Genomic DNA, 235035 nt, shown 5'->3' on the forward strand with positions numbered 1-235035 from the left:
AACTCTTGTCAGCCTGGTAACCAGTTTGTGGCCCAGCCTAATTCTAGATACCCCACTGTGATAATCATCAGATTGCTCCGTGGGGGAAGCAACCTCATCTGTTTTATTCACCACATGCCCCTAAGGTCTAGAATGGTGCCTGGCCTAGTAGGTGTTCAATACATTTTTATCAAATGACTTGAGTAGTTGAACAAAAAGGAGGGTGTGCAGAAAAGAGTCCCGCTGGGTGGCGTGCCTGTGTTGGTCACTTCTGCTGAACAGCCAGGTGCAGGTGGTGGAGTCTGCAGGCGTCATAGGGGACCAACAGGGGCCCAGGTATGATTTGGCATCACTCTCACTGCCCAGGCCCATGGAGGTCAGGAGTGGCCCGGGGCAGTGGCCTTTGCTAATGCAGCAGCCATGTCTTATCCTACCTAGAAGGCCCCCATGCTCTGACTGGTGGCCCCTCTGATCTCTGACCAGATTCCCTAGGAGGATGCTGGGTGGAAATTCTGTTCGAAGTCCATTAATGTGACCTTAGTAGGGCTGGAGCTATCTGAGGAGAAATTCAGAGAGACCCTAAAGAGTCAGGTTTAGGTGGGGTTGGCTGGCGGTCAACAGCCCTCTGCTAGTGAGTGGGTAGCCGAGCAGGGTAGCTGAGCAGCATGCAGCCTGGACACGGGATCCCAGAGGGAGGCCAGCAGGGACTCAGGCTTGAAATAGAGAGAGAATCTGCAGGGGCTGAGTTATGTCAGGGAGACTGGAGGCAGCTGAGTCAAGCCTGGTGGGCTTCCAAAGGTTGGCCCCTGTCATTTAGGGACATGTGACTTCAAGAGAGAGGAGGCTGGGATATGAACCCACAGTGTAGATAAGGAAATGGAACTTTTCTGGACTTATTAGCCTGGCCAGGGGAAATGTTGTGGGCAAAACACACAGGACAGAGAGAAATGGGCAAGGGAAGGGGGCTGGACCCAGGGCCTCCCGTAGAGGCAGAGGTGATGGCGAGGTCAGACAGGAAGCCTGAGCAGTGAGGACCCTTTCTCATGGAGGTGGGGGGCCAGGGCAGGGGCCAGGGCAGGACCCGGCAGCCGCTGCGGAATGAACGCCAGCAGCAGGGAGAGCAGAAGGGAAGCAGGAATGTGGAAACTAGGATGGGAAGGACCGGGGATTCGGCGGGGCTGGCTCAGCCCACGCTACTGATGGAGTAGAGCTGTCTGGTCCTACACCCAAGTCAGACCAAAGGCTAACCTGGGGAGACAACCTACTCTTTGTCCTCATTAATTCACTATTAATAGAAGGCCCTGGGAAAGGCAGACTGGCCAGGACAGCTGTCCTGTGCTATCTCTAGGGAGTCTGTTACCTGTCTCTATTTTCATTTTTGTTTCTTTCTTTTTCTTCTCCTATCACGATTAGCAGTAAGGTGCTTCAAATAAAAAAGGCCCATATTTAGGTTGACCTATGTGAAAATGACATTTCTGTAGATCAAAAATGGTCAAATACCAGCCATTTCCCAGGGCCCTTTATTAATAGTGAATTTAATGTATAAAATCCACCCAGTGTATTTGGGTCCAGGACAGAAAGTTGTGAGGAGTGAGGAGCCCGGGAGACAAACTTCTCCCATACCCAGTTCCGGTGTGCAACAGAGCCGTGCCCCAGAGCCCAGAGAGGCAATGGGGACCAAGGAGGGGGAGCAGCTACATTCCTGAAGCAGAGGGAAAGGGGGTCTGGTGGGAGGAGTAAAGGGGTGGGCCCTCTCTGGCAGGAGGCTGGTGTCTGGGTGTCAGGGATGCCACAGCACCAAGGACTAAATGTCCAGCAGTTGTCTCAGCTGCTGATCTCTGCTCCACCACACTTGCTGCATTCTGGGTCTTTCTGCAGGTCAACTGTGCTACTCCCCAGTCCCCGTGGCCAAACATGTCCACCCCCAGCTTCTAAATGTTCATGATAAAGGCTCAGCCGTGTTCATAGGTTGGCTTCTTTGTAAACTGGTAGGTGGCCCCCAAAGAAGAGGGAAATAACCCTTGCAGGCTGTCTGCAGATACTCCAGACCCAGGCTGGCCCTGAAACTGGACTGTGAACACAGTGCTGTAAGCTTGGCCAGCAGGGCCATGTCTGTAACGTATGAAATGTAAGTCTGTGTCAGTTTTAACTGGGTGAGTGAGTCATTTTTTTACCCACCCTGATGTCCCTGTGCAGCACAATGCAAAACCTCCCCTGGGTGAGAAGCTGGCCCCTCCGACCACTGTAGTAAATGGATCAGCAGTCCCTGTGCCACCGCTGCTCCACCTGCTGAGGCCAGGTGAAGTGCCAGGTGAGAAGGCGCCAGGCTTCCAAGGGACAGCACCTCGGCCCCCATGCCCTGTGCGGGTAGGCCCTTGCCCCTGCCTGGTGTGGCAGAAGCTGTAACCTCACATCCTCTTGGCTCCAAATCTTCCCTTTCTTCCTCGCTGTGTCAGGTTGGTGGGTGGCAGTGGGAGAGAACAGGGACACTGACGCTTACCTGGGGAAATGCCCGTTCACCTGGAGATGAAAGGACATCTTCTTGTTCCACCTTTGGGGTCCTCCCTCAGTCTAATTCATGGCTTTGGACGCCTCCCTTAACAGCTTCTGCCAGGGCCACCTGTCCTGCATGCCACCAGCAGAGCCCTGGGGACTCGGATGCCGGGCCCCCAACTGTTCCCTCCAAGAACTGAGCATGTTATTAATGGCTTGCATTTCAGTATCTTCAGCTGTCAAATGGGGACAATGATGGTAGTGACATCATAGGGTCCTTGTGAGAAAGACACAGAAACACTTTGCTGGTAAGGATTCAATCAATGTTATATAATTAGATAAGTATTTGTTGGAAAAACACTGGAGTTTTTCATGCAGCTCAGGATAGGAAGCGGCTGGGTGTCAGGGATGCCACAGCACCAAGGACTAAGTGTCCAGCAGTTCTCTCAGCTGCTGATCTCTGCTCCACCACAATTGCTGCATTCCGGGTCTTTCTGCAGGTCAACAGTGCTACTCCCCAGTCCCTGTGGCCAAACATGTCCACCCCCAGCTTCTAAATGCTCATGATAAAGGCTCAGCCATGTTCATAGGTTGGCTTCTTTGTAAACTGGGAGGTGGTCCCCAAAGAAGAGGGAAATAACTGTGAGCTGCACATATCCCCAAAAGCTGGCTGTTACAGGACAAAAGAGAGCATTAACAGGAATTCTTCATACCCTGATGTCAAATGACAGTGGAATTTCTGCCCTTTCTAGACAAGTTGCAAAAGCAGAAAACCATTGCATGCTTGGATATCTCTATCAATAGAGTTAAATCAAGGTACCTCTTTACTATGAAACAAAGTTTTCTTTTATTGGAACCTGAATTTTGGAGAGGTTGCACTCCAAATAACAACCAGGTAAGAATGTGATTTAGAAAAAGATGGCCCTGATCCCTGGGGCCTTGGCTATTTAGAAGCCATTTTGGAAATTTTTTAGTTGTTGTTGCTTTTATTGTATCTACTGCTATCTTCTTGTCACATTTTAAAAATTATGTTGAATGTAAGAGATAACAATGAAAAGGCCATTGTGATAGCTTTTCTGAAGTAACACACTTGGTGAAGGTCAGACCATTTGAAAAGTGCTTTTCATGATTAAAATATCTGACAAATGAAACAATTATTAGAAAGAGCTTTGTGGCCTTCCTTTGTGTGCAAAAAAATGAATGTTCTCATTTTCACTGCTGATTAAGGAAGTCTTCTATGCATCTCTTATTTTATTTTTAAGAGCCAGCAGAAGAGCAAATGGAAGGGGGAAAAATAATGGTTTCAGTGATTCATTTAAACAAGGGAGCAGGTTGTCATTTGTTTCTACTTAGGACTCAACAATTAGAAAAGAAATATGCACAGAGAATCTACTCTTGGGCCTGAATGCCTTTCTTTGGCAAAAAAAAAGTAAGCGGTCATAGACCCTGTTTACAATTCTCTTGTTGCATCTATGTCACTCTTGGAAAGGACAGTCTCATGTTTAAGAATATTTAAGAGTAACAGCAATGCAAGGCTAGGATGAACTTTAAGAAGCTATTTAGAGCAACAACCCACATTTCCACCAACAAACAAATGGATAAGCAGAATATGGTCTAGCCATGAAATATTATTCAGCCGTAAAAAGGAATGAGGTTGTAGTACAAGCTACCGCTTGGATAAAACTTGAAATATTATGCTAAGCAAAATAGCCAGTCCCATAAGTCCACATGTTCTATGATTCCTGTCCTATGAAAGTCTAGAATGGGGAGATCTACTAAAACTAAAAGTAGATTTGTACTTGCTTAGGGCTGCCCTGGGAGAACAGGGTGTGGATGGCTAAAGAGTATGGGGTTTCATTTTGAGATGATGAAATGTTCTAAAATTGACTGTGGTGCTGGCTGCCCATATCTGTGAATATACCAAAAACCACTGAGTTGTACACTTTAAATGGGTGAATCATAATGCATTTGAATTCTCAATAAAGCTGCTTAAGGGAACTTTGCTCCTTGCTAGCTTTCTTTACTTGCTGAATGGCATGCTGCCTGATTTGTGGATCACTTAATAAAGCCAATTAGATCTTCCAAGTTTATAAAAAAATATTTAAAAATTTTAAAGTTGCTTTAAAAAATGAATGGATGGATGGAAACTGTTTTATTTTATTTTATTTTTTTAAAGCTACCTAAGTCATCTACATTTAGGTCATCCCAAACATGGAACACTGAGAGGTGCCAGTTAATTGACTTGATCTCTTGATAAAACCTTTTCCTCTTGCACTGCCAAACCAACTTTCTAATGGTGAGCGAATTTGTATTTGTTGCATTGCATCTTATGCAAAAAAGTAGTTCTTTCAAAATATTAAGGTGTCCCAAAATATGAGATCCAAAATAATTTCTATTTCATCAGTCTAAGCAAGTAGATGTTTAGTTGTCCTTTATCTCTTTGTGTCGACTATTTGTCAGTTTACAAATAAATGTTTCCCACAAAACATGTCCTGGGTAGAGCATTAGAAAATGGCCACAGTTTACCAAAACATGGAAAATGTGACTAAATTCAAAAAGCTCATCTGAGCTTGGAGAATTTCTGTTATGCAACTGCCAAATGAGAATGTCAAAAATTGTCAGAGACTTGGGAAAGATCAAGTTTCTTTCTAAGATTATACTGCGCCAATGAAACGTCCTCCTGGAAGCACTGTGGACTGAATCAGGGTTCCCTGGCTTGAATTCAAATAGCAAGGTGGCAGGTCAGGGATGGCTCTAACGTGGGGTAGTTTATGAATCCACAGCCACCCCACAAGAACTGGTTATAGGCAAGAGTCTACAGCTTTCCCGGGATTTGGCCACAGAGCTCCAGAAAACAGCAGAGGATTACCATCTGGAGCTGAAAGACTCAGCCCAGTGTCCTGTGCTAATAACTACCTTGGACTTTTTAAAAAAAACCCAAAAGAAATGTATTTCCAAATTTGAAGGGGAAATTGAATAAACTTAATGCTTCCTTTTGGCTCAAGGCTGGAATGCAAGCCATGTTCATCCAGACTTCACCTGGGAGTTTGCAAGAATGCTGGAAAGTTCGCCTTGGCCTCATTTCCGGAGGGCTGAACCCCACAGGAGATGGTGTCTTCAGAAGTGGTGTTTGTGAAGACATCACACTCCAGTAACTTCGTGACTGATACTCAGTTGTCCTGCCTATGATAGTGTTTGCTCAGGTCACCTCAGAAGAAGAATGAATGTGTGTTTATATTTAGGAAATTACTGCATTTAGGTATATTTACTCTTAAATCACTTTAAGTGGCTTTCTCGGTTTTAGCAAAATTAAATGACTTATACTAAAGCTAACCATACACATACCCTAGGACCCAGCAACCACTTGTAGTTAGCTACTCAACAAAAATACTCACATATATGCACAAAAGGTTCATAGCAGCATTAGCAGCATTATTTGTAATAGCCAAAACCTTGGAAGCAATCCAAAAGTCCGTGGAAACTAAAATGGATAAATAATTAGTGACATATCCTTATAATGGAATACCATAGGATAATAGGTGACTCTCATGTGCATAATGTTCATTAAAAGAAATCAGACACAAATGGACACATACTGGATGATTCCATTTATACAAAGTTCAAAAATGGGCAACACAAATCTATGGTATTAGAAGTCAAAATAGTGGTTTTCCTTGGGAAAGAGAGTGAGTGTGGTAGCTGGGAAGGGGCATAGAGGGGCTTCTGGGTTGGTGGTAATCTATTCTTAACCTGGCTGGCATTTTAAAGGGCATGTATCTTTTAAAATTCATCAAGCGCTTATAATTTACTCACTTTTCTGTATCTGTTGTATGTGGATAAGAAATGTATTTTAAAATAAAAAAAGTATTTTTAAATAATTAAAGCACATATGGTAGCTGTAACTATTGCTAGTGACCACTATATTGCTGTAGAAAACAATGGAAAGCCTCTGAATTCAGCTTCTTTGCAGATGTAGTGTTTATGTCCTTGGAGAGGCTCCCAGTGATGGTGACCATTATTGTTTGGTATTACAAATAACTGAAGCCCCAAGTCTTGCACCTAACTTAAATCTGGGCATTGGCCCTACCGCAGTGTCAACAACATAATCTCGGACTTCAAAGTAATTTGAAATACTCACAGAAAGATCTAGCCTAATGATAACCTGGGTCTTGGCAATTGGTCTTCACTTTATGTCTGACTTTGGAACGGAAGACATCATTACCCTAAAAGCACACCTGGGACTTCCCTGCCTTTCTGTGATGGATGGCTCAGAGGTCGCTGCAAGTGTGCAGAAGTGTGCAGAAGATGGTAAGCACAGGAAAGGCACAAACTGAGAGTGTCCAGGAAGAAACCAAAGGGTTTCTTTAGAACTTTTTCCTTTGGGTTACTTCTTTAAAATATAAATTTTGTCATGCCAGAAAAAGGTTGTATTATTCCTTTAGTGGTTCAGTGGCTAATGAGAAAGATGCACACGATGTTTTGATAGCAGAGTCTGAGCTTTTTAAAAAAAACAGCTTTATTGGAATGGAGTTTATATACTATATATTCACCCATTGGCACTGTATGATCCAACAATTTTATTAAATCTTTGGAATTGTGCAACAATCATATATTCCACTTTTAAAACATTTCCATCACCCCAAAAATTTCTCTGTGTGCATTTACAGTTGTTCCCTGTAGAGGGGGTGTGCCCATTCCCAGTGCTAAGCAACCACAGTTTTACATTCTGTCACTATAAATTTGCCTTTTCTCTCTCTCTTTTTTCTTCCATACCTAGATTTATGGTCTGGGACTAACCACTTGAAAGAAACACACTTTTCAATCTGCCGAGGAGCTTGGGAGAAAAGGTAGAAGTGAACCATGTGGTTCTATGGGAAGTCACATACTTAAAATAAAGCTTTTGATTTACTTTATCCACAATCAGAAAACACAATCTCCTTCATGGAGGCATTTAGATGAAATAGCACGGGAAGACTGGAAAACCATGGGAAATGGTTGGAGTGCTCTAAACATCACCTGCATATATTGGCCAGCACAAATTTGGAAGTAATTGGGCAGTATCCAGGATCTTCTATGATCCAGGAATTCCAGCCTCAAAAATATATGTGCAAGGATGTCCTCAAATAGGTTTGTTCCCCCCTGGCCTTCCTCTTGAGGTCTCAATGGTACCTCTCACCCTACCCACTGTGGAGCCTCCATCTCATTTCCTTGTGCCCAGTCGTGCTTCTCTATGGAAAGACTGGTCAGAATACACACCTAATCATATCAATTTCTGTTCAAAACTCTACAGTGCTCTTCTCCACTGCCCTCTGGATAGGCTGATGCTCTGAGCTTGCCATACAAGACCCCATGACCTGGCTTTTTAACAACCACCCCACCTGTAAGCATGCTGCAAGCCATTTATTGACATTTTGTATACATGGAAAAATGTAATGTCAATGGCATCTGGCTTCTTTCCCTTAACATAATGTTTTCAAGGTCCATTGATGTTTTAGCACATATTAATATTTCATTTTATCCCTTTTTATTGCTGAATAGTATCCCATTGCATGGATATACCACATTTTATTTATCCATTCTCTAGTTGATGTACAACTAGAGATGGTTTCCAGGTTGGGATTAGTATGAAAAAGTCTATGATGGGCCTCTGTGTACGTATTTTTGTGTGAACAAGTGTTTTCATTTTTCCCTAGGTTGGTTCCTGGGAATGGAATTGTCGGATTGTATTGTAGATTTATGTTTACCTTTTTAATGAAACTACCAAACTGTTTTCCAAACTGTTAACCATTTTCCATTCCCACCAGTGATGTATGAGGGCTCCAATTTCTTCATATCCCTGTCAATACTTGCTAATATCTTGTTTTAAATCATATTCATTTTAGCAGGTGTGTGGCAGTGTCTCACTGTGGTTTTAATTTGTATTTATGTAATGACAAAGATGTTGAGCATCTTTTTGAAATATTTAAAGCTATAAAATAAAATCTGCTTGTAAGGATCACTATGTAATGATGTAATGGAATATTAAAATAATACTGTATTTTAGATTTGCTAACATCCTCCAAAGCAGTGGGAATTATTTTTATAAGCATCCTTCATTTTCATGATCATCATAAAAAGTTACCTATTTATGCATTAGTCTTTCACCAGCAATTCCACAAAATGACTCATGCAGACGTGATTTACGCCATGCAGGAAAATAGAAAATTCTCCTTCTGGCGTTTCTATAAAGGGCAGTTTTTCTCTTGTTTAGGTATATTGTCTCCCTATCACAGAAAAAGAGGTGATAAAAATAAGCTGTCCAAACAAATGAACAAAAAACCTCTGGGAGTTCAGCTGATTGTCAAGGGTCCAAAATAAAATAATGGAATAATCTTCATGGAGTGTATACAGTTAGCATGGCAGGGTTGTGCTAAGAAAACAGATGAGAGTAGCAGGAAGTGACCCATGGGGGGTGTGATTCCCTGTAGATGAAGCTGATAGGTCACAGGGGCAGGGAGGCGGGGAAGGGGCCAGAGGCCATTGCTGGGAAGGTGGGGAGGGCATGTTTGTGGTATGTGGGTCCTCTTCTCAGATTTGACTCTTTCTTTAATGGGATTTTTCTCTGCATGTTCAGGGATGAGATAAGTTCAAGAGCTTGGCTGAAACCTCAGTAAGTTCCTGGAAACCTCTTGGAACTTGCAGGAAAGTGTTCTCAGATTTTCTTCTCAGGATCTGAAGGGATTGAATGTCTTTCTGTTTCCCTTTCACATTTCCAGTTTATATCCCATCCGCTAGTGAAAGAAGCTCCTAAATCCCATTATGAAATACCAACTCAGAAAGGACCAGGAGCTCACAGACTACGCCCACTCGCTGGGCACATCAGCACCTTGGAGCCCTTGAAATTTTTAAAGATTTCAAAGAGGAGAATGGCCTTGCTGGTAACCTCATTCTTTTCCCCTAGAACTTCCTGGCCCCCTTCCTACCCACTACCCCGACCCCAGTTCTCAAATTATTTTCTGGATAGAGTTGACCAGACATATGCAAGACAGGCTTATAAAAATTGTGTGCTTCCTCCCACTCCTGGGCATACACACAGTGCACATGGGCCCGCACATCCAGCAACAGACAAGCATTGGAAAGTTCAAAGCAGTGTTATTCCTAATAGCCCTAACCTGGAAACTAACTAAATGTTCACCAATAGGGGAAGGGTTGAAAGAATGGTGATGTAACTCAGCAGGGAGATGAACCCGCTCAACTGCACCCACAGTTTGAAAGAATCTCCCAAACTAAAGTTAAGGGGAGAAGCCAGGCACACAAGAGCCTGTGCCCAGTTATTCCCTTGATATCAACTTCAAAACTGAACAAATGGAATCTACAGTGTCGGAAGGGGTGGTGACTGGAAGGTTGCAGAAGGGGGCTCTCCTGGGAGACTGGTGGTGTTCTGTTTCTGATCTGGGCGCTGATTTCATGAGCATATTAACTTTGCAAAAATACATCAAGATTACGATGTATGTAGTTTTCTGTAGGTGTGTTATTCTTCAGTAAAATGTCTACATTGAAAAATTAGCCTAGAGGCAGGAAAGGATGGTTTTAGTAATGTTAATATTTATGATAAAGTTGCGGTGAGATTTCCTCTCTAAAAATTTGTGCTCTTCAGTACACTCTTCAAATAGACCACTGGAATATAAAGAGAAAATGATAGTCTTTTCTATAATTTCAGAGAGTATGCCTTACTTTCAAATCTACCTACAATAAAATCTTCAATGCCTTTTATGAAGCCCACCAGAATTTACTACAAAGTCCTGAACAGCAAATTCTGTGAGTGTCTGGGCTTGGTGGTGGTACTTGTTTTATTTCTTTGCAGCCTTCCTTGATCACAAATACTCTGTTGCCTCTGCATAAAGGTAATGTTACTGAAAATGCGTTAGAAGCCTGGCAGTGGATGTTCCACTGGGATTCGAGTCGGGTGGTGCAAGTTCCCGCCAGCTCACGTGTGGGGGCACCGTCTCTCTTCTGGCCAGCAGGAAGAATTTGAAAAACAAGATTTGCTTATTTCCTTTCAGAATGTGAATTTTCCTCTAAGCCAACTTGACAGGATTATGTGGACATCAGGACCAAGTTGGTTTGGCATTAGTGCTGTGCAGTAGCCAAGCCATTAAAGTGTCTTCATAGTGGGTGCACACAGCCCAGGGGAAGGCACAAAGGAATCCATGCGGGGATTTTGGGATTTCTGGGTGTTTTTTAACCTAAAAATGTAGAAGTTTAGTTTAACATCTATTAATTTAATGCACAGGTTGACATTGGCCGCCTTGATTGACACCTGTCATGGGTCATACAAGGTACACAAGGTGTCCTGAGGTAAGAGGATAACACCAGGTGAGGGAGTCCCTGTACTTATTAGGTCCAGTATATTCCTGTGTATACATGTGTGGTGAAGTGGATTTATAAGATTGAGTTACCCAGCTGTAACTAAATTAACATTCATCAGAAGGACAAAGGGCTCTTAAAAAGTTCTGCCCAGCTATTACAATTCAACTTCTTACAATTAGTAAAAAGACAATCCAATTAGAAAATCCAATTAGGACAGAATAGACATTTCACTGAAGAAATATACAAAAAACCAATAAGCACATGAAAAATGCCCATCATTATTAGTCATTAGGGAAATGCAAATCACACCACAGTGAGCTACCACTTTAGACCCATTAGGATGGCTATAATCAGAAGGACAGACAGTACCAAGAGTTATCAAGGATGTGGGAAAATTGAAGCCTTCATACCGTGCTAGTGGGAATGTAAAATGACGCAGCTGCTTTGGAAACTAACCTGGCAGATCTTCAAACATTTAATCATGAAGTTACCATTTGACCCACCAATCCCACTCCCAGAAAAATAAAACATGCCCACACAAAAGCTTGTACACAAATGTTCATTGCAGTATTATTCACAAGAGCTAAAAAGTGAAAACAACCCAAGGGTCCACCAACCGGATAAAAGGATAAATTAAATGTGTTATATCCATTCAATGAAATCATCCAGCCATGAAAAGGACTGAAGTACTTGAACAACATGGAAGAACCTTGGAAATATTATGCTAAGTGAAAGGAGCCAAACAGAAAAGGCCATAAGATGTATGCTTCCATTTATATGAAATCTCCAGAAAAGGAAAATCCAGATAGGAAGTAAATTAATGGTTGACAAAGGCTGGGGGTGGGGAAATGTGAGTGACTATTCATGGGTGTGGGGTTTCTTTTTGGAGAGATTAGAATATCTGGAATTAGATAGTGGTGATGGTTACGCAACTCTGTGCATATAAGAAAAACTGCAGAACTATACAATTTTAAAGGGCGAATTTTATAATACATTCATTTCTACCCAAGAAACTGGATTGAAAATACTAAGGTAATGAAAGCACAAGAGCCTCTGCTTGTAGGACACGCTCATCTTCAGCCACATAACAAGGTAAAAAAGATTTGAAAAAATGTTAGCAAAAATAATTAAATTCTCCAGAAAAATAATTGAGTAATTAACACATTATCATTGAACCAAAATCAAAACATATATTAATTATACTCCAGATATTAATGATCATATGTTTAAAACCATGTGATCCTCTACCTGGTATTTTACAAAATTTCACCAAACTTAATGATAAGTATTTAGCAGATTGTTTTGTGATTTCTTGTTTAATACAGAAGTTCAAATGGAAACATACCACTCAGAAAACACTTTATCTTTCTACCGCAATAAAACTGATTAAAATAGCAAACAAGAAACAATATGGTAATAAATTGAAATGCTGCATTCTTTTGTTAGCAAATCAGACAGAAGATTTAATGAAAATGTAGCTGGAGGTTTTGAGGAAACAAATATTACATCAAATTTATGCAGTGTGGGAAGTTCGCTCTACAGCTGAGTGAAAGTACAAATGTTTCTAATGTTTCAGCTTGTGGTATTTGCAAGGTTCTGTTTCAAAACCTTCATTCATTAGAAGCTACTTTTTCACAGCCACTAAAAGATGTCTCAGAGGAGTCAGCCTGAACCATAAATTTTGCTTATTCAAAACAATTTATCTTACGGAAACCTGGCTAATTGTAACCACTATTGGAGTGACTACTTTGATTAGAATTTTTAAAAGATTCTAGAGAAAAGGTATATAGATGGCTCTACATGTGAAATCCATTTTTTGCATCGATTTTAGGGAAGCTATTACAGAAAATAAATTGGAGGAGAAATGCAGGTTGTAGAATATATCATCAAGATGATTTTTTTTCCCTTTTTGTAAGTGAATGCAAACAGGGTATGAGCAATAAGGAATGGTGGGGACTGTGGAGAAGTGAAGCAAGTAAAGCTGTTCAATGGGAGTGGCCATGACTCGGTGCTAACTAATTGGTTCCATGTGGGAACACAGGCAAGCATTGCTGAAGATTCAAATTTTTAAGGAGAATCTCCCTGATTTTTTAAAGCCCATGTAACAGAAATAAGATGTTTTTTGAAGAGCAATCGCTCTCCTCTGTGTTTTGTTGTAAGATGGACATAAGCCAGTGGTAGACTTCCTCAGAAAGGTTAGACAATGTAACTAATTTTATAAAAATGAGACCTTTAAAATAGGGAACTTTGGTAAGCCTTTGTCATCATAGGGGGAGTGACCATACAGTCTTTTGAACTAAACAAAAGTCAGCCAGCTGTCTTTTGGTGAAGCACTGAAGAGTGACAGACTTAAAAGTCTCTTTTATTTTTTTGACGTTTTCTGGACTAAGTGGTTCTTAGAAATATACCAGTTAACATATATTTTTAAATTTACAATAGATACACACACACAACTTTGTTTCTTCAATGCAAAGATAATTTTCTTAAAAATAAGTGAAAAACAATGTAGGAGGGTCATGGGAAGGCAGTATAGCCCAGAGAAGTAGTGACTCTATAGCATCTTGCTACGCTGATGGACAGTGACTGCAATGGGGTATGTGCGGGGGACTTGATAATATGGGTGAATGTTGTAACCACAATGTTGCTTATGTGAAACCTTCATAAGATTGTGTATCAATGATATGTTAATAAAAAATAAATAAATGAAAAAGTAAGTGTGGAGTTAAAAGAAACTCATTATGAAGAAGAGCATTGTAAAATTAGATGCTTGGAATTGTTTTTATCCTTAAGTGATTTTTCTTGCTGAAATTTTATTACCTTTAAAAAAATCCACCAAGTCTATATACCTTAAAACAAAACCAAAGATATATAAACTACTTTAATATCCTCCAAGAAGTTTTAATGCATTTTTTAGTCCTTTGGCTAAAATGTAAATACATTATATAGCTAAATAAAAGTATAAAATGCAACATCTTCCAGTTCAAAAAACAACAAATTGACATCAGGGAAGATGGAAACTTATCAAATTTCAACAAAACTTCTGCAAAGTTGGTGGATGGGACTGAAAACAAATACTGTGATTTAGTAAGTGTATGGTGTGTTTCTTTCATTTAAATCTATGCTTCTCTGTGAGATAGCTTAAATATTATTATATATATTGAATTATATATTTTTTTGTTTTATATATATTTTGTGTTTGGTAATTATATTATTCTTTAAAACCTCTGTATCTTATAATGTGCACAACATGTTAGCCCGAATGTACATGTAGATTGATCATATGAAATTACCATTTTTAGATAAAAATGGCCGTGCACCAGCAATTCCAAGTGGTTCAGCATAAGGTATAGTTGCTAAGTGAATATACGTCTTACCAAGTGGCTCACAGAAAGCAGCTCCTAGTGAATGTGATTATTGAAACAGAATCTTGCAAATACCTCAAGCCGATGCAGGTTAGGATCATCTGTACGTTGGCCCCCTTAATGCAGGCTCACATTATTTTAGTGACAGAGAATACATAATCAAAAGTATGGGGCTTATGCAGGTGTGGGCCTTTCTGTCCCCAGCCTGTGCTACCACATAACCAGGGGGAGCCCAGGATCTCCCCCGTGTCACAAATGCCCCACCTGCAGTCCCGGTGACTCCAGCACTGGCCACGGCTAAAGTGCCTCATTTTCCGTATTTGTACCACGCTGGCCAAAAACTAAGCAATTTTTTTCTTTTTAGGAGAGCAAGGTACAGGCTTTTATTTAGAAACAAAGTGGGAGAATAGAGCTCCTGGCTCACGCCAGGAGGGAACAAGAGAGCCCATGATGGTGCGCTGTCTAGGGGTTTTATAGGTAATTGAGAATTTTTCGAGAACATCAAAAAAAAGGCTTAGGGGTGTGAACTTGAACCACCTGCCCTGCCCTCAAGGTGGGCTGGGTTATTGTCTGTTTGCCAGGGCTGTTTACAGTGAAGTCACGGGTTATGCTGAGATACCCTTGTGCAACACTCAAATGTTCCAGGCCAAGTTGCTCCTGGCCTTTTGACCTTCAACTGATCTCACTGAAGATGTCTGTATTCTTAGTCTGGTATCTTTCCCTAGAGAATTAGTGTGACCTCGACTTTGCATAATGCTTAACACAGTTTCATTGGGGACTTCTTTGCCCATTGTTACATTGCTCTGACTGTAAATATTTCACCCTGCTTTTCCTGGAGGCCCTCACCCTACTCTGACTACACCCAAGGTCCCTGTCTCATTCCCCCCACTACAGATGGAAACCCTAGCTGCTGCTAGGGAAAGGGGGCGATGACTGCTCTGGCTGCTTTATGCTGAGAGGGGACGCAGTGATGGGTGCAGCTAGGTCTTCATCAGTGCTGGGTTGAAAGGCCTCAAAAAATGGGCGCATCTATCTTGGGTTCCATTTCTATTGTTTTATGGCTTCTTATTATATTGTATACTTCTCTCAGGGACCAAGCCTCTCCATTAGAGTTTCTATTGAGGCCAGGCTTGTGTGCAGAAGATAAAGACACTTCTTTTTCAGGGTCTGGGGATCAAAATTGCTCCCAGTTCTTTAGAATTCAAGCCAGAGGTGTGTATGGCTTTAGACTTGAAGGGGATGCTCCCATCTCCAAAGTTATCCTGGACAGGCCCCCGAAGATGATGCTGGGGTTCTTGTTCACAAAGCCGAAGAATGAACTTCACAAACACTCAAGATAGGAGAGCAAGGTACAGGCTTTTATTTAGAAATAAAGTGAGAGAATAGAGCTCCTGGTTCATGGCAGGAGGGGACAAGAGAGCCCCAAACTAAGCAATTTTTGTGTAGTAAGACTACTACACAGCACCTTTAAAATTCTGGTGCCATGAGCACTTGGACAAGGTTTGGTTTCTTAATGGTAAACTGCCAACTGGGACAGATCTTTCTTCTCAGTAGAGCTGATTTATTAAGAAAACGGAACCAAACCAAATGGGATGATGCAAGCGTCACCCCAAGCATCATGTGAAGGAGGAGTAGGGTTAGGCTTGGAGTGTTTTTCTGTTAAAATCCAGCAGAAACAGGAGGGCCTATTAAAATAGGAGGCTGTATTAAAAAAAAAAAAGTTAAAGAAAAATATTTAAGAGAAAAAGACCAAACAATAAACAAAACCCGTAATTTTTAAAAGGGTGGGGCAATAAGAAACAATTGATGTAGGCTACCTTTAGACAGAGAAAGGGCAGAACAGGAGAGGCTGGCTTTTATTTTGCAAATACTACACTGTTTATGCTATACTGTTTATTTCTGTACTGTTTAGATTGTTGGAATATTTGCATGTATTACTCAACTTTTTTATATTAATGGCTTATTTCGGCATTGAAATTATTACCCATTTTGTTTACTTTTTCATGCTTTTTCTTCTTAAAAAAACTTCATATCATTTAAAGAGTTAAATATTAAAAAATCGTGACAAGCATTAAAAGACTCTAAGGCAAGCACTAATTAAATCTAAAAAGGTCTTAAACAAAAAAAGGTGATTTACAAACATTTTTTTTCAAAATATTTATTTCAGGTAGAAACTTACATAAAGTTCTTCATACAGGAAGACATCACATGTAAGATAATTAAGTAAAAAATCCTGAGGAATATATACTCGTGTGGCATCAAACTATGAAAAACTGAAAATTATTTTACATTAGATACTTTGATTAAAAATGTTATTCTATTCACGTAACAAGCCCAAACTAGTCCCCAACTAAGAGTTAAAGCTCTTCTCTCTATATCCATACACAGAGCCCTTAGACAAGAATCATGTAAGTTTTCTATCCAGAACTGTCCCCTAAAAATCCATACTCTTTTTAATTTCTGCGATTCTTATGGAAATTATTCAGTGTTTTGTTTGTTTTTCATGAATAGACATTTCTAGGCTGCCACTAGGCGACTTAGACAATTTCACTGTCGCAGAAGCAGACACAGCTCAATGATGCATCTCAGGTTGGGTAAGAGGCATGGGCTGGTTACTAATCTGTATTGGAATTATTTGTCATTTGATCAGCAGAGTGACCGTGCTGAATGCTGAATGTGCTTTGAAAGCTGGCCCTACAGGATAATGACCCCTGTTGATGCAAACCTTCACTTGGTCCTAGAATTCTTTCTCAACAGCATGAGTGCCCTGAAGAAGAGTCACAGAAGAAGTAAAAGCTGAGTTCCTGTCTTGAGCGAGTGCTCACCAGAGGCAGTGAAAGCTGTCCCAATCCCCTGTGCACCCTGGGGAAATGCAGAGTGTCCTGGCATGGCTGTCCCCACGAGCAAGGGTGAGGCGGCTGGGTGCGGAGAGAGGCCCCGTTTACTTGGATGAGGAGCGCTCAGCACTCCCAGGACAGTGGCCGTGGGCGAGGGGACCCTTCCCACCGAGGCCTCCAGATCCCCGTCCCGGGGGGATCAGCTGCTCTCTGCCCTCTGCTCCTGGGCCGCTTTCGGCCTGCTCTGCATCCTGGCACTGAAGGTCAGAGGCCTGGGATTCTTCCTCCTCCTCTTCCTCTGAATCGGATGCATCGTTGTAGAAGTGAATCGTGGCTTGCACTGGGAAACTGGCCAGCACCTTCTCCCCGGAACTCTGCAGATATTCTTGACGCTTTGAAATGGGTAAATAAAGTCTAATATTTAAGAAGCAAGTACACCATTAGTCAACTTGAAACAGCCTTGAACTCCATCTAGAGGCTTCTTCTCCCTAGAAGCTTCTAACTCCCAGTCTTCCCCTCTGATTACCTTTGCTGCACACAGTGGGGTTTTTTAAGTCATCAGAACACAAAATTGCAGGCAGATGGAGAGACTGGTTTGGGACCCCACGCTAGTTCAGAAATGAGCTGTAGTCTGAGTGAACAAATCAGTTCAGACTGACACTCCATGAGGGTGAAAGGAAATCAAAAACTGAGTTCTAAGATTAAGAGGCTCACACCAACCAAATGGAGGGCCTGATGCATCCTGCAGACTGTATGTCCTGTTCAGGGGAGACCCACTCGCCCACCACTCCCAGGTATGGGGCATGGTGTGACCCTCTGGGCTCCAGAGGAAACTTGACTCAGAAACCTTGATCTAGAGAAGCAGCTATTTTTCTGGATGTGGCTATGGACAAGCTGTAGAAGTGGGTCTGTAGCTTCGTCAGAATAGAAAATAGCATCCCTGGCTTCTTGTCCAGTCAAAAGGAAAGAAGAGAAGGAAGGAAGAAGAGAAAGAAGAAGTCTGGAACCTCTAAATCCAGGTTTCGGGGAGGTTAGGATTCCAATTTTACACGGAAATTATTTAAAACACCCTCCATTCTCCCCTTAATCTCTTATCCTTGTGCTTGGCATTCACCAATTTATTTGCATATTTTTGCCTGTGATTGTCTGAGGAACTGGGAAGGATTATCAATTGACCACTGCTTATTTGCAAGGCTGATTTCAGTTTCCCCCAACTCTGAGTAGAGGAGAAAAGCAGGAGAGAAAATGCCCAGCAGTAAGAAATGCATGACAATGTTGAGCTTCCTAAGACTTCCAACCAACCAGCGCTGCTGGCCCTCCAGGGGACATGTGGCCATGTCTGGAGACACTTTGGGCGGCCACAACTGCAGAGAAGCTACTGGTGTGTAGAGGGCAGAGGCCAGGGGTGGTGCTAAACACTCTGCACAACCCCCCTACACCCCCACAGTGACCAATCCAGCCCACAGGGTCAGTAATGCTGAGGTGAGAAATCCCAACAGGCAGAAAAAAAGTGCGTGTGTGTGTGTGTATACATATAAAACAGAAATATAAGCACAGTTTAGTGTTTGGCATATCAGATATGCTGATGTATTGGCAGGAGGATTTGCATTTGTAGTACATCTGGAATTTGCTTTAAAATATTCTAAAAAAACTAAATCCTTGGGAAAGGAGGATAAACGTGATCAGGTCTGTAGAACATGGATAATTATTGAGGCTGATGATGGGCACATGCGGTTCCTCATACTAATCTCCACTTTTGTGTATGTTTGAGACTTTCTGTAATAAAAAGACAAAACAAAGCCGTGTACTCAGTTTGCGCTGCGTGCCTCACCAGTCCCTGCATTTTCAGTGAGTCGGATCTTGGGGACCAGCAGCAGAGTGTCCGTGGGAGGCAGGCCAAGAGGTGCAGGTGACAGCTCACAGGGCAGGAAGGAGGGCGGTGGCTCTCAATCCCTGAAGCGTGTTAGGGTCACCTGGGGAGTCCATAGAAATAGACACCTGGTCTTGTTCCCACAAGTGAGTCGGAGTTCCCAGGGGAGCCACCCAGCCTCGGCATTTTTAAAGCTTCACCAGTGAATCTATGAGGATTAAAGATCACTAGCGTAAGGCATGCTGGGAAAGCTTCCCTTTTCCAAAAAAAATCCCTCTCTCTTTGAATAGTCTGAGGTGCTCTAAATTTCATCTCCAGCAATTAATATCTTTGGGTCTTATTATAGCCAAGGTAACTACTCTGATGAGGGATGGCAGCACAGACTAGGTTCATTTTGCTAAAGGAAATGAGAGATGGAGAGAGAGACTGAGAGAAGCTGGAGAGAGACAGAGAAACAGACAAAAAGCCTGAACATGAGCCACTTGCTTAAAATGGATGAAATGTAAGAGGAAAACATCAGTGGGGTCTGGATCCCCACCAGGACCACGAAAGCACCAAGGAACTGGAGGAAGCTATCATGTGGAGCCTTCCATCCAATCCCTCATTTAGTCAATACACATATTTTTGAAGGTCTACTTTGCTCTAGACAATACACTAACTTATATCCTGGGAAAGAAATAGAAATGGACCTACATATCTAAGTAAATAAGCAGCTATACATATACAATTCATATTCAATTAAATTAACACAAGAAATAACATGTAATAAAAGATATAAACAAGGCATAAAGGACAGAGGCCAATTCCACTTGCATGGGGCAATAATAATAATTGAATAATGTTGGAGAATATTAAATTTTGCACTTTGCTAGAAATGTACATAGTTGAAGACTGTAAAGTGCAGTAATGCTTATATTTAAAGGAAATAATGTATTTCTTACTGTGCAGTCATATGTTACCTTACAGGGTGCTGAAACCCGAAGGCCCCCTTTGATCCAGAAGCCTGCTGGTCACCCGCAGGTTCAAGCTGTAAAGATACACATACAAACCCAGACACAGTCAAGGGGCCTCTATAGTAGTGTCCTGAAACTTTAAGAAATTAAATCTAAGTAGTCTGCACTTGTTAGTATAAATACCAATTTTGGAGATGGCGTAAACACCTTAGCAGTATTTGATAAGCCCCCTCTTACTGTTGTCGGCACTGTCCTGGGCACTGTGAGAGACTCAGAGATGGAAAGACGAGTCTGACACAGACTCAGTTCAGGAGTGTTAAATCTAAGGGGACAGACACACACACAGGTGAGTAACCACACTACAGAGCATCCTGCCGCAAGATGCCAACAACTGTGAGCAGGGAGGAGCAGGAAAGGGTTAAAAGAGGGCCTGGTGGAGACCTTAGTGGCATTTGGGTGTTCAGTTCTGAGACCATTCCTGGTGGAGCAACCATCAGATTCCAATAGTTGGGAAAACAGGAATCCCAGGTTGGGAAGAGGAGCCCGGTGTGGAATGAATGAGCAGCTGTGCTGGTGAAAGGGCTCCAACGGGAAGCTGAGTCCTATTTATAGAACACCTTGAATACCCACTCTGGTTTCATCCCAGAGATGGGTGCTAAAGGCCATTACTGAGTTTAAGCCAGGAGTCTGAGGATCAGATCTGTGTTTTAAGGATCATGTGGCCACTGGTAGTTCATAGGTTGGATTGGGGAGGGAAGGGCTTGGTGGGACTCGGCAAGAGGTGATAAAGATTTTAGCTCATCTAACAAAGATTGGAAGGGAAAGGAAAGTGGGTTCCACGGACACTTCAGTAGCATCAAAAGGCCCTCCACCACTTGAATAGCAAAAAGTGCAGGAGAGGGAAGCTAGTCTGAGCCACTAAGGATGACAATGATGGAGACAAGACGTAGCAGCGAGGTGGGCAGGCTCGTCTGTGCTGTGACATCGCGAGCACAAGGGGGGCAAAGGGATGGTCACACTCTGCCTGTCTGGCGTTGATCCCATTTTGCCTAAACTTCTGAGGGGCTGGACCTCCATGGCCTGAAGTGTAGCCAGATTATCTGAGGGGCTGAAGAGCCAGAAATTGTCACCTGAGCTGAGAGCTCTGAAAGCATTGGTTACTGTGGGAAGTGGGGAGTGGGATGTCATGGGATGGGCAATCCCAGGAAAACCTGAAAGTGAGCTGAAATGGGCTGGGCAGTGGGTCTGAACCCCTGAGTCCTTGGGTCACATGGGGTTTTTTGGGAACCAGATTGGGAATGAGACAAAACCTGCTAGGGCATGACAAGGGAGGGCTCTGGGGCTCGTCACCAATGACCACCATGCCATTCCATCCTGTAGGGTCCCTTGGTGTGTGTGCTGGGGGTAGGGGGCGGGGGGACAAGGGTTGTGAGCAGACATCTAACATCTTTACATTTTACCAACCTGATTTTTACAATATGCTGTGGTCAGCTAAGGGAAACAAAATGAGACTCTTTGGAAAAAAATCTTTTCCATAATGAAGTTCACTGTTTGGAGGTTGCAGGAAGGCTCATCTGTGTTAAGCTGTGTTTGTAGTTACAAAATATCCCTAATTGCTCAGGCTTACCCCACCACTATAAGCAATCCTGGGCTGTCAGAGGCAATTCTACACCCTGTGATAGTAGAGATTCTAATGTGCCAATGCAAACTTTGGTGGACACCCAAAGGCAGTGTTAGACTGTGCAGAGAAACAGCTTCTGTTAAGTAATGACATTTTATCCAGACTATGCAACATACCACCTTCATATGCTGGAAAAACTTTACCCCATAAACATATACAGCTTTAAAAACTTTACACCACAAATACCTGTTCTTATTAAAGATTATTTTCTGATGACAGAAATGCCTAAATATTCACACTTTGAAAATTCAAGGGGACCAGAAATGTGTACTGGCTAAGCACTTTGCTTAAGGTGTGTGTCCTTAAGAGTGAGAGAACAGAACAGAGGATTTCACCAGAGGGTCACCTTCTCCCTAGGCCTGCCTCTGGCCCCGGTAAAGTTCAGGTGTGGGGAGCAGGGAAGATGGAAGGGTGGGACCCAGAGAGCACAGTCCCTGATACCTCCTTCCAGGAAATCCCCTCCTTTGTAGGGCCCCAAGGGGCAAAGAGGGAAATGTAACAGAGGTCAACAAAGCTTTAGACTGTAGCTCATTTTTCCCGGGCAGGGAGGGAGACTTTCCCAAGGGGAGGCAGGTGCACCAAACGGATGCGAATGACTCCGCTGTTCAGGGCACGGGTCCTTGAAGGCCTCCCTCAAAATTCTCCAAGAACACACAACAGGGCTCCGCGGCCAAAAGAACGGGGTTCTCCGGCCTAGTCGGGAGAGGGCGCAGTTGAGCGAAAGTGTTCCCTACCGGCGTGGGGCTGCGCTCACCGCTGACGCTCCTGGGAACCGTGTGCGCTGGGCCTGAGGTGGCCCTCCCATGACCTCTCGGCCCTGCTAACTGGGCTCCGCAAAGAGCTGCCCCACGGGGAGCGGAGCAGCAAGCGCTGCAGCTTCCATGGAACACCCACCTTCAACCCCCGTAAATAATCCATAGACACATGGCTTTTCCCAGTGTACTATGCCGATGATCAACTAGAAAGTTGTTACAGCTTCACATTTTTCTGCAAGTAATCATTTATCTCACAAAGGGCCTTCTCATCACAATAGCAAAAAACCCACCTGCCTAATATAAGAAGGTGTGCTAGTATTTTTATTCTTGCAACAACTGATAAGATCTATATAATTTCATTTAAAAGAAAATGGGGTACTTGTAAATTTCGATATATTCTCTCTCCCAAGCACCTTTAAATCTTACATTTAAGAACTTAAGTTTGAATGCAAACGAAGGAATTACTTTCCATTATTTAGATATTGTATGTATTTAAGAGTAAGTGGGCTACAAAATCATAACCCTTGTTCATTGATAGAGATTTTATTTGCTTCATTCTTTAAATAATAGTAACTGAATTAAAACTCCCATTATTAAGACAAATTTAATAGTCTCAGAATCAAAATATGGTGAAAAGCCTGCTTTCCCATGCTTGAGTTTCTTATCATATTACAAATAATTACACACTAAGCCATATGCCACATGTGTTATGTAAGTTAAATGCATGGTCCTTCCCAGACTGATGAGCTCTTCAGCATTTTAACAGTCATTAATTTTCACTTTAAAATATAACAGAAGAAAGGTAAATTCTATGAAGTCATTACTTCAGTAAGTATAAAGTAATTTAGTTAACTATCAAGGAAACAAAAGAATAATGGTGGTGATTAATCTTCACCCACAAAGCCCTCAGCTGGAGTGTATTTGCTCAAACAACATGAGTGACCCCAGGAGTGATGGCAGAGGAGCCGAAAGTGTTTCAGAAAAGGCCAGACAGGGGGTGTGGGCTCTTAACCACACCTTCTGGGTATCCCAGACTGGTCTCTGCCTTTATTTGCACTGTGGCACCAGCCCCCTGTTAATGGCACACTCAGCTTTTCTGTAAGGGAGGAGGGGCATCAGGCAGCATTCTTCCCTCCTCTCTCCACCTGCTGGTTTGCAGGAAAAAAAAAAAAACACAAAAAAACATGGAAGAAATCTCATAATGCCCTTGAAACAACTGTGCCATAGTGGCTTTGCTATTCAAGAAAGGAGAAGCTCTTAGAGCCCAGTCTATATGTGACCCAGGGCTCATCAACACTAGGCCCCTCCCAGACCCTGAGGCACTTCTGCACTCCATGACCAAGGGAGAGACAGGCTCAAAAGGCTTTCCTAGGCCCTTTATTTTAGAGATGGTGTCACTTTCTGGCTGAACTGGCTGGTACAACACCCACCTTAACCTTACCAGGTATCCTTACCGGGCTCCCACTTGTGGTCAGCTCAGCATCGCGGGGTGTCAGGGTCCAAGGTCTCCATGGTGCAAGGCTGGAACGGCAGGGGCCAAGAGTGAGCCGGGTTTCCTGCTGTCTTAAAATGATATCATAAAAGTTATTCTTATCAATTCTAATGTCTGCTTGAAGGTCGCTCCCAGAATGTTCTCCCAAGGTCTGTCTGTGGATAAACCAGTGCCATTTGTGTTTATTTTCTCCGACCACATTCCCAGTTCTCTGCCTTCACTGGGCCTTGAGAAGTCCCAAATGTGATACAATAATCCGGGAACACATTCCCGGAGGCATTTCTCTCCCCAGCAGGCTGGATTCTTCAATTCAGATTCCCCACTGTGGCTGGCTGCTTTGTGGCTCAGTAATCTTCAACCACACCACCTGAGCTCTGGAAGGATTTTGACTCTGCAGAGAAGATTCCACTGTGTTCTACGATGTAAAAATGGGGAATTGGTTTCTCCTTTCTGGCTGCCTCGCCACGCGGCCCCTTTCACATCTCCATGACTTTGATTTTAACTTTACTACCTTAAAAAGGGCTGGTGCCCAAGGACCGGGAACTCTGAACAAAAGCGCAAAGCAAAGACTGTCACCAAGAGTGTGACAGGCAACGTGAGGGGATCGCCTGCAAGGCTCACTGAGGGGCCCGAAAGCTCCACGTTCCCAGCCCGGTGATTTTCAAATCTATAAACCGGAGCGTTGGTGCATTTCCTTGCGGGCACCTCCGGGCCTCCTCACTTCAGACTGTGCGCTGGAAGCGAGGCAGAGGACTCTGCGTCCCTGTCTCTGGCTAAGGAGCTGGCTCGACGTCACCGTCGGCTCCGGGCCTGAGCCCGGGTTCCAGGACACCGCGCCCCGGAGCATCCCGCTTCGATTCCCGCACTGACGCGTGCAGCGGGGCCCCGGGGACACCTCACCTCTCCGGCTCGCGCGGCTGCGGCGATGGCCTCCGGGGACCGTCCGCGGGGCAGTGACAGACGTGCCCCCGCTCGTCCCGGGCTCCGGCCGCCGCCTCGGGTCGCATGGTGACCGCGGAGCTCGCAGCCCTCCAGCCGCGCTGGCGACTCGGCGGCGCCCTGACCACTCGGGGGAGGGCGCTCACCTACCCGTGCGCGGAGCGCCAGGTTTAAACACCGGGGCGCGGCGGGCGGGGACTCGGGAAACCGGGGAGGGGGCGGGGAGGGCGCAGGGGAAGTTTCGGGAGGTGGGCAGGGGAAGCCGGGGAGGGGAGGGCAGCTCCAGGAGGAGCGCCTCGGGGGCGAGGGCGGGGGCACGTCCCCGGGACGCGGGTGAGGAGGGGACAAAGGATAGCCAGGGAGGGTCGCCAGGGCCGGGGGCGCGGAAGCCCCGGAGGGGACGGCGGGAAGTGACACGGGAGGCCCGGGCACGAGGACACGTGGGCGTTTCCGTGGGGCGATCGCCGCTGCAGGAGAGGAGGGGTCCCTGGCTTCCTCCCGCCCCTCTGGGTCCCTTGCGGCCTTCGGGGTTCTGTTCCTTCGCGACCACCTAGGTCCCCGGCTTTCCGCAGAATCTCACGTCCATCACTCTAAGGCGGCCACGGGGCTGGGGGTCGGCTGCAGCAGCCTGGGGGCCGCGAGGACCCGCGCTGCCTTGGGTGCTGGTCCGCAGGCGCCGGACGCCCCGACGGTGGCGTTCGCAGGGGCGGAAGACCCGCGGAGCGGAGAGCGAGATGAGAGCGCCCTGCCCACCTTAGGAGGCTTTGGGAGACCACCTGGCTTTTTATGCGGGCGGGTGGGATTCCTCTCTGTTAGCCCCGGGACCAGTTTAGAAAGCACCTGATGAGCCCGGTCAGTGCCCGTGCGAACCCTGGGGACACTTCCCCCGGCTTCAGGCCTCGCGTGGAGCGCAGGGCCAGGTGGGTCTGGCAAGGCGACAGAGTACTTAAAGCGGAGCTGAACTTAGCGTATCCCTCACCCCTCCAAATAGGATGAGCTCGTCAGTGCCCTTCTGACGCTGCATTGGATAATTGAGTTTTCTCTATGTGATTTAAATTAATGCATAAAAAAATCAAAGAACTCCAGAGATTTAAATGTTTCCACTTTTTTTCCTTTAAGAACAACAGATTTTGACAATAATTAAACCTAATGAAAGCGAGAAGAGGGGAAATTAAGAAATAACCTTACTATATAAAATTTCATACAAATTATTTTTTAAAAAGACATGGAGTATAATGGAGGCGTAGGAGAAGGCAAACAACATCAACAGACAACATTGCAACAACATATTTAATCTACCAACCCAGAAAGATTTTATGAAGGAACAGTGGGCAACGGGTATGGGTGCCTTAAAACAGGTGTCTTCCTGGTAGCTTCTGGCAATGTAATCAAGGTACCTTTCTGAAAAAGTATGACAACATGTATCATGTAGCTTAAAAATGGTCACCTCTTGGTCCAGTAAGCTTACTCCTGTGTCTATATTAAAGATATATTTAATTACAGAGAAGAGTTCAGTGTAGTGTTATTTATAGTGCTGAAAAATATGTCCAAAAATATGGCAATTATTAAATAATGGTGGAATATCATGCAACTAACAAAAATGTTCACTGAATTTTAAAAGCCTGGGGAAAATATGTGTAACATTAAAAGAATGAAATTGTATGCATAGGATCTACATTGTATACACAGGCTACAAAATGACAAAGCAGAAGTGATCCCTGAGTGCTGGGATTACTAAAGATTTAAAACAAAAAAAATCATTTCCGAATTTTTAACAGTGAACATATATTACTTTTTATAGGGTAAAATATGCATAACATAAAATTTACCATTTTAAACATTTTCAGATGTGGTTCAGTGGCATTAAGGTCTCATATTAGTGCCGCCATCACCACCATCCATCTCCAGAACTTTTTCATCATCCCAAACTGAAACTGTGTCCCCAAGTAATACTAACTCCCCAGCCCCTTCTCCTCAGTCCCTGGCAAGCACCATTCTACTTTCTGTCTCCAAAGATTTGACTATTGTAGGGACCTTAGATGATTGGGATCATTTACCCTTTTCTGGAGCATATATTAATTTTGTAAGTTACCCTAGCCCTGCAAATAGGCATTATTGTCATTTTACAGATTAAGAAACTGAGGTAGAGGGGTTAAGTAACTGGTGCAAAGTCAGCATCTAGCTACAGGGCTGGGACTCATGTTCCTGCTGGGTACATGAGCTTTGGAAACTGCATGCCACTAACTAAATTATAAATTTAAAGGTCAAAAATAATAAGTCAATTTAAAAAAATAATAAATTTAAAGGGCCAAATGTAGCCAAGCCAGCATCTGCGCACAGTAAGCACTCAGTTTTGTCTTTTGTTTTGCTTTTCCTTCTGCCAAGCACATATAAAACCCCATGGCCAAAGCTGGGACAATTTGAGCAATAAAATAAGTAGTTGGGATTATAACCCATCATATACAATAAGTATCAACGGATTCATACTGATATCAATAAATATTGAATGAATGAATAAATGGGGAGAAGAGGCAAGTCTCCTTAGTAGAAGAGTTCCAAATAATTTATGTAGATAAGCAGATATTCTACCCTCAAGGAGGCGGAGTGTAATTCTGCAAACCATAATTAAAATGAGTAACTATGCATGTTTTTGGTGAAAATAGATTGAATGAGAAATAAATTCATTGGTAATATAGAATGAAAGTTTTTTTCTTAAGTTATTCTTTCTGCAGGTAGAGGAAGTAAAATAAAGATAATTAAAATTTTAATTTAAAATGAATTAAACAAATCAATTGCTATTGACGTAATTGAGAATTCAAAGGGCTCTTGTGCTATCAAGTACATTGTAAATATTTCTTAACTTTAACTTTTTTGGGTATAGGGAAGATCTTTATGATAGAGGAAGCAATTTGGCAAGGGGTATAGAAATTTTGAGAAACTTAAATAGGCCTATGGATTATAAACTGGGAAAAATTGCATAATGTCATGTGTGAATTCCTGCCCAGGATATGATGTGGAAAAGAGATAAAATTGAGATTCTTCTCCTTGTTCTGCTCTCTCTTTAATTAAAAATTCTTTTTCATAGATTGACTTTCAGTTGTTGCTTAGAAACAAAGAGTAAAGATGTTAACCCTCAGGGTTTCCGGCTTGCCCAGGAGGAGGATACCAAAGTCAAAACATCTAAGAGGGCAGAATATTTTTACATAAACAGTGTTGAAGACAAGCAGGGAAATGACTATTTCCTTTCCTTCTGTTTAGGCAGACCCCATTTCCTGTTACCCACTCCACAAAGTGCTCCGTAACTCTGCAAGCTGATTTAGAAGCTACAAGATGTTATTGCTATTAATGTTATTATTTTCTAAAAGATTTTTTTGGAAACAAGTCTATTTGTTCCATGAGAATAAGATATATTTGGGCATTTTGTTTTTAAAAATTAATTTTTATTTTAAAAATCTGGTCAGATATAAAGTTTACCATTTTAACCATTTTTAAGAATATAGTTCAGTGGCATTCACTACCTTCACATTGTTGTGCAGCCATCACCACCATCCATCTCCAGAACTTTCCATCATCCTAAACTGAAACTCTGTCCCCATTAACACTAACTCCTATTTCCCCCTTCCTCTGTGCCTAGTAACCTCCATTATACTTTCTGTTCTATGAGTTCCATTATTCTAGGCACATCATAAAAGTGGAATCATGTAGTTTTTGTCCTTTCATGTCTCTTATTTAAGTTAGCAAAGTGTCCTCAAGTTTCATCTGTGTTGAAGCATGTGTCAGAACCTCCTTTTCAAGGCCAAATAATATTCCAATGTATGGATTGACCACTTTAGTTTATCCAGTCATCTGTGGATGGATGTTGGGATTGCTTCAGCTTTTTGGCTATTGTAACTAATATTGCTACGAATAGCACTCATATGAGTCCCTCATTTCAATTTTTTTGTGTATATGCTCAGAAATGGAATGGTTAAATAAACTATCTTTGGTTTTGAATTCTTATTTTAAGGCTGGAGTTTGCTTTTGAAAAAAAAATTTAAATATGAAATTTGTATTCAAGGTGTAAAAAGGGAAAATTACAAATGTGTCGTAACCAAGCTTTTCTCTGTGACTGTGGAAGTCCATAGCTTAACCATATGATGACTGACTTGTAGAGAGTAGAACCATATCTAGATACTCCCTACATCACAGCCAGGACTATAGCAGTGGCTACAAGACCCTACCTGATTCTCCTCCACCCCCTTTACCTGTCAGATCTCATCTACTGCTCTCCCCTCCATTATTCACACCAGAGCCTCATGCCTCTGGACTGTTCGTGGACCAGGAATGTCCCAGACACACTGGCCTCTTGGGATCTCCATTTGAAACGCCATTCTCCATGTAGCTGCACAGCTCCCCGCACCTTCTTCAAATCTTCACTCAAGTGTCCCCTGAGGATGACACCTTCCCTGGACACCTGCTTAAAGCTTCCCTCTCTCTCCTCTGTCTCTCTCCCTCTCACATATTACCTCGGCATTATCTACCCTCCTTCCTTTCCTACCTCCCTACTTAATTTTTCTCCATAGTACCTCTCACATTTAACATATTTATTTATTGTCTGCCCCTCTCACTAGCATGTCAGCTCCATGGAAGAAAAGCTTTTGTGTGTTTATTCACTGCTGTATTCTGGTGCTTAGAACAGCACCTGACACCTAGTAGATGCCCAGAAGGTGTTGGGGAGTGTGTAGCTTGACCACAGTTAGCTGCAGAAGAAAATGAAGTACTTTGGAGTTGTCCAGTGTAATTATGGACTTTGACCTAACAGTCAAAATGAGAGAATATGGAAAGCAGAATGTTTTATTCACAGGTGACACATGATAAACAGCAGTATCTGACTTCAAGCTGTCCTGAAAATAAGCAGGACAGTATTCCTGTAGAGGGTTGAATAGTGGCCCCCCAAAAGGTATGTCCTAACCAGAACCATTGAGTGTGACCTTACTTAGAAAAGGGGTCTTTGCACATGTAACTAAGGTAAGGATCTCTAGAGATCATTCTGGATTTAGAGTGAACCTAAGTCCAATGACAGGTATCCTCACAAGAGATATTATAAGAGAAAGGCAGAAGGAGATGTGAAACACAGAAACACCCAGAGAAGGAGAGACTGGAATTACACATGCACGAGACAAGCAATGGGGTGGATTGCTGGCAGCCTTTGGAGGCTGGGAGGGAGGTATGCAGTGGATTTGTCCTGAGGCCCTCTGGGAGGAAACCATCCTGGGGTCACCTTGATTTTAGACTTCTGAAATCCGGGACTGTGAGGGAGTACAGTAACTTTCTCTTATTTTAAGCCACCCAGTTTGTGGTAATTTGTTAGAGCAGCCATAGAAAACTAATACATCCCCCATAGTCATATCTAGACTGGTCCCTGAGTTTATCACTGTAATGAGACTCAGTCTTCTAGTTGTGTCAACAGGAGGACAAAGAAGTCCTTATTAGTTATGGATTGCCTGGTCATCTGCAGTGCTGTCTGGAAAAAAAAAAGTCCAAGTAGTATCAGAGAAGCCAGAACCCCAGATCCCAGGGTTAGAAGTGACCTGCGGTGTCATTCCTTGGTCCTCCTCACTTCTCAGATGAGACAACAGAAGCTCAGGAAATGATTTGCCTACTGCGTAAATACAGCTAATGTCATAACAGTAGCTGTGATAAACACTTATTGAACATTTACTATGCACCAGGCCCTATGTTATGGATGATAATTCACTCAGTCCTCACAAACTTATAAGGGAGAGAGTGATATTATCCATATTTTCCAGATGACTTGTGGAATTCAAGTCATGGAGAAGTTAAATCATCACTTCAAGATCACCAAGGAAATCAGGGCCAGGACGTGAACCCAGGCAGGCTCCCTCCAGCCTCCCTCTGAGGCTCAGCAAGCAGAGCCCCCTCTGTCACCTGTTGGAACTGGCCTCACTTTACAGTCACACTGGCTTCCTAGGAGGCTGTCCATAATGAAAGATACATTGTGCTGTAAGGGGAAAGCATTGCAGCAGTGGGTCCTGTTGTTCATTCTCAGGGGAAATCCTTCGGGCTCTGGGGCACACTGAAATTCTGCTTCTGTTCGGAGAAGTTGAAATTCAGACCCTCCCTGTATCCTCTGCCTCTCTGGGCTTTTGTGTTGTTGAAAGTGAAGACACTTTTCCACGTATATACAGCTCAATGAAGCTAGGAGAGGTACGGAGAACATGAGGAGGAAAAAGCATAGTCCTAGGCATCTATGGCTCCTGGAAATATACAAGGATTTTCTTCTAACCTTTGAAATAAAGACAAGTAAACTTGGCTCAGCTCACTGCCGGTTCTCTCTGAGGAAGAGTAAGGAGACTTCCCACATACTGGATGTAGCCTTTTTAAACTAAGTGTTTGCAGCCTTCTGCGTGGTCTTCGATGGTCAGCTGTCAGGTGGGCCAGGGCTCACCTAGAACAGGCACCAGACCATTACTTCCCCAGGCTGGTGAAACCCCCAAGGACTGGCATGGTGGGCCTATAGATGCACATGGACATGGGGCTCTGTCCCAAAGGACAAGACCCTGAAACCACCACACAGCTCGCTGATATGAGCAGATTATACCTGAAAGCTTACTTATCTGTTGGAATGCATGCAGCCTGAATGAATACTCTGTTTGGCTCCAATCCTTCCTGATGTCCCCATTGCCTGTTCTGGCCCTGCCCCTGCCCTGGACTTCAGCCCCGCTCCTCTGATCTGACTGACTTTGCACCTCTCCTTTGCTCTTTCCTACAGACATTGTCACACATTCACCACTGGGCTCATTCTCCATCTGGGGGCACCAGGACTTTGCCACACCACCTGTCTCTAGCCCCTGGGATCCCACAGCAAGACCAGCTACATGCCAGCTGGGCCTGGCCTGGCTCTCCAGGAATGGGACTGTCTGAGAGCCTTCACAGTTTCCCTGAACCCACTATGATGACCTTTTCTTGTCCTGGCTACATGGGGTGGCAGGCATGGTCCAATCAGGACCCCATGAAAAGGTGTTTGTTGTGGGCTGAATTGTGTCCCCTCCAAATCCATATGTGGAAGTCCTAACTCCTGGGACCTCAGAACATAACTACATTTTGAGATTGGGTTTTTAAAGAAGTATTTAAGGCCAAAAGAGGTCATACGTATGAGCTCTAATCCAGCATGACCGGTGTGTCTGGATAAGTAGAGGAGATTGGACACAGACACACAGAAGGACGACCCTGTGAAGACATAGGGAGAAGACGGCCATCTACAAGCCAAGGAGAGAGGCTTCAGAAGGACCTCACCTGCCCATATTTTGATCTCAGACCTCAAGTCTCCAGAACCATTTCCATAAGGAAATTAATTCCTGTTGTTTAAGTCATTCAGTCTGCGGTACTTTGTTATGGCAAACCTAGCAAATGAATGCAGGGCATTTGGCATCTCTCCTTGCCCTGGGCTCTTTGGGGCCATTTGTCCTGAGCCATTGTCCATCTGCCTTTCCCAACAATTCCTGGGAAATGACCCTGCTCATTTCCTGCCCATGGCCTTATTTCATCCTTGGCTGGGTGTTCCTAGAACAGATGCCTGGTACATAGTTGACACTCAATAAATGCATTTTAAATGAACAAAGCTTATCACTTAAAACATTTGTCTACTCAAGTACAGTGGAATTGTATTCTTCACTTGTATGCCCAGAACCAGAACAAGCTCTGTGTACTAGAGTGATATGTTTGGCTGTGCTTTAGAGACTCCAAATAACAGTGATTCACACAAGGCAGAAATTGATTCTTCACATAGCAATCTGGAAGGAGGTAGTCCGGAGCTGGTAGGCAGCCCCGCTCAGTTAGCTTGTGCAGGATCCGGGCTCCTTCTACCTTGTTTCTCCACCTTCCCCAGGTGCTGGCTTCATCTTCATGATCCAAAGTGGTTTCTCACTATGTCCATGTTCCAAGGAGCAGGGTGGAGACAGGGAAGGGAAAGGCATCCCCTTCTCTTTCAGGATAACACCCAAATGTTGCACGCATCATTTTTACTCACATCCTATTGTGAATTTGGTCACACGCCCACACTTAACTGCGAGAGAGGCTGGGAAGGATAGTCATTATTCTGGACTACCATATATCCAGCTGAAAATTCTGTTTTGTGGAAGAAGAAGAGAATAATGATTACTCCACATCGCTAATTATCAGAGAAATGCAAATTAAAACCACAATGAGGTATCACTTCACACCAGTAAGGATGGCCACCATCCAAAAGACAAACAACAACAAATGTTGTGGAGAAAGGGGAACCCTCCTACACTGCTGGTGGGAATGTAAATTAGTTCAACCATTGTGGAAAGCAGTATGGAGGTTCCTCAAAATGCTCAAAATAGACTTACCATTTGACCCAGGAATTCCACTCCTAGGAATTTACCCTAAGAACGCAGCACTCAAGTTTGAAAAAGACAGATGCACTCCTATGTTTATCGCAGCACTATTAACAATAGCCAAGAACTGGAAGCAACCTAAGTGTCCATCAGTAGATGAATGGATAAAGATGTGGTACATATACACAATAGAATATTACTCAGCCATAAGAAGAAAACAAATCCTACCATTTGCAACAACATGGATGGAGCTAGAGGGTATTATGCTCAGTGAAATAAGTCAAGCGGAGAAAGAGAAATACCAAATGATTTCACTCATCTGTGGAGTATAAGAACAAAGGAAAAACTGAAGGAACAAAACAGCAGCAGAATCACAGAACCCAACAGTGGACTAACAGGTACCAAAGGGAAAGGGACTGGGGAGGATGGGTGGGTAGGGAGGGATAAGGGGGGGGAGAAGAAAGAGGGTATTCCCCTATGATTAGCATGCATAATGGGGAGGTGGGAGAAAGGGGAGGGCTGTGCAAGCAGAGAAGACAAGTAGTGATTCTACAACATTTTGCTATGCTGATGGACAGTGCTGTAAAGGGGTTGGTGGGGGGGTCCTGGTATAGGGGAGAGCCTAGTAAACATAATATTCTTCATGTAATTGTAGATTAATGAAAACAAAAAAAAAAGAAAGAAAAGGGGGATTACTCTCTGATAGGATAACACTAACTGTAAATCAACAATTAATGCATGCTTTAAATATACTTAATTTTGATCATTTAAAGGGTGTCAGATGATCAGCTATTCTGATACATTTTTCTGATAATATTCCTTTCTCTTAAAAAAAAAAAAGCAGTTCCTGTGTGGTGATCTCCAATAAGTTCTTCACAATGGTATAAAGGGCATATCAAAGTGTGGGCAAAGGGTTTGTTTGTGTTTATACAGAGGATCAAAGCCTAATTTGGCTACCCAGAAAACGAATTAAGATACGATATGAAGAAGAACTTCCAACATCGACATTCTCTGAAAGAGTCATTTCAGAAGAGGATCATCAAAAAACTGCAACAAATATCCTAGCACTGTTGCAGTTGTAGCTGCATTCATCCTGGACTTGCCATTGGAATGAAGAAGGAGATATCTAAGCTGGCCTGTGCATACAGTAAAACAACAAATTTGACTAGATCTATACTGTCGGACCTCAACCAAGAATTAGGAGAAGTGCAAGTTGAAGCGCTCCACAATATTGCGATTATAGACTATCTACTGTTAAAAGAACATATGGGATGTGAACAGTTCCCAGGAATGTGTTGTTTTAATTTGTCTGATTTTTCTCAAACTATTCAAATTCAGTTAGACAATATCCATCATATCATTGATAAGTTTTCACAAATGCTTAGGGTACCTAACTGGTTTTTTTGGTTTCACTGGAGATGGCTGGTAATTGTAGGTCTGCTTTGGTTATGTAGCTGTATTCCTATTATGTTAATATGTGTATGCAATTTAATTAGTAGTTTAAAACCTATACATGCTTATGTTACTCTACAAGAAGATATGTCAAAGAAATAATCAATCTTCCCATGTTTTCTTCCGTCTGCTACCTCTATAGCTTTACTTCTTCCTAATTACAACCCTAAAGTAGAATTCATGCCTCATATCGAAATTACCGAGTATCATAATTCTTCCAAGTGGTAAAGATACCTCAAGACAAATGCTGGGCATAGAAGCCACAGGGCATAAATCTGCAAAGAAGTAAAAAGCTAACCTTTTCAAATAATATTGCTTCTCTCTCACTTACCAACTTTACATTTTCCTGTATGGCCCCCAGAAGATGACTGGTTAGCCAGAGATGGGTAAGATTCCTTAAGGGAGGAACAACCTAAGACAGGCACAGTTGCAGGGGGGCCATCAGTTGAGAAATTGGGGATCAACAGAGGTGAGGCTTAGAACCTCACCCCCCCTGTTTTGAGAGAAATCTTCTGCATCCATGGATGTTTTGTTGCCCTTGTCTAGCTTGGATTAATACTTAGTCTATAGGCACACACCTGATCATCTGCATTTGCCCTCTTACAGCACTAAACTATGTTTTCTACCTTTATCTTGCATCTACCTACCACTTCAGCATTTTATTTAAAAAAAATAATAATAATAAGGGAGATATGTGGGATTCACATATAAATCAAGTATAAAAATTAAACAAATATTCATATTTGACCTGATTGCTTATAGTTCATAATGCGTGATCAAAACCGAAAGTTTCTGTGATGACTGCCCTTGCACTGTTCACCATGTAAGAACTTATTCACTATGTAAGAATTTGTTCACCATGTAAGAACTTGTTCGTTATGCTTCAGAAGATTGGAGACTATTGAGAATTAGGCTTGGGGTTGATTAATGATTGTGCATTGAGTCCCCTATACAGAATTTTATTGTTGTTAACAACCATTTGATCCATAAATATGAGAGATGCCCTCTCAAAAAAAAAATAGAATAATGATTACTAAGACACAGCTAGAAATCTTTGCCATCCCATGTCTCATAATAGATGCTCAATAAATATTTGCTGAATGAGTGGAATATTATCAATGAAGAATACATGAATGTAATAATAACATTCTAGAGGCCAATGAGGAACTTTATTGTGAAAAATACACATTGTAAGTTTTTATTAATGCAAGTTGGAATAGTTACCATATATAAAGCCAGTGATTTTCAGTAAACGCACAGAAAATGTTGCTAGACTTTGTAACCTGAAGAAACAACTCAAAAATGTATGCCTAACATAAGGATATAGAGGAGAAAACCCTCAAACTAGCTAGCACATATTTCAGGAAGCTGAAACATACATTTTGGTGTCAATGGAAATTCCAAATACAGATCAAAATAAAGTTCTAAAATGTAAGCAGCCTTAAGCAGTATTTCATATGCCAAAAACAATTAGAGTAAATATAATCATATGGCAAAAATAATATCTACAACTATTACCCATTTATTTCAAAGAGCGCTTGAGATGTAAGAAGTCTAGGGAGAATTTTTCTTTTTAGATCTTTCTCAAAAACCTCTGTCTCCAGTCCCATTGCTATTACTGGTCAGTTCTCATCATCTCACACCAGAATAGAGCCACACCTTCCCCATTAGGGTCTCTCTTCCGTCTGATCTAGACTGTGCACTGCCTTGAATGAGTTTCCCTGATGCTATGTTGGAGGTTCGGAACCTGAGGATTCGCTGATCAATTGCTAACCTCTTTGTGGTGCACTCTCCCACCTCCACAGTCACCCGTTATTCAATGTACCCAATTCCCTCCTCTCTCTCAAACACCTGTGGTCTCAATACTCTCCTTACTCATTTTTCAATTTCAGTTTATTAGTAAATCATGTGTTCACATGGTTCAAAAGTAACACAGCATAAAAAAATGACAGGGGACTGTCACTTTCTTGGTCCTTTGGAGAGTTACCCGGCAGGACAGTTGGAGGAATTAAAAAGTCCACTTCCCTACCCTGCTCCTGTTCACTCCATCCCCGTCCCCAATGAACCTTGTGCATGCCTCAGTGTTTTCTATGCAAATATAAACAAATACACTTCTGTTGTCAGCCCCCCTGCCTTTTACACAAAAGGTAGATTACTGTATTTCTATTTCTATATCAATGCACAGAGAACTTTCTTTTTTTAAAAATACTATGCAGTGTTTCAGTATATTGAGTACCAACATTTATTTACCTGTCCCTACCTGATGGACACTTAGGTGGTTTCCAACCTTCTGTTATTACAGTGACTAAGTGAATAGCCTTATACGTACATACACCATTTTGTACATACATGACTATATGTGCAGGGTAAGTTCTTGGAAGTGGTGCCTGAGTTTTTCACCATGACACTACCCCCTCTGTCCTTTTGAACCACCTATGGGCCTATGCCTCCATGCCAGGGGACTGTCACTTTCTTGGTCCCTTGGAGAGATTTACCGCACAGGACAGTTGGAGGAATTAGTATACTGTATGCATGACTCATGGGACATGATGAACACGGCTTTATATTCTGTGTTCTCTTTAAATGGACATTATCTTTACCTGCTCCAGATGAAAACTCTTAGGCTGTATTAATTTCCCAGGACTTCCACAATAGAGTTTCACAGACTGGATGGCTAAAAGCCATAGAATTTTATTGCCTCACAGTGTTGGAGGCTACACGCCCCAAGTCAAATCCTCTGCAAAGCTGCGCTCCCTCTGAAACCTCATAGGCGAATCCTTCCTTGCCTCTTCCAAGCTTTGGTGGTTTGCTGAATCACTAGTTCTCAGCCTTGGTTATCACGTGCTACTCCTGCTGTCTTGGTATTCACATGGCTGTCCTCTTAAAAAGACATATTTTGTAGGGCCCAGCCTCCTCCAGCATGACCTAAACCTAAGTAATTACATCTGCAATGACCTCATTTCCAAATAAGGTCCTACATATATTAAGGTACTGCGGGTTACGTGTGTGCAACATATCTTCTTTGAGGTGACAGTTCAAGCCATAACAGTGGCCCAAAACTTTTCTGTTCATTTTAGGTAGGAGATAATATTAGGGTCACTTCAAGTCACACACTCATTCTCAACTCATTCCTAGATACTAGTCAGTCCTTCAAGCTCCATTCCAAGGCCAGCTGAGATCAGGCAGGTTTTGGCAGCCGCCTGCCTGCCTGCAGGAAGTGGGAATGGTTGGAGGTTTCCACTCTCCCTGACCTCCTTGGTGCCCTGCCAGTTCACTCAAGCCCCCACCCCCATGGGCTCCATCTGCAGTGGGAGAGGTAGGAGGCTGGGACAGGTCTGACCGGTAGGGATGCTCTATGCTCTCAGAAGCTGCTATTCAGGTCCTTTTCTCCTCATGAGTATTTTTTCTTTTTTTTTAAGTTTCTTTGGAGATTTTCACTGAGGACCCTTGTTGATCCTGAGCCAGCTCTCCCTCCTTCCCCCATAGCCCACGTGGGATTCAGGGACCCCTAAAAAGAGTGCAGGCCGCAGCATGTTCTAGCACTGCCACCAAAGCAGTTGGCCAGCCCATCTCTTCTCTCGATTTCCTAGGCCATGTGAGACATGTGTTCATGGATCCTCAAAATGCGAGACACAGACTAACAAGCTCTCTGGGCTTCTCCTGGGGGATGGAGGGCCAGCGGATGAAATCTCACAGCAAAACCAACACTCTCTCCAAAGAAATCTCAACCCAGTTTTCTTGCACTCTGACCCCTTGTAACTCCTCGTTCAGGCTGAGGAACTGAGGGACCAGGACAGCATCACTGGCAGGTGGTGGGGGTGTTCCTCACAATCCCCAATCACACAACATGTCTATCATTATGGGCATCTCATATAAGATTTCATTCTAGTATTCTCTTTTACCCTGCCAGCATACTGACCATAAATGTAACAACAACGTGGTATTTTTAGAAATTATTTCCTGTCTTTTAGAGAACGTGGGTCCTGAAAATCAAAATTCCTTTTAATAAAAGTTTTTTTTAATGAACTTTTAGAATAATTTTGGATTTACAGAAAACTTGCAAGATAGTGCAGAGTCCCTATAAACCAGTTTCCTGTTAATATCTTACATTAATATAGCATTCTTGTTGCAAACCCATACTGCTACATTATTATTAACTATAATCTGTGCTTTGTTCAGAGTTCCTGTTTTTCCCTAACGACTTCTATTCTGTGCCATGCTTCCCTCTGGATCCTCTACGTTTAAGCATCAATTTAGGCTCTTCTTGGCCGTGACAATTTTTGATTCTCCTCGTTTTGGATGACCTTGACAGTTTTAGATTTAACCCCGGTATTTTGGCGATTGTTCCTCTATTGGAATTTGATACTTTCCTCACAATTAAATTAGGTTATAGGTTTAGGCGAATATGTGTAATAAAAAAATATATTTGGTCTTTGTCACCAATTCCTAGCACAAAGCTCCTAAACTCTTGGAATTTTCTGAGTGATATGAACTTTCGTATTTCTACTGAGCCCCTCTCAATCATATCTAAGTTTATGCTAATGAGGTGGTAGCTGGTGGGTTCCTAGATGGTTGCAGGATGGGGGCCAGTATCCACAGGAACCAACTAGATGATTAGAGGGTTGGAAATGTCAGTTCCCTTTCCTTCCGCTTACCTAAGGAAACCTCCATAAAAACCCTAGAAAAGAGGGTTTCAGGGTGAGGGGTGTCAGGGGGCACCCCTGGAGGAGTGATGGAAGCTCTGCACCCCTTCTTCTATGCACCTCTTTCACTTGGCTGTTCCTGAGTTGCATCCTTCATAGTAAACTGGCAATGCTAAGTAAGCGCCTTTCTGAGTTCTGTGAGAGTTCTAGGGAATTATCAAACCTGAGGGGTGCGGTATGGGAACCCATGTTTGCAGTCTTCAGGCAAAAATATGGGTGGCCCAGGCATCCCATTTGTGGCTGTCTGTCTGAAGTGGGGGCAGAGCATTGGAGCATTTTGTTGGTGTTGGAAAAGACACCACGTATTTGCTATCAGGAGGAAAAAAACCCTTAGGAAGGAAGAACAGAGATGGCAAGCACATGGCCCCTATTTTTGCTGAGCCTCCTGAGATATGGATCTGTAGGGCTGGAGCACCGGGGCTGAGGGGTGAGAGAGACTGGAGGGCTAGCTTGGAGGAGGATAACAACAAAAAAGGGTCCACACGGGGCAACGTGTGAGGAGCGGCGGCTGGTAGAGGAGACACATCCAATGGCTTTCTGTTTCCCCAAGACGGTGGTCCAGGGTTCAACGGCGGAGGAGTGGCGGCAGCGGCCGGGTGTTTGCAGGTCCTCCCCCGGTGCAGTGAGCCCACGCGGGGACGCAACGCGCCGCGGGGACACGCGGCAGTTCTCAGAAGTGGGGCGGGGCGGGGCGGGGTAGGACGGGACAGGCCGGCCGCCGCTCTGGGAGCCTGGACGGCCAGCAGGGTGTTCCCGGAGACGGGCTCCTGCGGGCGCGAAGGGCCGCAAAAGGAACCTGCGGGACCCGCAGCGCCGCGGCACTCGCGCTTCCCCTCGGCGGGCCCCCGGCTGGTCAATGCGCACGCGCGGCCCGACGCCCTCTGAGCGACTCCGTTCCAGCTCCCACTGTGTGGCTCGTATGCCCACCGCGTCCGGAAAATACTGACGAATTTTCTATCACGTGGGTGTGGGTAGAGGCGTTCTAATGACCCAAAATGCAGATGCAAGAAAAAAAGATTGCTGCGCTTCACATTGAAAAACAAAAACAGTCTAGTAGCCAAACAAAATCTACCGTAAATAAACTAAAAGACTGGGAGAAAATATTACAACACACATCACTGATAAAGAATTAATATCCCAAATATGTAAATAACTCTTAAAGATCGAGGGAACCAAAGATCAAAAATTCAATTTTAAAAAAGGCAAGAGACATGAATGGGCAAGTTACAAAAAAATGATATAAACCTGGCCCTTGTATGAGAAGATGTTCAGGTCCTGTCATGTTAAGAGAAATGCACATTTTGCTGAGATACCCCTTGTAACCTATCCAATTTGCAAAAAGTCGAAAGCAATAGGACAGGCTGTGGGGAAACAGGCACTCAGGCATTGCGGATCAGAATACCAGATGGTACAACTCCTAGAAGGGAGTTTGACAATCTCTAACAAAGCTTAGTATGCTTTTACCCTTTAGTCCAACAGTTAGACAGCCAGGAACTCACCTTCAAGAAACACCTACACCCATGATAGTATATGCACATACAAGTTTATTTCAGCCTTGTTTTCAATGACAAAATTTCAGCGCCAATTACATAGGCAATTGGTTGAATACAGTCTGGTATATCCACACTACAGGGAACTATGCTGTTCTGGAGGAGTGAGGATGCTCTCTACGCACTAATGTGCAGTGATTCCTAGTAATATTGATAAGCAAAAAAACTAAATATAAAACACTACATATAGTATGCTTTTTGGTGTGAATCAAGGGGAAATAATAAAATATTTAAGTGTCTGCTTATTTTTTCAAAGAAAAACTTCAGGAAGAATAAACTAGAAGCTAATAAACAGGTTACTTACAGTGGGTAGGTGGGAATGGGGTGAAAGTCTAAGTGGAAATGAAAATTATTCAAGTAGACCTCTTTGCTAGTTTTGATTTTTACAAATGTGAATGTTTTAATATTCAAAAAATAAATCTAGGTCAAGAAAGATGGGTGAAAAGACACCTAAAATTGAATACAAAATAGAGGTAAACAAATGAACTAAACTGTATAGCAAAAAACCACAGGAAAGAAAGTAAACTGAAATTACTTTTGAACACAGCTCTTTGTACACCTTCTGTGTATAAATAAGCAAACACAACTATGAAAGAACTTCACTTAGTTGGTAGTGGTTTGCAAAGCAACTCTGAAAAATATATTCTGTGTGTTGCAGGATTAAGCAATTTAGTATATATGATGATACTGTTGGGAGCTAGCATTCTCCCTGGGAGAAGGGTGATACCAATATGGCGGTGGCGAGGAAGAACTCTGTGCCCTGGAGGAGGACCTCTGTGCCCTCGAGGTGGAGCTCTGTGGGGTGGAGGTGGAACTCTGTGGGCTGGAAATGGAACTTTGTGGCCTGAAAGTACAGCTCTGTGGTTTAGAATCTGTTACCTAGGTCTGTCTGCTGAAAGACCCTCAGTAGCAGGGTACTCCAGTAGCCATGATCATTCCTTGTATTCATATATTGCTTTTTAAATACCATTATTCAGAACTCCTTGGAGAAGTGACAGGGAGGGACAGGGAAAGTGAAAGACAGCTTGGTGTGCCAGCTGAAAGCTAAGAGTGCTCAAAGAATGATGGAGACAGGTCCAGACACAGGGCCAGCGTGACAGGGCTTCCAGTGGCCACAATTGAAGCAAGTTGACCATCAAAAGGAATAATGACAGTAATGAATTATCATATTGAAAAATAAGGATCTGTGAGCCCGGAGTGATACTAAAAAACACTTACTTAGTCATACTAAATAAACTTACAAAATAAATAAATACAGGTATACCTCATTTTATTGCAACTAACAGATATTGCATTTTTTACAAATTGAAGGCCTGTGGCAACCCTGCATGGTGCAATTCTATTGGTGCCATTTTCCAACAGCATTTGCTCACTTTGTGTCTGTGTCACATTTTAGTAATTCTTGCCTTGTTTCAAACTTTTCCATTTACTATTGTATTTGCTATGGTGCTCTGTTTTCAGTGATTTTAACTCACTGAAAGCTCAGATTAGCATTTTTTAACAATAAAATATTTTTCAATGAAGAACCTTTTTAAGGACATAATGCTATTATTGTACACTTAATAGACTACAGTATAGTGTGAACATAACCTTCATATGCACTGGGAAATCAAAGCATTAATTTGACTCACTTTATTGCAATATTCGCTTTATTGCAAGTGGTCTCAAACTGAACCCACAATCTCTCGAAGGTATGCCTGTGAAGATAAAAAGGACAGTTTTTCTTTACAGTAGAATGCCAATTCACAAATGCTGAAGGGGTAGCTGAGTTAGAAAGGTCACCATATTGCAACAATTGTAGCAATAACTGATTTAGGCAGGAATCATTAATGGATGCTGGAAGCACTGGGTGAAAGCTTGTTGGAAAATAAGAAATGACATGGTCTCTAAGTATCACTCTGCAGATTATTTATTAATTATAAAGGTAAAAAAGGACCCTTTATAGTGGAAAAAAATCTGGTGGATACCACCTTAACCATGTGATTAATGTCAGCATCACCAACTGATGTCATGTACCCAAAAATGCATAACCTAAATTGGATAAATGAGGGAACCCCAGAAAAACTCAAATTGAGGGACATGGTACAAACTAATGAGCCTGACTCTTAAAAAAATGTCAAGGTTACAAAAGACAGAGATTAAAGAACTGTTCCAGATTAAATGGAAATAGAGACATAACAACTGTGTGAAATGTATGACTTTGAACCAGGAAAAATAATATTGCTATAAAGGATGTTATTGGGACAGTCAGCAAAACGCAAATGAATATGGACTAGAGAGGACATGTTTGCACTGGATCAATGTTAAACGTCTGAGTTTGATCATTGCAATGTGGTTATGTAAGAGAACATTCTTGTTCTTAGGAAATATACCCTTAGATACTTAGGGGTGAAAAGTCATGATTCCTGCAACTTAATCTCACATGGTTCAGAGAAGAAAAAAGCCTGTTCTACCTAGTACTCTCGAGTGGATCTACTCCGCTTTGTGGGATATATTCCCTATTGTTGAACATTAAAAAATTTCCAATTTAAAAAAATCACTCTTATAAACAAAGTTGCTAATAATGTCTTTACAAATATAACTTCCTCTTTTGTTTCCATTTTTAGAGTAAATGCCCTGAATTATGAAGACCAACTCAAAGAGTGTAAATGTTTTTATGGTCTTTAAGAAGAGAGTAGTAATTCAAGATGCTAAGAGTGGCTGATTTAAATAGAAGGTTGTATGTAACATGGAAGGTGAGAGCAGAGCTGCAAATAGAAAGAGATTCTGAGAGCAGCTGCTCAAGCTATTGTGCAAAGGACTCTCTCATATTACTAGCAAAACTCCCCACACCAAGTTTATAGCAGAATTTTGGAGTTAGTAACACCCCTTCCATTGTCCCAAAAGCCATGGATCTAATGCAAGCCTAAATTTAGACACTGGGCAATAAGGGATTTGTGATTAGCTGGTTCATTTCCTCTAGAGGATTCCACAATTTGATGTTTTGTGTTTGAGAACCACATAATTCTCCAAGGAAGTTGTGGAAATCAGTATAAACCTAAAATTGAAAAGAAAAAGGTTTTGGTCTAAAGTTACTAAGTTGAAAGCAAGTAAAGGCCACTGGTAATGGAAATAGAAATTGTTATATAACTACTTTGGAACACAGTTTAACATTATTTTTTAATGCCGAATATGATATTGGACCTGTAATTCTTTCCTAGATCCATATCCAGAGAAATGTTTGCACATGGGTCCCAGGGAGAAGGAAGGGGATGTTCAGAGCAGCATTGTCTGTCAGTACAAAGTGGAAATAACCCAATGTCCAATAACCCAATAGGATAATGGCTAAGTGAATAATGGTATAGTCACACAATAGAATATTATATGGCAGCAAAAATGAATAAAATGCAGTTATGCATAATTTTTTCATGGAAAAAAATGCAAGGTTCAGAAGTCTACTTATTGAGTAATATTTTTATAAATCTAAAAGATTAAGTACTGTGTAGGGATACATTCATTTGTATTTAAGATATATTTTTTAAAGTAGGGAATGATATATGTAAAATTAAGGATGGGGAACTGGAGGATGGATAAGAAGTACAGAGGTATTTATAATATTGCAATTCTATTTTTCTTTTTTTTAATGTGCATTGTAGATCTCAAAGAGGGCTATCCAGCAGGGAGGGTTTACCAGACTTAGTTTATTACTTTATTTTATTTCAAAGCTTCTCCAGGGAAGATGCTGCCTCTCACTGATGATGGCAGATCAAGGAGTGTAGGTTAATACTTATGATGCTGGGTCTCAGCTGGCTGGACCCAAGGTGTGCGGTCAACAGGATACAACTGAAAAGGCATAAAAATGTTGCACATTTAAAAAAATTGAAGTATAGTTGTATACAATCGTATGTAGGTTTCAAATGTACAACACAGTGGTTCAACAGTTACCCTAGTATTAAATTGTCATCCTCTCTAGTGCGGTTACTATCTATTAATGTAGAAAGATGTTACAGAATCATTGACTATATTCTCCATGCTGTATTACCACCCCCATGATCTACTCATATTGTGATTGTGAATCATTGTGTTGCACATGGTTTTAAGTATCAGCAGAACAAGTGTAAGAATGAGGATTAGTGATTTTTTGCAAATGGAAAATATTCATGGTTTTATATGAATGCAAGTTCAATATGCTAACAAGCTCCCTTGGCAATATTCTAGTTCTTATGTTGAGGGATAGGTACACAATGTTCATTTTATTACTAGATTTCATACCTTACATATAGGTTACAGAAATTCTATTGGATGTATTGAATAATATGTTAAGTTTTAAAACAGTGATATCTACTGTTTTTGTAGGTTGTGTTTCAAAATAGCAATGTAGAAAAGCTCAGAAAACCCTTAAAATTTTAGAATTGGAAGAGGCCTTCAAGATAGTGGTCTAATCTGAAATGTAATCATTAAAAAATTTTAAGTACTAGGGAATAGTTATAGTTTTGGAAGTTGGTGAGGACTCTCTAAACATAAAATCAATGAAAAATGTCATGAAAGAAAAAATTGAGAGATTTTATTTACTTAAAATTTAAAAATGGTAAACAAAAGTCATCGTAAATGAAATTAAAAGACAAATGATAAACTGGGATAAAAATATGCCATGAATATGACAGCCTAGGGATTACTATCCTTAACATGTGAAAAACACATGTAAATCAATAAGAAAAGTTCTAAACCAAAATTGAAAAATGGTAATAGGTATGAACAGATAATTCATACATAAAGAAATGTAAATGACCAGTAAAACCTTGGGAAAAAAATTTTCCTAGTAATTCAAAAGGAAAGAAAAACTGTTTAAAGAGAGATACCACTTTTCATTAATCAAAATAGGAAAGATTAAAAAAAATTTGTATTATAGCATTTGATCTTGACAAAGGTGTGCTAAAATAAGCCCCCATTCCTCTATTAGCAGATAAATGATACAACATGTGAGGTAACAAGTTTGGCCTTCTGTTGCAATAGTCTTAGGTTATATTCTTTGACCCAGTAATCTCACTTACTGGAGCATTGGAATATATCCTAAACAATTACCAGGAAGGTGGCTAAAAAGTTTTGTATAGGACTGTTTTTTTCAGCATTATGAAAACAGCCACTTGGGGGGCGGAGAATCTAACAACAGAAGGATGGCTAAATAAATCATCACTCAAATGTCGAATATTTTATAGCTGTCAAAAATCATGATATTCAAGATGTTGATTCTTATCACCTCTGGATTTCTTCTCCAGGACTTACCAGAAAACCCAGAGATAGAGTTCTCAGTTTGAGCTTGTCTGACCTGGAGTTATTCCAGGGACCATCTATAAGCACTTCCCTGGAGGTCAGACATGCTTCCTCTCCCCAAATGCTTAGTCTTTACATTTATTTCCTTGTCTTTGGCAGGAGTATTCTAATGGACACCTTGTGTCAGTCAGGGTCCCACCACAGAACAATGAATTTACGATTCCCCAAACAAACGGGAAAGACTCCAGTCCTTTCTTGAAATTGCTGTACTGAAAGTGAAGACGTTCGGGTCGGGTCCAGACGGCCGGGTTAAGGCTCCATCCATCCTTAGGGTAGCAATGGAAATCTACCAGGGCCCCTGGAGAAGGAAGAGTAGGGTTAATAAATCCGGATGTCAGTTACTCTGGTAATGACGAAAGGGGTAAGAGAGGAAAGAAATCCACCCTGTAGGCATTTTAAACCCATACTCTGCTGCTCCTTCACCAAACACCGTACCAGGAGTAGCGCACTTTGGCCACTATTTCCGATCAGCAAACCTTCAATCACCTCTGCAAAGTTCCCCGAATAAAGGCCGACAGGCCCCTGCCGGCGCGGAGGCTCCAGGCTGCAGGCGAAGGCGGACTCCTGGTCCAGTCCATCACCTGGCGGGCAGTGCTGCCGAGGGGCGTGTGTACGAGAGCCTCACCTGGCCTGCGGAGGGCGGCGGGGGGCGCCTGGCCTCCCCGAGGAGGTGACGTTTTGACGTTTAGGGCAGGACCCGAAGGACAGGTAGGGGAGGCCACCGGGGCAGTCTTCTGGGCAGCCCGGGGAAGGGGGCGGCAAGGAGGACGCCCCGACGGGCGGAGGTCCCGGGTGGGGCGGCACGGGGCGCGGCCAGGGTTTGGGGTTGGCCGCGGCCCGGGGCCCCACCGAGGGGTATCCTGACCGGGCCTTTCCCACCGGGCCTTTCCCACGCCCCTGCGGCCACCTGCTCTGTCCTTGGCGGCGACAGCCCCTCCCCTCGTGGGTGCATTTCGCCCTGGTCGACCACCCCGCTGGCCCGGCGCGGCGCGGGGCGTAGGTGCGGGCCGGGAGGCCGGGAGCGCTGCTGCGGGGTCCTGGGTACGCCTGGGACCGATTCCCTGGCTCCGTTTTGCCAGGTAAAGTGCCAGGGCTGCGGCTCTGGGGCACGGGCGCACGTGGTTGGTGGGTTCCCCAAGAAAAGACCATATTCTCGGCTCGCGTTTCCGGCCTGTGATCCTGCTGTTTACCCCCCTAGGGGGAGTTATTTATAGAGAGGAATAGTTTGATCTCAGCCTGCTCTTCTGGTTTTGCTTTCTTATTCAGGATGCCTGATTGGGGGCTGGATGCTTTCATCCTTCCAGGACTGAAATCTTCAAAGTGGGCTGTGTAAACCAGGTGCCCATACAGCCGCATCATCTGCCCCTGGCCTCTTTTTCTTTATACAGCTCTTTCTCTATATAGGGCTTTACAAGCAAATTACAAACAGGGCGGCTTCTGCTTGTTTCTTCTTTTCCCATAGCCTGAATTTCTCCTTTTAGTCCAGCAGAATTACTGTTATATTATTATAAACTGCCTTCCATGTTTTGGGGCTAAGAATCAGGGTTTGCATGAAAGCATTTTAAAAATCATAGGTTGACCTGCGAAGCAAGAACCTCAACAAGGGGCATTTCGGCTTGGCCTTCCTGGACACTGGAGGCTAGTGCCTCTGTGGAAACACAAATTCAGTGACAAGGAAGCAAAGCCATGACCTGAGAATGTACGGGCTGGATGTGATGCCCGTTACCCCACCGATTCCGATTCCTCCACCAAACTTCCCGTTCCAGACCCAAGGCATTTCCAGGAGCAAAGGTTTATAATAGGTATGACTCCCTCCCTCCTTTTAAGCACTGATTGATTTCTCTAAGCACAGAGGTCTGTTTCTAGGAGAAAATACTCAGGTTGGCTGAGAGAGAAAATCCAATTATCATGGGACTCACCTGCCCCTTTGCACGGCGCTTTTGGCCACAAGGAGAGCACCCATGGTGCTGAGTGTCATCTCTGTGTCTGTAATTTCGGGCTGAGTTGGTTCTTTGATACCTATGTTTATCTGTACTTTGGTGGAGACCGCGCATGCCCCCAGGGCACTCTGCCTAAGGGCCCCTTCAGCTTTTGATCCTCCAGTTCCTTTACTTTCCCAGTTGTCCCTTGATGTCCCCTGCTTGTCCCTTTGGTGTTTCTGGCTCCCTTCCCAGGGCCCAGTTATGCTCTGTCCTGATTTCACCCAGCAAATCATTAGGCTGCTGTTTATACCAGAATGTTTCTGTCCTTCCTACACACTGGGGTGGGGGGAGGCCCTACTCTGAATTTTCTAAATTAATGTGATAGACACTATTAAAAGACAGCCTAGGACTTGACACTGACTTTACTTTAAATCTCATTCTGTTGGGTGATGAAATGACTTCTGTGGTTCAAGTGACAGAGATGTCAGGACTGACTGGCTGGTTGAAAATTTTTAGGCAGACAAGCTTTTCTGTGCCTGAGAAAGGCTACTCCATCTCCTTTGGGTAGACCTCCCACCTGAGCTTCCTGCACTGTTAAAGGAGGTAACAGCCACCTCAGAGTTCTTGAGGATGAAATGAAAGCACCTTGCTTTATTCCCTTCCTATTGCCTTGTCCAGGTGGGCTTTTCCTCCATGAGAACAGTGCGGACTCAGCCTGAGTGCCCACCTCCCTTTTCATTGTCAGCCAGCACTGCGTGGACGCTAGGATTCCACATGTAGCGCTGTGGGAACAGGTGCCTGCCCAAGGTCACATGGCCACTGAAGGCACTCTTGCCTGTGCAAGTGCTGGGAGCCAGGGGTTTGGGCAGTATTTGAACCCAGAGGCTTGGCTTCAGACTGAGGCCTCTGTTCTTCACTATATATCCAGAGTGCAGTTGGCACTTGCTCGGGCCTGGCTGCTGGGGGATGCACTGCTGATGCACTTTCCTCATTTGGGTCGTAAAGTTTTAACCGATTTCCACATTCATTCGATTTCTATAACTGGCCCTTAGAAAGGGAGACCTTTTGTTCAGAAGTGGAACCAGATCGCTAAGCAGACGGACAATATAAGTGGAGCCGGCAGGCTCACCTGTTTGTGGTTTGGTCTCCAGGCGAGTAGACTTTTGAGGCTGCTGATTGCTTCGTGCGTACCATTGTCTGGGCTTTCGGAAGCTTGTGGTACTAACTGCCCCAGCTGGAGGACCTGTCTGATGGGCAGGAAACTGCTCACAGATGGCGACTCCCCTCCCCTAAACAGGAATGGAGCTGTACAAGCCTGGGATGTAAAAGACCACTCCCCTCTGCTGGATGAAAATAAATTTGCTTTCAGTGGAGAAAATTGGTGTGAGCACTTCGCTCTCTAGTGGCCAGCTGGTAAAAGAGTAACAGTTTTACCTCATTTTGCAAATTGAGGTATGTTTATACCAGTTTAGTTTCAGAAACTTTTATTGGGCACCTGCTAGGTGCTGGCACGATGCTAAATATAGGGTTATGAAAGTGAATAAGACGTTACTGCAAATCAAATCCTTGTAAGGTGAATCAAGTCATAAATGTGTTAGGATCCCAGAATTTGAGAGCTTGAAGGGAAAGTTAGATATGATCGAGTTTTGTGTCCCTCCTTTTCTAAGTAGTTGAAAAACTGGGACCCAGAGAGATGAAATGATGTGCTTAAGATCACATGGCTACTTAGTGACAGAGCAAAAAGAAAAGAATGCTAAGGAAACTCAGTAGGAAGTCATCCTTTAATTTTTGTAACTTTTTATTTTGAAATAATTTACTTACAAGAGTTGCAAAAATGGTACAGAGTTTTCACCTAGCTTCCGATGTTATCATATTACACAACCATGGGTTTATCAAAACAGATGTATTAACTAAGCTACAGACTTCAGATTTCCCCAGTTTTCCCACCAAGGTCCTTCTGCTCCAGGACCCAACCAGGATGCCACATTGCATTTGGACTCATAGTTTTAACTTTGGATTTCCATATACATGCAGCTGTCTGCTCTGGTAATCTTGATGAAATGCCACCTGCAGTGTTTTGGGTGTGCCCAAGTTCTGGATAATTCCAGCCTATCAGATCTGGATACAAAAAGCTGCCTTCTGGGCAAGCAGTGGCACACTGAACCATGTGTCACTGTTCCCTCTTGGACCCTGAGTCTCATTTCTATTTATTACTATGCATGGGGCATTCTTCCTCTCAGGATGAAGGGCTTTGGAGCCAGAGACATAAATTCAGCTCCCAGCTTCCCCACCTCATTGTGGGACCTTGAGCAAGTCACTCAATTGCTCTAAAATTCAATTTCCTCTTCTGCAAGATGTAGACAATAGCCACGGTGCAGACTTACTGAGAGGGTTTAAATGGAAGAATGTGCATAGTGATTAGCATAGTGTGTGGTGCACAGATGAAGGGTGGATGGCAGGAAGGGGAGACCAGCCTGGGTGGGTACAATGGCAGGTCTTGAATGCCTGGCAAGAGCCCTAAATCCCCAGGTGGGCAGGGGCAGACAGTGAAGGGTTTGAGAAGGGACTGGTGGGGTCAGAGCTGTGCACTAGAGGGGTACTGGAGGGCAGTGGGAGATGGGAGGGCCACAGGGAAGCACAGAGGATGTTATGTCGTTCTGATGAGAGAAGAATGGGGGCCTGGACTGGAGGGCTGGTGATGGGAAGATGAGACTTGATGGGCAGTGTGGAGGTGACATCGGCTGACAGAAAATACACAGGACGCTGGGTGGAGCCCAGACAGGGCTTCAAGATGACTAAACTCTAGGTCTGGGTGAAAAGGAGACTGTGATGTTGTTACTAGTAGATAGGAAAATCTGGATAAAGGGGGAATTTGTGGGAAAAATGCATTTGGGTTTATTCATGTTACATCTGAGGTACCAACAGAACACCCAAGTAGAGATGCACAGAAATGATGACCGTGGTGCTGAAACCCGGGAGGATGCAGCATCATGACCACTGAAGCTGGCGGGGTGCACGGGGACCCCCAGGATGAGAGTACAGGGGAGGCCAGAATGGGGGCAAAGATTCACTCGAGCAAAATGGTTCAAAGGGAGGTCAGAGAGACAGAGGGGTTACTGAGAACTAGGATGTTCTGGAACTAACCCAGAACTAGGATTAATTTGCCTGGGCTGCTACAACCAGGTACCACAGACTGGGTAGCTTAAACAGCAGGAACTTGTCCTCTAAGCCCGGAGGCTGGAAGTCCGAGGTCCCAGTGCTGGCAGGGTGGGTTCCTCAGCGGCCTTCCTCCTGGCTGGCAGATGGCGTTTTCAACCCTTCTCCTCACATGGTCTTTCCTTTGTGCCCACCTGCGTCCTGATCTCCTATAAGGACACCAGTCACACTGGATTAGGGATTGCCCATATGACCTCATTTTACCTTAATCAGCGTCTCCCAATACAGCCACATTCTGAGGCACTGGAGGTTAGGATTCCAATTTTAGAATTTTGGGGTGGGCACATTTCAGCCCATAACATAGGAACAGACACAGATAATGAGTTGAAAGAACTCAAGGGGAAGAGTTTCAGAAAGGATGGGGGCAGGCTACTGGCCTGTTTTCTCTCAGACCCGCAAGGAGGCTCTTTGATGCTCCTCCTCCGTTTGGCTTCCAGTGAGTGCAGCCAAAGGGCAGGAGAAGGCCAGGGGAAAGCGGAGGCCAGGGGAATGGCCCTTCCCTCTAGCTCTGCTGGGGTCTCCGGCAGCAGCAGCTGTTTTTCTGTGACTCTGTCTCCCTCAGGGCAGATGTTAGGTTCCAGCTGCTGCCAGGTGACCCTGGTCCTAGGCTGAGGTCACTTCACCTCCTTGGGGGTGGGTAGCTGCTTTCTGCTAATTGTGTTGCCTCAGTGTCCCATGTTTGGTGGTGTTGGCACTGTGGGGAAGCTGGGGTTCCTATGGCCAGGATCCTCACTGAACTTAAACCACCTGATGATGTAACTGGCCTGTTGCTGGGGGGCCGCTTCCACACCTTCAGGCAATAAGCTATTATTGTGCTGTATAAGAGAGCTCGGCCCAGTGCTCTGGGCAGAGGCAGAGACGCTAGTGCTGGACTTGCTGCTGGGAGAACAAGCCAGGTAATAAACCCTTTCACCCCAAGAACGTCGTTCTACTGTCATTTCTTTGGTCACATTGAATCCATAGCACACTTGCCTGGGGCTGAAACCCATTGGCAAAACAGGTACCTTCATTGTGTCTCTAGTCAGCTCTCTTTATTAAATCCTGTTTGACTATCCAGAGTGCCTTCTTTCTGTATCTGGTAGACACTAAGGGTGGAAAAGTAGATGCTGCAGAAACGCAGAAGGGATGAAAACTAAAAATGGTGAGGTCTTTGAGCAAGGAGGGAAGAAGCTACAATCTTAGAGACCAACAAGGGAACCTTTGTCAGTCTGATGGGTTTAAACCAATTCTTACTGAGCTTTTAATCTGTACACATTTCTGAGATGGAGCAACCCTTCATGTTTATCTGCAAATGGGTGCATTGCTTTCTGAAGTGCTATTCAAGTCTTTTGCTCCCCTCCCCCCATTTTTTCTGACCTTTTCTTACTGATCTGGAGTTCTTTTCCTAGCTGTGACCCTCTTATCAATTGTGCTGTACAAATACTTTTCATTCTAGTTTGTCTTTCTTTTATAGTGTCTCTTAATAAAAGTCCTTAATTTTAACATATCAGTCTTTCCCTTTGCAATTAGTGTTTTTGCTATGTTGACTAGCCTTACTTAACATATTTTGAGGCCACAAAGATAAGCCATAGTCCCAAAACTTTACAGTTTTGCCTTCCACATATAGACTAAAAAAAAATCCACAAGTGTTTTTTTTTTAAAGGGAATACATTCAATTTACAATTAAAAGACAAAGCAAAACTGATTTCCAGATTTTGTTGGCTCCTATATGCCACATATTTCCCATCCATTCACTTTAAAAAAAAATTTTCTTCCTTCTAAAGTACGTCCTAGAGTGAGGGGCTGTATGTAGGAAATTCTGTGAAGTCATTATATTTCTGAAAACATCTTTTTTTGGATCTTTATTTGAAGGATAGTTTGGGCAGGTACATAGTTCTAGGCTGTTATTTTCTCTCATTATTTTGAAACTAGTATTCTACTGTCTCCTACCCAAGTGCTCCGACTTTGGAAGTAACCTGCTCTCTCAGGGAGCTCTGGAGAGCAACTCTTACTGAGTGTCTCTAGTTCCACTCTGCTGAACCTAGGTGTTAACTTTTATCTATTATGTTTGGTATTTTGGGTCACTGTAGAAACTAAGCTACACATCTGATTTAAAAGCAATAACTACTTGGTAGGAGGGAGGAAGGAGTGCCCGGCACACACCAGATCTTGAACGCATCAGCCCACAGGTCTTCTTTGCAGCCTCCCCCTCATTCCAGGAGGTGCCTCGTGCCCAGCAGGGAGGGGCCCTGTGACACAGGTAAGGGAGAGGAGACCCCAGGATGCCCAGGAGGGGAGGAAGGGAAGACCTTGTGGACTAGAGACTTCAGAAGGCTATCTGAAAGGGGTCAGGTAGGCCCAGCATCTATTAGTTTGTGCAGAGCATCTTCCTTTCTCCACCTACTGATACATGGTACAGCTTATACAGAGGGACTCGTTTCTTCCTCCTCCTCTGTGGACATACCAGCCACACATTTACATCTGTATATTTATAGATAAGCTTTGCCAGAGATTAAAACCACTCTTCTTCATTGGAAGTAGGAGACAAGCATGGTGAGAGGTGGGAGGGGCCCGCCTGCAGTGGGTGTTCAGCATTTGGTCCAAACTGCAAGCCCTTCTAAATTACATTTCCTTTTTATGTACTTCAATGGCCCATAAAAACAATTCACATACAAATCTAGCAAATTAAACTTATCAGTATGGCAAACCTGACATTTTCTTAGATGTTTCAATACTGTTCATAAACTTTTCAAGATTTCAACTTATATATAAGAACTTGTTTCAAATCAGAGTTTTAAGGTTGTCCTTAAAACAGCCATATTCTCTAACGCATTTCAGGCATATGAATACCAAATACACATAGATTTCTTATTAATCCAGAAATATAAATGTGGATTGCTTCTTCTTAGCCTTTCTATATTTAACTCAAAATTTAACTGGATTAGGAGATGGATGCTCTTTAAGAAAACACTGTCCTAGTTACTAAGATCATTTAACACCCAAGATCTTTGTGTTTTTTATCCTGAGTCCTTGATGAGGCACTGAATCCATCAATGATTGTATAATCTCAAGGAATGTGATCATGTAGCCCCTCTCTTCATGGCAAGTGAAAAGCATCACTTCTTTCTGTCTGCTCAGAGAAGCCTGCAGCTCCCATACAGGTGGATCAATTTTCAAGATATATCTTGTACTGTCATATTTTTTAGGACAATCCAACTTTTCAAAAGCCGTAAGACAAACTCTGTCTGAATTCTGGTTCTCTCGTGTGGCTCTCCATTTTGTATCACAGCTGTGGGCCTTTGTACTGATGATGTTCTACTGGGTCAGAAACAGTTTATGGGAAGAATGTACCACTTACTGTCTTCATCAATATGATAAATGAATTGGTAATACAAAGGTAGCCAAATAACAAGACTCAGCAGTGACCTATTCTACATTCTTTTAGAACGCTTCAATTTTCATGGACTCATGGCTCTTCATAAATTTGATGCATTTCAATTTGATACTCAAATTGTGCTAATTTGGCTAGGTGGAGCCCTTTTGGGTTGGCTCCTGTATCCTTTTGACACAGGTACAAGGAGTGCTGCTGCGTCAGGTACCTCCCTATGACCTCAGTCAGCCATTTCTCCAAGGAGAAAATATGCATGCATACTGGATCTCAGCACTAGGATGCATTTGGGGGTAAAGTTACTCTGAGGCTATCTCAGTGAACAAAGCTAGAGAAGGTATTTCTTACTCTCTTAAAGATATGAGTTCATATAAATTATTTTCAATAGTTTAAGGTGTTCTAATTTAAAATTCTTTAGATCCTCTAATTTTTTTTTTTCAATTTCATTCTTTTTATTTCTTTAACCTCAATCTTTATTACCATCATTCCAATTTTTTGTATACTTTGTTTTCCATTACTACAACTGATTTCTTTTCATATGTTTTTCAGAATAAAATCATTTAAAGCTATAAAAGTCCCCCTTAAACATGTCAGTATACACATTTGCAGGTTTGCTATGAAGAATTCTTAGAGTATGTGGATTAAAAGTGTAGGTTTCTTGAATCACAGCTCTTGTTCTTCTTGCATTCCACTGGAGAGCTTACTTAACCTCTTCATGCATCAGTTTTTTCATCTGTCAAATAGAAATAGTACTCATAACTCCTAAGATTATACTAAAGGTTGAGATCTTCTAATTAATAGGGCTTATAAACTGTGCTTGGCATCAAATATTCAATAACTATTTGTTGTTTGCTACTTTATGAATAATTTTTACTTTAAACATTATTTCCTCTTTGAGTTACTAGGTTATTTAAAAATGGGTTTCTTAATTTCTAATACTTAAGAGTTCTTTTTCTTCTTTTGATTTATATCTAGTTTTATTAGATAATGATCAGCTATTTTAACAGGTAAAACCCTAATTATTTTACTGTTAAATTGGATCCTCTAATTTTATCTCTTTATTTTAATAAGGTTGCTTTTTGCTTGATTTGACAATATGATTGTTTTAAAAGCAATATATTATTATGAGCATTAAAGTCGCTTTATAGAGATGAAGATTTTCTGTCTAGTTCCCTTCATGATTAGTACCTCAGTAACGATGTATAGTAATTCACAATCTCTCATTCGGTGTGGCTCTGTGAATATTCATCTGATGGAGAGTCTGGTTCCATTGTTTGTATTTTGCTTTCAATTTGAAGATACTGGCATTCTAATAGCTAATAGTTTTAAGTTCTTAGAAGGTGGCAGAATTTAGCAAGCAGCTCCCAGCCCCCTTCAAACACTGAATTACTGGAGGAGGATCCATCCTGCCACTTCACTTTGAAATCAGACAGCTCAGCCTACAACATTCCGCATGTTTCATTTCATCACTGCCTTGTCCACAAGCAATCCCTTAAATAACATCTTTAAGTCCACACGTGTGTCATCTCTAGCCAAACTGGTTCTGCCTATTATTTAATTTCTAATATTAGAATCTACACATTTACACAGTTGATATATTTCAACTATACTCAATCCTATCTTAAAAGATCTTTTATAATATATGTAACATTCTCTTACCAATTTCACATGTTACATAGTTACACCCTTAGTCAAAGAATTCACTTTCCATAAGTTATTTAGTGAATAAATGATTCAAATGGTTCTACTTAAAGTTATCTTGACCTACTACAAGTTAATATGTTTATTATTACTGTTGGGAAATCAGGGAGCTATTATTTTGCCATTCCATATAATTAAGAAATAATGCTGCATTAAAAAGTAGGCTCTTAGGGTTTTATGTGAAAGCATCTTTTAATTCTTGGATCAAAATCCACATCTTGCCTTTGCCATTATCCATATTTTTAATACAGATAACTTTGGTGTATAACTTAAGAGTCCTTTTGGTAAATATAAAATAACCAAAAACAATAATAATACAATTGACCCTTAAACAATGAGGGGTTCACGACACTGACCCCAGTGAAATAAAAAGTTTGCATATAATTTTTGGCTATCTCAAACTCAACTACTAATAGCCTACTCTTGATTTTATGGTAGTAAGTGATAACATAATAGGTAGTAAATGATAAAATATATGTAGATAAGATAGTATCTTCATATATTTTATGCAATCATGATATACCTTTCCTTAATTTTTCAGTATTTCTAGGCTATGCAGTTCACCTGTGAATTTTTTAAAATTGTAACCAATTTCCAAAAAACTTTCCAATATACTTACTTAAAAAAATTCTGTATACAAGTGGGCTTGTGCAGTTCAAACCTATGTTGTTCAAGGATCAGCTGTTATTAGAATAGCCGGTTTATCAAAATAAAATGCAATTAAAATAATAAACTTAGCTTCCTGACATAATTAGAAGGCTTAACTTATGGAAATGTACAAGGCATTTAATACAAAATTTACCTGATAGAAGTAAATGGTTTAAAAAATTGGAATTCCAAATAATCTTTGACTAAGGGGAGTGGTAGTGGTTTGTTTGATCTCTGCCTTTATAGGGGCTGGGAATTCTAGTCAGCAGTAATTGAAATGACAATTTTTTCCCCCAGGTTGAGGCCCTGATCACAGCCCAAGCCTCAAATTTATTCTTTCCCTGGTATTTTGTTTCTATCAGTCTAAAATGGAATTTTTCTTTTTGAGTTTAAACCAGTATTAAAGAGGACTACTGGTTTAAGATATTTAATTCACTTAATGTTTGACTGCATATGGAGATAATACACTGATAATTTCTGGCTAATCGCACAATCAAATATTCAAAGAAAAGCTCTTCATCAACAAAAACCTCATGATTTCAATTAAATACTGTATTTAAATCATTTTTTCAAAGGACATCTTTTCAAACAGATGATCATTGTGGAGACCCTGGGATCTCTGAGTATCATTTATTTTTAGCATTCCAACATTGTGGTGCAGAAAATAGATTCTTTTATTTACACAACAGAGCCTACGTACTTTAATTACTAAATGTGAACTGTTTCAGTTAACAACTGTTTAAATTCCAGCATCTACTTAATGCTTCCTACTAGTCTGGGATTCTTTATTTGAAAAACAAACTATCATTCTCAGCTCTGGCCATTTGATGAGAATTTGGAATGCTTTCCAAGTTCAAACAGAACTAATGTCAATATGATAGGTTTACTGGGGAGCAGCGATGACCTATTTAATGGGGGGCAGGACAGTTCCTCCAGGGGAGTGATATTCTTTTAGTCAATATTTTAGCCTTGTCCCCAAACCATCATTTCCAGGCATGCCTCCTAAGGGTGGGAGGCTAGAGATTTTGAGTCTGGGAAGGCCTTTTCCACAGCAGCTGGTCATTTTGATGGGTTACTGAGGTGCACTCAGTTACTGGCTGGTGTGAACGCATGATGTTCTTATAAATGGCAAAGTCTTCCTTTTAAATTCCTAGTCTTGGTCTTATTCTCTTATTGCAAGAGTCTTGTTAAAGAGTCTAGAGCAACCCAAACCCAGGGAGTGTAGGAGGTGGATTTCAGCAGTCATCCTTGAAGTTTAATGTTTGTGAATTACCCGGGAAGTCTGTCAAAGTGCAGATGCTGACTCAGTGGGTCAGGGCGGGATCCTGAATTCCCAGTGAGCTCCCAGGTGAGGCCTATGCTGCTGAGCAGCCAAGGACTGTAGCGTGTGGACTGGGTACACACACAGTGAGATGCCCCCCGACGTCTGATTTTCCCATCCTTCCCCTTTTCCTTTGTTATCTGGGGATGATGAAGCCAAGCTCCATCCCTGAGCCTTCTTCATCACTTTCGGTAGGATACAAAGGAAACCTGCTGGGTCTCTGCTAAGTCCTCTTATTCCCCCTCTTTTAGCTGCTTTCCTGTGTTCCTTCCTGGGTATGATTAGTATCAGTGTTCCTCAATCCAAGGTCTGGAAAGAACCTCACCAACTTCTTGGTTCATGCTCACCCACTGTGCCTTCATCCTTTATAATCCAACTGGTATACAGGGCTGCCCCACACATTTTCCCATCATGTCTTCTGAGACCCTGTTATTTTGAAGCATCTGAGAGCTAACATGGGAAGTCCCCATTCTGGACAGATGGAGTTATGGTGTCTGTGGGAAGATAAGGTTGCAAAACAAAGCTCTTCAGGGACTTGGAAAAACTGGAGATGCTTGTGACCCTCCGGTAGAAGAGATGACCTCTCCATACCAAGCAGGGGTAGTGAGACTGAACCTTAGAGACAGAATAAAGCAAACTCCAAGAAGGCTACCTGAAGTGTATGTCTTTAATAAAACATTGTGGTTTGTCACTTTGTTAAACTTCTCGTTTTCTAATTCCTGACTTGTAGCCCTGTGTTATCATGGAAGGACTGAGTCCCTCGTGAAGGGACTCACTCCTTTCTCCAGTGATACAATTTTAAGTCATGCTATTCTGCAGGAACCCACTTCCCAACTGCCACTGAGGTGCAGGACATAACTTCAGCCCTGTTCATCACTTAACTGTCTTTTATTTCTGGTCCACTGTGATGCTTATTTTGTTTTTGAGTTCACTTGTTTCTTTTTGATTCTCTCATTTTAAGCCCATCATTGCTATATGCAATGGGGAGAATTTTCTGTAATGCTGTTTTAAAGCAGATGAACAAATGGTCAGGGTACTTAAAAAATCTATGCTTGGATAAAGTAAGACTTAGGAGTGGTTGGTGTTCCTGATTGCTTTTACTGCATTATGCTATCCATTTACAGCGAAGGCCAGACGAAGGAACAATGCAGGGAAAAATCTGTGCTATGCCTCAAGAGTTGTGGAGGACTGTATTTTTACACACTGCCTATAAAAAAAATGGGGTTCAGGAATAACTATGCTTCTCTTGAAGTATAAGAATATTGTGAATCATGATTCATGTCTCCCCTTTTTTACTGGTCTTAGGATGCTCATGGTGAAATAATGACCCACATGTACAAGGACACCAGGCAGGTATTTTAGTGCTGATCTGTCTTCAACTTGTTTCCTGCCCTTATTTTAAAATTCAGAGAGGCCAGAAAAAAATATATATGCATATACACACACATACATATTACTGCACTGGATGAATCTATGTAATTCATCTTCAAATCGTTTCTGCAATTAGCCCTCCATCTTCCCCCACACCTCCGGCCCTGCGGCTTCCCCCTCTCTTCACCTCCCCTTATGGTGCCGGTTGATTAATGTTATAAACACAGATACAGCCCCTTCAATCTGCCTCCGCCCCGTCAAGGGAGGCCAGACTCTGGCCTAAACACGCCAGGCAGCCACTGGGCCTCATCCTTTAGGTCCCCAACCTATTTGATCACCCCCCAACCACGGCCTGCCCCCCCGCCCCGCTCCATCTCACGGCTGCGTCCCCGCGGCCACTACCCCTCCCGCCCCGCGGCCTCGCCCCCCCGCCGTCTCCTCCCTCCGTCTCCCCGCTCCAGCCCCGCGCAGCCACTCCCCCGCGGCGCCGCCGCTTCCGGCCGGGGCGGAGGGGCGGGCCGGGCCGGTGGGACTGGCGTCCCGGGCCCGCGAATGCCGCTGGCCGGCCGGCCATGCTCATCACGCTCTGCTATCTGTACCTGTGGGCGCGCTGGGGGCGCCGGCCGGCCGCGCTCGTGTGCACCACGGTGCAGCGGCTACTTGCCTCGCGCTGTTCCTTCGCCTTCTGCGGCGCGGCCGCTCGGCCCCGGGGCGCCCGCGTGTGCCTGAGCCGCGGCGGCCGGATCTTCTGCGTCTGCGAGAGCCAGGTGGGCGGGCGCGGGGCGCCGGCGGGGGGCGCGGCCTCGGGGCGCTCTCGCCGGAAGCGCTCGTCGACCCTGCGCCGCCTCTGGCTGGGTGAGCGCGGAGGCCGCGGGGTCGCGGGAGGCCAAGCTCCTGGCTCCGCTGCGCGCGACGCCCTCGGAAGCCCCGAGAGGGGCACCATTGATCGGGCCACCTGGTCGCCTCTCCGCGGCGTGCCGGGGCGAGTGTACGGACGCAGGGCTCCAGGCGTTCTAAAGTAGGGGTGAGCCTGTGTGCCTGTGCGATGGCCGCTGGCACCGAACGCCCAGAGCACTGTCCACCGACAGTCTCTTTCCTAGATCCTCCTGCTCACTGTGGGCTGCAGTTTGAAGGAACCTGAATTCAGTGAAAGGACAGCAAATCCCCAGACGTCGGTCAGATATCTCCGAGTGACAGAAAACGGCCCTGGCTCCCTCTTCTGTCAGTTGCGGCATTTACCAACCAGGGCACCCCATCAGTTGCCTTTACATCTCTTTTATATCGGTTTGCATACACTCCTTGCTTTTGGCTTAGTACTTACTCTGGTGACTACCAGTTATCTAGCTTTGTCACCCACTGTGGGACTTGGGCGGGCCGTTTAATCTCAGCAAAACCTCTGCTGCCTCTGTAAAGGGAACAATACTTCCTTTTCAGCTATTTCCATTCAGAAGGAAATGTGCTTCACAGTGCGGTTCTATGCAAATTTCCATTGACATCACTGTTTTCATTAACGTGTAAAAACGTTTTGCTATTAATTCGTTTCTTGCCCTATCTTCCTTCTGGAAAGTTCGTTCACGTTAAGCATTAAAATGAGCTTTTCTGTGTGTGTTAAAACCACAGCACCTATGTGGGAATCTTATCTGAGGTTTGGATCTTTTCTTGTTATGCTAGGTACAGGATTATAATATGCTGCTAGCAAATCAAAACCACCCTTCCTTGTTAGTACACTGTAAGACGGAAAATGAGTAGCTATGTTCTCAGTTCTATGAGAGTCCAAAACTAGTACCACCTACATGGCAAGGGGAGCCTTTCATTCATTACATACAGGGATACCTGAGGGCAAGAGGGCTTAATTTTCAAGGAACCCTGACTGAGAAAGATAACAAAATGAAGAGAAACTGAGGACTGGATATTCTTACTGGAGTGGTGTCAAAACTGAATGCATTTACTTAAAAAATAACTTTTAAGGTTTATAGTAAAAATTTTGAACATTCCGAAGTAATGAGATGTAGATGTCTTTCATTTTCTTGGAAGACAATTTTACTTTTGAGTATCTCCAAGACTTTATTGGTCTTCTGTTAACTATGATCAATGTAACATTGCTTTTCAGCCCTTGTGGACTTTTCCAGCCCGGTGTAAGAGAACCCCCGCCAAACCCACATTGGGCTTTCAGGATTCTGTAACTTGCTGTGGTATCGCCTTTGACGATGGGTTACTTTGCCTCACCTTCGAGCTTTGCTCAGATACCTGTCTCATGGAGACATTCCCTAGCTCTCTAGACTAGACGGGATCGGCCTGCTCTGTGCCCACATAGACTTTACATCACCCTTCATGTTCCAGGTTTTATCTTTCTCTTGCAAAGAGCTGGGTCTGTTTAGCTTAGTAGCTTGACCTGTAATAGTCATGCGGTATGTCAATGAATGAAGGGTGTTCAGTGGTTGTTCAGTTTAAGCTCTGATGTTTAGGGCCTACAGTTAGAAAGCTTGACTATTTGTGATTAGCTACTGATGTTTTAAGTGATTTTATGATTTAAAATATCTTGGGGGTAGTGATTTGGTTCAGTGGAGACCGTATTGTCAGTCTACCTGGGTGGAAGTAGCTTTACAGAACTGGATCTTATGCCTTTGTTGTCTCCATATTTTATATATTTAAAATCAGATGTATAAGTATGAAATGTGTGTGTTTATATAATTGAGAATCCCACAAGAAATAAATGGAACCACTGATAGTTTACACAAACTGGAAAATTGAAACTTTTTGTTTAATAAATACATTTTCTATGTTTGAGTAAAAGGGACAGTCTGATTTTTGTTTTTAACTACTATACTGATAGTTATGTTTACCCATGGAGAGAAGTTTTACTCCCACAAATTTTCATCATTAATTAGTTCAGCAACTATTTAGTAAGCATCTACTATATGCCAGGTTAGTAGGCCTGATGAAAACACTTTTTGATCTTCCCAGCAAGGCAGATTTGAACTAGTCAGCAACACTGTGGAGCCTGACCCAAATGCCCTTTTTTTGGGTGAAGATAAGGCTCCTCACCTGAAGTCTTAGATCTCAGCCTTTTCTGCTCAGGATGTGCCTTGTTCTTAGTGAGTTAAAGTCTTTTAAAATTATTTTACTGTCCCTTTAGAGAGATTTCAGGAAGGGGAGCACAGATAAATGGACATGTCCAGTCTGGAAGCCAGTCTTGCTTCTATAATGGCTAAAGGAAACGGAAGAACAGCTCTTTAGGCTTCTGTTAGTAAACAGGCTTCTGCTGACTGGCATGCACTTCTGAGCCTCCTCATCTTTAAATGTGCTTCCAATATTTGGCAAATCTACGTGCTCTAAGCTGTGAAGAATAATAGAGATGAGCACAGTTTCAGAATTAGCTACTTGATAAGAAGTATCTAGAGTTAAAACTGTCATGAGTCATAGAGGGGAAGTTGCAGTTGTTTTAATAGTCACAGCTCAGCAAGAAATACCAGGTGGATGTGGCCTCTAGGAGAGTGTCAGGTAACCTTATTCTTATCCCACTAGAGTTACAGTGGGGATGTATCCCGGATGTTGATGTAAGTGGCAGTTGTAGTTTGAAGTGATATTGAATCCTCTTTTTTGTATGTTTCTTTCCCTCAATCCAGTCCATTGATGACTTGAACAAATGGGCCCTATTTCTTGTTTCTCCTTTTATACTTGAAGCAGAACACATAGCATTTGTGACAGAGAGCATTTGGGTTCAAGGGGCGAATTTACAGAAACCATCTTCCTCTTCAGAAACTGTGAGTAATGAGTTTTTCACTTATGTGCTCTAAGGAAACTCTGTCTTAATTGAAACAGAATTTGTTTTCTTACCAGTGCTCTTTCCTGGCCTTTGTGACTCTTTTTCTCTTGGGATTCTTTGGGTTAAATAAAAATGTACTAGTAAAGTTGCTGTCATCTGTCTTTCCTTTCACCTTCTTAGTATGGCTGCTGGAAAATTTACAACTACCCACATGGCCTGTGTTTGCGGCTCACGTGTTTTTGTTGCGCAGCTCTGCGAGTCTGTGCCCCTGCTCATGTGATCCATCCCTACAACTTCTTGGTCCAAAAGCAGCCTCAGTGGCTGATCTGTGTCATCATGCAGCCCTGCACATCTCACCCAGACTATCAGAAAACACTGCAAACTCAATAACGTGTCCAGAACTAGTTGTTTATATTCCTTTGCCTGAAAAAAGAAAACCTCAGATGAACACCCCAACCTGTTCTTCCCCTCCTCTACTCCTGCCAGTTACAAGTTCTGTTGGCCCCACTCCACAGGAGCCCCAGCTTTACTCCTTCATTTCCATTCTTCCTCATTTCATTCTCATCTTCATTATCTTTTTGTCTGAACTGTGAAAATGTCATCCTATTTTGTGTCCCTTCCGTGGGTTTTCCTCTTGACGTCCAGAGTTCTCTTTCTAGACACAAATCCAGTGGGAACACGCCCCTGCTCAGGCTTTCGGGGATGCCTTCCCACCAGATGCAGTCACGCCCTCTGGCTTCTGGAGGTCTGACCCTAACCCAGGGTGTAGGCTTCTTCCCCTAGGTGTCTGCAGTGAGTCCTTGCCTTTCGGCCCCCACTTACCCACCTCGTGTTCCCTGACTGCCACATGGATACCCAGTATGCTGATGATAGCCATGTTCAGTGGATTTCCAATTCACAGTGTCTTTAAGACATTGTATTGGGATGAGAGAAAAAGAAGAGAGGAATAAGACTAGAAATAGTTGACTAGAATTCAAGGTGGACCAAATTAAGAGCCATGAGATAGGCAAAGATATTTAAGGGAGAGCCAGAAATGGGGGCTCAGAAGGGGGCATGGATTTGCAGGTGACCTGAGAGCAGTTGTGTCTGTGGCACTGCATTTCCTCTTGCAGGTTCCTAATGTTTTATTTAGCTTTAAATATACTCAGGGAATAATACTACTTATTAAGCCCTTGCTAGGCATTTTACATACATTACCCCTAATGCTTAGAATTCCGTAAGATAGTATTATTGTCATGTTAGAGATAAAAGAACTGAAGTTCTGAGATAAATGACATTTCTAAAGCCACCAGCTGCAAGTGGTAGATGAGGTTTTAATCTCATACCCTTTCTAGTAGCCAGAGGAATAATAACTGAATGGTTTAAAAGAGATCTGGACATGGAGATTCCATAGTCATAACAGCAAAACTTCTGATAACTTAAGTTCCATCAGGCAGGTTTGCAGCTGCTCTTCTGTGTTTGGTACAAAGACCACCAACTGTTGATATGAAGTTAGTGAACTCAAGGGTAATTTTTTGAGTGCAGAAAAGACTATTCAGAAACTTCCTTTTTGTTTGAAATAGTGATTTATAATTTATTAAAATTACAAATTAAAGATCAGTTAGGTTGAATCATGAACTTGCTGATACTTGGCTCTTTTTTTTAACCTATGAAGAGTTGTTCATGGTAACCTAATAGTTCTTCTTTGGGCTTTTAAGTCCATCTTAGCATTCTAAGAAGGTGAGCAAAAATTTGTGATCACTTAAGGGACATTTTCGATGATATTTATCCTTTTTACAAATTCAAATATCTTAAAACATTTCGTCTTTGGAGTTTAGGTGCACAGATTTGGATTGATTATAATCCCTGATCAGAATGCACCTTCATCATTGGTTCGTGCATGGCGCCTCATTCACTCATGAATTTGGAATTATATAATAAATACCCAAGACCTTACGGCTCTTTATGGGGGCCTGTCCACTGATTCTGCTGCCCCTTCTCCAAAGAGGGCAGTAGCTGCTTCCAGAGACCCAGAACTACAGTGGCTCAATCCAGAAGTTTTTCAGGGAGGTGGTTCTGTTCTGTAAGGCCATCCAAGGACCCAGTTTCCTTCTGTCTTGTTCCATCATCTCCCTTCTGCTATCCATGGCTCTCTCTTGGTAGAAGCAGGCTCCTGCCACCCTTCCCACTATCTCTGCTATTCTCCACATTCCAGCCTCAGACTGGGGAAAGAAGGAAGAGGGGACAACCAGCCTCCTTTTAAAAGCTGTGACCCAGAAGTTTCATATGTCACTTCATCTACAGGGGAGGCTGAGAAATGCTGTGTCATTAGTTGCACAGTGTGGGTTCAGCAAAAAACTGGAGTTATGTTACACAAGGGAGAAAGAAAAGACTTAGATAGTGGGAGATACTTAGCATCTCTGCCTCAGTTATCATCTCATTTAGCTTATGTTCTAAGGAGGATTTACATAAGATCTTGCTTAATGGCAGTTACTTCTTAATTTTCTGGGGTAGAAGATCCCTACCCATCAAGGAAGACAGCAACTATCCAGTTACTTAATTTTATTTATGATCAGAGAGTTTGGAGGGTCGTGCAATTGGAGCTGGAGACATCCAGAGCCATTCTTGGGCCATCGTAGCTATTACACTAAACTCCATTTTATAAGTTGGGCTTTAAAGCTTACAAAGAAGTTGATCTCACAGCTCGCTGTCTTCCCACTAAGCCTGTAGTTCCCATTCAGGTTGATTGCTTGGTGGGATTTTGTATTCTGGGGAGCACTTAGGAATCTATGTATGTATTTTTCACCTAGCTGTTAAGTCATTTAAGTTTGACAGGATCCTAAGATACTAAATAGAAAATACAAATTTAAGGAATCCTTTTGAACTTGATGAGATCTTATTTTCATTCACACTTTTAGGGCTATAGAACTCTCAAGAGATATTTCAAATGGTATCTTTGTGAATTTTGGATGTCTCAGTTGACTTTAATTTGTGGTCATTCTATAGACCCCAGCAACAAATAAATGAATCTCAGGAATTCAGTTCAAAAAAGGTAGCATTCACATATTCATATTTTTACTTAGTCACTTACTCATTAACAGAAATTTATTGAATACCTGCTGTGTTTCAGTTGTTTTGCTGTGTGCTATAATAAATACCCAAGTAGCATGGAGGATTCAGCTCAATTTCCAATGTCTTCTGTACTGAGATAAATGGTCCTGTTTAGTAAGAACAGATGCCTGAAGAACTCACACAATTCTTTTGTTGGAGAAAATTCACTTACATTCCTTGGACTCTATCAAGGCATTCATTCATTCCTCCAGCATTTATTCTATGCCAGGTTGTGTGCTAGAGCCGGAGACATCTGTCATAAGGAGATGAAAGATGCTTTCAGAGCTGACAGTGCCTGTCATCCTGTGGAGCTCACAGTGTGGGAGAAAAGACAGCAAAGTAAATGAACAATTAAAATTCACTCTGATAAGTGCTGTGGGGAGCATGGATAGGGTGTGGTGGGCAACCTATCTGGATGAGAGTGAGGTCAGAAGGACTTTCCAGGGGAGGTAATATCTGAATTTTAAAAGGAAGACAGGAATTAGGTGAAGAAGGAGGAGGGCTTCCCAGGCACTACAGCAGGTGCAGAAGCACACAGAGCATTTGCACCTGGGGATCTGCACCTGGTTCAGGACAGCAGGAGTCTACGCAAGCATGCACTGCAAGAGTGGCCCAAGATAAGGCCAGAGGGGAAGGATGGGGCTGGTGTGTTGCATGGGAAATTGCCTTGATGCAGTGGTAGCTTCCAAGAACTTCACCAGGAGGGCCATTCAGTGTTCAGAGTAAAGAGACTCCAGATCAAGTTAAGATGCTCAAATTGCTGCTTATTAAATCAATTCAAAACATGCAGCAAGAAGCAAGTGGAAAGATCTGGGGTCAGTTAACACTTAGGATCGGGTACCTGTAGGATTGAGGGAGCACACACCCAGTCCTGAGCTCTGCAGTGTTCATCTGGCTTCCCTCTCTCTGCTCTGTCAGCCTTCCCTGCCAAGAGGGTAGTCACAAGGACCAGAGATGAGATTAAGCGGACTCTCGGATGGAGTATGCCTGTGGCAAGCACACACTTGCTCTATCGAAGAGACTCAGGACATGTATGCGTGGAAGAGCTGTGGCTTACCAGCAGTCAGCTCAGAAGCTGTGCTTTTTATCTTTGTTTCTAGGCAAAATACACATGTGACCCTAATGGGTGGCTGATTTAGGGATGACTGTCAATCTGGAGGTGGCATGATTGTGTTTTGATAATATGTAAGATTTACATGGTCTATCCATAACTTTCTGCCTAGGAGTAATACTCTCTTTTGTTCTGTCCTTTTATCTGTGTTCATCACACATACGTTCCATTTTTTTTGTCTTTCCTTGGCATGACTTAGAAGTTTTCAGTTAATATATCTTACAAGTTTCATCCACGTTCTTTGTTTTTCTTGTTTTCTATTAAGCAGAATTGAATATTCTTCAGCAGTATGGCAAATGCACATAATATGCAGATTGAAAAAGGTTTATGTGCACTAATTAGGAGTTTGGATTTTAGAGACAGTAGGCTAAACCTTTTTTTTTAAAGCAGAGTGATCAGATTTGTGCTTTAGAAAGATCACAATTGAGGCAGCTTGCAGAATAGACTAGAGGGAAGCAAGCTGAACATGCTGTGCTCCATGTGGCATCAGAGAGTGGCGTCAGAGAGATTTGGTAGTAGGGGTAGTAGGAAGGTGGGACAGAAACAGATGTGTGAGCTCTTTAGGAGACATAGAGAGGTTTTGGTGGATTGTGTGTGGCCACAGGGAAGACGGCAAGAAGGGCTGGCAGAGGGCCCCTGTAAGGAAAGCAGTTCTGCACAGCATTTTAGTTTGCTTTGCTAGGTAACAGTTGACCCTAGAATCTCAGTGGCTTCTAACCACAGATATTTGTGTCTTGTTCCTGTTACATGTAGGCTCAGCAAGTTTGCTGTTGCTGTTTCAAGCTGTGACTGCCCTGGGTTCTGCTCTGTGCTGCTGTCTTATGCAGGGACCCAGGCTGGAGGAGCGTGTCCATCTTAGGACAGGCCTTTCTCACACAGAGGGAAATTGCTGGTGGAAGCTCAGTGCAGTAGGTTGATCTGTTTGTCCCATAGGCTGTGGCAGGAGTGACTTTCTGGGACTTCCATTCTGGACTTCCAGGAAACCTTGGGGCTTCCACCTGGGTTCTTGGAGCCCACCTCTTCTGCTCCCAGGTGAGGAAGTTTGGGCTGCCCTGTGCCCTGCAGTGGGTCCACCTGAAGAAGAACCGAGGTCCTCTGGTGCCAGTCCCGGCTGAGTTCCCAGCTGCAAGCAGCTCCAGCCTGCTAGCTGTGGGAGGGAGCCGTCTTGGAAGTGGATCATCCAGGCCCAGTTAGGCCACCGCAGTTCATGCCACATGGAGCAGAGTTGAGCTGTCCCTGCCAAGCCCTGCTCACAAATTGAGATTTGTGAGCAAAATAAATCATTAGTTTAAGCCACTGAATTTTGGGTGGTTTGTTATACAGCAAAGGACAGCCAGAACTTGGGATAGCTCTTAAAACATCTGCTCTTGGTCAGGTTACCCACATCAGTAGGGTGGAGATACAAAGTAGGCACAGTCATTGTGACGCGAATACAGTGCTCTTTGGACAGTGGGCCTTGGTGCTGGGGGACATCAAAATTCACACAGTAACACAAAAAGGGTTGTGATGAGGGTGTGGCTGTTATCTTGTGAGGAACTCCCAGTTCCTCAGGAAGTCCAAGTCCCTAGACAACCCTTTTCTGAGGGTCACCAGTGATGTGTTTGCAGTCCAGCTTTGTCTCACTGGGACCAGTTTATCGTTTCAGCTCTTGCTGTGGGCTTGTGATATCCCTCACTCTGTCACTTGGTTTCCCATACCCTTCTTCCAAATGTGCTGTAGTGCATATTATCTTTTAGATTTTAAAAATAATAGTGGAAATGAATTTTGTAGTACTCCTCTAACTTCTGTTCCCAAACCTGAAAGACAGCAAGGATACCTGAAAATAGCATCGCCCCTTATTCTCATCGTTTCACATTCTTCACACCTGTGTGTCTTGTGCTCCATCCAGTGTACTACTAGAAAATTGAGAAACCTAACAAGCAATTACATTGGTTTGGATGAGAGGAACAAAAGCCAGAAAAATTAGCAACATCAGTGATCTGACTCTGGATCACTGATTATAACTTGTTTTAGTCTGGGTTCTCCAGCGAAACAACCAATAGGATGTGTGAGCATGTGTGTGTCTGTGTGTGTGTGTATGTTTATGTGTATATACACAGATAGGAAGAAAATTTTATTTTAAGTAATTGGCTCATGTGGTTGTGGCATCTGGCAAGTCCAAAATCAACAGGGTAGGCCAGGCCAGCAGGCTGGACACCCAGGGAAGAGTAGATCTTGCAGCTCAAGAGTCTGAAGACAGTTGTTAGGACTGCTTCTTCCCTGCGGACCTCAGTCTTTTTCTTGTAAGGCCTTCAACTGATTAGATGAGGCTCACCTGCGTTCTGGAGGATCCTGTGCTTTACTCAAAGTCTACTGATTGCTTCATGTTAATCACATCAAAGAATATCTTCATGGTCACATCTGGACTGATGTTTGGCCACCTGTCTGGGTCCTGTGGCCTCGCCGAGCTGGCACGTAAAGTTAACCATCACCTAACTGGTTGTTGAGATCTCTGTCCCGGTTGGCTGCAGAGCTTCAGCCAACTACATGCTGCAGGCAGCCTTGGGAAGGACATTCACTGATGAGCCACCCCTGCAAATTTAATCCACTGCCTTTGGTCCTGGGCCTTCCCGTGGATGTGCGTGTTCAGTGGAGCCGATGTATCACTGTCTGCTGTAATCACGGCAACCTGAAGGCAGGAGCTTTGGGGAGGGAAGGGATTTCTGCACGCTGCTTAGAAGAGGAAATCCCTTTGTTTGGGCCGACCAGGCTTCCTTGGCTTTGATCTTTGGGAGTAAGCCTTTTGCTTGACTTCCTCTTTCTTTTCTGCCCCTTTGTTTCCATCCTGAAGTACAAACTGGAAGCTCCCTGTTTGCTTTTAGCCACCGGACAGCAAACACCCCCGGGATGAGTATCAGTGACAGGAGGCTTTGCTTTGATCGGAGCAGTGCTTCAGAGGGGTTTGCATGGTCTGTGGCTCAGGAACCAGGTTCCTAGAAAAAGGAAATGCACTTAGGTGAGGAAACAGCTGTCTGAGCTGAGAAACTTGATCAGGGACGGGTGTGTATATTGTCCTCTGGCTGCTTCCTGCCTTTCCCCTTGCTTTGTTTTTCTCCGGCTTCTTTCCTCCTCCAGAGGTGAGAATGTAATTATTGGCTCCTTTTACACTAAGTGCTTACTTTTGAGGCGTAGCTCCACAGTAGTGCTTGCTGCAGCAGGGTGCTAAATCATGTGAATTCTGGGCTGGGTTTCCATTGGCTGAGCATTTCTCCTCATTCTTTGATTGCCAGTGACAGTGCTGAGCACAAAGATGCTTTTAGTGTTTGCCATTCACCCTCATCTGAAAAGTCAGCTCTTGCCAAGATGATAGTTTATCTTCTCATCCTTCAGAGTGACATCTTTCCCCCCTTCTCAAAGCTGGAAGTGAGCTAAATATTTGTCTGAATTGCACGCTTCCACTCTCATGCTGGATCTGAACTGTCGTATATGAAATGCAGTCTTACTGAAACTTTAGTCAGGCGTGTCCTCCGGGAAACTGGCTGTGTGTCTCTGAGGAGGTGGGAGAAATAGGGGGTAAAGCAGAGGGTAGGCTACAGGTAACGAAAAGAAAATCCTGAGGTTTCTCTTTTATTCTAGACAAATTAATGGGTTTCAATCTTTAGACCATAAAGATTTGCATTTATTATTGTTCCCTTTATGACATTGTTTCTCAGCTTTTTAAATTACTGTCTCCCTAAGGTGAAAAACTTAATTCTAATTGAATCCTAAGGAGAGCAATGAAACATGAAGGAATAAGATTTTGTGGGGTAGGGTTTAGCCTTGGAGGACCGCAAACCATTGTGGTATCTAGATATTTTTCATGTCCCCCAGAACCCATTTTTGCCCACTGTGGGGTGATAGGGTCCTTGATGATACTTTTTCTAAGGACTCATGTTTTGGAATAAGAGCGCCCCGCTGTGGACCAGGTGTTTTATGCATTACCCCATTGAGCCCTCCCTATAACCTTCCTGGGTTATAATATCTTAACATCTCCACCTTGCAGGCAGGAAACCCAAGCATAGAGAAACTGAGTGACTTGCTCAGGTCACGCAGCTATTAGCCAGAGGAGTCAGAGTCAAGTCTGAGAAGTTGGCCTTGGAAGCGCTCTTTTATCTGGGCTGTCATGGAACATTGTGGAAACAAGCAACCGGCCTCGACTCTTCTTTTTTCTTTTAAAATTGAGACCTGTTCATATACTTTATCCTTTTAGAGTGTACAGTTACAATCCAGGAGTGTGCAGTCATCACCACCATCTAGTTCCAGAGTGTTTTCATCGTCCCCCAAAGAAACCATACACCCATTAGCAGTCACTCTCGACTCTTCGTGTCCTTGGCCTGGCGACCACGCATTTACTTCATAACTCTATAGATTTGTCTGTTTTGGAGATTTCATATAAACAGAATCAGGTAGTATGTGACCTGTACTTATGGGCTTCCTTCATTTAGCATAATATATTTTCATAGTTGAATAAAATTTTCTTGTATGGATATACACATTTTATTTATCCATTCATTTGTTAATGGACATTTGGGTTGTTTCCCTCTTTGGCTGTTACGAATGATGCTGCTGTGAACATCTGTGTGCAAGTTTTGTGTGTAGACATATGTTCCCTGTTCTTTTAGGTACATACCTAGGAATGGAATTGCTGGATCATTTTGTAACTCTATGTTTACATTTTTGAGGGAATGTCAAACTATTTCCAAAGAGGGTACACTATTTTACATTTCTATCAGCAATGTATTAGCATTCCGATTCTTCAACATCACCAGCAACACTCATTATTGTCCATCCTTTTGATTGTAGCCATCCTAGTAGAGGTGATGTATCTCATTGTGGTTTTGATTGTGTTTCCCTAAAGACTAATGATGTTGGGCATCTTTTCAAGTGCTTATTGCCATTTGTGTATTTTCTTTGGAGAAATGTCTGTTCAAATCTTTTGCCCATTTTAAAATTGGGTTCTTGTCCTTTTGTGTTGAAGTTGTAGCAGTTCTTTATGTAATGTGTATACAAGTCTCTTATCAGATACATGATCTGCAAATATTTTCCCCATTTTGTGAATTGTCTTTTCATTTTCTTGAACGTGGTATTTGAAGCACAAAACATTTTGATGAAGTCCAATTTTTCTATTTTTTTTTTTTTTGCTTGTACTTTTGGTGTCCTCTCTGAGAAACCATTGCTCAGTCCAAAGTCATGATGATTTGCACCTGTTTTCTTCTAATAGTTCTGTAGTTTTAAATCTTATATTGAGGATTGGTATACATGGTATAAGGTAGGGGTCCATCTTCATTCTTTTGCATGTGGACATCTGTTGAACCAGCACCATTTCTTGAAAAGATTCTTCTTTCTCCAATGAATTGTCTTGGTAACCATGTCCAAAATCAATTTTCTGTGAATGTGTATGTTTATTTCTATACTCTCAGTTCTAGTCCATTGATCTATATGTCTGTCCTTATGCCAGTTAGGCCTTAACTTGAACCCAAGTTTCCTGGATGAACATATTGCCCTCAGTGCAGAAATGGCTTGTGGAAATTTCCTTTACCTCTGTAGTGTCAAGATGTATGCCCGCATCTGGCCTGGAAGTTCTTTAGTGCTTTTAAGAAGATGTTTTAATTTATATTATCCAATATTTTTTTCATTGTTTTCAGTGAGAGTTAGTTCTAGATACTTAGTCTACCAATACAGAATTCAAAGTTATATATCCCCAATTGTGAAATTTGGAGAAGTTTTTCTCTAGAATATTTACTTTGGGAAATTATTCATGCATCATTAAAAAATGACCATTCTATTCACTATTGCTTTTAAAGCCAGATATGCAATAGCTAATAATAGTGGCCTTTGTTCATTGAGCACTTTTTGTCCCAAGCTTTCTACTGGGGGCATTGCATATATTCTTTAATCTTATTAACCCAACAAACCTGGGAGATGATATATACATAATTGTTATTCTTGTTTTACAAATGAGAAAGCTGAGGCTTGAGACGTTCTGAGGCTTGCCAAAGGACACACAGCATGAGTAGCTGAGTGTGACCCACACCAGGTCCTTAGATCCCAGAGCCAGGTTCAGGAAGCACCCCTTCTCCTTGTCCCAGTTTCAGATTCTTTTGTAAAAATTGGAAGCCCTGAAGGACTGTTTTGTCTGTGCTCATTTTCCCTGCCCCCTTGTGGTGAAAATGTGAACTGGGACAAGCTGGAGCTCCCTGGAATGTCCTGACAGCCCGTAGGTTTCAGGAATCAGTGAGGAAGGGTGTTTAAACTTCTGTTTCTGGGCTGCAACGCCAGTCTGAAATACCTGGTAGAGAGCTGCGACGAGGACCTGCAGATTTCCCCTGCTTCACGGGAGCTCTGTTACAATTGGTCTTGGGCTCCACGTAGAGAAAAGCTGGTCTACAGGTTACGTTATAAATCACTGGCTACTGTGGAATTGTTGTTTTCTCCTATTTCCTGCTCCTGAAGGGCAAGTTGGTGTTTTTCCAGTATCCGGGGAATGACCCTCCTCCTTCAAGTTCCTTAAAAAACAGTTGAGACTTTCATTACTTTTAAATGAGAGGGTTTTATTTAGTGCTTTGAAGCCCTATGGTGAGGCAGAAATGAGAATGTTTGAGCCAGAACAATTTAGATGTTAATAAGATGTGATATCCAGTAACTCATTATGTTTGATTATAGCTTAGAGGTGGGGAGCTGCAGGGAAAAATAAAGAATCTGGTTATTTTAGAGAAGAAAAATCTTACTTTTTGTTTTTCTTCCTCCTCCCTTATCCACCATTTTCTTAGATTGTGAAGTGGTCAGACTGCTGTTTGCCATTAGCTTGCAGACCTGGGGATCCTTATCAATTAATTGCTAAAGCAAGTGTGGACAACTTCAGTAAGCTGGGGGTGGCATTCATGGAAGATAGACTCCGGATGGCTAATGGGCTGATACCCCAAAAGATTGTTTGTAAGTAACTTTAAAGAATGTTTTCATCATAGCATGACGCCATACATTATTGGCTTAAGGACTGTTGACCACTCTTATTTGGTATGACTTCAGGGTAATGCTTATTTTCAGTTTAACTCCATCCATAAGTTGAATATAACCGTAATAGTATAAAATTCATACATGTGTCAGTTTTTTCTGAGGGGCTTATCCCTTAGTATATTGTTAGTGCTTTTTAAATTCTTGAACGAGGATTCCCCATAATTGCAATGTCCATGAGATGGCATGCAGATTTAAAATCCATATACTTATTTCACACAATGTAATCCTGTATATCTAGTATCTAGACTATAGTGTGATTGAATGGAAGGCATAGTTAGCACTACTCTGAAGTTCTAAATCTAACAGTTTTTTTACTTAAAATATATATACCACAATATTGTGGGACACATCTTTTTTCAGGAAACATGCAAAATATTCTTAATTAGGCTTACAAGCAGGCTTTCTATGTCCATGAAAGTCTTCATTTGTATCTTGAGCAAATAAGTGTTGCCAGCTATGGAAATTTGTGTAAATCACTTAATTTCCCCATTTGCCATGTGCCTATGCCTAATATCATGTCAGACACATAACAAGTGCTCAGGAAATGTTTTCTGAATCAGTGATTATATACTTATATTCCAGTCCTGAGAAAATACTGGAAACATGCTTTTCCCTGATTGATCCTATGAAGTGTCTTGAGAGCATCTTTGTTCTTGGGTGTGCTTGGATACACTGTAGATACGTGCTTTTTTTGTTTCTTAGTTTCATGATCATATAGGGGGTTGACAGCCAATAAATTGAATCTGTAAACAAGTAGGCAAAAATCACCTCTCTGAATCTCACTTTCTTTGTCAGCCAGTAAGGGGATCTGATGTTTTCTGGTTCATAAGGGAAATGTGTTGTGAAAACTGAGGATTTCACTTGAGATTGTCCAGGGCACTCTCCTAGCAGGTGGGAGCAATGATGTGGCTCCAAAGGACGCTGCAGAGTCGAGTTGGGGATGTGAGTGGGAGCTGTGCCAGCAGGCTGCTCTGGGATAGAAGTTATGGAGCACAGAGAGTGCCATGAGGTTTTGAACTGAGCTGCACGACAAACCAGAAGAGTTGGATGATTGTCTTTTCTGTTCATGTTTTAGCGGTGCACTTGCAAGACTCTGCTCTGAAGGGACTTAAGGTTCAGACCTCAGACAAGCAAGCCCAGATTCTGCAGCTGAACCCTGAGTCTTCTGCAAAGAGTCAGCCTGAGCCAGCCGTTATGGAGCACACTGGCAAAGATGGCCCAGGGCTTCCTGGGGCAGACCCCATGCCAGGGAAGGACATTGCCTCTGGGAGCAGGCCTGCTGGGGACAGTGACAGAGGAGTGGGCTCCATCGAGCTCTGTCACCTCCATCTGTCCAGTTGCCATGAGTGTTTGGAGCTTGAGAACAGCACCATTGAATCTGTCAAGTTTGCATCTGCAGAGAACATTCCAGATCTCCCCTATGATTACAGCAGCAGTTTGGAGGGCATTGCTGATGACATCTGCACTGAGAGAGAGGGGAGGAGAGTCAACATTACGGGAAAGGCACCCAACATCCTCTTCTATGTGGGCTCTGACTCCCAGGAAGCCCAGGGCAGGTTCCAGCAGGTCCGGTCGGTTCTGGCTGACTGTGTGGACACCGACAGCTACACTCTCTACCACCTGCGGGGTGAAAGTGCCCTTAGAGACCCATGGCCAGACAACTGTCTGCTGTTGGTCATTGCCACCAGGGAGTCTATTCCTGAAGACCTGTCCCAGAAGTTCATGGCCTATCTTTCTCAGGGAGGGAAGGTATTGGGCCTGTCATCGTCCTTCACATTTGCTGGCTTCCAGGTGACAAGCAAAGGTGCGCTGCAGGAGACAGTCCAGAACTTGGTTTTCTACAAGGCTGACCAGAGCCAGGTGAAGCTCAGCGCCCTGAGCAGTGGCTGCGTGTATGAGGAGGGCCCTGGGGAGCAGCTCAGCCTGGGCAAGCTCCGGGGCCACCTGGAGAATGAGGACGAGGACAGGCTGATCATGCAAGTGCCTTTTGGAGCATGTGGAGGAGAAGCTGTCCTTTGCCAGGTATGTATGGGCGTGGCATCATGTAACGATCTCTGGGCGTCTTTGATGGGGAGCATGTTCTTCGAGGCTGTACACTGAAAGGTTCAGGAGTCTGTGCGGCAGGGAGTTTTTGCTGGTGTTAAGTAGATCAGGGCTTCTGATCAGGGCTTTCCTGTTGCATGAATATCCTGTTTCACCAAAATACTTGAGAGGGAGGAACGAAGCAGAAGGTGTTCTGGCTGATTACACTGAGGATTAGTCAGAAAATCCTTTCTTGTTTTGCTCTGTACTGGTAAATAATCTTTCTAAAACACATCAGTCCCCTCTCCCCTCAGAGCACACTGGTCAGTACGGTCAAGCCTTTATTAAACACAGGAGTTTCGTGCTTTGGGGTGGTGATTCCAGATGTTAATAACCATCACAGTAAAATATTATGGTTGATGTCAGGGATTTGTGTGAATGCTCACCAACTGTTGGGGTGGTGGTTGTTGAAAACATCTTCAAATCCTTGATTCCTTTTGTTATTTTTTTAAATCGAAGTGCTGAGAGAAATTTCAAATAAGAAAAATCGTGAAGTGTTTAAGATTTATGGCATATTAATATGTAGGTAAGGAGACAGTAGAAACAGAGCTGAAAGGGAAGTGCCACCTCCCTTCCCATCCTTAAGGGGCCCTTTGGCTCATCTGCTGCTTTTTTCCCCACTTTATTTTCGTGCCCACTTTTTGTTGATTTAAGCAAATGGTACCAGAACAGACTATTTGAGAATTCTTGGTCATTTCCTGCAACTGTTTTAATGCCTTAGGGCAAAAGTTTTTGCTGGAGTTCTGTGATCACTGGTCCTTAAGGATGTGATGATCTAATGAGAAAACTAAGTAGATGTAGCTATTTTTCCCAGAATAGTTCCCAGGATGAGTGTAACAGCTTTTGTTTTATGATAGGGATTTCTTTATTGACTTAAGAGCAGTTTCCTTTCATTGTGTTCTGTTTTCATTTCATGTGCTCTGCCTCTTTCCAGCCCTCCTAGAAGCTAAATTTCTTGGGTTTTCTGACCAAACATTCCTCAAGGGGTTATAGAATTGCTTTGGTACTATTTAAAGCCCATTCATTTGTTTTAAAGATAAACACTCAGGCGAAGATGCATATAATTAAGAAATCTGGGCATCTGGGCAGGTGGACGTGCACACCCCAAAGAAGTTTCATGTAGGCTGCAAACCACGTGAGCTAGTTTTTGGAGGCCCTAATAAATGTTCCTCTTAACTTTTTCTCTGAAAATATGATAAGTACAGTCACTGTGCATTTGCAGAAAATCCACTTAAAAACTTGACTTCCTAGAGCTGTATTTCAATTTCGAATAGTGAATTTTACCACCCCTGTGCACAGACTTGTATACTAGAAAATTGATTTGCCACTGTTGCAATTTATTTCTCTGAGTGACAGAGCAAATCTGCTTGCTGCACCATTTCAGTCGACCCCATTACTGTCATAAAATTTGATACTGCATGCATTGCCCTAGGAAAAAAGGCAATATGATGCAGCTTCAAAAATCAGATTCAGGGGATTAGAATGTCATTTTTGTTTTTAAATGTCTTCCAGTATCTGTGTTTCAGGGTCACTGTTTTCTCCTCAGGCCTGTGTTACTCTGATACTTTGCTGCTGAGACCAACCAATAAATATTATTACAGGCTGGTTAGTTTCCTCTCTCCCTGTTCAATTTCATAGTCTTAGTCTTTGTAATAAATGGAATCACCATGTAACCCAGTAAGAGGCGGCAGAGTGCTTCAAGGGCACAGCTGCACAGTAGGCGGTGGTCTCACGGCGGAGGAGCTGCATGTTGACGCTGTGGCCATTCATCCTAAGAATGAGAAAGGAAACTGGTTACTTGCTGTGCTGGTCATGTTTGCAGGCAAGATTTAAGGCTACAGATTAATGCTCACGTTTGATTATCAAAAGGACCAGCAGTTTGGCATGAAGTTGTCCAAAGAAAGTCTTTAAAATGGATTTAAAAGTATTCTATTTTCTTATTTGGCCTAGCACATGACAGGAGTGGTTCTGCTTTTATAGCAGAGTTCCTCAGCCAGGGCACTGTGACATTTTGGGCCAGACCCTTTGTTGTGGGGTCATCCTGTGCATTGCAGCATATTAGCAGTGCTGCCCACTCGATGCCAGTAGCATCCCCCTACCCTCCCACTTTTCAGCCTCTCCAGGGGAGTTCAGAGGACAGGTCCGCCTGCTCCTGGCTGACCGGCTCTGTGTGGGGGAAGCAGGCAGCCCCCAGCTGACTCACTGGGCTGTGGGGCCATTGGGACAGTGTGCTCGAGCTCTTCGCACACTGGCCTCAACTTTGAACAATTGGACCATTTCAAACAGTGTATCCGGACAGTGTATCTGGCTTAGTTAAGGCTTGGGTAGGACTTGGGAGATTTTAAGTTGGGTGCAGGCTGGCACCAGGCTTTTAATTTTCATATTGCTCTTGTAACATCAGGTCTGGAGCTCTGTGTACAACAGAAGCGCACAGCTGACTCCTGGCAAAGCAAAATAGAATAAAGCCAACACGCTCAGTTTATTCTTCAGGGTTCTCAGTACTCCGACACCCCTGGCTCCATGCCCAGTTAAAATCTGATCTCAAGAGAGCCTGAAGTTCTAGTATATTCCTTTATACCAAGATACATACACCAGTGATAGGAAAGTTCTAGCTCAAGGGACTAGAAGTTCTAATATCTTCTTTCTGACCAGGTCACAGACCATTCATTGATAGGTGGAGCTATTTTAATTTTACCTGGACTGCAGAGCCTGAACATGAAGTTCCAAATCTTAAAATTCAATCAGGTGAAGGAGGGTGGTGGGGCAGGCCTTTCTAGGGTACCTCCCACCCCATTCCATCTATTTAAATTCCTGCAAACACTCGTAAAATGGTGTCTAAGCTCCCTTCCTCGTGGTGTTTTGTCCCAGCGGTTGGGAGTAGTAGGTAGAATGGGAGTTTCACTGCACCTCCCAGAGCTGAGTAGCAACTTCACCTGGGTTCTCAGCACAACCACGTTTCCAAGTCTTATGTTCATACACTCAAGTGACTTGCCCAAGGTCTCATGCCTGGCTAGTGATAAAAGTGGGGCCCTGAAAGTTTGATTGTTATCCAGAGTATTCCCCCCTGGCCTCTCAGCCTGACAGCCACAATTTTAATCAATTTGTAAATCTTTTTTATTGCTTGTTTTTACTTTCCAAATATTCAGATTCACCATTTATATGCTGTTGATAACTAGAAGGATTCATGTTCAAATTTTCAGAAAAACTGGTAATGGCAGGTTTTCTTGACATCACTACATGCCGCCAGATTTATAAAGTGTTATCTGCTCCCCTCAGGTACACTTAGAACTACCTCCCAGCTCTTGCGTAGTGCAAACTCCGGAGGACTTTAACCTGCTCAAATCAAGCAATATCAGAAGATACGAAGTCCTGAAGGAGATCCTGACAACCCTTGGCCTCAGGTGTGACATCAGACAAGGTCCTGCCCTGACGCCTCTTTACTTACTGTCATCCGCTGAGGTGAGTGTGTGCTCAGCGTCAGGTGCCCTTCAAAATCATGACCCCTTTTCCTCAGTGGTTCCCTTGCAGTGGGTTTCGATTTTGAGTTCTGTTTTCATTTTCTCTTTCTATTTTGACTTCAGGTTTAGAAACCTTAAAGATGTCCAAGTATGGTTTATATTTTTGGTGTTTGTATGTCAGGGAGGGAGAGAAGCCTGTTCAGAATTTAGAAGGTGCTAAGGAGTTCACATTATGGCCTTTCCACTTTGGGGAAGACAGGGTCCCTGTTTTATGTGTCAGGAGTGTATCTGGAAGCCATAATTCATCCATTTGGGATTTAAAAGGTTTGTTTTGCCTTGAGCCTTTTTCAGTAAATATTTGGGTGGGGAAGTCACAAGTTTTGTTTCATTTGTGCTGATGTCTGCCATCTTGTGGCAAAAGGGGCTCTGAGTTTCAGTTTGTGTCTTGGTTGTATTTAAAAGGAAAATTCCTGTGCAGTTGGGAATGTATTCAGGAATTTTCCTGGCCTTCTGTCTGCATTTGATGCCTGTGGTTGTTCGTTACCTGGTTCAGGCAGGTTGCCAGATTCTCCAGGTGTGTGTCTTGCTAATCTCTCTGCTTTTTCAAGCTGTCAAATTCTTAGTAATTGTGGCAAATTCTGTTGTGGGTCTCTTGCTCTTTTCTCCCCTCAGTAGGGGCATTTATGTGTTCAGTGGTGTAACCATGCAGTGTCAGCAAATACCCAATAGTTCAGGTAACTCTAAACATCAAACTTACCTGCTTTCCCTTGAAAAGAACAAATGAAAACCTCCTACCCTCTTTTTTTAAGAGAGGAGGAACTCTGTTTTGGGTTACGCTTTGTCCCTTGGCAAGAACTTAGTTGTCAGTGGGTGCAGAACTGAGAGCTATCTGGGTGGGTGTGATTACTTGGAGAAGATAGAAAATCGAAGAACATTTAAGATTTGGATTCTTGCAGGATTATTTGGGGACTGATTGAAATAATGTATGTGTAAGTTCTGTGTAAATTGTATTTAAAAGATAGCACATTATTAATATTAATGTTATTGTGATTAGATTATTGAGAATCTGAATAAGTTCCAAGTATATAATGTGCCTTACAAATGCCTGGTGACTAGTCTAAAAAGACTGCAGGTATTGTTTTTAGTTCTAAAAATAATATTGCAATGGATGACTATTTTTCCTTTAAAACATTCTTTTTTTGCATTTTCATTACACAGTTCTTAGCCAGTCTGAACTCTTTTAAATGGGTGCCCTTGGGAATTTCTGGTATGACTTCTGTTTGTGCCTGCATTTCAGGATCTCAGAGCTCCATGACATGTCTGTTTTTTGTGTTCAATGAACAGAATAGCATATATCTTGTGACTTATAAAAAGTAAAATAATCAAAATAAAACCTGTCCTCAAGAGTGTCAGCTCTTATAGATGACCCACCTTTAGATCTCCCACGTTGGAGGGAAGGGACAGAGCCACGTGGGTAAGGCTTTCTTGTCCGGGGGAGACATGGCTGTCACTGTCTTAGGCCTTCTGTTTCCCTCCTTTCCTGAGCGTGGAGGGCCGAGGCTGAACACGTGAGAAGGTGCCTGCTGGCTCTGCGTTGGGGAGTGAGGTATACCCAGGCGTGCCCTTAGCAGTGCTCTCTGACCTTTCCCAGGAGATCCTCTCACCATGCTCGTCTTGGGATTGGCATCTCTTGGCTCTTGGATGTAGCAACGGAGAGGAAAGAGTGATTCCAGGTTATTCTGTGAGCAGAGGTTTTGACCTCTAGGCTCCTCCTTTGGGATGGGCATAACCTGAAATACCTAAGGCTTTGTATTGCGTGCCTGCTTATGTTAACATACACAGTAGTCCTTTGTATTTTTGTCCTCTTGGTCTTTAAACTGCTGGGGGGTTGGGAGGAATATACATTTTCCCGTAATGATTTTTGCTAACCCCTGTTCACAGACCATGGGAATGAAATGCTTGAACAAGATTACAGCAAATATTTTTTCTATATACATGCAGACAAACAGTCCGCACAGACTCCAAGCCTACCAAACCCCTGATTACATAATCACTTTGGGAAAGGGTCATTTCCAGAAATGCTCACGTCTCCCTTTGGGCCCTCCATTTGGTGGTCGATCTTGGGTGTCTAGATCGTGGACTACTGTTTTCTCCCAGCTGCTTCTCTGAATTCCATGTTACTTTGGGACCCCAGGGATTGTATGATTGTGGATATCCTCATTTCTTAGTGTTTATGAACTCGTTCTAGAAGACCTTGAATCTGCTGTAGGAAATGTAAGAATTCAGTGTTTGAGTGTGTTTTCCTTAATACAAATTAAATGTGTGTTTGTCGGTGTGATGAAGGCAGGTAGGTACTCAGTGTGGTGGTCTTGCTGGGGGAGCTGGGCCGACACTCCTGCTCTTTCCCTGATGCCGAGGCAGAGGCCTTTTGGGAGTCTTCCAGTCACGGCTCTGGTGGCTCAGTGTTACACATGCAGATGACAGATTGGGAATAGAAGTGGGTTGTACTTTCTCTTTGGGTTTCTTTCCTGCTGCCTCCTTAATAGATCTCATTGAGCCTCATGGGACTAAGTTACATGAAGAGGATCTTGGCCTCCTGGCATCCTGGCGTGTGTTGTATCCGTCCTTAAGTTCACCCCCTGTCTTATGGACTTAGAGGCCTGCACTGGCTCTCTGCTTCCTGCTTCCCGTCAAATCCTCTGCTGTCTGGAATCAGGGACCTCTCACCACACGGTGTCGCAGCTGAGCCAGGCTGCCCGGTGGACAGACCCTGGAACTATGAAGTCCTTCAGAGATAGAAGTTTTTTTTTCTCTCTACATCAGTTTCACATAGTATAATTTAGTAGTTTTCCATTATATAGTTGGCACTTTCTTTTGGGTCTGTGGAAATTATTTCAGTGTCGCAGTTAATAATAATCAACTTCGTTAAACATTTACTGTGTACTAGGTACTATTATAGGATGGAATATGAAAGAACAAAATAAACACGCTAGTTATCTAAATAGTTTTACTGCATACCAGCTGTGTTTATACAGTTTCGTGCCTAGACACTCGCTCTTTATAGCAAATAGCACAGAAGATTTATGAGGCACCTATGTGTTTCCATGTTGCCATACTGTAAATGGAAAAGAATAGCATGGTGACCCAAGTAGGAAAAAACACTCACCCAGAATACAGTCCACCCTTGGTTTTTGGTAGGGATGTATTCTGAGACCTTCACTGACACCTAAACATGACAGTAGCGTGTGATTTCTGCTGTAAAATCTAGGCACATGTGATCGCATAAGCATTACCATGCGTCTCTGCAGAGGCGTAGACTCCGGGCGGCCAGGCTGGACTTCATACTCGACCTCCCAGGGGTGGGATTGAAATTCAGGCCTCAGAAAGTTATGATGTGTCAGAGCAAGCCGTAAAACACATCGGTACATGTACACCACACACACATGTCCACAGAAAAAAGACTGGAAGGAAATACAGTATATGTATATATATATACAGTGTATTTCTGGACAGTGGGCTTAAGGGTGATTCTAATAAACTTTGATAACTTTCTTTGTATTTTCCAAACTTTCTGTAACACATTTTTATTATGTATTATTTTTATAACGCACAAAACAAGTTCTTAAAAAAAATCACCGTATGTCATCAGACTTTGAAATCATCCATAAATGGAAAAATTTAAATGTTAAAAAGCAAGGATGCTGATGTAGATGTTGATAATTTATTTAATATTTGACATCTATATTAATTATGTTAAAGCATTAGCTTTGTTGGTAAATGAACTTATCCTGGTGAGTGGCTAGTTACAGCCACGACCGTTGGGTTTCACTGAGGCTTTCCTGTTAGCATGTGGCACCTCAGCGCTTCAGCTGTCCACTTGTGCTGCCATCTATAGCAACATAAGCAGATAATTTCCTTTTTGGAAGTGTAGAGAGAGTGAGAGGCTCCTAAGTTACAGGGTTGACCACAGATGACTGGGCAGCCGCCACCCCGACCTCTCACCATTGGTGGGGACGGGAAGTTGGCAGGAATGCACCTTAACTGTGGGGGACACGAGTGTGTTTGTAAACAATGCCAATTTGATAGAAAAAAACCCAGTTCTTTCCCTTGCAGAATATACAGTTTCATTGAGAAATGCACCCTCTAGTTTCCATTTCCCTGGGCTCTGTTTTCATTTTTATCTCTGCCCGGGAAATGGCAGAAAGGAAGAAGGGGTTCTGGTGGGAGCCCCCTAGGAGACAAGCAGGCAGGACAGGGGCAGGAATATGTGCCTCCTTTGCTCTGGGGTCAGAATGTAACCCTAACAAGGAGTGACAGCTGGGTTTTTAAAAAAGCAGCCGGGCAGAAATCACCATGTTGAATGTGCATGTATAATTTTGGTAGTGTGGGAGTTGTGAGATAGACTGGGTAGGCTTCCAAACAAAAACTAGTGTAACATTTCATTTTGATTCAACCCCAGATTACTTGGCCTGAGACCTTTTCACCTCCCAGAAAAACAGGTATTGTTGGCAAGGATCGTTTTTGATATTTGTAAATATACCAAAAAACTCCTAATGGAGTCCCTTCCACCCAGGGAATGACTTTGTTGATGTTGGTTGTTTTATGAATAAACTTAGACTAAATCATACCTCATGGTTCTTACTCCCAATCCTCTAACTAACTGCTTCCTCTAGCAAACATCTGAGTGCCTACTAAGTGTGAGATCTTTCTGTGGAAGTTTCTGGAAGATGGATATATTCTCATCTCCATAGCATGCTTCATAGTTAATCAAGTCCTTCCCACATGTCGTGGTTCCACCTGGATCTCAGTGGCCTGGACAGGGCAAAGTGGCCTGGAAGAGCAAGCAAATTGGATTGTGGAGCAGTAGAGTGTCACCTATTTGTCTGAGTTAATTAGACTCTTCCAATTAAAAATTTTGTTTTTCATAGTATTTGGCATAGAATCCTCCCTCCACCTTTTATCTTAGTGCTGAATCTTAAATAAATACAGTGAGAGGGAAACTTCTAGTTTTCCTCTGAAATACAGCTTAAGAACTAATTTTTTGAGATCCAAATTAGAGAAAAGCTCAGAATTCCAGGTGCACCCTGAGTAGCTTTTGACATGTGTCCGATGTGGTGTTGTGGCAGCTACTTTACAATACGGCTCCAGCTAAAGAGCAGCTGGCAGATTAAAGCAAACATTTAAAAGCTTTTATAGCTATGAATGTTTTAAGGGTCTTTCATATACCTCTTTCTCTCTTTTCTTTCTTACTTCACCCTTCACCTAAACTGGAAGTGTTTTGTTCATTTTAACTGCCTTCTTGTTCTCAAACATAATACCTATGGCAGAGGTGACAAGAAGGGTTTTGATATTGAAATGCAAAAGAAATCATACTTGGGGTGTTTTCCTTAGCTGCCTTTATTTCTATCTTCTGGTGGGAGAGGCTTTTCAGCTACTGTATGTACAGTTTTTATTTGAACCTTCTTTCCACAAGAATGTTTCATAGTGACTCTGGTGGAGTAAATACTTCTGGGCCACACTCAAGGCCGAGACTGATAATCATGCTTGTGGGAAATCCACACACCTATGCTTATGGGAAATCCACACACCTATGCTTGGTGTCCACTTGTAGTTGATGGTGTCACAGTGTGGGTTTTCTCTTTGTTGTGGCTCCTGCTGGCTGGCCTGGGAGGGTCAATGGGTCTCCCAGCAAGAGCAAACAACCTTCTCTGAATTTCCTTCCGGGGATCGCACCTTATCGAGAAAGGGTGGTTTTATTTCCCAGACTATTTATATCCACCGCGTTTGCAGTCATAGATTTGTGGATGGGAAACAGGCTTTTTTGGAATAAAAAATCCTCCAAGACCAAATGCTTTTTGTCTCCTACACCAGCTCCCTAATAGCTGCCATGTGTGAGCGGGGATGGATTATGGCCTTTCCTCCTGGGGAAGTCGATTGAAGCTGTCTCTAGGAAGTCCTGCAACGTTCTTAAGAGCAGATTTTTGTCTCCCAAGTCTAAAAAAATAGATCCCAGGGAATAAGCCCATCCTGGCACCAGGTTAGAGAGCATGATCAAAGGCCCCTTGTGACCAGGTGTGGAGCCGAGGGCCAGGCCGCGTGGGCAGGGCGAGGCGCCCGCCGGAGTGTGGTCCTATGACCACCGAGCTGCCGAGTCAGGCCAGGAAGCCGGATGACTGAGACCTCAGTGCCACTTGAGAAATGGTAGACTTCTGTTTTCAGGGATATGAATTATAATCGGGGAACATATTTTGTTTCTGTTCATGCTAATAAGTTGAGAATGTTGCTCCGAGAATTGTGCTGTCTTAAAAAAAAATATTTATCGTGTTTCGGGGTTTCAAAACTGCCAGGCAATCTGTGGACCCTAAGTGGTGTCTAATCCTCCGTTTTCCCTGCCTGCGCGGGAAGCATACGGACGACCCGGGTACCAGGGTGATGGTGTGCGCGGACTGGAGATGAGCAGTGAGGCTGGGTTGGTACAAGGCAAAGATTTCTTTCTCTTCCTTGTGAAAGCCAGGCAATTTGGCAGCAGGAAAACTCAGCTGAGGTCAGTCAGTCTGTCCGTCCCTTGTTTTCTTTCTCTTGGATATAGGAAGAGCATGCTGAACACTTTCGCAGTTTTGTTCTTGTTTCGGCTCCGGGAGCTGCCTGTGAGTACATGCAGCTTTCCAGCCACTGCTGTGCCAAGTTTGGCCACACACAGCCTTCCAGGTACTGTTTCCAGAACAATCTGCAGTATCCTTCTGTTTGTATTGTATTTTTCTTTGGTAAAATGTTTTTAGGCTTTGGTTTAACAAGGTAATCAGTGGAAAAAATATAGGAGACTATAATTTTGGTACTTACTGATTGTTGGAGCTCATCTCCCTCATAAAAATTCTAGAGGTCAAAACCCATTTGATCTCAACCGAGGAACACAGCTTTAAATGAAAACAATTCAGAGTCTTTAGAATATTTGTTATTGTTCATCTTTAGCATATTTGTTAAAATTGATATTTTAAAATGGCATTTGAGTCTTTACAGTTTTAATATATGTGTATATATATTCAAATGTTTACTTTCAAGAAAATGCTGTAAGACTGCTGGATCAGTACCAATCTTTGTGAAGAGGTCTTTTTCCCATTTGACCGTGAGGATGAGAGAAGACTTATGTTACAATATTTAGAGATTTCTGCTAAAAAGGAATTGTACTTTCCCATTGACACGGAGATTTACAACTTAATTTTGTTGTGTGGGTGTAAGTCCTCTGTGAGTTCCCTGTGTATGTCCGAGTGTGGAGAGAGAAGGGTTATGGGTAAAGAGAAGGTTGTTAGCACTCAGCTCTAGTACCTTCAAGATTTAAATTCAGAGGCTAAGTAGAATCTCTTGTAAACGTGGACTGGCCTCAACCATCACCAGCTGGCCTGATGGCCCGACTCTGAAGGGACACAGTGTCGCAGACCGTGAGTGTTTCCTGAACCCTGAACTGTAAAAATGTGAAGTTTAAACCTACTTGTCTCCTGCAGCAAAGGAAAAGTTTGAAAAATTAAAATTCAAAGTGAGTATTTTTTTTTATTAAGGTATCATTGATATACAATCTTATGAAGGTTTCACATGAGCAACATTGTGGCTACTACATTCACCCGTATTATAGAGCCCCCCTCGCCACACACCCTACCACAATCACAGTCCATCAGTGTAGCAAGATGCCACAGAGCAAAGGGACTATTCTTAAAACTTGTAACTTGTAAAGGTTTGCTTTTCTGCGCTGTAGGAAAGTGTTTGACAAAACAAGTTGTTTTCTTGTCTTTGAGCAAAAATGAATCCTACATACAGCAGTTATTAGAGAGTGACTGAATGATGGCTTTAATCCCCCTTCCTGTTTTTAATCTTAGTAAATAAGAAAATATGTCTCTTAAAAGAAAACATCGAACTGTGGTTTCACAAATTTAAAAAGATGGTTTGTTTTTTGGGGGGTGGAGAAGTGGGTAATGTCTCGAGTCTTTCTACCGAGGATTGCCTAGATCAACACTAGATTGTTGCTTTCCATAGGCAACCTTGACATACATGATGATTTAAGTTTTTCTGTGGCTTTTTATCCATTAAATGCTTTGAAGGTCAAATGCCTGTAGTTTTGAAGATTCACTTCTTTGTGTGCATTTTCCTTCTGTGATAATGGGTTCAGGGTGGTGTCTTAGGTTGGCCAAATGAGTTTGTCACAGGAGATGGCTTTTTAAAAAACAGACCTCGTCATGCAATGCTCATTAACACACCCTCTCTTTTCTGTTGTGGGGAGGGTAAATGATGACCTTCCATGTCATTCCTAGGACTTTGCAGTGACCAGCAAAGCAATTGGATTTCAAAAAAAAATTTTTTTAACCTTTTTAAGCCATTCTTTGGATGCATTCTTTTGAAAGAGTTTGTGATTATTACTCTTCTCATCTTTATACCAGAACTATTTGGAATCATTCATAGGTACCTTTTCACAGTTTAATTTAAGCACAGTGGAAGAATGTTCCACTTTCTGCTTTATTTTTTTTTATTTCAGGTTCTTTCTCAAATTAATTTTCTTGTTAACTTAAGAATTATCAATGCAATATATAGGAGCCTCAAATTTACAAACATGTGTTTTTAGAGTTTGTGTGCTGAATTGGCTGTTTTAAAAGCATGATCCCCATTATTTATGACAGTTGGGTTTTCTTACCAGCTCACATATGTTCTTCTGCTCCACAGTGATTAAATTCCATTTCATGGTAGTGTTTCTGCCTGATTTTGGCTTGGTGGATCATGAATGCAATGGATACACACTGACCATCTCTGGTTCTCCAGTGTTTGACTCAGAATTTCACAGCTCTATTTCTGATCTTGTCTGAAAACAGTTTATGTTGGACACCTAGCAATACTGTGGTATATATATGTCCTTATGGGCAATCAGTGAATTTGCACTGGTAGGTTAATACTTTTCTTATATTTAAGAAAACATTTTTTTCTTCTTTGTAATAATTGTTGGACTGTACACACACAGAGGAGAAAAAGTTTTGTAGAAAATTTCAAATATACGAAAGTGAACACAATAATGTAATGAACCTCCGTGTATGCATCTCTGCTTCAGTCTTCCATTCTAGCCAATCTTGCTTCACCTAATCTTACCCTTCCTCTTCCTCTTGTATTATTCTGAAGCAAATCCCAGGTACTGCATCAGATCTGTCATCTGTAAATATTTTAGTATGTGTTTCTAAAAGATAAGAACTCTGTTTGAAATGATAACCAAAATACCACTGTCACACCTAATGTGAAACATTCCTTCATGTAATCTCATATCCAGTCAGTGTTCCATTTATTAATTAGACTTAAAGATGGGCTGTATTTTCCATGCATTGTGTATAATAAGCATGTTGGTTCCTTTATAAAACAATGCAAGAAGGAAGCAACTAGATATAAATCATCAGAACATTTTGGGGAGAAGTGATTTAGAAAGTTGATTTCTGTGCCTCTTTTGAATGCCTTATTTTAGCCCTCCTTATGAGGCCTTTCTGAAAATAGCAGCATATTTATAATAATGTGCAAAACAAGGTTGCACTGAAATATGTGAGTTTTGCTCCGACTTTTGCCCTTGCAGAACTAAACATGAGTTTCTCGCCTTGTCTTTTCTGCATGTGAAGCCCTGGTTTCTTTAGTAGGGACGGTATTGATTTTTCGCTCCGTGTGCTTTCAGTTCAGGTTGATGTTTAGCCTTTGACCCAGCCACTTTCTTACAATAAACAGTTTGTTGATGAGAGCAGCTGGCCGGCAGATTGTTTCCAGATTGTTCTCTCATAGCTGAAGGACACAGTGCACCTTACGGAGAAGTCGGCCGGACGCTTGTGGCTTCTATTTCTTACAGCTCTCTCTGCCTTTGAAGCCAACCGTCAGCTCTGAACTGTCTTCTATTTATATCCAGTGAAATGGTGTGAATCTGTGGCATTAGAAATCAGGCCTCACAATCTTCACTATTTTATTTTATCCTCTGGAAGGAACAATAGCATTTTCTAGAAGTTTCCTCTGTATGGAGCAATTCCTCACATTACAGTAAGATTTCCCAGCATTTGCTGTGTGAAAATTGAGTGTGCTGGGTGCTATGTAGGGAAGTAGGTAGAAATGTGCTTTATTTTTGTATAGAAATCTGTGCTCTTTGAATATTTAAGATTTTCTACACAATTAAGGAATGAAGTAACTTTCAAACTGAGGTCAACATTATCTGCCTTGTATTATTATCTTGCTCTTTTAAAATACATTCTCAAAAATGTTTTCTGTTTTCAAAAGACAGTACTATTTTTTTTTTAATGCAAGCCACAGTAATGGAATGACTTGGCAATTTATGTGACTCAGAGGCACACCTTAGTTTGGATTTTTGCTGCTTCCTGCATCACCCCCAAGCTGTTACCTAGAACGGCCTGTCTGCTTGCGGCAACCTTCATTAAGGCAAGGTTGGAACTTCCAGCCTCAGAGCCAACACTTCTTACTAAACTGGCCACAAGGGGCTGCTGTCAGAATGGTGAGGCTGAGCTCACCTCCCTAGAGGCAAGTTTACTTTTTCTACAACCAGTAAATTTCGTTAAGCTACCAATGCTGGTTTCAAAACTCAGGTCTCACTACATAGCCTCCAGTCACCAAGCATGCTTACAGCTGAATCCTTCCCAGCCAGGTATTACATAGAACCTGGACACAATTCAAGACCTAAGATTAAGACTTGTGTGTATTTCATTCAGTGCCAATAAGCTGTTATTAATACAGTGATTCCAAATATACCAAAAAGCTTCATGAAATGCACTGGGGTTTGTGCTTGGGGAAAGTATGTTATGCTTTTGCACTGTTCATGATTCGGGCCTCCAGAGGAAAGGCCTGTGACGATTGAAATCTGGTGTATTTGGGAGGTGTTCTTGCCCGAAGTGGCCTTAGCAACCTTACCCCAATGCAGACAGCTCCAGGGTCGTCCTGATCCAATTACATCTGAAACGGTAAAGGTGTTTTTTTATTTTGTTTTTTTAAACAAGGCCTTCATCTTTGATGATTACTGGATTAACAGCAGAATAAAAATATACCTTGAATGTTGGAGGTGGGAGGGGCCTTAGAGAGAGCTGTTGGAGCAGATTTCTTCTGTTTTCCTCAACTTTTTCTGCCTTGAAGTAAAACACAAAGCACACAGCTTTTTGTAAGTTATTTATGAGAGTGCAGGGCATTGACATTTGCTCCTAAGAGTTGGCCAGAGTTTCCACTTGGCCCTGGGTTTGTTTTCTTTATTCGAAGTAAAACCAGTAGCTTACTGGTTTATAGTGGTTCTGGATGGCTGGTCATCACCCTGCTGGGTTATGAGCACATTGCATCTTCACATGGGCCAGCATGTATAAAATCCTTAACAATATAACATATCTTACAAATCTTAATTATAAAACATCTTAGAGCCACATGCTATGAGGACAACTTGTTGATCTTTTATGCTCAACAAAGGGATTCTACCCCCGATCTAGGAAAATTCCACTGATGACCACGTCATGAGTATAGGATTTACAATTTTCCTTTCAACTTTCTAGCCCAAGTGTAGTTACTTGGAGCGTTAGATATGATCACTTGCTTCCGTAAGAATTTTTTTCTCGGTGAACTGTAAGTAGTGTACAAATGCTGTTGTATTATTTATGTGAATATCTGTCTGCCCTATTCAACTGAAATACAAGATCATTTGAAGGCAAGAACCATATGTTGTTAATCATTGTATCCCATTTCCAGTATTTTGCCTATAGTAGGCATTTTAGTAAGAACGTTTTGTTCGAACTCTTCAAAAGGGTTTTGGCTTTTCCCACTAATGTATTGTGAAAGCTTCCCCTGCTTCTGTGTCTGGGAGACACGGGGTCCTTGGGGGACAGGCCAGTGGTGGGCAGCCCACCCAGCGTGGGCTGGCTGCCTGGTCCCTTAGCGCTGTCACACTTTATTCAGGTCAAACAGAAATTTCATAAACGACCATGTTAAACAGTTTAAAATAATCAGCCTGAGAAAACTGACAAGATGGAGTTTTAGGACAAAGTTTGAGTAGTTTTATCTGGTATAAACATGCTTTCCGGTTTAGAGACTGTACCAAGTGCATGCTCGTCATCAGTGCTCCTTCTCATAAACTAGTACTACTTTCTGAAACATCGACTTCTTAGAGCCTCACCTCTGAATGCTTGCATGGAGGTGTGCCCGCTCCCTGCACGCCTAGGACAGTGCCCTGCGCCCCTCCCTGCCTATTAATGTGCTGTTCCCCTGGGATGCTCTGAATTTTCTAGCATGTCATGGTGACAGCCAGTTGAACCAGTGAACCTTTGCTAAAATAAGTGGACTTGAGTAGAAAGCTCTTGGACTTCCCTGAATCCTTCTCAAGCTGGCCACTTCTGTCTTTTCAGGTAACGTGTGTATTTTAATATTGGAATCCTGGAATTCAGGCCAGGCCAACAGATAACAGGCAGGTAGTGTAGGATGGTGGGGCCTTGGGGCACACTCAGCATCAGCCCTGTGCTGGTGCTCCGGCCCCACACTCACTCAGCTTCGTGGAGGTGTGGATGTTCTTGTCTGCATGAGTGTCAGCCTGTAGCCAGGGTGAGTTGCTGGGGCCCAGCCGGCCAGGCTGCACTGCAGGCCTTACTGCCCGCACCCGGGCTTACCCCACAGGACCTTCTTGGCCTCCCACCCCGTGTCCCCACCCTGTCAGGGGCCTGTTTGTGTTGGACGAGGATGAATGGCGGGCGCCTCACACAGGCAGGCTTAATGAAGGCCCTGGAGGCCTCTGCGGACGTGGCGCCCAAACCCGTGAGCCCGGTGAGTGGAAGTTAGCCCCTCGCCAGTGGAAGCAGTGGCTCAGCTCCGACCTGTAAAGCCTCCCTCTCTGTTAGCGGCATCCCCGGCTTTCTTCTGGTCTCCATGCCGAATAGGTTTCACCTCTCAAATGAGCCCATGTGGCCCAGCAGAGGTGTGATGCCCATAAACCCAGCCTTGTTAGAAATGCCTTATTCATTACCTCTGTTTTACGGGTCCACACGAGCCTTTTGTGATCTTAGCTAGTTGGCAGGTAACAAAAAAATGCAGTAAATCTGTGGCCTTTCAGAGCCAGAGCCTGAGTGATACCTGCACATGATTAAAGGAATACAGTTTAACAAACATTTATTGAGCACCTACTGTGTCCGAGACGTTGGGACCAAGAAATGACCGTGACAAGTTCAGCATGTGAGGAGCTCCAGTTCCCAGGATTCAGTGTCTGTCGTGAACCCTTGGGAAGTACAGTTACCATCCCGGCGCTGGTTTAGTAACTAGTGAAGGGTGGGGAGGTGGAGGAGGGTGTCTTGCCGCAGGCCCAGTGTGCTTTGGAGCCAGTCCGTGAGAGCAGCTCTGTGTTCTTCCTCAGAAGCTGCATTGGCCTCTGTCGGGTTTACCCCGCCCCCTTGTTCTCTGCCCCCTCATGGGCTCTGGGTGCTCTCGGCTACAAGGTTGTGCTGGCAGGGGGTTGAGGGCAGGGGGTAGAGGTGGACAGGGTTCCTGTGCCCTCTGGGCCCCCAGCCTGGGTGGGTGGCTTGTCTCTGGCTCCTCAGGCCTATTGCTGGCCCAGGGGCTTCCCATTCCCTTGCTCCTGGATTGCTTTAACTCTGCCCACAGCTCCCTAAGTGGCCGTGAGTTTGAGCCCATTTGGGTATGCCGTCTCTTTCCAGCAGAAATCGGAGAGCAGTGAGCGGTAACTCACTTAAATGACAAAAGGTCCTTTCTTTGTGGAAATGTTTCTTCTAGGCTTGCCAGAGTAGACCCAGCTATAGCTAATGGGAGACCTGAGCTTCAGATGTAAGTTTCTCATACCAGACATCCTGCCGCCTCCCCTGACCTCCTACCCTTCTCCCTCCCACCCACCCCGGCTGTAAATCACACCTATCTATTTATCACTCTTTTATAGTTGCATATCATATCAAGTTTATATTTCTCTTTGTGATGCCTTTGGCCTCATGATTACAGTGAGTGGGCATTTCCTTTGTTGCTAACTTTGGGTTAGGTCCTCTTGCTGAGGACTATGGGACAGGAATTAGAGCGAGGATTTGGGGTCCACGCAGGTCTGGTTCCTTGGGTTGGGATTCCAGCCCCGGGCCTTACTGCGGGTGTGGTTGGGGCATCCATTATTAATGCCAAGGGTTGGGCCCCTGAGGGTTGTCCCTCTGCCTCCCCTCTGTGTGCAGGGCAACTCGATGGGGGCTGTGGGCTGAACGCACTGAAGATGGGGCCTTCCAGGAGAGGAAAGGGGGAGACTTTGACTCCTTCTCTTTTTTTATTGTGGTAAAATATATGTAATACAGTTTGCTGTTGAGCCGTTTTTAAGTGAATAGTTCAGCAGCATTAATTTCTTTCACAGTTTGATTCCTGCTATCTATTTACAAAACTTTTCCATCACCCCAGACAGAAACTCTTGAATGAATCAGCAGCTCCCCATTCCTTTCCCCCATCAGCTCCTGGTTCCTCTATTCTACTTTGCATCTTTATGACTGTGCCTCTTCTGACGTCTGGCCCTTTGGGTCCCGCTTACTCACTCAGCATGTTTTCATGGTCCATTCATGTCATGGCATCTATCTGAGTTTCATTCCTTCTCGTGACTGAATAATATTCCACAAGTGTCAACCACATTTTGTTATTTCTTCATCTGTTGACACTTGCTTTTTTCCCAGCTTTTGGCTATTGTGAATAATGTTGCCATGACCATTGGTTTTCAAATATCTGTCTGAGTCCCTGCTTTCAGCCTCTGGGGATGGAGCTGTTGTGTGATTGGGCCCCTTCTGTTGTGGGAGTCAGTGTCACTAGAATCCCTCTGATGAGTTAAGATGGACCCAACTAGAGAAAAAGCATCATCAGGGTCCCTGCAGAAGATCTTGCTGGATTGGTGCCAGACTTGATACCAGGGCTCACATGAGGGTCTCAGCCCAGATGCTTCTGGGGCAGAAGAGGTCACACACGGGAGTCCAGCTGGAGAGTGTCTCCAAGTAAGAAGGCCATGTGGCCCCAGCCAATTATTGCCACATGGCAAAGAGTTTATGTTTCTTCAAAAGCAGCAGGAAATTTGATGTGATTTGTTCTAATTTTTAAGTGTTAGCAACCAGTTCAAAATTGGTGGGCGAAATACAACATGTCCCCAGGTTCATTTTGGCCTGTGTCTGTGGGCCTCTGTGAGCAACGGCTGACCTGGATGTTTATGGGGGTAGCCTGGTTTCAGTCGCTGAAGCTAGACGCCCCTCCAGGTCCATTCATTCTGGTATGACAGTGCTTGGGATTGGTAGCTGAGCATCTTAGGGGAAGCGGGAAGGCAGGGGCATTAGGACCCAATCTGGGAGGCATTGTCATTCAAAGAGGGATGTGGACAAGTTAGGTGAGGGATGGTGAGACTGCAGTGTCTCCGGTGGGCCTGGGACAGAAGCATCTGCACAGGGCACCAGTCAGGTGAGGAGGAGAACACACACCTCAGACCCTGCCCCATGCTTTACTCTGCTGGGTGCTGGTGCCAGAATGAAAGTCCACTGCCGAGTGAACAGTCCCTGCCTTAAATGAGGTCAGGACCAAAAACAGTCCTGCTCCTTCAGGAGTGTCATCTTCTGATTATAAAGATCTATGTTGTGTGCCTTTATCATGTGTATGAAGACACTGAGTCAGTGTGGAATTAATTGGCTGTAAATATTTTGTTGTAAAATATTAACAGTAAGAATTGAGTTGTTTCATACAAATTCTGAGAGAGTAGAATATCTACTCCTGTTTCCTTGAGAGTATTGAACTGAGAATGAGACACCCATAAAAGGGGCTTACTTCCATGTCTTTGTGGATTCATTTTCTGATTTACCCACTTCTGATTGCCTGGCAACTTACAATGTTATGACTGATGCACAACTAATCTGATTATTTACAATGAGGCAAATGTGTCTCTGAGACAGAAAACCTTTATAGGTTATGATTAGTAATTTTCTTGGGAAAAGGAGAACCAAAACACAAACAGAGAAGGTAATAAATATTTTGAATCCAATGCTGAATGAGAGGAATGGCTATATTTTACCCAGTGAATCTTGTTAGATGAGTAAATTTAGCAGATAAGGTAAGTGACAGATGAAAGGGCTCAAATATGGTGTGACATAGCATACAGCACACCACAGATCTTAGTTACACTCTCTGTAGCAAACATTACAATGTGTTAACTAACCGTAGAATATAAATTTACCTATATTTAGGTTATATAGGTTATAAATATAACCTAAATATAAATTTAAGCATTCATTTTTCCAGAAGCTGGAATACCAGTGTTCTTTTGGATATTAGTGAATGTAGAGTAGAGGTTCATGGACTTCCTTATTGTTTAGTGTTGCATGAGCTTTTGCAATTTGCATTTAAAAAAACCAACTCTTAAGTACGATTTATATTCAAGAAAATGCATCAGTTTCAGTGTAGAGTTTGATAATGTGTATGCCCAAATAACCACCATGGGTCATGATAGAGAACGTTTTCATCATCCCACAAGATGCCTTGTCCTCATCCATCTCCTGCCCCCAATGCCCATCCTCCAGGAATCACTGATCTGCTTCTATCATTACAGATTAGATTGCTCTTTTCTGAAGTTTCATCTAAATTGAATTGCAGCAATCACTGATCTGCTTCTGTCATTATAGATTAGACTGCTCTTTTCTGAAGTTTCATCTAAATTGAATTGTACACTTATATTCTTCCATGTCTTTTCTTTTTTAAAATTAGCATTATGTTTTTGAGATCCATCCATATTGTTGCATACATGAATACTTCATTCCTTTTTAATGCCAAGTAATGTTGCATTGTATGGATATACCATTACTTATTTATCCTTTCATCTGTTAATTTGGACATACAAATTGTGTGCATTTTTTGGCTATTGCAAATAAAGTTGCTATGACCATTCATGTACAAGTCTTTGTGTGGACATGCATTTTCATTTCTCTTGGCTAAATACCTGGGAATAGAATTTCTGAAACATATGGTAAGTGTATGTTTAGTTTGATAAGAAACTGCCAGACTGTTTCCCAAGATCATTGTACTATCTGATATTCATACCAGCAATGTATGAGAGTTCCAGCTATTTCACATGTTTGTCAACACTAGATAGTGTCAGAATTAAAAATTTTAAGAATCCTAGTGGATGTGTAGTGGTATCTCATTGTGGTTTTAATTTTCATTTGCCTAGTGACAAATGAGGCTGAGCATTTCTTCACATGCTTATTGGCCATCTGATATTTTCTCTAGGGCAGTGTCTGTTCAGCTCCTTTTGTTCATGTTCAAGTTGAATTATTTTCTTTTAATTCTGTTTTAAGTTCTTTTTATATTCTGGATGCAAGTCTCTTGTCAGATATATGTATCGAGAATAGTTTCTGTCTGTTGTCTTTTAATTTTTCTTAACATTCTCGAAGAGCAGCAGTTCTTATTTTTATGAAGTACAGTTTATAATTTTTTTCTTTTATGGTTTGTGGTTTTGTTCTGTCTGAGGAAAGTTTTATTCATCCCAAGGTTAGAAAGTTTTCCCTGTATTTTATTTTAGAAGTTTCATAGTTCTACATTTGGGCTTATGATTTATTTCAAGTTAAGTTTATATATATATACATATATATATGTATATATATATGTGCAAGGTAAGGATCAAGGTGGGTTTTTTTTGCATGTGGAGGTCCAATTATTTCAGTACTATGTATCGAAAGATGATCTTTTTTCAAGTGAATTACATTGGCATTTTTGTTGAAAATAAATTGAAAATTTATGTGTGTCTCTATTTCTAGACTCTACTCTGTTTCAGTAATCTATATGTCTGTCTATATGTCAATACTATACTTCCTTGATTGCTGCAGCCTTCTAGTAAGTCTTGATATCAGGTAATGTAGAGGCTTCCAGCACTTTTCTTCCCAAAATTGTTTGGCCATTTGAGGTCTTTTCCATTTCTGAATAAATTTTAGAATCATCAGTTCCCACAAAAGAAGCTTGCTGGGATCTGATTGGGATTGCATTGAATCTATAGATACATTTGGAGAAGAATTGACATCTTAAACAGTATTGAGTCTTGTGATCCATGAACATGGTATATCTCTTCAATTATTTAGGCCTTTTTTAATTTTAAATTCAGTAGTGTTTTGTGGTTTTCAGTGTATAGTTCTGGCACATTTTGTCCTAAACATTTCAGATCTATGGATGCTACTGAAAATACAATTTTAAAAAGTTTAAAATAATATTTAAAAAATTCAGACTCCTAATGTTCATTGCTCGTATATGGAAATACACCCAGTTTTTATATCGTGATCTTGTATTTTGCAACCTTGCTAAACTCACTTACTGGTATAGTTCTTTTTTTGTGGACTCTTGGGGTTTTCATGTTGTGTGCAACATGTTCCAAAAAGAAACAAAGACACATTCACCTTTCTTGAGAATGGCTAGTGTTTCCCTATAGTGCTGTGGCTAATTCAAAAGGGCCAGCATTTATGTGACTATAAAACATTCAGGTTTTGGTTCCACCTAAATTGTATTTAATTAGCCTGAAATCTTAGAGAAAGGTAAATACTAAATTCTCAAAGTTCAAATGTTAAAAAAATAACATTAATCAAAATGTTTTTAAGAGTTTCATTGCAGTGGAATTTGATAGTGATTGTTTTGTTTTCAATAGGGCTCATTTGGCTTTCAAATATTTCATATTTCTTTTTGAGGCTTATGTGTCCATATGAAGACCATCTCTTATTGCCTTTTTTGGGTTTTGCCTCTTGATATACCTATGTATATATCAGTTACTCATGGGGTTTTCTTGGTAAGGAATTTAATGTGCATTTTAAACAGTAAATGCTTATTAAGCACTCACTGTTTTCTAGACATGATACTGGGTGCCGTGGATATGGTTGGGAGCTTGACAAATGTGCTTGTTCTGTCTTTATGGAGCTTACATTATAGTGAGAAAGTGGGACATTGAATAAATGATTATACAAATTATGGAATTACAATTTGGTAAATGCTATAAAGTCACTAAGCATTTATGAAAGGGAGTCCTAACCTAGATTGGAAGGGGCTGTGGGTCTGAGACATCTTCCCTGAAGAACTGACATTTTTGCTATATTCTGGTGAGTTCAAAGAGTTAGGTAGATTTGGGGTTGAGGTGGGTAATAGTCCTCATGTCTACCCATTTTCCTTGATATATTTGATCCAACCTTTTTTCTTCAATAACATTTCCACACAGCCTTAGTGGTCAATAGTAGAGTGAAACCAAGAATCATGAATTAATTCTTTTACCCTACATGTGTTAGCAGCTACTTGGGCAGCTCTAAAGTCATTGTAATTTGAGTACATTTGAGAGGACATACCAGGCAGATTTGCATCAAACAGGTAGTCATTTTTATATGTCTCACAACCAGAATTTTATTCTCCTGTCCAGAGATAATGGGGGGAGGTGCCTAAGTGCTTCCTGTGTATACTCAGTTTTAGTTGATGACTTAAAGTTGCATTCACTTATAGTGAATGTAAAATATTTAGGAGAATTGCAGATGATATACAGTTGTCTATCTTAAAAGATACTTTTTATATCTTTAGGTTCTCTTTTACTAGGCTTGTTGTAAATCCTGAAAGATTATGTGAAAGAGGTATAATCAATCAACTTAAATAACTTACTTTGCATATTTGTACATCTCTAAGTATTGCTTTCAGAAACAAACTATTTGGAATATTACTTTGGTAATTAGTGGACATAACAATAATGTAATTCCTTGAGAATCTGGCTTTTGACTTGCATGCAAATAAGAATAGGTGATTAAATTTGGCAAGTCAGGTTGACATACTTTGCCAAAGGGAAGCGTATATTTGAATAGTTTGAGTGAATGTTCTTAGGAGTTGTCATCCTCTGTTTCAGAGTGTGTATGCATTTCTGTCTGTCCTCCTCTCTTTACTCTGAGGTACTATTTTGGAGATGCAGTCGGAGCTCCAAAGATGAATGACGTATAGATGGCCAGTTGGATAATTCACTCCAGAGAAGATCGCTGCTGTATTTCTGTTGTGAAAATTCGGCCAGGTGCTAGCTGTATCTTTCTGGTTTCATTCATTCACTTCGAGTGGGGGATTCACATTGCCTATACCTGCTGAGTAACCACTTAATTCTCTGCTTGAGTTAATGAAAACTGAAGTTAGTTCAGAAATGTTTGTTCTCCAGATTACCTCTATTTCTGTGATTTAACCTATTCACTGATGTACCTTTGCTGATAATGTATCTGTGTGGTATCCTTGTGACATCCAGCTGTCTTGAAGAATGTGATGAAGGAAATTCAGATCTGTTCACTTTATGCCTTAAGGGCATGGGCCAAAGTTTAAGGAGCAGGGTTGGTCATAACCAATGGCCAGATTTGAGGTTTTGGGGGTGTCTTAGTCAATACAGGCTGCCAAAACAGAATAGCATAGACCAGGCAGCTTATAAACTATAGACCTTTATTTCTCACACTTCTGGAGGCTGGAAGTCTGAGATCAGGACTCCAGCCAGTTGCTTCTGGTAAGGGCCCTCCCCCAATTTTAGATAGTTGTCTTTTTGCTGTGTCTCCACTTGGAGGAGAGGGTGAGGGATCTCTGTGGTCACTTTTATAAAGGCACTCATCCCATTCATGGGTGCTCCACCCTCAAGACCTAATCACCTCCCAAAGCCCCCACAGCCAAATACCATCCATCACCTTGAAGATTCAGATCCCAGTATGTGAGTTTTTGAGGGCACACTGACATTCAGTTCACAGTGGGGGGTTACTTTTGCATGTTATTTATTCATTCTGCTGTCTTCCTCCAGTAGAAATAAAGGGAATATGAAGTTTAAAATTTATCTGGTTCTTTGTGCAAAGGTGGAACATTATGGCTGTAGCTTACATAGCTCACTTCAGCTTGACCTCTTCCGACAGCTGCCCTGGTGCTCGTTCAAGCAGGATCACCTCCTGTTTTGTACTCCTCCTTGGGCGCTTTGTTCATGGTGTTGGACTGTCCTGTCCTGTTTTGCCCTGAGGGCTCCTCACTCTCCCCACTGGGATGTGAGCTTCTGGGCTGGACTGCTGATTACCTTTATATCTCTGTCAGGGCCTCATTTGTAGCGGGTCACACATGTCTCCACTTTGTACCCCTCTGCTTCCTCTGTCCCATCCTCCATGGCCCCGCAGCTGGGTGTGGCTGTATGAAACCTACAGTCGTGCTGACCGCCCTCTCCAAATTCAGACTCACTCACCTGCAGTGGGCCTTGACCACTGCCAGTGGCTCATACTTCCCTGCTTCCTTCATTATCTCATTATCGCCTCTCACACCTCCAGCACCTTCTTCCTTTTTGCTCTTAGCTCATCTTGCTTCCCATTTATCGAGAAAATGGAGGGAGTTAGGAGATGATGACACCACCCCCCTGGCACCAGGACTCCTGCCTCCCTGTGGGCTTGGAACAGGGTGGCGGCAGCATGGGTCAGTTCCCAGGGCTGCCCTGGTTGGCTGTGTGGCCAGCAAGGGGCGAGAGAGGGCCTAGCCCCCTGGGGAACCTCAGAGGGGTGTGGGCCTGTCCGCCCCGTGGATGGGCGGCTCTGCTCCTGAGGCCCACCTCTCTGCTGGAGGATTAGCCGCCACCCCTCACCTCTTCATCTGCTGCCTTTCGAGACAGAACCCTCATAAGAAACATGCGGTTTTTTCTCTCATTTAACCAAATGGAACCCACTTTGATCCATTCCTCCTGTAGCCACTGCCCCATTCATTCTTGTTTTACCCATTAGAAAAAAAACTCCCTGCTGGAGTGGTCCTTGGGGTCTGCCGCTTCTCTCCCCCCACCGCTCAGTCGGCTTAGCCTCTCCAGATGGGCTCCGCCTTGCCGTTGCTGCCCAGCCCTCCTGCCTGCGCTGCCGACTTCCTCCTGCACTCTTGCCGCCTGCAGAGCTGGACTCCCAGGCCTCCCACCTGCGACCAAGCAGCGTGGGAGAGCATGGCGCACGCACACACACACGACTTCCTCTCACCTTGGGCTCCTTTGCAGACTCCTCTTCAGCTCCCTGCCCACTGACATCTGCTCATTGACATGTTTTATGGGTTGAACTTTGTGCCCCGAAAGATACTTGAAGTCCTAACCCCCAGAAACTGTGAATGTGACCTTCTTTGGGGATGGGGCCTTTGCACATGTGATCAAACTCGGTCATTAGGGTGGCCGTAATCCAGTGAGACTAGTACCCTTATTAGAAGAGGATAAGAGACACCAGCATGCAGAGGGGAGATGGCCATGGGACATGGTGGCTGCCTGGGAGCACTAGGGTCGCAGTGCCACCAGAAGCCTGGAGGGAGGCCGCGATGGCCCTCCCGGAGCCCTGAGGGGGCGCTGCCCTGCCACCGCCTTGGTTTGGGGCTTCCAGACCCCAGGGCTGGGGACCATTCCTTTCTGCTGTTCTCCACTGCTTTGTCACACGCGGCCTCTCTCTTCATGTGTAGTCCCTCCTTCATTATCCTCGTCCTTTCTGGGCTTCAAATCATCATCCGTGGTCTGGTGATTCCCAAATTTATGTCCGAGGCACAAGCCTGTCCCCAGACTCCTGACCCCCATGTCCTGCCGCCTGTTCGTCGTGTCCACGGATTTCTCATCAGCAGAAATCCCACATGGGATGCCCCAGAGCCGGCTCTGCCCCCAGACTGCTCCTCGCATGGCATTTCCACTGGCAGCTCCCTCCTTCCAGTGCTTAGGCCAGAAACCCTGGGCTCACTTTTACCTCCTCGTTTCCTCTCACATCCCAAATAAGGCCTGTCAGCAGATCCTGCCTCTCTGCTTCAGAGCAGGTCCTGATTCCCATTCCGTGTCCCCATGCACCCCCTTGTCTCCATCCCCTGCCTGGCCTCCTCCTGGCTCCTGCCTCCCTCTCTGCTCCTGGCACTTACCTCACTGTGCTCCCCGGGAACCTCTACTCTTCCCCAGAATCCCTCTATATAAGTAAACATGATATATGATTACATAAATTACATTACAGCACCTCCCTAATTATTAGTTATAGTAAGTGTCACTTCCATGAGGTCCTCACCTGCCCTCCTTAAAATGGCTTGCCTCCAACACTTACCTCTTTTGTCTGCTTGACTTTTTCTCCTGGACACTTACGACTGTCTAACATCCTATGTCTTGTGCTTATGAACCTTTTTTAGTATCTCACTCCCACACTAGAATATAAACCTTTTGAGCTCAGGGACTTTGGTCTCTTTGTTAATGACTGAGTCCTCAGCGCCTACAGGAATGTCTGCCATATGGTAGGCATCTCGTAGGATGTGTTGAATAAATAGGTCACCAACACATTTTAGTTGAATAATCTTTTTTAATAGATAATGCTTATTTTTCCTTTTTTGGTGGTTCTGTTATTTTTTACATTTAATTGTAACAGTTTTCCAAGCATGGAGAAGAATAGTGTAAAAATGCCCCAAATGCCCATTACGTAATTGCAATAGTCATTTGCATTTGCCTTATTTACTTCATTTATTTGGAGGTAAATTACAGATATCACGACACATACACATTTTAACATTAGGGATGTTTCCCAGTGTGCCAATATTACACCCACTGAAACTGACAGCAACTCTGTTTTGTTGTCTAATATATATTGTCCATATTAAAATTTCCTAATTGCCTCAAAATGTCTTTTCAAGCTCGTTTTATCAAGCCAGGATCCAGTAAAAGTTCACTTAGTGTATTTGATTATATTTTTTATGTCTCTTCTTGTCTAGACCAGGTTTCCCCCTCTTAACACCCCCACCATCCCCATGAGGCCTTGTTCAAGATTCTCAGTTTATAAATGTCTCACCTTTTGGATGTTGTCAGATTGCTTCCTTATGAAGTCTTAACTTGTTCCTCTAACCTCTGTATCTTCTACAAGCTGGAAGTGAGCTTTAAAGTTTCATCCATTAAATTTTAGTTCAAGAAATTTCATCTTTGAAGCTGCTTCTCTGTAGCCACATGGAGCTTTAGGACATACTCTGATGTTAATGGCAATTCTTCTTTTCAAAGGCCTGGCATTTGCATGAAGAGGGCCTAAGAGCCTGGATCAGTGTTTAGTGTGGCTATTAATCCTTCTGGGGCTGGCCTTTGGCCCTGAAGGTCCTTGATGTTCCACCTGGGAGGGGGTCCTCTGTGTCCTCCATGGCCCAAGGGGAGGTTGCAGACCCCTGGAAGGCCTCCAAGCTTCCTTGGAGTTTCAGGGGTAAATACAGAGCTCTGTTCTGGGCTGGGGATGTTTCTTGTACGTTATGCCTTCCCCTTCCTGGACACACATTTGGGGCGAAGAAAAATCAGCTTTTGGGTGATGCACTATTATTGCTCTTATGTGACAATTCACTTATCCTGTTTGTGGCCCGTCAGTGGCCTGTGGTGGACTTGCCTACGAGAGGAGATGGAGTCCTGCAGGGGCAGAGAGCAAGTGCTGTTACCCTCTGCGCCTTCAATTCTGCTTTCACCTCCCCCGAAAAGGAAAATGAATTGCCTTGAGGGGCAGAAGTGTGAAGACAGACATTTTCTGTAAAATGCACAGAGGAATAGAGAGAAAGTATCGAAATCTAGAGCTGGTGAGGGCTTTTGAGAATTTAGGATAGAATGTATAATAATGAACTATTGATTTCCTTGGATCCTGGTTTCTGAGCAATTTATTTTTATAGTATAAGCATACTTAGTATACTGATTGCCTATTGTATTATGGTTTAAATGTTCAGAATATGTTAGTATAGCTTTTATTGGTCATGAATTAGAAACTACTTATATTACCAAAGTGGCCTTTTAAGGGAAAGCTGCCATCATCTAACATAATGCCAACGTACGACCTTTTCATTCCTTTTCTTCATGACACAGGAAATCTGGGATCCTCTTATGCAGTGGCTGGGGAAGCGTGTGGATCCTGAAGGAGTAATAACATCCAGCAAGATCTCTCTGAAATTTGTTTCATCCTACACATCTGAAACAGAAATCACTCCTTCCACTATACCTGTGGTGACTGACGTGGAGGGCTTCTCATCAGAAAATTTTAACTTGGAGATCTACCGACAAAATTTGCAGACAAGGCAACTTGGAAAAGTAATTCTGTTTGCTGAAGTGACAGCCAGCACGATGAGTCTTCTGGACGGGTGAGTTCTGGCCAGCCCTGTATCCTTACCTGCTTGCAGGAGTCCAGTTATGTCTAACGTCCTCGCCAACCAGGGCTGGGGAGAGGAGGTGGAGTTATAGGACAAGAACTCTCGATAAATCCATTAGCAAGGTGGGGGCATCCCTGTCCTAGAAGAATTAAAATGTAGGCAGAGAAATAAAGTTCTCTGTATTTGAAAGAATGGGGGATTTTTGTGTCTTGTAACCCTTTTCCTTTAATCAGGCTTTTCAGCATGTCCTTGTAAAAAAGACCATTATGAAAAAAACCCATCTTTAGCAGATGGTATGATTGCTCAGGCCATTATTTTACTTTCGTGTTGGTATGACCAGTGTTGGACATTTAGTTTAAGATGCCTTGCAGGGGCGTTAAGAGAGCACATTTGAATGACGTGTAAGCTGTGTTGAATTGAAATAAATTGGAGCTTTTATACTTTGAAAACCTGTTTTGGTATATGTTCCTATCCAATACATTTTTTAAGCACTCTGTCATCCCATTTGGGTGTTTGAAATTTACTCTTACTGCGAGTTTTGCTTTTATTCCTTCTGTTTCATGGACTTTGATTAAAGGTTAAAAAATGGAAACCAGATGAAGGGAATTTAAAAAAATTCCCCAATTAGTCAGTATTAATTATACTCCTTTATTACATCCAGATAGTTTAAAAAAGTAGGATTATAGAGGGAGTGAATAAGAAAAGCATCTTCTCTCAACTTGGGATGATTATTTGAGGAGTGTAAGGCTCCTCCTGAAGCCCGGATCTGAGGGGTTGTCCCCCACGGGGCTGCACAGTTAGGCACTTGCATGATTCAGTATATGGAGTTTTTTTGGCCTTTCTTCTTCATGATAATGTCTGGAATTTGATAATATGTTGACATAAAATGATGAGATAACTTTAGGATTTTCTTGACTTTCATTCTCAGGGCCAGGGAACTGGTGGTTTTGTGTATGTGTAGAATGTAGACAAACATTAGTGTGAAGAGTTGGTGGAACAAGAGGGTGAAGTGGGAATGGAAATATGAGCCATAGTTATGAGCGTTTCTTGTTTACTGAGTCATTCTCTATTGTCTCAGGTACTTTCATTTTTTCAGTACTCCCCCCTCTCCTGCCTCCACTCCCCTCTCTTCCCACGGGCAGCTCCCCTGAGAGAATGAACAAGCCTGTTTCTGTGTTTGGAAGAGTTGTTACTTTCTTGTACAAACTTTGTGGTAACCTTGCTACACTGTATTGATACAGTGATTCCCTTACATTTTCCAAAATCAAAATCAGACACAGCATTTAACAAGAGATTTCAGGAGGTGAGATTCAGGTAGAAAAACACTGGCACTTACAGATTATTTTTGTTGTTTCTGTGGACAGTATGAAAACTATCCTATGTCAGGACAATCCTGACATGCTGGATTTATGGCTTGTGAGCTTGTCTGGGGGGCAGTGCATTACCAAGAGAGCACCAAGTCTCCTGTGGAACCCGATGGTTGGGCTTTCTTGGTGAGCCTGTGATTGTAGAATAGAAAAAGAATGCCATTTAAGTGCACCACTTTAGTACCCTTGAATATTGGTAACATCTTTCTTGATACTGAGATTTTCTTAAAAAATAAAAGTTCTGTCTTATGCAGAATCTTGAATCTGGAAAAGTGTATAGCTGAGCTCGATGATGGTGGAGTCAGAACTTTCTGTAGGATTAAGAGTTTTTATTTTTACAGAAGGAAAATACACTTTATATACTTAGTTCTTCCAAGGGCATTTAGGAATTTTCTTTATTTCTCTTCTTGTCGGTCTCTGTAGAGCACAGAGAGTACAATGGCTTGGATGATTAACCCCCTGCCTGGCCCAGAGCAGATGCTGAACAAACAGTTATTGCTCACCAGAACTTCTCATAGGTTCCGTCTTCCACTGATCACATGGGCTCCTTCCTTCCTGACACGCGGAGAGAGTTACTCCTTGCAGCCTAGTGAGTTGGCAAGCTTGGTGAGAAGTTACTTGGGGCTGGTGGGAGGCTCTTGCCTTTTTTAGGAGAAGGGACTTGAAGAGGTCACTTTGGTGCCAAAAGGCCCCAAAAGTGCCCACAAAGGGACCAAGAGATAGGTAAGTGAAACATATGGCTTCCCACTTTTTAAGAGTAAGACCAAAACCATTTCCATAGCTAATACCACATTTGATCTTACATAGTCTATCCTTACAGAAACATAGTCTGTTGTTTTGGTAGTAATAACAATAATAGTAGCTAACATGTATTGAAAGTTTTTATCTTCCAGACACTTCTTTTAAGTATTGTATGTGTATTAACCGATTTCATACATTATCTTGTAGTACTGGAACAGTGTCAGACTCTAGTATCACACCCGTGTGCAGAATGCCAGGTATCAGAGTTTATTGTATGTGGAATTGTTGCTGTTTCTGAATATTTATAATAACCATATGGTATATTTCATCAATAGGTCAACTGGGCAGCACAGGAGGAATTTTCAAAGTGGTGGATTGTTTCTCTCTACATTTATCACTTCTGTGGCAACTGCATGGTTCTTTCTTAATGGTCTGGAATAGAAGTGAAATTTAAATTAGGTATAGATCTTTATTACAAGGTTTCTATTCCAAAATCATTTTTTTCCTGCCTACCCCCTCCCCCGACACACACACCTTGGGACTTGTAGCAACTGTAGTGGGAGTTCTCTTCCTGAGAAAGAAGGGGGAAGTACACAGTGGGGAACAGCCAGCAGTTTCTGCCACAGTCCCAAATATCCATGTTGCGTCTTCCCCTCCATCAGAAACCACATGCTTCTCATTGACTTCCTCTCAATAGCTCTTGTGTGCATGGTCTTCTATCTCAGGGCTCCTTGGGGTCTGGCCTGTGCTAGTTAAAGCAGACATGCACGTGGCCCCAGCACCCTGCATACCGTGCGGTAGCAGTTGCAGTGGGGACCGCGGAATACCTCTGGGCAGCAGTGGGAAGGCTCCGTGTGCTGGCAGCAGGTCGGTTCATGGTTCTGTTCTCCAGGAAGGGCTCCCTTGCCTGGTGTCCTTTAGGGCCGTGGCTTTGCTTCTTGGAAAGTCTTAACTGGACCACATCTGAGATGGGCTTTTGACGCCCACTCCCCGAGAGGGTCTGAGGTCTGGGTGTCATTGTGGGAGTGAACTGTCACAACCTGTTAAAGGTCAGCCTTATGGTTTCTGTGGAGATCAAGTCTCTGAAGACGTTTGCAGGCCTCTAGCCTACTTGCTTCTGATGATTCCAAGTAAATAACCATCAGCGGTCTTCTCTGGTCAGAGCGTTTCAGCTTGAAACTCTGGTCTTTTAAAGGCTTCGATGCTGTGCTCACCCGCTTCTCTCTCAATTTGGTGTCAGCTCCTTTGGACCTGCATCCACCCAGCAGGTGATCAGACAGATGTTTCACCATACACAACCCTGGAGCCTTGTTCCAGAGAGGCAGTTATGCACCTGGCTGTAGGGACAGCCCCATAGGCTCCAACTAGATAGTTGGTTGCTGACAGAGAGCCCCTCTCTCATTAAAGCTGCATTTTTCCCACCTTCTTGACATTGGTTAGCTTTAATGGAGGTCATTTGTCTTTCAGTAAATTTTGCTAAGAGTGTCAAGAAGGACTGACAAACACTGCCATTTTGAGTTTTCAGAGCTGTTTCCTGTAATGATGCAGCTTCTGACAGACACGTGGTCTGCCTCCCCCACTGCGGAAGCCAGGCCTTGGTTAGATGCTTTGCCACTGTGTGACGGCAGCTGCCCGCGGTGAATTGTGAGCCCTGTGTCCTCGCCAGCCATCCCCTGCCCCAGTCCTCTACGTCAAGCTGCATTTTAGATTCCGTTTCTTGTGTGCACAAGATCTAAGCCCTGGCGTGCCCCATTCAGGGACCAATTTCCTGATCAGTTAGGGTAGTCTTAGCTGTCTGAGATAAATACCCCGAGTTAAAGTGTTTTTAACAGGATTGAAGTTTATTTCTCTCTCCTGTAACTGAGACAGCCCAGGGTAAGTGTGTGGCCCAGCATCAGGGACCCAGTTGAGTTACTCTTCTATGCTCAGCAAGTGGTCCGAGGGGTGACCCGAGCATTCATGTTCTCGCTTTAGCCACTAAGGAGGAGGAGGGGATAAAGAAGGGTGTGTCTGCCTTCTTTATGGACTCTTTCCAGAAATTGCTCATGACAGCTTTTGTTCATATTCTAGACCAGAGCCTAGTCTCATGACCATATCTACCCACAAAAAAGACTAGGACATAAATGTGTGGTTTTTACACTCCATGAATCCACGAATCCAACTGCAAATCAGGGTCCCAGGCCTCAAGAGGAGGGGGCGAGTGGATGTTGGAAGACAGAAGTCTTCATTACAGGTGTGTACTTCCTATTTGTCAGACTGCTGAAAGACATAAGGGGAGACTTTTGAGTAGTACAGGTATGAGCCCAGCACCTACCGAGATTTAAAATTATAGGTGAAAATACTTACTTGAATGCTTAACAATAGTTTTGTTTCACTGCTTACTGAGTGCCACTAGAGGTATTTTTCTTCTGTTATTGTAAATCTGGGAGGATTTGGAAATTTCTGTACCAACAAATACTTTGGAGGGCATCCTATTTTCCGACAAACGCTGTAAACTGCTGAGGCAGACACCGAAAGCTTTCATTTGATCTCAGGGTATGAGAGCAGGCTGGTCTTGAATTTTAATGGTCTGTTGGTGATTCAGTAGAGGGGAAAGAGCTCTGGGGACAGGGAGTAAGTAGCAGAGGGAAATACGGGAGTTGTTTGCTGACAACAAATTCAGGTCAATTGAAGGGTCTGGGGCCTCCCTTCCTGCAAATAAAAAATAAAAACCATGCGAGAAGTGGTCTGATGTGGCTGGGACACCCAGCAGGTTCGAAGAGGTAATTTTATCCTGTCTCCCTAACTCCATTCATTTCTGACAATGAGATGTGTTTTCTACTCTCTCGTCAGGGCAGCCTTTTCATTGCGATCTGGTTTGGGTTGAAGTTCCTGTTTCTTTCTGAGCTATTTCCTGGTAGGTTTCCCTGAGACCAGTTAGCTCAGCTGGTTGGTTAGACTCCCGAGGGCAGGGATTCAGTACTGTGTCTGGACCAGTGAACTTTACTGTGTCCCATGATCACGTTCTACAGCTGCAGACCCAGGAAACCACTTGCAAATGTGAGCTGCTGGTGGTGGTGTGGTCTAGACAAAGGGTGTGGACGGGCCACCTCGAATCCGTCATCCCTGCTGGGAAAGTGCCTGCAGGTGCTCACTGTGTCCTGGCGGTGTCAGGAGGCCTCATTCTTTTTGTCTCATGATGAGAGGTGATTGACCCTCTGCTGTGGCATAGGAGGGGGGGCATTAGGTGCACAGAGCTTGGGGGCATCATCTTTTCTTTGACTTTGACATATAGTATCCTTTGTATGACTTGGACCATGTCTGTCAGGTGTGCGTGAAGCCACAGCATATGATGAGCCAAATGGGCACAAACTTGTTTATACTGATTTCCTTTGCATACTTATACGTCCTGAATGAACTGGCCAAGGGTAGGCTAGTTTTTATTTGTAAAGAGTAATTTAGATTTCCTTATTCCATACGTTTCTTTCCTTAATATTGCTTAGGTCCCTTGATTTTTCAAATTTCAGTTTGCCTTCATCATTCATGGAATGAGCATTTATGGAGTGCCTCCTGTATGCTAGGCACAGTGTTAGGCACTGCAGAGAGAATGGTGGCGAAGGTGCTCCTGGCCTGACAATCACTGGGAGAATCCAATCCTGGTGCACATTCACGTCATGCAGTTCTGTGCACGGACCCTCCTTGGCCCAGTGCTGGGAGTTGGAGTGGAGAGAAGTGGGCGCTGTAAATAACATGACACAGGGGAAGAAGCACTGCTGAGTGTTTTTCAGCAGTTACTGTGTGTCAGGCATTGTTCCTGATACCATGAAGCTCACAGTCTGGTAGGAAAATGCCAGAACTGAAGACTGTCACCCACTGGCTCTGTAACCTCAGTATCATCATCCCCTGCTGTGGGGCGTCGCTTTCCTCCCCGTTGAGACCTGAGGCTCCAGACCCTCCCTGGACACCTTCAACTCAGCACCTTTGACTGGTGGTTCTCCCGAGTGGACACCTCCACCTTGCTAGCCTTTCTGATTCAGTGGCTCCAGCGCCTTCAAGGGGCTGAAATGTTTTGTAAATTAGCCTCACGTTAGTTGAGGAAGGCCTACATGGGAGACAGTTGACTTTCTATAAGCAAAGGGAAAGAAAAGGAAAACAACCCTGTAAAATACTTTTTTAAAAAACATTTTGGGGAAATCGCATACAGAATATTGGCCACCGTCATTTAAGAATGAGCGTAGTTTTGATTCGGAATTTGGGGCCCATCTCAGCTCTTCCCCATTCTGCATGCGTGTCTTGTCATGCCCAAACTTCTTTCCCCTTAGTTCTTCTCTATTCTGCTCCCCGCACTTGCTCTACTCCTCACCCTCCTCCCCTGCAGTCGAGGCCTGAGAGGACAGAAATTGGGCTGGAACTAATTTAATGGCTGAGTAACCTCACAGTAGAGAAACAGCCGGGTCCTAATAGGGGTCTTTGTCTACATTTCCACCCTGGCTGGTAGCATGCCAGTCAAGAGTCAAGCTAGAGACACAGGTGGAAGCGATTAGACCTGTCATAAAAGTTTGAAAAATTGATTCTGGAGGCGAAGTGAATAGATTGAACTTGACAGTGTTGTCCTAAAGATTCTAAGGGAGAATTCTGGAGTTTAATTTGAAATCCCTTGATTATTCATTAGCTTACCAGATGGCTTTTGTTGATGTTTTACATATTAATGCCTGTATTGTGTTATTGGTGTACTCTTAATGTGCACATAGGTAATGAGCAAAGAACAAATACATGGATAAGTGCCCCGAATTAATGGGATGTTGGTGTAATTGTGAAATAAAGGGTTTTTAAGAAGTCAATTGCTTTGGAATAATTAGTGTGATTTTTTTTATGGGCCAATTTGGTACTTTTAAATGAAACTTATTGGAGAATTTTAAAGAAGGCTTCATTTTGATGTGTACTTCTAAATTAAGGTTAGAGTATAACTTCAGCCTTTAACTCAGGCGGTCGTGACAGAAGGATTATTCTGACAAGTTCTCCATCAAATGCTTTTTTTTTTTGTCCCAGCTCAACACCTGAATAAGTTAACCTTTCACACACCAAGCTCCTGGAATTGAACTATGAAGTGGCCACTTATTTTCCAGAGATGCCTCCACATTAATTTTTAGTGTTGTAGGATGTTTACTTTTTATATTTTTTAACTGACTTTTTTAAGTAGGGTAAACTTACTGTGATGTTTGCCATTTTGTGGTGGTTACAGTGTGTTCTATTTAGATGGCATTTTTATTAGAATTGGACCTTGTTGTTACCTTGAACAACATTTAACTATTGGACATGAAATGTCCTGAGTTTTACTGAACAGGCGGGGGGAGTGGGTGTGACTGTGGGCCAAAGCCATGGGAGCAGCGGGCACCGTCTGCGGGAGGGGCACGTAGGGCCAGCTGCCCAGCTGCAGCGCTGGTTCTCCTGTGCTTGGCCCCCGGTAGAAGCCCTTTCTCTGGAGTCCTTTTCCAAACCCACAGCACAGCCTTTAAATGTTCTCAGTGGTGGCGGCCTTCATCTTTTGAGGATATACCAGATTTCTAGAAAAAAACGACGACGCCATGGTAGAATATCCATTATGGGAAGTATTGGTAGAAACTGCGGAGGTCCCTCCCACCCGCCACCCCGCCCACATTCACTCATTGTGCAGGACTGAGGATGGCTCCTGGTTTGACCTAGGAGCTGAGATCTTGGGATGGGGTATGACTGTCTTGGTTGGAATCCCAGTTCTGCTTTTTACCCCATGAATAATCTTGGGCAAATCAGAACCCTTCAAGCCTCCATTCTCTTATCTGTAGGAGGTAGCTGGTAATAGTCTCTGCTTTTTTGCTTTTAAGTTCACTCACTCAGCTCGCGTCTCTTCAGCACCCACTGTGTGAAGGACTGTGGGAGCCAGTGGGTGGCGGGGAGACAGCAGACGTGCAATACCTTCCCTCCAGGGCTTGCCTTCCACCCCAGAAAAGGGGGAGGAGGTACTGAGAGATGTTCATAGCTTACTTCAGAGCTCGTATTGACTGAACTCTCACTATTCTTTAAACTTTGGGTGACATTCTTTTTTTCTATTTGACCTTCACAGTGGGTTCCTTAGCATCAGTACTGTGAGTGCCCATGAAACAGGTCACTGTTCACTCCAGATTGTGAGATGTTTTTTGGGGGTGGCGTTTCTTTTGCAAATTTTGGCAGCTTTTCCTCATCCTACTAGAAGTACGATGGTTCATCTCTGGTTACTGTTTTGTCAAAAACGTGTTTAGTCCAACTTTTCTTGAAAGAAGAGGAAACACAGTCAATTGTCCATGTTTGTGTCTACCTTAAAATATATGGAGCCAGTTGTCTTAGTCATCAAATTTTCTCTTTATTTAAATCTTAGCACTTAATCAATCATTTTCATAGGTAATAATGGTCAGTTGGAAAGAGCCGGATCTCCACTTGTTTGGACATTTTCATCAGCTCCATGGCTGTGCCTCGTACACCACCTGTGTCTTCCTTGAGACCCCTAAACTTTTTGTGCATGTCAGAAATGCACATGTTTGATATTGCTTCATTCTCTTGAATTCCTTTGAACATCTCAGATGTTCATTACTCTGTGGGATGACTTAATTAGTGCTATATTTGAATTCATTTTGTCAAATGCCTTGGTTATATTTGAAGAAGTAATAAAAGACCACCAAGGGTAATAAGGCAAGGTTTGGGGCTAGAAAAGGCATTCAGTGAAGATGGTGACAGGGAGTGCTCTAAACTTGGGTTTTCCGGGTTCAGATTTATCTTAGAGAGAAAGCCGAGCATTAACTGTAGTTCAGAAGTGAGCTGAGTCCTCCGATGGTTGGGAGTATTTTCACTGTAGTTGCAGGAGTTATTTCCTTAGCAATAGGACCATTTACACAACCTTGGAGTAATGAGGGTGGACTTATTAGAACTCTATCCTCCGCTGGACCAGGCAGCATGACCTTGGAGCATCCTGGCTACTAGCCTGGGGTGAATTCCATCTCCTCCGCTTAGCCTGGGCAGGCTGTAGTGACGCCCACTCAGGGGAACGCGGTGCCTGTTGAGAGGGCCTGTGGGGACAGTGCAGTGTAAAGCCCTTCGCACCGTCTCTGGCATAGAGCAGGTGGTCTGAGTGTTGGGCTCATCTCCGCTTTGCCTATCAACCAGCATGGGTGCTTTCTCCAAATGGAGTTTTCCACTTGGAACCTGCAAAAACAGAGTATGTTCCAGGTTTTCAATGCAGTAACAAATGTAAGAAAATAGCATTTCTAAAATGTGGTTATGCAACAGCATGATAGACCTTTAAGACGTCAAGCTAAGTGAGGTAAGTAGGACCAAGAAATACAAATAGTGTATGATACCACATATATGTGAAATCTGAAAAAGCCAAACTTGTAGTAACAGCAAAATGGTGGTTACCAGGGATGGGGGCATAGAACAGATGTTGTTTAACTTGCAACAAGTAGAAAATAAGCCCTAGAGACCTAAGGCACAGTATAGGGAATATAGGCAACAAGGTTGTATTAAAATCATCAAACTTGCTAAGAGTCTAGAACATAATTATTCCAATTACTAAAAATAAGCCCTAGAGACCTAAGGCACAGTATAGGGAATATAGGCAACAAGGTTATATTAAAATCATCAAACTTGCTAAGAGACTAGAACATAATTATTCCAAATATTAAAAAGAGAGTATAATTATGTAACTTGATAGAGGGGCTAATTCTTGCTACAGTGGCAGTCATATTACAATATATAAATGTGTCAGATTCATACCTGTGCCTTAAACTTACACATTATAATGCTAAATATATTTTTAAAAAACCTCTCTCAATGCAAAAAAAAAAAGGTAAAACTGGGTTTATGAATTAACATTAATTTCCAAGTGGAAACATTTTAAATAGTTTTAGAATTTAGTGTTCATGATAATTCATAGATGGCTGCTCGCTTGTCTACTTGTGGCGAGACGGAGAATGAGCTCTGGGCTACAAAATGTGTTGTAGTAAAAATCTGTGAATGTGTTGGATGATGGAGCAGATACTTTTCCTTTGCCCTTTTCAGTATCCGTCTGCCCCATTCCCGTTTCTCCTCGAACTTTGCTTTAAAACTCACTTAAAAATGCTTCTGTTTTTCTTTCAGACAGAACACTTACCTGCTTGGGAGGTGAGGGTCGCTTTGCTTTCATCTGCTTCTTTAAAATCTTTCACACACCTACCATTTGTATAAATACCCTCAGAGCCCTGAAATAGCCCCGTTTCTGCTTTCTGTTTTGCAGAGAAGCATGTTCTGTTTCTGCATGAGGGGTATTCCGTCACTTTGAGATCCCAAACGCCACATTTTTTAGGCATTGCATAAGGAGTCATTCATCATTTTCATTTTTTGTTTGGCTCTCCCACAAGAGTATTCAAATTAGTGAGAAGGAAAATGATGAAGTCATTGCCTGGCAGAGAGGTATGATTCTGAGAATGTGGGAGGGTAGAGGATAGAAGAGAAGAGGAAGGGATTATGGTGAGGTCTGTACCTACCTCTTTTTCTGACCTGTGGTTCCAGAGGTCACCTGGAGGCTAATGTAGTTTTCACAGTTTAAAATTGGATAATAGGTTTGTACAGAATTTACCTAAAAACACACTTACACAGTGGGGTGGTAGTGTCAATGACTTGTAGGCTGTAACCTTATCTGTGTTGTTCTGACATATCACCTGTCGCCTGTGTGATGTTGGTTGAATCACCCAACTTCTCTGGGTCTGTTTCGTCATATGTAAAATGAGAGGGCTTCACTAGATCTGTGGCTTAATTTTTTTTTTTAAGCAATAAAACCTCTTTTCAAATAAAGTACCCAACTGTGCAGATGGGGCTGGGGAGGCTTCTCAGAGCCCAGTTCCCTCAGGGCATGGGGTCAAGACCACTGGCCAAGAAAATACCCACCTTCTTCCAACGGGGACACTCAGGCCCAACTGACCGGGGGCGGTTATATCTTAATGGCAGGCAGACTGGTTGGCTGGAGTATTTCTTTTTATACCCTACCTTGATCCACGTGGATTTAAGGCTGGGGGGATTTAAGTTTATCTGACATGAGTTCTTTCTGCCTGTGGGAGGCACCCTGTACGGTCAACATGGACTGCATTGTTTCCTTAGTTGTTTGTGTTACAAAGGTATATGCAGAGTATTCATAAAACTCACCATCATTCAGAGGTTCGCACCTTTACCGACTAACAGTAGTGAGGACTGAGTAACTGTGGTTCCCTCTGGAACCCAGGGAAATAAACCTCTGTGGGTCCCGTGCCCCTGTTAAACTAAGCAGTGTTGTCTTGGTGGATGGGGGTGGGTGGGCTAGGGGTGATTATCCAGGTGTCTCCCATTAGAGATGAGTGATGTCTGATAGGAAAAATCTCTGCTGGAAGAGGCTTCAATCCAAACACCCAAGATACAAGAGGGGATGATACCGTGGAGTAAAGAACTTAGCCTAGCTTTGATGGAGAATGCCCCTCTGGTCACAGAATCCTTAGGAGTCCTGGGAAGAGGGATGTGGGTGGGGAGGCAGTGGTGGAATATGGGGATGGAGTTCAGGCAGGTAGTAGTTGTCTTACATGAGGTCTGGGCCAACATTTTAGCTTTTGAAGTTTCATGAAAGCTTCCTTGGCTCATTAACAGAGCATAGAATTTGCCCTGGAATCCGAGTATGGGTTACATGTGCTAGATCAATGGTGGGGGATGTATGTAAGTTGTGGCTTTCTCCCTGCTTTCCTGGAGTTTTTATTTGCAACTTCTCAGTATCCTTCCTACTTCTGGAAATATCCCATGGCACCATCTCTTTTCTAAACTTAAACAAAATGAGATGTAATTTGATTTTTAACACTTTGTGTTATCCATGGAGGGTAATATAGGAAACCACAATGTTGCCGACCAGGGCTTTGAATCTCTGACGAGGACCTGGTCTTACAAGAATCTGTTCTGGTTTTGGTTGAGAAAGTCAATTAAAATGCCTGTCCTGTAGCTTTTGGTTTAGGTTTTGTTTCCAGTTGTTTCCTTGCCTTGCTTGCCCTTTTCTTTTTGATGCAAAGTGAAAGTGCCTCCTAGCAGTTAAAAGTCATCAGAGGTGCCCTTGGAGCTTTTGTTCCAGGCCTGCAGACATAGGGCACCACTGGAAGATTGCAGGCAGGTGTGCTTTTGTATGGTGGCACCCAGTAAACTGTCATGAAACAGGCTGATTTTTCCCAGCACAGTGTTGACATCCTTGGGATAGAATAAACGATTTGACATCTTCTAAACCCAAGATCAGACCAACAGTGTATATACAAAGTTCTCATAGCCTCTCCTATCTGAGAGGTACCTGAAAGGCCAGTTGCCTTCTACTGCCCTCTGCACTATTTTGATGTGTCTCAGCAACCCATTGGTGGGCAACTTCCTGCCATTTGTCCAATTAGCAAGCATTTATTTAGCGCTTACAATTTGAGATAGCTCATTCCAGTCATCTTAGGATAGTACTGTCTCCCAGGGTGGGTCCTTTTAAACCCATCTCATTCCAAAAAGGAAATCTGGCCATGGATCCAAGTAGAGAAAAGTTAACTTTCTCCTAAATGAAAGTTAGGAGATTTGTTAATCAGTTAAGGTAGTTTAAGACATTGAAGAGAGTTATTCTGGACTCTTTTATCCTCATGTCATCTTTTCTCTAAGCATTTCTGGTAATGAACATTTCTTCTTCACCTGTTGGAGATCAAAAGTTAGGTCTGAAGGATCTAAAAGCATTGATATAAAGTCAGTCAGGGTACATAGAACTACTCAAATTTATGTTTCTCAATATTTTTTCAGTTGTAAAAAGAACTCTTATTTATTACAGAAACTTGGAAATACAGTAATTATATAATACGGAAATGAATCTCATCTATAACCCCATTATCTATAAAAGATCATTTTAATCTTTTGGTATATTTCTTTCTAGTCTTTTTATCCTCCTACACAATATATGTAAAATTGTGATTACATTATTTATAAAATAAGCATTTCCCATGCAAAAAAAAGGGCTGCTAAAAACATGTCTTTTATTGGGTGCATATAGTTAGACCATGATTTTTAAGCAATCTCATATGAATGTATGAATGTATTCCTGTCAGTTCCATTGTTTTCTTATTCTACATACTTCTTTTTGAGCCAGAAGTTTTGTATAATTCTTCAGTGGCCCCATCACAACATTTCTTTTCCAGAAGATAATTGGGACATTACTAAAAAAAGGCAGACATTGATAAAAGTTGAACAGGATAAGGCTAATAGTATTTGTTACTTACAGTATTTCATATTATTTCATCGCTACTGTACAATTATTTCATATTATTTCATCTTCTGTGCACAGAGGTATGCATTAATAATAATAATAGCTAACATTAATTTGGCATTTACTGTGTGGCAGGTACTGTGCATAATGTACATTTTTCCCATTTAGTCTTTATCAAAAGTCTTCAAGATAGGGACCATTATAGTTCCCATTTTAAGAAATGAGGAAGTTATTGCTTAGGGAGTTGAAATGGCTTGGTCAGAACCATGCAAAGAGTTAAATGGTGGAAGCAGTAAAAAGATTTGTTTTGAGAGCCTTAATTCTTACCCCTAATACCATGTTAATTCCAACATATACTTTGCTGAAATCCTAATACACTCTATCCTGCATACTTACAGGATCTATTTATATACTAATCTTGTTACAAAGGGAAATCAGGTCAGCTGACATGTCTAATCCTTGGTGATTTTCTTAAAAATTTTTATGAGATGTATGGTAGAAAGAACTGTAATGGGAGTTCTAAGGTAAAGTCCAAGTTCTTGAGATTACTAGTGAGATAACTAACTTGTTTGTTCCTTTGTACCATTATCTGTGAAATATGGATAGTGCTACCTATATTAATTGAGTATGATCTGGATTTAATAGAAGAGTATAAATGAAAGTGCCCTGTACTGTACTGGTGTTCAGTAGTAGTAATTTCCTTATTTCCTTGGATTTCGATGGGGATAGGACATCTCTAGTTAGCATGATTTTCTTTGAAAATTGTTTTAGCTCATCCAGTTCATAATAAACCCTTCCAATATCAGCCACAATGAATTTAATTGTGTTTTCTTCATGTTCTCAAGTTCTGTGAACTTGAAATAGAACAGTAATAATTATCCAATTTGAAGAAGAGAGAAAAAGACTAAAAAATATTAAGCCTCAGGACCCTGTGGGATCATATATAAATGTTAATATATATGTAATTGGAGTCCCAGAAGAAGAGAGACAGATAGCCAGAAAAAAAATATTTGAGGATAATGGCCAAATGATCCCCCAAGAGACATAAATTTATAGGTTTAAGAAGTTCATTAAACCCAAAGGAGAATAAATATGATGAAAGTACACCTAGGCACATCATGGTCAAGCCACTAAAGACCAAAGATAAAGGGAAAATACTGAAAGCAATCTGAAGAAAGTGACACTTCATGTACAGAGGAATTTTGATTTGAGTGTCCTTGGATTTCTCATCAGAAATTATGGATACCAGAAGAGAGTGGAACATTATTTTTAGAGGGCTCAAAGAAAAACCTGTCAACCCAGAATTCTATACCCAGGAAAAATATGCTTCAGCAATGAAGGCAAAATATATTTTCAGAATAAAGAGCACTAAGACAGTTTGCCATAGTGTAGATCTGCTGGATAGAAATGCCAGGGGTGAAGGGAAATATACCAGATGGAAACTTGGATCTTCAGGAAGAAATGAAATGCCAAATTTCTGAGTTAATTAAAAATACCCTTTTCTACCTAATTTCTTTAAAATATATATGACTGTTTAAAGTTAAAATCATATCATCCTGCATAATTTTGTGTGTGACAATGTCTTATATATGACATCTCTAGTATAAAGGACAGTGGAGAGGTGGTAAATGGACTTAGGTAATTGCAATATTTCTGTCTAATGTGAAATGACATAATATAGACTTGGTAGATGTCTAAATTAAGCATGTAGATTGTAATCCCTAGAGTAATCACTAAACATATAGGGCAAAGATGTATAGCTAAAATGCCAATAGATAAATTAATATATACAAATAATCCAAAGAAGGCAGCTTTAGAAAAAGGAATATTGGAACAACAAATGGAAGGAAAAAATAAAAATGAACAAAATGGTAGATGTAATTCAGCTGTAGCAATAATTACATGGTAATGGACTAGGTATGCGGTTAAAAGGCTGGGAGTTTCAGAATGGATAAAAAGAAAGAGCAAGACCTGAGTATATATTCTCTTTGAGACACATTTAACTATGAAGACACAGATAGTTTAAAAGTAAGAGGATAGAAAAAGATATACCATGCAAACAGTAAGCTTAAGAAGGCTGGAGTGACTTTATTAACATCCAGTAAAACAGACTTTAAGACAATTAGGAAAAGCACAGAGAGATATTTCGTAATGATAAAAGGGTCTGTTCATAAAGAAAACATAACAATCCTAGAAGTGTATTTACTTAATAACAGAGCTTCAAAATACATCAAGCAAAACTTGACAGAATTAAAGGAAAAACAGACAACTCCACAATAATAGTTGGACATTTTAATACCACTCTTTTTTTTAAATTACATTGGTTTATTAATAAAATGATTTTAAAAAATTGAAAATAGCACAAAAGAATGGGTGTGTGTCCTGGAGCACTGTCCAACAGGACTCCCCAGATATCATTTAGTTCTCTAGGTAAATGTACCTTTGTAATGTTTTTTGTAACACCACTCTCTTAACGGGCATGGAACTACTAGGAAAAAGTCTTGAAAGACAGAGGATCTGAATAACACCATTAACCAGCTTCACTGAATTGATGTTTATAGGACATTACACCCGGCAAGTACTCATAGTATATTAACCAGTGTAGACTATATGATGAAGTAAAATAAGTCTCTATAAAAATAAATGATTGAAATCACTGACTACATTCTCTGTCGATGATGGAATTAAATTAGAAATCAATAACAAAAATTTATCTAAGAATATCATAATTACTTCAAAATTAAACTTACATCTAAATAGTCCATGGGTCAAAGGAAGAATCACAAGAGAAATTAGAAAATACTTTGAAATTAAGGAATATCTAAATAGAGATACCAGGATCATGGATCAGAAGACTCAGTATTGTTAAGATGTTATTTTGCCTTAAATTGATTTGTGGATTCAATAAAAGTTTAATAAAAATCACAGCTGGAGTTTTAGTAGAAAAATTTACATTCTTTACTTAAGAATTCAAGGAAGAGAAAATGATTTTGAACAAGCACAAAGTTAGAGAAGTCATATTACCTGACTTTCAGACTTATTATGAAGCTGTGATAATCAAAGCTGGTGGTATTGGCATTAACAAAAAACAGATCAATCGAACGGAATACTCCAGAAATAAACCTGTCCTTAACTGGCCATTTGACTTTTGACACTTTTGAGACAAAAAGTTTTCTTAAAAATTTTAATGAGATATTGGTAGAAAGAACTATAGTGAGAGTCCTAAGGTAAAATACCAGTTCTTGAGTTTGCCAGTGGGATAACTAACTTGTTTATTCCTCTGTACCATTATCTGTAAAATAGAGACAATGCTACCTATATTAATGGGTTGTGATCTGGATTTAATAGAAGAGCATATATGAAAGTGCCCTGTACTGTACTGATGTTCAGCAGTAGTAATTTCCTTATTTCCTTGAATTTCAATGGGGATAGGACATCTCTAGTTAGCATGATTTTCTTTGAAAATTGACAACTCCAATGGAGAAAGGAAAGTCTTTTAAAGAAATGGTGCTGGAATAACTAGATATATACTCCATATTAGAAATTAGATGAATAGGTATATGCTTCATATTGGAAATTAAATGAATCTTGACCCCTATGTCACATCATACACTAAAATTGATTTGACATGGATTATAGAATTTAATACAAAAGCTAAAATGTGAAAGCTTCTAAGGGAAAATAGAGCATCTTCATGACTTGGGAATTGGCACAGGTTTCATAAGCTGGTTATAGAAAGTAATAACTATAAATAAAAAAATTTATAAATTAGGCTTCATAAAAAATGAAAATATTCTCTTCATCAAAAGATACTGATAAAAGATGAATAGACAAACCACACATTGGGAGATAATATTTGCAAAAATATATATCTGACAAAAACTGGTATCTATAATATATAAAGAACTTCTATAACTCAATAATAAAATGACAAGCAGCTCAACTAAAGCACTTGAACACCAATACACAAGAATGCCTGCAGCCAGGTAAACACATTAAAAGATCTTTTCTATTTTCTGTCTTCAGGAAAATGCAAATTAAAAACACAATGAGATACCACTACCCACCAGATGACCTAAAAATAAAGACTGGCCCCACCACATACTGAAGATGTGGAAAAACCACAATTCCTAAACATCACAGGGTTGGTGGAAATGTAAAATGGCACAACCACTTTGAAAAAATGGTGTGGCAGTTTTCTTATGAAAGTAAACATGTACTTCTCTTCCAACCCAACAATCTTACTCCTCCTTATTTACCCAGGATAAATGAAATATGTGTCTACACAAAGACTTGTACATCACTGTTCATAGCAGCTTTATGTGTAATAGCCTAAACCTGGAAATAACCCAAAATGTCCATCAACAGCCGCATGGATACACTGTAGCCTATTCATACCGTAGAACACCATTCAGCAATAAGAAAGAATGGGCTGTAGAGACATGTATCAGCTTGCATGAATCTCAAAAACTTTCTGAAGGGGAAGAAGCCTTCCACAAAATAGTACATACTGGATGACTCCATTTTATGAAGTTCTAAAACAGGCTAATCAATGGTGGGAGGAAATCAGAAGACTGGCTTTCTCTGGGGGAAGTGGGTAGAGATCAACTGGGAAGGTCCAGGAGGAGTGATGTTAGTGTTTCTTCTTCTGATAGGGGTTTTGGTAACAGGTATATACATTTGTCAAAACCCAGCAGATCTTCTGATATCCTGCAGGTAAATTTTACATTAAAACTAAAATACTGGACTCTACTTAAATGCAGGCTTAAGTATTAAGCGGGAAGGGGTATCTCCAGTTTACACTGAAACTCAGAAGGCAATAAGTATGGATAGATGGTTTGATTGATATGTACTTAAGCAAGTAGAATATTAATAGTAGAATCTAGCTGGTGGGTAGATAAGTGTTCACTCTAAAATCTACCCTTGCTGTAATGTGTCAGTATTTTTATAATAAGGAAATCTCTATGGAAGGTTTTGTTTATTTATATATTTTTTTGGTATCATTAATATACAATTACATGAGCAACATTGTGGTTACTAGATTCCCCCCATTATCAAATCCCCATCACATACCCCATTACAGTCACTGTCCATCAGCGTAGTAAGATGCTGTAGAGTCACTACTTGTCTTCTCTGTGCTATACTGCCTTCCCCAAGCCCCCCCTACATTATGTGTGCTAATCATAATGCCCCCATAATGCCCCTTATTTCCCTTCTCCCTCCCTTCTCACCCCCCAACCCTAGTGCCTTTCCCTTTGGCAACTATTAGTCCATTCTTGTGTTCTGTGAGTCTGCTGCTGTTTTGTTCCTTCAGCTTTTGTTTTGTTCTTATACTCCACAGATGAGTGAAATCATTTGGTACTTGTCTTTCTCCGCCTAGCTTATTTCACTGAGCATAATACCCTCTAGCTCCATCCATGTTGATGCAAATGGTAGGATATGTTTTCTTCTTATGGGGCTAAATAATATTCTATTGTGTATATGTACCACCTCTTCTTTATCCATTCATCTACTGATGGGCACTTAGGTTGCTTCCATTTCTTGGCTATTGTAAATAGTGCTGCAATAAACATAGGGGTGCATATGTCTTTTTGAAACTAGGCTCCTGCATTCTTAGGGTAAATTCCTAGAAGTGGAATTCCTGGGTCAAATGGTATTTCTCTGTGGAAGGTTTTAAAAAATAGCCACGACAGTATACTTAAAATCAATTAAACTTTGAAAATTGGATCTGTGTAAACTCTTGTATCCGCAGTTGTATATGAAGACTACATCATAAAAGGAAATGTATGTTGTTCCATGCTCATATATTTTTCTCCTTTGTCTTTTGTTTACTTAAATGTACACAATTTTCTCCCCTTCCTTGAACAAAATACCTTAAGGTGTAGGGAAAGTATGAAGGTAAAGCTGAAGTGTTACTTTTGGTGATTTGCTGGATTATTTCTGCCTTAGGTTTTGGGTATTCTGTGTTCTAAAATTTGAAACAAAAATCACAGTCTGTATTCCCGTTTTCTGAAATCCCAGTGGTCTAATTTCTTTTTATTTATGCCCCTAGTGAAAATATTTTAAAAATCTAAATTTGTCTGCACATAAAGTTTTCATTTCTCACACCTCATATCACCCAGCCTGCTGTCATGGCCTTTACAAGTGTGTGTGGAATAGAAGGCTCCCTGCCCGGCACATGGCAAGTCTCAAGATTGCTATAAACTGTTCAACCTTGTGTTAAAAAGAGAAGATATAATTAGCAGCGTTCTCATTATTTAAAATATTCTCATTAATGTATATTCTGATGTAATTTTACTCCGTAATTGCTCAAAAGAGCCTCCCCATGGCTCGAGCAGCAGTGGGGGGTAGAGGGGGTGTAGGGCTAGGTGCTGAATTCTCTTCCTTCTCAGATGCTGTTTTCCAGACCCTTCTGCCTAGGTCCTTTGAAACAGTCGTAGTGGATCTGTGAGTGGTTAGCTTTCTTCTTTTAGGGTTTGGAGTTTAGTCTTTGATATCTCTATCTCATACTTTCATTGAAAATTCTTCCTGTTAACTAGTCCTTAAGATATTTTGTCTTGATACCCACCACCTCCCTTTTAAGACTTCTGTTTATATTATGGGGCATTTTCAAGTATGATTCCTAAACAATGACTTCTGGTGGAAAGACTGAGCTGAAATCCTCATATCTCCAAGTTTAACAAATGTATGAATAACTGATGGAATGGCAGTATAGACAGTGATGCAGTTTCTATGTATTGATAATCTAGTTTTTACATTATTAATGAACTATCATCTGGAAAGATTTTTAAGAAGCAGGAAGGAGAAGCATGCTCATATTGGTGGAAATCATTGTGTGTAGTGACTAATAAAAATAATGAGTTCATAATAGCCAATCACCAGGAGAGTGACTGTTTGTTGAGACTGTACAAAGCCCACTCAGAATGTTCTGTGTATTCTCTTTTCCTCCTCTCCATGTCCCGCTGGGTATTAAGAAGCCTGACATGTGTCTGAGGAGCCGCAGTGGCCCAGATGCATGGCTCCTGGGAGGGGCCACTGGGTTTGAGGGCTGGCCGGTACTGGCCAGAGCCTCTGCTTCTCACTGAGATAATGGGCAAAAAGCAAAAGCAGCAAGACCTTGTCCCTGACAGTGTTTCAGTGTCAGTTTCTGAAGTCCCTTAAATGAAAAGCACACATGCTTTGGTGTGGAATTAATTTTTAAAATCATAGCAAGCAACCTTCACTCTTCAAATTCTTTGTAATTTGAAGGTATGCTAACACACATTTTATTTTAAAGGTAGTGTTCTGCTATCCCTGTATCATAACCCTGGTCCACTCCAGAAGATTCCAAAGCAACAATTTATGGTTTCTCCAGAAATTTGGGTCTCTTATTATTTACAAATGATCCTAGGTAGGAAGACCTCCATTCTTCTTGTTCTAAATAAGGACATTAGATTTTATCCCTGAGGTAGTTTTGAGAATCTGTGGTTTTTAACTCAGCTGATATAAACATAAGATTAAGGATGTCAGCAAATTTAAAGTGAAAATTTAACAAAATAAGGGTATAGTATCAGAAAAAAACTTTCTTATGGGTTGGATGATTTACTAGGAGTAAGTGAATCTGGTAAAGATGAGAATTATTGAAGGCAGAATTCTTTTCTCTGAGGATCCTGAAACTTCTTAAGCATTTCTTATTCTCACAATGCTTTATAAAAAGCAAAGGACATTTTGAAAACACAAAATGCAGTCTGTGTAGTCTGTAGGAAAGAAGTGAGATTTGAAAATGAACATCTCTTCTGGCACATTATGAGATGGCTGGAAGAAACTCATCGAAAATTAAATATCTTCTCCTTAAAAAATTGACTCAGGTCATTAAAAAAAAAGTTGTACTTTTCCCTTGAAACATTCCATCTGAGACTTGGATCCAAGGAGTTAGTGTCCAGACACAACAGTCCAGTGTCTCCATTTTTCATGGGAAGAAAGTACAGCTCAGAGGGAAGAGGGGTGCTGGAGACCTCAGTACTCTCAGGAGGCAGAAGTGGGGCACTCTGGTCCTGCACCCCAGCTCCTGGCCAAGCCCAGTGCTCTACTGGCCTGGGGGTGCAGGCTGCTCGGGGTCCTGGACATCCTGACATGGAAGCACACTGTCAAGGCTCGTATGTTTGTCTGGAGGAGGAATGTGTGTTCAGGGCTGCACTCCATCCATCCAAAGTTCTCTGGTCATGTTGGGCTCCATTTGAGGGTGTGGGTGGCAGGCAAACACTGTTCTCTTGATACTTTTTTCGATACAACTTTTATTTTCGTCTTCATTTTCTTTCTACTTTCCTCAGAAAGATGTGTTTGCCGGAATTACGTTAGAATCAAAGTACAAGCGCAGAGAAAAATTAAGAGGAAAAATGAAATTGGTGCTCAAAATCACAAAATCCTATAGATTGTTAGCAGCTTTCAATTATACAAGTAATACATGAGTATATTTTCCTTTCTTAAAGTGAAAATTCACAACTAATATTAAAGTTCACCCCAGTCACTCCTTTGCTCCCACACTTCCCATTCCCACCTCTGTGATCACCGTTGGGAGGTCAATCTGTCTTTTTCAAGGACTTTTCTATAACAGGTGTCTTATTGTATGTTTCTATATTGGGATAAAAGACTCTAAGATGTTAAATAGCAAGAGACTCAATAATAATTTGGCTTTGAAAGAAAGGCATTTAGTTCAACCTTATGTGACCCTCTATGGTAAGCAGCCTAGGTCACTGGGGCTGCCATGTTCCATGCAGTCATTTGGGGCCCCAGGCTGACAGTGGGTGACTCTGCGTCTTTAACATGTGGATCCTAGGTCAGTGTGGTCATTGCTATTCCAGCCAGCAGGAAGGACAAAGGGTGGAAATAGAGGGCCAGAGATTGTCTCTTAAACTAGCAAGGCTGGAGTGGCACATGCGCACCTTCCTTTGTCCAGAGCCTGGTCCCCACCAGCCCAGCTGAAGGGAGCGAAGTGGGGGCAGGGGAGTGAGGGGATGCATGGTGCAGCCAGGAAGAAGGGAAGGATCAACACGGGAGCACTGCTCTCTGTCATTGCTGCTGCATCCTTCTGTCATTCACTTGTGCACCTTGGAGTATTAACTATTCCAGCACCAGTCTAGATCCTTCCTTTTCACTGCTGCTTAATATCCCTCAGGAAGAACACGTCACTCTGTGTTTAGCCATTTCCTTCTTACTGGATAGTTAGCTGGTTTTCACCATTTGCTCTTAGAATCAGTGTTGCCCCTTGGAGTGCACTTATCAATCTATGGACATGATGGACATGTTTCTCTCCTGTGGGATCTGGGTCATGAGGGATGTGTCCTGTTTGAATAACTTTTGTTAAACTGCCTTCCAAACCAAGAGGATATGCCAGTTTATACTCCCACTCTCATTTTCCTACAATGAGGGCTATAGGCTGATTCTTGCATTTTAATTCTGACAACAAAGGAGGTTAACCACCCACACCCCCCAAGAAAAAGGAAAAGAAAAATGAAACACTAGAATGAAAGTTCTTTGGAGAAATATTTATTACAGAGTAGATTCATTAGAGCAGACCACTCTTAAAAAAAACTACTCAAGTTCTTGGCTTTCATTTATGGCCAGCATCTAATACTAATTTATTTCTACTTAGTTACCCAATTTAGTAACAGTTTAAAAATCTGTGGTTGAAGATGATAGTTAAAGATGAAACCAAAGTATTTAAAGGAAATGAAAGTTACCTTTTGATTTAGAACCAGCTGCCATAGACCAAGGTTGCTTTTGAGGAATTTATGTTTGAGGGAATGCGATCCCTGAGTTGCTGCTATGAATTTGCTCGAAATCATGAAAACAGTCATCTAAGTTAGAGGGACTCTGCCTTTTGCAGACCAGAGGCCAAGATGTAGTGCTCTTATAGCAACTTACATCTAGTCAGACACATGAATCAAACTTCGAGCCTAGAGAAACCTGTGCCATTTTTGTAGACATACTTTTATACCAATCTCATACAAAATGTAATGACATCATTGAAGTAGTTATTTCTTGAAGTGTAAGATCATGTTTATAATCATCTATACATTTGCTGATGTCTTTATTTCCTAGTGTGTATCTTTCTTTTCAATCATAGTTTCACTTTTGAATGAAAGATCAATTTCTGCAAGTCTCAGGTTATTGGTTTAATTCAATTTCAAGCATTTCTGCCCTTCCCTTACCATTCCCTTCCCCCACTCCAGAAACAAATATTATTACTTTGCATGGCCAACCAAACTAATGTTGTCCAGATTGGAAGGTTATAAAACTTATACAACTCAGGCTCACAAAAGTAAGATATCACATGTGAATTCAAGAAGCTGTTGGTTATGAAGCTCTTTTCCTTTCTGAAAGGAAAGTAGTTTTAAACTTCATTGAACAGATCTATGAAAAAGGTTGAGTATTATTTTACAATAATTTTAGACTTTCATGACTGGAAATTAAATACAGCAGTTTTAGGGGTATATTTTACTTGAACTTTTACAAGCTCAGGCCATGTTTTTATTAAAAAATCGGACTCAGCACCTTATATGGAGTACAATTCCAGATGTGAGGTGTAAGAGAAATTGCTGGGGCCACCTGCTTACTGTGTATTACAAACCTGTGTGGTAGCTGATGTCATACAAAGTGCATGTGATAGGGAATAATTTTGAGTTATTGACCGTATCAGCATGGTAAGGATCACTGGTGATGGAATGACCAGAATTTTCTATTGCATTGTACTATTCGTTTCAAAAACCAGGGTTGAAATGATTTCAAAACAACAGTAATGGTACAAAGACTGAAGAGATTCCATGAGTGCATTTAGGGAGAAGCAGGACAGGGGAAGGAATAGCAGAGGAAGGTAAACTTAATTTCACGGACTTTGTATGGGGTGGAAGCAGAGTTCTTAATTTTTAGAGCTTTTCTCTATTTTTTAACAGCTGTTCTTGTTCTTTTTATCTTTTTATCCTTTCCCATCTTTGCTCTGGTCCTGCTTCCCTATCTTTTCTTGGTGTTGATGAAAAGAAAGCCTCCATTTCAGGTTTAACTGGCATCATAGATCCAGGGTCTGCAAACATGTGCCTTGGAGCAGTGGGCTTTAAACTGGGGGTGCATGTAGGGGTGTGTGTCTGGGGAGGCCCTTGTTCAGACCCTCTGACTCTTCCCTGGAGTGATCGTCTGAGCACAGGCCTGTAGTGGGGCATCAGGTGTCCCATTCCAGGGTTCCCCTTCATAATCACCTTTTCCACCATCCATGGTCCTGTCATGGATGGAGCCTTGTCCACGGTGGAGTGGCCGCTGGGCAGAGAACGAAAGGACAGTGTGAAATGTTGGTGTGAGAAAGCGAATGACCCTGGGTACCAACTCCTCCTGCACGTCTCGTAGTTTGATAGTTTCCAATTCTTCAGATGGAATTGAAGGAAGACTGACCCAACTGTCACCAATGGATCATTAGAGAAGACTTCTCAGTGATAGATAAGAGTGCTTTGGGGCACATGTGTTGGAAGGAGTTTAAAGAATTGAGCGATGTTGCTATAATGAAACTCTCGCTCCCTGTCATCCATGTGAACAAGGTTTCTCAGTGTTTACATCTATAAACATGGAAGGTAGTAGAGTCAGTGTGACTCCTGTCTCATTTTAGCAATAAGTAATACTCATCTGTGGGTCCAGAAAAAAAAGATGCATTCATCTCACGGACGTTTTTCCAATGGATTTCAAGTTTTTATGTGTAGTATTTGTGTGTGTGTGTGTGTGTGTGTGTGTGTGTGTGTGTGTGTGTGTGTGGTATTTTGATCAAAATTTGAAGCCTATGTATTTTGACCAATGGTGTACTATTGATAACTCCAACTATACATCAACTCACTATGAATTATAGTAATTAGAGCTTTATGGTCATAGGAAATAAAACAAAAATTCATATTTTACATACATATTTTAATTGTAGACAAAGCAGGGAGGTTAAGACTTTCAAGTACCAAATGATTTTATTAGGATGAAATTCTGGAGGTGAAGTCAAATTTTGTTGACAGAAGAAGGAATGAAAATTTCTGACTAAAGAAGTCTGTTCGTGTAGTTTTTCAATAAATGATGGTGAGTAACACATTTCTATAGGGTTTGATTCCTTCACATCTAAAAGAGTGATGTAATAGTTTCATTTAAAGTATCAGTGGTTACTCTTAAGATAGAAATTCCATCCTCTGCAATAATCCTCTGAAAAACATATGTCAACTTGAAACTATGCAAAGCTTTAATAGTTTTTTATAATTCTTTTAGGGGCCATGCAAGCCAAAGGTTTGAAGACCACTGCTGTAGGGCTCATAGCTACTTCCACCCAGCAAGATAGCATGTTTTAACTCCGTGGTAGGGGGTTGAGATGGGCTGTTTGATTTTGAGCAGCAAAACTTCTCCAAGAAGAAGTAATACAAAGAGAATCTTGAGCAAGGGTAGGTGTTGTTTTATGGTAATTTTCAGTTTTCATAACTTTGCTGAAAAAAAAAAGTCTTTTGTCCAGGGACACTGCCGCATGAGTGAGCTCTTTATGTGCAAATCTGATCATGCTTTCTCAAAAACTCACAGGTTCCACGTTTCCTAATCTGTAAAATCCAACCCCTTAGCTTGCCAGGAAAGACTCAACCACTGGGCTCCAACCTTAGTTTACATGGGTCTGCCCATGACCCTGCCCATCACTCTGATGTTTTTTTCTTTCAGTTTCAAGGAACACCTGCTGTGTCCTGAGACTATCTTTGAATGTGCTGCTCACACTGCCTGAACATTTCTCCACCATTTTCCATCTGATTCATTCCCACTGGGCAATCGTGGTCACTTCTCTCTCTGGATACCGCGGCCCCATCTCTGGGTAGATTTGTATGTCTCCACATCACACTGGTGCCTGCGCACCATGTCTCCCTGCTGGCACCCAGATGCAGGATAGCATTTAACTTGTGCCACGTTGGGGCCTGGGAAAATAATGAGCACTCATATTTATGACTGCATATACAATTTTGGCTCATGGGATTTGAGGAATTTGTTTCAGTTAAGAAATGGCAATGTTGACTTAAGGGTGGGGCTCAGCTCCAACCCCATTTGGTCTTCAGCAAGCTGTCCCTTCACCAGTGCTGTGTCTTGATTTTGCTTCTGTGCAGAGGCTGGTGTTAATATGACTATAGAGTCTGAGGCTCTCAGGGACAGAGCAATGATCTTGCGGGTCTCATTGGTTTCTGTTTTCCTTTTCTACACTTCTTAGTTTGAAGTAATCCTCTACACTTCTTAGTTTGAAATAAGAACAAGTATAATAATGCACCAATTGCTAACATTTTGCCGCACTCGCTTACTCTTTCACTCAAAGAATAAATACATACATTTTATGTGCATTTGTGCATGCACGTATGTATCCTGAGTCATTTGAGACTTAGCTGCAGCCATCACAACCCCTTGCCTCTAAATGCTAAGAACAAGACCTTCTGTTACATAAACACAGCACAGTTATAAAATTCAGCAAATTTTGCATTACAATGCTGTTCTGTAACAGTGTATATTCAGGTGTTGCCAGTTGTTCCAATCATGCCCTTGGTGGTCATTCCCCCATTCCAGGATCACTCATTGCATTTAGTTGCCCCGTCTCCGGAGTCTCCGTTAACCTGGAGCATTTCCTCAGCTTCCCTTCATTGTTTGTGTCATTGACATTTGGAAGGATACGGGATTCAATTCAGGCAGTTTGGGGCAGGAACACAGCCCATGTGATGCTGTGTCCTCAGAGCAGCACATTGTCAGGGCGCACAGGATGCCAGCTGTCCTGCCGTGGTGAGGTTCATTTTCATCGCTTGGTGAAGGTGGCATGCACAGATGATCATTTTCCTTTTGTAACAGAGAAGTCACCTATGGGAGATGCTTTGACAGTAGTTTCAAACTTTCACCCTGTAATTTTATTATGATTCTTGCATTAATCAGGCAGCAAAATGGCAAGTTTCTTTCATTCTTTTGACATGTATTTGTTGACACTCTATATAAGAAATAGCCTTCCTTTCTCATTCTTTATTCATTTATTTATGTCAGTACAACATGTGGATTTTTATTTTGTTCAGTAAATAACAATGCATTAGATGTAATTATTTATCTTGGTGCCCAACGTCCCACAGATTTGCCCAGTGAGAGCCCCTGCACTGTGGTTCCTGTGTCCTTTTGCCAGAGCCAGACCATTTCTTGAACATCCTTGTTTTCTGGCACAAAAAGAATCAACTCCTGCTTAAAAATATCTTGTCTTGTTTTATGTTACTTCTGATCCCAGTGTGCTGTAGCATATTTTTTTGCTCTGCTGGTTTATGTTTCATTTTTCCATCATTAATTTAAGACAAAAGGTTTTAATTGGGGAAGTAGGTTTACTGAAGCTGGTGAGACCCATCAAGTCCAACATAACTTTCCTAAAACCTGCCTCCCTACAGCCCTCACTACTGCAGTATCAGCCCAAACTATTTCTCTGTGGCCTTCTGGGGAAAGCACCTGATGGGTGAGAAATCTGTTAGGGGGAGAGTTATTATTGCTTTTATAATTGTTTGTTTTCCTTGGGAAGGGAGGATTCTTAGGGCTTTTTATTTTATTCTTTATGTTCCTCCATATTTTTCAAATTTTGTACCATAGACATGAATTACTTGTGGAGTAAGAAAAAGTGTAATTAACCTTTTTTTTAGCAGTTGTTTTTAGAGACAGTTATGGATTATGCAAAAACAGAATTCCCATAAAAGTTTCACCCAGCTTCCCCTTATGTTAAGATTTGGCACAACCACAGTACATTTATCAAAAGCAGGAAATTAACCTTGGTACAATTATTGTATTGAAGTTCCCAAGACCATCCTCAGGTTCACTGATTCACTAGGAGGACCCACAGGACACGTAGTCATACTCAAGGCTGTGATTTATTGCAGCGAAAGGGTACAAAGCAAAATCAGTGAAGGGCAAAGGTGCATGGGTGGGGTCTGGAGGAAGCCAGGTGCAAGCTTCCCAGGTCTTCTCCCCATGGATTCACACAGGACATACTTAGTCCCTCAGAAGGAGCAGTGACCACAGATACAAAATGCTGCCTACCAGGGAAACTCATTAGAGACCCAGTGCCCAGGGCTTTTACTGAGGGCAGGTCATGTAGGTACCCTCTGCCTAGTTTGTGCCAAAATTGTAGTCTCCCAGGAGGAAAGTGGATGCCGAGCGTAAGCCATATTGTTTAAACAGTGTAGGCACAGTGAGTCACCCTTATCAGTTAGGAAATGGTAAGAAGAGTCCCCAAATCCAAGTTCCCAGAAGCCAGAACTACCTGGCTTTTACTAGTCTTTCCACAAATATCCTTCTTCTATCTGAGATTTCATCCAGGATGTCATCTTGCATTTATTTGTCATGTCTGTTTGGTCTCTTCCAATTTGTGACATCTCTTGGATCTCTCCTTGTCTTTCATGGCCTTGACACTTCTGAAGAGTACTGGCCAGGTATTTTGTAGAATGTCCCTCACTTTGTGTTCGCCTGGTATTTTCTCATGATTGGATTGAGTTTGTACATTTTTTGGAAGAATACTGTGGAAGTGATGGGCTCTCCTCAGTGCATTGCCTCGGGGGTACATGCTGTCTATCTCTTACATGATGCCAGCTGACCTGCAGACTCGGGTGGTGTCTGCCAGGATTCTCTGCTGTAAATTTAATATTTTTCCCTTTGTAATTAATAAATATTTTCCCTTTGTAATTAATAAATATTTTGAGGGAGATATTTTGAGACCATCATTTGCTTTTTAGCATAGAAAATATTAAATACATACAGAAGTAGACAGAATATGAGAGTGAACACCCTTGGGTGTAGCATTCACCATCCACACCTACCAGCTCATCTTATTCTCATCCTCTGTCCAACCTGCATACTGTAGTTTTTGAAGCAAATCTTAAACAAGATGAGCTGTCTGGATGCCAAGAGCCGGTTGGAGAATTATGCCACTTTGTGCATCCTGTGTTTCACTCCTGCATGTCCTGTTTCCAGCTCTTTAACAGCACAATTGCATCTACTCCCTGGAATTAGCAGTAGGAGTTGGTGCTCGTTCATCCCATGGGGCTGTGGAGCTGGGCTGCCTGGATGCCCAACATCCCTCCCTGGGTGACCAGGGGAGTATCTAACATCTCTGTGCTTCGGTTTTCTTAACTGTAGATTAGAGAAAGAATACCTAATTCTCCATGGTCATATGGGGCATAAAGCTCCAGAACAATGCCTGGCACACTGTCCATGCTCAGCTCAAGTAGAAGGCGCCATGGAGAAGAAATTTAGTCTTTACCTCACGGCAAGATCACAACCAGTGTGTATACCTAACTGTACGTAAACACATCCTAATTCCTCATACAAGCAGAGGAAGTATTGCTTTGGTGGGAAAGTTAATTGATTGAGCTGGGCATGAGCTTTTGGGCTTGGATGGAGACCTCTCTCCCTCCCTTCCTTTCTTTACTGCAGCAGGACACAGTGGTAATGACTGTTCTAAAGACAAGTGGCACCTGTAGGGAGCTGCCACTGCAGCCCCCCAATACAGCTAAAACAAAAAGCCAGGTGATGAGAAGTGTTGCTGAGGCTGTGGCTAGATGGGGATGTTGCAGGTGGGATGCAAAATGGTACAGCCACTCTGGGAAACAGTCTGGCAGCCTCAAAAGGTTCCACACACAGAGTTACCGTTTGATCGAACACCTCTCCTCCCAGATATCTACCCAAGAGAAATGAAATGTGTCCACACAAAAGTTTCTGCGCACACATCACTGTTCACAATGTCAAACAACCCAAATGTGCATCAGTGTATGAATCGATACATAAAATGTGGTCTGTCCTACAATGGAATATTATTCAGCTATAGAAAGGAATGAAGTATCGATACATGCTACAACATGGTGAACCCTGAAAACAATATGCTGAGTGGAAGAAGCCAGGCACAAAAGACCACATACTGTATGGTTTCCTTTCTGTGAAGTGTACAAAATGGACAAATCCAGAGATAATAAGTAAATGACTGGTTGCCAGGGGACGGGGAGGGGAATGGGGCACGATTGCTGATGAGTAAGGGATTTGGATTTCTTTTTAGGAGAATGAAAACGTTCTGAAGTTAGGTAGTGGTGATAGTTGTACAAGTGTGAATATACTAAGACCACTGAATCTTACACTTCAAAAGTGGTATATGATTATATCTCAATAAAACTGTTACTAAAGAAAAGATAGATGGTGCAAAAATTCAAGAGCATATGTCAGAAGTGATGTAACAGGTAGGTACTCTTTAAAAATACAAAGTAGTAAACATTTGTTGATGAAAAAATATTTCCACATCTGGAGGCAGCTGTGAGCAGCTGACAACCTACACAGAATAACCACTCTTCCAGATGTCAGGTAGATTATCTGGGAAAAGCACAGAGGGTTTTAGGTTGTGGGGAGAGAGAGGGGCAGCTGGGGCCAGAACCACCTTGCATTTGTGGTCCTTTGGGCTACACAGACAGAGCTGTATTGTAAGGTAGGTTCTATGTGTTTCTTAGTGACGGGAACCACATTTCATTCCTCTTTGTCATATCCTGTCTCTGAGCCCTGAGCACAGAACCTGGTCAGCTTCCCATAAATGTCAGTTGAAATAAAATGAAGTAATTTTTCTGTCAACATATCCACCATTGGGAGAGGTGAAAAATTGAGAAAATGAATAGAATGTGTTTAACTTATTTTCACACTCATTTTATTGAAGCTCTCTGTAAAAATAAACCCATGTGGACAGTAATTGATTGAGTGATAATTTCTAAGTAGCAAAGTGTTAAAGTAGATAAGTGCCTCCTACTGTGGAGAAATTGCCTGGCCAAAATCTGAACTGCTGAGGTGTTTATTTTAACACTGGGAAACATTTATGACTCTAAACTTGTTTCCATGCATACCTAGCATCTATCATACCAGATGTACCATATCTAAAGTAGACGTAAAAAATGCACTAATCCCTGTATCAGGTGAATTTTTCTTTTGACCTTTTTTTTTTTTTGTCGTTGAGCATTGAGAGTTTATCTGGAGATTTAGAGTCGAAGAGAAGAGAGTTGGGGACACAGGCAGACACCCCCCCCTCCCCAACCAGGGGGTCACTGTGTCAGGTGAATTTCTAAGAGAAGTAATTTTCCTTTTTATTTATTGCCCATTTCTTCAACCTCTTTTTTTGTAAAATAAAGCTGAAGTTGTAACTGGGGTTAGTTTATTTGACTTAGACAGAAATTAACATGAACATTATAATGTGCTTTTCTCAAAATTAAAAATAGCTCAAAATTAAAATTTAGGTATTTCCAAATAAAAGTCCCTTGGACTCGGAGTCTTACACGCAGTGAAACATTAGCAGCTTTCTCTGCACATTGGTCTGTCCGGTGTTTTCCATGTCATTAATTGAACTTTGTTGCCTGACAGCCAGTTTTGGGGAGGAGTGCTGCCTCCCAGCGGGGCGTGGCCTTCAAGAGGAGCGTGGCTTTGGATTCTGATGAACCTGTCTTGAATTCTGAGCTTGGGTGACCTTGGGGAAGTTACATGATGTTTCTGCTTAGTTTATTCATTGAAACATCAGGAATGATAATGCCCACTCAGAAAAAGATGAAATAAAACACATATTTGATACCAGGGGCAAAGCAGGTGCTCAGTGAAAATTAACTCCTCCCCGACGCATTCTGCAGACATGGCACATATATGTGTCGTGCATGCAAAGATACCTATGCAGTCTTGTCCTGCTGATTCTGACCTCAACGCTGCCACAGAGTGGGCTCTGGGTAAATACTGATTGAGTGAGTGTACTGGCCTCCATCGCATGACTCAAGAGTGCTAGGCCTCCTCTGCCAGCCCCCTGGCGCACAGGCATTTGAGAGCATAGCTGGTGGAGGCTTCCACGGACACGTCTGGGAAAGGTGGTTCGCAGAGCCTTGCCTTGAGACTGTTTAGATTCCTTGTTCAAAATCCCTACAATTTCAGTATAAAGTATATTCAAAAGATTGAGAGAAAATGTTCGCTTTATAGCTGGCTGCTCCTTAAGCACAAGACGACCTGTATCAAGTGCAGATAGTGAGATGGGGAGGGTGTCAGGCTACAGGGAGCTCACTGTGCTGTGAAGTAACGCCCCTCCGTCGGCAGCTTTGAGACTAACTTGAGAGATCTAACTAGGCAAGTTCTAAGTCTTTCTGCATCTGTGTACAGAAGACCATGGCAGCTGTCGCCCAGTGTCCCTCCTTTTGCCGACCCTGTGGGTGTCTGGACGCACGGGGAGAGCTGTGGGTGGCAGGCTGGACTCAGAAACGTTTGGGAAAAGCCAGGGAGGGTCACAGGCTTTCGCTGAGGTGTCGGAAAACTAAGTAAGGGAGCATGTGAGAACAAGAGACAGTAAAGTTAAAGCCACACAGCGGTGACTTAGGGGCATTAGGTGATCCCAAACCCAATGGGAAATCAGCCCCCACAGAGCACAGCCTGAGCCCCAAGAGGGTGATCCGGGGGGAGGGTGCCCGAGCAGGCTCACTCAGGAAGTAGGTGTCATTCAGAGGGCTGGGGTGTGGAGCGCATGCTGCCCTTTGCTGGAAGGCTCTGTTCCCACATATGTGTGTGGCATGTTCTTGTCTCACTGAGGGTTACCGCTCAATGTCCCGATGGCCGGGGGGGGACACTTAACGCTGTGACACAGTGGGTGCCAACCCTCCTCCACCCCGCACCCTCTGTCTACACTTCTTCCTGGCCTCCTACCCTTTTTACTGCTTGTCCCTCCTTCTAAAACTTAAACCCCAAAAGGTTAGAAACTTGTTTGCTATCATGTCTGTTGAGCCTGGGCGAGGCAAGGGCTCAAGAAATGTCTGTTGAATGAGTGGGTGCATTTAGAAAACACACTCAGGGCTGATTTGATCTTTTCCCCTCAATCCTCAGTTTTGCCAGTTGTAGTTCTTCCTAGAAACGAGGCGTGGTGGTTAGGTAGAGAGCGTCACTTTGTATTTCAAGTAATGCTGAGCCAGTAGCTACTTTGGGGATTGTCTGTATTTTGGAGATAGATCAAAATAGATTCCAGATGGATTAAAGAATTAAATGGAAAATCACAAGAGAAAGGAGAAGACACTAAAGCTGGTATTTAGTCATGCTCATGATGAGACTTCTTAAGTTTAAGGGCAGTCAGCGAGATTTTTATAGAAACTTTTAATGTCTTTAAATATTTAATGAATATGTTTAAAAAAAACAAAAACAAGGAAAACAGGGTCCTAAAGTCAATGACAGTGAGCTAAGAACTGAGCTTGTGGAGAAAACAGACCATTCTGCTTTGACTGGAGAAGCTCGGATGAAGGAACCAGAATGTGGGCTCGCTCCTGAGCTGGCAGTGTGGGGTGGGAGCTCTGAGAATCCAGGGGGCCCCAGGGAGGGCCCTGGGCTTGGGGTGGGCAAGCACAGGAGGGTGAATGTCAGGGCCTTGGCACTAGAGCACACAGTCTTACCCAGGCCTCGTGTGCACTGGCTGGTCTCGTGGATAACGTGGCTAGACTCAAGTACATACAGATAAAGTGCAGATGGCACTAATCTTTCTGGGTTTCTTCCACGGGGCTGGGGGTGAGAGGCCACAGCAAGGAGGCCAGGTTCTCTGCATTTCTCCTACCCCTTGCTGCTTTCTGGTTCCCACCTCCAGCTTTGGGATAGGGCCTGACAGAAAGGAGGGGAGGGAGAGAGGCTCGAAAGGTCTGCTCATCTCCTCCTGTGGGAGTGTCGCTGAAGCAGCTAGCGTAGAACTGGAATTTGTCTGCCTTGGTGTGAAATGACTGTGCTGAACGAGGGATGAGCCATCCAGAGACAAGTTTTTAAACAAGTTCCCATATTAGTGAAGATTTTCTTTGATGTACTTTCAGCACAGGCATTGCTTGCTTTGCATGGCACCGTGTTAACTGAAACCTTTTGTGCTTGTCACCAAAGTGACCTTGCTTTGCAGGGTTTGCGAGGACATGGTTCCCATAGGCATGAATTTCAGCTGTTGCCATGGTATCATGCAAAGTGAGAATTTCCTGTATTAATACATTAATAAATTTAAGGTAATCAAAGCATGACACCACCAGGGAAAAGTACATGGTATGTGTGTTTGTGTGTGTGAGAGCATGGTTTCATGTGCTAGTAAATCTTAGTTTCTCTGCATTGGTTTTCTGATTTCAAAATACATTATCCATTTCATGCTCTAGCTCATACCCACCTCATAACTAGAGGTGAGGGAACATGATCCCTAGATGTGGTTTTCTCTTAACTAGGTGATTATTAGTGGTGGGTGCTATTTGGGCATTCATGTATTTTTTTTCTCTACTTTTCTTTTTGTTGCTGTGGGGACTGTATTACATTGCCTGATGATGTACTTCCTAGAACAGATTATATTTTAATGCTTTTTCGGTGTGTTAATTGGGTCTGGAGGGTTTCAAAGGACTACTATTGGTATGGTATGTGTTATTTATGTCTTTCTGGCCCATAGAAGCCTGCTATTTAGTTGTAATCTGAGACAGATTCTATTTTAGAAAGTCTCACCTGTGATATTGCCATTTGAATGTCCTTTAAAACTAAAGCCGTCCACAGTGTAAATACCAGGAGCGCTCTGTCGCCTCAGCACACATCCCACCATGATGCTCAGGGCCTGCCTTTTCTCCAACAGTCAGCTCTTTGCCATGCGAGTGACTCTAAACAACCAAATTAGACCCTTGTTAATTTTGTTTTCACAGCGTTTTTGGGCTATAATTCACATCCTATACACTTCAGCCATTTAAAGTGTACAATTAATTCAGCGATTTTTAGTATATTCACACTGGTGCAACCATGCCCACCATCAAACTTAGAATGTTTTTATGCCCCCAAGAGAAACCCCTTACCCATTACCAGTCACTCCTCATCCCTCTCCCCATCTCAGCCCCAGGCAACCACTGCCCCCTTTCTGTCTCAACACGGTCATTTCATATAAATGGGATCATATAACTTGTGGCCTTTTGTGTCTGGCTTCTTTAGCCCAGCATAACTCATCCATACCTCTTTTATAATAAATATTTTGTATTGCTCTCTTTAACCTCTTGAAGTTAAATTCCTGATCATATAACCAATCTACACACATAATTTAAAAAATCATTATATCATATTCTAAACATAGTAAAACAGAGAAACTACAAAGAAAGTAAAATAATATGCATCTTAATATGTGCTTATAACGACCGTTCAAGAAGACTCACAACGGTTTGTTTCACTGGGTGGTTCAGACACCACGAATGGTGTTGGTGTTGCCTTAGATGACATGGTTTTGCATGATGGGAAACAACTGTGTACTTTGTTTGGACTTCCCCTTGGTTTATATGGGGGTAACATCTTGGAAAATTAAGAGTAAAATAAAACTGTGCAGGAAGTACTTTTTGCTCATAGGCCAAAATAAAGTCAGGTTCTCATATCAAATAATTATGAACAGGTTTTTCATCTGCAAGAGTGACAGTGGGACATTAAAAACTTGTTTCAATAGGTAAGAGGCTGGTTGTGTACTGCAGGACAGCGAAGTCCCTGTGTCCTCTGAGCACTAAATTCAGCTCATTGTGACATCCAAAAAATAGTTCTGTAATGTCCCCTAGGGGGCAGTCCTGTACCCATAGAGGACTCTGGTCTACCTTGTGACACCTGCTTCATTAATGCAGTATCTCTTACTAAGTAGGCTCTCTTTATCCTCCTTGAACTGTTTGAATTACTGGCCAGACTCCTATAACCAGAGGAAAGCTCATACCTGCTTCAGGCGTGGTGAAAAGAGAGTCCTCTTCATCTGGTTTTCTCTGCTCCACATAGCCTCAAGGTCTGCTTTTATTTTGAAATGTGTTTTCAGAGCAATCCCTAGAGGTCACTGCTTCTGCAGGGCTCTGAGGATGCATACATCTGCACCCGCTTGTGATGCTCGCTGTGCTGTCATGCGGTATGTGTGGCCTTTGAGGTGGCTGTTCTCCTGAAGCACTCACTGTCGTCGTTTGCCTTTTGTGGGAGCCCAGTGAGCGTTGGTCTCCGTGGAGGAGCAGTGGGGCACTGGTACAGCGGTTTGTAGACTTTCTCCCTTACGTGCCTCTAAAGTAATTTTGAAAATATATAAACCCCGGTACGTGTGTGGATGCTGACACCTAACAAAACTTTTCATCAAAAGTTTAAGTAATTCCAAAGATGTACTTTTCAACATATGGTAAATATTGATGTTTGAAACAGCAGCATCTCTTTCTGAAATTGATCCAGTGAGTCTAAATTCTATTTTAGGCCCACCATCATCCCTTAAAAATTACATGAAGCTTTTCCTTAATAGTCAGAAGTTTGTGTTGTTATTTTAATCTCCTTGAACTCTTATTTCCATTCCAGTTCACCCATAGAATTTAAGTACTGATATAAAACATCTTTTTTTGCTTGAAAGTCTTTTATGGATCACCTTAGGATATTTGCAACAGAAATATGTAATTTTCTGTGAACATAAGGCTCTAAGGATAAAAATATTCTTCTGCTTTGAATTTTCCTTGATAACTGTCAGCAGTATACAATATATCAGAAACATATACATTGTCAATGTTGACAAATGCTTATTAAACATAACAATTTTTATTGGAAAGAAACCTGTGAATGAAATGGATGAAGTCATTTGTTTCAATTAGTTAATTTATCTGTGGATGAACATAACTTTTTGACAGAATGAGAGAGCTCATCATTAATTCTCTTCTTTGTGACCAATGGGAAATTTTTTTTCACATAAAAAACTAGTGGGAATGGAAGGGGTTTGTGTCTTTTTTAAATATAGCATTGCTGTATAAGCACATAGCAGTCAGTTTTTTTAAATGTTTTCAAGTTTATGCTAAAATTTACATTGTTTGCTCCTCAGTGATTATTTTTACCAATGTGTCAGTTAATAGCTCAATTACGTTCCTCGTCAGTTTTGTTGAATGCCAAAAGCTGGAAACCACCTGATATATGAAAGGCTTTGTTATTAGTTATTAGAGTCATTCACTTTATTAATATCTGAAGGATACCTGCAAGATTTTACTATGACTTTCTAAATTGTTATAATTGTACCTATTAATGCTTTATTGGGAGGCACCTACTTTAATCTACTTAAAAGGCTGAGAAAAATGAACTACTTTTAATACCTCCTCATCAATACAATATATTTTAAAAATAAAACTCTTCTATTTTATTCCATGTTTTAAATATACTCTCATAAAAACCTTGGAGCTTAGATTTAGCTCCTCCAGTTTTGGGGAAGTACCTGCCATATAACCTAATTGGCGGTGCCAGTCCTGATTGGCCAACCATCTGCTAAACCAGGCTTTCTGTTAGAAAGCTCACCTTCCTTTTTCAGTTCAGATTAACTTATTAGTATTTATGCTCCAGTGACTGTCTCTCACTTCATTCCTGTTTGAAGATGGATAAATGAGGCATGCAGTTTGTCCCCCAGATGAAATATGGTGCCCCCACCTTAAATAGTTCTTGGCATTTCTTTGGTAGTGAAGCATTCTCTAATAGCAGCTGGGTCACGGGAGAGACAAGACTTAGGTGAAAGCTGCCGGCACTCCCTGTGCCTGACCTAGAACACGTCTGCCAGGAGTGATGCAGCAGGGGTCAAGCACTTCATTTCTGAAGCCATGCTTTGTACTTAATAAAAACATGTCTAAGATGGGGAACGATCTCTGGTTTATGATGTTTGATTGGAGAATATTTTGTTACTGTCATTGGTATTTTGAATTTCCCCTTGCTATACCCCTGTGGGAAGTTTCACATCCAAGGCTGTGCCCCCAGTTAGACTGATGAAGGGTGAGAGGTATTCCTGTCCTTGTCACAGGCGGGGAGGCAGTTTGTCAGGGGAGGTTAAGTGTAGAGCTTGTGTGTGCCTGGACTCCAAGCCCATTCTGAAATAAACTTGTATTAGGAAAGAAGGCATCTGGGAAGTTGAGGTTCTGGGGAGTCTTTACCTCAAAACAGTCTGTGCCTACATGCCCTCTTGGAAAGAGGTCTTGCCCCTCTTTGAAGATGGCTGTATTTTAGGATATTTTTCAGTCCTCGCTAATCATGAGAACCTTGCAGCGATGGTGTGCACTGAGTCCTAGAAAGCCAAAGAGTGGGTCAGGAATTTGAGCTTGTGTTTGAGAGTTAGAGAATTCATGTTTTTCCTCACTCTTGCCTTCTTTCCCTCCCCTTCTTCTGCCCTGCTGTCTTGGAAAGATTTAAGGCAATTTATAAAGATATTAAAATTTATTAGATCCTGAATTAAAATTAGGAGGGACAAAAGGAGAAGCAACATTAGAGACATATAGCAGTTGGGGAAAATATGAGGGCTACTGTCAGGCTGTTAGGTCTCTTTGCAGAAGGCACCCATTGTGCACTGGGACTTGGGTAGCATCTCAGAGGCACAGGTTGTGGCTTAAGAAACAGACTGCAAAGGGAAACTTAGCAGCCAAGGGTCAGGTCCGTATGGAATTGGTGTGACCAGCACTTTGCTGGAATGAGGTGGGTACACTTTCATGGAACGACTCTGTTCCCCTCCGGCTCTTGTTTCCTGTAGGACAAGGGAAAGCTCCCTGGTCAGTGGGACAGCACATGGCCTGGCACAGAGTAGCAGGACCCCGGTGTCAGCTGTTTATGGGAGTTGTCTGGGAAATCCTACTACCTTGCACATAGGAACCTGGGGTCCCACAGGGAGCTGGGGTGGCCCTTTCTGAGAGGAGGCCTCTGGTCTCATAGGAGGCACAGGAAGAGGTGAACACACTGTCGCATGAGGCCTTTTGTCCTGGTAACCCCCAGGGAGTTCATGGGTCATTTCCCCCAAATCCTACTTATCAGAGTTATAAGTTTTTTTCTTAAATATACTAGCAACCAATGTAAAGGGCAAGTTTGGTATGTTAAACACTTCACTGGTGGAAAATAGAAAGACACATAGAAAAAATAGAATTATTCCTAGCGGTGAGCCCAGACAGCAGTGTATTCTGGGTCTTCGTCCATGAATGCTGATGGGAATGACTGGGGTCCCAGGGGCTTCTTTGCAGGAGGAGCAATAGTGAGCTTCACAGGTGGCACTGTAGTGTGTAAGCTAAAATGCTTTAGGACTTGCTTAGGAATCAGTACAAAAAATGGGGTAAAGTTAGTTCTACTTCTAATTTTCAATTCTGAAATGTATGTTTCTGAAATGTAGTAGGCCATCCTGCTGGTTGAAATATCTTGCTTTACTGCATGGCTTGTTTTGAGGGGAGTGAGTACAAAAAAGCTTTGCTGAGAAGAAATACCCCCAGTTTTGCGCTGTGTGGTTCCCAGCCCACCCTGTCACCCTGTACCCTAGGACTGAACCCCTCGGCTCATCCCCACATTCCCACCAGGGCCAGGGGAGCAGGGAGGGTGTCCTGGGAGTCTGACTGCTCCTGGATTGGCGCCTCCTCCTTGCAGCTGAGAGGCGAGGGACATGGAACATGAGCACTTGAGGGAAAGAATTCAGCCAGGACTTTAATACATATGGACTGATGCTACCCTGCTGTCCCCCATTCCCAGAATCTCCAGAGGTGGCCACAGTGCAAAGCCCACCCTCAGGGCATCTTTACCTCCCCGAGGAAGGAGCTGGGGGAACCAGGGCCTAAAGGCTTATTGCTGGAGAGGGGCGTGTGCATGCGTCCCCCTCTCTGGAGCAGGTGGCAGCACCCCCCACAGTCCCCCTCTATCTGTGTGCTGCTCTGGGGCTGGCCTCTGGTCCAGAGATGCCCCTGCAAGCCTGGGGAGGGCCAGAAGCTCCAAGGTGCAGGTGGAGAGCAGTCTCCCCAATTGTCCCCAGCTCCCCAACCAGTGTGGGGGTCCCTCAGCACCGAGCGCCACCTGCTCCATGGCCTGCTGAATTCTGCAGGGGAGGTCCCGAAGTGAGGCCCAAGGGGCCAACTGCCTGGGGTCAGCACCACATCGTCCCTTTGCCCGCTAGCTCCTCCAAGTCCCTTCATCACCTTGAGAGAGAACACAGAGGTGTGTAAGGGTCACAGCAGTGTGAAGGTACAAATCCACGTTAACCTTTTCATGTATTTACAGAGGGAAACAAAGGTAAGCCTCTAAGTGATAGCTTCAGGGAAGCTGCGTCCCACACAGTTATTTTCTGAAAAAGTGATAGAAAAGGGCTCGACTCCCTTTTTCTTTTCGTCTCTGCCTCTCCCCTCACCTCCTCCAGCAGAACCCATTTTAGGGAGGGAAGTTGAATGTGAAGAGTAAAAGGAACAAAAAAAGGTAGTAAATTTCCATGAGATGTGTAGGGAAAGAAGCAGAAACATGGTAGTGTTGTGATAGAGTGTGCCTACCCCAAGGCCGAGGACGTCCTGCATCCAAGTGAGTTGTAGTTTATGTTGGAAAATACTAAGAGTTTGTACAAGTCAAGGTTCGTGATTGCAAACAACAGAAATTAACTTGGGTAACTTAAGCTTAAAAGAAGTGTATTAGAGGCTGGATGTTGAGTTGCTCAACATTCAGGGGAAGGTTGGAGGATGAGGCTGGGAAAACAAGTTAAAAAGTGAAGGTGAGCAGAGGCAGAATTCCCGTTGCTCAGGTAGGGCTTAGGACGTTGAAGGTGGGGCCCAGGGAGGATGCAGGTGGGATGAGAAGGACACAGGTAGGTTCCTGGGAGGATGCAGGCGGGGCTTGGGAAGGATACTGCAGGTACCCCTGCCCCCAGCAGGAATTCTAGACGCTCTGGGCTCTCCAGCACTAGCAAGTCTCTGGCCTTCGTGGCCTCCTTTCTCCCAGATGCTCCCAAGGGCCCTTTCTCTGCCCACAGGAAGGAGGTGCAGGGGCATGACCAAAAGCTGCTAAAGTCATTCTTTTCTGTGGGACCCTGATGAGATTATGATTATATTTAGACTGGATAAAATTAGTGAAATTTAATAGATTTTTTTGTGTGTGTGAAGTAAGTAGAATTTTTGTGTATATGCACATACATTTGTGTATAGTCTCTTTATAAACGAAATACAACTTGGCCTATTGACACCTAGTTATTGATGAATTGACTGCAGATGAAAAGGCCTTTTCCAGGTATGTTACTGAGAAATTCTGGTTTTCTAAGTGGGTTTTATTCTTACCAAACTGGGCATGTAACAAACTACTTTAGTTCAACGTTTTCTGGGTCATCGTTAAAATAACATAGCTTAAATGGAATTTATTCACAGCGCTGTTATACCAATATATTCTTTATTATTTTAGGATTAGATTTCCATGTATAACAGAAGTTGTTATTATCTTCAGAGTGGATTTTAATATTACCATTCTAGAATAGGCCTTTTATTCCTTCACCATCTCCATTTTCTCCTTCATTAACTAAGCAGCAAATTAGACTCGCATTTAGCCCATGTCCGCCAAATGTTATTTTTAGAAGCCTCTCACCTCTTTCTCAGTCCTTTGGGATCTCTTCTTTCTTTCCTTACCTCTGTTTTGCCCTCTCAAGTATTGCAATCAAAATCAGTGCCCTCCTGATATTAGTTCAATATGTCAAATAGATTGTTTATTTGCTCTTGGGAGAGGAAAGGCCTTCCAAAGCTTAAAAATCCAAGGAAAAATGCTTAAAGCAAAAGGTTGACAGGTATCTCTATAGTAATATATTTCTGTATATCAAGCAACACTATGAAATAGGTGACCAATGGAGAAAAATTATTTGGTATGTAAATATAATCAAGTGGTTGTTTTCAGTACACACAAATGTTTACAATTGAAAAATGGTTACAGGACGTGAGCAGTCGTTTCCCAGTGGAAGCAATCAAGTAACCAATAAAAATGTGGGAAAACACCTGAATATCCTTATTAATACAAATGGGAAAATACATAAGTTTTTGCATGCTAAACTGTGAACATTAAAAAAATTTTTTGGCAAGATGTGGGGAAAAGAATATTTGCATACTGTTGGTGCTAGATTAATACAGCCTTTCTGGTGTGTCTTCTGTAACATACACCTTAAAATGTGCATATATTTGGACCCAACAATTCAGTTCACCCAAGAAAGTGAAGTAGACACAAAGATATTGCCTCATTATTTATAATACAGAAAAGCAGACAGTGTCAGTGCCTGATAATAAGTAGATTAAAATTTATATCCATTTAACTATTGTATAGTTGGTAAAAACCATAAAAGCTGATTTTTAGAAATACCCATTGTATGGCCCAATTTTTGTTTTAAAGAAATAAAAAGCCTTGTGCATGCATTGAAAGGTGATGAGAAAAATTTACCAGAATATATTAAAGGCAGTTTTCTTCAGCATGTGGAATTATGGAAGACTCTTTTCCCCCTTCTTTGTGATTTTTCCACATTTCCTAAAATTTATTCTGTGAATATGTATTGCTGCTATAAAACAGGAAAAAAATACCAATAAATACTACTGAAGGAAATAGTCAACATTTTTGGCATATAGTTATTAGGAAGAGGTTCACTTTATGCTGGTCTTTTCTTTCCAGCTCAGTGATACCACAACTTTTGACCTAATTTGACCTAAATATTATTTGGCTTTGTAATTCACCATGTGCAATATCTCAAATCAAAATTACTTTTGAGAACTTTTTATTGAGGTAGCTTGGATCTCAATTACTTAGCTTATATGCAGTTCTAACAAATGGAGATAGGTAGTAAATAAGATGCTGATATGTATGTAGACTGTTAATGCTTACTCTGCCTTTCTGTACTGATGCTGTTAGCACTATGAAATTGTTTTTAAATGATTCATGGAAACGAGTCTGTACTAGAACTCAAATGATCTTGATTTTAGTGCAGTGCTATGAAACTCCCAGCTCTTCTTTATCGGTCACTTTTTATACCTGGTCCTGTGCTAAACACCTGATTGTTTTAAAAAGGAAAATAGGCCCTGCAAGCTCTTATTTTGAAGTTAAAAAGATTCCAAGCAGCTGGTGTCATTTGTATGTTCTGAACCCCAGATAATTTTGCCTATTGTAAGGTTTCTGCCTGAAGCTTTCAATGATAAAACCTTGGCAATTTGTTGCAAAAGAGAAAAACACAGTTATTTTATATTGTGGCAATGGTGGTGTTCCAAACATCACTATTTAAAAAGGGGGGATTTTAAAGTTAGTTTAAGTGGGATAGTTGGAACAGTGAGCCAAATGAATTAGATTTTTGTGTTTTTGAAAAGGCTAAAAAAATTGCAAGAGCTGTTCTTGGAACGGCCTTTTGAAAATCCCCTTGCATGCTGGACGAAGGATGAGTGGGCGGCTCTAAATCTGGTATTGTTGGACCAATTGAGCAAAGACACAGTTTATTGACAGGAATGTTGCTGAAGCACCACATGGAGTTGAGCTGTTTGCTTTCAGATTTAATGGTTGTTTAGACAAGCAGGACTCTTTATTCCTGCTCAGACCTGAGTGAGCTGTGCCTCAAGGTTGAAAAGTAAAAAGGGAACATAAGAAAACTTTCTTTCTCAACCTAGATTTCTCTGTGTTATATTGACTTTCCTCCAGAATTTTCTTTGTTCTTAGTGCCATTTCTTCCATCCTACTGCCTGAGGATTCTTTTTTTAGAACTCACTTCGTACTTTCATTATCCAATATTTTTGTTTCTCCAAAACGTAAAGCAAATAATAATAATACCAACACAATAACAACAAAAACTGAACAGACCTTCCCCCCAAATAACCAAATAGAAACTCAGGAGTACCATCCCCACCAGTTGGGAACAGGGATTCAGGCTCCCTAGAAGCGTCTTGTTGGAGGTCCTAAAGGTCTCAGGGGCAGAAACCCAACATTCATCGAGTGCCTGCTATGTACGACTTTCAAAGCTCTAGAGGACGGCAGTACTCCCGTTGTATAGATGAAAAACATGTTGAGGTCACTCAGCTAGAATGTACAGAATTTGAACTCGAATCTAGGTCTGTCTAAACTTGCTTTTTTCTTCTCTATAAAGAGAATAGTTCAGTGGTTTGGGCCACCAAAAAAGGGGGCAAAAGATACCCTGGTAGCCATTGCTCTGAGCTCATGGGAAAGAAGGAAGGTCAGGCTTATTTCTGTCAAAGGCCATTTTGTTGCCTGGAATACCTGGATATTTATACCTACTTAGTGACCCTGAAAAATCAAACTATTAAACTTTCAGATTTAAGAAAAACTACCTTGTAATGTTTGGCACGGACACCGCTCCCCATCACTGACCTGTGTCTCCCTCTGAGTCTCACTCCACCCCCTTGGCCAGCTGTGAAGGAGCCTCATCGTTGGAGCACTGGCCCGGACTCTCCAAGGAGCACATCTCCAGCATTATCTCTGGTGTGTGTGAGCTCTTCATACGTGGGGTGATTTTAGCGTTTGCTTACTTAGGTTAGGCAGAGTAACATTTGCCACTGTTTTACTGCTTATAAGCTTCATGGTTTTCTAATTCAGGCTGGTGAAGATGCCTGTGGTAGGAAGAGCAAAGGTTCCCAGTTGCCATGTTGGCACAACTAAGAGCGCGGTCAGGTTGCATGTCACAGTGCTGCCTTTCTGGAGGGGACGCTTGCCCTTGTCCATTCTGGTCAGTCCTCACCTCTCTGGTGACTTGGGGCAGCAGAGCCCCTTTGCCAGGACCTGAGCACCAGACTGTGAGGGCAGAAGGGGGAGAGAAGAAAACAAGTCATCATGAAGGAAAAGGTGTACACTTGGTGCTTTGAGCAGAAAGTTTGTTGCTATCAGAAAAAAAATCATCATCAAACTGGACAAAAGTTGTTATTAAACCCATTTTGTCTGCTTAAAAAAGTATTGTGGTGGAAGAAAATAGAAGCATAAAAATCGAGTCCATGTCAGCTTGAAAAGAAACCTGCAGTGGTGGATTTGCACATGGGCCGTAATTGGCCCAATTGACCTTTTCGGCTGTATTTACAATTGCCTTAAAATTGTAAGCAGATGTTGGAAACCCCTTCTTTAATAGGCCTGCAACATCTGTTTCACCAGTGCTGCTGCCCACCAAAGCAGTCGTAATTAGGGAGCACCTAATGCATTCATCTTTCCTTATGGACCCAATCGATTGGATTTCTCTCTAGGGTATTAAAGTCGACCCTTATTCTTGCTTTTATTTGAATATATTTTGCATTATATTTTCTTACACAGAAGAGCAGTACAAAAAAAGAAAAAAACAAAAGCAAGATATTCTCCATAATGATTTTTAAATCCTATCTGTATAGCCACTAACAATGGGTGAAAGATATTTGCATGTTCAATTGTAGAACCTGGAAAATGTGTGAAAGCTTTTGTTCTTTCCTGTGGCTTTTGTGTTCTGAGCTAGGCATTTCCTGAAAACCCAGTAAAATATGAAATCTTAAAAGCTGGGATCATAATTTTATTTCATTTTTTAATTAATACACTTCATTTCTTAGAGCAGTTTTAGGGTTATAGAAAAACTGAGCAGAAAGCACAGATTTCCCATATATTCCCCCCAGCTCTTCCCTGACCTCAGTTTCCCTGTTATTAACATCTTGCATTAGTATCATACATTTGTTACAGTTGATCACCCTGCATGGTACATTATTACTAATTATAAGTCCATCATTTACGTTACTGTCCACTTTTTGTGTTGTATGTTCCATGGGTTTGGACAGATGTATAATGACATGTGTCCACCACTTCAGTATTCTACAGAATAGTTCATTGCCCTAAAAAGTCTCCTATGCTCCACCTATGGGAGGGAACATTTTGACTGAAATATTCAAATATGAGGAGGCTTTTACTTTAAAAAGAAATTAGTTCCATACATAATGGTGCAAAGAAATAGTTGTTTTGATGTTTTAGAACTGACTGCACAAAATTCCAAAGAATTTTTTTTCATGCTTTATATTTGAAAACATTGCATGTACTTTATAAATTTTACTAAGGTTGATATGGTATGATGTATACCTAATAATTAGGAAATTCTATAAATTGCTAGCATTCATTTCAATGGCTTACAAATAAATTAATTCCTTTAAAATTGTACCTTCAGTGTGGATACTTATGTGATTTGCCTGAGGTCAGGTGTGTTTAGTGAAGATTTTGTTGACAATAGGCTCATTTCAGCTGTGTATTTTTTGAAGATTCCTTCTATACAGATGAAAGCCAAAGTCTAGCAGTGAAGAAATATGGCAGGGGACAGTGACCAGTTTCAAACATGTGAAGAGTCACTGAGATATGCCATGCTTAGAAATGAGTGAAGAAGCCATGGATGTGAGAAGGTGTGCTGTCTGGCTCTGCCCCGTCCTGAGAGGTAGTCAGGCTGTGTCGGCCCGCTGCAGTCAGAGCCGGGAGTAGGGTGGCACGGGCTGCCCTCAGTACATGGCCTTGAGTGGGTCAGGCCTTTTGTTTTATCAGCATTACAAGTAGATTTTTTAAAAATTTTTATGAAAGTATGATATGCATACAGAAAAATACCTATATCCTAAGGGTGTATCATTTGAATTTTTACAAACTGAGCTCAATCACATAACCAGATCAAAAGATAGAATAGTCTGGCATCCCAGAGGCACCTTTGGTCCCTTCAGGTCATCTCCTCCTCTGAGGGACACTATTCTGACTTCTGACACTTAGTTTGCCAGGTTTTGTACTTGATTCAAATGGAAACACACACCATGGATTCTTTTGTGTTCCTCCAAGTCACTGCACGTGCTTAGTTCGTTCATCCTCACTGCTGTTAAATACTACATCAGGAAACTACTCCAGCTTGTTTATCTGTTCTACTATTGGGTCGTTTCTGGTTTGGGGCTTATAAACAGTCTGGTTCTTTCAGTGAACATACGTTGAGTGAATACCTGGGAGTAGAATTGCTGGGTTGTAAGGTGTGCGTATGTCAGCCTGGGTAGTTTTCCAGACAGCCTGCCGAACAGGTTTCCAGCCAGCCATGTATGATGGAGTTCAGGGTCAGTAGACTTTGCAGATTGGCACTGGCATTCTTAGATGATGACTCCAAGTTATCAAAGGGATTTCTAAGATGCCCAGCCTAACTGCGGCTGTGCAACAGAGCCAAGCCAGCTAAGAGACGCACTAACACTTATTGCCTGCTAAGGGCCTGGCATCATGCCTAATGCTGTCACGTGCATTAGTTCACAAGTATCATAAATTGTATTAGCCCCATTTTACAGATGAGAAGGCTGCAACTAAAGTGATGTAATTTGCCCAGGATCTTAATGCTGCTAAGGACAGACCCAAATCCCAGCCTAAGCTGTTGATTCTTATGCTCTTAGCCACCATATTGTGCAGCCCTTGCTTTTGCCGTATTCGAGCCGTGATTAAATCCTCTTGCCTTCCGAAGAGGTTGCATCATGTGACTTCTAGATAACATGGGGGACACACTATCCTTTACCAGACCTCAAGTGTATGTGGCATTTTACTACTACAGTAGTGATTACAGATGATGTGCTGGTGGTTGGGGGCTATTTATTATCAAATTTTATGGCCTCTAGATCTTCACACACATTGTAAATTGTTCCAAATAATCAGATAGTGGTTTATTTTTTGGTTTTGTTTGTGGACAGAACAGTTACCTCAAAAGGCAGCATCCTATGAACTTTTCAACATTCATTTCCTTAAAACTTAAGTATAAGCCAACTGAGTTTAAATATTTTTGGCAAATGAAGAAACACCTTTAATTTATTACAGTTAGATGGAAAATAAATAAATGCCCCCAAACACTGAATGTGTGTACACGTGTGCGTGCCTAAGCCTTTCTCATTTTTTTATTGAGATATATAATTCACAGATTATAAAATTTACCTCATTAAAACAGTTTTATCTTCATATTGCTTCTCCATCCCACTGCCGAAAATGGAAATTTTAGTGGATTTTTAAAATGAAGATTACAAATTTAACCTAAAAGCAATATTGTAATTTAGTCTGTAATTCCTTCTCATCATTTAAGAACATTATTTTATAATCTCTTGTCTTTACTATGATGACAAGTCCCACTAGTTTTCATTTTAAAATATGGGAGACATTTATCATTTTTGCATATCATAATTTCACTATAAACAATAAAAAATACTTCAAACAAAATCACTAATATATTAGTCTTCATAATGTTTTAATATATCAAGACTCAGTTGAATTTTTTTAAAGTATCTGAATATTTGCTTTCTATGGAGGGAGTTTTTCAAATTCCCATCAGTAGTTGTAAAAGCAATGCTAACTTTACCAGTAAAGGTCAACAGAATTAATGGAAAAAAATTTACTCACTTTTTCTCTAGTTAGGTTATTTTTATATTTGGGACTAGTAGTTTTTGCCTTAAACCAAATTTAAGTGTTAAGCAATGTGCCTCTCTCAGTTTTATAATTATGTAAAAATTAGTGATGAAATTCCTACCAGAATAAGTAAATCTCTAAGATGTTATGTTTCTTAAAGAAAGCCATGCATACTTTTTCTGTTTATGAGCTATTTAAGATCCATCCCTAACCGTTATTATGAGTAAATGGAGTGTTATTGAATATTAGAGTTTGTTTATATTTTGAGTTTTTCCCCCCTTGGAAAGCACTTGTGTTAGCAAATTACAAGTAGACCATTTATAAGCTAAATAACACATTTGTAACTCAGTAGCCTTGGCATCCAGTGAAATAAATGTTAGCTTTAGAATTTATCATTCAAATTAATAGACAGTATTGTGATACTATCTTGGGTTTTACTTGTGTTCATGTAGTTGGGTTGGAAAACACATAAAACATCATTAATAGATCTGTATTCGGGTTTGAGGAGTCTTGTTGTATCTTAAAACATTGTGAATTTTTTTAAAACATGCATGCAAGATATTAATAGTGAGCTGAACCATCCTCCTCTGAACTTTTCAACTGTTTGGATCTCTTTTGTGATGAGCCTGTTAATTTCCTTTGCTCATATTTTGAGCATTAGGTTTGAAGTTCTGTCTTTCTGTGCACACCTTATCCTCTCAGTTATTCAGGGGTCCCCCTACTGCTATTTGTTCTCCTACAGTGCTTTCTTCCCTGAGCTGCTACCTCTCTCTCTACCTCCTTTCGGGAATTGCACTCCGAAGTTCAGCAGAAGTGTGGCTGTGGTGGGAGGTACATTCCACGACCCCCAGTGGATGCCTGAAACTATGAATAGTACTAAACCTTATATACTGTTTTTTTTTCTATTATCCATACCCATGCTAAATTTAATTTAGAAATTAGGCCTGGTGAGACATTAACAATAATAACTAAAAATAAAATAGAACAATTTTAACAATAGACCATAATAAAGTTTTGTGAATGTGGTCTCTTGTGTCTCTCAAAATATCTTACTTTGCTGTACTGACAGGTCTTCTTGTGATGATATGAGATGATCGAATGCCTATATGATAGGCTGGGGTGGGGTGAATGACGCAGGCACTGTGACCTAGTGTTAGGCTACTGAGGCCAGAAGTCTAAACTCAGGATGTGGGCAGCCCATGTTCTGACTGTCCATGAAAAAAAGCAGTGTCTGCTTCCAGACCTCAGTGGACCACAGGTAACTGAAAGTGAAACTGTGAATAAGGGAAGACTAGAAGACTACCATAGAGAGAAAAGCAAATTCTCACAAAATAATGAGTCATTAAAATGTGTATGATGGAGATTTTAGAGTCTGGCATCCTCTCAGTCTGCCTCTTAACATGACAATCTAAGGAAGATGGTCAGCAATTTTAGATTCATTTCTGAAAGATAGCCATCCCCGTTTGATGGAAACAAGCCTTCTCTGCTTTTCAATCCGGTATTTACCAAAGTGACACTGAAACCTGTGTCCTTTTTTTAATAAAGTCGTCATGTTAATGCTTCTGCAGACCTCTCGTGTCTTTTCAACCAGGGGTGTTTGCACAGCAATCGAGTATGTGAAGCAGTGCCCATGTTCAATCTCGTTTAATTTAGTTTTAGAGAGTGAATGCTTAGCTTGCTCTAAAGACGAAAAGTGGGTCCTGTTTCCATTTAAGTGATGTTTCTTTGCTGCTTAGAAATGAGAATAGTATATCTGTGATCTGGAATGTATTAGTTTCATGGGGTTGCTGAAACAAATTACCACAAACTGGGTGGCTTAAAACAACAGCAAATTATTCTCTCACAGTCTGGAGGCCAGAAGTCTAAACTCAGGATGTGGGCAGGGCCGTGCTCCCTCTGGAGGCTCTACGAAAGAATCTGTTCTTTGCATCTTCTGGCTTCTCCTGGTGGCTCCTGGAGTTCTTCGGCTTGGAGATGCATCATTCCAGCCTCTGCCCTAGTCCTCACGTGTGTCTGTCTTCTCTTCTTCTGTCTCCTATGAAGACATGTATCATTGGATTTAGAGCCCACCCCAGGATTCAGGATGATCTCACCTCAAGATCTATAATTACATCTGCAAAGACCCTTTTTCCAAATAAGGAAGTACAGGGTCTGGGTGTCAGGAGGTGGAGATATATTTTTGGGTGGGGTGAGATAGGGGGTACCACCATTCAACCCACTATAGGAGGAAAGAAAACTCACATTGCTAAGAAGATGGCAGCAAGGGGGATGGAATATCACTGGGCTATTGAGGAGGGTGGAGGCTTGTGTCCTGTCATTGGGTGCAGGACATGGCTTCCTCTGCTGCTTTGAAATCAAAATGCCACCTAGGTTGCACTAGTCAACTAAAAATGGCATGAAATGACCTAAAAATAGTTCCTAAGTATTCTCTGCCTTGAAAATTGGCTCAGATTACCCTGTTACTTAAGAAGTGGGGAAAGAAAAACTTGGGAAACTATGAACTGTATAAATGTTCATTACCTAAGGATTATTCAGATTTTGGCTTTGTTTCAGGAAACACTCATTTTGTTTTCAATTTATATTTTGTTCCCCCACCCCACCCTCTGGTGTAAGAACTTGCTTAGTTCTACAGCATATCAGGGTTTCCACAGGGGCTGGGCTATATTGAGCCCACCAAGACAAAAGTGGCTTTCATTCCTGAACTTGATATAAGGTTCATGATTGCAGCTGACTTGCACATTTCCCTAAAATTATACTTTTATGAAAACCAACTCTTACAATGTGTAAAAATTACCACTCATTTCTTTGAGTTTGGCCACTGTGGGTCTTACTAATGTTTGTTCTTCTGTGGACTAATCCTACTGGGAAAACAACCTTTTCTTTCCCCTTTTTAAAAACAAGTAGTGTTCCATTCCTTCTGATAATTTTGTGAGTTTGATATTAAGGAGTTGTAATAATAGCACCCACCAGATACATTAAACATTAATTCACTCTTGATTAGTAAGTTTTTTTTGCTGGGATTTATAATTTAGCCACTTTCATTCTGTTCAGACTTTTCCTTAGTGTGGACATAGCCAAGATGCTCTCTTTTGCATCTAAACCTTCTTAGTGTGTATTTGCAGGGGTGGGGGGTGGGGATGGGTTTCAAGTTGCCCGTTAGAATTTTCTATTTTTTAAGGGATCTTCAGATTCTAAAAACCTATGTAACATTAGTTGACAGTTTTTGTAATGCTTTGATCTTCACAAACCTTTATAAATAGCTTTCTGAACAATAAGCAGATCAGTCGCCAATATTAAGAATATCAGGGGCTATCCAGTTTGCGTATGTGTATTGTCATTCAGCATACATTTTTGGTACAGTTCCTACTACATGAGATGGCAGTTTAGATCATTCCTGGACACTTACCTGCCTTTTGAAGAAATTAAATTCGATTTTCACTGCACTAGTAAGCAAAATGGTAGTCCTGTCTTTGCCTCAGGCGAGCATAGTTCTTGTTTCTGTTTTACAGTGGAAGCAGATGAATTTGCCTGGATGGAAAGGTTGACCATGGAGGGCTGTCAGCCCTTCTGAGTATACAGCCAAAATAATGAGGGCTGTGTTCCAGAACAATCTTGTGATAATGGCTAGGAGGAGTGGTAAATTGATCCAAGGGGATTTTTTGGAGACAATCACACAATTCAAACTATAATAAGGATGAGAATTCAGACAGTGGCCTTGGGGATGAGATTCTGAAGAAGGCCATGGGGCATAGCTGCATGATGTTACTGAGTAAGAAGTTTAGTGTGGGTAGGGCTGGCTATGGGATGAATATAAGCCAGGTGACTCCTGGTTGGATTAAAGAACACCGAAGCACAGAAAGCCACAGAAAGAGGGCACCCCCCCTGATATGCCTGACGGGATATTTTTGTGTCTAAAAATGTCCTGGTACTCATTATTGCTGGCAAAACATGACATCTTTATTGTGGCTAATTAGACACTCCAGTGGCATGTCTGTCTGGGGACAGCTGATCGAGGACACAGGGTTGCACCACACTCCCCGTGACACCTGATCTCAGCCTGGGATTGGGAGACACGCACAGGCCCATAAACAAGGGCAAGCAGGGAGCCTTGGCGTGGCCTTGCTGGGGGAGCGAGGCCCCAGGAGCGCCTCCTCTGGGTCTTGCCCTCAGGAGGATTTCAGCCTGTAGTACAGAGTGGTTGTCGAACTATATTTGAATTTATGGACCAGGGAGGAGAAGGGTTATAAAATTACTGCTTCCAACTGTAATCTAGAGAAATTGTGACTTCATATTACTACAGCCTTGATATATATGCTCTGGATTTAGTATTACTGCTAATAAAATATGTTTTGTCAGTTGGTTTTAATCGAATTTTGACCCAGAAGGTGAGTTACGATTGCTGCTTTTGCTGCCTGATTTCTATGGGACTAGAAAGCTCCTTGGCTTCATACAACTCTTGACATAATGTGAAATTAAAGTCTGTCACAGTATTTAGAAAAGACAACTGTAATTTGCTTTACTGATCAGCTGAGTCAGATGCCTTGGAATCCCTTGGCTTTAAATCTTGGAAGCAGCCGCCTGCTCTGCTGGAAATGGCTCCTCAAGGCTTCAGTTCCGTGTGGGGTTGCACATGGCCCAGACACTGGGGATGGGGAGACAGGCCCAGGACCTCATCCGGGCATCCAGCAGGACAGGGGTCTCCTTGCCGAGCCTTCCCATCGGCAAGGCGGCGCTCCGCCTGCAGCTGGCTCTGCGCAGTTCCTGACAATTGCTGGTTGCTTAAGAACTTGTTCTTAGGCTGAAAATTTATATTTGAATTCAGAATAAGAAGCCCCAGAAGTATACAGTGCAAGACTCTCTTACACAGAGCCTCACATGCTGCACCACCCAAACCACTCAGACTCTCACACTCCGTCTCGCTGGCTCCTGTTCTCGCTCACGGCGTTTACACGGTAGGTCCTGCTCTCCCACGCCTGGGCTTTCTCGCGATAGCTTACACTTCCGGGCGCTCACGCCCTGAGCCGCTTCTGTGCTCCGTCTGTGTGGCGCTGGTGGCGCTGGCCGGAGTTGGCCTTGGTCCCCACCTGGGTCACACTATAATTCTTGGGCCGCCGTGCTGAGTTTCTTTCTCTTTTTTTCCCTGATACACTCACAATTAGAGAAGAAAATTCACTACCACATTTGGAACCACATAACCTCAGTGTAAGGAAACTGGGTAAATGTGACAACGGAGTATTAGTGGGGGGCCACAGAGGTGTTCGAACAGAAATACTGAACACTTGCAAATCCTCTGAAGTCTCGTTAAGCGTGTGAAAGAGCAGCTTCTCTTCTCAAAACTGAAGTCCATAGTTTGTGAGCTAATTTTGACACTGGAAATATTTCCAAGTCGGTTATTCCAGGGCCATCCTGGTGCGGGAGTCCTGGGATCCTGTACCATTTTGTTACTTTAGAGCTTTTTCCTTTGTTTAATCCAATTTTTCTCTCTCTCCCTCTCTGCTCCCCCTCCTCCCCCCGTCTTTTACACGAGTTATTTTCATATCATATTCTGCCTTTACTGAATATTAGAATCGCCATATAGAATCAGTGTCCAAATCAAACATTTTTAAGTATTTTTTTGAAAGGTTTGTCAAAAGCTGCCTACTTGCTGGGTTCTGTGCCCTTTGTGTCTCATGGTATCCTTCACGGGGAGAAAGTTCACTTTTTTTGCCCTTTGAGAAGCTGGAATATAAAGAGCAAACTACTCTTCTTAGTCAACAAACAGTGAAAGCGAAAGTCAAGGCTGGAAGGTGGGCATGAATGAGAAAGCCGTTCCCGGTCCTTAGAAGGTTCTCGCGATAATGAGGGTTACTTCTTGAGGGAATGTGTTTTCTCCTTACTGCTTTTGAGGACACATTTTGCTGACACTTTAGTTAGCATGATACTCATTTGTTAAATGAGAGAGGGCAATTTAAAGATAATGTTTTAAAGCACACAGGGAGCAAGGAGTTAGGAAAGACCGTCAACATTAGGTCTGAGGCTCTGCCACTTACTAGCTGTGTGACTTAACTAGCTTACTAAGTTACTTGACCCCTCTGTGCCTCTTCACCTTACCTGTAAGCAGGGATAATGTGCTGTGAGTATGAAGTGAAAAGTGGCTGTACAGTGCTCAGAACTGTGACTTGTGTGCACTGACTACCTGGGGCCCCAGGAATTCTTGTCTAGGCCACTAAGTTGGGGAGCTATCACCCTCATTTACTTTATTGTTTCATTTCTAAGCAACTCTTCAGACATTAATTGAGTTACACGTGAATGGGAGAGGCTTCCTCATTGTGTGATCTATGGTAGGTCCTTCACTGAAATTCTCTAGTATTATAGTCTGCCTGTTGGGCTGCAGTGAAGTGGGCAGTAAAGTAAATCCTTGTGTTCTTTTCTTCCCATCCTCTTTCTCCTCTTGGGGCATTTCCATTACCTTCTCGCCCTTCTGTTAACTTAAAGCTCTGAGCGCATAAAAGCCAGAAGGCCACTTACCAAGCCATAGAGATGCAGATGAACACACAGTGGCAGTAACCTGCCTGGCTGCCGCTTTCTTGCTTGGCTTTAAAGGACCAAGACTTGAGTACCAAATTGAGCCTAAATGCCAGTTTATGTACAATAACACATCCCTCAGGGAACTGAGAAGAGTGTTTTTTCTTCTACTGTGGTGGAGGGAAGGCTGAAAATCTGAGCTGAGTCCTGTTATCTCAGGCTGCTTGTCTTACATGTACTCAGTTGTCTTGGTGCTATGAGACAAAACCACATGAAGGCCAGGGCATTACAAGTGAAATTCCTGAGAATTAATGATTCAGAAACCAGTTCTAGAACTGAGAATATAAGAAACCATATTTTTCTTAAAATTAAAATTATTACCTTCTGTCTACAAACACCTAACTCCAAAAACCTCAATACCTAAATGTCATACTATTTTTCAGTATCTAGACAAAATAACTCTTATGATATAAGAACTTTATATCATGAAGCTTTTAACTTCTTTCCTTCCATTGGGCTACCCTCAGCAATTTCTATTTTTCCCATTTGCCTTAAAAAATTTCAGTATAGCTTGAAAAATTGTTTTGTATAGCTTGTTCATTTAGCTACTTAAGGATGTTAATTGCAGGTAAGAACACTGGGTCTCATATTTGACTTAATGTCAGGAAACAGTATTCAAGAAAATCTTCTGAACTTTGTTCAAGATGGCAGTCTGTGTGCACTTGTTTATCTCTTCATCTTGAGCCCCCATTAAAGTGACTATATGAGAGTAAGAGGTAAACATCTACAACATCAAGGAATGTAAGAGGTGGTTATCAATAGGTGAGATTTAAACTAGTTCCTAGAAGATGGAAAGCAGATGGAAAAGTGATGGCTGATGAAGCCTAAGGTGCATGGAAATCAACAACAGAGTGACCACCCAGCAGAGCCCTCCCGAGCTCTGAGCTTGGGCTGTGTCTGTTTCGGACAGCTGAAAACATAGGGCTCAGCTGTCAGTGTCCCCTCTGCTCTGCTGCCCCTGCAGAATGGCAGGTAGTTTTATTTTACCCCAAGCAAAATATTCATCTAATTATTAATCCTTAAAGAAATCAAAGGACTTTTTGGTGATAAAGAGGGCAGTTAGTACGACATTGTTACCTTAGGATAAAGCCCTACTCACCAGGGGGTATAGGGTTCCCCAGTGTCCACTTTTGCTAAAGCAAAACCTATTGACAATCCCTGTGTATTATACAGAGCTCTCTGCTGTGAACCATTTATTTAGTTATATTCTGACAAGAAACACAAGATTTCTGAATCAGAGAACAGACCTTGTGTTACAGATTAGTTTCTTAGTGCGCCTATCTACATGGGACAACACATTAAAAGGTGGATGTTAGCCCACATATTTGTTTTCTAGGTGTGCCATGACAAAGTGCACAGGCTAAGTGGCTTAAACAACAGAAATTTATTTTTCACAGTCTGGAAGCTAGAGGTCTGAGGTCCATATATCAGTAGGGTTTGCTCCTCCTGGGGACCCGGGACGGCCTCTCTCCTTGCCTTGTATGTAGGTGGCCGTCTTCTCCCTGTGCCTTCACTTTGTCGTCCCTTTGTACATGTCTGTGTCCTAATTTCTTCTTCTAATATGGACACCAGTGATATTTGGTTAAAGCCCAACCTAATGACGTCGTTTTAACTTGATCACGTCTGTAAAGACCTTATCTCCAAATAAAGTCACATTCTTTTTGGGTATTAAGAGTAAGGACCTCAACATACAAATTTGGTGTGGGACACAGTGGAGTCCATAACACTCTGTGTGTGCTGCTGGGCCATACCACAGGAAAGGAATCGCAGACATGGGCCTTGGAGTCTTCGTAGGGTGGTTGGCACATCTGCCTCTCCTCCCCTCTGGAGGGTGAGAGACAAGGAGTGAGAACGGGGGGAGGGAGAAAGAAAAGGATAGATATGCAGACTGACTCTCCTCCACATGTAAGCAAGTCCTGTCTTGGGAGGGACCAGAAGGTCCTATGTTTTTACTACCCTGTAATGGAAACAAATGTCTCCAGGGGAGAGACATCTAAATCTCTCTACAGCGATATGCTGTCTATGGCTTCTAAGACGTGTTTACTATTCAGTCATCCTTGAATTATATTGGCCAGTACTCTCTGCTGTGAATGCCTGGACTGTGCAGAAATGTGAAAATGTTTTTGGAGAATTGTCTTCCAACACCTGCCAGTTCTTTTTTTTTTTTCTTTTATTACCCCAAGTTTAAATATGAATGGAAAGCCAAGGATTACCAAGCATGTTATTAATTTACAATGAAAAAGGCCAAGATAAACGGGAAAGTTATCTACTGATGAAAAAGAGCTAATTCAGTGAAATGAATAAAATTTACAAACCTCTAATTAAAGTATCTCTCTGCAGTCAAGAATATTTCATTCTGAAAATAGAATGAGATTCTATTAGAGTTACAATATTGAAAATGTATAGTGATTGCCAAAATTTTAAAAATTATTTAGTAAGGCTGGAGTAAAGATATAGCTCAGAAAATGTTCTAGATAAGGACTAAAACTAACTATATTGGCCATTCATATTTAAATTAATAAAAATTATGTTAAAAATTCAATTCCTTAGTTGCTTAGCCTCATTTCAATTGCTCAGTAGCCATATGTGGCTTGGCCGCAGTATTGGACTGTGCACACTTACGGAAAATATCCATCATTGCTGGAAGTTCTGGATAGCCCTGGAACCAATAAGAGAGAGAGACTAGAGAAAAGGGGAGAAGGGACTTTTCAGATAAATAGTACATGTAAATGTGACTCCTAATGATGGAAGGCCCTGCATACAGCCAAACAGAGTAGATTTCAAAAAGACATTCCTAGACATATTACTGTGAAATTTCAGGGAACTAAGAATAAAAAGAACATTCTAAAGACTTCCAGAAAGGGATAAATAGGTATTTTGTATTGTATTGTATATTGTAAGAAACAGAATGAGAACTAGTAGTTGTACAGTTCCAAAGGCAAATAATTTTAAGTCTAGAATTATGTTTCCACCCAAATAATTAAGTTTGAACACAGGTAAAGAGATTTGGAAACACTTAAAGACTCAGAAAGTTGGTTTCATGCATATCCTTTCTTTGGAAATTATTTGAGGATGTGCTCTAGCAAAACAAGAAAAGAAATGAAGAAACGTGAAAACATGGGATCTAGGAAAAGATCCAAGGATCCCACACATGAAAGCAATGAAGGAAGTCCTGGGAAGATGATTATGAAGGAGGCCTAGGTTAACCCTTGAGAGTGGAGTGGGACAGAGCACTCCAGTAGGAAACTCTCTGCAAGATAGAGGCAGTTGCTGGCGTCTGTACTGTGATTGAGAATTTAGTGAAATCTGGATATGTGTATGTCTCCTAGGACTGCTGTAACAAGTTATAGATTATCACAGACAGGTGGCTTAAAACGAGAAGCTTACTCCTTCACAGTTCTAGAGGCCAGAAGTCCGAGTGTCAGGGCCACGGAGGCTATAAGGGAGAGCCCAACCTTTGCTGCTCCTAGCTTCTGGTGGCTGCTGGCTTCCTTGGCTCGTGGCCACGTCACTGCAGTCTCTACCTTCATCTGTCTCTATGCGTCTCTTTTCCTCTTCTGTTCCTTATTAGGACACTTGTCACTGGATTTGAGGCCCGCTTGGGTAATCCAGGATAATCTCATCTCAAGATCCTTAATATATCTGCAAACCTTTTCCCAAATAAGGTAACACTGACAGATTCCAGGGATTAGGACATATCTTTTTTGGGGGATGAGGGGGAGTACTGTTTAATCCACTATGTAACAGTATCTGTTAGAATAGAAAAAAAATATTAAAAAAATTTTTGATACTCGAAACATTCCCTCGTAAATGGCACAGCGAACCCACTCAGAAGGAAATGCAATCCTAGCATCCTATCTGGCTCTGTAATAGACACTATCTATATAGTTAATAATGTAAATTATGGGTCATAACATAAAAAGTTGGTATATATCAACTCATAGAATGAACCCATAGACAAATAATAATGCAACAGCACCTGTTGAAAGGAGTGTACATGTCATTAGAGTGATGGTGAAGCAGATGCGAAGCACCATGAAAAGTCGACTACTGATGTGTTTCTCTCACAAACTGAGCAGCAAGACATACTGTCTGGTAGATGAAATAGTAATGGGGGTTTGGAGTGTGTTATCGGAAGCTTCACAGGAGTTCAGTAGAAGAGCTGGTGACAGATGCATAACTACATGAGGGTAGGAGAGATGGATGGTAGGTAAGTAAAAGCCTGATAGCAGGAAGACAGAGGACAATGTATAATATTGCCAAACCATTAAAACCAGTAAGGGGCTGTTGGAACCGGTTGAAATAAAGCATGCTGCCTTTTTTAACCTAAAAAGTCTGTCTGTCTTAAACTTGGCTAGATTCCACAAGGCTTTTTAATCACAAATTTTCCATGATTAGCAGTATGTTCTGATAATCACACATTTGTCTTCCGTGAGTGGTTCAAAATTTTAAAATAGGTATTTTGTAATTTTCTGAAAACTAAGCAGCGATACTTTTATTGCATTTTCTTTGACAGTAAGTGAGATCAAAGGAGTGATCCTGAAAAATTATGCTCATGGTGGACTTAAGCAAAAAGGATTTATGCAATCAAATTTGCAGATTGTTTTTTATTGATCACAACTTTTGTGCTAGGGATCAATTTTAATCTACTTGGCATCTTTAATTGCTTATCCACTTAAAAAATTAACTCTGGTGGATGGAAGAACCCCTTCTAATGTGAATTGTTATTGCTGTTAGTGAAAATATGGTATTATGCTATTTGCTATGGTCAGGAAAAAAAGAAAGACTTGCTGAATAGGCCATTACTCTTTATAAAAAAAGGAAGAATGAAGGAAAGAAAAGCCCTCCTTGAGCAGAGTTCCATTAGGCACGTTCTTTAACACTTCCAGAGAGTTGATCCTGCCTGTGCTAGGAAGGCACAACTACTCATTTATTCCACAAATTTCTAGTGCCATTAACGTACCAAGTGATCAACTCTGGAGATCCAAGTATGGGAATCCTTCCAAGAAATCCAGCCCTGTTCGCGTGCACTACCCTTGTTGAGAAGCTCTGTCTTGGTACCTGGTTTTATTTAGTTTCATATGAACTTTCTGAATCAAACCTCAACCTGCACCTAGAACAAAATATCCTTTCTTCTGTTATCAGAACTTGGGAAAACTAGAAAATTACTCATCACTGAGTTTCTTTCTACCATGGGAATTGTTTGCTGATCTCTTCCAGGTAGTCAGTATTTTTCTCTTCCCAGTTGAATACAATCATTGACCAACTCCAGGTGACCTTGAGTACTTTCCTTTTTATGCCCCTTATCCATTTTATACCCTCAAAACAGACTTCAACAGCTCTTCTTGAATTTTGCAAGGTACCTCTGCTTCCCAGCCTGCCGGGAAACATGTGCATCCTCCTGTTTGTTTAGGTCTCCTTAGTGCACCATCCCAAAAGTTTGCATTCTTTTCATCCACACATTTGTCCATTCTCTTTCTGCTCTTCTTTATTCATTTTGCCCAACATGCCCAGATCAGATTTATACTTATTAAACCGACACTGGACCCTCTATTGCCTCCATTTTCCCTCTTCCTCTCATTTGAATATTTTTTCTGTATCACTGTGTAAACTTGTATGAGGAGGAAGCAGGATGGAATCCCAGTTGCACTGCTAACTGTGTAAACTTGGACAAGCTTCCTCATTTGTAAAATGAAAGTAATGATATTATGTGTTTCATTCATGGTTTTGTGAAATGTTTGCTAACAGTAAGTGGTGTGACATACAACTTGGTGTAGTCAGTCTAGAAATGTCATGTGATAGGACTTAACTATTTGTCCAGTATGAGTGGGGATGGAGGAGGACACGTTGTGGGCATGGTAGTCAGGGCTTGGTTCCAGGTCTTTTGAGCAGAAAGGGATTGAATGCAGGTAGTTGGGTACTTGGAAGATCATTGAGAGGGCTGGAGGCACTGAGTCTGGGCAGCTCCAAGAATGACCTAGAAAACAGCCCTTATAAGTGGCCTGCTGCTGAGGAAGGCGTGGAGTCAGGTAGCCACTGGAACTGCTGACTTCAGGAGCACACCCTGTAGCAGAGACCTGGGGTCAGGTCTCCACTGCCACTGCACCTGCTTGCAACACCCAGATTCTACCAGGCTGGGATGGCACACACAGCTGCCAAAGTGGCTGGAGGGGGTTTCTCTCTGCTTCTCTTCCTCCTTGCAGATCTCATGTGGGTGCATCTAATCGGCAAACCTGTCTGTTGCTGCCAAAGCCTTACTTGTAGGGAGTCTGGGAATGCCACTTCTGGTTTTTTTCAGCCTCTGCAGGACAGGAAGGCACCCTAGAAGGAAGTTGGAAGTGTTCAGGGTACCAATCTTCTTTATCTACCCCAGGGCACAGCATAGGCTTCTCAGAGAAGGAGGGCTTTGTCTTTGTGTTCAGGGATAAATGGGCTTTAGATCAATAGAACACAGCCTAGGTTGGCTCCACTTAGTCCATCCGTTTCTCCACGTGCCATGGTGTGATCAGGTCCTTCATCCTCTTCTAGTGCATCTTCAGAAAAGGCCCCTCCTGTCAGCCTCTTAATTCTGGACCCCTCATTTCACCCCCACGCTTCTCCTAAGATAGGGCCTTTTGTGAAGTGCCACAGAGTTCTTCCATCAAAATCTGGACCAAATCCAAGCTCCTTTTTTTGTTTTTAAAGACTGCACATAGACACTGGAGATCTATCACTTCCTGTGTTTCCTCCTCTGCAAACTTAGCCCAGCTCTCCCTTTCATCTCAGGCTCAGCCGCCTGCTTGCTGTTGCCTCTGCATCCTCATCGAAACATCGTCGCCGTCACATGCTTGGAATGCTCTTTCCTCATCAGCCCATCAAACAAATGGCCTATGCAGCCCCTGAGATCCCTCTCCCCGGGGAAGCCTTCCCACATGAGCACTGGCTTCTCTTCCCTCCACAGGCAGGTTTACACTCTATTATACCAATCTTTTCAGTTACCTCCCAGTGAATATTTTCATGCTGTGTTATAAATAAACTTTCATGGGATTGATATGTTAGTCACTTAAAAAGTTAAAATCAGTGTTTGTCATATGCTTTTAATGTATTTGGAAAAAAGAACCCACCGTACTATAGTAAAGTGGAAAATAGAGGAATTAAGAGCAAAATCAGACACCAAATCTAAAGCTTGAGAAGTAAAAAAACCACCAAGTAATAATTGGAGGATTTCAGTCAGGTGGCCAGCCATCTCATGGGAAATCTCAACTCCTGGAACTTTAAGCACATGAGAAAAATAAAGAATGGGCTGGGAGGGTGAGGGGAAAAGAATAAAAGGTTCATTCATTGGAAAAAGTACTTAGTAGTAGTAAAAGGTGATCATGTATTTTAAATATTGGCTTTAAAGAACTGAAATTCATCCGGGCTTGTCAAGAATCCTTTCATGAGGTGTGCAGTAATGCAACATCAGCTCTTTTGATAAATTTCCCATCATTGCCACTCTTACATTAAAGTCATGGTCTACAGAATGGAAATCAATAGGATTCTTTCATTTTTCCTAGTGTTTTTACATCACTTTTTTTTCTAACTCCTTTAGTGGGTGAGAAAACTCCATCTCCTTTCCACGTATTTCCAGTCCTTAGTTGTTTGGAAAGGATGCCCCTTGCTTGCTGACGCTTGTTCTTCTTCCCCTCTGCCTGATGAGGTATGGGTTGGCAGAATGGCAGATTCTTAGTCTGTCTTTATTATTTGCAGCCATTATCATCGGCAGGCATCTATTACCTTTGAGACAGTTCTGATTGCCAGCTCCCCACCTACTCTCTAGTAGCCACACCCCTGCAGCTGTATTGCACCATCACAAATGTTCCAGATGCAACCTGTGGATGATGGATAGTCAAGATCAACAATCAGTGTCTCTGTCACACTAGCTCTGCTCATGGAGTGATGGAACCTGGGCTGGAACTGGGACTGGGAGGGACCTGCGTACTCCACAAGACCCTAAGCAACATTGATAGGACCAGAACCACCCCCTGTATTTCAACTGAATCAAGAAGTCTAATTGATTTGGAAAATGAATGAAGCTCATCTTTTAAAAATCACTTAGAACAATATATATATATATGTGTAAGTGTGGAGACACACATGTTAGAACCAAACCAGTCTCAAGAATTGGTTGACACAAAGGCTGTAATTATTTTTTAATATGAAACTAAAGGAAATTAAAATCTAGGCAATATAATTTTCTGAGTTTAATAATGGCTGATTAATTTTTTTTTTTTTGTCTTTAAACAAAATTTGTTGTCTCATAGTTCTGGAGGCTGGAAGTTCAAAGTCAAGGTATTGCCAGGGCCATGCTTCCTGTAAAGGCTCTAGGGAAGATCTTGTCCTACTTCTTCCAGCTTTTGATGGTTGCTGGCAATCCTTGGCATCCCTCAGCTTGCATGCACATCCCTCCAGTCATGCACGCATGACTCTTTTCTCCCGTTCTTCACATCATCTTCCCTCTATGCATGTCTCTTTGTCCAAGTTTCCCCTTTTTATAAGGATGCCAGTTGCATTGGGTTTGGGTCCTATCCCCAGTGACCTTACTTAAGCTTATCCCTGTGAAGACCCTACTTCTAAATAAGATCACATTTGTGAGGTCCTGTGGGCTAAGATTCTTACTTCTTTTGAGGAAGGGGACATGATCCCACCCAGAACTGCCCGTATCAGTCAGCACAGGCCTGAAGGGTGGTAGGAGGCTCCCGACTCCCTCTTACCAGGACATTCTGTGGCTGCTTCGTGCCCTCCCTTCTGCCCAAGTGGGACAATCTCTACTCTGACTCAGATGGGTTCCTGGTGGTCTTGGATGGCTGTGGGTTTTGAAAGTTATGTCATTTTAGATTGTCCTACACTCCACCATGGTATATGCATCATGCTTTGCCAAACTCTGCACTAATGATACCAGTCTCAGCTCAGTATTGACCAGACAGCACCCCCTTCTCCACTGCGGGTAACGTAATGTAATAGTCAAGAGCTTTTAACAAAAACACAACCAGCATTCAAATGTAAGCACCTCTAGTTTAAAGCTCTAAGTTAGTGATTTGTTTCTAAACCTCAGTCATTTTATCTGTAAAACAAGGATAATAGTACTTACTAAATTTGAAATGAGGATTAAATGTAATAATGCATACAAAGTGCTCACACAGCCCAGCCTGGGCACATACTAATTCTTTAGTAAATGTTGGCAGTAATGATGATTAATAGTGATGTCAGTTACTAGATTAATTGTTGGGAGATTATCAGAAACAACTCATTTCAGAAACTTCCCAGGATCCATGAAATTACAGGATCATTAAGCTAGATCAGTCCTTAGAGATTCTGGTTGATTAAATTTTTAATCTTTCATATTTACAAACTATATTGTAATGAAAATAACACAAAAGAAACATTCCATTGTCACGCTAACGTAATTGATCAGTTGTTTTCATTTTTCCAAAAGCTCTTCCAGCCCAAGTCCATACACAAAAATCAGTTTATGGTGTTATAATTTTAACAGGGACAGACTTTTGTGACATTTTTCACCGAAGTTTTATACCAGAAACATGTTTCAGACTCAGCACCTCGCCTTCATAGTTAAAAATCACAGCAAAGAGGTATTGGACCTCTTGGGCCCACCTTTTCTCCAGGCCATTGCTGCAGTAGCCAGCTTTGTGTAGCGGCAGCCGACCTGCACCTCCCACAGCTTGCTTCGTGCCCCACTGCTTCTCCCACATGTGCAACATGGCACCCTGCCGGAGCCTGCTTGGCCTTCAGACAAGCATTCTGGGGAGAACAGCCACTGGGCATGACTTGGACCTGTTCGGATGGAAGCTAGCAAGGCAGATGCTCCTTCTCTCCAGCCCTTGGACCCACGAGTCTGTAGCATGTTCTAGAAGGTTCCTCAGAACAGTCTTCTGTGTTCCCACTAATCTTCACTTTCCAAAATAAGCCACCTGCACTGAAGCCCTCGCTTCAGTCTCTTTTCTGGGGAGAGCTGAGGCTAAGACAGTCAGCTCTGTGGCCTGGTAAGTTGTTTGTACTGTCATTTCTGTAGTGGACTCTGTGCTTTTAGATGTTTAGGTAATTGCAGATTTCTGTGGTTTTGAAGCTACACTGAACATTTTTATGCCAAAGTCTTTCCAAAAGTTTCAAGAAAAACCCAGGGAACAAGGTAATCAAGTTAAAGACCATAAACCTGTTCATGATGGGCTATAGAACATCACTGCCAACCTGTTTCCCTAAAGGGCTGCATTAGCGAACACATGAGTGCAACCATTGGCTGCCATCTCTTCAGTGATTTAAATCTGACCCCTTGAAAAGGAGAAAAGGGTGCCATCCGTTAGTGTCTTAAGTTGTGTTTCTTTTGTTGTCAGGAGGATTGCACATGTGTCCTCATCCTGTTTGCTGTGCTTATACCTCTCACTCAGGCTTTGCCTTTGCTTCTGACTCTTGACAAGTCCCATGGTGGAGAAGTCGCCACATAGTTTTCCTCCATATAGGGGAAGTCTCCAGTGTAGCATAAGAAAAGCAGAAGAAGCAGAAATTCTGCATGAGATAGCAGAGGTGGCATCAGATTTGGCCTTGACCATACCAGATGACCTGGCCACAATAGCATGGCAGGGAAGGCTGGTGAGGAGGGCAGAGGGCACACTGTCCACGGGTTGTTTGCTGAGATGCCCCTCTGATGGCATGTTAATGGACTTTCGTCAGTACCTATGGTCCTCATGGCTTACTATTGCTGTAAGGAGATTTCTCTCTCTACCTGTGCTATAGTGAGCCTGCAGGCTTAGTGGACTGTTAATGAATTTCTGAAACCCTGATATTTTCTGCTGAGAATTAATGATATTTTAGCACTAATTCTATTCATTGTCTTCCATCCTCCTTGTTGGTGTCCCAGTAAGCAGGGAGTCAGCATTCTTTCTCGTTTCTCTTGATGGCATATGTTAGATACACAGAGAACCACTGAAGGCAGCAAACTGAGTTGTGTACTCCATGGATGGGAGGGGGAAGTAGCTAAACAGGCCTGGCCTACATAGTTCAAATGCAGAGTAAAATATTTATCTAGGTAATGCAAACACAAAAACCCAGTTGGGTCTAATTTACACAGGTGACCCTGACTGTACATCTGGTGGTAGGAGACCTATAAAGTAAATTACATGGCATTTTCCCTGAAGCACATTTGTGCATATGTGCACACATACCATCTCCCTGCCCCTGGCAGAAACAGGGAAAGACAGAGGCATAAAATGAGTATATGTATATACTGTACACCTGAAGCTGGTAAATGGACTGTTGTTAGTCTTGTCATAGACCAAGTTCACGTATATTTTCAAGTCCAGAGTATATGAAAGGATTTGATGAGTTTTCTTTGAAGGAAGTTAACAAGGAGTATTTTTAAAAAGTTTCCATGGAAATTGTCATATATGCTGAAGAGGGATCCACACTGGTGTGCTGACTGTTTCGTGTATGGGGACAGAAGAGGGATGTCTCTGGCGGATGCAGAGGGGAGAAAAGGTGGTGTGTCAGCAAATATGCTGTATTAATAGATATTGTTACCTCCTAGACCATCCACTGATCCAGGAAATATTTACCTACTTCCCATTTTGTGCCTGGCATTGTGCATCACTATCCAAATAAATAGGAAGTGTAGTTTGGGTTGGCTTGGGCTTACTATGATTAATGTTTCATCAGCTCTGAAATACATTTTTTAACATTTCTGAAATTGGGATATGTGCTACAATCAGTGGGGACTTAGATTAGATAAAAAAAGCTATTAGTTGTTATTGTATTTGATAGTGCTTAAAAAAGTGCCAAACAACAGCCTCTGGTTCAGTCTCAGGTCAAGAAAGCCTGAGTGGTTATGCCCTGACCTGTAGAGCAGGTAAGCCCATGAATGATTCTTCCTACTTCTGCTTCTTATATAGCCTGGACTTTGTATTTTAAGCCTTATGCCAGTTTTAGGATAATCACTGACTCTATACCGAAAGCTCATCAACAAGTTTTCAGTCTATTCCTGTTAAATACTTGAAGTTTCTTATTCTTTAAACCAATGCTTCAATATCATATAAGACATTATTGAGGTGCCCAGGAGGTGACAATGTAAACATTCATTTTAGAGAAGTGCTGAAATCTTGTTTTAAAATTGTAACATCAAGGTCATGTCAGGGCAAAATGAAGAGCAGGAGAGCTGGGGAGGAGGGTTCCGTACAGCTGGCAAAGGCTAAACCTCCCAGTCGTTATGTTCTGGTGAGTATGACAGTGATCATCTTGGCGGGGATGCCAGTTGATGGGGTGACTGGATGAGTGAAGGGATGCACAGGTGCCTAGCAGTTTAGGTCAGCTCTGTAAGTTTTCTTGGCAGCAGCTCCACAAAACCTTTAGCATTGTTATTTCTCTGTTCTTCCTAATTCTCACACACTTTATGCATGAAAGGCAGGTCAAAATTAAGGCAAATCTGCTGAAGGATTTCAACTGGATGCAGTGTCCAACCTCCCAATGCCCACCTTCCCAAGATCGTGATGCAGGAGGGCATGGAATGAAACTGTCAAGTGGACTGTATCCCAGGGCACAGTCTTTTTTGCTGTGAAGTGACTGGTTTGTTTCATCCTTTCTTACATGGGGAAAGGATGCTTCCTTGAGCACCACTTGCTTTATCTTTCCACACACTCTTGCTGGGGCACCTTAGGCCCCAGGCCCCAGCACTGGCTCTAGTCCCAGCCACTATGTCACCTCCCAGTTCTTCACTCATCATCCCACTTTCTGGTTTGTGTTTCTCTTGTTCCTCCTCTGCCCCCGGGCAGCCCCCGGCAGAGCTCCGTCTGGTTCCCGAGTGCTGGCTGCTTCTGTCTGCTTCTAATCTAAAAGACAGAAGCCACTCAGGCCCAGGAAGTAGAAGTCTGGGAGTGGAATGGACACAATGGATGGTAGATATTTGGAGGTAAGGGATTCAACTAGGTCCTCTCAAATTCTTACGTGAGATGGTGGAATTACTAGTGATTTTTGTAGAAATCTGATAGTCCATATTTTATTTTTCTATAATGGACAGGACTTCTCTTTGTAGACAAGTGGAAGGAGCTTGGATTTTGGAGTTAGATCCCAGTTGAATCCCCTCTCTGGTGCCTGCTAGCTGTGTGGCCTTTAACAGCTGACTTCCCTTCTCTGAGCTTCAGGTGTTTCATCTGTAAAATAAAGATGTCACCTACCTGAAAGATAGTGAGGATTAGAGATAATTATGCAAAATAGAAGCTCTCTGTAAATGGTACTCTTTGTATCATTACCGTGATTATTATTATGTTCAGATGCAACATGTTTTAGACTGATAAGCATGGTTTATAGTGGGTTTGATTAAATCACAAAGGAGCATTAGGTGCTGATGTGACAATGAAAGGCCAGAGGAATGACTTATTTTCAACTTTGTTTAGTGTAATACTTGATTCATACAGAGAACTAAATGCAGCATATAGGTAAGTTATGAAGCACAGAAACAGAGCAGGCAGGATGGCCCTGCATCGTCCCCAGCCCCCTCCACAGGGAGCCCCTCTGCCAGACTTCATGTTTCACGCACGTCGAGGATGAATTTTCGCAAACATGAGCTGATGGAGTTGCTATCCGTGTCCTGAGCTCAGCAGCCCCTTCCCGCTCCACACACATTCTTCTGTTCATTCATTCATTGAACCATTACTCCAGGTGGAGCCCCTCCCATTCTTAGGTAGGCTTCCCTCTCTGCAGTTTTATCCGAGCCCCCTCACCTGCTGCTTCCTGCCATTTACGTCCTGTGTGTCAAGTGGTTCATCCTCAGCATTTCTGATGTCGCCACTGACACTATCTTATAATTGGCTGCAGTCATTCCTGAGGGTGATCCAGTGGTCCCCATGCCTGTTGGCAGGAACTAAACAGTAACTCAGCAAGATGTGCTTCCTAGTCACCATTAGACCCATCAATCTTAACCATCTTCTAGAGAAAGTTGCAGATTTTCATCTGTAAAAAAAGCTGAGCTAAGTGCCTGTAAAAATGCCCAGCCCCAAGACAACGTGATAAATGGCTAAATTATCTCTTAATTGAGTACAAGCAAAATACAATGGGAGAGAAAGAGAAGTGTTCAAACACCACAGCTTCTTCAAGGGAAATTGAATAAGTGCTCTTTCATGTCTGATTTTTTAAAAGTGGTTTTAACGACACCGTTGTGTGGCTGACGCCATGGAAACACACATCCTCCCCTAAGTATAGGTGCATAATAGTGGTATTTAAGCTGGCTTGTGAAAAAAGGGCCATCCCTTGCCATTTCATGTGTTTCTCGTGTGATTACTTGGCCAACCCGATGTAAAAATATTTTGGCTGCAGGTGTCACAAGTGATATGCTGGATCCTCTCTCCCCAGTGTGTAGGGACAAAAGCAGGATCTTTAAGACCTGCACTTTTAATGAACCGTCTTATTGTAGACACTCAGAATCTAATAGTGTGCCTTTTGGTGAAGTTGTTGAGAATTTTAATGCATTTTAGTTCTCATTCATCACGGCCTATGTGCTCCTAGCGGAGGGTCTTTAGAAATAGGATTAACTTCTAGAGGAATGCATTAGCCATGCCACAGAAGTAGGCAATGTGCTAACTAGTCTGATAGATTGCTCCAACCTTCAAATCCTTCTGGCTGCCCCCCTTCCCGACTTTTTTTCCCTTTATTGACAGCTTCTCATTGAATGGCTAGGAGCATTAGTGTATTTAGGAGTTAGATGTTTTGTATGATCCTAGGCTGATCTCATATTCCCTTTCTGAAATTAATTCGACACTGCTTTACATGTTAATCCGCAAAGGATTGATTTGGAGAAGGTCAGAGCAGTGCAGCCTCAGAAAATGGAAGAAAAGCTCCACTTAGAACAGCTCATTTCAGTTCCCAGACCTAAGCCTCGCTGCCTTTTCATTGTGGCACTTAGACAGCTGTAGGCGGCTTGGACACCTCGCAGAATACATCAAACAGTGGGGTTTGATGTGAGCTGTAAGATCGTTGGACTAATTAAGTTTAGCTTGGTTAACCAATTGCAGTTTGCAAATTGAACAATTGCACTTTGAAAGCTTCTGACACAATAGAACACAGAATCTTCTTTTTAGGCATAAACATTCGCAATAATGGAGTAGTACTTTTTGAAAGAAGCTTATACCAAACCCACACAATTTGGATGTCTCTAATGTAAAGTCCGTTTCACTGGTAACAAAACTCCAGTCTCCTTTATTCAAGGAATTGCATGATGTCAAAGACAAGGAGCCCCAGTTCAGTGGGTGGGGAAGGAGATCGAAGGGGGGGTGAGGGAGAGAAATACCCCTTGGGTGCAGAATAGGTGTCTGAGAATTAAGAGATTTAAATTCTTCTTCTTTTTAAAAAGCTTTAAATCTTGAGCCATAGTCAAATGTTGGAGACCTGATCACAACTGTGGCTCAAGATAAATAATGGTTCTTAGAAGATGAAAACACAGTAAACCCAGAAAATCAAATTAAGGTGAATGCAGGGTCATTTGGTAAGAAGACTCAATTTTATAGGGAAGGGCAGAGGAACCAATTAAGTCCAGGCTGAGCAAAGACACAAATTGTAAGAGCAGAATAATTCCAAATGTGAGTAAAAAGGAAAGTATTGAGGCTTATAATCAGCCTTTATGTTGGAGGAATCCATGTTACTAGTTTTCTTTTTTTTTTTCATTTTGAAAATAATATGGTGTGTAATACATCCTATTACCTAATGCTTAATCTAATCTCTATTGAATGCTTACTCTTTGCTCTTTCCTACTTCCATGATGCCATGGTGTAGTGCAGCAAATGTTGCTCCAAATGATTGCCAGGAAGGAAGAAAGCCAACTTTAATTTTTGCTAATGGAAAGCCTCACTGGGTTCTGAGTGGTGGCAACAGCTGACTTTTCTGATCCTTTGCTTAAGTAATTAGTATCATTGTCAGGCTTCCTTTTTTTAAACATTACTAGTCTCAGAGAAGGAAATATACCACCTATTTCTCTCACACCTGTGTTTATAAAGCAAAAAGCAGGGAGGGGAGCGCAGAGATTAGTGGAGGCCATGGCTTTACTACCTTTGACGACATTGGTGCGGGACATGAGAGCGCAGCAGTGTTCTGGCCCTCAGGTAGGGTCAGCCAAGGTCCTGGTGCCTTGCTCCAGTGCCAGTTACAGCTCTAACATCAGTTACAACTCTTCCTCGACTTACCATGGGGTTACGTGGAAAATGCATTTAATATACCCAACCTATGGAATATTCAGCTCAGCCTAGCCTCCGTTAAACATGCGCAGGGCACTTATGTTAGCCCACAGTTGGCTGAAATCATCTGACATGAAGCCTCTTTTACAATAAAGTGTTGAATATCTCATGTAATTTATCGAATACTGTACTAAAAGTGAAAACCAGAATGGTTGTCAGTGCATCAGTTCTTGACACTCGTGATTGTGCGGCTGACGGGAGCTGCAGCTCACTGCGCCTTCCAGCATCATGAGCGAGGACTGGAGTGTGCGTCACCAGCTCTGGAAAAAATCCAGGTTCAAAATTCCAAGTATAGTTTCTGCTGAATATGTATCGCTTTCACACCATTGTAAACATGCAACACTGTTTAGTGTCTAGGGAAAGGAACTTCAGGTGGTATTTCTCACTACTCTTATTTGTGGGTCCGACTAATGATAAAGCAACTTTAATTGTGCCTCTCACCTTCTTTTCTTCTTGAGGTATACTCTCTTATGTGTGAGAGAGTTCTCCCTGAGTTGAATTAAATATCTGTTTCTGAAATTAGTTAGATGGGTTATCAGTTGTCTCTGGAACATTGGATTCTAATGAGTGGGAAAATGGGTGTTTATAATAAAATAAGTGTATGTGTATACATTTAGGATTTATTAGACCAGGACTCTGCATGCACCACCAAGAGCTGTGTATGTCCATTACCCAAAATAAATATTTGAAATAGAACTTTATCTATCAACGGGTTTTGCTGGCTGTATTGACTTACATATAAAACTGTATGTCCTTGGACCTAGTAGAGACTTGGTTTTATCATTAGAGAGGCTAGATGGGAGAAGGTAATATAAGGTGACTAGTCCATGGTTTCAGGGTAATATTTAACAGATCAAAACTTCATGCCAAGTAGCAAAATACAATATCTACAATGATAGTAATGGTAATACAGTAACAAGGAGGGTTATTAAACTCTTCCTAAATACCATGCTAAGCACTTGACACATTTTCTTCAGTTTATCCCTCAGAGCAACCCAATGACAGATGCACTTCTTTTGACCCCTTTTCTTACATAGATGGAAACTGAGATTGACTGGTTATATAACCCGGGTACAAATGGTGAGTCTTGGAGCCAGGATTTTGCCTGGCAGTTTCACTGGTATTCTTGACCATCGTACTTTTGAGCCCCCTGAGTTAAGGAAAAACAATTGCCAGAAACTTAAAAGCCCAGATAAGTGTCCCAGTTGAAATGGATGACTACTGGAGGCATCCTACTCATTATAATCAATGAACTGAGTAGTTTAATTTGGGTATAAGAGCATGGTGGCCTTCTGTGGATGACCAGAATGATTTCTGATGTTTCCCCCAGTTCACAATGGTCTTTTTTCTGTCTTGAGTCAAAGGCATCCAGGAAATGTAAGAATTTCATGTGTGTGTGTGTGTGTGTGTGTGTGTGTGTGTGTGTGTGTGTGTATATATACACACACACGCACACATATATATATCCCTGGATATAGATGTCCTCCCCTGGTCTGCATAATAAGCCACAGAACCAAAAGGAAAAGTTGTGTCCAAATAGCTCCTGGAAAGTGATGTGAATGCACACTCACTGATGCCTTTGTGCTCTTTCCTCTGTGCATGTTCTAATCCAGACACTTGAACGTTGCCTAAATCTGCAAAAAGTGCTAGTGTGGAAAACATGCTCACCTTTGCCTAGTTACACTGTGAGAAATTGAGGTGTTGGGGCATTTTTCCTCATTAAGATATAAGGAGAATTCAGAGAGTGTCTGCCTTTTTTTGGCTGCTTGGATGTGTGGACTGATTCCGCATTTATACATGGCCACGGCTTGCCTCCTGAGAGCTTACATCAGGACCACGTCATCCCGAATAAAGACACAAACAGGCTCATCACTGTCAGGGACAAGAGATGTCCCTGGAGAGCCATGCCTTGCCTGCCGTCCAGGAGGCAGAGGAGAGTGAGAGGTGGTGTCTGCACAAGTATGTGCAAAGGGAGATGGGACAGCTTTCCAGACGCTCTCAAAAGCCTTCCCTGAGGTCCAGACCATGGCCAGACCCCTGGGCTCTCAGGTTGGTTCTTAAGAACACTGATTGGATGAATGTTGCACAACTTATCCTACTTTTCCTAGGTTGTCCACATGTGACAGGGCTTTGGGGCTGGATTCTTAAATGTGCTACTTTGTTCCTCAACAATAATGTGAGAAGCATGTGTTTTCAAAACTGTTTGATGCATTTGCTTTTGGGTTTTTTTTTTCTGAAAACCCATTTCTTTGTATGTATGGTGATAGTAGTTCTTTCTGACAGTGGAGCATTAGAGGGAAATTTGGAAGAGACCAGATCTTTGTATTTAACCTTACAGGCTAGAAAAACTTCACCAGTCGTTGGCCTTCCTCCTCCTCACCAACTACCTACCCACACCATTTGCACGCCCTTCACCCTGTCCCACAGGGCTTCAGAAAGCCTGGTCTTTTTACCAGCAGCACCTGGGGAAGGATTAAACATAGAGACTTCCAGGTCCTCCCCAAAATCAGAGTCCATGTGTTAAAATTAATAAGATCCTTGGGTGATGTGTATGCACGTTAAAGTGTGAGAAGCACCACATGGAATTCTACTAAAGCCCTAATTTTCTCCTTATATTTTCCCTTCCCTCATCTCCACCTGCCTCACCTCATAGCTGCCTTTTCCTACTTACTGGACTGTCAGAAAAAGGTAAAGATGTTCATTTCTCTTTCTCAATACTATGAATGTTTTGCATAGGTTTGCCAAAGAAAATACAGGACACCCTGTTAAATTTGAGTTTCAGATCGACAAGAAATAATTTCTTACTGTAAGTATATCCTATGCAGTCTTTGGGACATATTGCTACATTGCCTGTTGTTTATTTGAAATTCACATTTCATTGGACATTCTGTATGTTTATTTGCAAAATCTGGCAACCCTAGTTGGCAAAAAACGAAAGTATAACCCTTTTGGGAAGATAGTGGTAGTATACAAGGTAACCAGTGGTTTTAGAGAGGGAAGCCCAGAGGGTGAGCCATTCGCCTTCCTACCTTTAGCCTGGCTAGTACTTTGAAGAAGAAGGGATTTGAGGTTTTGAAAGAAGTGACAGTGTCATCTTTCTCCTGACCTAGATTGTGGGTGTGTTTGTGGAGGGGAAGGTAAGGATGGGGCATTGAGAGAAAACTCTGCCTATTCTTTCTAAGCCTCCAAAGTCAATCATGGGAATCAAGCCATACTCTGGAAAAACTCATACTGACCTAGAACTGGGGGCATATATTTCCACCAGGTGGCTTTAGGTGAGGGAGCTGGCAGGGTAGAACTGCAAAATTTGGAAGAGAAAATGCCCTCCATGCGAGTGTTTTCATTTACATGGGATTCAAGTTTGGGCTTCTTATGTCAGATTGAACTATTAAGTTTTCTTGTTGGGTGAGGAACATGAATCTCTCATTTATGCACCTCATTAGGGGCAGGTATCGCAGGTGTTTCTGAACAGCTTGTGACCTAATATTTCTTACTGTTAGGTACTTCCAGATGATGGAGTTTGACGCAAATGCCCCAAAGCAATGAAACTCAGATGTAAGGTTTCGACATTTGCCACGACTCTGCTTTTTATGCCATCTAATAAGTTATACATACATATTCTTGGGGGAAATTATGAGCTGCCCTATCCATTACACATTTTTCCAACTTGTAATTGTGTTGGCATCCAATGTTGGCAAACTTTGAAAGAAATTGACACATTATTTGATCATTGTAAATCTCCCAGTGCTTTTAACTGAAAATGGCACTAGAACCATTTTCTTAAAAAATTTGCTTATGTTATCCCTGTTTGGGAAATATGTTGTGTTGGTAGAACTCTTTCAGGACTCATTCAGAAAGATCAGCCTTTCAAGAACAGGTCTTCTTGTTATTAGCCTACTGACCTGAAAAGCATAAATAAGAATGTCTTTGGACCTCAGGCATGAATGAGATTTTACAGGAAATTGTGTGGTGGAATAAATGGAAGTTACAATATTAGAATGTTGGTTGTTTGGCAGTGTGTTTCCGTTGCTTAGTATCATGTAGTAGGTTGTGTGGAAGAACACTGACTAAATTTATGATCTGGTAAAGAAATATTCCTGGTTACAGCAAAATTATTCATGTTGTTTATGTATTTGCAAATATAGGTAGTGTAATGTTGGCAGAAAACAGTAATTCAAACTCCTTGTGTATCTGATTTTCTTTTGAGAGGAAAGAAAGTCAGAGATGAAAAATTAATAATTCTTTCTCCATTTTTTTCTTTACATGGTCTCTGGCTTGCTCTTTCATGTGTAATTTCTTATTTTAAACTCACTAAATCTGATGAATCGAGTTTGTTGAGGAAATGAGTTTCTTAGTAATTCAAACAACTAAAGTCAAATTAATGAGAGTTTCTGAAACTCTCATTTGCTTCATAAGCTTGCTTTTGGGGCTTATGATAGATTTTAGATACAGAGTTGATTCCCTAAAACCTCAGTTTTCCCCTTGACCTGATTATACAAAACTTTGTCTTTTGTTGAAGAACAACTTTCCTTGAATTCATGAGGATAGATTGTGTCTCCTGCAATTTCCTACTTATACAGAATGATCATAGTAGGGTAGAAGGAGCGGTCCAGTGATCTGGGTAGCCCAGCCATTCCTAGAACAGGAAAAAAATCATAGAATGTCAGAGAAGAAAGGACCTCAGCAAACTCTTCCTGAAACCCTCTGGTTGCACAGGTTAAAACACCAAGACAGAGGCAGGTACAATCATCTCTTTCTAGTTACTCACGTGGTTAATGGCCAGTCTCACAACTAGGTGCTGTGGCTCACAATCTCTGGCTCTTTCTACTATGTCATACCATCTGATATTGATGGCCTTTAGGCTTCATGTACAGTAGCATGTAAGGGGATGGGAAAGCAGGCATCCTGAAAGTTTGGAGATTAATTATCACTGATGTATTGATTTATTGGTGTCATAAGTGGGAAAGAGGTCTCTAAATTATTTTACTTTTGAACCACATTTCTCTAAGGACCACTACTAAATAAGTCTTATTTTCATAATTAGTTTTATAAGAGGCAGACCATGTTGTCTCCCTATTTCAGTCTGAAAAGCTGAGACTCTACTTCTCTAATACTCTAGATGATATGTTCATTACAGTGGCAATGGGAAGGGTATTCTGGCTTAGTAACAATGAGGCGGTTGGGCCCTCCTTGCTCCTTAACCCTTCAGGTGCAGATCCAGCCTACTGAAGGCAGAGGTTTCTGCCTATCTGACCTCACATGTCCTAAAGTGCATTGGAGTTTTTGAAGATCAATTTCTAAAAATGAAGAGATGCGTACTATCCCGAGTCCTGAAAGATAAGCAGGTCACTACTAGCTTGAACTGTGATTGACTAGAATAATAAAATTTTAAAGGCATGGCAGGTATATCTTTTTAAAGGAGTGAAAATATTCTTCCTCTAGGCAGAATCTAGTAAGTCAGGGATTAGATATTTGGTAGTTAAAAGTGTGAAAACTAGAAAACATTATGAATGACATTTAAGGTATAATTTATTAAAATATAAGACAGTTATACTGCATACTCTATGAAATGTATTATTTTAGACAAACTTTCTGGGACAGGAGCTAATATGTGCCCTGTTGCTACCAGGTCTAGGTCAGCTGTGAGAAGAATATTTGGTTCATAGTCCCAGTGTGATTTCATTATTGTTTTCTGCATATATTTAACCAGTTATTAGTTAAAGATTAAAATTTCTTCCAGTTATCTACTGCTGCAATTTAAACTACCCTAAACCTTAATGGCTTATAACAATAATAATATTATTATATCCTGTGATTTTTCTGGGTGAGAAATTTGGTCAGATCTCAACTGGGTTATTCCCCTTCATCTGGTGCTAGCTGAGGTCACATGGTGATACTCACTGCTGGACAGGCTGTTCTGGAGAGTCCAAGATGGCCTCACTTACACATCTGTCACCATGGTGGGGAAGGCTGTGGCCAGATGCAACTGTTGGCCTCCCCAGTGTGATGGTGTCAGGGCTCTCAGGCTTTTTACATGGCACCTCAGGACTCCCAGTACCCCAAGAAACAGGCAGCAAGGGCTCCTAATCTCTTAAGGCCTGAGTGGGAGATTGCTCACTGTATTCTACTGATCAGAACATTCAGAGAAGCCACCAGGTTTAAGGGGAGGGGACATTGACCCCCACCTCTGAGTAGGAGGAGAATCAAAGAATCTGTGGCCATCCCTAACTTGAAACAACCTTTAAACACCTTAAATGATGGAAGGAGTTGATGGAGGTCTTATAGAGAAATAGCATTAAGGGAATTCATAAAACTAAAGTGCTTAAGATCTTCAGGATTAAAATGTATAGGCTTTTTAACCTCTCTTAGTGATTATAGTGATAGTAATTCTTTAGGATATTGCTATCCTTGTTGATTCCTGGGATCTACCGAAGTTTCTGGGTAGTGAGTGACCTTTTCAGGGGCACATGAATGTCAATTTCTAGTTGGGTGTTTTGATATTTGACCCAAATGTAATTTAGGGACAGGCAGTCAGATGTTAACACTCGAGCTGGTTCCAGGTCCCTAATTAGAAGGTGACAAGACCAGGGTGAGGAATTGGGAAAGGCCAGAGCTACTATTGCAGAGGCATGGGGGAGGGTTTGTACCTCATGCATACATATATTGTTTTAGCTAATAGGTCTTTTTAAATGTTAAATAATGTATACAATTAATAGTTATTTTTCAAATTACATTGACTTACTTTGGGATGTATAATTTAAAGGAATCCTGTGTTGAATATGTTTGGATTTTAGAATTCTGTGTGGCTGGAGCATAGGGCTGGAAGCCCAGGTGGAAATGATGGAAATAAATGAAGATATAAGTAGACCCCTGTTGGGGTGAATGTGTGGAATGTTGATTTTCTCTACTTTTCCTTCCCCTTCTCTTCTTGGCTTAGAGGGGATTTTGCTGTGGCTTATTATAACTATGGTAAATGAAATAAAGCAGTATATGCTTACAATGAAGAGAAAGAATATCTCAGCAGAGAAATGGAAATGACTTAAAAAGGAATTAATAGAAATCCTAGAACTGAAAACACAACATCTGAAATAAAAATTCACTGGGTGGACTTCATAGTTGAACAGAAATGACTCAGACAAAAGAAAAGATGGGGCAAAATATTATAGCTAAAAATTTTCCAAATGTTATGACAAATAGAAATTTAGATAGCAGGTGGTCAAGAAACATCAAGCAGAGTAAATACACAGAAGCCATGCTGACTCAAACTGTTGAAAACCAAAAGGAAAGAGCAAACCTTGAAACCCACAGGAGAGAAAGGGAACCATAATTCAATTAATGGCTGATTTCAGAAGCCATGGAGGTCAGAAGAGAATAGAACATCTTCCAAGTGCTGAAAGCAAACAATTTTCATCCCAGAATTCTGTATCCAATAAAAATATCCTTCAAGAATCAAGGGGTTGGGATGATCAAAAGGTTCAGAGGTAGATGGTGGTTAGTTGATGACAATGTGAATGTCCTTATTGTCACTGAATTGTACCTTTGAAAATGGATAAAATGGTAAATTCGATGTTATGAATATTTTACCACAATAAAAATTAAAAAACTAAAAAGAATGAAGAGAAAATAAGGACATTTCCAGATTAAAAAAAAAATTATGAGAATTCATCACCAGCAGACCTGCACTTAAAAAAATGCTAAAGGAACTTCTTAAAGCTGAAGGGAAATGACACCAGCTGGGAAGTCAGGTCCTTGGGAAAAAATGAGTAACATTGAAAATGGTAAATATTTGGGTGAATACAAAAGAGTATATTTTTCTTTTGCTTTTCTCTCTCAGTATTTTTATTAACCATATAACTATTTAAAGCAAAAATTATAACTGTCTTGTGGGGCTTATTAACATTTGTAGATATGGTACATGTAACAACTGTTAAGGGTATCTAGATATGGACCTCTATTGTTGCAAGATTTCTGTATTTTACAGGAAGTGGTACAAAATTGACTGTAAGTGGACTATGAAAAGTTATGACATATATTGAAATCCCTCGTGCAGCCACTTAAAAATGCAAAGAAATATATAGCTCAAAAGCCAGTAAAAGAAATTGAAATAGATATTCAAATAATTTTTTCTAAAGGCAGGAAATGAAAAGCAGAAATGAAATTTTGATTTTTTTGACCCATTAAATGAGTGAAAGGAAGTTGTTTCTAAAAATTCGGTTATAATAATATTGATGGTAGCCATTTAAAATTGAAATTTTTGAGGAACATCTATTAATATGGGTAAAACACCCCCAATGTTGTGTTAAGTGAAAAAAAATCAGGATATTCAGCCACTGTAGTATGGCAGTTTTAAAAAATATGATGATATGTTTACATACCCACAAAGTATTTTAAAAAAACAAATTAAAGGAAATATACCCAAATGCCTTCTGGTGGTAAAATCACAGGTGACTTAATGTCTCAGTCTTACTTTTCTGCACTTTCCAAATTTTCTTCAGTGAGCATGGGTTATCACAAAATTTATTTTTTAGCTAATACTAGGACATAGTCATGCAGTAACACTTGGTTTTTCTGTATATATACCTAACTCTCTTAAGCAGTTAGGTATGTTTGCTCACTTCCCCCACCTCATTCCATCCCTTTCATCTTAAGTCCTTGGGGAACTGCTGCAGTTTCTCCATGGCACCCTTGTATTTTTTAAATTTTCCATCAAGGCAATAAACGCCTTCCATCTGCATTTCTTCATCTTTCCATCTTGCTTCTGGCCCAGTCACATGTTAACAAAAGGCAATACGCTGACTGTTGCTGTGATTTAATCTGTTCTTGGGAGATCTCCCCTCCTCTTTTCAGAAGTCAGAGAGATGTGGCTTCATGGCGAGCTAGACCCCAGAGCAGTGGTTTGCAGCCTGCTTTTTGTTCCTTTGTCACATCACAAGGAGGATGTCACACGGAGCTGCACCCAGAGTTGATCACTGTGGGCCAGCACAGTAAGACGGCCAGTGACTGCTCACAATTCCCAGTCTCCCAGCTCTGAGCCGTCCCTGGCACCACCTGCCACACGCTGACTTACTGAGATAACATGGTAGAAAGTTCTCTGACCTAGAGTGCACTAAACTGAGTAAGGAACCCCCTGGATTCTAGGCCCCTCTCAGCTGCAGCTTTTCTGTGTGAACCAGAACATAACTTTCTATCGTGTTTCTATATCTGGGAGGCCTGGACAGTGATAACCACTATTTTCCTCTTCTTAAACAGAGCTTTTTATAGGGAAAGATTTCCTGTATAAGTGATAGAAAACGAGTGTTTACTATTTCACACCTTAACAGACTGATCGTACAATTTGTAAACTCTAATAGCAGCTGCCATTATCCCTAGACCTGCAAAGAGTTATGGGGAAAAATAGCACATCACATCTCACCTAATGAAAATATTTGCCAATTGAAAATTAGGTTCTCATCCATTGCTGCTTTATTCTTTTAGCTCATACTTAATAAAGTGGACATTGGTGATGGACTTCTCAATGCTGTCCCTGCGGCCATCGGCCTATTCACACCATTCCTGGCTGCATTAAGCATCCCCAGTGCAGAGAATTAAGTCACGGTAAAAGTATACTCTGGATTTTACCAAGAGGTCACGGAGAGCCCTCCTTTCCTTGGCAGTCAGCAGCATTCTCATTACACTTCATTTATCTACTTGGGAGCCCGCGGGAGGACCAGCTGGGCCCCTGTCTGCACTCATCAAGAGTTAATTTCTGAGCGAGGTGCTGTGGTCATGAACAAGTGCAGACGGTATCCTGGTGGTCCTGCCAGACAAGAGGGGCCCTTAATTAGCAGCAACGTTCAATCAGGCTGCTTAACCCGCCATGGGGCTGAGGTGGTCATGTCCTTCCAGCCACCCTCCCGTAAACACAGAGCCTGCAGCCGGGCTGAGGAAAGCAGTGCAGACCTGCCGGCCACACAACCTGGGGGTTCCCCAACGCTGCTTTTATTCTGAGAGAGTAGTGAGGGTTAACTCTGAGGTTTGGGGTTTTTTTCCTCCTTTAAAGTTTGGAAGCATCTTTTTGTCTTTGCCAACTGTGTATTTCCCAGGCTGGACATCACACTGGCTTTCTTCCTTTGCTACTAAAAACCACCTGATGTTGCCCTGTTCCTAGCACAGCTTGGGGCTAACAGCGTGTACTGAAGTCGTGGAACGTCAGAACACCTCACTCCCTCTGGGGCCTTGTTTCAGCTTTCCACATCGCTGTTTGTTCAGCTGCCAGATGGAGGTGATTGTACCTACCCCGGCTACCTGGCAGAGCTGTTAGGAGGATCAGATGTAGAAATTGTTTGTAAACCATCAAGCAGTATACAGATCTGAGGTGGTGCTACTGAATATTAGGATTGGGCCGCTTTTAGTTGACTCCTTACAACCAAGCTTGGTGTTTGTTTTAATGATGTTCTTGGTAGATGTTTTATACCCTATCAGAAATGCTATGTAATATTGCAGCCTTTAACACAGAGCAAATAGATATATGCACTTCCTCCAGTTCTTGCCAAATGACTCCAGTGTCCCTTGAGGATCGTGACAGAGCTGTCAGTGTGGTAGGAGGAGGGAGGGAGAGAGTTTCGTGGGTCAGTGTGACATCTCAGCCAGGAAACCCTGCAGGCGCCCTGAGACTGGAGGACCTGCAGGTGGGCCGCATCATCTCGCCAGTTCCCGGGCCCGTGGCAGGTCATTCCGGAAGGGCCCACGGTGGCTGGTGTCTTGTGAGCCAGGCCCTCGGTTCCCTCCGGGTGTGAACACGGCCCGGCCCCGGCCCCCATGATGAACCGCATTTACTAACAGCAAGTGGTTCTCAGTTCTTTCTGGTGATCAAAGGGCCCACATAGCAAACGGGGAGGCAGCCCCCTGTGCCCCTGTCAGTGGCGCCGAGTGTGACTGGGGGGTTTGAATTAGGGCCCATTAGAGCACCTGCTGGGGGTGTTGTGGTGAGCCCAGGCCAGAAGGAACCAGGGAGCCTCCCGGAGGCCAGGTGCTCCCAGCCACGGGAAGCGTCAAACACAGGCCGTGAAGGGGTTGGCACACGTTCACTGAAGGTGGAAATGCTCAGCATTTTAAAGGTTACTGTAAATCTTAAGCTTCGTTCTTTATTTACCTGGCAGATCGGAGTGCTATGTCTCGGTGTAATGAAGCATTATGTTGGTATAGCCAAAAGGAAACTACCCTCCTGACAGGAGTTCGGTCTCCCTAGAAGCTCAAGGGCTGGTGCGGGGGGTATCGCCTGGGAAGGCTGTGTGTATACGTGTGCACGTAGGCGTTCTTCCTGATGGGGAAGTCAAGACCAAATTGCCCATTACATTGCCTGATTTTACCTGATGGTTTCCTGAAAGGGATGTTGGGTAGCAAATCCTTCCTTCTTTGCAGGCTTTTTATTTTAACCTTGGAGGTTTTTTGCTTTTTTTTAACCTATGGTTTCCTTTTTCGACTTTTGCTTGGAAACATAGGAAATGATTCATGTAGAATTATTTTGATGAAGAAAAAAGAATTGAAATTGAGGAGTCAGTCAGTCACCAGATCATTCTTGCAGCTAAAATCTGTAGGTGCCAAAGCTGCGGCCGCATCCAGAGCCTTGCTCCACGCCCTGTGGGCATCCCCTGGAACTTTGGCAATAACCTTCTGGACACAAGGTTGTCCCAGATTTGATACTGCACAGTGCTCCTTGTTCTGAAGGGGAAAAATCATTACTTTAAATGTTCGGTAAATCTTTTCCATCCTGAACATGGAAATACTGATGCTCGACAGGGAACATGGAGAAGGAGGCTGTGGACAGTTCATCTGCCCTGCTCCCAGCCAGCGAGGGCAGACCTAGTCCCCAGGACTGTGCTTGAACATCTTCTTAGGTATTTGACCTCCACAATAAGACTTAGAGGTCATACTATGGGACTATTGTTGAACTAATTCCCATTTCGTTTTGGAAACATTCCCTGAAATGGCTGGTATATGACTGCTCACTAGTAAAAGGTGGCTCAGACTGTTCTCCTGATCCCACCCATGTGGATTGTATAGGGATGGTACCTTTTTAAAGGAATCACATGACACTGAATTGCGTTGAGAGTGGAAAGGTCCCCCTAGTTCTGATGTAAATCTGTTCTCTCACGGACCTTGATTGTTCTCAAAGTTTTGTACGGTACACAGAATAAGTGGCATGGGCTGAGACTGGTATCGCAGGGCAGGGATGTATGTCTCAGCTACACTACGAATGTAGTGACCTCTTCAAGCCTGAGTTTCAGCATCTGTGAAATGGCAATAACAACAGTGGTTTCTCAACTTTTTTGACTAAGTAAGTAAGACGTAATGAACAGTGCCATGTAAACATTTGTAAAATATGAGGCAGATGTGAATTATATATGTAGACAATGTCTGTGGCAAAGAAAACACTACGTGATTCCTGACCCTGCTTCATCTCCCTCCTGGGCACACAGCCCCCCTTCCTGCTGGGCTGGTCTCGTGCGGGTGGCCAACGGACAGGAGGGACGGAAGTACGCGTCTTCCAGGCCTGGCCCATGAGTCTCCCACTGTACCCTTCCCCTTAAATTGTGGTCTTGGAGGTCATCGGGGGAGAAGCCTGTTCCTGAGTCACCACATGGAGGACAGCTGCCTAAGCAGCCTTGCACTTGGGCCACTGCCGGTGGGTTGTTGCAGCTACTCTGTCCAATCACAATTTGGAAAGAGTATTTTTTGCTACTGTTAGCATATAAAGTACTTGTATTTCTACATAATTTACTTAAGATATATCATGAAGTGTAACATACTACTGTTTAAGGCTATTTTTATCATGTTAAAAGTACAAATGAAAACCCACTTATTTGCAGTTTTTAGAAATAGGACATAATTGCACACAATGAGGGAAATCCATACTTTAAATTTTGCTAAGTTTTTGTATGTATCTTGACCAAAAAAATAAAGTTAATAGAATCACGGAGAGATGAGTTCCTGCTAGAAACATTGATAATCATAAAAGAAGATTAGCTCTTATTTATTAACTACTCTATTAAGTACTTAGCACATGCCAGACATACTAAGAGCTTTGCAGACATGATAGGCATGTGCCTGAAATGAGATGTTTGTTTTTTCTTTCACTTTTTTTTAACCTCTTAAAATTGAATTATGAGACAAAAGCTTGTGTTTTCCTTTCCTAGATTGTCATACCCCTTTCTGCATTGTTATAATGGAATGTGGCACAGACGAATTGAGCTGGGGAGCTAATTATGTATGAGAACCCGATTCCTGAAATATCCAGGACAGGCAACTACTAAAATCAATTACTAGCTGACTGTTGCAGGTTGAAAAAATTACGTGTGTCTTTATTGTGAACTGGACATGTTTTGGCTGGTGTGAATAACAAGGATAATGATTCAGGGGACATTTGTGGCTCACCAGTGATTTACCGGTCTGTTCTTTAATTTTCTTATGTGAGTATGTGTGGCTAAATATGGCTTCCTGCATGTTTCATCCAGCTGCATTAAGCATCCAAGCATTATATCCATAATACAATTTCAACTGAGGTAAATGCTGCCCCTGATGATTTGGCCCCAGGAGCCAGAAAAGCTTTATGATAAATTGACTTCAGGTTTGTAATCTTATCTCTTTCCTTCAACCCCTTTCTGCCTCAAAACTTAAGTGGACAGCAGTCACACCCCAGGCAGGGTTAAAAAATTGCAACTAACACTAAGCTTAATATTCTTGGTGGGTTCCATATGATTGGGCTTATGTTCTGAAGTCATATAAAGTTGTTTTAAGATAACAAATGATAGAAAAGGAATTTTCAAATACTGTATTATACACGAGGTGAGGGGAATGCCCTGATGAAGATGAGTACAGGCTGGATAAACCCCCACCAGACTCCCAGGTTCCAGTCCCAGCCCTGGTCTTAGTTTCCTTATCAGTAGTGGAAGTAATTATACTACCTTTCTGCTTCTGTTTCCTCACCAGTAAAATGGAGTTACCAGCACTACTCACGGTAATAGGGCAATGTAACAGTACAGCCTCTTAAGATTGATGAGCCGTTTCCTGTGAAGCTCTGGGAAGGGTACCTTCAGGGGGGACTTATTTTTGTGAAATATGTGCTGCTACGACCGTGTCTACTCCACATGTCATGTCCATTTTCACTTTATTGGAAACTTGGTTACAGGTTCTATTTTCTCTGCTTACTATACAAATATCTATTGTTTTTTTTTGTTCTTTTTTGTTCACCAAGTATTTGTGGGGTACCTGCTGTATGCCAAACAGTGTGCCAGGCATATGTCCCGAGATGTCCACGTCTGTGTTACCTGTTTTCAGTAGGAGGCCCCCTGCTGTGCTGCCCTCTGCTGCCAGGAGTCAGGCCTGGACCTCAGCTGCTCCCATGATCCTCTGATGAGGGTGTGCTGGGGTCCGGGCTGGCCTCTCAGTCATTTATCATTTAGCTCAAAATGACCTGTCCAGAAATTGTTTGCATGCGTTCTTTGTGACTGATGTTAAGCACAGTTAATAAATGTGGAAATGAATTGTATGAAACTCAGACACCCTTCAGTAGAAAGATGGCTGGATTTTCCTCAGAGGCTTCTCTAAACATTTACACTTTCAATTATTAGTTGTTCACAAACAACCCTGTGATTTTGGCTATTACTGGGTTACCATTTTTCCAAATTCAAAAAATGGAGGCCTTGCAAATGAGGGACTTCCTGAACCTCTGAGCTGAATTTGGGACTCGAATTGTAGGATCCAGCTTTCTGCTCCTTGGAAACCTGGCAGATGCAAATCAGAGCCATGTCACACTGCTAGGAACAGAGACCTAACTAACTGCCCATACATGGAGAGGTGGGGAGAGTGTCCTCGATTAGCACAAGCAGACCAGGGTGTGATAATGGGCATGTGTGTGGGCACCCAGGCCTTAATATTATCTCTTTAATGTAATTTAATGGCTCCCACATTTACATCTCCAGTCTCTCCCTTGATTTTTAGATTCTCACATTTATTTGCTGATTGGCTATTAAATGAGCTATAATTAGATTTAGGTATATAATTTTTACATATCCAAGAGACATCTTAAAATTAATTTGTTCCAGTAATCTAGATAGTGTGTAGTGGTATAAGGGCAGAGGTATTGATTAATGAAACATGGCAGAGAGTGCAGAAATAGACTCATGTTTATATAGCCAGTTGATTTTTGATTAAGGTGCCAAGGTCATTCAACAGGGAAAAGATAATCACTTCAATTAATTGTACTCAAACAAGCATATATCTGTATGGAAAAAAATGAATCTCAGCCTTTACCTGATACTGTCTGGAAAAATTAACTTGAAAGTGATGGTAAACCTAAATATGAAAGCTAAGCTATTAGGCTTCTAGAAGAAAATGTAGGAGAAAATCTTTGTGATATTGGAATAGAGAAAGATTTCTTAAACAACACACAAAGAGCATGAATTGTAAAAGAGAAAATTAAAATAATAGACTTTGTTAACAGGTTTTGTTCATTAGAAGACAGTTAAGAAAACAAAAAGGCAAGCCACAGGCTGAGAAAAATATTTGCCAAATGTATACCTGACAAAGGGCTTTTGCCAGAATACATAAAGAAACTTACAAGTCAATATTAAGAAGACAACCCAAATTTTTAAAAAGGCAAAAGATTTGAAAAGACGCTTCACCAAAGAAAGCATATGAATGCCAGAAAGTACACAAGAAGATGCTTAAAAGTACAGACCTTAGGGAAATACAAACAACTACAATGAGATCCCAGTACGTATTTATTAGCAGAACTAACTTAGCAACTGACAATACTGCATGTTGGCCGGAATGCAGAGAAACCAGAATTCTCGTGTATTGCTGGTGGAAATGCAAAATGATACATCCACTTCCAATAACATTCTGGTGATATCTTAGGAAATGAAATGTGCATTCACTATACAACCCAGCAAGGCTACTTCTACAGATTTGCCTAATAAATGAAAACACGTCCATCCACAGACTTGTGTGCGGATCTTCATGGTCTTATCCATAATAGCACCAAACTGGAAACAACCCAAATATTCACCAGTTGGTAAGTGTATAAACAAATTGCTGGAATACTCAGCAATATAAAAGAACAAAATATCAATACATGCAATAACATGGGTGTATCTCAGAAATACTGTGCTATGTGAAAATTTGGGGTTCTTAGCTGCCTGGAAGCCCTACAGTGATTGTCCACCTCTTCCCTCCACAGACCTACACACACACACACACACACACACACACACGCACACATGCACGCACACAGGTGTTGGCCTCAGACTTGGCCAGCACACACTCTCTACCTCAAATCTTTTGTGCTCTTTTCCCACTGCCTGAACTGGGCCTCTCCCAGATCTCTGCACACATGCCAACTTTTGCAAGGTCTCCCCCACCATCTTTTACAAAATAGAAAACAACCTCTTTTAATCTTTGTACAATATATAAGGTATTTATTTGCTTATTTGTTTAGTCTCTGCCTCCTCCTGACAGAATATAAGCCTACTTTGTTTACTTCTCTATTTCTTGGTCCCTAGTTAGTGTTTATATAATAAATGCTCAATAAATAATTAAGTAAATCATAGAAACACACACATTAGGAATGCAGGCAACAGGTTTCACGTGCCCTGTCAGGAGGCACACCCCTGCATTCTGTGAGCCCTGTTCCCTTTGTCTTCCCACTCATTCATGTGCTAAGCAGCCCCTGACTCTGTTTAGCTTTGAGAAACTGATTTTTAAACATACACCAGGAATGAGTAGAGGCATTGACAACCTCATTTAATATATTTAAAGGGAAATCCTTAACATTTTTGCAAAGATAATGAAATAGAGCTTTTACACAGGGAACTTCTCAAATTTTGTGTATAGCACACTGATTATTAATTATCTGCCTCACTCCCCCTTCCCCCACCCCCACCCCATTTATAAAAGCAAAAGTGTAAGGCAAAACTAGGGGAAAATATTTCTAATAATGTTTATAAAATGTTGATCTTAAATGCTATTAAAACAACTGTGGACTTAGAACTTTCTGACATTATCACTCTATTGCTAAAGATTTGTTTGTTTTAATGTCAGATTGGAAGACTTCAGACAGAACACAAAATACTGTCTTTGGATGGCACCGCCATAAATTACGTGGGGATAGTGTTAAGAGAGATTATGAACAAAAGTCACCTCTACATAGTACACTGGTTGGTATGGGCCCAATGGTCTCTTCTGTAGATGCTGCATTACTTCTTTCCCCATGAATTGTTCCTTCTGGAAATTTTGTCTCATTAGCAAGGGCCCAGCCCATATCCTCTAGAAAAAGAGTCCAAGGAGGAGATGACACTTGATGTGGTTTTCCTTCCCTCCTTGTGTGTGACCCTGGTCAGTTCAACGGGTCCTGTGGGAAGATGCAAGGGATAAGATGGTGTTTGGGGATCATTTGCCAGTTTGGGAGAGTGATATCCTTTTTTACTTATTATCTGATTATCTGAGTCCTGGTCACCTGCAGCTCTCATGGGCCCTGCCAATACATCTAACACAAATTGCTATGATATTTTAAATAGTAAGAAGAAACACATTTAGGGAATCAGAAAATTGGGTAAATTCAGGAAATTGACCATCTAATAGGTCATTTGGAGAACTGACCTAGATCCTATGACACTTATCATGTGTCTTTTCTGCCTCTGTTGAGACGATCACATGGTTTTCCTCGTTTTGCCCACTCATGTGATATGTGACATTGATGTTTTTTGTGATGTTAAACCATCCTTGCATTTCTAGGATAAATACTGCTTGATTATAATGTATTATATGTAAGATGCACAATTGAATTCAGTTAGCTAGCATTTCATTTAGGATTTTACATCAGTGTTTATAAGTGAAGGGGGCCTGTTATTTTGTTTTCTTATGTAGCATTGAGAATATACTGTAATCGTGAAACTGGTCAGGCAGCTTTCCCTCTTTTTCTAATTTGTAGAACATAATAGAATGTTTCCAGTCATAAATGGCAGCTGTTTTGAACTCTAGTTGTGTTTGGTTTACTTAAGCCACCAATGTATTTTTCTTAAAACCTTGTCCTTAATTAACCTTTTAAATTAAAAAGATACTTTACTGGTTTCACTGTTTTTCTTTTTTCCAGTGAGTGACCTAAATTAACCGTCCAGTTAATTTTTAATGAATATTTATCTGCTCATTCATTTGACATTCATTTAGGCCATTTGCTCGGAGCAGGGCATTGTCCCAGGTCCTGGGTGGGTGGGTGGGGGTGAGGAATGAATAGTAGGCATCCTTCCCACATCCCTTCTAGAAGGGAAACAGAGCTCTTTCATCTAAGGCAGCATGTTTTATTCTATGAAAGGAAGGCATTGGACCACTTAGGACCCTCAGGCATTGTCTCTCACGGAATAGTGATTTTGCACACTTGTGGAGCTATAAAGGAATCATAGTCCTAAACTTTCTAGTTTTGGTTTGAAATACACAAATCATTCGTTCATAGAAGTATGAAGTTCCTACTATATGCTAGGCAGTATATACGGCATAGAAACTGTGAAATTGATTTCAGTAGTTTGTGTCAAAGGTTGTCAGTATTTTGGAAAATACATATTGTCATCATTTATTCCCATGTTGAGTATATTAAAATGTTTGAAGGTATGAGTTTCTCAGGAGGGGACCACTTGTTCCCACATCCCTCCTGCCCTGCTTGCTCACATGGGCACTTGTCTTCAAGCACCATCCCTGTCTCTAACCAGTGTTTGCCGCTCAGGCGTGATGACATGTGGTCACCAGGCTTCAACCTTACAAAAGAGAAATCATGGTGTGGGTTTCTGAATTCCTAACCTGGTGCCTGTGCCCGGGCACAGACGCAAGTTCATCAGACACCTTCCCTCTGTGGCCTGACTCATTCCCTAGCTGACCTTAACTAGTCCCATGGCTCAAACTAACTCCGTGGTAATGATTCCCAAGTGAATAGCTTCACCAGACCTCCCCTTTGCACCCCAGAACACCGCTTAGGTTGACTGGGCTGTCAGTATGCGTCTTAAACCTGCCACTCCCAAACCCAGGCCTTGATCCCACCCTCTACTTGCTTAGCTCCTGGCTTCTTCCTTTCAGCAAATGGCTCACCCCTTTTTTCCCAGTAGTGCAGGTCTCAGGAATCCTGCGCCCATCTGACTCCTGCCTTTCTTTCAGGAGCCCGATCCTTCATCACACCCTATGGGTCCACTTTCAACATATCAGAGTGCTTCCCCTCCCCACTGCCGGCCCTCCCCCACCAGCCTTACCCTCACCTGCAGGGCTGCAGAGCTGCAGAGCCTCTCTGTGAGCTCCCCCAGGCTGTTTGCCATGTGGCACTCCTCTCTCAGGTCATCTTTGCTCTGAGCAAATGTCTTACCAGAGGGGCCTTCCCTGACCATTCCGCATGAAATCAACACCCCCTCCCCTGTCCCTGTTTCCGTTATTCTCCTTTATTTATGTCCCTGTTTCCTTTATTATGCTTTATTCTTCTGTTTTGTTTTTGCTACATTGCCACCTTATGTATTTACCTGTTTATCTGTGCCCCCCCACCATGGCCAAAGAATGCCAGCTCCCTGGGGACAAAGAGCATTTTCACTGTACCATCCCAGTGCCTAGATGAGGGCTGGCATATAGCATGAGTTCGCGGAATCATCTGTATCCTGGCTGATGTGCTCCAAGCAGCTTAGAGAGTCCTGGGAAAAGTTACCCCAGGGGTTCCAGGGTCCATGGCCCCGTGCACGTGCCTAGCTCATCCTTACCACAAGCTGAGCATCCCAGGCGGGTCTGAACACATTCCGTGGAGCAGCGAGCTGCCTTTCACAGTGTGCTGTGGGGCCTTGAAGCAGCTGTCCACATAGGTCCTCATTCAGTGTACCTCCTGGCAACTGTCTGAGTGAGGCAGTGATGACCCATCTGATTGGAGTACCTGAGGCTCAGAAGTTAAGAAACTTGCCCTTGCCTGAGGTTCTTGGCTAGAACTGGAGATGAGAACAGACCCTCTTGTTCTGGCAGTTTCTTTGAATCTATTCATCTTTAACATTCTTATAAGTTTTGCATGATTTCTATTCTATAATTCTGGTGTGTATTTGTTTATTATGAAAATAATATTTTAACCTACTAGCTTATTTACTCAGCCTTTTTGCCTCTCAGAGTGAGATGGGTACCCTAGCAGTGCACCTGTTATCCTGTGTTTTCCTGAGCACTCTGATGGCTACACACCTCCGGATGTTCTTAAAGCTCAAGTGAGAAGCAGGGCCCTGGAGAAATGTAGTTGTACCTAAGGAAATGTCCAGAAGTGAATGAAACTTTAGAAAAGGTAGTTATTTGACTTTGACTAAAGATGTTGACAACTTTAACTCTGTATTTGTCCAAATAAAGTCAAGGTTTCTCTTCTTTGTAGAAACCAACTGAGCCTGTGAACAGGTCACTTAGTCAGAGATAACAGTCCATTAGGGATTCAAGTCCAACGGTGAATGTTTGTTCAGTAATGACAGAATGGGGAGGAACTGCCGCACATTTCCCTCCCAGCCAAGGTTGGTGAGGACCCAGGTTCTGTGTAAAACTATATGCAGTTACCACAAAGGACATTCAGCATGTGAATTCACAAGGCAATAAAAGGGAAGTGGAATGAAACCCATAGGGTGGCTGTCTTAGTGAAGGTGATAGCATTTTCTGCTTACGACCTTCTGGGCGGGCCCAGGGGAACTGGCATGGCACAGCCTCTCTTGCCCTTGTCCTGCTCTGCACAAGTCCTCATAGCTCTGTGGCTCTGAGAGGAGGCATGACTGCTGGTTTCCCTGGGAGCAATTATTGGTGGTAGCTGTCAGGCATGCCTCTTACTAGCGGAGTGACCCTGGATGAGTGGCTTCAGTTGCTGCATCTACACGTGGCGTTGCAATAGTCCCCCACTTGGAGCTCCATCCCAAGGATTCAAAGGGGTCATGAGCTGCAGCTCACTCAGGGCTGACGTAAAAACATCAGGTGGCGTTCATTCTCGTCTTCCTTAGTTTGAACCACAGGGAAGTGGCATTTTTGCAAGTCTAACATGGTGGAATGTCAGCGATTCATATGGTCCCATGCGACACTTTCACTGCGACACTGCCACAGTGAATGGTTTGTGAGCATGTGACAGCTGTCCCTGGTCACACAGATGCCAAACTGAGCTGGTCCCCCTGCCGCGTGACAGAAGAAAAGGCTGTCTGTCTCCGGGGATGAGCACTGGGGACCTGCTGAGCGGCCGCCACGTGACCGAACTGGAGTCCTTTTACAGGCTTTGCTGTTGGCACCTGGTTAATGGGGTGGGGACCGAGGGACCTTGTACCAAGACTGCCTTTTCCTGTTCTGCGCAGCAGCATCCTGAGGGCCTTGACGACTGGGAGCCTGTCCACTGGCCCGTTTCTGTGGCTGGCCTGTGACTTATTGGAGCACTGGTTTTATTCCACTGCTTTTCCTGTGGCGTTCACATTATGGCACCTGGTCCATCCATCCCTACAGTCCCTATCTTTCTAAGGAGTGAGAGAATGCCCCACTGGAACCGGCTTTTTCTTGTCCTTTTTTTTTTTTAATCAACCTTCATTATGCTTTGCAAAGGGAGTTTTTGTTGTGGGGGAGTGGGCCCTGCAAGATTTCTGAAGCCATGGAAACTTGACCCTTCTGCATCTAGCAAACAGGCCCCTTTGAAACAGCAGCATTCCACACAGCCCCGTGGCCCCCACTTCTGCAGCCCGAGGGGAGGGCCTGCCTTCCAGGCCACCGGACACTGGTCTTAGCCCCCAACCCCAGCCCACCCGTCGGCGTTTCCCCATCACCCTCTATTTCTCTCAAATGATACAAACCCACCTAGAGCAGGTGATGTTTAATGGGGTGAGAAAATCCACATGGAGAGAACAAAGTCACAGGTGAGGTCAAGCGGCTCCCTCCTGGGAGAGAGAATGATTTTCTCCTCTCTGGCTCCCCCACCGAACATGCACACGAAAGAGCTCTTTTCATGTTTGATGTATTGCCTCTACAAAACAAATCCTTCATGTTTTTTCATTTTTGGTTCATACCTCTTGGCCGGCCCAGCAGGAACTTGGCAGCTGGCTGTGCTGTTTCTAGCCAGTGCTGACCGCGGTGGTGGAGAGTCCCTGGGAGTGGAGGGAGGGTGGGGGGTGCCCTCCAGTCTGCACAGAGTAAGGGGCTCGCTGCTGCTGACACTGACAGCACACGCACGGGTCCCTTACACGCTTCCGTTTGCATGCTGTAGCCTGGAACTTTTTATGACCAAGATTGTTTTTAGGGTTACCCAAGGTACAGCAAGGAGTGTGTAGATGTTGTTTTGGACAAGCCTATACATTGCTATTTTTTTTCCCGTGTGAAATCTTTTCTACTATGATTCATGTTCCGGAGGATCTTCGATAAGGCATATTTAACCCACTGTAAATACAAGCAAGCTCAAACTGAGGCACACCTTAATTTATTACTTCATTTTATTCTGTTTACAAAGCACATTGTCCAACACCCTAATTCTTTGCTTTAAAAAGAATCTGAAGCCACACCAGTTCGAAATCAACACAGGCAGTAATGGGAAAGGAAGGACTTAAAATTTCTCCTGACTTTGTAATTTTTTCAAATGAAGGGAACACCAAAATTCTGCCATCTCCTGTTTCCAGAAACTCCTGTGCTCTGCAGGCCGACTGAAATGATGCCTTGCCAGACGGTTAAGTAGGGTCGGTCGACTTGCCTTCTAAGGCAGACAGCCCTGCTTGCTGTCTGAGTCTTGACAGACCAGATTGGAGCATTCCTGCTGCCTTCTGGATCTTTCTCTGTGGATGTGCAGAAACATAAGACTCTGGATAGACACATATAGAAAGGCAGACACATATAGAATTTGTCTTTGTGTTTATTTTTATTTCTTTACCCTAAATGTAGAAGCCAAGAGAACCTCATAGGGCGCTACCTCATAATCCTTCACAATTCACTGAACTACTGTTCACTCATTAAATTAACCAACAAAGAAACAAAAACATGTTTCTTAAATGATGCTATCTAAGAAAGGCAAGAGTATAGTGAAGCAGGTACTTGTAAACCTCGTTCAAACCATTGTGAGAGTGTAAATTGGAACGACTTTGGGAAAGCAGTTTGGCAGTAGGTGTCAGGAATCATGAAAGGCTCATAACCCTGACCCCACAATCCTTACTTGTAGTAACCTGCTTTCAATCAGATCTATGTGAAAACCCATACTCTGAAATATTTATAAGTATGTGGTATACAGTCACTCACTGAAATAATATCCATCATTGGGAAGACTAACAAGATAGAGAAATGCTCAGATCAGTTAAAAGGCAGGTTAAAATAAATTAATAGGTTAAAATCTTACAATGTGCATGTGAAACAAGGCTAGAAAATAGGGAAAAGGTAAAATAGTTGTGTTAGGATGAACAATTACATCTTTCATTTCTGTTTTCCAAACTATCTATAGTGTGGTTACTTTCATAAATTAAATATCCTACATACTTCTGACCACAGTAAAGAAAAACATTAATTAAACTCCACCAATTTAGAGTTTATGATTACCAGGGCAGAGATTAAATTGAAATTTCCTTTGTTTATGGGCACAGACAAAATTGTAGGGAAAATATTTAAATTACTTGAGTAGTTCAGGCCCAAAGTCGTACTTTATTTAATTAATTGAATGCATTTGAAAGAACTAGAATTGCATTAAAAATATCTTTTTCACCACATCAGGCTACAGCCACGTGACCCTGTGGGTTATTCTCTGTGACATGAACTGGGTGAGGTGGTGCGCTGTGCACGGAGAGAAAGCCTGGTCAGGTGGCTTGCGTGGCTGTAGAAATGGGTCTTTTTTGTTGCCTTTTCCTAATAGGATAATCAAGGTACTTATTCACTAACTGGAGGGACTCTCTCACACTCACCAGAACTTTCTTAAAGAATGTGCTCCTTATCTCCCCCCCCCTGCAAAAAAGGTGCCTTTACAAAAACAGCAATTGGAGACTGCCAGCCTCTATGACTGTTTCCTGGTCTATAGGAAATGGGGTGACTGCTTTTGGGGCTCTCACAGCTCCAGAGTATTATGAGTTATTCATCTTTACCAAAGAAGTTATTCTTCCTCACTAAAAGTTCCTTTGAGTTTTTGTAACTTCAGGATCCTTTTAATAACACTCATTTTATATAATAATCTCTGACTGTAATGCAGTGCATAAACCTCACCCACAAGTCCCCCTCTCTCACTCATTACAGACCTAGTTTGTAGCAGGAACTTTCATCTTCCTCTTTGCATTTTAATGCTTATCGTAAAAAGTGTTATGAGAAGTTCCAGGCAGTTTCATTTTTGCAAAAGCACACCCAGCAATCTCGATTTCATTAGAACGTTAAGCTCCATTTACTGTTCTTGGCTTTATGAGGGTCATTCGCTGGGACAGCGTTTAGCAGTAGGTCCAGAGGTGTGTCAGCACCCATGTTCTACTGAAGCATCCACTCAGATCTCCTCTGTTGGCCAAGAGTAGCTGTGTGCATGGCTGTTGCTCTGTGCATGTGGAGGCCCAGCCCGGGGCACCATGAACCCAGCACACTGCTTGTGGCCCTTCACCACACCCTGTGTGTGCTCCTCAGGGACACTTTGCAGGACTGTCTGGAAGCTTTAGCATGGGTACAGAGAGGACGGGTGAATGGTACAGCTTCAGGAAGACACAGTGCCATCACCAGGAAATGCCACGGTGTTTCCTTTCCTGGGGCACGCTTACTGAACAATTGTCTAGAGGCTTCAGGGAGTTGAGTGAATCTAAGTATGTGGAAGCCCAATAAACCTGTGATCAGACTCAAGCCAACCGGAGGGATGACAAGCAAAACAAATAAGCAGAAGGTAGCGACATTTCCCACAGGAGCCCTGACACACCTCCGGTGGATGGCCGATGGCAGAGGCAGCTTCCAGCCTGTGATTAGCACAGGTGAACGGGGCATTGGTCAGCTAGGAGACAACCACCACCAGTATTTACGAAGCACATGATAGCTTCACTGGGTGTTTCACAGGCCTATCTCTTAAGAAGCTGCCCTTATGCTAGAAGAGACATGCCAAGGAGCCTTCCATCCTTATGTCAGTTTAACAACAGAAAGGAGCTGGCATTGACCGAATGCCTGCAGTGTGCCGGGCCCCACGCAGTGCCTGTGCAGCATGGCACTTTATTACCTTACTCCTCTGAGGTTCTTCACGGCTAATGGATAGAGGCCAATTTTATCTATGTGGAGACTGGGGTCCCACATACACCAGTGACCCCCCGACTGATGCCCCCAGCACAGCACCTCTACTGGGCTTACTAAGGATTCCCTCAGCTGCACGGAGCAGGTGCCTGCCGAGTGGTGGTGGTGCTGAAGGTGGATGGCCCAGTGCTCCCCAAAAGATAAGCACTTACTTGCCAATTTCCTGGTAAGATGAACATGGGGCTTCACACTGCTGTGGCCTTGGGGGTGTGCTTGGAAGAGCACCCCTAACTGAGCCACAGCAGGACTGGGAGTGGAAGCCACACTGTCCTCAGCAAACCAGCATGTACTGCAGGCCCCCCCCCGTCTGCACCTTCAGTTACCCGCGGTCAACCCAGGCCCAGAAGGAGATGCTCCTCCTGCCCTGTCACGGTAATAGCCCAATGCCAGGCCACAGTGCCTACATCATTCATCCCAGTTCTCTCATCAGGTAGGCCTTTTACCATCCAGCATACCACAGGACGGGTGAATACAGCACAGTAAAATATTCTGAGAGAGAGAGACCCCATTCATATAACTTTATTACAGTCTGTTGTTATAATTGTTCTGTTTTGTTATTGGTTATTGTTAATCTCTTATAGTGCCCAATTTATAACTTAAGCTTTATCATGAGTATGTATGTATAGGTCTTGGAACATACCCCCATGGATAAGGTGAGGCTACTGTGCGCACACACACACACACACACACACACACACACACACACACACTCAGGCATGCACACACCACCAACTAAAAAATCTGAGAAACCCTTATTGTGATTTGTTCAATACCTCTTGGCCCTGATAAGTTCCAGCTTTGAAACAAGGGAAGGCAGCACTGTACATAGATGAAATTACTGATACAAAGGCAAGCTTATTTCCCACACGTGCTCACATCTTTCAGTGCAACTCAGGGTTTGCCGTGCCTTGTCCCCCACTTACCCATGAAGGGAGCCGTCTCTACCTGAACTCTGACCTCCTACTGTCCCTTTGTCTTAGCTGACCCACATGGCCTCATATTGCTGATGTCCTTCCTCCCTGGTTTGATTGTACGTCCATGAGAAACACAACTTTGCTTAAAATTTCTTTTCTTATCTCCCATATATCTAACACGACATTTTAATCCAGTAAATAATTATTTGTTATTTAAAAGTCCACTTGGCTGACTGACTTTGTCACTATTTTGGATGCTTCAGGATGCCTTAAAAAATTTTTTTAAGGAAAAATGAAACAAAGAAAATACATGGAAAAGATTTATGTGTTTGGTTGGGGGAGGGGGAAATTAAACTTTTCATAATAGTTTTTAAATTAAATTTCATACTCGTCCAAATCCTTTCCTTCTCCACCCCTTCCTCTGATATTCCCTCACTCATTAAAGCACAGGATTTTGATGGTATTCACAGGGAAGCTGATTTACTGGAATAAAGAAGTTCTTTAAGTTTTAAATTTTGGAGCATTCCCAGTGTGTCTGAACCCGGGTTTCAGATTTTACTGGCATTTTGTTGGCAGGGCAGTCTTTGGAGCCTGTCCTTATTTGAGCGTGTTTCCTGACACCTTTGGCGGTATGGAACTATGTTTTTTAGATTTAAAAAAAAAAGTTTAAATAGAAAAGCATATATAAACATATACAGAAGATTGATTATAAAATGTCAAGCAAAATAGAAGGGCAGTAAAAACTCTCAAAAATTAACAAATGGGAAACACTTTCTTTTTAAAGAGGGCCAGAAAAAGGCAGGATAAAGACAGATACCAGGAGAGACATGTTCCAGGAAACCCCAGGAAAAGCCAGATTTTCATTTGTGTTCATTTTGTTCTCCATGCAAAGTGTTCTGTGGGACTAGGGGTGCATGCACTGCACGTCCCCCTCACGGGCACGTGGCGGGTCCCTGCAGTCATCAGAGCTACAGACAGGATCCATCCGAGATGAAGGGAGAGCTTGCGGAGAAGGAGGGCGACAGGCCCACATGGGTTGGGGTGTCCCTGGAGACCAGACACAAAGGGACTTCTTCACCACTCCTGGGCCTGAAGGGGCACAGGAAGAAATACAGTATTTTGCAGAGCCCCTTAGGAAATTTGTGAGAGGAGAGACCCAGGCCTTAAATCTTAAAGCTAATCTTAAAGCTAATGCTCACTTAGTGGGGAAACCCTAAACATTTCCACAAAAACCAGGGCCAAGGCCAGGGTGCCCACTGTCTCCACTTCTGTGTGACATCATCCTTGAGATATTAGCTATTTCAGGTAGACTAGAGGATTCTGTGAGAGGAATACACATTGAAAGAGAAGTAAAGCCATCTCTGTTTGCAGTTGATCGAATAGGATAGCTGGGAACCCCTAGAGAAGCAATGATAAAACAAACTGGGACAACAAAAGAGTTCAGTAAGGGGGCAGTTTAGAAAATGGTCTGGGGCATGGAGCCTGACCAGAGAAGCCAGGGGTCAACAGAATTGGGTAGGAAATGGAATCGGGGAAGGAGATTGGAAAGTGATCATTTCAAATGAAAATCTGTTATAGAATTGGATTCTGAACCAGTTTTAGTTCATGGGGGCCATAAACCCAGCATATCATGAAGCCAAGCCCTGCCTTAAAGAAAGAGGCCCCTGGTCCCTCTGAGTGAAGAGTTAAGCTGGTGTTAAGCTTCCTGGTGGAGCAAGCTCTGGCATGTGGTGTGATCTCTGGCAGGGTGGGGTGCAGGGAAGGCTCTGGAGAGAAGTCTGAGCCGAGAGAGGGGGAGAGGAAGGGTGATCTCCAGGGTGGCAAGATGGTGAAAGAAGCACTGGTCTGGGGGCCAGCTGGCAGGGCAGGAATTCTTCCTCCTAATTACCCCGGACTGGGTATCGGGCTGGTAAAAGGGCCCAGGCAGGGCCTGAGTGGCAGGGTGGGGCTTCCCTTTCTAGAGGAAGAAATTCATTACTTTCACATTCTTTGTCTGCCCAGATGTCAGCCAGCAGCTCTTTGGCTCTGTAGGTTCAAAAGCTGCTTGTTACAGTACTTTATGTACATTTGGTCAGGAAAGGTTGGCATGTTTGAAACGCCAGTGTGTGTAGAGCACGGCAACATCCCCTCAGATGTGCAGGGCAGAGCTGATGGGCTTTGGCTTAAGTGTGGTTGTGTTTAATCCTTAGATATTTAAGATGACTCTATTTCAATTCTAAAAAAAAAATGCAAGAACACCATTTGGATTTTACTCTTTGGGTGTGCTTTTCCTGACTTTCCAGGAAAACTTAACAACCTCCAGGACTGTCAGACTCGCACAACTAGAAAATGCCTTTTAAGAGACTGGTGGCATTTCTACCTTCAAATTTTGTTTTGATAAAGGAAGAGATTCTTCGGTGGTGACTCACAGTGGGTCTCTGAGCCAGGCAAACCTGGTTAACGGTTCTGGGCCCTCACCGGGCTGTTCGCCCGTGAACCCGTCTAGCCTCCACTTTCTTATGAGTAAATGAGACCACATGGCGATGACTGTCATGAGAGTCGCTGGAGCGTTTGAGAAAAATCACTCATCCCAAGGAAATCACTCGCCCGCACATGGCTGGGGGCTCAGCTAATGGTACCACTGGGTTTTATGCAGTCTAGAACCTTGTGGTACTTTCTGAGGACCCGAAGATCCCATTGTTTACCTGTAGTTGCAGATACACAGTTCATTAGTTAATTTGTTCCTGAGGCCTTGGAGAAGTCTTAGAGTGGAAAGGTGGTGCTGATCTGGCTGTTACAGTCACTTTTGGAAGCCTGTTGTATTGAGGTAATGGTCGAGGGTGCTGTGTGTATGTAAGAGAGAGAGAGACAGACAGACAGACAGAGTGAGGGAGAGAGAGACCAACCTAGCCCTTAACGTGCTTCATGGGGCTAAACACTACTCAGGCCTGACATCTGGCAAACCTGGATGAAGCCCCTCGAGCGGACCAGAGCAGGGGACAGTACAGGGTCACAGTCTTGAACCCAGTGGCACTCTCTGGCGTACCCTTTGTCTGACAGTCTCTTACCCTTTCCTCCCTTCCCCCTTTTCCTGAATCACCTTAGCACTAAAAAAAAAAAAAAAACTCTTTAGTTGTGGGCTATTTCTGTGTTACCCTAGGGAATATAAAAAGAATGCAATTCTTTAGTTCAGTGGTGGTGGTGCCCAGAGGAGAGGGACTCCTTGAGGTTGCAGCTCTGGGAATTTTTTGAGAAATATAGTATTTTTAAATGTCATTGAGGAAAAGCTTCTAGAGTGGTGGATTCAGAACACCAGCCTTTAGACCAGCCGCCTTCTCATCACCCAGGAATACCCAGCTCTGACTCTGGAGACTGGGATGTGGTCTAAAATGGGGCCCCAGCATCTACTTGTTTTGTTTTTTAAAATGCCGCATGTGATTCTGATGTGCAGCTCTGTTAGAGAACTGAGCTCTAGAGGCAACTTTGATTCTGTGACCTCGATTCTGTGGTCAGGATCCCACATTTGTTGAGCCTGGTAGTTCCTAGCAAAGACTAAGTCATCTGTTAAAACTGAGTGAAATGTATAGCACAAAGGATTAAAATATGTTCTTTTGTTTTTTTGAAGTTTTAGTGGAGATGGTTGAGGTGAGTCTTAAAACGGCTTTGTGACCCCTGTCTTGTTAAACGTGAAGGATGCTTTATGGAATGTCAAGAGACCTGGTCATTCTGGCTGATCTCTACCGAACCTGGTCTGGACCTTCCACAGAAGGTTTGGTGTCTGTCCAGCCTGTCTGACTGAGGTGAAAGGTGAAACCTCAGTTCAGGTTCTTATACATGAATTCCTTACCCTAGCCCATGCTAATGGGACTGACTGCCCTGTTCCCCATATGTTGCAAATAACTCACAGCAGGTGCAAAGAGATTTGATGCAGAACAAGAGTATTAAAGCCATTACAAGAAGAAATCAATAAGGTTTCTCTCTTGGAAATGTCCTACAGGAACATTGGCTGAAACTTATTTTTAGTCTTGGTGGGAGACCATACTTGAGTAGAAAGAGCATGGGCTCATAGAAAATGAAGGAAGAAATTCAGATCCTTTTTAATAAAGTGAATGATGTTGATACTCAAGTCTGTTGAAAACAATATGAAAAGTTACAGGCCAATATCATTCTGAGTGTCAGTGCAGAGATAAATATTAACAAACAGAATGTAACACTGCATTAATAAAATAATACACTGTGATCAAATATCTTTCCAGGAATGGAAGGTTGATTCAATAATAGAGAAAAATAAACTAACATATTTTAGATACATTAGTTCATTAATATATGAATATATTGGAGAAGAAAAAGCATATGGTCATCACCATGGATGCTGAAAAAGCATTTTATACATTTATACATTTATATTTGTATTTATACATTCTCTTGATAAATACATTCTTAATACATTCTAAAAATAGGAATTAATGGATGTTTTCTTAATATGATTTTGTGTGTATATTAGAGAGTTCTAAAGATACAGCTTACTTAGTGGGGGACCCTAAAAACCAAGGGTTCCACTAAGGTCAGAAATAAGGCAAGGATGCCCACTCTCTCTAGTTCTATTTAACATTGCACTGAAGATATTAGCCAGCCAGATAGATGAGGGAAGTCAGTTAGAATCATAACAAAAGGAAAAAAAACTCTCTCTATTTGCAGATGATGTGAGTAAACCTAGGATATAAAAGAATTCAGTAAGGGAGCAGGCTATAAAATTAACATACAGAAATCAAGTCTTGTATATGCAAACAATAACCAATAAAGGGTATTATGATATGCATTTACAATAGCAACAAATAACATAAAATATGTAAGAATGAGCTTAACAAAATTGTGCATATTTACATAAGGTAACTTTAAACCTTGTCTGAAAGACACAAAAGTAAACTCCAACAAATGTCAGACATTCCTTGCTCATAGATGAGGCAGCTTGACATCACAAAGATGTCAGTTCTCCCCAAGTTAATTAATAAACTTAATGCACTTGTACCAAAAATACCTTTTTATTTTTTTAACCATTAAGCTAAACAAGTGGATGCTGAAGTTCATTTGGAAGAATAAATATACAAGAATAGCCAGGAAATCTATGAAAAAAAAGCCATGAGGAGGTGCTAGCCTTGCTAGACCTTGAAACACACTGTAATGCTTCTCTACATTATATATGTTATAGAAGTATGTTTAGATATAGATATATGTGTATAAACATATAGATACATATATTTAATATGTATATATTAAAGCAGTATGATATCATCATATAAATAGATGGAGAGACCAGCAGAAAGGAATAAAAAATCCAGAAATAGATCTAAGTACACATAGAAATGTGGCATATAGTGAAGGTGGCATCTCAAATTTCTAGGCCAAAAGTGGACTTTTTAACAAGTGGTTCCAGGACAGTTTGATAAACATTTGGGAAAAAGGTAAAAATCAGATCTATTCCTTTCACCATACATACAAATAAATTCCAAATGGATCTGGTATCTAAATTTAAAAAGGAAAAACCCTGTAAATACTAGAAAGAAGTGAGTGAGTTCTGTATGACCTAGGTGTTGGGCAAGGCTCTGAGAACACAAAAACAAAAGGCGGTAGAAGAAACGATTGACACATTTGACTACATAAAAATAAAAAATAAAAAAAGTTTGCATGGTGAAAAACCATAATCAAAATCAAAAGAAAAACAAATCTGGAGGAAATATTGGCAAGATAGCACAGATAAAGCACTAATATTCTCTAATATATAAGGAACTCTTAAAAATAGTCAAAGACATGAACAGGTTGTTGTACATACATCCCTTAAACATATGAAAACCTCACATATAAAAGAAATGCAAATTACAACTAGAAATACCATCTCTCACATAGAAGCTTGGCAGAAACTGAAAAGTATACCTCATGTTCAGTTGGCAAGGATATGGGAAAGCAGGTATCCCATAGCCTCATAAATGGCTGGTCCCGTAGTCATGGAGGGGAGTCTGGCAGCATCTAGCAAAGCTGTATGTGCATTTCCCTTCTGACCCAGCATCCCACTGCTAGGGATTTACCCTGAAGATACACCTTCAACAATACAAAAATAGGTGTGAACAAGAGAAATCATTATGCTGTCACTCTGGAAGCTGCCTACGTGCCTGTACGTAGAGGGCTTGAGAAAGCTCTGCTACATCCACACAGTGTGGTGGTACTCAGCTTTAGAGAAAAGTGAGAGCAGCTCTGTGAATTCATAAACACAGAGTGCTTCCAGGTTATAGTAAACGGGAGGGAAAAAGGCAAAGGAGTAGCTACAAACTGGTAACTTTGTGAGGCAGAAAGGGAAATAAGAAAATATGCATCTGTCTGTTCATTTGTGCAGAAAGAAACACAGGAAGAATAAACCAGAAACTAGGGAAATTAGTTGAATTGTTATTTACAGAAGCTGTTGGCAGGGAAGATCTAGTAGAAGGGATGGGTGGGAAGTGTGACATTTCTCAGGGTATACTTTTTGTATAGTTCTGACTCTTGGAACCAAGTTAAAAAATTAAAAAGAAACAAGGGTTGGAGGGGGTGGTGCCTGTAATGGAATACAGAAGTACAATCAAGCCTAATCTTATTTCAGATGAGTAACATAACTCCACCAAAGGGAAAGAAAAAAAGAACAAGCCCAAGGAACTTTGAAACACACTATTTGACTATGTATATCCTCAGGCTAAAGGCAAAAAAGAGCTGTAGATAAATACTGAACCCTAGTCAGTTGGTTTGTTTTTCACAGTAATATGGGTCAGCAATTCTGAAACCACATTCTGTGTATTACAGTATTAAGCAAATAAGTAAATATATTTGAGGTAATAGGAGCCAGATTTCTCATTATTGGAGAAGGAAGTTATAAATAGAAAAAGAAGCTACAAAGAAGGAGCCTTGTGGTGTTGAATTGGAATTGGAGTTTTCAGTGAACTTGTGGTTTTTAAGGTGGATGGATGGGTAGATGATTGGGAGGGAAGTGGGGAGGAAGGAAACAAACACCCACTTTGTAGCTATTTCCTGGCACCCAGATTTGTTTTATAAATACCATTCTCCAGTAAAAGGACCTAGAGCTCCTTGGAGAACTGGCTGATTCCACTGCTGAGGCTGAGAAAGTTCACAGTGAGTCTGGAACTGGTTCTCATGACAGAAAGTAAGAAAAAGCTGAAAGAGGACAGGGACGTGTCAGTAGGACACAGGAACCAGTGTGAAGGAGCGTCCACTTGCCAGATCTGGGACAAGCTGAGCATCAAAATAAATAATGATAAGAAAGTATATAATCTATTAAATAAAACAAGAATCTGTAAACCCATTTTGATACCAATAAATAAAATGATAAGTGGGGAAGAAGAAAAAGCTTTCCCTTACAGTAGCATCTCAACACATAAATATAGAAGAAATGATGGAATCCGAAATCACTATTTGGTGACCACCAGATAAATAATTGATTCAAGCAAGACTTATCCACGGATGCTAAAACTAGTAGGGTAAATTTTATGAGAAACATGATATTTATTTTGCCACTAGTTCTTATTAATTACAATGGAAAAACTGTAACTTTATTATGGAAAAACCCAGCAGATGATACCTTAAGCACGTGGATCAAAGGTAACTCACCAAAGGATAAGGCTTCACCTTGTGCCTCCTGATACGATGCAGAGAAGGATACAATCTTACCGATATGTGTTCCTGCTAAAAAATTTCTAATCTGAGGCTAATCAGGAGATTTCAGATTATATAAATTGAATTGAAAAAACAACTGTAATGTATTATACTCTTCAGAAAATGTCTCAATCATGAAAAACCAGGTAGGACTAAAGAATTGAACCAGATTAAAGAGTAATGTATTATACTCTTCAGAAAATGTCTAGATCATGAAAAACCAAGTAGGACTAAAGAATTGAACCAGATTAAAGGAGACTAAGGGGATGTGACAACTAAATGCAACAAATGACCCTGGATTAGATCCTAAACGAGAAAGAAGATTGTATTTTATTATCAAGAGCATTATTATGACAGTGGGTGAAATTTGAATAAATGCTATAGATGAAATCAGGGGTTGGCAAAGTATGACTTTCAGGCCAAATCTGGCCTGCTACCAGTTTTTGTAGTACCACTGAAAAGCTTAGAATTTTTCTTTTTACATTTTTAAATGGTCCAAAAATTTTTTTAAAGAATAAAATCTGTATGACGTTCTGGAAATGACAAAAATATAGAGACTGTAAGGAGAACAGTGGTTGCCAGGAGTTGAGGGGAGGAAAAGTGGGATGAATAGGTGGTGATTTTTAGGGCAGTGAAACTATTCTGTATAATACCTGGATGGTGGATACATGTCATTATATATTTGTCAAAACCCATAAAACTGTGCAATACAAAGAATGAGCCCTAATTTTAAACTATGGATTTTACTTAATAATAATACATATGTATATTAAGTCATCAATTATAATAAATGTACTGTACTCATATAAGATATTAATAATAGGGAAAGCGGAGCAGGGGGCATTGAGTAGGGTCTATGGGAATGCGGTATGTTCTCTTCAGTTTTTCTATAAACCTACAGCTGCTCAAAAAATAAAGTTACCAGTTTACAAGAATACTATATTGTGACACATGAACATTATTTGAAATTCAATTTCTGTGTCTATAAGGTTTTTTGAAACACAGACTTATGTATTTACATAGTATTTGTGGCTGCCTTTGAACTTGGACTGAGGAGTTGAATTGTTGCAATAGAAACCATATGGTTCACAGAGACTGAAGTATTTAGTATCTAGCTTTTAACAGGTGTTTGCTGACTCCAGATTAAATAATAGTATTATATCAATGTTAAGTTCCCAATTTTGATCATTGTATTCTGATTATATAAAATAATACCCTTGATTTTTAGGAAAGATGCACTTAAGTATGTAGGGATAAATCTGCAACTTACTCTTACATAATCCAGGGGAAAAAAATGGATGGACCGACAGACAGATGGAACAGCTAAGGTGATAAAAATTACCATTTGGGAAATCTGGGTACTGGGTGAAAGGCATGTAGGAATTCTTTATACTATCTTTGTTAACTTTTCTGTAAATCTGATATTATTTCATAGTAAAAGGTTAAAAACAAAACCAAAATGAAATAGCATGGGCCATAGAACCAACCAGAACTTGATTTGGATTCCCGATTTGCTGACTCTGGCTTTACAGAAGTGGCTTGCCTTTCCAAACCTGTGTCCTCATTTGACTTGTAAGGCTTAGATGAGATAATACATATAAAGTGCCACATGTAGTGCAAAAAAATGGGATCAATTCCAGATGACCAAGCTGAAATGTCTACCCCATGATTTCAGGAAATGCAGTTGTCTGCTCACCATGTGGTCAGGATGAATGAGTGCCCATCTTCTGAAGTGGCAGCTGCATTTCCCAAGAGAAGGTCCTCTGCTGGGGTAGATGACTCATGGTGATGGCTGTGGACACTCTCCTTGGGGAGCCCCTCCATGCCCATCCAAAGATGATGGATCCTGATCAGCCTGAGAGGTGGATCGAAAAGATCCTGTGATCTGGAGATTCCTAGCAGGGATTAGGACATGGTTTGAGTTCCCGTACGTGGTGGCATAGATAAGGCTCGCTGCCAGAAGGCGCGAGAATCAGGACCATAATCATGGCCTTGCCACGAGGTGGCTGTGGGTGCCATGACTTTTAGTCTGTGCAAGCTTAGTTGCCCATCTGTGAATTCTGTAATCGCACTGCTGTCAGGAGATGATGCTCAGACATCCAGTATTTATGGTACAGTGTCAGGGGTAAGAAACAATGGTTCATATTCATCTTGATTGAATAATAGAGACCAGCATCAACACGTGCTTCATCTACTAGAAGGTGCCTCGTTCTGAAAGCTGAATCCACGGGACCCCTTCCCTGTGAGCAGTGAAATGATTTAGCCACAGCATAGATGCTATTTCAACGTTGGCTATGGGAAATTAGCCAAAATCCTATGAATGGTTGGTCTGCTAGGAGGTCTGGAAATTAAACGGGAATCTCTAAAAGAGGGTGAGACCCAGAGTCAGCCTTCAACAGAAGTACAGGTGGGGCCTCTGCTTCCAGGGAACACCGACGGGAGTGTGATGGCTCTGCTCTTGAGTCCAGAGTCCCATTTTGCTTCTCAGTGGAATACTCATCCTGTCACACAGGGAATATGATCTAAGGTTTTGTGTTTGACAGCATTCCGAAAGGGTGGGTCGATGACAGGTCATTACAGGTTTAAATGGCAAATGCAGATGACAGTGGAAAAATACATAAGTAAAACTTTTTTATTATATGCCTGTGTGCATCAATGACCAACATTATATGTGAGCAATAACCTAAAGAAAGTGCTATCTTTAAAGTCAACCAAATAACTAGTTCAACCAGCTATTTGTAGCTTTGCTAAGTGGGTTCAGAGATCCCAGAACTGAAAGTGAAGATTTGCAACCCATTACTAGTGTGACCCTGAAAGCTTTCTAGCCTCAGGTTCAGATCACATTAGTGTGTGTTTAGGTAAGAGATGGGGGTGGGGGCTGAGAGGTACAGAGGACAGGTGTTATTTCCAAAATTTTTGGAGTCCTAAAGCACACACACCTCTCCCTGACCACCCTTCTTATCCCCAAGAGGAGGTAATGGGAGGCCTTTGCTGTCCTCTGGCAGTGAGGAGTTGTAGGATCCACATGACAGAGAGGAAGGGCTTTGTTTCAGTACCCACCCTGTGCCAAACCACTTGGTTCATTCTTAGCGAGGCCACACCAAGTGTCCCGTTCCCAGGTGACTGGAGAGCTCAGAGAGTGGAGCCCCTGACTCGCAGTCAGTTCACACCACGCTAGGATTTGAATCCGTATCTGATTCCCTGACTGAGTCTGCTCCACCGTAATGTTTCTCAGTTTCCTCAGGAATCTTTCCTTTCCTGTGAGGAATAGCCCCAAAGATCCCTGAATAGCACGGTGCTCCCTGGGACCGCTGACCCCCACTTTCTGCCACACGCCTAGCTGCCCATCAGAAGACCACGTCTCCACGTGCTGCAGAGTGAGTGCTCCCACACTCGTGGCTGCACTCTACATGCTGTTGTGAGCAGAAATCACTAATTTCCTTTCAAAGACAATGCTATACATCTTGCATAGAAGGCAGCTTTTTAAAAAAAATGTCACTGTTAGAGTAAGACTTTTTAAAGTGTGTTGATGTTTTGGCCTTTAAACTTGTTACAAAATGCTGTCCAAATATAGTGGTTGGTGTCCACAATGTAATACATTTTTAAGAAATAGATTTTGAACTACACAGATGTCCACAGTTAGAAATAGTGGGAATCCATTTTCCAGTAAAGTCTTTAAAATCAGAAATAAGTAGTAAGCTTAAGTGTCTGGCTTGCTGGGTCCTCCTCCTCTGGCCTCATCCCTCCACCCTCCCTGGGTTTCTTTTTTACATAGAGAAAACATTGGCGGTGGGGTAGGGGGTGGTTGTCTGAGAATGTATGTCTTTCTGAAAGCTAAATATGGACAAGTCAGAACTGAGAATATAGTGGGGAGAAAACATCAAAGAAAAACAGCATTTCGCACCAAGAGCACAAGTTGATGAGGCTTCTCAGTGCGCTCGGGATGGAGACCCCAAAGATGTCAGCAGCCTCGGGTGCCCCACCTCCCCAGCCCAGAGGCGGTCCATGCAAGGACGGTGACCAGACTAAGCCTGCCACTGTTGCACAGGCCACACACTCTGCCGGGGAAGGTGCATGAGGGGCAGGCATGGCCATACATGAGCCACGCAAGGATTTGGACATCAAGCCTGGTAAAGCTCAGAGAGTTTGGCTGCCTTGCAATGCGACTCTGATCTCTCGGAAGGGAGATAACTCACCAGCTTGTGAGCTGGCAGATGCATGCTTAACTTACTGAAAAGAAAATTGGGTTTAAATAAACATTTTTTTAAATACTATTTTCCTGATTATAGAATAAATACACTCCATGTGTGAAAATATTGGAAAATTCAGAAAAGTATAAAGAAGAAAATAAAAACCATTTGGAATCTTAGCACCCAGAGATTACATGGAACAATGTAAAGAAGGAATTAAGATCATCGTATATTCTATATATATATGTATATATATATATTCATATATTCATATATTCTACCTTCACCTTCTGGAGATAACCACTGTTAATATGTGTCCTTTTTCTTCTATAAATGCACATAGGATACAGAGCTTTACATAAATGGGATCAGTGATATGTTTTAATTCTTTCTTTTTAACTATCAATATACTAGGAATGTCCATAACTGTACATCCACAACATCATTTTAATAGCTTCAAAATAAAAAATTTTTGCAATTCGCAGAAACTTAATTTGTAAAATATATCTATTTGGGTTTTTTTAAAAAAGTGAAAAATTCTAGAATATATACACTTCCAATGAGAAGAGGGATTTATACGGCTGATTTACTTTGTGCTTTCTGATTTCCTATATTTTTAATATAATAATTACACTCCTCAAAATATCCAGAGCTACAGTGAAATAAACCAGGTGGAGAAAGGCAAGTACCAAATGATTTCACTCATATGTGGAGTATAAGAGCAAAGAAAAACTGAAGGAACAAAACAGCAGCAGAAACACAGAACCCACGAATGGACTAACAGTTACCAAAGGGAAAGGGACTGGGGAGGATGGGTGGGAAGGGAGGGATAAGGGTGGGGAAAAGAAAGGGGGCATTACAATTAGCATGTATAATGTGGGGGGCGGGGTATGGGGAGGGCTGTGCAACACAGAGAAGACAAGTAGTGATTTTACAGCATCTTACTACGCTGATGGACAGTGACTGTGAAGGGGTATGTGGGGGGGACTTGGTGAAGGGGGCAGCCTAGTAAACATAATGTTCTTCATGTAATTGTAGATTAATGATACCAAAAAAAAATATCCAGAGCTAATATCTTGGTACATTTCTTAACAGTTTTAAAAGGTGTATTTTAAAACATCTTTGGAATCATGTTGCATATAGGGTTTTACATCCTGGTCCAGCCACCCAGTGGTGTCTGGTGGCCTTTTGCGCTGTCACTGACGGCTCTGTGATACTCTTTCATGTGAGGATGCTATGATGTTTTTCATTCCTGTCATGGACTGCTTGTGTTTTTTCTGATTTGTCACACTGTAATGCTGTGATGAACAGTTGTGCCCATGAACGATTTTGTTCCCCTGTCTAAATACTTCCCTGCATTCATCCCCAGACATACATTACCGGGTCAGAAGGCATAAAAATTTTAAGGTTCTCATTGCATATGAACAGACCGGTTTTAAGAATTTTCTCCACTAATTAGTATCAAAAAAGCTCTTGCTCTTTGGTTATAATAAAATGGGTACTGCAGCTACCTGTTACTTTCTTGCTTATTTTGAAAGCAGATCTTTTAGTCTTACTCTGAAAAAAGCCTTATGAATAATTACAAATATATCTAAACCTAAAAGCCATACTTCCCTCTCCCTCCCTCCAAACTTTTCAGAATGACTTTTAAGTTAAAGGTAACTGATCATCTTAAAGAAGAGTTTAAAAATAAAGAATAAAACTCCACTCCCTCTCTTTCCTATGAATTTACATAGTTGGAATGAAAGTATATGTAGTTTTCCTATCCTGCCTTTTTATTTAACAGTCTACTGCAAGCATTTCTTCCATTCACTACATAGTCCTTATAACTACCATTTTTAATGATTACAAATTACTCCATTGACTTCCTATGCCATTATTTGCTTGGCCGTTCCCGTGCTGAATTGCTTAGGTTATTTCCAAATTTTTATTTTTATAGCACTGTGGTGAATGTGGACTATTTCCTTAGGTTTGAATCCCCAAAGTGGATTGACTAGGTCTGAATTTAAGTTTTTGTTAATTCAGATTTTTCACAGATTCATACTGGCTGGTCTTCTGTATTAATCCTAATTATTGAAGTTTTATTCCAGTGAACGTGTGAAATGCGGGGCATTCCCCTTAGCAGAGCACCCAGAAAGTACTGTGGTGTCCTTAGGAACTAAAGTGGTCGGGATGCTGTCCCTTTTGCAGAGTGACCCTTTGGGGCTCCAGATGTTTCAGACTTAAGACTGTAACAATGGAGTGTTTTTCTTACTACCACTCACAGAAACCTTTTTTTCCCACAGCGTCCACAAGTGAGGAAAGAAAATATACAGAGGCAGGGAGGTAATCATTATGTAAGCCCCCCTCTTCTTTCTTTTTCTGTTTCCTTTTGTGAGAACATCATCAACTCGGGATGGAAATGCATTTAAGGTGTCTCCTTTCCACTAAAGCAAACTTGAGCCACTTCATTTTCAGAAATGCAAAATTTTGCAACGTTCATAAATGCTTCTTTGTTGACTGTGAGCCATGCGGTTTGGCCCCCAGAGTTATCTCAGAGAGCACAAATAAATCTGGCGGCCTCTAGTTGTCTCCTACTAAGCATTACCTCCTTCCCCCGTTGTCTCCCTCCTTGCAGAATTTCCTCTTGGCCTTCAGCAGTGCACACTCCATCTTCTCATCAATATGCCCTGTTAACTGCTGCCAAACCTCTGGCAGTTGAGTGCATATGTTCCCTTAATCATTTCTCTTTGTTCTAGAAGTCTGGATTTGGTTTCTGAACCCTCCCTCTCCCCCGCCACCCCAGCCTAATTCCACCATCAAGGGCTATAGACATGACTGTCTACTGTCTACTTGTTTATTTAAAGAACATCCTAGATCTCCTGCTAGGGAGAGAGCCTCCATAGTCTGCTCATGACATGCTAAATCACTCCCCACTGCCATAGAAAAGTCTGTTAGCCGGCCCCCAACTCTCCACGCCAAGCCTGTACTTAGGAGCCCAGGTGAAGGCTTGGCAAGACTCTTAGGAAAGCAAGTGGTTCCTAGAAGACAGTGTCACCTCCCCGCATGGACAAAGGTTCCTTCTTAGCCTTTTCTGCCCGTTCAACACAAGAAAAGGATGCTTTATTCTTGGAGCCCAATGGCATATAGGCACAGCCGATCTCAATGGGTTATTCATCGTGTCCAAGAGAAATACCTCTGGAGCTGTATTTCATGTGAGATGGAAGTGGGCTTGGCGCGCGGGCAGTTGGGCGGCCTGCCCCCTGGGAAGGTCCATGCCTGTCAGAGCAGCCCAGCCCCCTGCCTGGCAGGGCCAGGCTCTTCTCCTCAAGCAGAGGGGTCTTCTGGGCTCCTCTGCCAGGCCCTGCACACACCAGACAGAGCTCTGCCAGCCAGAGGTGCAGAGCGACTGGGTTTCCTCTCTACTTTTAAGTAGTTTTCTTCCCTTGCCATTTGTAAAGATCCTCCCTGAGCCCTGAGGAGAAGCTTTTTTAAGAGATAGAAGAGTAGCCAGAGCATCACCTTTCTCCATGGCAGACGTGCTGTTGAACCCCAGTCACTGTGGTTGGAAACTTTGTTTATGCAAAATGCCATCTCTCCATCATCTGTCATCCGTGCCCTCACCCCTTCCCTCCCCTAAAAAAGCATTTCAAGCCCCTCACCCCTAGCAGCTGCACTGACAGCAGACAAACCTGGGTTTTGCTTTGTTTCAATAAATCCTACCATGAACTATACCCAGTACCTGGTCAGCAACTCCCAGGAATGCAGAGGAAACCTCCCGCACATGGAGTTAAACATGTACAACATAACCGGGAGGAAATTCTCAGAGTGAGGGATTTTTCCCCTTTCCTTTGCTGAAAAAAGTTGACGCTGACTCATTCAGTGGAGATACAGTGCGCTTTGTCCCTGTCCCCCGAAGGGAAGTTTGTATTCTTTTAAATGAAACCATTTTAAAAGCAGAACTCAAGCCTAAAATGACTCAAGGTTCTCCGGAGTTCTCAGAAGGTGTAGATTTATTTACTATAGTTAAAACATAATTAGTTCTCAGGGAGAGTGTATCTTTTAAACGGCTTTATTGCCACCATATTGGTTTTCTGAATAATAGGAAACTTCTGTTATGATTATGTTCTAGTGTTCGGACAGAACCGCACCATAAGTAGAAACAAATGTCAAAACCTGCTAGTTGTCACTTGAAGAAGGGACACCACGTCAGAGTGGGGAGAAGGAACTTGATAGGCTATTCCAAAGAAATATAATCTAACATCTTAAATAAACTGAATAATAGCTCAGGCAGGTACACATCCCCTCCCCAACCCAACCTTTTTTGATAATTAAATGGTTTTTCTCTGTCATTCTCGCTGCTGAGGCTGGGCATGGGGGCAATGTCCCTTGAGCCTGGAAGATGGCCCTTTCTTACAGATCCAGGAATGAGTGCAAAGACTTGCCTAAGCTCGAGGTTCTCAGGTTGCGTCCCTGTTCTGGCTGACCAGTCTTTCCCACCGTTTGCAGGTTGATGTTTGAGATGCCGCAGGAAATGGGTTTAATAGCCATCGCAGTCCGCCAGACGCAGGGCAAAGGTCAGTCATCTTTTGTTATCGTTTCTGCTGTTCCTGTTTTCTGAAATCTGTGACGCTCACAGCCAGAGAGCCGATTGATTGTGTATGCTGATCATCCAGGCGACACACATTAGAAGCCTTCTGTTTCACCCCCACAAAGATGAGGAAGAGGGGGGAATTCATCAGAAGATTGCCTTTGTAGAATCAAAGCTTTTTCTCAAATTGAGATGTTTATTTATCATTTGACTTTGGCTTGTGATGGCTTTAACATTCAGTTACCACCATGTTGTAAATTCTTCTTTCTGATACGTTCTAGGCATTGCAGTGTGTGGATCATTACTGTATTATAGAGACCTTTATTTTCTTCAAGGTTCTCTGTGAGGAGCCTTCTGTGTCTAGACTGTCACAAGGAGGGTTTGCCTGTGTGCCCCCACCCTGGCAGGCACTGGAATTGGCATGAGCAGGCTCCTGATGAGTGATCAATGCCAGTTCACAGTGACCACACAGAAGTGGAGGAATGCTCAGGGCTCCTCCATCTGCTGGCCCTCAGGGGCATCCTCCCTGCATCCTCCAAGAATCCACATGGGATCTGGCTGGGAGCAGATTCTGCACTCACTGGCCATGCAGTAGGCACTTGGCCTCTCCCTACCCCCGGCCGGCACCAGGCCAAACCAAACGTGCCCTTAGCTCTCAGAATCTCCTGCTTTTCTCAGAAGATGCAATGAAATAAGAAATCCACTGTTTTCCACTCTCTCTTGAACATGTCTTTTGAACTTAACTTAAAGAGGAAAGAAAAATTCATTTTATCCAAAACTGTAAGACTCAATATGGTGGTTTTAAAAAAAGATGTAGAAGAACTTTGATTATACCTCTCCTTTTTATTATTTTATTTTCTTGACTTCTATTTTAAGAAAAATAACCCAGAGAATTAATGGCAGAGATTAATTTTAAAATTCAGCTTCCTTCTTTTCTTAATAACAGTGAGATATAGCTCACATACCATAACCCCCAATTTAAAGCGTACGGTTAGTTCTGTAGCATTTAATATATTCTCAGGGCTGTGGGACCTGAACACAATGAGAATCACTTCTGAAAGTGACTTCCAGGGCCCCTTCTGGACCAGCATAGACTCAGTCCGGTTCCCTATTTCTCTGTTTTTGCCCACATTTACCATGTGGTAAGAATTAAACTGAGAACCCTGTTCAGACACTGTAAGACTGAATCATCAAAGCATCAATGATATGCTCACAGAGGCGGAACATTCTGCTACTTATTGAAAACTTGTTCATCAACAGAGCTTCAGATTTTAAAAAGCTTCTCTGTTATTGAGTTAACCCCAGATATTCAAGCATCCAGTCAGTCCAGGTGTATCCAAGCAGAGCACTTCTTGGGTGTGTGGCTCGGAGTCCTCGGCATATTTTCTGGTACTATGTGCATCTGAGTCTGTGCATGTGGCAAGTGGCCTGTTTCCTGATGGGGCCTGTGTTCCAGGGCGGGGAAGGAATGACTGGCTGAGCCCCATGGGATGTGCTCTTTCTACCCTGCTTGTCTCCATACCACTGAGATCCCGGCTGGGGCAGAGGATTCCATTTGTCCAGCATCTCATGTCCCTGGCTGTCGTGGAGGCAGTGAGGTCCCTTCCTAAGTATCAGGTACGTACAGTTTCATCACACTCATGTCCCCACTGTGCATGCACATTGCCATGCAGGTTTGCGGAAGCACACATCTAAGCCTCAGCCGGCTCTTGGCTACACTGGCAGCAGGGTGCTCCAGTTTAGAGCACTGTCACCTTGTATGGCTGCTTCAGGCTCCAAAATGCATAGAGTTCCCAGAATTCCCCTTCTATCCTGATGTCAGGTTTTGTTGTTTTTTTTTAACTGAAGCACATGAGACTGGGTGGGGCCCTGTGTGTTTTCTGATGAAGAGGCTTACTTCATAGACCCAAACAACCCTCCCACTTCCTACCTGCCTTTACCACAACCTGCCTTCAGGTGAGCTCTCCTTTGTGGCTACCCAAGCCCAACACGCAGGGTCCTTTGGGGCCGCCTGCCCCCAGCTGTAGGGCCAGATGTGCCTGCTCCACCATGACTGTTGGATGTTCTGGTGCCAGTTATTAAAAAGACATGGAAAAGAGCTAACAGTCACGAAGCCTTTCTGCCCACACCCGGGCTTCACTTACTACTGTAAGCCCCTTCTCAGTTTTCCTGGATGAATTTCCTATGGATATAAAAAGAGGTCTCTCCCCAGCCTCCCTCCCACCTATAGCTCTTATGTGAGGTTTAGAACAATTTTATTAATTTTTGAAGCAAAATGCCAAGATCATGACTCTCAAAGGGGGCCTGTCATCAGTGTTTAAACGGAGAATCCTGTCCACAGACCCATGTGCTCCCTCCGAAGTGGCCATGTCCTCAGTCACCAGGTATAGGCCTGGGGTATGTTTTTGGTATTCCATGCAGCCACCAGCATGCACGCTGAGACAGGACATTTCTTCCTGGGCAGTCAGCATCCTTGCTGTGTCTGAGGCTTAGGCACATCAGGTCTTCACAAACCTTCACGAGCCAGCCTGCAGCCTCTGGGCTGGAGGTTTGACCTCATAGAAAGCAATGGAAAAGATAAAGTTCTGTTGTGGGGGGAAATATTTTTTACCCTAGCAACAGATTTGTTAGTCTTAGGAAAATAAATTAAAAATTGAAATTTAAGTAAGTCTGTTTAGCTCTCTGATGGCCTTGTTCTGTGACCTTGTTAACTTAGCGAGTATTCTTTGAGTGCCCACTGTGTGTGAAGATGGTGCCAGGCACAGGGGGCAGCAGGATGGGAGGTGGGAAGCTTGCCCATGACAGTGCACAGGGACAGGGTGGGGTGCGTCCTCCGTTCTCCTTAAGAAGCTCCCACCGAAGTTCCCATCCTGTTTCTGAGTCATCTGGCTCAGCCGCACCTGTATGATATGTTTTGTTTTGGGATTGGATTTATTCTTGTTTTATTTTCAGTTTTATTGAGATATAACTGGCATACAGCACTGTGTAAGTTTCAGGAGTACAGCATAACGACATAATGTATATTGCAAATCATTACTACAATAAGCTCAGTTAACATCCATCACCTCATATATTTAGCAAAAAAGGTTTTTTTTTACCTTGTGGTAAGACCTTTTAAGGTCTATTCTCCTAATGTTTATTTTTGACAGAGTCCAGTCAGCTTACACAGTACAGGTACAGGATGGTTGAAATAGGCCCCAGTTGCATAGAATTTGCCTCTCTTGCATCCTTCACTCGGGCCCCAGCTGGTCCCTGGCCAGAGCCACTGTCAGCACACAAATCACACGTGTCTCCCTGGACCAGAGGCAGCATCACTGTGATGCCCGCCGCTCCCTCCGAACCAGCTGCCTGCTCCTCCTCCCGCTGCTTCTTCCTTCCCTGAGGCCCTGCTGGGCTCCCGTGGCCTGCCCCCCACCTGCCCCTTATTGCTTCATGCCCCTCTCTGCCCCTTGGAGTTCTGTTCCCCCCGCGAGGCCCAGCTCAGGTGCATTCCCAGAACCCTCCAACTACAGGCCCTGCCTCCTCCAGCACCACCCAGCCTCGCTCATGGCCTCCCCCGAACTGCTCCGGAGCAGGGGAGCAGGGCCATCTGTGCTCTTGTTGTACGTCCTGTGAGGCAACCAGTGATTTGAATGCAGGACTAGTTTTATTTGGGGCTTCAAAGAGCCTGACATGGTGCTTTACAGGTAGGAGGCCCGAGGCAGCCATTTGAATAAATGACTGAGTCAGTGAAAAATAAGCACATAGACTTTCTCTTCATTTTGGAATTGATGGCCTTGATCAACTGCATGAGAACCCACAATTTCAAAGCTGCACACTAACTAGATCTGAAATCCAGGAGTGAAACAGGAGTGAGCAGCCGCCCGTGTGCTGTGTCCGAGCTTGGTGGGGACTGTGCTGGGCACCAGGGATGAGGGGAGGCAGGGAGCTGGGGGAGTGACCAGGATGAGTCCCCAAGTCACAGGTTTTCTAGATCAGAGGTTCTCACCCCCAGCACTGCTGACATGTGGGCCCCCATCTTGGTTGGGGGGCTGTCCTGTGCATTAAAGGACATGGGGCAGCCTCTCTGGCCTCTCCCCACTAGATGTAGTGGGGACCCCACTCCCCCAAGCTGTGACAACCAGAAATGTCTCCCAGTATTGCCCAATGTCCCCTGGGGGGTAGAATGCCCCCCCTCCCCATCCCATAGAGAACCTCCTTCTAGACAGAAAAAAGTGTGAAGCTCCCTCCCAGTTAGGTTAAGCTGTGTTTTACATACACCCTGTTCCTTTGTGCTCTTGCGTGTTTCCTCTCAGCCTGGCGTGCTCTGCTGGGGCAGAGGAGCTTCTAAAGAACAGAAACTTATCCTAACTGGCCATGGTGATAAGCTTCAGTTTCTTCCTCATTAAATAGGGAGGCTACTAGCCCCCAGACTGGGTTTTGGTGTGCGTAACATGCAGACTGGCACTGAGATGGGGCTCGGTGTCACGGACAGCCCCCAGTGAAGAAGGGCCAGTCCTGAAGGGCCCACAGGGCATGAGCTGCTCTCTGGTCTCCCGGCTTTATTGTGCTGAGAGTCTCTCTTCCAGCCTCGTGGGTCCAGATGGGCTTCCTGCTCCCACTCATGGCACCACCTGGCTGCCAGCCTCAGGCCCAGGGGACCTGGCAGTTCTGGCATGTTCTGGGTCACACCCAGTCTGTGTGTCCCAACTTCAGAGTTACGGCGGGTGCAGGTCTCCGTGGCCAGCCCAAGGCAGTGTCCACCCTTGGACCATTCCCCCAGAGCACAGACAGGGTTTCCCAGGCCACACTCTTCAGGATGAAGAGGCGGCAGGCCGCAGGGCAAGCCCATTTCTGTTTCCTGCTGACTGTTGGCGTCTCTCTGAGGCCCTCTCTAATAACTCAGCCAAACATGGACCTGCTGTCTCCACAACATTCTACTCAAGACATTTATACCCACCTCTTATGACGTTGGTTAATTCGAGCCATCTTTCTCTTGTGAGCACAAGCTCCTTAAGGGACAGGAGCCCCAAGAGTAGTCTTGTCCCCCGACCCCCCACACCTGGCATGCTGAAAGCGCACTTGGGGTGGTTGTGGGTTCAAGATAAGGAACTGCAGTCACTGGACAGGCATCTTCCAAAAGGGCGCTGGAGAGTGATGGGCAGGGGTGGGGGTGGGGAGGAGGCTGGGGTTTGTGCCGATGGTGTGCGTCCCTTCTCTGCCAAGCTGGATTGTCCTAGAGAGGTGATCAGCGGCCTGAAGAAGAGATGACAGCGCGTGTCCCACTCGTTTTGAGAGTATCCTGCTCAGATTCCTTCTAGCCGGACAGCCTCTCCTCGTCCCTTTGTGCCCTGTGATTTGATTAACATGCACATCTTCCTTTAGGATATTGACCTACGAGTGAAGTGGCCTAACGATATTTATTACAGTAACCTCATGAAGCTCGGTGGAGTTCTGGTTAACTCCACGCTTATAGGAGAAACATTTTATATCCTCATTGGTAAGTTTTTAAAAACTTTTCCCCAGCATTTTTAGATTAATAAAAACAAAAATGGTTTCTGTGTTGGCTACATAGGGTCTCATGGATTACCATATGGGATTATTTTTCTTTGAGTCTTGAGTTATAGTTCACAATATGCATATGTATGCAAAATAGGCCAGACAGGCTGAAAGCGCTTCAAGGGGTTTAGCGTTTCTGTGGCCGTGGAAACCCCAGATTGCCATCACAGCAGAAAAGTGTTTTCTTACATCTCTCCACACTCCTGCTTCTTATTGAATTGGAAATGGTGACAATAAACATTTAATGTACCATTTTGCAATGAGAAAAGGAAGTCAGTTTCAGGGATGGGTTCTCCAGTGGTCTCACATCCTTAATTTGACCTTCCCAGCCATGAAAAGTGGCCTTTTTGACCTTCAGAAGAAGCTCCAAGCCGGTCAAGGTTGGGTAAAGAATCTCTGTCTCACCTCAGCACACTCACACCAGGCAAGGAGCTGGATTCTGAAGCATTTTCAGAAGTTCTAGGCTCCTGGCCATCCAAGCAGCAGCTTCTCCCTAATGCCCAGGGGAACTTGACTGGAGTTCAGAAGTCAGTGAGGGACAGAGAACATGCGGCTGTGTGGGAAGCACTGCCGAGCACAAGGCCTCTCCTTCCGGCCCTGCTCCCTGTGGGCAGCGCCCCTCTGGGCAGACTCGCTCCGGGCTTCCAGGCTCCATTTCCCATCTTTAAATGAGTAATTAGTCTCAATGTGGGATTCCTAAGTTGGGCTCACAGGTATCAAGGAGACCTGGGGATGGCTTCAGGTGGCTAAGAATTCTGTGCGTGTGGGGGAAATGTAACGTTTTCCTATGGGGAGAATCCATAGCTTTTCTTAAATTCTTAAGGCCATGGGAGGTGGTGGGAGGGGGACAGTGGGTATCCTTGGGGGACGTTCCAGCATCCCCAACACAGGTGCTCTCTGCACCTTGGAAAGGCACAGCTTAAGTTGATAATAGTCCATGGTACTATTTTCCCCAGGACTTTCAGTTTTCTGAATAAGGGAGGATTTTTCAGCACTGTATTTGCTTTTAGAATGCATCACACCCCAGAGGTGCTTCAACTGTTGTATTTATTGAATGAATGAACAAAGGAGCAGCTGTTGATCCTACCCCTGTTGCTGTAGTTCCTTGTTCTTCTGCAGGTGTAACTTACATTGCTTTGTATTTTAATAGCTACTATATATATATATATATATATATTTAAAAAATCTGAAGCCAATCCATCCTTCCCTTCAGAGGGAAAATGGCTCAGGACATTTTCCAAAGAATACTGTTATCATAAATGTCACACTTCTATCTGAGGTGAGTATCTGGGCTATTTTTTCCTCAGAGGCATTGAAAATACAATAATCTTACTGCCTAGTTCTTGCAGGATTTCTTTATTATGGGAGACCTCTGTGAGGTTGATTCAGGGCCCACTGAAAACCAACGCCAGTGTTTCTGCAGATGCTAACCTCTGCCGGTGAGGATGGTGGTGTCAAGTAGCAGCAGAGATAAGCCTATTCAGACCCCACTGCTGTTAACTCACTCTCCTGAAGCCTTGGTTTAAGAACCTACAAAAGAGCCACTGAACGTAGGTCGGCTCCTTGCCAACAGTGTAACCCTGGCACAAAGACTTCCAAGGATAAACTATTAAAGGATGTGTTTTAGGGTATGCCAGGGCCAAATTTTGAAGTCTCTGAATCCAGAGTTTGCTCCTTAAGACCTGAATACAATTTTTTGTTTTCAAGCATGTGTTCTATTTTTCAAGTAGGAAAAGAAATGCGATTTTGTCTTATTTTGGGTGGGCTCAGTGCAGAGCCACAATCCTTGGCTAAACTGCAGGAGTTACCATTGTCTCAGAAGCAACTCTAAGCACTTTGGTCCTGTTTATTGCTTCTGTTAACTGAATCAAATGTGGCTTGCTTTTTTCTAACTTATTTGCAGTAAGGTCGAGATGGGCCTAGCTTGAACAAGGATAATGAAGGAAGAATGAAAAAGTAGAGGATCTCGAAGAGCTAAGTCCTTCTTTAAGTGGCCAGAGACAGTAAATTTGAAATGAGGAAAAGGAAGCAGGATGTTGAAGTGAAAGCCTTAACTCTTCCCACATGGTTGAGGGGAACGTGTGATGCCATCAGTAGGTTGAGCTGCTCATGTTCTTCAATTGTTTGTTTTTGTCCAGGCTGTGGATTAAACGTGGCTAACAGTAACCCTACCATATGCATCAATGATCTGGTCACAGAATACAATAAACAGCAGAGGGCAGAACTAAAGCCCTTACGAGCTGATTATCTCATCGCTAGAACTGTGACAGTGATGGAGAAACTGATTGACACATTTCAGGACAAAGGACCCAATGGCATTCTTCCCCTTTATTATAAGTATTGGATACACAGGTCAGTGCTGGCTCATCTTCATTCTTTTAAAATTTCTCTATTAAGTCAGTAGCTCAGTATTTTAAAATGAGAAACTAAGCACCCGTCTAGATAACTTTTTCAGTTTTCTGATGGAGAATCCTGCTAGACACCACTTTGAGCAAGTTAGCCTTGGCAGTAATGGGGCCAGCTGGCATCCCATGCCTCCTGGAGGGATGCAGGGGAAGCACATGGCAGCACCAGAGACTTGTCCTGCCCAGCAGGTTGCAGATGAATCTAATATGAGGAAAAAGACAAATTTACAGGCATATCTTGGAGACAATGCAGGCTTGGGTCCAGACTGCTGCAATAAAGAAAATATGGTAATAGAGTGAGTCAAATGAATTTTTCGGTTTCCCAGTGCATATAAAACTTATGTTTACACTATATTGTAGTCTTTTAAGTATGTAATGGCATTATGTCTAAAAATATACATACCTTAATTAAAAAATACTTTATTGCCAAAAAATACTAACCACCATCTGGGCTTTCAGCGAATCATAATCTTTTTGCAGGTGGAGGCTCTTGCCTCAGTGTCAGTGCCTGCAGACTGATCAGGGTGGTAGTTGCTGAAGGTTGGGGTCACTGTGACAGTTTCTTAAAGCAACAGTGAAGTTTGTCACATCGATTGACTCTTATTGTCAACTTTCATTTCTCTGTAGCATGCAGTGCTGTGTGGTAGCATTTTATCCACAGTAGAACTTTTGAAATTGAAGTCAGTCCTCTCAAACCTTGCCTTTGCTTTATCAACTAAGTGTATGTAATATTCTAAGACTTTTGTTGTTATTTGAACAATCTTCACTAGGACTAGATTCCATCTCAAGAAACCATTTCTTTGCTCATCCATAAGAAGCAGCTCCTCATCCATTAAAGTTTGATCATGAGGTACAGCATTTCAGTCACATCCTCAGGCTCCACTTCTGACCCTGGTTCTCTTGCTGTTTCCACCACATCTCAGTTACTTCTTCCACTGTTGTCTTGAACCCCTCAAAGTCATCCATGAGGGCTGGAATCAGCTTCTTCCAAACTCCTGTTGATGTTGATATTTTGACCTCTTCCCATGAACATGAGTGTTTTTAATGGCATCTGGAATGATGAATCCTTTCCAGAAGGTTTTTAGTATGGGTTTTCTTTGCCCAGATCCATTAGAGGGATCACTACCTATGGTAGCTTCCTCTGCGGTAGCTATAACCTTACAAAATGTGTATCTTAAAGAATAAGACTTGAAACTAGAAACAACTCTTTGGTCCATGAGCTGCAGAATAGATGTTGTGTTAGCAGGCAGGGAAACAACATTAATCTCCTTGCACATCTCCACCAGAGCTCTTGGGTGACCAGGAGTTTTGTCAATGAGCAGTTGTATTTGGAATGAAATCACTTTCTCTGAGTAGTAGGTCTTAATAGTGGGCTTAAAATATTCAGTAAACCATGTTATAAACAGATGTGCTATCATCCAGGCTTTGTTGCTCTGTTTCTAGAGTGTAGGCAGAGTAAATACAGTATTATTTTCAAGGGCCCTAGGATTTTCAGAAAGGTAAGTGAACCCTGGCTTCAACTGAAAGTCACCAGCTGCATTAGCCCCTGACAAGAGAGTCAGCCTGTCCTTTGAAGTTTTGAAGCCAGGCACTGACTTCTCCTCTCTAGCTATGAAAGTCCCAGATGGCATCTTCTTCCAGTAGAAGGCTGGTTTGTCCACACTGAAAATCTTGTTTAGTGCAGCCACCTGCATGAATGACCTGAGCTGGATCTCCTGGATGACTTGCTGCTGCTTCTCCATCAGCACCTGTGGCTTCACCTGCACTTTGATATCATGGAGATGGCTTCATTCCTCAGATCTCATGAGCCAACCTCTGCTAGCTTCAAACTTTAATTGAAGAGAATCAGGACCTTCCTCCAGACTAGACTTTCCCTTAACAGAAGTTGTACTTGGTTTGATTTCCTATCCAGACCACCACTAAAACTTTCTCCATATGAGCAATAAGGCTGTTTTGCTTTCTTAACCCTCATTTATTCACTGGAGTAGCACTTTTAATTTCCTCCAAGAACTTATCCTTTGCTTTCACAACTGGGCTGACTGGCACAAGAGGCCCAGCTTTTGGCCTATCTCAGCTTTCAACGTGCCTGCCTCTCTCAGCCTAATCATTTCTAGCTTTTCATTTAAAGTGAGAGATGTGCAACTCTTCCTTTCATTTGAGCACTTAGAGGCCATTGTAGAGTTATTAGTTGGCCTAATTTCAGTATTGTTCTGTCTCAGGGAACAGGGAGGCCTGAGGAGGAGAGAGATAGGGGAACAGCCAGTCGGTGGAGCAACCAGAATATATACAACATTTATCAGTTATGTTTGCTGCCTTATGAAGGTGCAATTCATGGTATCCCAAAGCATTTGCAATAGCATCCTCAAAGATCACTGATCAAAATCATCATCAGAAGTGTAATAGTAATGAAAGAGTTTAAAATATTGTGAGAATCACAAAGTGAGCAAACACTACTGGAAAGATGGCAGTAGGCTCGCTCAATACAGGGTGGCTGCCCACATTCAATTTGTAAAAAATGCATTATCTGTGAAGCATAGTAAAGCAAATCAATAAAACAAGATGTGTCTGTAAATTGCAGAACATTCTAGATAGCGACGGTTTTCAGCGTGAGCTCCCGGCAGCATCCTTGCCTGGGATCTTGTTAGAAATGCAAATTCTCAAGTCCTACCTTGATCTCCGAAATCAGAACCTCTGATCCTGGGGCCCAGTGTTGGCTTGTGGTCCAAGCAGGAAATGTAATGCTCCAGGGGACTCTCATGTCCCTAAAGTCTGAGAAGTACTGGTGTATATCAACAGGCCTCTATGTTTCAAAAGTATCAGTGTCTTAAAAAACAAAAAATAAAAAGAAGGTGGGATATATGTTTAAGATTAAAGAAAACTAAAGAGGCACACAACATGTGATTCATAATTGGGTTCTGGAGGGCAGGAAATTGCCACAAAAGATACTAATGGGACAATAGGAAATTTGAGCACAGACTATGTATTAACGTTACTGCATCAAGATTCGATTTCCTGATGGTGATAATGATATTCTGGCCTGGTAGGAAGATTGTTTTTATCCTTAGAAGATACATGTGCAAGTATTTACATATAAAGTGTCATGATGCCTGCGACTTATTTTTAAATGTTAGCAAAGAAAGCATGTGTGTGAAGAGAAGAAGCAAATATGAAAAGTGTTATCATTTGGTGTGAATAGAAGTGAAGGGGGAACCTGAGGTGCGCTATACTGTTTTTCCCAGTGTTTATGGAAGTTTGAAATTCTTCAAAATAAAAATGGGCGGATTCTGTGCTTTAAAAACTGTCCACAAGGATTTAACTCAACAGGTACATTTGGAAAATATTCAAGAGAAGAAGTATTAGAGTGAGTTTAATGTATTTGGTACGATTCAGCTTCATTTTATAAAATAAAACTTTCCTTTTCAACCCAGTTCCTTTTTTCCCCAGTCTCAGCCAAAAAACCTAGAGAGTTGCACTGTGTTTCTTAAAAGTGCTTAGGGGTGAGAAAGCGGGGCAAATCACTATCCCAGATGACCAGAATTGGAAGGGCGTTCTTGTGAGAGAAGGAATCCCCAACTCCCACGGGGATCCCCGTCGTGCTGGTGATTCTGGTAGTCACCAGGACAATTCAGATGCCCTGATGTGGTAGCAGGGGGAACTGCACTTACCACGGTGAGCATTTAGTAATGTAGATGATCATCAAATCTATGTCATACTTCTGAAACCAATATAATAATGTCTATCAACCCTATTCCGATTTAAAAAAAAAAAGATTTGTGAGGGACCAGTGAAAGCGCATCGAGTGCCCTCTGGCCACAGCCATCTCCTTTACCACCCTCAGTCCCTTGCATAATGGATCATTACTTAATGCATTGTCCCGAGTCACATTGTTACATTCTCAGTGACCTGTGCTGTTCTTCACTTGTAGTGCTCAGCAAGTCCGCTTGGAAAGCACCGAGGGGCCAAAGATGTGGATAATCGGCCTCGACGATTCTGGGTTCCTTCAGGTTCAACAGGAGGACGGCAAGGTGTCGAGTGTGCATCCAGACGGCAACTCTTTTGACATGCTGAGAAACCTCATTGTCCCCAAACAGCAGTAGTCCCGGTGCCAGGAAGAGGCCTGGGGCCTGCTGTCCTGCCCTGGGCCTGGCGCTTGGGCCCTAGGAGGGGTGGTGAGATGAGGCGGAAGCCAGGGAGGCACAGACCCATGGCAGCAAGCATTCCAGTTGAGTTTCTGCCGCCTTTCCTCACCCATGGGTCTGCAAGGTGAATTTAGAGTTGTAGGTGAATTTTTTCCCCCTCCAATTAATCTGTCTAATTCTTTAATTTTGTTCTGTCTGTTGTCATTTTATTTGCTGTTTGAAGATGTTCTGAGGTGAAGGGTTGACAAGTAGATTTTGTTCAGGTAGAAGTCCTACTTGTAGGTGTGAAATTGTTTCCCCTCATGGGCTTGGACGTGTGCTTATTGGCAAAAAAGTTCTTACTTGGAAGCTGCCAAGGAGTAATGCAAATGTTTTCCCAGTAGTGAAGACCTTTACTCCCAGACTCTTAAAAAACAAATCACAAAAAGCTCTCAGGCCCAGACCAGTGGTGAGGTAGAGGTATGGTAACACTGTTTATGAGCACCCAGGGAGGCATTTTCCTGGAGGAACAGACACTGGCACTTATTCATTGTTTTATTTTTGTTGTTAATGAGGATAAGAGAGGGCAGACTTCTAAGAATTACTCTCAGCCTGGCGGTTTGTGGCCCAGCAACAGTGTCCCAGTAGCTACAGAGATGCGTCTAGCTGGCACAGTTGCAATGACCTTGTAGAGGAAACCAGTTAATTACTTTGACATTAATTTATGAGCTCTCCTTTCATAAGTTTGAATTTACTGCATATTCTGAAGTGATGGGATCAAGTTCAAGATCTTTAAAGCGTTGATGAGGCGTCGCTTGGACGTGGGAGAGGATGATTTGGCCCTAACAGCTGGAGATGAAGGCTTGTTCTCATACTGCACACATGGGAGGATTTGACGCTTTTAAGCTGGTTTCAGGCTCCCTTTGAAACATGGTGCATTCCTGCGAGACTGCAGCACACAGAGCATAGACGTATGTGGCATTTTATTTGTAAGTCGCAAGTTTTTGTGCCCTTTCTTCTGTATTGCCAAGGAAGAAAATGTTATTGATACTGAATACCATCATTAAAGAGAGGATGTGTGTGTGTGTGTGTGTGTGTGTGTGTGTGAAGCTTTGAAAGAAGATGCTCAAATTCTGATCTCCTAAATGCCTCCATGAAAGAACAAAAGAAACTGTTTGATATACATTTGCCATTTCCAGATGTATGCCACACTTTTTCCATGTAACGCCTATCTCTGTTGAATGTGTGAATCATGCACATTACTTTTCAGCCTTAAAAGGCCAATTTCTGTCCACTTTTCTCTCTTCCTGCCAATCCTAACTGAAATTAGTGGAAAGAAAACTTGACGGAGCTCTCCGTCTTTGGACAAAATCCCCTTATTGTACACTAGCACCATCTTTAGCCTGCTTTCCTCAGTCAGGCTAATTCCAGAAACCCGTGGTTTTCAGTACAAAATTGGTTTACCTTTAGCCAGGCACAGGCAGCCCCATAGGAAGGAAAAAAATTAACATGTTTAGTTAAGTACACCAACCCTATATGTGTTTTTTGGAAACATAACTAAAAGAACTCCAGGCATAATTTGTGCAAATAAGGCTTCAGTTTGAATTATTTTTCTCAAAAAAAAAATTTTTACTCCCTCCTAAATGCCAGAATATTTTCTTGGAATTAGTGACAAGTTTAAATAAAAGTCTACACCACCCCAAAATTACCAAATGGACTCACCCTGGAGAGAGTATCTGCAAAATATCACCAAGAAGAAAGATCTCCAGGCTAATGTTGCAAGTTTCATTTCTCAAACTTTGTAATATAAGGCAAGTCATCTCTCAGACCTGCCAGCATTGCTTTTTTAATTTCTTTGGAGGCTTATTTAATGAAAAACATGCTATGTTTTGTTTTAAGCTAAAGTCCTACTCTAGACAGTTCTGCATCGGGAGAAAAAATGTTATCATTTAACTTCCTTTCTGTAAATTAAAACTAATGAAGTGTGGCAGTGTCAGAGCAGACAGGGATGTTCTGGGCATACTGCTGTGCTTTTAAGACTGTTTTTACGAGAGCCGACACCCAGTTGTCTTGAGGGAGACGAAAGAGACTTGAAGCAGATGCTGTGTTTTTCATAAAACTGATTTTGCCTCAGCTGAACCAAAGACTTTTGGAAGTCTGCTGCATATAGAACAGCAGAATAAAGGCATTTCACTCATGGCTGTTAGCATCAAGGAAATGATCTACTTGCATATACTACATGCATTGATTTGGGACGTTTGATGCACCTGGGAGTCTATGATCTCAAGGAGCTTTCAAGTCTGTATGGAAACTTTGCATTTTATTTTCCTGCATAATCTTTAAAACATGGCAACTAGACTCAGGAACAGCATGTGCTTTTAGGGCATTTGAACTTGTCCCCAGTTTAGAGGCTGTGCACTGAGCATCTACCAGGTTATATAAGAGACAAGACATCTTTCTAAGCTGGCAGCAGATTTCAGAGGAACTCTTGGGGAAGTGTCCCGGAAAATAGGACACAGCAATCGCTGGGCTTCCTGGGGCTGCTGCCCAAGCAGTCAGCGTTGTTGGCTCTGGGCATCCTGGCAGCTCAGAGGGAGTGGGCGACAGAGGGAGGAATTGTGTCCCACGTAAAGCAGTCGGTGGGGTTTGCCACTGCAGCACACTGGCTCTGCCCAGTGTGGGAACAAGTGACCCAACGAGGGGTGGGTACACAGGCCCTGAAGGGGGTCCCAACCTTGCACCCTCCCATACAGGCACTGGGAGGCCTATGTGGTTGCTGCCCACATTGGAGTCTGGGACCTAGAGAGAACCCAGCCTCACCCAACAGTTTTAGAATGCAAAGGGGAGACATCTTAGGCCTATGTTTCTGTGAGATCTCTTTGCTCCTAACAGGCAAAAAATGAAAAATACTTATTTCTGGGTAATTACTATGCATATTTGAATTAAAGAAAATGTAAACCTTTGCATTTTTAGCTTTTCAAAGAATCGTCTCTGAAAATTAATTACTTTAAACCAATGCCTATAAAAAGCAAGTCTACCAAAATAAACTTTGACTTTCTATGTAGTTTGGGCTCATTGTTATTTTTACCATGTTTCATTTAAAAAAATAGGTAGCTAGTTTTGGTTATAGTACCTTTTATTCAGATTTAAACATTTTTGCAAAATAAATAGTTTTACATAGTAAGGAATATGTATGTATCTAAGTATTAAGAAGCCAGGTGCTTTTGGGGGATGTTTGACAAATATAGTATGTATCATACAGAAGAGAAATCTTATTACTAACCCAAAGGATGAAAGTTAGCAAACTGCAAAGTAAAAAAAAACCCTTTTAATGGAGGTGAAAAATAAATTTAATATAATTTAATGTATATTTTAAATTGAAAAATAAATGTAATAACATTCAATTTCAGAACATTTTTTTCTTTTAGAATTGTTCTTACTCTTTCATGAAAACTATTTGACTTTTGACAGTTTTTTCCTCCAGATTTTAATCTTATATATCATATTCAAGTTTAGGAACAGCTTGAATAATGCACTTTAGATAATCCAAGGGCTATGATTCACTAAAATTTTAAGCTACTGCAATTTTCTGGCACATATTTGGAAGTGTTCTTTTTCTTTCTGTTTTATCTGTAGCAGCCCCCACAGTCTACCTTAACTGTCTTACAGTTACAATAAATTACAACTTCAGGTAGACTTTATACAGGATTCATTGGCCATGTAAACCTCACCCAT

General features: G+C 42.3%; 2 protein-coding genes and 1 long non-coding RNA gene across 7 annotated transcripts; 1 reads left to right on the plus strand and 2 right to left on the minus strand.

Annotated features, from left to right (window-relative positions):
• Positions 1 to 16352: 16352 nt before the first annotated feature.
• On the minus strand, positions 16353 to 24908 carry RIPPLY3 (ripply transcriptional repressor 3). The gene is given in 5 exon segments (XM_017655170.3): positions 16353 to 17249; positions 17251 to 17434; positions 19850 to 19917; positions 23734 to 23800; positions 24672 to 24908. Coding segments are annotated over 5 exon segments (456 nt in total). The 5' UTR covers positions 24779 to 24908; the 3' UTR covers positions 16353 to 17219.
• A 19354-nt stretch (positions 24909 to 44262) lies between these two features.
• Positions 44263 to 46986, minus strand: LOC108389579 (uncharacterized). Its single transcript, XR_012129139.1, has 3 exons — positions 46711 to 46986; positions 46038 to 46383; positions 44263 to 44597 (listed from the first exon to the last, which is right to left on the minus strand). It is a non-coding gene; the product is annotated as an uncharacterized lncRNA (long non-coding RNA).
• Positions 46559 to 234364, plus strand: HLCS (holocarboxylase synthetase). Of its 5 annotated transcripts, none has more exons than XM_037014641.2 (11): positions 60122 to 60398; positions 63258 to 63395; positions 74387 to 74549; positions 75706 to 76652; positions 79989 to 80171; positions 105018 to 105289; positions 219158 to 219225; positions 220696 to 220856; positions 224604 to 224718; positions 226916 to 227129; positions 231108 to 234364. In XM_037014641.2, the coding sequence occupies exons 1-11, from the start codon at positions 60204 to 60206 to the stop codon at positions 231277 to 231279; spliced, it is 2628 nt and encodes an 875-aa protein (XP_036870536.2). In that variant the 5' UTR covers positions 60122 to 60203; the 3' UTR covers positions 231280 to 234364. The 5 variants fall into 5 exon arrangements, with proteins under 5 accessions (XP_036870538.2, XP_036870536.2, XP_036870537.2 ...); XM_073231379.1 differs by lacking the exon at positions 60122 to 60398 and adding an exon at positions 60468 to 60486; XM_037014643.2 differs by lacking the exons at positions 60122 to 60398; positions 63258 to 63395 and adding an exon at positions 46559 to 46793.
• The last annotated feature ends 671 nt before the right edge of the window (positions 234365 to 235035 follow it).

The sequence above is a fragment of the Manis javanica genome, chromosome 3 (genome assembly GCF_040802235.1).
Source record: "Manis javanica isolate MJ-LG chromosome 3, MJ_LKY, whole genome shotgun sequence".
Classification (NCBI taxonomy): Eukaryota; Metazoa; Chordata; class Mammalia; order Pholidota; family Manidae; genus Manis; species Manis javanica.

Excerpts from the sequence above, each read along its gene's own strand:
- HLCS (XM_037014641.2), top strand. The coding sequence starts at position 60,204 with ATGCTCATCACGCTCTGCTATCTGTACCTGTGGGCGCGCTGGGGGCGC. Across the intron at positions 60,399-63,257 it reads TCTGCGTCTGCGAGAGCCAG|TCCATTGATGACTTGAACAA; the intron begins GTGGGCGGGCGC and ends CCCTCAATCCAG. Across the intron at positions 220,857-224,603 it reads GGTCCCTTCCTAAGTATCAG|GATATTGACCTACGAGTGAA; the intron begins GTACGTACAGTT and ends ATCTTCCTTTAG.